Source organism: Tinamus guttatus, unplaced genomic scaffold (assembly GCF_059628265.1).
Source record: "Tinamus guttatus ecotype Peru unplaced genomic scaffold, ASM5962826v1 Tinamus_guttatus_pri_ptg000580l, whole genome shotgun sequence".
In the NCBI taxonomy this organism is placed as follows: Eukaryota; Metazoa; Chordata; class Aves; order Tinamiformes; family Tinamidae; genus Tinamus; species Tinamus guttatus.
This window is the reverse complement of record NW_028289114.1, coordinates 668,627-917,489: the sequence shown is the minus strand read 5'-3', so window position 1 is coordinate 917,489 and position 248,863 is coordinate 668,627. Positions and strand designations below refer to the sequence as shown.

Below are 248,863 nucleotides of genomic sequence, written 5' to 3'. Positions count from 1 at the left end.
TTTGTAAATCTATACAGGTAGCTCTTTGGCCACGGATGCTAGTAACGTGTTGTTTTAATTAGCTTGGGATACTGGTGAAGCTTATGTAACTTTGCTTTACATGTAACAGCCCACACTTGTCCGGATCTATTTTCTTTTTAAGAACAGACTCTCGTTTGGTCGGGTTTAGTGAAGCCTGGAACTTGTTGAGCTCTTGGGTAGCTCCCATCCAACGGGCAGAAAAGGGGCGCGGGTCGGAGCGGGCGGAAACGCAGGGCTCGGCGGGGACGGTGGGATGCGAATCTGCCCCCGATACCCGGGGGAATCGGGGAGCCCCTGCGGGCGGGAGTCGTTGGCGTGCAGGGCGCTGCGCGGAGCCTGCGCGCTGCCCCGTGCTGCGCCGGGGATTCCCGCGGAGCCGCAAAATCCTCCCTCGGGAATCCTGGGTCCGTCCCGAATTGCTCAATCCTGCGCTCCAAGCGCGTTCGAATTGCTCTTGGCTGCTGGGGCTTTAGTAGAATTTACCCTGCATATAAGCTTTAACTCTGATGAGGAAAACTAGGATTTGTTGGAAACTTGTTGAATCTTTGCTGTCTGCCCTCTGGAGAAGTTCACGCTTTCTGTTCTGTAGCTGGGGGTTGATGCACGCTCTGTGAGCACAGCTGACTGGGGAAAGGGAGAAAGGTTGGTTGGTTTTTTCTATTTTTTACCATGCTGTTTTGTGCCTTAATGTGAAATGCTCATCATATTGTAAACTAGGAATTAAAAACAAATAAACTGGAATAAAATGCAGGATTGTAAAATTGTATCTTATAACTTATTAAATAGAAATGTTTGCTTCATTAAAATGTGCATGTTAAAACAGACTTGGATTCTTTTCGTATGTAGAATTGTACCATGCAGTGACTTCAGGCATCCTCAAGGAACCATGCATTAGCCTGTAAAAACTTGGCCATATCCTCTGTCTTGCTCGGATTTTTTCATGCAGAGGTTTTGGTTCCTATAATAAAACATTGTGGAAAAGGCTTCGCCTGCCTTAGTGCTGGGCTGCAGCAGCTCGTGCGGGCACAGGGCATGGCGCTGCCACGCAGGGTTTGGGCTGGGTTTGTTGGGGTGGGTTTTGGCTCCCATTTAGGGTAGCGGGTGAACAGCCCAGCGGAGCAGCTGGTGCCTCCCCCGGCGCTGCCCGGCCCTGCACGTGCAGCCGCCCGGCTCCGCGGAGCCGTTTCGGCAAAGGGCCGGGGATGCTGGCGCTGCTGCTGGGGCCGCGCGGGGCCCTGGGGACCTGGCACCTCCGGCCGCATCCCCCTGTCCCGGCAGAGGCGCCCGCAGCCCCTCCGGTGCCAGCGCACGACCCCGGCGCTCGCGGCTGCGCGTGGCCGCTTGCTGGTGCTGGTGCGGGGGCCGCGAGGTTCTTGCACTAAGATTTTTGCACTGGGTTTTTACACCAGTTTTTTCACACAAAGGTGGTTTCCAGCGTGGGCCGCACCTGGGGCCGCCCAGGTCTCGTGTGGCGGGACGTGGCCATGGAGACCAGCAGATGTTTTCCCAAACACGGCTCCCGCTGGGAACGGCGCTGAAACCTGAGACGCTGCGGGATGGGGGCCTCTGCCAAGGACTTTCCTGCCCCAGGTTTATCAGATTATTTCCTTTTTATAGTTAACTGTATTTCATTAGCTTTGCGCTACGTCAGCTTGAACCTCCTGTTTAACATTTAAAAGAAACAAACAGTGGTACCAGCTGTCACAGTGAGTAAACCTAGAACCCCTGTGTGTGCGCAGTGTGTATCGCCCAAGGACAGCGCGCGCCTGTTACCGCGTGGCCCAGGGGGCTGCTTGTGTAGCTGAAATTCATGGGAGTTGCTCAAGCAATCGATGGGCTGCACTTACTGCCTTGTCTAACGTTACTTCTGGTAAAAGCAAAATTCTGGTTCAAGTTGTGATAGAAAACAAGCAAATCTGCCTTGTGTGGGCAATAAAAACTGTGGTGTGACTGCCTCATCATCGAAGCGCTTACTGCACAAGAGGTAACTTGCCAGATACCGCAAACATCCTCTGTTTGCAATTTGTAGAGCTTTTGGTGTAACTTGATGGCGTTGATCTTTGGCAGCAGTCAGCTCTGGAGGTGAATATTGATGATACAACTAGAAATACCACCTTTATGTGTTTTTTTTCAGCGTGTGATAGTGCTGGTGTTGATGGTGGTCACCAAGGTCGCCGGGTCCTGGCTCACAAGGCCCTGTGCATACACCGGGTGAAGCGCCCCCGCGTACGCCCGGACACCGTCGGTGGGGAGACGGGGTGAAGCAGTGAGCGCTGGAGCTGCTGTCTGCCCAGCAAAGCGTCTTCGGAAGGTGGCACCGGGCGCAACGCGAGCTGGTCGCGCGGAGCAGGGCAGGTGCTGGGAGCCCCGGAGCAGCCAGCAGAGCCGCCCGGCGCTGGTTTAACTGCGAGCGTTGCCTGCGGCTGCCCCCGTGCAGAGAGGCCAGGGAAGGCCGCGCTCGGGAGGCCGCGCGGGTCTGGGGGTGCCGCGTGGCGCCAGGCCCTTCCTGCTGCGCCGGTGCTGCCGCCTCACGGCAAGGCCTTGCAGGGGTCGGGCGCCCAGCTCGCCTGGGGGTGGCTGAGCTCGGGTTGCTGAACACAAACTGAGTCTTAACTTTGTTGTTAGGCCTTTAAAAGCTGCCCTGCTCGTTCCCACTGTGCCCGGGCCTCATGTGCATGATGGTGCCTGTGACTTTCTCATCTGGCTTGTGTAGGTGCTGGAGTGGCTCTCTGGGTGTCTGCCCTTGCCCGTCTGCTCCTGATGAGCAGCGCTGGAACCGGGATGGCGACCGGCCGACATCCCTTGTAGCCCTCCTTGCTCAAATGGGGAATAGCGCTTGGTCCGGCGGAGCCTCCGTGTATGAGGTCAGGGAGAGCGTCTCCCTCGGGGTGGCTTCTCCCCTGGGGCCCTGGCCCGGATATTTAGAGCTGCTGGCAGCACGGCCGCAGCTCCCGCGCCACCTCCGCAGCACAAACGCGACTCGCTTGCACTGCGAGCACCACAGAACCCAGGAGCGCCGCAGGGCCCACGAGTGCCGCAGTGCCTGCGAGCGCCCCGGGAGCTCTCTGGTCACTTTGACCCCCCTGGGCTCCTGGGCGACGCCGGCTCCTCCAAGGCGGGAGGTGAGCGGCAACCCCAGCCCTTGGGTCCGGCCACCCTGGGGCCTTGCGGGGCCGAGGAAGGGGCAGCGATTCCCTCCTGGCTTCTTCTCACAAAGTCCTTCTTCATCTGGAGCAGGGGCTGCAAAAATAGCATTTCTCTCATGTTTTATTTTTCCCTAGATACCAGATGGCCCTAATTCTGTAGGTGTCCACAAACGTACTTAATTTTAGTCTTTCAAGTGGATTTTCTCCTGGATTTTAAAGCAACTGCATATACAAGTGAAATTTGAGCTTGGATTTATAGTGCCAGGGCTTGGTTTCTTCGCGCTCTGCGTCACTGCTGCCCTGCCAGTGCTGGGTTTGCTTTTCAGAAGTGGTTCAACCTCCTTGGAAAAAAAGTATGTGTTCAAGTGCGCTATTTCCGAAAGGAGGGACCTGCTGCTCCTGCTCAGCGCCGTGGAGAGGGCGATTCCTCGGGGGCCGGGTACAACCGGGCCCTCCTTTCAGCGTTTGCATGGCAGTGAGATGGCAGGTGGCACATGGACCCTTGTGTCTCACCGTGTCTGCAGGATAATAAAGGTTTGCTGGTGAAGTCGGGGATGTTGCGCCCGACATTGCGGGTAATGGGCCAAGGCAGCTGCAGGGTTCAGTGCAGCCGGGCGCAGCCTGCAGCGTGGGCTGCAGCGGAGCTTCACGATCGCTCTTTGCCCTTTCTGCCGTCCGTATAACTGATTATTGTTAATACAGTAAATACAATTCACTGTGCGTTGCAGATAACACACTACACGTAGTTTGCTAGGAGATGTTAGTGCAGAAATTGAGGCTGCGTTTTGCACCAGGGCGGAGCTGTGCAGGTTACGTTCTGCTTAGAAGAGTAGATCCCTCGCGCTTTGCCGGTCCCTGCGTGCGCGGCGGTGCGGGTTGCTGCGCTCTCGCTCAGCAGGACCGATTTTATTCAGCGCGTGCGAGTCCTGCCTGCAGCCGCGTTCCCTCTTGTTGTTCGCTCTGCGGAAAGCAGGAATGTGAAGCCTCGGCCTCGGGGCCTGCTCTATTCCCTGCTCAGTTTCAGCTTTCAAATGTTTTTAATTACAAGTGATTTGATTTAATTTAATTTAAAAAAAAAAACACAAAAGACTTCTGTTGAAATGTCCCTGTAACACAGAAAGGTATAATGTACCTTGCTTAACTGGGGGAAAAAAGAAAAAAAAAGAAAAAGAAGAAACAAAGTCCACTTGCAAATCACATTTAGAGGATTGCCTAACGTGATTTATAGAGAAACAGGCGTCACTTGATGGGCACTAGGATGAAGGTGAGTTAATTCAGGGAACAGTGCAATACAGAGCGGTTCTTCAGAGGTTGAGAAACGCCTCCCTTTGAAGCGTTTTTGGTGGTTCTGGCCCTCCCGCGAGGCTCCCCCAGGGGCAGCGGCAGGAGAAACGGGGAAAACCAGCGGGGAGAACGGAAAACCCCGGCCCGCCTGGGCCCGGCAGCAAAAGCTCCCTGTTGCAAACACCTTTAAACGTCGAGCTCATGTTAAGCAAATGTTTATTTAAAAAAAGATTTTTTTCCCCATGTTATGATAACTTTGAGATATGAAGGCACCTCAAATAATCATTTATTAATAGCAGCGTGCTGAGCGTTCCCTTTCAAGGGGAGCAGCTCAAGCCTGGCTGCTCCGTGCGCCCAGGCTGGCGGCCCCGCGGCTCCTCGGAGCAGCCCCGGCCGGGGCAGAGTCTGCAGGAATCGTTAAGGGGCTGCAGGTCCCTCCTGCGGGAGGTTGTGGAAACAGCCCCGCTGCCCTCCGGGCCTTGCGCCGCTTGCCAGATATCCGCCTTGCCTTGCGCTGCTTCCACGGGCTCCCTCTGGGAAAACGCCTCGAAATTGCTTTTTCAGAATTGCTCAGGCTTTCATAGTTGATTTTCATGGCTGTGAACTCACATTGCACGCTCAGAAAAAAAACATTGGCGATGTCACTAAATCAGGATGGATTTATAGCTTGTGTCGCTCTTGATTTTCCCAGGATTTAAAGTGCAGGCTTTATACAGCATGAATGAAAGCCTAGCATATGTGACTTAAAAAAATAATTCTTTTTTTGAGAGGCAAAATATAATTTAGCAGGACCCAGAGGTCTGCCTGACAGGTCTTTGCTGTGATTAACGGCCTTTCTGCAAGGCCTCGGTACTGCAAATATTTACAGAAACGCTTAGCTGGAGCCTGTGAGCGCTCCGAGCACTGCGGCGGAGCCTGGGACGTCCCTCCTTCCGACCGGGATGTCCCGCTAAAGGGTTTTCTTTGCGTCTGGTTTCACTGCTGCCTGCGCCCAAGCCCCGCTCCCAGCTCGTGTGCGAGGAAGGGGTCGCCCTTCCCAGAGCAGCACGTGCAGAGCGGTTCAGCAGCGATTCTGCTCCTTCCCCGGCGGGTAAAGTAACTGCTCGCAGGAAACCTGCGGCGAGCGACGGCAGTGGCGCTGTGTCCAGCGTGACCCTGGGAGCCCGCGGAGCCCAGCTGGCGCGCGGGATGGAACCGGAGCGTGCGGAGGGCAGGCGACGGGCACGTCCCCGTCCCTGTCTCACACCGGCCGCGCAGGATGGAACCAGCGCGTGTGGAGGGCGGGCGATGTCCCTGTGCCACACTGGCCGTGTGGGATGGAACCGGAGCGTGCGGAGGGTGGGCGACGGGCACGTCCCCGTCCCAGTCCCGTGCCAGCCGTGCGCACGGAGCCGTGCCGGCCACACAGGCCGTGCTCCGAGCGCAGGGACGAGCAGAGCGCGGTGCCACGAGAGGGTGCCCTAATAACGCTCCGTGCAGCTGCGCCCGGCGGGGGAGCGCGGCCGCCGGCGCCTTCCACGGCTGGCGGGGTGCAGCCCGCAGGAAAATGCTTTGAATAGGGGAGGAAAATGTTGGAGGGAAAAACCCTGCGAGGTTTCACGGGGTTTTCCTTCCTGGATGAATGCAGGAAAGCAGTGATTCCTGACTGCGCCCCTGGCTGTCCATTCCCTGGGCTTGCTGGGCAGAGGAAGAAGCCTCGGCAGGGAGCAGCGGATCCAGCAGGACGGTGACGGCGCTGCCGGGCCCGCCGTGCGCAGAGACCCTGGTCCAGCGAGCCCCAGTTCTGGTTTCAGAGGCGCTGATGAGCAGGGCCCGTCCTCCGGGCGCCCGCGGCGGTGAGTAGGGACCGCGCAGCCTTGGAGCGGGCCGGGATGGGCATTGTGTGACATGGGAGAAGCAGGGAGACGCGTCCGGGGGCAGCGCGCGGAGCCGCAGCCCGGGGTCCGGCACCGGGCACGGTGTGGCCGGGCGCTCCGTGTGCGGGCTGAGCATCGCTGCGTGGGGCTGCACATCTGCGCGCACGCTGCACATCTGCGCGCACGCTGCACATCTGCACACACGCTGCACATCTGCGCGCACGCTGCACATCCGTGTGCGGGCCACAGCAAACCCGCCTGCGAGCTGCTCCCCCTCGGCTAGGAAAACCATGGAGGAAGCAAGGAAACGCCTCGGAAAGGCCCCGCTGTTCTCCCAGCCGCCAGCTGAGGCTTGCGTGACATCAAGTCCCTCGGGGATGTTTCTGGTTTCTCGTGTGAAACTCCCATTTGATGACAGCTGAGGCTCTGAAATCTCCTTCGTCTAAAGAGCAGCCTTGTTGTGGCTGCAGGGTGCGTGGAGGATGCTGTGGCTTGCGCAGCTTAAAAACCGCTTTGCAATTGGAAGAACGAGGTAATGAGTCCCGGAGGGAAAAGCTATACACAAAATGTTAAACTCTTAGGATATATTTACAGTATTGTCTAATGAATTTGTAGATTAAATGCAGGAAAACTTATGCAGACCTACTCACCCACGTGCACAAGCTTCAGAAGCCTCCCAGCCCCTCTCGACAGCAGCTGCCGCGTGTCGTTTGGGGACCCCGAAGCACATCCCAGCTCTCAGCGCTGGAGCGGCCTTTTGGATCAGGGTTTCTCTGGCCTTTTGGTCCTTGTCCTCAGGGTAACCCTGGTGCAGCCAGATACCTGCTGACACAGCCCAGGGCTGCTGCCCTGACTGGCAGCTGCTTTTGGGTCTCATTTGCAAGCATGGGGTAGAGGATTATATGGAAGGCTGCAAATAGGGATATAACTTTTTCAGTCAAAGTTGGTGATATTAACATAATTTTAATGATTGAATACATCCGCTAATCTTTCTTGTATCGGGATTTAATCTTTTGTGTGTTATTTCTCGCTGAAAGCCAGGAAGAGCAGGTTGTCACCTGCGGTTTGAGGGACAGAGGGGACGGCTACAGCTGGATGGGGCCGGGCACGAGGACGGGCCGGGCTGGGCTGCTCTGACCTCGTGGCTGCCCTAGTGCAGGAAGGCACCATCCTCTCCACCCGTGTATCCACCTTCCCCTTTGCAAACACAGCCCGGCCCTGCAGACGCGTTTCGTCCTGCTCGTGGGGCGCGTGTGAGCGTTGGAGGCGCATGTGATGCAGAAAGGGCTTTTTAATCTGGTTGGCGTTGAAGAGGAGCAGCAGAGATGCAGAGTCGGTGTGAACACGCGGTGGTCTTGACCCGCACTCTGCTCGCAGCAAAGCCTGACAAAGCATTTGGGTCTTATAATACCTACATTTGCATTTGAGACCAACACGATAAATCTAATATGCTGTTTCTAGCGCATTGCTTTTCCCTGTGCTTACAGTGAGTAAAGTAGCGTGAAGGTTTCATTCACCTTCTTCCCTGAAATATTTGCAGTATTTGAAGTGCTTTCCCCGCAGTGCCGCGCTGGCTGCACGTGCCGCTGCCCCGCTCTGCTCCCAGGCCGCGCCGGCTGCTCCTGCCTGCGCCGTGCGCGGGGCCTTAGGGGGCCCTCGGCCGGCGGTTCTTCCTGGGTCTCCTCTTCCTCGGAAGCGGCGCCTTCAGCCCGCCGAAGCTCTGCAGCTCAAACTCCACGGGGAAGTGGTCGCTGACGCCCAGCGCCTGCGAGGGGAAGCAGGGAGCTGCTCGGGGCCGCCCGAGGAACGCGGCACGGTGCATTTTCCTTGTGGGGAGTTTTCCAGCCTCTGCACTAAGGTCCGTGTCACTCCAAGCCGGCGTCGGGACACCCCGGAGCCGCAGTGGACGGCGCTCGGCCACACGCCCCCGAGCTCACACGTGCACGGGGGTCCCCGCTCAGCCCCGGCCCCGCGCTGCCGTCCCCGGGCCGCGCCGTACCTGCTCCTCGGTGAGCCCAAAAGCCCTCTGGAAATCAAAGACGTTGGCCGAGCGCGGCACCACGGCCTGCAGGAGCGCCTCGCCGCGCACCACGATCCTGCAGAGCGGGGATTTGCACCTGAGCCCACTGCCTTAGCGCTGCGAGGCTCAAAGCAGCAGTTCAGATACAAAACTAGTGAGCACTGACACCCCCGAAGCCCTGCTTTTTTTTTTTCCAAAGCTCATTGTGTACAAGGTCGGCTTTGGGATGCTAAGATAGTCCTTGTCCAGGCTGAGGAAGCTGCTCAGATCAGCAGGACTTGTCACATGGTCTTCCACACGAACCCCTGATTTTGCAAAGTGCTTTGTGCTCCTATCCAGAAGTGTTTCCCACTGGGCTCTCTTCAATCCTTGAAAGAAAGCCTCACATGCAACTTGCTTTATGTAATAAGCGTTCACACTTTCCCATACATTTTTTTTTCTAAGGGAGGTACAAACAGGGAGGGCAGGGTTCACTGCTCTGCTTACCTGTCGTACGGGCAGCTCGTGCTCCTCCTGACCGTCGTGTCATTTCGGTCACCAATTAGCCAGACAAATTCAGGCTGGGTTCTCAGCCGGATGTTCTGCCACTGCTTTTTGGGGACGTAGCTACAGCCAGCGTTGAAGTCCCCCATGAAGATGAAGTTCTGGAAGGAGAATAGCTCTTCAAAAATAAGAATGACTTTAAAGATTGGCAAGTATTGCAATAGCCTGTGTAGGTCAGAAAGTGAGAGCTTAGGGCAAAGACTTGCAGAGGCTGCCTGCCCATGCTCACACATTGACAAGGAGGCCCAACCTGGGACCAGGTGGGGAAGAGAACAACGATGGAATGGACCATTTTAAGGAACCGGCTCTTTCATCCAGAGATCGAGTTTACAGAGTAAAAGCTGGAGGACTCAATGAAAATATGTTAAAGTGATACCAGAAATGTGGGGCTTCTATCAGCTGTTTGAGGATCACAATCTGTGGACATTGTCCCTGGTGAATCAGCGCCAAAGCAGACAGAGCAACACAAAGGTCCTAACGAACCTTATTTTTCCAGCGCTGCTTTACGTCTAAATACACATCGTAGAGCTCATCGATTTCCCGCACTGCTGTTTCTGGGGTGGTGTGCAGAGGGATTATAGCGAACTCTTTGACAGCTTAAAAACAAGGCAAAACAGGAAAAAATGCAGCAGTTAAACACACAATGAATCATAAAGCCAAAAAAACCCACAACTGACTTGAAAGCAACTGTTTTTCTCAAGGAAAAGCAGCTTGTATTTTGGCAGTGCACCAGAGGAGGTGGCTGTGCAGCCGCCCCGTGTTGGAAAGCAGCTCACCGGTTCCGGGGGAGAGGAACCAGACGATGAAGGGCTCTCTGGAAAAGGCATCTTCGTCCCCAGGCTGGAGATCAGGGTACTGGTATACCTGCTTCACTGACACCAGATTTTGCCTGCAACACATGCCAGCCTGTAAGTAGTCCTGCAGATATTCCAGAGACAAACTGCACCTTGCTGGCTATGGGTGGCCACCTCGACCAGGCTATGGGGTGCGAAGGGCTGAACAACCTGCTGAGTGATGGGGCTTCCTGAAGTGACAGGAGCCAGACGAGGTGGCCCGTGCGCGAGCCCGGCCACGGCCGCTGCTCCTGGCGCTGGCCACAGCCACACTCACCTACCTGTAGATGAACGCGTACTGCTCCTTGTAGGTATTCCTGCCCAGCCTCTTGCTGACCACATAGCTGTAATCTTCTTTTGGCCCTTTTGACCATCTGGAAAGAAAATGGTGTCTGTTAGTTTATTTCTATATTTTAAAGGACTGTTAATTGTAAGTGAGTCGTGTATGAATGTATATGCAGGAGCATATGAGCCATGGACTGCTGGGTTTCAGGGAGAGGTTATACAGACAAAACTCCTGAGGATCAGCTGTGTTTGGGGTATGTTCTTCATTGCTTCCCCTTTTGTTCTACACCCTCTGTGCCTCTGGCAGCCTCTGGCATTGCATCTCTTTAGATGGCCTCACTTCTATCTAGGTAAATGCTGTTATTTTCTCTAGACTCATAAGCTGCAGGCAGGGAATCCTCAGAATTGTCTTTAGTTCAGCAACCCACTTCTAATTGTGCAGAAAGGCCAATTCCACCTGTTACTCTGATGTTAGCTGGCTGAGGCTTTTTTGCTTCACTCTCTTTTCCTTTGGGCATTGATCTTTACACGCTGCACCTGCCTTCACTGCGCTGGTTTTAAAACCTGTTTGCTGGAGCTGCCTTAGCTGTGGGCTTCTGAGAGCTGCCAGAGTCAGGTCCTCTCCTGCCTGCTGGGGTAGATCCAAACTCAGTTGTTCTGCTCCCAGGGCTGGTCCTGCCGGTAAGCAGAGCTGAACAGGTCGCGGGACGGGGCTCTTGCCTCTGCTCCTCTCTCCCTATAGCTGGCTGTGTGTTTTTCACCCTCGGAAGCAGCTAGTGCATTATCACAGGTGGGATCTGGGCCCAAGGAAGTGCCCGGGTTGGGATTGTTCCCAGCCCAGCCAGGCAGCAGTTTCTCCATGCGGGTTCCTTGCAGCCCCTGCCTGCATTAACCCGTGTGTGGAGTGTCCCCCTCACCTGTTAAGCTTCTCTATGAGGAGGGGGCAGATCCTGTTGTTGTTTTCCTTTATTTCCATCAGCAACATGATGTCACAGCGGGAAATGACCTGCGGCAGGAAAGGGCAAAAAGCAACTGTGTGCTCAGGGCGTTGTGGAGGGTCAGGAAGCTGTTAGGAAGCTGCGGCTATTTGTGGGAAAGCAGAAGTGCAGAGCAGAGCGTGCGGCGGGGCTGCCTCCCTGCGCGCTGCGGGGGCGGCCGAGGCCCCGGCAACGGCCTTCTCCTTTCCAGGCCGCCCACCAACCCGGAATGGGAACTGAGACAGGGATCTCGGGAGCCGCAGGGTTTGGGTTTGGTTGCAAACTTCTGCACCTGCCCAGGGGAAGGGGTTTGCAGGGAGAGCAGCAGCTCCAGGCTCCGCTCGGGGTTTCCTCCTGCAGCCGGTTGGGCTCTGCTTCCCTCCCTGCCTCGGCCCCGGTCACGGTCTCATCCTTCTCCCCAGGCCGAGCCGGGCTGTGCAGGGCCGGTCTCCCCGGGCCGCTCTGCGGGCAGCATGGGCAGGGCCTTATTTCTGCACTGGGTTCGGTCCTTCGTCAAACTGCGTGGGTGTCATTTGTGGGAGAGAAGCACCCGCTACCCCCAGAGCAGCAAAGCTGAGGGTGGCATGGGGTAATGTGTGCCAAGGCCCCCGGAATGGCACCTGCTGGTGGGCATCCCCTGAAGCCGTGGGAAACAAATGTATTGCCCATAATTTAGTCTATGTTACCCATAGCCCTGGCAGGATAGGAAGGACAGACCAGAAGTGCAGAGCTGATAGTTTTATAACAAAAAAAACAAGCAAACCCTTCCCCTCAGCTGGGTGCAGTGAAAGAAATTGAGCAAAAGTGAATGCCCAGCCTTTACCGCGGGGGCTGGCGCTAGCGGTGAGTGGTCAGGCAGTGTGGCATCTTGGGGGAGGCTTGAAAACCTTGAATCCCAAATATGAACATTTCTCTTTAAAAAAGAACTTGTCTTTCAGATGCTCTGGAAGAAGTGTGTGAGTTTTGTCTAAATAAATCAGCAATTATTAGGCAGTTTGGTTTTATGTCACACCCTAATGTGATATCCAGCACTAGCCTGAGAAGACTTCTTAGAGATGACTATTTCATCTCTAAGAAATGAAATTTCATTTCATCTCATAGCCCAGCAGTAAGGTAAAAAACATGCCACAAAATAGAGCTCTGTGGATTCAGAGGAAAAGCCATTTTTCACAGTGCGCAAAGTTTCTTGTTCTTTCCTCACTACATTTCCGAAGGAAATGGCAAATGTTCTTTCTGTTGTCTCCTCATGCAGACTAAAATAGCTGCAATGGCGCTACTCAAAAACAGGCAGGTTTTTGCATTAGCAAGATAAGGTAATTTTCAGCATTTAGTCATTCTTTCACTCAAAATTTGCCTGAGAAAGGACAAATGAGCTGCAAGATTTTATAAACAAGAAGCCCTTGGAAAGCTCAGTGTCCATCTCATGTGGACTTACCTTTACGACAACGTCAAGGACTTCTTGCCTGGCCATTTTTGCTTCTCCGAAAGACTTCACGTTGAAGGAGCAGATCCTCAGGCTCAGGGACATGCTGGAGCAGAGGAGCAAGAGCACCACGGTGAGCAACATCTGTGGGGCCTTGGGCAGGCCGGGAATATGCCCGTCCGTGCGTCCGTCCTGCCGTCTGGCACCCGCTGAGGGCACAAAATGAGCGGAGGTGGCGGTGTCAAGCGCGACAACCAAACAGGAATTGCTGGTTTCCTCCTTTTCCCTCACTTCCATCTTCCCGCCCGAAGAGGCAGGGGGAACTTGCCCTCGTGCCGGGAGGGATTCGCGGTGGTCGGAGCTGACGTCGCGGTCCCGGGAGCTGGTGCAAAGCACCGCGGGCAGGAGCGGCCCCGTCCCCTCCGCTCGCGCCCTGCGGCGGGACAGGCACCGCGCGAGGCCGCCGGCGCCGTGGGGCGGCCTGGGAGGGCTCCCTCCGAGCAGCAGGAGGGCCCTGCTCCACGGGAGGTGCTGGGGAGGCTCCTAGACCACCCGCTTTGGAGCGTAGTTAGCAATGGAAATGCTCTGGTGACCGTGGGGACCGCGATGCACGGCGACGCGCGCAGCCTGGGCACAAAGCAGCTGCTCCGGGGTCTGTGCATCCTCTGTGTGACCAGGGCAGCGCGGCCTCGGGCTGCCGCCTCTCCCTCGAGTCGCCGACACCATCTCCTCGCGCGGGCAGGGTGCTGGTGCGCCCGGCGGGGCCGTCCGGGCCCGGGCTCTGCCGCCCTCAACGGCTCCCTCGCTCGGGCTCCCCTGCAGCCCAGGAAGCACCTTGGGGTGCTTCGTCCCGGCCTGCGGGTGCCGCGCGGCCCCACCGCGGCCTTGGGCTGGCAGCAGCAACCGCGGAGGGCCCGGCAGCCGGAGCCAAGGCCGAGCCCGGCGCCGGCCCCTTCCCGGGGCCGTTATCGGCACCTCGCAGACGCCGCGGTGCCCTTGGCAGCCTCCCTCCTGTCTCCGCTCCGTAGGAAGCTGCCGCGGAGCCCTCGGCAGCCTCTCTCCGCTCCGTAGGAAGCTGCCGCCGCTTTTGGCTGAGCCTCCCAGCAGCGCCGGGGCAGGCGGGCGGCGCGGAGCCCCACGGGTTGGCAGCCACGGCCGGGCTGAGGGGCCCCCCACGGCGGGCACAAGTGCGCTGGGTCCCAGGATCCCAGAAGGGCTGAGGTTGGCAGGGACCTCTAGGGATCATCCAGTCCACCCCCTGCTACAGCAGGGACACCCAGAGCACGGGGCGGCATCCAGGCGGGTTGGAGATCTCCAGGGAAGGAGCCTCCACAGCCTCTCTGGGCAGCCTGTGCCAGGGTCAGATGAATTAAGTGGCCTTTGGGCTCCCTGGGGACTTATCGCAGCCATCGGGCTGAGCGTTTTGGTGCTGTCTCAGGGCATTTTGGGTTAATGAGTGACAAAGTGCTTCAGCTGTTTGGTATTGCTGAAGTTCAAAGTTGGGCTGCAGGCCAGACCAGGTCATGCAGGAGGTGTTTTAATGCTTTTCTTAATGTTACTCTAACAATAAAAACTGTCCTGATGTGCTGCTCTGGGATTAGGTGAGGGTAAAGATTGTGGTGCACAGGGTAGCGGCTCTTTGCTTTGTCAGCAGCACTTTATTTGATAATCCAACTTTACTTGTTAATCTCTAACTTCTTCCTCCCCTCAAGCCCCTAAGACGGCGCAGCGATTCCTCCCAGCACAGCATTCGGGCTTTGCTTTTTCAAACAGAATGCAGCAGCACAGGGGAAAATGCCTTGTGGTGTTTCAGTGTCTTGGCTGAATGAGGCCCTTTACCCACCATTTAGGAGAAAACAGGATGAGCTGAAGTGCAGCCGTGGCTGCAGGAGCCTTCCATGCATGGCAAACAGTGCAGGCTTTGAGGCTGGAAATGCATAAGGGCCCTGCAGGGAGCAAATAAGCAGTTTTGCACCTCGTATGAACAGCCGTATTGTTAGCAGCTAAAGCTAATTAAAACTCATGTAATATATGCGTTGCTTCTTCTGAGGTGCATTTGCAAAGCGTTATCCACCCCTGCCCCGCAGGGTGAATCTTGGCAGCTGCGTGGGATTTTCAAGGCTCGCTCTGCTCGGGGCACCCTGCCCCGCCGAGGTGGGGATGCTCGTGGGTGTCTGTCCCTGTCCTGGTCACCTTCTTGGCGCCGCGGTCCCGCCGGTGACACCACCGCGGGCTGTGACCTTGCCGGCTGGTCCTGCCGCGCTGGAGGCAGATGGGCCGGGTCACACCGGGGCAATGATTCAGCTCGCCTGAGCAGCGTGCGGGCGCCTGCTGGCGTTGCAAACAACCTGGCTTTGCACTCCAGGGATTTATGACCCCTCAGTGGAAAATAACCTCCAGGCCTTTATCTGGTGAAGCAACACTGCTCGCAGCTCCGTGAAACCCAAGCTCCTCCGCAGCCAGCCCGGGCTGCAGATCCCCAGAGCAACCACTGTGCCCTTGGGAGAAACGGGTGCTTCACAGGGCAGCCTCTCTCCCCCTTCCCGTGGCTGCAGGATTTTGCCTGCTGGAGTCTGCTCTCATTTCAGACGTGCTTGTTTCGAGCTGGGCCCTAGGGAACCGTCCCTGTGCCGGGGCCATCGCGAGGCCGCGCGGGGCCGGGCGAGCACAGCCTGAGCTGCCGGAGCACGAGGAGTCTGCGGCTGACCAGGGAATACCCAGCGCCAGGCCACAAAACCCTGCCGGTCATGGAGCAAACGAAGGCGTCTTGTCCTCGCTGGCCGCTGAACCATCCCGGCACTGGAAGGACGAATGGAACAACCAGGGAGGGTTAGTACCGGTGCCGGGCTCCCGTGTGAGGTTGCCATCCCCAAGTGATGGTGCAGGATGGTCCTGGCCTTCAGCTCTCCCCCACCTTGTCCAGCACCCTTTTTCTCCAGCACAGCCATGGGAAAAGCCAAAACCTCCACGCCAAGGTCTGCCGGTGCGGCCCAGTCCTTTGCACGGCCCTGTCCCAGGTGCCCTCCCGCCTGCCGAGCGGCTCCAGGGCTGCCCGGCCCGGCAGGGTTTACTGAGCAGGGCTGCGAGCAGGGCCTGCAGCTGGGGAAACCCGCTCGTGCGGGGGCGGCTGCCGCTTCCCCATTTTATTCCTGCCCTTTGTGAACAGAGCTGAGGAGCTCAGTTTCCACTTCCCTGTTTCAAGAAACGTGTCCTTCCTAGTGGCTGCGTCCAAGGGCGTTCTTGGAAGATGACTGAGAGCGCCGAGGTGTTAACAGCTCATGCCACAAGTGAGCTGGTGCTGCGGTGGGACCGGCACGTGCGCCCTGCACGTGGGACCTGCGCACGGGACCTGCATGTGGGGCCTACACGCTGGGACCTGCATGCAGGGCCTGCACGCGGGACCTGTGTGCAGGACCTGCATGCTGGGACCTGCACATGGGACCTGCATGTGGGGTCTACACACAGGAGCTGCACATGGGACCTGCACAAGTGCTCAGAGGGCCGCTCGAGGCCCTGCGCTCGCCATGAGAGCTGAACAAACAAGCGGGATTGCAAGCGAGGTGCAAGGGCTTGTGAAACACCTGACACATCTGCACCATGGTGAAGCTCATCGGTGTTTAGTGACGGCTCTTTAACGCTCCCCTGCTTGGTCTTTGCTCCATCCCGTGTTAGCAAAGGCCCCTGGTCATGGCAGGGAACTCTGCCCGCGGAGCACTGGGGACACCGGGGACACCCACTCGTTCCCTGCAGGCAGCCGCAGCAGCCCATGGGCCTTCCCCACGCGCACGTGTCCTGGCCATTGGAGCTGGGTCACACACATTTACTTGCTGATCTAATTTCCAGCTTAATTAAAATTTTCTCCTGCTTTTAGGTATATTTTCAAGGTGCATTTCAAGAGATTTGGCCTGACTTAAAAAAATATTGAAACAGCTTTTAAATGCAGGTTGACATGAGGCTAGCAAATAATGTCACCTGCTGGGAAGAGGGCCGAGGAAATAAGGTGCAGGTGTAAAAGGTGTAAGATTTGGCAGGACTCCCAGATTTCCACCTCTGGGTGTTTCCATGGGAATGCAGGTCTGTGCGGGCTGGTGAGGCCGGCATTCCCGCTGCCGGAGGAGGGATGAGCCCTCCTGCTCCAGCTTGGCCGGAGCCTGGGGCAGGGGGGCGCGTGACTCCTGGGGGGTCAGTGCTGCTCCCGCCCTGCGTCCCCCCGTCCTTACACCCCTGAGGTGCGCTAGCATCCTTGCCACCCCCCCGGATTGCAGCTGTCACTCCCTTATATCCCTGCTGTCACCGTGGCGCACCCCCTTTTTGCACATCTGTTGCTCCCCTGCCGCAGTTGCACCGTGGCCGTGTCCCGGCCCTGCCGCTGCCCCCCGCACCCTGCAGCCGCGCTCCGGCTGCCGCGGTCCCCGTCCTGCACCCGGTGCGTCCCGGTGCGTCCCGCTCCGCTCCGCTGCGCCCTCCCCGCCCCCGGCCCGGCCCAGCGCCCGCGCCCGCGCAGAGGAGCCCGCGCGGAGGAGGCGGCGCCGCGGCCGCTCCGGTTGCGGCACCGGCTGCGGCTCCGGCACCGGCTCCGGTTCGGTGAGCGCGGCGGGGCCGGGGGCGGCGGGGCCCGGTCGCGGTGCCGGTCGCGCGAGCCGGCGGGGGGAGGAGGCCGCCTCAAAGGCAAGGCGAAAAACAACGGAAAATAATTCATTTGCATTAAAATGGCAAAAGGAAGGGGCGGGGGGAGGGCGCAGCGTGGCGTCCCGCGCGGCTAACGGGATCCCGGCACCCCTGGGGGCCCCCGGGCACCCCGAGCAGCCCGGCGGCCCCGGCGCCCTCGCGACGGCCGGGAGCGCGTGGGGCCGCCCCGCGGCCGGGCCCCTGCGCCCGCGGCGACACCCGCGACCGGGCCCCGCGGGACCGGCGGCAGCGGCCGGGCCCTGCTCGCCGCGCACGGGGACCGCGGGCCGCCCCAGCGCCGGCCCCGGGCAGCCTCGCACGGCGCAAGTGGGTCAGGGATGCTCGTTGGCGCTGCAGAAATAACGAGCTCGTTTCTGCCATCTAGAAATAAATGAGGGGGAAAGAGCTCAGTCCTGCTCCGAGGCCCTGTGAGGCCTGAGCCGCTTTTGGTGCTGTTTGGTTTCCTTTTTTTTTTTTTTTTCTTGAGACAAATGCATTTTTTTGTGATTCCTCGTGCTGCTGCAGTTTCTTATGCAGGGACTTGGAAATAACTGAGTGCATGCACCTGAGCACAGCCCTGAGCTCGCATGGGAAAGGTGCCGGATCCGGGCCGGGCGCCGCGGGGTTGCCATGAGCCCGGCTCCCTGGAGCACTGCCTGGCGCTCCCGCTGCTGCTGCATCCCCGCTCCCCTCCTTGCTGCACGTTTCTCCCCATATTGCACATCCCACCCGCTTCCCTCTGCGTTGGTGGGCTCGCCTCCGCAGCGTTCCCAGGAGGCGCTTGGGCAGCCGCTCGTTCCCAGATCCTATCGGAGACGCGGCTCGGCGGCGCTGGCGCCGGACCTTGGCGCACGGACCTCCCCGGCCTGGCGCTCGGCTGCCTGCACAGCGCGGCCCGGCCTCCCCCGCGCGCTGCTCTGCCCTGTCCTTGGGCAGGAGGCGGCAGCGACGGGGGCCGCGCGGCGCCTTCGCTCTGCCCCGCACGCGTCCCCCACTCGCGGGCGCCTTCGGCTCAGTAACGCCTCGCGCCGCAGCCCCGGGGCTGCCGCCGGCTCTGTTGTTGCATCCGGGAACGTCTCTCGCTCTGGGCGAGCGGCTGTGCCGGGGTAACCATGGAGATGGGCCGAGTTGCTCCGCGGAAGCGGAAAGCGGGTGCAGCCAGCGGCGCAGCAGCCGCAGCGCCTGCGCTCTGCCAGCCCGCTCGCCGGCGTAGCGTCCCCGGGACACAGAGCATCCCTGGGGCGCAGGGCATCGCTGGGGCGCACGGTAGGTCCCTGGGGCGCACGGCATCCCTACACACACAGCATCCTTGGGACGCACGGCATCCCCGCAGCGCGCAGCGTTCTCGGGGTGCACAGCATCCCTAGGCCCACAGCATCCCTAGGGCATCCGGCATCCTCGGCCTATGCAGCATCCCTGCAGGACCTGGCGTCCTGGGGGTGCTGGGCTGACAAAAGCTGCTACCAAATTCAGCCCAGTGTCTTCCCTGGGTCTGTAATGATTTCCTGGGGCTGCACCACCTTGCAGCCCAATTTATACAAGAGCTTTGGAGCACTGTTATCTATGGGAAGAGAAATTTCAGGCAGACAGGAAGGCAATGGGAAGGAGCCTAGTTCACATGCTTTGTTTTATAACTGCAATCATTCTAAGCACTATAATGATCCCCATTTCCTTCGCTCCGGCTGCCTTGTTTCAGTTCAGCCGGTGCTGGGAACGTTCCCGAGCCGCGAGGGCGCCGCGTGTTTAAGTGGATGATCTGTCCCGGGAGAGCGTTGGTGAGCGCAGCTCGCTTTCACTTCGGGATGTCAGCTCGCACTTTGCTCCTGCTTGGAACGAGTGCCCTAATTCTGCTTTATTGCGTACAGGACTATAAATAGGGGAGAGGTTGGTCAGAGGGTAAAAATAATGTGTCGTGAAGGGAAGCTGGTTGCTGAAAAACTCCAGACTTGTCGTGTCTCTCAACTGTAGGACCTGAAAGGATTAAAACCGGGAGTTTAATCTTGCCTTTTTTCCTGTTCCAGTGATTTTTGGGGAGCCCGTTGCTGCAGGTAGCGAGCAGGAGCTGCCCGGCGAGGAGGAGGGGGCGCTGCCAGGTAAGCGGGGCTGCCCGCAGGCTTCCCCCCTGCTGCTTCGGTTTCCAAGCCACGGAGCCAGGGACGCCCCTTGCGCAGAGAGGGAGGTGGATTCCGGGCTTGCCCTTGGCACTGGCACAGATAAGATGACCCCCGAAGCCATGGGAACGTTCAGAAAGAGGGGGGTGAGGGGAAAGGGGCTCTTTTTTTTCCCATATATTTTGTCCCTGATACAACCTTACTTTTGCTACAGGTCAAAAATGTGATGTCTATTTTCTGTCATTATTTTTTACCCGTTTTAGTGACATAGCAAAGGCAAAAGTGTTCCCAGGTGCATTACTGTGCAGGGCAGCCCTGCTTCCAAATGTAGAGCTTCTTTGCTGCACAAAATCTTTGTTTATGAGCAACCTGTAGAGACAAGGAAGATCTTTCTACAAAATGTTAAATTGAATAAACCACAGCAGCATGCTTTGGAGCGTTAAAGTGAATGATGTTTAGTTTTATTAAGGAGGTGCCTAGCGTGAACATTTGAAGTAGACCACAGATCTCTCTTTCCCCTGGAGAGAGGGGGCAAACCTAGTTGTTGGCTTTTCCCATAGCTTCAGAGTTGCTGTAAACTTTCCATCTTGGTCACATATCACGTGCATCTTTAGTAAGATGCAGTATCGGAGCATCGAAATGGGGTAGGACATGAGCAGTGTCCGCGGGTGTCTTTCACAGCCCGGCGTGTTAGTGCTGTTAGCAGGTCTGTTTATCCCGAGAAATTTGGTGGTGATGTCAGCTGGGGGAGAGGAGCGGTGGACGGGAGACCGGACGCGGGAAACGTTTGGTTCTGCAAGGAGCTTTGAGCAGAGCTGGCCGAGGAGACAGGTGGGGCAGCAGTGGGTTAACATGGGGACTTAGGGACGTGAGTGTTGCAGGGCTTAATCCCTTAATGAGGAGCGCACGCGCGGGCTGCGCGGGCTGGGGGCGGGCACGGGCACGGCGGGACGGCTGCGCGGCGCGTGGGCGACCGGCCCCGAGCACCAAGACCATTAAGGGCTTTTGCAGGGAGCCGTGCGTGAGAGCAGCAGCCTCCCAGCGCAGGGATGAGCGCCTGGGTGCTGCGGGGCCGGCAGCGGGGCCGGCGGCGCGGGGCGGCTCTGCCCCACGTCTCGCCCCGTGCGCCCAGCGCGCGCAGCGGGTGCCGGTGCCCGGCGGTGAGCGGGCTCAGCGGCGGATTCTAGGTCAGCCGTCGCGTGCCGGGGATTTGGGCTCCGCACGGGGGAGTTGAGCTGCCGGGGACGGATCCAGCGCTCCCGAAGGCTCCGTGGAGCGGCACTAAAGCCCGGCCGCGGCGCGCGGGAGCGAGCGTGCGGGGCTGCCGCCTGCAGCCGGGCTCTGCTCCACACCTGCTCGGAGGCTCTGGCCTCTCCGCGCGCTTCTGACAGGATAAGAGTGCAGTAAGTAGGTGCATTAAGGAGCCAAAAGAAATAATCCAGTTTGCAAACGGAAAGGCAGCGTCCTGTGCGCCCGGCGGTTCCTCCCCGCGGGCAGCGGCGCTTTCTCCTGGCAGTGACTTGTCACCGGTGCCGGCGCTTAACCTTTGCTCCATGTGCGCAGGTGGGGCCGAGCCACCATGGACCTCGACATGCTCAACATGTTCGTCATCGCCGGGGGCACCCTGGCCATCCCCATCCTGGCCTTCGTGGCCTCCTTTCTGCTGTGGCCTTCGGCGCTGATCCGAATCTACTACTGGTGAGTTAGCGAGCGCCTGCGCTGGGCGCACGCGGCACGAGCTCGCCCGCAACACAAAATTGGCTTCTCCTTACGGCGCTCTCTGTCCCGGGGCTCGTGGCTATAGGCGGCCTCTGCGTGTCGGTTGCTGGATGTGTTGCTTGTTGCTTTTCCCCCAGCTGCCCGGGCGCAGGATCCCCGGGACATTTCGTACTGTGCCAGGGCGCTGCTGTCGATGGGGCTGTTGGATCCCAGCTGAAATGCTCTGAGGGGACAGGCCTAAGGGCTGCGAAAGTTGCAAGTGGGAAGAAGTGGGGAGAGGGTGGCCGGTCCCTCCGAGCAGGGCCAGGGAGGCCTCTCTGCAAGCTTGGGCTTGCACAGACCAGGGTGGCAGATGTGGTTACAGATTCTTCCCACTGTGCATCGCGCCGGGCCCGTGAGAGCCCCTCGTGCCGCAGGTGAAAGCAGACACCCCAAGGCCTGCGGTGGGGAGGCGAGAGCCAATGCTGAGGTGCTGCTTCCTCCTGTCCTCTGCTTTACGAGGGAAAGAGAATCGAGTTTCTCCTGTGTTGTTAAAATCTCAGCACGTTGCTGTTTCTGCAAGCGACAGCCACTGTTTTTGCAAGGCTAAACTCTGAGCATGGTTGGAGTGAAGCCTGCAGAGACGCACGAGCTGGGATTGCAAAACAGAAAAGGAGGTGAAAGGGGCTGGTGCCAGGGAGCTCCTGGGAGCAAGGCTGAGTGGGAGGCAGGAGAACGTGTAACGTCGTCCTTTAAAGCTGTAGCTTAGGGCTGGAATGAAGACACAGCGTGTGCAGGACTCGGCGTAGGCTGGGGGGGCCTGTGTGGTCAGAGGCCGAGGGATTTTCCTCTTTTGAAAGGCCAGTGTCTTCGTCTGCCTCACAGCGCTGGTTGGCAGCATTTGGGTCTGTTATGGTACTGGAGCCCTCTGGTTTCTGTGCATGCGCCTCCTTTCTTGTCATCTGTTGCTAAGAGAAGATTTGTCTTTTCCATTTGCTTCTTTTTGAATCTGCCTCTTTTCCCCCACAAAATCTTGGTGTTTCCTCCTCCTCGGAGGCCTCTGTCCCTCCTGTCCCCGCTCGTGGCTCCGGCAGGCCGGGTCCTCTCGTGCCGACCACGTCCCCGGCTCCCGCGCTGCTAATGCTGCTCCGGGCGGCGCGTGACGTCGGCGCCTGGCCCAGTGACCCCGAGCGCTGCCTCCATCCTCCGCTGCCTTCGCCGATTAATCAGTTTAGCTGCCACAGCTCAGCATGTTAACACCTTGCGAGGGATCAGTTCAGCTTTGCACAGATTATTTTGTCTCCTCCTGAACTGATCCATCAGGATCAGTTGCTAAAAATGTTATCAACTTGCCCATCAGTGGTTTACACTGGTGTCTCTGAGGCGAACGTGCTTAAGTCACTTATTCAGGGAGAAATTCACCTCTCTGTAGGACCGACACCAAGCCTGGATGTTACATAAGCCCCACTAACTCCCTTAAAAAAGGGATTAGGCTAAAAGAGGATTGCAGTGTGCATAAGCTCCGAGTGCCGGGACGTCCCACGGCAGCGCCGTGACCTTGCGGCTGCTCCGCGCGCCGGCGCTGCCGCTGCCGCGGGGTTTGCGCGGGGCCGGCGCCGGCGCCGCGATGGGAGCAGCGCTCCGGAGCGCGGGAAGCGCCGCTGCCCCCGCCGCGCCGCGCAGCCCGTGCCCGGGGGTCGCCAGAAATCTGTGCCCATCCGGCCAGCAGTTTCACCGCATCATCCTTGAACAGGCTGCAAAGCTGCTGTTTTGGGAGCTGCTGCTTTTTGCTGTCAGGGGAATAGCGCGGGTTTCCTCGGGGATATAGTGCGGGTTTCCTCGGGGATAGCCAGGGGTGATCGGCCCTGGGGATGGCTGCGTCTGGTCCTCCGTGTCTGGGCCTAGGCACGCGTATAGGGATCATCCTCTTGATATGTGGGAAACTGTTTTTTTTGATGCTTCTGGATGACAATTCCCTCTTGCTGGAACCCAGTATATTTATCCGTGGATGTGATGAGGGCTTGTGGCCACAGGGCTGCAAGGATATGCCAGATAAATCTGTGACAGATCTAGCTGTCTTACCCATCTGGAATGAGAGGTCTCCCTTGGCCTCCCTGACCTGCCCGCTGCCTTTCCTGCATGTGCTGCCTCTCTCTCCTGAGCCTTTTTCCTTCTATCCGGTGTCAGGGGTCGTCAGCTCTAGGGTTGTCATTTTGGTCCATTTCTGTTGCCTCAAGGGAATTTGCACCTTAGTTATTCGGGGTATTTTTTGCAACGTTTTAACAAATGGAGTGTCTCCATGAGCCAGCATCCCCTCTAAGCAAAGGCCTGGTCCAGCGATGCTCAGAATTAGTCCCCGTTAAACCATGCCGAAGCCGGCGGGAGGTGTCTAACGGCTGACTAGCTCACGTGCACTGAGCTTGGCCTGCATCCCCACCACCCGCCGTGCCCTGCTCACTGCTGCTGTTCTCTCCTTGTTTCCAGGTACTGGCGCCGAGCCTTGGGCATGCAGGTTAGATATGCAAACTACGATGACTATCAGTTTTGTTATTCCTATAGAGGAAGACCCGGATACCGCCCGTCTATCCTGATGTTACATGGGTTCTCAGCCCACAAAGACATGTGGCTGTCTCTGGTCAAGGTGGGCATCCGTTCCTGTCCCATCGGTGCTAAGCAGGAGCCAGGGCTCCTTGGGGGGGCAGGGGAGGAACGGCTGTGTGATGCATGGACACAGTGTGGGATGATCGTTTTAGCATGCTAGAAAAACCCTCCTTAGCTCTGTGCTCATTGTTGGACCCTTTTCATCCCCTTTTGCATGGAAATCTACAGGGGAGGAACAGTAGGTACCTACCTCCTTCATGGGAAATGAGTCTCGCCTGTGATTTCTCATCATTTCATCGTTGGTGTATGAGCTGAATCATTCTGGTGCAAGAGTAACCAAGGGCTTCTAGGAGAAGAATTATCCCCTTTTGCCACGTGTAGTCACCTGCTTCCTTCCCTCCTTCCCTCCTTCCCTCCTTCCCTCCTTCCCTCCTTCCCTCCTTCCCTCCTTCCCTCCTTCCCTCCTTCCCTCCTTCCCTCCTTCCCTCCTTCCCTCCTTCCCTCCTTCCCTCCTTCCCTCCTTCCCTCCTTCCCTCCTTCCCTCCTTCCCTTGGCTTTTGCAGCAGTTCCCCTTTGGTCTAACTGCCCACGTTTTGTTTCTGCAGTTCCTCCCGAAGAATCTGCACTTGGTGTGTGTGGACATGCCTGGTCATGAAGGTACAACCAGGTCGTCGTTAGACGATTTGTCCATTAATGGGCAAACTAAACGAATACACCAGGTAAAGCCCCAGCGATGGTCTCCTCTCACTCTTCATGTTTAACTTTGCAGCACGTACCGAGAATTAGGGAGTTGCTTTAACTCTGCGGAACCTCATGGTCCCCTGGGCAGGGGCAGGTGTTGAGGGTGGCTGTCATAGTTGTTGCTTCATCCTCCTGGAGCCTGCAGGTGCGGGTGACGTCTTGCTTTGCTGCCCTGGTGCAAGTTGCTGCATTAATTCCTCTTGAGCCTTGCCCTGCTGCTGTTTGTGCACGTCTCCCTCTCCCCTTTCCTTCTTACCAAGCCTTTGGCAGGGGACGTGGGAGTTTGCAAGACTTTGCAAAACTGACTCATTGCTTCTTCCAGGGCTGCACTCAGAGATGTGACTGATCAGCCAGCATTGAGGCAGACCTGGGTTTTTCAGCTTGACTCCCAGAAAGCCATAGGTGTAAATTATATCCAGAATTAGTTTCCCAGTAGCAAAGACCCTCGTAAAGAGGGGGGCACTGTGTGAGAGGGGAGCACAGAGTATAAAATGGACCTGTTTTTTTGCAGTACAATGGCTTAGTACTGCACAAATACACAGCGTCCCCATGTGTGTGGTGGGAAGTGCTGTGTCCCTCCTGCCGGGGTAGCCACATGCAAACACACAGGTCTTCAGTCCTCCTCGGCTTGTGCAACCTTCTCCCATGGCCAGTGGAAGGTCTCACACTGTCTTCTGCCCCAGCTGATAAGTAGGACTGAAGCGCAAGCCCTGCAGAAGGTGCCGGGGTTGGTGTCCTCAGCATCCTTCTAGCTGTGCCTCTGCTCCGTGCCCTCTGTGCAGGTTCCTGCCGGGCACTGCCGCAGGGATCTGCGCCTATTTGGGCTGTCTGGGAATCCACACATCCTTAGGGTGCAGCTGGCTGCTTCCAGTGCTGCAGGGTCCATCCTGGAGACGTTGCCGCGTCCCAGGGATCCCTTCAGGCCTGGCCGTGTGGGCAGGACATGCTCAGCGGGGCCTTTTCTGGCTCTGCCGTTGCTCCCATGGGTCTTGGTGAGCCCCCTGCACGGCCCCCTCGCCCTGCTGCATCCAGAACCACCAGTCTCCAGTTTCTGCGCTTAATTTCCCTAATGACCCCATGCCGAGGCTTCCCCCTGCCCAACAAAGCTCCGTTCTGCTTCCCTTGCAGTTTGTTGAGTGCATCAAGCTGAACAGAAGGCCCTTTCATCTGGTTGGCACTTCGATGGGAGGAAACATCGCCGGAGTTTATGCCGCGCAGTACCCAGACGAGATCTGCAGCCTGACCCTTATATGCCCTGCAGGTGCATAATACACGAAAGATGAAACGCGGAAAGAGCGAGCAGGAGTTCACGTAAAGGCCCAGGGCAATACCAACTGAAAAATAGATTTGCATGTTAACTATGGCATTTTAAAATAATGCATATGGATAATCTTAAAGTCTCTGACAGTGCGCAGTGCTTGGGTGTGGAGCACCAAGGAGGAAATCACGGGCTTGTCCTGCTTGTTGTTTTCCAGGTTCTTGTTCCTTTTGTGCCTGAATCCATGCCTAGAGCTGGGACTAGGGGAGATGGGAGAGCCCATGGTCTGGAAGAAAATGCTTTTCTCTCTTGGAGTGGCAGATGTTTAACCGCGGCACATTTGTGGTCTCGGTTTTGGAGAAGGAACCCAGGCAGTGAATCTGGCTGTGCCTCCTGAGAGCCCCACTGGGCCATAAAGCCGGTGCAAACAGCGTGATGGGTGCCGGGGGTGCAGGAGCCGGAGAACAAGGTCCTCTGGCATCGGTTTTGTTCCCTCTGCGTGGGTGGATTGCGTGCCCAGGCGGAGGGCTCGTGTGCCCGCGCGGCGCCCGCCCTCCGTCCCCACGGTCTCCAGCCTGGCGCCTGGCCCAGCACATCGGGGGCCTGTGCATGAAACGCAGCAAATGGGACGTGGGTTTTGCAGGGTGCTTTTCAGTCGGCGGAGGGCTCGTGCCTCCCTCTCGCCGTGACAGCTCCTGCCCGTGCCCGCACGGGCAGCGTGGCTCTGCAGCAGCCATGAAGCAAAAGCAAACGCTACCTGGTTACACTCTGTGCCGCATGCAGAGGCTCTTCCCTTCCTCTCTGCAAGAGCATTTGGCTGACTCTTCCTGGGCTTTTCCAAACGTTACCTTGGTGTGGGCTTTAGGAAGGGCTTGGAGGTTGAGCTGCTCTTTCCTTGCTGGGCAAACACACCTAGAGTACATCTATGTTGCATCAAGCTGTTGGGCCAAGTAGTGTCAAAGCCTGGATCGGCAGGAAGGCTGGGCTGTCACTGGTAAATACTGAGGCTGCTGCATGCACAGATTTTTCGCTCCCCGTTTTTGTGAAACGAGTGATCAAGCGGGGAGGCCAGGGACCTCTGTGCACAAGGCTGCTGTGGTCCCTGCTGGGTCTGAGCGCTTGTCTGTTTGTCTCAGGCCTGCAGAGTTCAACCGACAGCAACTTCATTAAGGAGCTGAAAGAGTACGACCACCTCGACAGGATTGAGAGGAACCTGTTAATCCCCTCGACGCCCGAAGAGATGGCTGATATGCTCAAACTCTGCTCCTACGTCCGCTTTAAAGTGCCCCAGCAGGTGAGAAACCTCGGCTGTTGTCTCCTTGTTGAACTGCTGCAGAAAGGGACTTTGGAAGGGAGGGGTGACAATTGCATCAGCAAAACTCTATCTACCGGGTGCTTGTTCTTTATGGGTGGTGTCAGCTTTATTAAACAGGCAAGGCTTCCAGCAGGGGTGGGTAACTTGGAGACCTTAGTCAGGCTCTATTTTTAGCAGTGTTCTGATAGTATTAACAGATCCGTATATTTTTGGCCTCTCTACATTTCTGCATGCAAAGCCTGTTCCAAAGGTTGTTCCTTGACAGCAGTTCTGTCTGGCAAGGGTCTCTGCTCCCTGTCAGCACACGTGTCACCTACGGAAATGCAGCTGGGGATGGAGAGGGACCAAGGTCTCTGCTGTCCCCGTGGCCCAGGGAGCGCTGTGTGTCTGTCACCAGCACACGGGCTAGGGAAGCCCTGGCAGGGATTTCCTCTCTTTCCAGCATCTCCATGGCTCAGAAAACCTCCCCGTTAATCTCACTTTTCCCACTGCAGCCCAGCAGCACTAGCTGAAATTTCCATGTGTGAGATACGTGAGTCCCTTGGGGGCTGGTTGGGAAGTAGAAGTGTTTTTAGTAAATGTCGCTGGCAGGAAATATTAAATAAATAAATAAGAAAGCTGTTGTCCGGTCTGGAGGGGGATTGTCTGTTGCTTTTTTTGCAGAAGTGGTGGAAATGTTAATGGCCTCATTGTGAGGCTAGAGGAACTTGGCAAGGGGCTTGCTATTAAGCTGATTTTCCTTAGGAAGTCTGGGATGAGCAGATTGGAGGATATGAAAAATACACAAGGTGATGCCAAGACAATTCATTGGCAAAAGCATGAAAAAGGAAGAAAAGCGCAGTGATTCCTAAGGCCGTCTGCTAGGGCTGTACCGCGGGCCCTGGGAAACGTCAGCCTGCCGTTCTGCAAGAGTGAACTAGTGGCTCTTGAGATATATGTTACTTAAGTGCTGTTGCAATGGCCTCCTGTGGGGATCGTGTCTCCTGGGCAGGCTTGCACGTGGCCCCGTTGTGCAAGGCGCGCGCGGGCAGCGGCTGGCGCAGCGCCGGGCCCGGCCGCGCGTCCCTCTCCAGCGGGTTCCCTTTGCTCCCCTCGCAGATCCTGCAGGGCCTCGTTGACGTTCGCATCCCACACAACGACTTCTACCGCAAACGTAAGTGCGTGGCCAGCACGGGCCCTGCCGGCCTGCGAGCCCTCGCGCGAGGGCAGCAGAGATCATAGAATCGCTAAGGTTGGAAGGGGCCGTTGGAGATCATCGAGTCCAACCCCCTGCACATGCAGGGTCACCTAGAGCGTGTGGCACAGGATTGCCCCCAGGCAGGGGAAGATGCTCTAATTCTCCCTTTTCTCCCAGTCAGTCTAGTTAGTGCTGATGCCTGTGAAGAGATGGGGCTGGAGAAGGATCTCTCCATAGTAGAGGCTGATGAGGGTGCAGAACGGGGCCTTTGCAAAGACCACGCTACTGTCCCCCTGTAGCCTGCCCTTCCCATGGGCTCCTTTTCCTTGGGCTCCTTTCCCAAGGCCATCCCTGGGAGCCTGCCTGGGGGAACATGGATGGGGTTGTGCCCTGCGTGGAAGGAGGCAGCGTCTTTCTCACAAGGACTGATTCTCCTTCTGTGCATGCCAGTATTTCTAGAAATCGTGGATGAGAAGTCCAGACACTCGCTCCACGAGAACATGGACAAGATCAAAGCGCCGATGCAGGTCATCTGGGGCAAGCAGGACCAGGTACGCAGGCACGGGGCTCCCTCCCGCTGCAGCTCCGGGGCAGGGGAGCAGGAGCACATCTGCACGGGCAGCTCAGCCTGCGCGAGCTGGTGCTCTGGCTCGCGGGATCCCCCCAGCCTGCAGGATGGCTCGGAGATAGAGAATCACAGAATGGTTAAGGTTGGAAGGGACCTCTCGAGGTCATCTAGTCCAACCCCCTGCACACGCAGGGTCACCCAGAGCACGTGGCACAGGGCTGCGTCCAAGCGGGTTTGAAGATCTCCAGAGAAGGAGACTCCACAACCTCTCTGGGCAGCCTGTTCCAGCGCTCTGGCACCCTCACTGTCAGGAAATCTTTCCTTAAGTTCCTGCGGAACTTTTGATGCTTCAGTTTCTGGCTGTTTCACTGGTTTGGCCACCAGTGAAAAGATGCCAGCCCCATCCTCCTCACTGCCTCCCTTGAGGTACTTCTAGACACCGCTCAGGTCCCCTCTCAGCCTTCTCTTCTCCAGCTGAACAGGCCCAGCTCCCTCAGCCTCTCCTCACAGGGCAGATGTTCCATAGGGCAGATGTTCCATAGAGCAGATGATGGAAGGGAAGAGGAGGCACAGCAAGGGGCAGAGCGGAGGGAAGCAGGCCGAGGTTTAGCGGCTGGCCTTGGCGGGCAGGAGCCAGCGCAGTGCCCGCCGCGGGCTCGGGACAGGGGCCAACGGCTGCAGGGAGTCGTCCTGGCAGCCGGGGGGAAACGCGCTGCTCCGTGGGCGTGCGGAGGGCACACGCTTGGGCTCCCATCTCCTTTTCCATGTTTGGAGAGCTAAGGAGCAGGGAGGGCTTGAGCAGGGGGAAAAGAGGCAGGACGCCCGCGTGGGATTGGCCTTGTGAATGCATAAAAGCACCGGCTCTCAGGCCACCGGGCGGGTGGAGAAGGGGGATCGAGTGCTGCAATGGTGCAGAGCGCGCGCAAGCCCGCGGTGGGAGCAGGAGCGTGTCCTGGTCCCCAGCCTCTTGTGTGGGTTCGCTCCCACGGGAGTTCCTACAACACGCAGTAAAACCTCCGTCTGCCCGTGCCCAGTCACTGTTTGGTTTTGCATTTTCCCCCGTCGTTCAGGTCCTGGATGTTTCCGGAGCCGACATTTTAGCAAAAGCTTTTCCCGACTGCCACGTGCATATTCTGGAGAACTGCGGACACACGGTGGTGGTGGAGAGGCCCAGGAAGACGGCAAAGCTCATACTGGAGTTTCTGGCGCTGCTGCACAGCACAGAGAACAACAAGAAACAAGCGTGAGCCCCGCGGGGAGCCCGGCGCCGCCGCCCCACGTCTCAGCCGTAAAGTACTGACGCTTTGATGAGTTCTCAGGGATCTCGTACAAATCACGGTGGATGTGCCGACGTCCCTGAGGAGGCAAAAATCACATCAATCGATAGCACTACCGCCACACGGGGACCTAGGGATCATTGAGCAACCTACATTTAGATAAAAATGGGAACAGAATCTCTCAATTTTCTACCTTTGCATAAAGTAGAAGTGATCTGAAATCACAAAAGCCTAGCCATGGAACATGCTGAAGCTCCTTACACGGCACACGCTATGTAAGCTACCAGCACGTAGTTGTCTGACGTTTATCAAAATACTTATGAAGTTTAGGAAGGAAGAAACATCTTGGACTGAGACTTCAATATTTCTCCTCCTTGACTCTGCTGCGTTGCATGCGATGTTGTTATAAGAGAATCCTAATGTCCCAGGCATTTGCTAACGTGCTGTTTATGTAGCTCATTAACTATGATTTATGCAGAAAAAAAAAAAAAGGCAGAAAACTTCATGTGTGAGAGTAAAATGAGTGTATGTCCAAAATGTTTACATTTCTGGTGAGTGGATTTTTTAAATCCCTGAGCAGCTCCTGTGTATATGTAATGCCTTAACAGCCCAGAATATCGACGTCCGCCAGCAGCGTGGCCTCCTCGGGGGCAGTTTCCTCTGACGTGAAACCTGTGCGTTGTGAAAACTCAGCGTGACGGCAGCGGTTTTGGAGCGCTTGTGGAACCGAGCGGAGCAAAACCGAGCGGAGCAAAACCTCGCGGAGCCGTTCGGTCTCCTGCACGTGGGGCCCGAGCGCAGGAACCCTGGAGCGGGCGCGCGGGGCTGGCGCCGGGGCCAGCGCCGCTCCCGGCCCTCGCTGCGGCCGCCGCGGCGCCTGCGGGGGAATAGCAGCTCCTGCCGGAATTCCGTGAATTCTGCGAGCGCTGGCGTCATTGAGAACACGTGTGAAATGGGATAAGTGCGGGAGCAGCAAAGTGCAGGACGGGCTCATGTGCTCCCTGGCCAGTGCAAACTGTTAGCAGATGTCTCGGGCTCCCAGGGGATGCAATTTAGAGTAGAGCGGTGTGGAAAAGTAAGACTTGGTCGTGTTTTCTTTTGATAATTTATAACACCTAGCTGAGTGAAACTACATACAAAAACAGAGAAGTCCAGGCAAGTTAAACTTTGCAGCCCATGAGGCACTCTATAGAGACGGATTCGGCTGCGTTAATCCCCCTGCGGAGGCATCTCCTGGATTAGCCGCTGGAGACGTGGAGCTAACCCTGCTGCAGGACCTGGAGAGACACCCGGTGCCGCTCGGAGGGAGAAGCCCTGATGCTCCTCGCAAAGACGCGAGGGAAGAGGCCCCTGGACGTCTGTCACCGCACGGTCCCTTTAGAGACTCTCCTGGACCGTCATGACTAGAGACTCCCGGACACTGTATGTGTACGCTTGTATCCCCGAGAGCCACCCTCTACCGATTTTTCCAGGATACTCTGAACTGTGGATGCATTTGAAACTCTCCTTTAGTTTTTCTGCTCCTTTTGTAAGAGAAGAAATGGTGTTCTTTTAGAAAACTAGAAAGTCACTGTCAATTGCTTGGTTATTGTTTCCACTACAGGAGTTGATGGAAAAAAAATGCTGATCGTTTTACGTGGTAAAATCCAGAAAAAAGTTGTTGGATATCTATGATGTGGTTTCTCTTATGCCGCAGACTGCTGTATGCAAAGGATTTAAATGGCTATTAAAATCTAGTAATTTAGAAGAGTCCTCTGTGCAGTGGTTGTTTTTTTGCTTTAGGGAAGGGGCTGAAGGCACAGGACAGTGTGAAGTGACAGGGACTGGCTCTTTTACTTTTCTCTGTATTTCTGTGACTTCATCACATCAGGTTTTGCTGTGATGAATGCCAGACATCTTCCAGAGAGCTGCTGAGGACCTCGAAGGCTCAGTTCTGATCTCTCCAGAGACCACCGGAATTGCAGGTTCCCCTTTTTCAATAAGAGATGGGCCTAAACATTCAAGAGGGAAAATCAAATCTCAGAGGGCAGCTGAGTTAGGCTTCAAGCCCTCTCTGCACCATCCTGTCGTGCTGCTGCTGCAGGGGCAGCGCGGGCCCAGCACCATTTGCAATTCGCATTAGTCAGGAGGGAGCCGAATGCTCACACTCTTCTTCTCCTTTTGCAACTGCAAAATGACTGAGCTGGATTTCAGCTGCTGCATTAATGCACGCACGAAGGTGACCGTGGCTTTAGAAAATATATTGAGTTTCTCCAACACGTGGGGGAAACGGAGGCTTCTCACCTCTAGGCAGGGGATGGCAATGGCTCGGGGAGGTCGCGTTACACATCCCAGCCAGATGAACAAACGGCTCGAGCGGGGGGAGTTTGTTCAGGTGCTGCCACCGCTGAGCGGCAGCTCGTGGGCCCCGGCCTGCGCCGCTCGCGTTGGCCTGGGCGGCCTAAGCGCTGCTGTGGTCACTCGAGGGGTGGAGGTCGGTCCCTCAGCTGGGCTGGGGTGCAAAGCGGTGCCTTGGCGTTGAACAGTAACAGGAGGTCCTTGGGTGATGTGAAGACTGCTGTATCCCGAAGAGCTGCGGGCTGGAAAGCATTTGGCAGGACACTGCGCGGGTTGGGAAGCGCCGCTGCCCCCGGGGTGCGCGGGGCAGGACGGGGAGCCGTGCGGGGAGGCCGCCTGCCCCGGGGCTCTGCTCTTGGCTTCAGAGCTGGCAAAGGGCTCTGGTTCTGCAAACCCAGCAAAGGGCTTGGTTCTGCCTTGGCTAATAGGGCCGTTCACGCCTTGCAGCACCCGAAACCTGCGATGCCGACCCGGCTGCCCCAGCTCCCGGCTGCCGTGTTCCCTCAGGGCCTTCCAGGCACTTCAGCCCATGTCCCACTTGCTGTGCTTGGAGACGGTGCCCTCGGAGGGAGCCGCTCCGGCCGATCCCCCCTGCCCCGGGCTGGAAGCTGCTTTTCCCTGGGGCTGTATGAGCAGAGGCTGCTCCCACGCCGGGGTCCCCCCAGGGAGGCTCCGTGCATCAAGGGAGCTGTTTGCTGGTGCATGGAGCGCTGTGGAGGCCCCATAAGCAGAGGCAGCTGGGACCTCTGCAGGGCCCCGGACTGCAAACTCTGCAGTGGTGGCCTTGGCTGGCAGCCCCTTCCCATCCTGCGTCTGCCCTCCTGCAAAGTTTGCGTCTTCCAGCAGTTATGCGGCTTTGAGGAGCCCCTCAGCGATCCCTGGTGCTCTGGTTTAAATGATGTAAACAGCAGGTCTGACCCTCCATCCTGGCTTGGGCTCCAGTTATGGGAGACTCGCGCTGCAGGAGGTGGCCGACGAGCCCTGTGCATCGCTCACGGGGTGGCCTGCGAGAGCACAAGGAACACAAGTTCAGAGGCTGCGCTGGGGGAGCTTGTTTGCTCTAACCGTGCCGGAGGCGCCATTCCACGATGGGATGAAGGATGAAGGTGCCCTACGCTGCATGTGCAGCTCGGGCCCCGGGAAAGCAGGACCCCGCCAAGGGGCGGCGCGGAAGGCAGGGAGGGCACCGGCAGCTCCCGGATAAACCTCCGAGCAGCGCCCGGGCGAGGAGGCAGCGCCGGGCGCGAGGAGCAGAGCGGAGCGGGGCTCTGCACCGGCACCGGCTGCAGCCCGGGCAGCCGCTGCCTCCTGCCAGCAGCTGCCTCCGCACCCACGAGCGCGTCCCGTGCGGCCCCCGGGCTCCCCGCGCGCGGCAGGGGCTGCTGCGGGCCCACGGCCGCCCACGCGGAGCCCGGGAACGGCAGCGGGTCCCGCGCGGGGGCGACGAGAGGGGTGTCCCCAAGGGGGCTGCGCTGCAGGGCCGGGTGCCCGCGTGCAGCTCGCGGTGCGGCCGCCTCCTTAGGGGGCCGCTGCGGGGCCGGGACAGGCGAGCGCGGCCTCTGCCCGCGAGTCCCCGTCCTGCCCGCGCTGCCCCACCTGGCACCTCTCCCCTGCCCTGCGCCCCTTTGCACAGGGTCGCGCTCCAAGGCCACCCCGCTGCTGTGGCCTCACGTCGCCCCAAAGGGTGTCCCTCACCCGGCTCTCCAAACAGGCCATTCAACTTTCCCCTCACTTGACGTGTTTCACAATGCCCTGGGACGCAATATGTGATTTCCCAAGGAAGCTCGGGTGAGACAGCCCCAGGACGTGATCCCACTTGCCTTTGCCAGCCACAGGATCTAGGACGGGCACTGGCACCTTCCCTGCTGCCCTTTTGCCTGCTGCTTTCTGCACGTGGGAGCTTGGCAGTGGAGGGGCACGTTTGCCCTCTTGCATTTGCAGCTGCGCAGTGATAGAGATTTCCCCATCTATATTCTCTAATTTAATCTACGATATAAATTCAATTGATTATTCAGTAAATAAAAGGCAGATATATAGGATTTGTGTTCTTCCAGGGGTTGCGTTTGGGAGGGAGCGTGCTGGGGACCCCGGTCCCCGTTCGCCTCTCCCTGCTCTTCTCTCCCACAGCTGCCTCTGCTCAGCTGATTTGGCCTGAGGCTGATTAGGGACTCAGGTGCCTGCAGGAGGAGGGAGCCTCGTTGTTCTGCTTTCTTAATTGAACCCTGTTTCCTGGAAACCTGTTTCACTTGTGAGAGCAGGACCCACGCACAGCCTTGATGTGCTGCTCTATCGATTTTTCTTGTGTTCAAGGGAAAAGCTGGATTGCTGCAATAAATGAGCAATTAGATTTCCAGTAAGGGCCATCCTGGGCATGGAGACTTCTGCGCTTCCCATCAGGTTAGTGCAGTAGAGCCGTGCGGCTCTGACAACACCAGTATTTTTCTCTGATTAGTTGTCTTCTGGTAATGCAGCAAAACTAAAAATTGCTATGTTCAAGGGTGCTGGTTTTGCTGCGTGCTCTTGCTCTCAGTCAGCCCATGGAAGTGGTGAATATGTTGTGACCATGGCAAAGACGGTGGTTACCGCACTGGGGAATTCAGAACAGAGATGAGGCGCTTTGTGTTGAGTTCTGTTGCCCCGGGATAGGCTCTGGGCCGCTGGTGACGGGTCCTGCGGGGTGGGAGCGCGCAGAGCCCTTGCAGGGCCTGGCCAGATGCTGCTATGGGTAAGTCTCCACACTGGCTCTTTTCCTTAGCGTGTTGGTCATCCCAGTATTTTGGAAGCCCCCGGGATAGCTCAGGGCACCAGAGTCCCTGATTTGTGCTGCTGTTTCCCGGTCGTAATGCAGAGCTGGGAAACCCTGAGCGGATTGGGGTGCCCCGCAGGGAGGGGAGCGCGTTTCCCGTGCACTTTGCAGCCCCCCCATGGGCTGGATCAACCATCCCTTTCCCCAGCGCTCAGGCAGGAACGGGCCTTGTGTGCCCAGCCCTATGGCTTCGGCAAACACAACACCTGCCAGGAAACGCCGTATCCGTGGCTCTTTGGTTGCCCAAAAGGCCCGTTCCCGTGTCACAAGAGGGAAGTTGTTTTGGAGCGGTGGGAACAACCCTTGGCCACACGCTCGCTTGCCGTCCGCTGCCCCGTGTTCCCGGTGCTGGGCACACAGGCTGCTCGCGGGTTGCTGAGGAGCGCGGGATCCCGCCAGGCCGGCACGCGGGGCGCCCGCCCGCCGAAGGGCAGCGAGCGCGGAGCGGAGCCCGCCGTGGTGCAACCCGCCGTGGTGCAACCCGCCGAGCGCCCGCTGCGTGGGGAAGGGGTCGAGGGCCGCGTGCGGAGACGGGTGAAGGACACCGGCAGGGGAAGCGGGGTCGGAGGTGTCCGGGTGGCCATGACGTGAGGGGTGACGTGGTGGGAGGCGCTGGGATGGATGCGCCCGGCCATGGGGGCCGGCAGCGGCGGCCGCGTCGCCCTGGGGAGCCTCGTGTCCTGCCACGGGCCGCTCCTCGCGCGGCGGGGCCGTCCCCGGCCGTGTCCCCTCCCCGGGGCCGTCCCCGGCCTGGCCGAGCACTGTGGCGAGGAGGCAGCAGGTGGCAGCAGGCGACCGGCGTGGGGAGGTCCCGCCGCGCGGGCTGCGCCGGCCCTCCCGCCTCGTCACCCAGCGCTGGGGACAAAGTCTCCTCTCACAAGGTGTCTAGACGGTGAAGTTTAAGGGCAAGTCAGCTCTGGAGGGGTTAGATCATTAACTTGTTTTGCAAGAACCTGGGTGCAAACCCTGCCACGTTCGGGGGAGAGTCTTTGCTGACTCTGCAACCCGTTTTCCAAGCTCGTTTTTTCTGCAACCCGTTTTCCAAGCTCGTTTTTCTGCAGCGGGTGGGAAGCAGGACTTGGCAGGCTGGGAACTAAGGTGCTGGTAGGACCAGTGCAGGACACATCTGCCCAGCATGGAGGCTCCTGCATTACCAGCCTCACGGGGCAACGCACAAGGAAAGGGAGGATAAAGGCACCGCTGAGAGCGGGCACGGCTGGTGGGCAGGAGGGGTGAGGGCAGGACCCCGAGGGCTGCGAAAGGGCTTGGAGAAAAGTCCCCTCCACGGATGCGCTTGCTGGCTGGCTGCCACCTCCTCCCTGTGTGTCCCATCGTGGTGGGTTGTCCTGCCATGGCACAAGGGTGGCCCATGGCTGCTGGCCCGGGCCGGTCTCGCCTCCCTCAGCCCCGCGGTCTCGGTGGCACTGCAGCCTCTCCGCATCTTGAGTCAGCGCTCGCTCCCCTGGGTAGCAGGAGAAGCATTTGGCTCTGGAGTACCTGCTTTCACTGTACCGCTTTGGAGGCTTAGCTAATTCGAAGTCTGAACAGATGCAGCTCTGGAGTACGCGGAGGTTAGCACAACATCAGCACGGAGCAGATCAACAGCCTCTTCCTGTTGTGCAATGGCTGCGAGCAACCCACACCAAGAATTTTTGGGAGATTTGTCAAGGATTTTGTGTTTCAAGATAATATTTATTTGCTTGTTTCAGGTTTTTCTTTCGCAAGTGAGGGATTTAAATAGCACGGGCCGAGCTGAGGGCCGAGCCTCGCCGTTGTGCTCCCCGGGCCCCAGCTTGGCCTGTCCCCGGAGCAGCCTGGGCTATTCTGGGCCTGGCTCCTGCCGAGCTCAGCTCTGCAGTCCTGCTGACTTCGGAGTTGTGCTTTTGGCACAAACTTTATTTACATTTTCACTAGGCCGCCTTCACGTGCTCTTGTGGTTATATCATAGTTCAAACAGGGATACAGGTCCCCTCGTCCATCTCCTTCTGCCTACGCTTGGGGACCCCACGACTCGGGCCGCGTGCCTTAGAGCACTGACCTCCCCTGCATCCTTGTGCTGGGCACAACTTCTGAATGGGCTGCCAAAAAGATGGCTGATTCCATGGGTAGGGAGGCCGTGGGTCTGCAGAGCTGCTCCATGGGGAGCTGCTCCATGGGGAGGGAGGCCGCGGGTCTGCAGAGCTGCTCCATGGGGAGCTGCTCCATGGGGAGGGAGGCTGTGGGTCTGCAGTGCTGCTCCATGGGGAGCTGCTCCATGGGAAGGGAGGCCGCGGGTCTGCGGTGCTGCTCCATGGGGAGGGAGGCCGTGGGTCTGCAGAGCTGCTCCATGGGGAGCTGCTCCATGGGGAGGGAGGCCGTGGGTCTGCAGGGCTGCTCCATGGGGAGGGAGGCCGTGGGTCTGCAGAGCTGCTCCATAGGGAGCTGCTCCATGGGGAGGGAGGCCGTGGGTCTGCAGAGCTGCTCCATGGGGAGCTGCTCCATGGGGAGGGAGGCTGCGGGTCTGCAGAGCTGCTCCATGGGGAGGGAGGCCGCGGTGCTGCTCCATGGGGAGCTGCTCCACAGGAAGGGAGGCTGTGGGTCTGCAGAGCTGCTCCATGGGGAGCTGCTCCATGGGAAGGGAGGCCGCGGGTCTGCGGTGCTGCTCCATGGGGAGCTGCTCCATGGGGAGGGAGGCCATGGGTCTGCGGTGCTGCTCCATGGGGAGCTGCTCCATGGGGAGGGAGGCTGTGGGTCTGCAGTGCTGCTCCATGGGGAGCTGCTCCATGGGGAGGGAGGCCATGGGTCTGCGGTGCTGCTCCATGGGGAGCTGCTCCATGGGAAGGGAGGCCGCGGGTCTGCGGTGCTGCTCGTGGGAGCTGCCCCTGGTGCGGGCTCCCCGCTGAGGCCCGGGCTCCTCGACCGTGTAGCTCATCTCTGTGTCCTCAAGACATGAGTCACGGGCACCTTCCTAAGGTCCGTTCCTCGATCTCCTGTTGGCTCCTCCTGGGCCACAGCTCACACAATGAGTAAGCGACCATGTTGCGTATCTGCTAGTGATGTCAGCGCTGACCGACCGCAGCCTGCGCCTAGCACAGCGCCCAGCACAGCGCCCGCGGCCTTGCTGTGCTCGCCTGGTGCTCTGCGCATTGGGAACCCTGGCAGGATAGCGCCAGAGCCGGCCGACGGCTTCGCTTTGGAGCTTCCCTGGTGGCACCGTGCGCGTCCGCAGCTCGCTGGGCTCCTCTGCCCTCGGGGTGATCGCGCGATCTGGCAGCACCGCGGCTATTTGGTACTGCGTGTTCCAGGCGCTGCCGCAGCACAAACAAAACCAGATTGTGCTGGGGACGGATCTTGGCTTGGCACTCCTGGGGGATTAAAACGCCTTGGAAAACACCAGTTCTGCTATTACGCAACTGCAGCCTTGTGTTGTTGGAGCCCGTTGCTTTTAAAAGCTGTGGGATCGTTCCTTCCAACAGCTGCCGCGTTAAGAAAGCAGTGATTTTTCCACATAAAATGCTCCCAGAGTAAATGTTTACTTTTCCTAAAGCTGCCCGGTGTCCGGAGGGTCACGAGGACGGTTGCGTGGGGCTCAGGCAGTGCTGCCGTGCTGGTGGGGCCGGCTGGCAGCCCCATGGGGACGGGCCGCTCCGTCCTCCCGGGCCGCTCCGTCCTCCCGGGCCCTTTGCCTGGAGGCCAGGGCCGCCTGTGGACGTTGGCCCCGTTGCTTTGCTGGGGCCGCAGCACCGGGGGGCACAGACGTCCCTTCCCGCTCCCGGAGCGCTCGGGGACGCAGCGGGGCTCCGACCTCCGCAAGAAACGGTGGCCACCGGCCTGTGGCACATAGGGCTGCTTGAAGCAGCTCCTGGGCTTGGAGGACGTGGATGTTTGTCCTTCTCGTCCCTCCAGGGCTTAAGGAAGTGGTGAGAGACGGTCATTGGGGAACAGCTACATTAACTGGTGTTTCAAACAGCTGAGGTTTCAAAAACAAATCTGCAGGACCCCTCTGCCTCCTGCCATCCGCAGGGCTTGGGCACGGAGCACGTTAGGAAAGGCGTGACATCCCTTTGGGGACATTTTTCCTCATGAATCGGCACTGTCTGTAAACGCTCACCCTTGCAGACTTGTTGTGTCTGTCGCCCCTTCCTGCTTGTAAGGGGACAGCTTGTCGTGCTAGCGCTGCCTGGATCGGCGTCCCCAGGCAATATTTCTTTGGCAAGATCCCTGTTTGAAGAGGGATGAAGTCGCCGGTTCCCGTCCTCGTGCTGCCTGTTGGTTTGCTCGGGCTGGTGTTTTGCTCCCGTCTCGGTGGTGCTGGTTGGTGTTCGCCTGTCCCTGCCCCTCTCCCCGTGGTGTCCCCAGGTCCCCGGGCAGCGAGGCCTCGTCCGGCTGCCCCGTGATCCCCATCCCCCTGCTCTGCAGCCCCCCGAGCCACTTGGCAACGTGGGGACAGGGCAGACGTGGATTCCTCTGCCTCCTGTCATCTGCAGGGCTTGGGCATGGGGCACGTTGCTGGATGCTTAGGGAAGGCGTGACATCCCTTTTTTTTCCCTTCCAAGGCCTTCAGTGCCACCGCTTGGGTCTCCAAGCGTTCAAACGCCGTGGCCCCACGGGCTGGGATTTGCTCCGGTGCACGTGCGGGATGGCAGGATAAATCCCTGCTCGTGCTCTGTGGAGACGATCGCGATGGCTCCGGGCCCTGCGCTGCCCGGTGGGACGCGGTGCCTTCGGGGACATTCCGCATGGCGTCAAAGGGAGCCGGGCCAGGAAGGTGCATTGCAGGGAGGACGAGCAGGAATGGATTTGGAGGGTTCGTGCAGAGTCTAATTTTGCTTTTTTTCAGCTGCTTTTTAGCCGGTCTCTGTAGCACCCGAGAGCTCCGTGCGCTGCCCCGAGGCTCCCGCTGGGCAGCCTGGCAGGGAGACCCTGCCCTTTCCCACCAGGAATGGCAGTCGGGCCGGGGGGAGAGCGTAGGGCCAACAACAGGCAGGCTCCTTCTGGGGCCATGTGCTCTCTGCTGCCAGGACTGTGCTGTGTCGCAGGGACTGGACTTTGCCCTTGGCCGGGTGCGCCGCGAGCGGGGTTATTTGTCACTTGACTTCACCGCAGCGGTTGGGCGCTGCTCTCGGCGGGTTTTTCTTTAATTGAGCAGGCGCCGTGCTTGCCAGGAGAGCAGCGCAGGGCTGGCGCGGCCTCGCGCTGCGCCACGCGGTGCCAGGCTGACGCGTCGCTCCGCTCAGCGCTGCCCTGCTGACCCAGTGAGCGCTGCTCCGCAGGGCCCTGCAAAAGCTCCTTCCATGGCTCCTGCATGGAAAAGGGCTGCTCTGTCCTCCGGGGAAACCTGGCTCGTCCCTGCAGACCCCGTGAGGGGCAGGAGGGCCCGGAGGAGAGGCCGGGGGCGCCGGGTGCCCTCCCAGGGCCAGGTCTGCGCAGGACGCTGGATCTTCCGCGGTTGAAAGGGCCGCGGCGCCGGCACCGAGCCCTGCGCCAGGGCCTGGGGGGGCTCACGGGGGTTTTACGTAACACGGAGCCTTCTCGGGGGTGCCCGGACTGGGGCGGTTACTGCGGGCAGGGCAAATAGTCCCTCAACTTTGTCGCTAATGGGAGCTGGGACTTGCTTATGAAAGCTGCTGGTTACTCATTTCCAGGCACTGTGCCATTTCCCTTTTTTTTTTTTTTTTTTAAATGAAAACAATGTAGTTATATAATCCGCACAAAGGTTAATTCTTATTATTGTATCATTCCTGATAGTTCCTGCGAGTGTCCTAGAACAGATCAAAGAGCCGGGCCAGCCCTGGCCAAGTCTGTGTTAGCTGAGACTTCAGGGAGACCAAATTGCAGCCACAAAACTCACCAAATAATCCGAACTGTCGTAAGCTGGGCTGACTGGCACCATTCATTATTAAGATTGCCCAGCAATTCCCTTTATGAATCTTTCTTTTCAACTGCTTGTGCTTTTACCCAGTTCCAGGCGGGCGGGTTGACATTTTACATGACAAGTTGCAAGCCCGAGGCTGTTGTTGTAAACACTGCAATTCCCAGGAACAGGGCTGGGAAAAATAAGTGTTTGCGGTTCTGCAACGTCGGAGCCTTTGGCACAGGTGGGAAACGGGGCTGGAGAGGGGAGAGCCGGGCGGTGGCTGGGGCTGCGATGGGAAGGGGCTGTGGGAAAGGCTGCTGTCCCGAGGGGGAGCCGCGCACATGGAAAAGGACCAATGTGGCCCCAGCGGAGCAGCTTTCCGTGCGGAGCCTGGCACGGGGCTGCTGCGCGCCCGGGAGCGCGGCCGGCCGTGCTGCTTCCCGAGCCGCTGCGTCAAGAGCAGCCGGCCCTGGGGACGGTCTCTGTGGGTCTGGCCACGCTCTAGGAGGGCTCCATATGATGCATTGTTTTTTTCCAGTTTGCTTTTCTAGTAAACAAACAAGTATGGAATTAAACCTTCCGGAAAGAAAGATTGCAGCGAGGTTGGGAAGTGAAGCTGGAAATACCTGCTCTGGGGCATCTCCGTGTGACGATCCCGGCTCCTCATCCTTCCCGCGAGGTGCGGAGGGCAGCAGCAGGAGGGGTGCAGGTGTTAAATGTGGGTGCAGGTTGCGCTGCCCGGCCCAGCGCTCGGCTGCTCCCTCCGCGTCGGGAAAGGGGAAAACGACAAATAACAATTTAGCGGCCATGGGGTTTGCACCCTAAGTGAGAGGTGGGAAAGGCCGGAGCTGGGGAGCCATAAGTGGCCGCCGCCAGCTCAGGGCCCCGTGGCCACCTGCTCTGTCCAGAGAGAATGAAGGAAGATCCTTGAGGTTAGCCAGCTTTGCTTTCATCTTTGGCAAAAAAAGAAAAAGACAAAGAAGTAAAGACACTTTATAACTTTGCAGTATTAAAAAAAAGGTGGTTTTTATACTAACTGGATTGGAAACTAATGCACAGGTGGCTGCAAGCTGACCAGGTATGAGGAGCAGCTGTGAGTGTCGATGCTTCTGGATGTGCCGGCCGCAGAGCCGGGTCTGCTGCTGCTGTTGCCTATAGGAACGAGCTGCAGGAAAACACCATCCCGCGGGAGCCGGCGGGCGATGCCGGTGTCCGTGTGCTGGGGAACGGTGAGTGCCTGGGGTCCCGTGTAGCCACGGGCCTGGTGGCCCTGCAGAACGGCCGGGCTGGCGGTGCCGGCGGCCTCGGGGCAAGCTGGGGCAGCGGCGCTTGTCTGTGCGGATCCGCCACTCCGATTCGGGGCCGTCGGTGCCCCGGGGGCAGCAGTGGAGGCGACGGGGCCGTCCGCCTCGTTCTGGGTTGCGTCTTCGCTGCTCTGTGAAGTGCTTTGTCAGCAGGAGTTACGTGTGGGGTATTTTTAGGTGCCGTTCAGCTCGGTGAACAGCAGCCGTCTGCGCTTTGTAACGAAACGCTCCGGCCGTTGGCCGTGGCCAGGCTGAGGCGCTTTGGAAACCTCCTTTCAGGGCAATGCGAAGCACTGACGTGACCCAGGCTAGCGCAAAGCCGTGCCCGGGGCTGCCAGCGCTTCCCCTGGAGCCGTTCCCGTGGGATCCGCTCCCCACCAGCCCCACAGCTGCCCCGAAGGGTCCCGGTGCATCCCGGCCGCTGGGCACGGGCAGGGGGCAGCACGAGGGGCAGCACCAAGGGGCTCCCCAGCTGCTGACAGTCCTGGTTATGACCCCACGAGCCCTGGAAGACTCTGGAGCAGAAACAGCGGCTTCTGCAGTTAGCTCGGGCCAAGGATTTTGTCTCCAAACCCTGGTTATTCAGAGGTGAGCCTCGGGATAGGGACTCGCTGGGCACGAGCCCTTTCTGCCTGGCCAGATCCAGCGCCTGTGACTCACTTGTGCCTTGCAAAACATGAAACTAATCTCCCTGCATATGCATCAGCAGGGATGATAAATGCAGTATTTTCATTTCCGCGGCCCAGGCAGGATGTGGGGAAACGGGGGGCAACCTCGTTGATGCAGTTGGCTTCCCGCAGGCCCCGGGGGCTCGTCCTGGGGGCGGAGGTGCTGGTGCAGGTTTCGGTGCGGGGACCCCGGTGCGTCGCGCGCGGCGCTGGCCCCAGCTCCCTGCCCCGTCCCCGGGTACACGCGCTCTTATCAGACAGGAGGTCCTGCCCCGTTGTGAAAGCGCCGCCAGAAATAGCCCTGCGCAAACAGCGCCCTGATAAGCGCGCACCGGCCGCGGGGCCTCGCGCGACCCGTGCACGGAGCCCGGGGCCCCTCCGCGGGCACCGCGGGACCTGGGAGCGGAACAGGGGACCGTCCGTGTGGGAGGAGAGGGCTGGGCCTGGATCAGGCCCTGAGCTCAGGCCCATACTAGCATGGGGAAAGGGGATTTTGAACCAGCGCTTAGTCCGCACAGCTTAAATGGAAATTAAATAGGAATTATTGCAGCAAGTGAATCCCCAGGCCCCGTCACCGGGAATAGCCGAACTGTGACAAATTCCTGCTCTTGCAGCAGCCTGTGGTGCTGGAAATAGGTCTGTCCCTTCCTTTGGTGGCCGCCCGTCCTCCCCACAGCCCGGGCATGCGGACCTGCCCGGCCAGAGCCCCACGAGCCCAGCCGGCACCTTGGTGCTCGCCCGTAACTGCAGCTTCCCAGCAAAGGGCAATGCCGGCTTTCCCAAGGTGTCCGAGCCGGGAAACCTCCGCCCCGGCAGCGAGAAAGGAAACAGAAAGCGGGATCACGAGGAGCCGGCGCGGGAGGCTGTCCCGTGGCGGGCGTTCTTCCCGGGAGCCGCGGCCGGAGCGGGCGGGATGCGATCCCGGTGGCGCCTCGCTCCGGCCTCGCGCTGGGCCGCGGCCAGCGCTCCTGCCCTCGCGCCTGCCAGCGCTAAAATTAGCCACCGCCATCAAAGCGGCGAGAGAAAGAGAGGCAGGGTGTTTATTTTAATCTAGAGCAATTTGTGGCCGTGCATCGTCTTCCAAAACAAACAGAGCGGGAGGCTGCCCTTGGTAATTTGGGAAGCTGAAAGGGAGTTAAATAAAAACACGGAGCTGCGACAGGGGAGCGAGCGGAGCCTCGTGCTCCGGTCCCGGCGGTGCTTGCGTGGCCGTCCCCTCGCTGCGTGGGGTGCCCTCGCAGGCGCTCGGGTAGCACCACCGGGCCGCCCTCACCACCCTGCTTGCTCGTGCCCGTGCTCATAGCAGCAGGAAAGGCTGCAGGGAGCTCACGTTGCCCTGCTGCGTGGCCAGAGCCACGGTGACCCGGGCTTGGCACCGCGAGCCCCAAACGCCGGTGCTGCAGGCGGATTCCTGCACACCGGGTGCTCCAGGGCTGCTCTGGGAGCAGGATCTTTGCTCGTGTCGCTTTTTCTCTGGCTCTGCTGTGGCTGGGGCAAGTGCGGGACATGTCTGAGGGTGCGAGAAGCCTCAGTGCTTCCCTTGAGAGCAGAGGCCCTGCCTCCCCGGCCACCCTCCTGCCTCGCTCGCGTTACTCCAGCGCGGGGACATTTGAAGTGCGCGGGGCAATGGTTCAGCCCCGCTCCCCCGCCTGCTTTGTGTGGAAAGGGGAACATCCCGCCTTGCAGCCACGGCTTAATTGCCTGTTGGTGCTTTTAGCCAGCAAGGACTGAATTTAGCTGAAATCCCAGCGCAGGGGGAGGCAAGGCCAGGGAAGTGCCAACACCAGCCCTGCTGCTGGGCTCAGGAGCGCCCGGGCTGGTAACGAGGCCCCAGCAAAACTGCAGAGCGCAGCGCTGAGCAAAACCAGCGCGTGCAACACGGCCCAGCGAGCTCCCCAGCGCAGGACGGGGCGCTGGGCATGGGCTGCGCTGCATTGGCCGCGTCCCAGAGCGCGTGGGCAGGGTCTGCGCAGCGAGGAGGCCGCAGAGCCTCCCGCTGGGCTGGTCCCCGCGCGGGACGGCGGGACGCGCTGGAAACACGCAGCCACCCCGAGCATCCCCGCGGGCAGGGCCGCGCGAGCGCCCGCTGAGCGCTGCGGAGCCCCGCGAGTCCTGCGGCCGCCCCGGCTTTGCCCCCAGGGCGCACGCTGGCTGGTGTCATCTTTAATGGCTCCGCACGGGTTCTTCACCCCCCAGGTGTTGTTTTTCATTGGAAAGCTGGGCTTGGCAGCAGGTTCCAGCCCGTAATTGCTGAGGAGGAGCAGGAGCGCTAGTGCAGCACATACGAGCCCACGGCCAGCGCTGGTGGCCGGGGCAGCCGCGTGGCTGCTCTCCGTGCGCAGGGGCGGTTCGGCCCGGCCCGTGCGCCCGGTTCAGACGCGGCCCCGGCGGCGGCTGGGGCATGTTTGCCAGCTGCTGCACGGAGCCGGGCTGCCCTGCTCGCAGCCCACGTGGGATCCTCATCCCGGGCTGCCCGCGGGCGCTCCGGAAACGCTGCTCCCCCGGCGCTGGGCAGTGACCGTGGCAGCAGGGGCACCGCTGGGCGCAGAGGCAGGTGCCATCAGGTCCGATGTCCCATGGCCTCGGCGCTGCCCCGTGCCATGGCCCCCCTGGGTGCGTTCCCGTTCCCGTGCGCGCCGGGGGGTCCAGGGAGAGGCGCCAGGCGAGAGGGGAGCCGGGCCGGAGCGCTTGGCTGCAACGGGCAGTGGCAGCTCCTGAAGGAGCATTTGGGGCTGGCTGGTCCGTGTGGGCAGCGGAGCTGCCCGGAGCGCAGCCCGCGGCAGCAGCGCACGGGCCCGCGGGGAGCGGCGCCCACAGCGAGGCGCGCGGCTGGCATCCGCGTCGGAGAACAGCGTTCAGCGCGCGACGGTCCCAGACCACTGCTCTCCAGGGAATATCCGTGCAGGGCTCTCTTCCTGGAAAAACAGTAAGCATTGGGCTGGGGACATGGAGCAGAGGCGGATCCGGGGCCTCTGCACAGGGGGACACCTTGGATACTGGCACTGAAGCAGTGCGGAGCGGGGCTGAGCTCCGCGCGCTGGCCCTGCGGCGGCGGCTCTGCGCCCGCTCCGTGTCCCTCTGCCCGCTCCGTGTCCCTCTGCCCGCAGGGACGTCCCGGCCCTGTCCCGGGGCACAGGCAGAGGGGGCAGGTGCTGCAGCACCGCGGGGGTTTCACCGTTGCTGCAAGCAGCCGTCACGAGTCCCTGGGCCGCAGCGCACGCCGACGCAGGGAGCACAGCAGGACCCTCTCCTGCCTTCCTCTTGGTGTTTGCTTTCTTTCTTCTTTTTTTTTTTTTTCTCTTTTTGTGTTCCTGTTCCTTTTTTGGCTGTGGAAGGCTCTGAGTTGCTGAAAGTAGCACAGTCTAATCCAGAAACTGCTCCAGCCCAAAGGGGCAAGGCAATGTTGCTGCAGTTACCTGCTTCCACCTGCACCGAAGAGCTAATTAGGGCCCTCTGCGGGTTTGCTAACGACCGCAACCCCGGCGCAGCATTGCACCTGTGGCCTTGAGACACCTGCCCAGGCGCTTCTGGGCTAGAAACTTTGGGAGATTCTTTTGGGTTTTTTTCTGGCGTTTCAGAAATAGTGACAACCCTTGGCCCCTTGGGGCAGCTGCGGGTGCTCAGCACTTTCTGACGCCGGCCTGGAGCCTCCATGAGCCCTGGAACAGCCGGCCAGGACGCGCTCCTGCTTCCCGGCTGGAGTTGGGGCTGTTGCTCCAAGCAGTTTGATGGCAGGTACCGGCGAGGCCCTTGCAGCTCGGCTGGGAAGGGTTAACTTCCTCGGTGATAATCTGTTAATTGGGAAACGGATCCTGCTGCTAGGGGTTGGGTTTCAGCCGTCCTGGTGCCAAGCAGAGGCCAAGCACCCTGGCGCGGTGCCTTGGGCGAGGGGCAGTGCCTCTGCGGTGGCCGCCACCCCGCAGGCACTCGCTGCGCCCCTGCAGCTGCCTCCCGCCGCAGCGCCCTCCTCCTCCTCCTCCTCCTCGGCTTTGCTCCCTTGCTGCAGCCCTTGGAGCAGCCGCTTTGTGCCCGACCCACGGGCACGACGCCGGGCTGCCCCTCCGCTCCCCCGGCTGCAGGGAGCCTTCCCCAACCGCCGGCCTCTATTTTGGTGCTTTGATGCCCCTAGAATTTATTGCTGCAGCGTGCTTGTTTTCATGGCAAAATGGAAGTGTTTCCCGTGGGCGGCTTTCAAATGAAAGGCTGAGCGAGGAGGCTAAAAATTTGGCGGAGCAGGAGCGGGTGCGGGGAGCCGGTGCGGGAGCGCGAGGGCCCGCGGCAGCGGCGCTCGGTGCTGCCCCTTCCCCAGCCGCCTCTCCCGGTGCTCCCTGCACGGGACGGCTGCCGGCCGCGCTCGGCTGCGCGTGCGGAGCAGGGAGCAGCGGGACCATCGTCTGCGACGCTGCAGAGCCATGTCGGGGAGCCCGGGGGAGGCTGGCGCGGAGCTGGGAGCCGCAGCCTGTGCTCGGGGGTGCTGCCTGCCCTGAGGCCCTCGGAAAGCTCCGAGATGTCTGTCCCGCCCTGCAGAGCCGGCAGCTGCTCTTGAGCTGGTTCTTGTGGTCATTATGGTCCTTCTTCTCCCCCCGATGAAGCTAAAGGAATTGAACAAACCGCTGGCCGTGCGCAGCCCCATGCACGGGGACCACGGCCGCGCCGCGGGAGCTGCCCTTGCTGCCGCGGGACGGGGCTCTGCGGCGAGCCCGCCCAGGGAGCCTTCCCACAGCGTCTCCTCGGGGGAACAGCCGCCCTGCGAGCGGGAAGGGTCGGTCTCGACTGCCCTGCTCGCTCCTCTGCTTCCCTTTCATCTCCCCTCTGATGCAGTTTACTCCGTGGAACTACAGATAAGTTTTTCTCCGATGCGTGCCCAGCTATCACCATTTCCCTCCCCAGCGTGACGTGAGCAGAGAGGCTGCTGGCAGAGCTGGGCCGTGTGTCGCTGTGGCTGTTGGCAGAGCACTGGGTGTGCTGCTTTGTCTGGGGCTTTTTTTTTAATTTATTTTTGTCCTTGTTTTGCGTGCACTTAATGACTCGGCTGATGCCCCTGGCTAAGCCTCTGTGCTGCACCCCTTTCTATTATGTCTCTGCTGCTCCTCTGGTGCCTGCAAGTGCTGCCCCGAGGGGCCGGCTGCGCTCGGGGCCTCGGGGCGCGCGCGGCCGCTTCCCTTGGCCAGGCTGGCTGCTGCTGCAGGGCTGTCCCAGGGCTCTGCACGGAGGCATCGAGGCCGTGACGTCGCGCGGTGGCTTCACTGCAGCGTTGCAGGAGGAGCAGGGCCCGGCGGGGTTGCTGCGGGCGCCGTGGGCGGCTCTGCTGGCTGGAGGGCAGCCCGGTGTCGAGCTCGTGGCGCGCGGCTCCGCTGCCTCCTTCCCTGCAGCGGCGTCGCGCGGGGAGCGCCGTGCAAGGCCGTCCCGCACCGCGGCGAGCGGAGGCCGCGGAGCGGCTCGGTGCAGGCAGCAGTGAAAGCACCCGATAAAAAACAGACTTCAGGGAAGGTGAAAGCGAAAGCCGTAGCCATGCGCAGCGGCACGAGACGGCGCTGGCCTCGGATGGAGGGACGTGCGCGCGGGGTACGCGGCTCCGGCCGCGGCGGCCGCCTCCTGCTCCGCTGCGGGCGGCGTTGCCCGAGCGCACGGGGCTGAGGCCCTGCAGTGGAGGCTGCGTGGAGGGACCCCCGGACGGTGCTGGTGGCCTCACGTAGGGCAGCGGGTCTGTCCCTCCTCGGCATCACATGCGCCGCGGGGTGGCACCGCGCACGTGGGTCACGGTGTGGCAGGGTCCCATGGGGTCCCTTTTCCGTGTTTCTCTTCCCGTTGCCCCGTGCCAGCCGCCCCGCAGGCGGCTCCCCCAGCCACCCTCAAGCTGGAAACGCTCCTTTACTCACTCAGGCGAGCGGGTGAATTCCTCTTTCCACCTCTCCTCTCTTGGCACCTCCCGCGTTGGTGACACTCGTGTCCCACGCGCTGGGCCTGACCTGTCTCATGGCCGTGCAGGGCCCGGCTGGGTCCTGCTTGGGTGAGTGCGTAATAAATGATTTACCTAACGTGAGCACGGCGTCCTCACCGCTCCCTTGGGAAAACCCCGTACACTAATTCTTGTGTTGCCTATAAATACTTGTGTATTGGCAGTTTTGCCCTGTTCACACGTACGGGCGGGTTTAATGCGGCTGAGAGCAGATGCAGCGCAGATCAATCATGCCCTGGCGATTAGTGGCTTTGGCTGACCTCCTTTCCCAGTGCTGTTTTTGAGGGTTACCAGTTCTCTGTGTGGATTTTCAATGTGAATTTTGTATCCATTAAAGGGTTGGTTTAGATTAATAGGTTTTTAAGGCCCCAAAGAGCAGTGATACCCATCTCCTGTGGTCTGCTCCGTAATAGGAACTATTGTGCTTCTTGCATTCTTGGGTAAACCATTTGTGTGGTTAATTACCCTTGCTGCTAAGTAAATAAATAGTTGTGCCGTACTGAGGGTTGGAGGGTGAAAGAGGAGAGAAAAGGTCAGATACCGGCTCCGCTTCCCTCCTTTGTCACCAGCGTGTCCTTGCGGAGGTCTGTGTTGACAAAGACTAATGGCTTCGGAACCCTCCCGTTCCGGCGGCGCCGTAAGTGGGACAGTCCCTCGGGCCGGGCTGCGTTTCAGACCACGGCCCTTGCTGCAGCTCTTCTCTGACCCCCTTCCGTGAATTCTGCCCCATTTGGATGGATTTGCGTGACTCGGTGCATCGTGACTTGCTGGCTTGCCAGCAGCGCTTGCGTCACATGGTCCCCTGGCCGTTTTGAGGGAAATGGGATGGGAAAAAGCAGCTTTATTTGTGATCTTCTCTTCAAAGGGAGGCATCCTGGTGAATTGCTTTTGGCAGCAGCAAGGACCAGGTTTGCCAGGGGTGGTGGGCAGCAGCTCCGAGCGGATCTGCTGCGTATCAGGGCAAGCGAAAAGGTGGGTAAGAAAATAGAGTGAAGAGTGGCCAGAGCAGGCCAGACTAAGGGGAAACTGCTGCAGAGCCTGTAAAATGTTACCCAGAAGGAAACACTGAGGCAAAAAGGTGGCCCTGTGGCAAAGTGGCCTGGATGTTGTGAGATGCAGTGGGTAAAGAGGGTGCCAGGAGGAGGAACTGCAGCAGGGGGTTCGTTCTTCCGAAGTCTGTGCCATGCTGTGTGTTATTCTCACCTCACGATGTTCAGCTTTCATGGATGGGCATCGTGAGGCTGAAGGCGGGTTGGGTTTGCATGGGACGGGCAGCACATCGCCCCGTATCCAGCAGCCAGTTGTCAATAGGTGCTGACTTGACCCTGTTGTTTCAATTCTTGCAGCGAGCGCTGCCCTCGGGTGAGTCCTGCTGTCTCCCCGTGTGCTCACGCAGGCCGTGCTGCCCGGTCCTGCTGCGCCGTGGGTTAAAACCTAAAGGAAAACCTCAAGGTCTCTTCATGGCTGGAGACATAAGGACTTTAAAATGAGGGCTAAGGTGCTGAAAACTGCTGCAGCAACGAGGACTCCGTTGGGGTGAGAAGGTGGCGGGCTCTGTGGGCCAGGCCCGCTCGGTGCTGTGCCCAGTCCTCACATTCCCTAGAGCCGCCCGTAACAGGAAAAGCTGTGGAAACGAAGGGAGCAGAAACGCACGCGTTCCAGGGACGGCTGCCCTGGAGCCTGGCCCGGGGCTGGCGGCGGTGCTGGGTGACAGCCCTCCCTCGTGGCGGTCCCCAAGGGCACCACGTGCCTCCCCGGCAAGAGCCAACTAAGCCTCTTGTCTGTGTGACGGGGCTGGGATACCCGGTGTGAGCCCTTCTCTGCTTACTGCAGCTCCGTATTATGATGTGCGTGTGCGATGTCCCCTGCTGCCATGGCGTGAATCCACGTGTGCTGAGGGCACCAAAACGCTGCGGCCGCTAGGATTTTGTAGACTTTTTCATTAACCTTGGCCTAGATGAAGTTAGGTTTGATAATCCCTGCATGGATTGCCCAGATCAGGGCACTGCCTGCCTCATCTCGAGATGGGAGTGAGAACGGCCAGGAATAGTTTTTCTGGGTAGTTTCTCCAGCTCAGGGACCCTGCTCGTAGCTTTGGGCTGAGAGGGGAGCAGCCGCCTGTGCTCCGTGCCCGTCCAGGCTCACGTTCCTCCCGTCCCAGCACGGCTGCTGTCCTCGCAGGTGGTGTTTTGCTTGCCAGCCTGCCCTACTTCGGGTCAGCCCACAACGTCTTTTATTTTGAGGTCAGTGACAGCTGCTGGCGGGCGCAGCCTTACTCTCGTTTTGCTTTTTAAGCAGCTCAGTGCATGTACCAAATTAACGGCTTCCTCAGGCTGCTTTAACCGTTTCATTACTGGCTTGGAGGAATTGAGGCCGCATCCGTGCGGTGCGCGTGGCTTCCATGCAGCTGCTGTGTCAGCTGCGGATCCGGCCCTTCTGCGTAATCCCGGGTTTGGTTTATGGAGTCCTTATCCGTGTTCCGCTGGGCTTGGACCCCCTGCACTGTCATCCTGTTATTCCTTTCCCCCGCAGGAGGAGGCGGAGGGCGCTCGCAGGGCTCTCTGCAGCCTCCTCCCGCCGAGGCACACGGTGGTTTCTGGCCGGCATTTTGTAGCCATCGCTCACGTCTGCTCTGACAGACCTGCCAGGACAGCAGTGTCCCCAAAACGCGCCCGAGTCGCTCTTTTTCGCCCTGCTCTCCCGCTGCACCAAAGAGCCCGGCTTGGAGGTGCCCCTTGGCGCTGCCTCCGCTGCAGGCAGCAGCGCTCGGCCTTGGCTGCGCCGCCCGGGCCACCCCGCTCCGCGCACAGGAGACATGGGAGTTGGCGTTGCCCAAAAGGAGCCTCTTGCCAGGCTGGAAATAACAACAGCCTCTCCGCAGGAGCAGGGCTGTGCCCAGCTTGGGACCTTTGCTCGCCGCCGCCTCTGCTCCTCGGCGTCTTGGAGCTGAGAACGGCCGGAATGAGAACACGGTCGGTGCCGCCCGCCAGGGACGGCGAAACCCTAGAACCTGCTGTGGACAGAGGAGCGCCAAGGATGACTCGGCTCGCGCAGCCCCGCAGGGCCGGGTGGCCCCGCAGGGCCGGGACAGCCCTGGGGCTCCTGCTCCACTGAAACCCTGCGCGCTCCTTGCGACGGCACCGCAGCTCCCTGGAGCAGCAGCCAGAGCCTGCTGAAAAGGAGCGTAATCCATGCGGTTACATAACACGAGCAGCTCTGCACTAAAAATAGCAAGAGGAAGAGTCCTTGAAGCAGCAGAAACGGCAGAGAAGGGATGGAGCGGAGGGCTGAGGTCACAGGAGCTGACGTTCCCCGTCAGAGCTGATTCACTCTCTCCTCTCGGCGTTGCTGGTGCTCTCTGACATCTGCTCCTTGGCACTGCGGAGCTGAGGGAGCCCCTTCCTTGTAGCTGCGGGAGAAGCTGCTCGTGCCCGTCCGCCCCGTATCGCACGTGCATCTTCTCCTTGGCACCTCCAGCCACGGGGAAGAGGCTGCCCGGGAGGCTGGTGGAGGGCAGGGTCCAGGACGGAGTGGAGGAGTCTGCCCTGGAAGCGCCTGGGAAACAGCAAGGAAATTGGAAAATCAGAGAGAGAGAGAAAAATAAAGAGGCTTTATTTAAGCCTCTTCATTTAGAGGAACCTAGTAGAGCTTTTCAGCTCAGTTAGATGAAAAGGGTCATCCAAAGCTAAAAGATACATGGGAGGTCACACTCCAACTTCTGCAGTGTTGTCTTCTCCCCGAGGGCTGAACCAAGGGGCAGCGGCATAGATGGTCGGTCAGAAGAAAGCTAATGGGAAGAGCAGGCAGGAAGGGAACAGGAGCACAGCCACAGGAGAGGGAATGGTCCAAAGCCGGGCGGTACCCCCAGGGACAGGCTGCAAGGGACAGGGATGCAGGACAAAGAGGGCTGTTGGGTCCTGAGGTGCTGGGATTTGTGCCAGAACATCTGCAGCACAAACGCTGCAGCCGGGGGGTTCTGCAGGCTGGGCCGAGCGGGGATGGCGCCGGCAGCAGCGCTGTGAGCCCAAGCACGGGTCACGCTCCGTTCCTGCGGGGGACGCAGGACGTGTCAGCCCGTCTGCGCACACGGGAGCCCTGGATGGGCAAGAGCCGCCCGGTTATGTGCAAAATGCAGTCCGACTCCTCTGAATCCCTGGTTTTGGCAGCACTTCTCATTTCATTCACTGCTGCAAAGTCTTACAGCATTAAATTGGCTGAATGAGGAAGTTTTCTGCAGCCGATTTGTCACCGGTTGACTCAGAGCTATTTGCAGCTGCTGAGCCAAAGCTGCTCTCCTGTGCTCACCTTGCAGATGCCCTGCAAAGGCCTGCCGATCCCGCGGAAATCCAGGGGAATTCGGGGAGTGTATTTCCGAGTGAAACCGGGCTGGGCAAAGGAGTCACAAAGGGAAAATAGAAAGTGAAGGGTGGGGAGGTTGGAAGCAGTGACTCGCCTGCATTGATTGACCTTCACATCTGAGTTGCCTTTCCCGTCCCCAGGAAGTCCCCTCCTCTGCGCTGCGGCGGCCGTGCATGGGGCTGCGCGATGCTCTGGCCCTCCTGCATTCCCAGCAGGAATTTCCCTCGTGTCCCGCAGGACGGTGACGCCTGCAATAGCTCTGAGGCTGCTGCAGAAAGGCGGCCGGTACGGCAGGTTTGGGCACACAGCGGGGCACGGCCACCACGTCCTGCCCTTCTGCAGAGCTCATGAGTCCCTCTCCAAAGCAGACCCTTAAGCTGGACATCATTACACATGTTTTAATTTGTGCTTCCTGCATGTGGCCAAGTCAGTTAAAAGGAACTTGGAGAAAAACCACTGCGCTAAGCACAGGCTTCTGCAGAAGAGCACAGAGCTGCATCTTGGTAGCTCCTGAGACACCCCGGAGCGGAGCGGAGCTTCCCGGTGAGCGCGTCTGTGTGCCGTGACTCAGCCGCCTGTTGGGAATTGCCCGGGAGCAATAGAAAGTGCCTGGCAAGGGACAGGCCCTGCCCGCAGGCACTCGAGCCGCTGGCTTTGCTGGCGCTGCAAAACACCTTCGTTATCCTCCTTCCTCCAGACCCCTTCCCATCGTTGTTATTTCTGCCCCTGCTGGTACTGAGGACAGAACATGGAATCTATTTCCGTATAAGACACCTTTAAAGCATGGCATTTTCCATTTGCCCTATTAAAATAAGTGCTGCCCTCCTTTAGCGGCCTGGCTTTTTCACTACTGAATCAGACACGTCACCTGGCGAGTGTTTTGCAAGTAAATAATGACTGGAACCATGTGCATGTCCTGGGATTACCGCGGGCCTGGTGCAAGGGGCAGGAGCACGGTGTGCACGGAGCGCCGGCCCGCTGGGGTTGTGCACGAGGGCTGTGCCGTTGGAACGGAGCTGTCTGGCTGGAGCTGCGCTCAGTTCCTGAGAAGTTACTGAATTTATTCTGGCTTACACTGGCTTGTGGTGCAGCCTCTGTTTCTGCATAAAGGAAAACTCGAAACCCTTGTTATGGCGAGGATAATATTGAACTTTGTAATATTCCTCTAAGGAGCGATTTCTAGATCCTTGGCAGGGGACACAAAAGAAGAATCTGCATGAACTTCATGCTCGAGGGTGTTTCCTCAGGACAGTGGATCTGACACTGGCCAGGAAAGAGAAGTTTGCTCTGCTGCTTCCTTTATTGTCTGCGTCCTGCAAATAAGCAGAACAGCTTGTCCCGTTAAACTGTCAGTCTGGCAGTTTTCACCAGCTCTTTAAGATAAACAAAACGTGGGTGAGGGCTCGGAGCCGCGGCCCTGGCTGCCTCCGGAGCGGGGCTCGCGCACGGCTACGCGCCGGCGTCCCGGGAAGCGCCGGCGGCAGCGGGATGAAGGGAGAGCCGAGCGGCACCGCGGCCCTGCCAAGCCGGCCGTGGTGTCAGCGTCTTGTCCCGGGCATGAATGGCAGCAGGGAAGCTGATCCCGCGGGAAGCGCCGCGGCGGCCAAGTGACTCGCATAACCTGGACTCGCTCCCCAGCTAATGAAGAAGGGCAGAAGGAAGCGCAGCAAGGCTCGAGGAAACCCAACGCCGCTGCGAGCGCGGGGTGTTCCCGTCCCTCCGGAAGGGCCATGGGGCAGCGGCGCCCGGTGCGTGTGCCTCGCCTGGGCGAGCCCTGGAGCGGGTGCACGTGCTGCCCCCGAGCTTGCAAAAACCATCAACCTGGTGCCATGGGGTGACCGTCCACGGTGCTCACAGTGGCTTGGGGTGACCGTCCCCAGCCGCGGCGCTCAGCCCTTTGAGTGAATTACAGGCTCTGTAATGCGGGCTAAGGCTCTAAAACAGGGAGCAATCCCTCACCCTCCGCGTCTCTCGTGCGATGCCCACACCTCCCGGCTGGCGAGTCACCCCGAACCGGATAAGTGACCATGGAGAACAGCAGTCGCTGCGTGCCCGGGCTGGGCACCGAGGCGCAGCGTGGGCGCCGGGCCCTTCCCGGGAACGGGAACGCGCTGTGCCCGCGGCGCCGCCCCCGGCTCCGGGAAGGCCACGCTCCCGGGACGCGCGCGCTCCGGGAACAAAGCCGGCCTTGAGCGGCCGCTCGCGCTGCTTGCGGCTCGCTGACCTTTGCTTCGCTTGCATTAAACGCGGGGTAATTTGTACCTGAGCGGAGTTGCTCCGTCTCGTTAGCGCGATTAAATAGACGGCAGAGCGTTACTAGCTTCACTGTCAGAGAGACTGTTGCTTAGTAATTTGAGCTGCGGTAACCTCATTATTCAGGGTTTTTAAATTATTTATTTAGTTATTTCTACAAGGATGGTGGTTCCGTTGTTTACGCGTGACCCTGTGAGCTCTGTGGGCTGTGATGTCATTAAGGCTCCAAAAGCTGTGATGTCATTAAGGCTGTCAGGCCATGGACACCGGAAGCTGAAAAATCAGGGTAAAATAGAGCCAGGGGGAAACCTGGATGGGACTTCAGACTGTCTGTGCCTAAAAGAGCCTCTGTGGGGTAAAAACAGCAGGGAAGGAGCTAAGGAGCGAGCTCGCACGCACGCGGCTGCGCTTGCCGCCGCGCTGCGGCCGGCAGCTCCGGATAATCCCCGGCCGAGGAGGGGGAAGCGGAGCTGCGAGGGCGGCGGGCACGAGCGGCCGGGACACGGCACCTATGGGGCAGGCAGCGGTGGAGCCTTTTCCGTCCCACACCAAGGGTTTCCTGGGATTCCTCTGGGACAAGGTGTGCGGAGCCGCCCGGCCACCTCGCGCCCTGATGCCTCCTCCGCTGCCGCCAGCCCTGCCTGTGGGCCCAGGGCTGCTCCGGGTCTGTGGGACCTGCAGGCCCCATAGTGGGGTCTCCCCATGCCCCATATTGGGGTCCCCCCAGGTCCCATATTGGGGTCCTCCCGAGCCCCACATTGGGGGCCCCCCAGGTCCCATATTGGGGTGCCCGCAAGCTCCATATTGGGGTCCTCCCGAGCCCCATATTGGGGGCCCCCCAGGTCCCATAGTGGGATCTCCCTGTGCCCCATATTGGGGTGCACCCAGATCCCATATTGGAGTCCCCCCGAGCCCCATATTGGGGGCCCCTCAGGTCCTATATTGGGGTCCCCCTGTGCCCCATATTGGGGGCCCCCCAGGTCCAATATTGGAGTCACCCCGAGCCCCATCCTGGGGTCCCCTAGGTCTCATATTGGGGTCCCCCTGTGCCCCATATTGGGGTCTCCCTGTGCCCCATAGTGGGTTCCCCCAGACCCCATAGTGGGGTCCCCTTGTGCCCTATGTTGGGGTCTCTCGGTGCCCCACATTGGGGTGCCCCCCCGGCTCCTTCCCCCCGGCCCGGGGCCCGCGCTCGCCCCGGCGGCCCTAGCAACAGCGGCGCCGGGGGCCGCCCAATCAGCGCGCGGCCGCGCCGGCCCAGCCAATGGGGAGGCGCGCGCGCGGGCGGGGCGCGGCCGCGGCGCCGGGCGGGGGGGAGGCCGGGCCCGGTGCGCGCCGCCATTTTGCCGCCGGAGAAACAAAGACGCGAAGCCGCCGCGGGCGCCGCGCTCGGAGCAGGTAGCGGTGTCGCGTCCCGCCCGCCCGCGCTCCCCATGCGGCTCCCCGGGGGATACCCGCGGCCCTCCCTGCCTCGGCGGGCCCGGCCCCTGCGCGGGCTGCGGGTGCGGGGTCGCGCGGGCCCCGCCGCGGGTGTCGCCTGGCGGGGCCGCCTCCCCGCGGGGCCCGCGGGCCGGGATGCGGGAGCGCGATGCTGCGGGGCGCGATGCGCAGCGGGACGGGCCGCTCCGGAGCGCCCTTCGTGCGGGGCAGGAGGTGTCGGTGCGGCCTGTTGTGCGTGACCGGCCCCCTGTGGGGCTCGAGGGTGGGAAACGCTCGTGTCGGGAGCGCGTTGGGACGCTGGAAGTTCTGCTTGAGGAAATAAAAACAGGCGTTGTTGACAGAATAACTGCCTGGTGGTAGTCGCATCCGGGATGCGTCCTGGGCCGTAGTTCCTCTGCGAAGGGTATATGTGTCTGTCGTTGACGTCTTTCCTGCTCTAGGTTGGGTTTTAATTTCCTCTGCTTTTAGACTTTTTTTTTTTTTTTTTCCCTCCAGGGTGCCTTATGTGTCTTGTGGCCACTTGGGTATTTTATGAATGCATTTCATTCACGTGCTTTTCATGCTCATTGACAACTGGGGTTGCTTACAGCACGGCAGCTCAGGGTCACATATTGCGACTGGAATTCGGCTCTGATCCTTAGCTCTGTGGTGTTACAGCTAATGGGAGCGGGGGTTTTAACCCTTCTGTCGGGTGCCGTGCACTATGTTATTGCTCCGTAGCGTGTGAGATGAAGTGGGAATGACACTGGATTGTGGGTGTCACTTTAGGCCCTTAAACCTGTGTGAGAATTGATGAATTGGTTCATAACTTTGTTACATAAGAACCTATTTAAAACCGAAAATTATTTCTTTATGCTGATTAATTTGCATGCTTTGGGGCTTATAGCATTATTAGGAATGGGAGCTGAGTTTATATATATGCACACATGCCACACAAATATGTATGTTTAATGCGTTCATTAAACAATTATGTCTCGTTTCCTTTCTGTTTGATTGCTTAACACTTACAGGTAGTTACACTTTTTTCTTGACGAAAACATAATGGCAGATGGGGAAAAATGTTTTAACTGTTGGAATCTAGAGATGTTTCTTCAGAAATGACAGGCATTTGGGAAGGATTAACAGTCGTTCCATATTTATTTTTTGAGAGGAGGCTAAAACACCAAGGCAGCTTTTAATAAATTTGTATTAATTAATTGAAAAGTTGTTTTCTCATCTCTCCTGTCTTTGCCTTTCATAGGTTCCCAAGATGATGATCAGTTAACCTGCCTTTAATGCTCGGGTCATACGAGTAATGTGAACTTACGCTGCTATTTCTTCCTGATGGGTCAGAATCTTGTACAGTCATTTGGGAAAGAGATGGAAAACTGGAGAGTAGTCAGAAAGATGCATGAAAGCTGGGGTTTGTGTTCCCAGAAATTCCTTTCCTAAACAGTTGCTTGCAGAGAAGGCTTTAGATTTGTTGAGCCTATGCTCCCGAGAAAAACAGAGAACGAGGGAAGAAGTTAGTGAAAGAAACTTGTAGCTTCCCATTGTGCTGCTCCTTATTGTTCTCTGCCCAGCTGGGGAGGCCAGGGGGTGTTCGGGGGAGAGAAGCTTCTTCTGCAGCATATGTGTGCAGGAAAACATTGGCTTAAGAGTGCCCCAGTCTGTTGGTTGTGGTGCTGTGGACTGCGTTTTGGAGGGGTTGGGAACAGGCAGAGATGGGAGGTAAATGTTGCTGAGTTGATGATCAAAACGCTGCGTGTGCTAATGCATAAAGACTCAGCAAGGCTGTTGCATGTGAAGGGATAAATTGAGTAGTAGTTGTTCTTTGCAATAAATTCTTTACTGTCCAAATACTTTCAGTGAATTGGGTGAAATCTGGAAGATTTGGAGTAACTGGTATTAAACAACTTGTATTAAATAAGTTACTATTGATAATTCTCATGATGGTGGTTGGAAGCAAGGAGATAACTCCAGTGATTTCTGTAGGAAGCCAGAAAGGCTGTTTCACAACTGTGTGTCACCAACTCTGGAACAATTTGGAGTCCACAGGGAGCAACTCGAGCATCTCCTCAGTTACGGTTGTGGTGCTGTCCTGCCTGGGACGCTGTGCTTGCTGTGGAAGGCACTGGGGACAGTTTTTGAAGCAGGGCGAAAATTTGGGCAGTTGGGCAGGATTTGGAGTGAAGTATGATTCAATGTGGCTTTTATTGCTAGGCCGAAGTGGGACTTTCTTTTTAATGAAATATGTGTTGCTCGATGATTATGTATGAAAGCATAAAAACAGAACTTGTTTTGTGGGTGAGAATGTATTCTGAGAGTTCATATGTTGGATCAAAAGCTTGCAATGGCAGGAGCTTAAAGAAGGTGTTCACGTGTTAGTATTGTGTTCAGAGGGGTTATGCTATATCTGAGGTGTGGAGGCAAGAGCTAAGTACCTTGGCTTGAGGTGTTTTTAAGAGCTAACAGATTTTTTTTATATTATTTGATATTTACATTATTGGTTGTTGTGTATCTGGTGGGTGCGGGTTACAACCATTATATGAAATCTGTCACTTCCTTATGCTAGTGTATGCAAAGTGTATCCTGTATGCTGGTGTATGTGGTCTCCCGTCCAGTTGGTGTACGCAGCAGCAGCTGAATTTGCTGCTGCTCGGTGCCTCTGTGCTGGCAAGGAGCTGCGCTGGTTTCCAGGCAACGCGGGTCCAGCTAAGCATCTCTGGGGCTTGCTTCAAGAGAGGAAAATTTTCCATTGCAGGGGAGCGGATTTTTCCTTTGTAACTAATTCTTTCATCTGGCTTTCTGTCGTGCCTAAGGCTGTTGCATTCCTGGAGCTATGTAGGAATAGTTTTCAAATGTTAAAAGGTCACATTTTGTAATTTTAGTGTTTACTTGTAGGTGTGCATTTCTGTAGATTTTGTTTAAAATAGTTCATTAGAATGTTAGGTAGGTCCAAAATATGTTTTGTTTCAAAATACTTGCCCTTTTCTTCCTCCGCTTTGCAGATGTTTTTAAGACAAAATCTTACTCCTGCGAAGCCTGAAGTTAGGCATACATTATGGAAGCTGCTGTCTTTGCTCAAGTGGAGATGTGGTGTTTTATAATGAAGTGCTTATTAGCTGAGTGTCTACAGGCATGAAATAACCACCAAAAGTATTTGTAGCTTCTTGATCTACTTTTAATAAGTCTTTGAGAACTAGAATCTGCCTCAGAAATATGGGGTGCATTGGACTAAGCTGCTGATCTCCTTTGTGATGGAGAAAGCATTCTTTCAATCTGCTGGTTGTCAGGCACTTGCAGGCCATGATGACCCTGCATCTGGGTTGCTGGTGCTTATGGAAGAATATCTTTTACTAGAAGTAGCTGGAGTTGTTTCATCACAGTTTTCCACTGCGATGGAAGAGTGAAGGTTTGCTCATCAAATGATCACTTAGAGATCTGTCTGAGGACAAACTCTGTGTCCTTGGGGGATGTTCTGGGACAGATGGGTGGCCAAGAGCACGCATGCTGGGGCTGGTTTGGAGCTGGGTGTGCGCTGGTTATGCCGTTAATAAATCAAACAGCAGTAATGGCTGATTCACATGGTAGCCTTTCCGTTATGCTGGATATCTTGAGCCATCTCTTCTATTCTGTACTTGTGTCCCATTACATGGGTTGATAAAACAAGAAAATTTTCATGATTAAATATATTTCACTATTGGAATTGATAAGTTTTTACATATTCATTCAGCAGCATGAAACCATTCACAAAATGAGATTAACATGTATTAATTCTTTGGCAGTGATTACTAGTATAAGCCTGTAATTGGCTCCAGATGCTATCCTGAGTTCACAAAAAGATGAAAACATGAGCTGCATAATGTTTAAAGAAAGAGTATTTTTGAAGTATTATGTAAGTGTGCTTGTAGACAAGATTCTTGTCCCTCTTGTTAGGGAGAAGTTGTGCCCGAATGAGTTATGGTTACTCTAAGAAGCAATTATTACTTCTCCCTTGACTCTGTTGTGCCGTGTTAGGTCTTTAAGACTCTTGTCTTGTCTTTACCTGCTTTTCGCCAAAAAAACACAGTAAAGTTATTTTTACTCATGTTTGGGGATCGCACTTAAGTGATTACTAAGTCTTTCCAGAAGGAGGTTAAAGGTCTGTAGCAAGCATCAAAAGGGAGAAAGAGTGCTTAGAATCACTGCATCCTTTAAACCTTTCTATTTAAGATGCAAGTCTAGGTTGTGTTCTTTGACTTGAAATGTGTTTTCAGTCATTTGATATGCTATGAACCAGAAATGCAATTTAAAAAGATATGCTAAATGCATCTCATGAGCCTTGGCTGTACTGAAGCACAAGGTCCGTCTGCCATGATTACCAGAGATAAAGCTTAAAAGCTTCAGATCCTAGTTTCAATTGCAGCAAGACATGGAAATCTTTCTGGCGCTTTTATTGTGGACTGCTTTTGACCAGTATCTATTAAAAAAAAGTAAACTATCCTTTGTACAAGGGAATAAATTGATAGGGTGAACAGATGAACACACGTAAATGAGGTGCATGAAATAGCCGATTATGGGGTTTTGACACTGTTCTTCCAGGAAGGGCTCACTTGCGGATTATCTTTGTGCTCCTTTGGAAGCTTTTGTTCAAGGAGCTATGCTGGGTTGTAAGATTTGGCTGTCTAAACTTAAATTTAACAAACTTGTGATGTGGACCGCTTCTGGTTTGAAAAGTGTTCTCAAAGATGCCAGATGGGAATGCAGGCAGAAGAGAGCTTCATGTAGCTAAATGAATATGACCTGGGAGCAAAACTTGGCAGTGTTGTTCTTAGCAGCCTTTTAGATGTGGCAACCTGTTCGCAACTTTAGTGGACAGTTACAAAGATACCACTTTATTTTACTGAATGGCTAGAAATAGAATTACCAGACTACTAAATTCATGATGAGGGAGGCAGTGTCATGCATTTATTTTGAGCCTTGAAATTTTTTTTAATTTTCTTAAATAACACTTTTTCATGTGTAATCCACACAATGCAGCTCTTGCTGTTGTATTTTCAGAAGATTAAAGGCTGAATGCTATTTTGGTTTGTCTGTCACAAAGGACAGTATTGTCTTTTTATAGCAACTAGTGTTTTAGCTGCTGGTGCCAGAATACTGTTTTAAGATGGATCAGTTTCTAAATAGTAAGTTTAAGTAGCTTAGGTTTGCTGGTTCAGGTTTCCTAATTTCCATGGCATTTCTTTTCTTAGAAAAGAGAGGAATTCTTAAATTACACAATCCTTGGAAACAAAGTGCATTGGTCTTACTCACATGTTCATTTCTTTTTGGGTATACTTAACCTATAACTTGTCTCTGTTTTTGTTTTAAGGTGCTAAAACAAATTTACCTGAGAGAGTTAAAACTGGCATTTCTCTGACATACCGTTTTGTATATGTAGCTTTTAAGCTTGCAGATTGCAAATAGTAAAGGCAAAGATGAAAGATGTTGGTTTTTTGTTATCTTGGAGTATTGATTGTGCTGAGCTCATAATTGATCATTTCGGAATTAGTTTAAGAAATACCTTCCTACAGTGGAGTGATCACCACTGATGGCTATACCTGCTTTGTTAGGAGGAAGCTAGAAGCTGTTGGAGATGCCGTTAATTATCTTCAAAAGTCTTGCAGATATTTTCTGAGGTGGCTCTGCAGCTGCTTTGTTAATTTTTAACAAGGTAATTTCCTTTGATCTTGCTTAATTACTCTAATTTAAAACAAATAATTTGCTCTATTTTGGGTGGCTAGGAGGGTTGTATCTGTAGGTGGTTATGATAAACTCATCACTGCAATGCTATATCTGCTTTGCAAGTGAATGACATTTAGCCTCAGTATGTAGATGCGGAGGAGTTGTATTATTTCAGTCTTGGATTTGTGTCTGTTCCTTCCTGGGTGCTTTTATAAAACCTCATGCTTACTCATCTCTTAAGTACGTCATGTGGAGAAAATAATCATTATATTCATTGATTTACTGCAGAAAAGCATAAATAAGTTTCCTTGCACCGAATCTTGTAGCTCAGCATCCCCCCCCCCCTTTTTTCTCTTCTCAATTCTTATAAATAACAAAAATAGTATGTATCTTTGCAGCCACTGAGTTTAAAGTTATGCTTGATTAACACCCCATCTATTATTTTTCTTTTAAGGTGAGATTAATTTAGTTGTTTTCTGAAATATCTCGTGGGCCTAGGTGGCTTCAAAGATCTAATCAGGAACGGAGCCTGATGGTCTTAATATGCTGATGTTGCATCCCCTGTTGTGTGTGTTTTGTGGTGTTTGACTGAAGGAATGTGCCTTGCTATGTGTAAGGTAATACATGCACTTACATTGCTAGTAATGCAAAAGCAAAGGGATCGTCAGCGTAGCTTGCTTATCTAAAACCTTCAGAAATTCACTTGCCAACTAGTACCAACTAGTACAGGTTGATAGCTGCCCGTTCCTGGTGTGCGTTTATTCTCTTAGTGATGGAAGGTAATTCTCCCTCACTGGTTTAAGGAGTTACCAGTTCAGACCTAAGCATCTTTTTAGTTTTGTGCATGGAAAAAAAATGGTAGTCTCTCAAAAACTTAACCATACTTTTTCTGCATTGAATTTTATGAGCTCTTCTGTCCATTTGCAGCTGGCATTTATCCTTTCCTTAGTATTTTTAAATACTATCTCCTCTAGCAGATCACTGATTTTCTTCCTTCCCCTGTTGTCTGGCTATGGGGAAGCAGTTTTGGGTTGTCTGGTTCAGCAGAGTTAAAACATCCTTCAGGAGCTGTAGTCTGCAGGTAGCAGCTGTCCCAGTCAGCCTTCCTCTCTGCTCTGCCATGAACTGGGAAGGGAGGTGACAAAAAGCCTTGCATGCTATTTCTGTCACAATAAAGCTCGGTTATGACTCTGGTGGGCTTCAGATATTGGCTGCCCAAACTAAGTCTGCAGTTTGTAGACCTGTGTTTAAATGAAGAGATTGATAGGAGGGCAGCTCTTTGTCAGCAGTTCTGCTGTTTGGGAAGGACTTGGGAGTGGGTATGACTTCTGTGTGATTCCTAGGAGGGGCAGAGCTGTTAAGAGCGAGCTGTGCTCTCCAGAGGATGTTTTTGTTAACGCAATTACGTGTGGGCTGTAATGACATGGAACACCTTTCAGAATGCCATCGCCTGAGATTAGTCTGAGCTCTGTCAAAACGAGTTCACTGCGGTGTCCTTTGGATAGTCATTGTGAGCTGTGAAGGTCTGAGAATAAAATGCTGTCTTTTACAGGTTTGGTTTGTCACATCTTTGCTTCTTAGTTTAAGAATCACATTAGGCATGCTAATTATTACTGCTTGTGAGTAGGCAAACTTAATTCATTCAAGTTTGTAGTTGTCTTTTTTCTTCCTCTTGTAATATGCGATGCTTATGGAGGGATAAAACATTTATTCTTTGTTTCGATGTATCCTTTGAACAAAAGATCCTACCAAAGGCATTTGAAAAAACACGTGGTGGGGAGGGCATTATACATGGAACCTGAATTGCCTATTTGTATACTGATTTATAGTTTATAGGTGTAATAATACAATCTTCAGCATGAACATATACTAAAAAACCCTAATACTATAGAATATACTTAGCTGTGTGTTACATTTTAGGAGGGTGAATGTAAAAAGAGCTTGCTAATACCTCTGCAGTAAAGTTGTCTTTGCTTTTATTGTATATACATATATATAGCTATCTCTCTATTTGATAGATTGGCATTTGTCTTTTGGTTATGCAGATGAGGTGAGTTTGATTTGTAGATGTTTTTATTTTTTCTCCCTTAAAATATCTTTTTTTTTTGTGAGCTCCTCTGTGCCTTTCTGGCAGGTATTTCTCCCTTCCTGAATATTTTTCAGGCTAAAGCAGCGTTCTTTTTGGCTTCTCTATCCAAAAAGACTGTCTAATCATAACAGATTTTATTTTGTAATATTAGAAGTGTGAAAAGGTTACTGTACCAGCTGCTGAATTGGATGCTGCACAATATGATACACTCTGAGGGCTTAGTTTTTCAGGAGGTAGCAAAGCAGCCTGTGTATTCAGTGAAGTTCTCCTGGTAGTTCCATTGCCAGTTCAGTGCACTGTGTACAAATATTCTCTAGGGCACTTGGGCATATAACAAAGAAAACAAATTAAGCTGCTCCTAATGAGCTCCCTGAAGATGTGCTGGGAAAACAAGGTGTTTTCTCACCTGTATTGAGGGGACTACTTGTAGACAGCCGTTTCTACAGTGCAAATATTTGTAAGGCTTAACTTCTACTGCAGCTCTGGTGCAGTGGGACTGGCACTAGTTGTTGTTAGGGTGAACAACGTTTGTTGATAGTGTTTTGCTTAAAACAAGTGGCCTGATTAATTCAGAATAAATGTTTCCATCTTTTCTTATACGGCAGATTCAACCAGACTTGGGGAGTGCAAGAGGTATTTGTAATAAGGAATGTTTTGAGCCGCTTTCAAGCTTTCATTCAAGCTACATTCTAGTTTGAAACACTTCAGCTCTGTCAGTAGGTCTCTACATCAGGTATAATTAAGAAGGTGGAAAAGCTTGAAATAAGTTTTACCCACTGATAAATGAACATAATGTTAACTGAATAGATGTGGAGGGGGGACGCAGCCCTCCACCGAGGTGGGTGGTTAGGGCAGGGAGATGCCCAGCACAGACATTCCCAGTGTCCTGGGGCTCCGGAGTGCCCCAGGTCAGTGCTGCCTGCTGCCTGTGGCTCTTCCCAGCGCTGATCAGGTGCGAGATCTTGGTGTTGAGGTCAGGGGAGGGTGAGCTGGCTTCTGTGTTATTTTTTAGGCACTGCAGTTAGATGGTCAGGTAGCTTCACTGTAGTTGAACAGGTTTTGGAAATGGCCTGTCTGGGCAGAAAATGAGAGTTTAGCCGGTGTTTCTCTAAGTTGTCGAGCTCCAGATATTAAGGTAGATAAACTTATTTGGGCAGATAGTAGCTACATTATGAGAATACTAGGATAGCAGTGCAAATAGTGCATAAGTCAATACAACTTTCCTTCTCTAACCTTAAAATACAGCTAGACTCTCAAATAGTGTTGTTTTAGGAAAATACTGTCCCAGGTGGAATTTTCCATACTCCTGTAGAGGCACTCCAGGTCTTTGTTTCTTCATTCAGTAATTCAGTCAAGAGAAAACATGTAGCTTTTCAATAAATAAAAAAGGGAAGGGAAGTCAGCTTGAGTACAGTGAGTAAAACAATATTGATCTGTTATCCTTAGCTGCAGATAAACATTCCAGGAGTTGGAGTTCAGTTGATTGACCTGTTGTTTCTTTAAGCTGTTTAGTTACTTAATTCGATTAATGTCCTTACGTATGAGCCATACTGTAGGCATTTGTGCTCTTGCTAGCACCACGGCTTTAAGCCTGCAGCTCTCTGCCTTTAAAGTTAACGTAAAGCCGTTGAATATCTAAGGAGGGCAAATAAAAATAGACCTGTGACCTAGAACACTTTGTAGTCTCTTTGAATTAAGTGCATTATTGTTTGTGTAATGATCTTCAGACAAAACAAGAGTAATGTGGGGTTTAGATGCAGAAAAGTTAATCATTGAAACTTGAGTCTAAAATTAGAACAACTGAACTTAAAGTTTACCGAAAGACACAGATTAGAATGTGCATAGTTTTTTTTTTTTTAGATGTCTTGTTTAGTTACATATCAAAGCACAAGTTGCATGAAACTGGAAACTGGCCAGATTTGAGTAGGGTGAAGTCATAGGGACATAATAACAGATACTTCTTATCCAGCCAGATTGTATGAAATACTCTGCCTCCAGCTGCACGAATGCAAAAATAAGGTCTTGGAGAACAGCTTCTTAGTCATATGTTTTTCATCTGAAGACTTAGTATCGATGAATATTTTAAGTCTTTGGCACACTGTTGTGAATAAACAAGTGATGTAATTGCCCAGCCTGGGCCTCGGTAGATTTTTGTGATTGCTGTTGCTGTCTAGAAAGCATGAATTGCAAACTTATTTTTAATTACTGCTTGCTTTGGCTGACTTGGCATGTGTGTTTTGTTAACGTTCAGCACGAGGAGGGGGAGTAATTCCATCTGGTGCTGTAAACACGCAGCCGTGGGAGGGCTGCGAGCGCAATCTGGACTCTGCTCGCGGCTGAACGTTTAAAGCGCGGGGCCGGGGCGGGCACAGCGCCGCGCGGGGCGGGTGGCTCCCCGGGCCGCCCCGCGTGGGACGGCTCCCGGCCGCCCGCTGTGACTCCTGCCGTGACGCCCGCTGCGGCTCCCGCAGTGCGCGGCTCCCGCTCCGCCGCGCGGCTCCCGCAGTGCGCGGCTCCCGCTCCCGCTGCCGCGAGCCCTCCGCTCACACCCGGCCCTCTCTTGTCTTTGCTTCAGCAGACTTTCTGATTGGGAATACTCGCCTTCAGATCCCGGATACTTCTGGCTCTGAAGTGCCTTCACCACCATCTCCTTCCTCTGTCTAATGTGCTACAAGGATGAGCCCAGCATTTGGAGCCATGGAAGTGGAGCACTATTCCAAGGGAGTCCTGCTCGAGCCCTTTGTTCACCAGGTTGGGGGACACTCCTGTGTCCTCCGGTTTAATGACAAGACCATCTGTAAACCCCTTATTCAGAGGGAGCACCAGTTCTATGAGACTCTCCCAACAGAAATGCGTAAATTCACTCCACAATATGAGGGTAAGTTACCAAACCTTAGAATGGGGTTTGGCTTTTTACTTCTGTAAATGCAAGCATGCTGTGCTCTGTGTTATCTCTGAAATCTCTTCTGTGTGGAAGAGATTTTAGGGTTTTCTTTTCATGTATTTCAATGTTGTCTGAGGCAGGCTGTGGAGATACAGGGTGGAAATGCTTGCCAAGTTGGTGCTTGGGCTGCCTAACAGCATTAGAGTAGAGCAGCTCTGCTGGTGATAGCCCAGATATCTCCCTTAGGCACAGGTAAGTAGCTACCAGCTTGTAAACGTTTTCAGTAATGCTCCACTCTTTCATGTGGAGGTTTTAATATTTTTTGACGCTTATTTAATGTCTGTTTACAGAGACTTGGTAAGATTGGTTGACAATATTTTGTGTAAGATTAGCTGTGATTTGTTTTTGGTTTTGTCCTCTGGCTCTCACTTTGGTCACAATAAATAAATGTCAGTGAAGTGTTAAATATTTGCAGTTTTGTTGCTGCCATTAAAGAAATTAAAGTTTGGCATTTGGGTAAGCAAGAATCAAGTAGCCGTGATGAGGCTGAGTCAGATGGTATGTAGGAGTGGAAATTCCAGTTCTCCGAAGCGTTGCGCTAGTTAACAGAAATATTCTTTCTGTTCGTTATTCCATGAGCTCCTGCCTTGTGATTAATAAATAATGTCTGAAGCATTTTTTAATGGGGTTGCTTTTAAAGCATATTGTTTAGAACAACCGAGCATGGGTGCCCAAGTTTTGCACAGTGTTTGTTGTGAAACTGGTGAAGACTTCAGAGAAGATGTTTGGGTTATGCTCCTTGCAGGCTAACCGAGACTTTTGCCACAGCTTGCTACAAGTTCTGATGGACTGTTGAAGAAAATACGACTTTTGAATGGTTCCTTTCAAAATATAGCAGAACAACTGTACTAGCGCACATGGCTTTTTTGGGAGGTGTGGGGAGGGGTAAGCAGCCTCACTTGGCCCATCTCTTGCTTTTCCAGATAAAGCCAGAGGTCAGTTGCTGGCTGTCCCTCCTTTTTTTTCTTTTTTCCTTTTTCCCCCTCCCTGTTGTCCTTCCCTGTGTGGCAGTGGGACAGTCAATGGGCTGCTGCGCTCCCTGCCCCAGCACCGTAGGGGTGAGCTGAGCCCGGCCGCCTGCCCTGCTCAGAGGTGCCAGTCCCTCGCCAAGAACTCTGCCCTCTGGCCTAGTGATGAGCTGCAAGGACTGTGCACATTGAGTGGTGAGGATAAAGAGAGAGGACTGAAATTAAACCAAAAAATAAAAAATCAGACAATTGCTGTGGCTTCTTCGTTACGCAGTGAAATGCGCTAGTGTGGCACTCGGGGCACTTCTGTCAGAGCCCTCCACTAGGACTCTTAAAACACTGAGCAATGCAGAGCTCTAGAGACACTTGAGAGGAGAATGAGAAAAATGCTTTCAAGGTTCACCATGTTTGTGTACCACACACTTGTTTTGTATGGCATTTTGTTATTTATTTCACAAGATTGCTGCGTAACCAGTATCAATAAAATATATTCCCAAAAGAAGAATAAAATGTATAATAAAACGTGGTGATTCTACGTGGAAGCCTTGGGGCTAGTTTCTGTTGTAATGTGACGTAATCCTCGTTTTGCTTTGCTTGCACATCCTTCCTTTTGCCTGGGAATTTATTACCAAATCTTGTTTGGAGAAATGATTTCTGCTTTGCTGTCATGCAGACTTAAAGCTTTTGGTGTTTTTCTGTGTAGGTTACTTTTCAATGCAAGTTGTTAACAAGATGTTTTACTACATCTCTCTAAGGGTCAGACCAGTCAGATTTTTTAATTAATAAAAAAATTTATTAATTGAAATTGTCTCCTGTTATTATTTGGTTCTTGCTTGACTCTGCAACAGAGAGAAGAATCTTTTTGTATTGTTTTGTCAACCTGATAAATTGTCTTTTGTGAGGTGTCATTTTTGTCTAGGTGTTTTGATATTTGTTAGGCTGGCAGATGAGGTTTGGCCTGTGGCAAGATGTACTAAGGACCAGGGTAAGAGAAAAACCAAAAGTTGCTATATTCTTAGTGTAAAAAATCATGTATTGCAAAAGGCTTCTTTGTCACTTCAGCAATTCATAACTGTCTGTCGCCTCTTTCTCCTCAGGTGTGGTATCGGTGAGCTTTGAGGAGGATGAAGATGGAAACTTGTGTTTAATAGCATATCCATTAAATGGGGACCACGATAACCTGGAAAACTTAGATAATTCCGATTGTGAACCCAAAAGTAAGCTGTTGCGATGGACTAACAAAAAGACGATGTTATTGGAGAACGACAAGATCCCCAAGGAGTGGGTCCGACAGCACAGGAAAGAGGAGAAAATGAAAAGGTGCTTTGGGAATGCCGAGCGGCAAGGGGACAGGGCAGCCTTCTGCTGAGCGGGGAGGGGACCCCAGGGCTCCAGAGCAAGGCTTTATTTACCTCTGCCTTTTGTTTTTGGGGACCTCTTCAGTGCAGTTGGATTCAGTAATGAAACTGATTTGTCATGAATCCAGGGTTTGTGTCTCCAGCTCTTCTCCCCTTCCTCTCTTCCCCTGCCATGGTCAGTTTAAAAAGATTCTGATGCACATGAAGCTTTCACATCTGCAAAAGTGCAACAGATGCATTAAAAAAACCCAAAACACTATAGTGATGATGTATGTAGTATATTCGTGTAGGAATACTGTTTTATCCCTACTGGTGAATTTTTTTACCCTCTTTCATTTCTATTACCTAACTTTTCCCACTATAAACCATGTGAGCTGTTATGTACTGTGCTAAAACACTGAATTTAGCATTTAAAGCATATTGCTACTTGCATTGCTTCCCTAAAGCAATTCAGAGAGCAATTCAAAAGTCTCTAAATAGAATTATTCCATGCCATACTCTGTAACATGTGTGGCTTGGTGCTAGTTTATGGAAATAGCTTTACAAAGATGGGTAAATTGTCCAGACACAGAATCTAAAGTGATGTTTTTTGTTTGCTGCTAGTGATGGAGAGGAAAACGGTCTGTAGAGTTAAAACAACTAACAGTTGAAGCTCTTTTTTTTCCTAGTAGACCTCTAATTGGCTGCTCTGTTCTGCTTTTTTTTAGTCACAAGTTAGAGGAGGAATTCGAGTGGCTGAAGAAATCAGAAGTCTTGTATTACAGTGTAGAGAAAAAAGGAAATGTCAGTTCACAGTTTAAACACCATAATCCTTGGAGTATGAAATGTCACCAGCAGCAGTTACAGCGAATGAAGGAAAATGCAAAACACCGGAATCAATATAGTATCCTTTCCTGAAAAATCTCATGACAATGGAATGAATAGGGCTCTGCTTTTTATTTCTTAGACATGTCAGATTAAAAATACAACACAGACTGTAACCGTAGTCCAAAGAGACTCTCTGAAGTCATGATTTATGTAGTGACTTTGAAGGGATTGCCAGCCCTTGTGGAATGTGGGCTTTTCTAGTACATGATGATGTAGCTGTGCTAGGAAGTTCAAGCAATTTAATTCAATACAAGCTGTGAATTCATTAGTGGGAAAGTTTTACAGCATGCTACATCTGGAATCTTCTGCAAAAACAGTTTCCTATGGAAAGCTTTCAAAGGAGAAGGGTTCTGCTGCTGCTTTCCTTTGCAGGAGCCATCAGTACTTGTTTTTAGTGTGATCTAAAAATGAGCTTCCTCTTTCCCTTCGCAACAACTTTTAACTGCTGCTTTAAATATAGGTCATAGTCTGCTGATACGAGGACTAGCCTGCTTCTAGCAGTTTCTTTTAGGCGAGCCCTTCTGATAAAAGGCAGCTGACTCTAAGCTGTTAGTGAGATCCGGAGCACGAAGAACACAAGACCAGTACCTGTGAGTGCCTGAAACTTGAAGCAGACTTTGTGTGTTCTGGAGCTGTAGGCAAACAGCTCCACCCTAAGTCTTTCCACCCTGTTTGTATGAAAAATGAGGTTTTACTTTACACAGGCTTGGATACAACTGATAAACACACCAATATTTGCAAAAATTTTTATCTTTAGTTAAGCAAATATCTTGGTTAAGCAAATTCTCATGCATGAGGTGTTTTGGTAAATGAATTACTAAAACACATCTGAATACCAGCTGTTCTGGAAAAAATAGCAAATATTCAATGTTGGTATCCTCCATATGTCACTGTAAATGATTATTAATCATCTAAGTGGCAATATATGATATCTCTAGCATAGTCATACTTGCTCTGTAGTGGTTTTGAACTTCTTTATTTTGGCAGTGTTGTGAAAAGGCTTTCCTATTTTGTGTGGGAGCTGATGCATACAGTATCAGGATTTCATACTGAAAAGGAAGTCTCATGCTAGACAGGCTGTATTTCTGATTGAGCTTCAGGTGTCAGATTAAATATCTGTATTTGCAAAATAAAGTAGGCTTTTGGCTTGATGAGACCTAATAGAGCTGAAAAGGTGACTCTGGGGTCTTTTCTGCTTAAAATGTGAAATGTCACCTGTGTCACTAGAGAGCAGGACCCCTGAGAACTACTCAGGTCACTGTAGTTTTCCGTAGGCCACTATATAGTGGGAATGTTTGGGGTCCCTTCAATTCAAGGTTTTGGTACTATAAAATTTGCTGCAATAATGTTCTTTTTAAAAATGCTTTTGTCATTGTAAGGGTTGCTCCTTAACTAGGCAGAATTCATTTTGCTGGAGAACCTGACGTCTCGGTACGAGGTGCCGTGCGTGCTGGACCTCAAGATGGGCACGCGGCAGCACGGCGACGACGCGTCCGAGGAGAAGAAGGCCAACCAGATCCGCAAGTGCCAGCAGAGCACGTCGGCCGTCATCGGCGTCCGCGTCTGCGGCATGCAGGTGAGGAGAGCGGGTTCCGAACCTGCTGCAGCAGCCGCGTGCCCATCTCTGGGGCTTCGTGGCTGCTGCTCGCAGGTGTCGCTGGATTCCGGATTTTCCTCAGTGAGGAATGAGGCTGGAGAGTCTCGCTGCTCAGTTTAGGACGGCAGCCTCTGCAGGTTGCTCCTGCAGAACTCGCCGCATCCCAGGGAATGAGTCATCCGAGTGGGAAAACACTTTACACCAAAACCGTTTTAAAATTACAGATTGGGTTAGCATCCTAAGATAACGCAGGAAGAAACTGGAAGGAGATTCCACTGACCTGTGGAATGCACCTTGAAAAAGCAGGTGGAGATTTGCCAGAATTTTAGCAATCAGTTTAGTTTTGGAGAACTGCAAAAGCCATAGACCTTCCACTGCTAAAACTGGGCTTGCTGTAAAGTGGATTGGTCAATTTGATAAGACTGGTGGTCAAATAAGGAGGTGAAACTGTATGGACTTTCACCTCTGTTTTCTGTTTACATGCTGCTGCTTTCCTGGAGGGATGAGGAAAACAACCTGTTTGCTTTTTGAGGCTTTTTTTTGAAGCCTCTTTCCTCCCATCCAGTGGATTCCCAGAATGCCAGCAGTGTTTGCTCGGACTTGCTCCACGGCATGACTTTGTGTGTGTTTGGTGCTGGGGTCACTGTGCAAGTTCAGGAAAAGGCACGAGGCACAAATCAAAGCCTGGGAGCTGCTGTGTTTAACTGCAGCCCCGGGGTTAGCGTGGGGCCCGTTTGTTCACCTTCCCAGTGCAAAGCTGTGCTGGGAGGCCAGAGGAGCCGTGCAGGGAGCCGTAACCCCGCTGCGGTGGGTGTCACTGACTGCGCGACGTGCGGAGCGCTCCTGCAGGAAGGAGCCTTCCCGCAGGATAGCGCGGGGGCCCCCTCGGTTTGGGTTAGGAGCCAGGAGCGCCCGCGGGGCGCAGGCCACAGCCCCACTGCGGCATCGGCCACAGCTTTCCTCATCTCGCTCATTCTGACGTTCCAAGTGGAAAAGCTCAAGCCTAAACTGAAGGAATCTTCCATCTCCACTGTGCATCAGAATTCCATAGATACTGCTGGGTCTGTTGTTGCTAACAGTTCTTAAAACTGTGCAAGAGCATTTTTAAGAGGCAAATAAGTCATCTTGTAAAAGCTTTCCATGCTGTGTCTTTTCTTCAGGGCTTTGTCTCATTTATAACTCTGTTCTTTTTTCTCTTTTGTGTTTGCATATATAGGTGTACCAGGCAGGCACTGGCCAGCTGATGTTCATGAACAAGTACCATGGAAGAAAACTCTCAGTCCAAGGATTTAAAGAAGCACTTTACCAGTTCTTTCATAACGGCAAATACCTGCGCAGGGAACTCTTTGAATCTGTTATTAAGAAACTGACTGAACTCAAATCTGTCTTAGAGAAACAAGAGTCTTACCGCTTCTATTCTAGCTCCTTGCTCATCATTTATGATGGGAAGGAAAGGCAGGAAGTTGCTGTCGACTCGGACCCGGAGGACTTGGAGGACCTTTCCGAGGAGTCTTCCGATGAGTCGGCAGGAGCGTACGCCTACAAGCCGCCTGCCAGTACCGTCGATGTCCGTATGATAGACTTTGCCCACACAACCTGCAAGTACTATGGAGAAGATAGCGTGGTGCATGAGGGCCAAGACACGGGTTATGTTTTTGGACTCCAGAACTTAATAGATATTATTAAAGAAATAAGAGACGAAAGTAGCGAATAAACAGTTTGAATGCACATCAGTAGAAAGCACTATAGTGACTCTTTGTATTCCAAAATTATTGGCCACTTTCTGGTGGTAGGAACCTTTACAGACTCGGCAGGGATGGTCCTGGCAGAGTCGCACGTGTTCAGATGGCATTTACTTACATTGGTGCTGGACCTAGCACTGGCAAAACTTGGTATCCTTATTTATTTTAACTTTCTTAAACATTCCATATTTGATTACTCAGATACCTCTGTTATCCCTGTGTGTATACGTTCCAATAAACTACTTTTTGTTCATTGTACGCGATGTTCGTGTCATTGCTGGTGGCTGAGGAGGAGACGAAGTCGAGCTCTTTCCAGATGTGCAGTGCAGGAGTGAAGTGGCACTGGGCACTCAGCAGACCCCCTGTTGGATCTGCATCGGCTGTGGGGCTGGGGTCTAGAAGAAGGATGTCCCGTTGGAGGCGGCGGAGACGCCTGGTCCTGGGGCTCCCTCCTGTGCTCGGGGAGGCCGAGAACCGGTCCCGGCGCAGCCTGGGGCAAAGAGGGTTCAGAGGGAGCAGCTGGCACGAGGCTGCGCTGGCGACCGGCCGGGCCCTTCCAACCACCCCGGTGATGGGACTTGTCCTTGGATTCTGGCAGCCGCTGTCCTGGTTCAGGATCTTGTAACCGGAGCCCCAGCTGAGCTGGGAGCCGCTGGAGCCGGGCGGCCTGACAGGCGTCCTGCAGCCTCCAGCCCGCCGTGAGACACGGGGGAAGCGGCAGCCGGGGAGGAGGCTCTGGGTGACTCAAAGGCCGGAGCCGCAGCAGAGCTGCAGCCCACCAGCCCTTCCAGAGCAGGGATGTGCAGGTGTGGAGCGGGCGGCCGTCCGCCTGCTGTGCTCCGAAGGGCTGCACACAAAGCCAAGGCTGCGGGGATGCAGCGAGGCCTGGGAGGAGCTGAGGGGATGCCTGGGGACAAGAGGCTTGGGAAAGGGGATGGGAAGGGTGCGGGGGGAGGCCGGGTGCTGAGGGCTCCGCAGCGCAGGGTGCGGGAAGGTGCCGCGTGGCTCCCCGGCCTCCCCTGGCCCTGCTGCTCTTGTTCCCTATGCCCGGGCTCCTGCCATCCCGTTCTCCTGTCCAAGGGCTCTGTGCTGGTGCCTGCTCTGTGCTTTTTGAAGAGACTTTTAACCTTAGCTCGTAAAACGCTTTGTGGCTGCTGTTTGGACATAAGCGCAAACTCCTGTCACTACTAAATGCATCTTGTGGTTGCTCTACCCCTTCATGCCCTCAAGTGGAGGTGATGGGTGCTCGGTTTGTCCGTTGTTAACTTGCTGCTCCCTCAGGGATCCCTGACGTCCCGCGCAGCTCCGGGGTCAGCGCCCGGGGGACGGGGACGGTGGCGTCCCGGCGCTCTGCAGAGAAGCTCCCTGCTGTCCCTCCGCCTGTGCCGCTTCAGCGACAGGATGCGTGGGACAAGGAGAGGGATCGCGCACTGCAACGTGACGCTTCCCCTCTGCGCTGCCCTCTGCTAAGAGGCTAAGGCTAAGCCTCCTGGCGCGTGGGGCAGTCACGTCGCCGCGCTGGTGCTCGGTACAAATAAGCCTGCCCGCGCGGGCTCATCTGCTGCCCTGCTAGACGCTGTGGCCTGTGATTTGCTGGGATAACGCAGAAATGCTGCGGCTTGTCCTTTAACGTGTTGTGTCCGCATGGGGAGAGAATCCCCAGCAGGATGAGCTGCCGCAGCGGCAGAGGGCTGGGTGGCCGCGTGGAGGCCGCGTGGTGGCCACGTGGCGATGGAGCCGGGAGGGCACCGGAGCCCCCTGGCCTTGCCCTGCTGGGGCAGGGCTGCCCCTGTGACACCCGCACGGGGCTCACGGTGCCGGGCTGCCCGCGCGCCCCGCTGCCCTCCTGCTGCGCGCGGCCGGGCTGCGGAGCAAAGCGAGCGCTGGGGACGAGCCCCGGCCCCCCGGGGAGCCCCGCGCTGCCCTGCCCTGCTCCCGGCCCCTGCTCTGCAAGAGGCATCTTGACACCGGCGAAAACACCCGGTGCACGAGCGGCGGCCGCGCTCTGAGCTGGGGGACGCGGGGCCCGCCCGGGAGCTGCCCCTGCCGCTGCGGGAGCCCCGAGCCGGGCCGGGAGCAGCGTTTGGGGTGCGGGTACCCTCGTGCCGGGTCCTGGCTGCGCCAGCGGCGGCTCCTGGAGCCGGGCCGGGCTCTGCTCCGCGGGACGCTGCCCCGCGCACGTCCCCCATCTCCCGGCCCGTCCGGCGGCGCCTCCGGCTCCCCCGTGTCTGGTCTCCTCCCTGGCCGTTTCCTGGTGCGGGGGAAGGCAGAGCTGCCTCTTCCTGCGCCCGGCCCCGGCGCGGTGCAGGCCCTGCCCGCGGTGCCCTGCTGCGTCCCCGTGCGCATCCCCCGCTGCCTCCCCAGCCCCACACGCAGCACCCAGGGCGCAGGGCAGGAGGCTCCAGCGGCCCCGCTCCTGCTCCTGCGCTCATTCTGTCCCCGCTCTGGGTGCCAGGCCGGGCTCTTTGCAGCCTCCCTGCAGCGGCTTCGCTCCCAGCGACCGCAGGGCATCGCCGCAGGGCGCCCGGCGGGAGCTGGACCACGGTGCTGCCGCCCGCGCCGGCTGTGCCTGGGCATCGCGCTCCGTGTGGGGGCAGCTCGGCGGCTGCTCGGATGGAGCGGGAAGCTGCTCCCAACGAGCGGGCAGCAGCGCCTTGATGCTGCGGGCAGCCAGAGCCGGCGCCAGGGCTGCGGTGCCGCGGGTGCCCCCTGCCCGCCCAGCACTGCGAGTCCCGCTCCCGAGCGCGTCCACCCGGCGCCCCGCGCGGGCCTCTCCCGCTGCCCGCTGCTCCCTGAACTCCCGCGACCTTCTGTCTTCTCCGTTTCTAGGAATTCCAGCTGTTGACAGCAGCTGGCGGGTCCTTCCCCGCAGCCGCGGGAGGGGCCCCGGGCGCCGGCCCCGCGCGAGGGTTGTGCAAGGCCGGCGCGAGCCCGACCCGCGGCCGCACGGCCCCGTGCAACCTCCCCGCGCAGCCGCTCCGCACGAGGCGGCTCCGCCACCGCCGCGGGGCTCCTGCGCTCGGCCCCTCTCCCGTGCGGCCCTTCCCGACGCCTCCACCCTGGGCCTTTCCTGCAGCAGGATCCGCAGCGGCGCGCGCAGCCCCTCGCCCCACTGGCAGCCCTGCCCCCTGCTGCTCCCTCTGCTTTGGGCCCGCTGCTCCAAGCAGCGCAGGGAAGCTCTCCCGCTGGGACGTCCCCTCCGTCCCCTCCGTGGGTCCCACGGCCCTCCCGGGGACACCACAAGGAGCCGCAGCTCCCGGGTCCCGGCTGCACCTCCCGCTCCCGGTGACTTTTCGCCCAGAAAGGCCTCGCTGGAGCACAATAATATTTGTATGCCTAAAAGTGGAATGATTGATCGTGCTGCAGTTTTGCAACGTGTTGACAACCGGGCAGCATGGAATTATATAAGTGTACGTGGACGCGGGGCGCTCGGGCTCCAGCACACGAGCGCGGTTGTGCAACGTGTCCTCCCCGCGGCGCGGGAGGAACCCGGCGTGCAGGGCACGGCTGCTGGGCGGCTGCGCCGTGCGTGGGGCCCGGGGCTGCTCCGGGGCCGCCTGGGCGCAGGGGAGGGCTGTAACTGCACGGGGGAGACGCTGGATCCGAACGTGGAGCGCGACAGAGCGCCCACGGCCCCGGGAGGCTCCCGGAGCTCTGCCGAGCCGCTGCGAGCGCCGTGAGCGCTGCTGCCGGTGCTGGTGTCGGCACTGCGGCCTGGCACCACCAGTGCCTGCAGGCTCCCCCTGCATTGAGCTCCAACGCTCCTGCAGCGGGAGAGGGGCTGGCAGCGGCCGTGCCCGGCGCGGGGAGAGCCCGGGGGCGAGCGGGAGGCGGCAGCTTCGGCCCCGCGGCCTCCCGGCACACCCTGTGCCGCCGACTTCATGGAAATAGAGCGCCCTTATCCGGGCAAACAGGGGCTGGGCCCGTGCCAGGGGACGGCGGGCACCGCGGCGCAGGGAGGGGACAAACAGCCCGGCAGGGCCGCGGGCGGGCGGCGACGGGACGAGGGGCCGCGCGCCCCGGAGCAGGGAGAGACCAGGCTGGGGAGGGGGCGCCGCGGCAATGACCAGGGCGCTGGGGACAAGGACAAGGCTGGGGAAGGGGCGCTGGGGCAGAGCCCGGCCCGTCGGGGCGCTGGGGCAAAGGCTCCGCAGTTTGTCCCCCGCGCAGCCCCGGGCGGAGGCTCCTCTGCTCTCCTTGGCCCGGCGGCCAATGGCCTCGTCCCGTGGCCAGCGGCCAGGTCACCGCGGCCGCTGCGGGGCTGGCTCCCCCCCGGCCTCTCCAAAGCAGGGATCAAGCAGCAGCCCCCAGCGAGGGGTCCCCAAGCGCGGGGAGGCCGCAGGGATGGAGACAGGGAGCCGCGGGGCCGCGCAGAGGGTGGAGGAGGCGAAGGGCACCAAGGCTGGGCAGGAGGTCCAGCCGCCACCAGGGCCTCGCGGGGCTCCCGGGGCAGGCGGACAGGACGGAGAAGGGAGCCTGGGCACAGCAACACGGCCAGGCCAGCCCAGGTATTTCACGCTGCAGAGATGCCAGCTGCGATAGGGCAGGTTGAGCCCTCGCGGAGGGACTTCGGAACAGCCTTGATATTGTCCTGAGCAAGGAAACCTCGCCCTGAAACAGTGGCTAATCTCTACGGAAACATGAAGCCGTTTCTGCCCCGAGTGCTGGCCCGTTCCCCACCTATTCCTCGCGCTCCCTCGCCGGCGCCGGGCGATGCCCTTGGTGCCCGCGGAGCCGGGCCCTGCGGAGGCGGCGCCGACGCAGCCGCGGTGCTTTGGGGACCCCTGCGGACGCCCTTCCCGGCCGCCCTTCTCCCAGCGCGAGGAGCAGAGGAGCTCCCGAGCGCCCGCAGCGCCACGGCCAGAGCAGCTCGAGCCTGAGGATGGGCACCGAACAGCGGGACACCCGCGACGAGGGCGGCGGGCGCCTCCTGCGCGGCGCTCCGGGCACGGCTGCTGTGCCCGCGGGCTCGGTGCGCAGAGCGCGTCCTCCGCGACGTCCCCTTCTGCGCGTCCCCCCGAGGAGGCCACAGCCACCGGGCGCCCACCCCATTTCGGCACGTCACATCCCCCCTGGCTGAGCTCCGTCCGCCCCGGGGCTCCGGCTGGGCTTGGAGCGCGACTTCCCCGTTGGCCGCAGTGCTGTGTCTCCCCTGGGGCTGCAGGGCCGCAAGGTGCCCCTGCCCGCTGTGCCCGACACCGCGGCCGCGCAGGCTGCTCGCTGCCGGGCCCGGCACACGGCTGTGCCCACCAGGACATGGCCCGGTCCAGCACTGCTCGCTGCCGTGCCCGGCACACGGCTGCGCCCGCCGGGACGCGGCCTGGCTGGCGCTGGAGGCCGCGCGGGCAGCGCTGCCGCTCGTGGCGCGGGGCAGAGCTGCAGCGAGCCCCGTGTGCGGCTCTGCAGGCCGGGAGTGCCCTCTGCCGAGCACGCTGCCGGCGGCACCGCTCTGCACCGCTGCACGCTGCTACCTACCGCTATGCACCCCCCTGCACCACCATGCACCCCCTTGCACTGCTGGGCTCTGCACCGCTCCACTCTGCGCCGCTCCACGCTGCTACGTCCGCTCCGCGCTGCTCCACACTGCTACGAACCCCCTGCTCTGAGCACTGCCCTGCTCTGCACCGCGCCGCTCCACACTGCCCTGCACGGCTCTGCACTACTGTGCACCGCTCCGCACTGCTCCGCAGCGCTCTGCCTGTGGGCCCGGCGCGGCTCTGCTCGGCCTTGGCCCCTGGGGACTGTCCCGCAGGGCAGCGGTGGCACCACACGAGGCTTCTGGGGACACAGGGCCGCTGGTCACAGGGCGTCCCCATGGAGCCGCCGCTCGCCCGCTGGGGTGATGCCGAACGACGGCAGCCCCTGCGCTGCCCCCAGCCTCGTGGGGCCCTGCCTGGGCTCCGTGGGAGCGGAGCCCGTTTGCACGGCAGGTGGCACCCGTCCCCTTGCCCCTGCGCAGCCCTCGGCCGTGCAGCCCTGTGTGCAGGGGGCTCGGGGTGTGCGCATGTGCGTCCCCGCTGCAGCAAAGGCTCTGCGCTGGGGGCTGCAGGGGTGCGTGGGGGTGTCAAGGTGGTGTGGGGGGGCCGTGTGCGTTTGCTGGGTGCATGGAGTGGGTGTGCCTGGGTGTGTGATGTGTGTAATGCGTGGGTGTGCACTGGGTGTGCACAGTGTGTGTGTGAGAGCACTATGTGCTGGGTAGCTGTGTGCACTGTGTCCGTCTGCAGTATGTGTGTGTGCAATGCGTGCATACGGTGAGTGCGTGTGCAGTGCATGGATGTGTGTGCAATGTGGTGTGTGGATGTGCAATGTGTGTATGTGTAGTGTGCGCGTGTGCAATGCATGCATATGGTGAGTGTGTGTGCAATGTGCACGTGTGCGCAATGTCTGTGCATGTGAAATGCATGCACGAGTGTGTGGTGTGCGTGTGCAATGTGTATATGCGTAGTGTGTGTGTGGGCAATGCATGTATATGCTGAGTGTGTGTGCAATGTGCATGGGTGCACAGTGTGTGTAGTGTGCGTGTGCAATGCATGCACGCATGTGCAATGTGGGTGGTGTGTGTGTGCAATGTGTGTATGTGTAATGCGTGCACATGGTGAACGTGTGTGCAATGTGCACACGTGTGCAACACGTACATGTGCAATGTGTATATGTGTAATGTGCGTGTGCAATGCGTGCATATGGTGAGTGCGTGTGCAATGCGCACGCGCGCCCCGCGTGCCCTGCGCCGCGCTGCCCGCGCGGGGGCGCTGTGGCGCGCGCTGGCGCGGGCGGTTCCGCGCACGCGCAGTGCGCCCCGCCCCGCCGCGCCGCAGGGGGCGCTGTGGTGGCGGCGGGGGGCGGGGCCGCGCGCGGGGCGGGGCCGGGCCGGGGCGGCGGGGCCGGGTCGGTGCCGGTGTCGGTACCGGTGCCGGTTCGGAGCCGCCGCCATGTACCGCGCCCTGTACAGCTTCCGCTCGGCCGAGCCCAACTCGCTGCCCTTCGCCGCCGGCGAGACCTTCCTGCTGCTGGAGCGCAGCAACCAGCACTGGTGGCTCGTGACCCGCGCCGGCTCCGGCGAGACCGGCTACGCGCCCGCCTCCTACCTGCAGCGCCTGCAGGTGCGGGACCGGGGCGGCGGGACCGGGCCGGGGGGGGGTCTCGGCGGCGCCCGGCGCGTGTCCGGGGCGCCCCGCGTGGGTCGGGACACGGTGCGGGTGCCGGGTGCGCGGGGAGCCGCGTTGGCCCCGCGCTGGGGCTCGTGGGGCTGCCCCCGCGCGACGCGGGGCTCTGTCCAGCGGAGGCTGCTGCGGAGGATCCTGGATGCTGGAGTAAGTGCGTGCGCCAACACGAGGACTATTCCCGCTTCCCCGGTCCTTGAGGCCCGCCGGGGATGGCCGTGGTGACCGCGCGGGCCGCCCTTGGCATTGGGCACGGGGAGCTGCCCGCAGCAGCGCGGCGTGCGAGCGCGTCGGGGTGCGGGGGACCCCGTCGGTTCAGTGCACGGGTGATTCTGCTGCGACGCCGCCGAGCTGGGCTCGGGCAGCGACTCGGCCTGCGCGTGGCCGTGGGCGCCCTTCGGCGCCCGGCGAGACGCTGGTGCCCAGACGCCGTAGCGCCCGCTCCGCCGCCGCGGGAGCCGGGCCTCGCCGCGGGACGGGGAGCCCTCGGGCAGCCGGGCACGACGGGCTGGCGGGGAGGGACACCTTGTGCAGCCCTAAGTCCTTAAGCCGTTTGCAGGAGCTATTTAAGTGCGGAGCAAGGAGCTGATTAAAGCAGCAGCTCTGCGAGGGCCGCGGTGGCACCGCTCCAGGTGCTGCCGGGCGCTCTGCGGCGCCCGCTGCCCGGCCAGCCCTGACGTCCTCCCGCCTCCACCTCATCCATAACCGTTCCGAAAGCTCGGAGAGGAGCGTTTCCTGCTGGATTCGCATTCCTCTCTGTTCTATTTTGCTCTAGTCTTAGAGCTCGGGGGTAGCTTGCAGTCCCCTGCATCCCCTGAGCGTGCTAGCAGTTCCCTGGTGTTGCTGGTGACTTTGTGTGCGTTCTCCTCTAGCTCAGGTGTGACTTTCTCAAATGCCCTTAAACCCGGTAGCAGGAAAGAGGAGTCTTTCCCATCTCCTGTCTTTTTTATGGATTTTTTTTGAGCTAGAACTTGCCTCATGAGGCAGCAGATCTAATTTGCTGCTCTGCAGTTACAGTAGTGCTCCCTGTACGTGACTCTTGTCCCTGCTGTTGCGTCCTGCCAGCTCCAAAGAGCTGATCCGAAGGCAGAATTTGTTTCTATCCGTGGAAAGCAGCGTGGGAAGCGTCTCCAGGCTGAGCACTCGCTTGCACCTGGGGCCAAGGGGCCAGCACGAGAGTGCGAAAAACTCGTCACCCCGGATGCGTTTAATGAGGGCTCCGGCACTGACTGCAGATGGTGGTTTGGGAGGCAGGTAGCGGTGCCCGCATGGGAGAGGGGGGAACCCCGCGGTGGTCAGTGGGGGACGGAGGGTCCCGGGGCGCTCGCGGGGCGCCGAGGGGAAGGGGTGGCGGGGGCTGCCCGGCGCTGCCGCAGGAACCGCGCAGGCCCCGCAGCGATGCAGCCGGCCTCCCCCTCGGCAGGGCTGCCTCCTCCTGCTGCCCCCCGCTATAGTCTGCTCCAGAGCTTCTTGCTTTTTCACCTTTTTTTTTTTTGTCTCAGCTTTCATAAATGTAGGAAACTCATACCCTGGCTTCTCTAGCAAGAACATAATTCCCACTTATTACTTTTAATCTTATTTCTTGGCTGATGTCTTCTCATGGCAAGTACAGCAGAGTTTTGTGCTGAAATCCTTGTGACTCACAGTGTTACCGATACAAGAGGGTTAGTTGTGGGAAGAATAACAGTCTTTCTGTCTCAGGAATATCTAGTGCCTCTAGGAAACAAATTAGGGCCAAGCTGGGGCATCAGCAGATGCAGATGGTTTGAAGTTAATTCAGGTCAATGAGGAACGCCCAACTTCAGCTGATATTCCTGCTGATTTTAGTCTTCTGTAGTTCCCTTTTTTTCCTTTCTGGGTTATTGAGAGTCGTTTCAAGCCAAGCGCTGTCCTGGGGAGTCCAGCTGGGCGCTTCTGGCAGTGGGGTTGGCTTTGGCTTGGGACCAAGTCATCCCAGCTCTTGTCCCACCACGTCCCACAGGTACTTTTGCCTTCCCTCTGGGTGTGCCGACCAGCTGTGTTCTGGGTATCAACAGAAATATTGTCCCTTGGGGAGGGAATGGCCCTGAGTACCGGGCTCTGGTGGTGCAGGACGAGGGGAAGCTGCAGAGCTGCTGCCAGGTGAGACGGGAAGGCCCCAACACGCGGATCTCCAGCGCTGTGCGGCGAATTGGTGCGGAGCAGCTGGGAAATAGCTTTGAACCTGCTGTGTTCAGAATTACCTGGAATCTTGAAATTTATCCACAATCGAAAATTTGCTTGAAATGCTGATTGAGGGTCTCTCTGCAGCTGGGATCATCTCTGCTCTTTTGTGCCCCTTCATGCTCTGCCTCTGGAAGAGCAGGACGGGGCTCGTCTAGGTGGGAAGGTGCTGATGGCCGAGAAGCTGCGGACCATCTGGTTGGAAAGCGGATTCAGCCGAGGGGAGAACGGGAACGTTTTAATCGTGCCTGGGACTGCTATTTACCGTCTCCTCTTCTGCAAGAATAAACAGGCTTGTGATAAAAATAAGAGGCTGCTCATGCAGCCTAGCAACAATTTCTTAAAATTCCCCTGCGCAGAAGCAACTGTGCAGAGGGATGATGCAGGTAGCTCTGGCCTAGGAGGCACCGAGATCCCTCCACCTCCCAAGACGGAAGGAGAAGGGGGATTTGGGAAGGAGAGGGAGCCCCGAGGGCTGGCGGACGGCGCGGCTGGGGTGGTCAGAAACCCGGAGCCGCTCCCGGAGCGCCATCCCGCTCCTCTTCCCAGCCCCACGGCCCTCCGAGCTGCTGTCCCTGCGTTATTCAGTTTGGTGACTTGCCAGCAAGCCCCTCACCGCTTGTCCGCACATTTAATTATTTTTTTGCCAGGGCAGCAACGCGTTGGCCCGGTGAGGACCCGGAGCGGAGATGGCCCTGGTGCCGGAGCAGAGCTGCCCGTCCCCAGCCAGATGACCAGGCGCTCTCGTAGTATCTTAATATTTCCTAGGAAGCAAATCCCTGGTTGCTGCAAAGTGAGCTTTAGCAACTGTGCTTGGCTGTAAAAGCTCCATATGGCAGAGGCTTTTTTTCCCTTGATCTGCATGAAATCTGCCTGTGAGCAGAGGGCTCCTGACATGGGCAGCGTCTCCGGCACCCCGCGCCGGAGGGGACGGAGCGCAGCGCGTCTCCCGCTCCGCAGCCTGGATCATTGCAGTCATCTGGTCCAGATTTCACAGAGCTTTTAATGGGCACGAGAGCTTAATCAGAATACTCGCACAGATCCTGAATAAGCACCCGCGCTAAAAATAAAGTTTTATTTTGGAGAAGCAGCAGCTGGTAGTGCTTTGCAGCTGAGGCTGCGTTTCTCAGCACGTGTAAGAAGCTGAAAGAATGAAGCATTGTTCTTCAGGCTCTCACAATGGCAGAGATGCTGTCATAGAGATGCTAGTGCCTGGAGATGAAGTTTTATTCTTGAAACTAAATTATGCAGTCGGGAATTATAACCATTCCTAATTACTGTAGCTAAAGACTTGAAATTTAAGACAGAAGTTCTGCAGTGTTTCACTGTAGAATGGTTTAAGTAGAAAAATATGAATGATCTTTAGCTTCATTTTTCATTTGGCTATGAAAACTTGTTCCTCTCACTTAGGGTACTATGATTAAAAAATAATCAAGCTCTTTGGTATTGCATAAAATTTGCTCCCGTGACTTGGATGGCCACATATGACCTACACTAGTGGCCTGTGTGTGTTGTTCCTGCAGCTGCCTAATGGCAGCGCATGGGGTGGTGGTGCAGCGATGGGCCTGCGCGTGGTCCCAGTGGGTCAGTTTGGGTCGAAACTTCATGTTTAAGCTTTTTTTGGGGTCAGCACAAAGGTTCTGTTGCTCAGTCTGCAAGCAGTGGAGAAGCACCTCGGGGCCCGCGTCTGCTTCTCAGTAACGTGTCCGGGGCCGTGTTGAGGGAGGGCAAGGTTGAGGCTCGCGAGGGGCTGCCCGGCGCGGACAGCCCTCCTCACCCTGCCCGAACGTGCAGGATTGTGGAGCAAGGGGCTGCCGTGCTAGAGTTATGTGACCCACAACTGGGACTTCTGGACTTCGTTTGTCCCGGTCCAGGGCCCCACGTGGGGCCCAGCTTTGGCCTCCCTGCCCCTCAGTGAGGCCGAAGGCAGCAGCCCTGCAGGAAGGCCGTTGTTCAGCTCGGCTGCAGCTTGGTGCCAATTTAAGTCTATCAAGTTTTGTTGGTGCAGATTTAAGCCGCCCGGCACCGCTCTGAGCGCGGGTGAAGGCCACGGCTGGCGCTGCGTGGCCGCAGAGCCTGTGTCCCCACAACAGCGGCGTTGGTGTCAATCCGGTCGGCGGCTCTGCCGCACGAGCCTTTGGGCATAGAATCACAGAATGCTGAAGGTTGGCAGGGACCTCTCGAGGTCATCTAGTCCAACCGCCTGCACACGCAGGGTCACCCAGAGCACGTGGCACAGGACTGCGTCCAAGCGGGTTTGAAGATCTCCAGAGAAGGAGACTCCACAACCTCTTTGGGCAGCCTGTTGCAGGGCTCTGGCACCCTCACTGGGAAGGAATTTTTCCTTAAGTTCCTGTGGAACTTTTGGTGCTTCAGTTTGTGGCCGTTTCCTCTAGTTCTGTTGGTGGCCACCACTGAAAAGATGCCAGCACCATCCACTGCCTCCCTTGAGGTGCTTCTAGACACTGCTCAGGTCCCCTCTCAGCCTTCTGTTCTCCAGCTGAACAGGCCCAGCTCCCTCAGTCTCTCCTCATAGGGCAGATGTTCCAGGCCCCTGATCATCCTTGTGGCCCTGCACTGGACTCTCTCCAGCAGCTCCACATCCCTCTTGTCCTGTGGAGCCCAGCACTGGACACAATACTCCAGATGTGGCCTCACCAGGGCTGAGTAGAGGGGCAGGATCCCCTCCCTCGACCTGTTGGAGATGCTCTTCTTGATGCACCTCAGGATCCCATTGGCCTTCTTGGCCACAAGGGCACCTGCTGCCTCATGGTCACCTTGTCGTCCACCATGACACCCAGGTCCCTCTCTGCAGAGCTGCTCTCCAGAAGGTCGGTCCCCAGCCTGTGGCATCTCCTGGCATTTCAGGGGACGGGCCTCGCGCTGCCCTAACCTGGAGCAGGGCCCAGCAGCGCCTTGGTGCCCTCCTGAACCGAAGAGAGCAGCAGGTCTCCCTGAGCCTGGGTGTTGAGCGTGGCTGGGCTCTGCGCTTGTCATCATGCAGCTTTTTGGATTATCCTGCTCTGCTCTGGCTTCTGGGATTGCCACATCCCAGCAGGTGAAGTCCTGGCGGATAACAGAGTGTGTAAAGAAAGCAGTGGAAACGGGATGTTTGGGGTTGTTGTGAAGTACAGAGGGAACCAAGAGCAGAGAACAAGGAGATGGGCTTGGTGTTCCTTCTCCTTGGAGAAGAATGTGCTAGTGTTAGTGATGGTGGGAAGAGCACTTATGGGAGAGGTGGGAAGGACCCTCCTTGATGGAGGAATGTTCTGCAGGCTCGGAGTGAGATGTGCTCCAAGGAAGCTTTCATAAAAACACTGTATCACGGTCACCAGCCACCTAAGAACATTCTCTGCAATGTCTGGGGCATATTTATGCCCTTGGGGAAAGTCAAATCTCAGGGTTTAAAATGAGTGTTTACATCTGTCAGTGGCTGGGCACGGAAAGCAGCTGAATATCTGTTAAGGTCACTGTTATCAGAGCTCTGTTTCAGAAACAGCCTTTTCTTTGTTTTCCTTTGCTTGCACAACTCAGATGCACATAAAAATAAACAGAGTTTTTAATAACATCTCAGCTCCCTCACTGATGAAGGATTTAAACTTTGTCATTCTCAGCCAAGATTTTCTATTCAGATATGAGCTGTCAGTCCGGGCACTAGTAGAAGGCTAAATTCCAGGAGAGGAATCATAAGGAGAGAGGCGTTAAGAGGCCTTAATGTGCAGCTATAGCACTGGGTAGTCTGCAAGAAAACTGAGCCCCCGGTGTCCTGCGTGCTCAGTGCTCTAAGCCAGGTTTTACAAGGCAGGAGTTGTAGTAGTGTGCGAGGACTTTGTGTGCGGGGAGCCGCACGGATTAGGTGACAAGCTGATAATTACTGCATTTTTCAGGTGCTGCTTGTAGCGGGGTTAAGCACATGGAAGTCTGGTTTTGTGCTCTAAAATGGCTTTCAAGCACTAGAAAAATAGTTTGTAAAGAAGCGATACCGTTCAGTGAGGACCAGCACTGTGCTCAGGTGGGAATAGCAAGGCATAGAGCTGCCCTCCGAGGGAGGGCCTGGAGGGTGGAGAGGGTCTGGTGCCCAAATCCATCGGGCATCATGCAGTGCTGCAAGAAAGATGGTTAGACTGGGCCCTGGAAGGCGGAACGTGCTGTGAGAGGTGCAGCGTGGTGCCTGCTCCGTTCAGCACGGGCTGCTTGGTTTGGGCTCTGGGACCAGCCGAGACGCCCGTGGAGACTGCGAGTGTCTGGATTGTTTCCTAGACCCCCCGGTCATGCAAGGGCTGAAGGATCTGGGCATGGGGCCTCATAAGGAGAGAGCAGCGTGGGAAGACGAGCCCTCGGGCTGCGTGAAACGCTCCAGGAGAGGAGGGAACAAGGAGGGAACAAGCTCTCCGCAGACATCACGGAAGGTCAAGAAACAATCAGCTAAAATTACAGTTAAGTGCTGTGAATTACTCATCCTTTCCCAGCAGGAAGGATGCGGAGCAGTGCCGGGGTTGGGAGCGTCGCTGCCGCGCTCCCCGTTGTCTCCAGTGCTCACTGGTCCTCTCCAAACGGGAAAAGCTCAAACCTGGCTTTCTCGATGAGTTTGAGCTGCAAAATGCTCAGTGCATTTAGAAGAAAAAGCCTCGTTTTGGGCGACGGTCGGTTCAGCTCCGCGGTGCCCGTCGTTAGCTCCGGCCGTGCGGTGCCCCAGTCCTGTCCCGCTTGGCAGCAGCGTCGCATCCTTCCCGTGCCGGCGGGACGGACGAGGCTTGACCTCCACGGGAGGCCTCGCGAGGCAGAGCTCGTCTTGATAAAGCCTTTGGTTTAGAGCAAACACGAGTGTTTTGAGGGAAGCATGAAGGGGAAGTGGAGCCGAGGACGTGATTCATCAGCGCCTGCCCCGCTGCTCGCTCGCCACGGCGGTGCGGAGCGGGGCGCTGAGCGCGGCCTCCTCGGTGCGAGCGGCGGTGACGCCTGTCCCCAGCGCGAGACCCCCCAAACCGCGGCTGGAGGTGAGAGCTGCAGTGACCTGCGCGTGTCCTGCCAGCAGAGCCAACCCGCGGGGCCGTTGGCTCGCGAGGTTCGGAACGCCGGTGCCTCGGGTGGAGGAAGGCTGAAACGGGAAGGCAATCGTGGCGGCGCAGGGTGCGCAGAACCACACGGGACGTTCCCGGGCGGCCTGTCCCTGGCTCGTGGTTCTGTGTGTGTCACCTCTCTGTGGAGGGGAGGCCGCCCGTCCCTTCCCTTCCCTTCCCTGGTCCTGCAGCACCGTGCGTGCAGCATCGCGCTGCGCCGCGCGCTCCCATCCCCTTTGTTCTGCTGACACACACACACACATCCACAACAGCATCTGCCCTGTCATATGTCATATCCCTGGTGTCCCATCTACCTCTCCCCATTCCCTTTTTTTTTTTTTTTTTCTTTCTCTTTTTTGGTGTTCCTGCAGTCTGGAAATGCACAGGCTGCTGTTTGGTTTGTCCAGCTTCTTGAAAGGTTTAATTAAAAAAGAGAAAAAGTTAAGCTGTCAGCCTAAGAGCACTGGATAATTGCAGGCTGTGGGTCGCTTCTTGCTAAATCACTGGTTCCGGGCTCCGATTAGGTCTCTTCCAAGTAATAGCTATTAATTCCCTTTGTTTTTCTGGCACTAGCAGGGCAGTGTGTTGTGCTACAGACCCCTGAGGGTTTCAAAGCTCCAGGTGTGTTTGTTGAAGCTAAAAGGGATGAGGGAGAAGCAGCAGCAGGAGCTGCGGAGCCGGCAGGGCTGGTGCACGGGAAGGAGGGCCCTGCCCGGTGCGGCCGCCCGCGCTCCCCTCTCGCCCGGTCCCTGCGGCTCCGTCTCCCTCCCGGCGAGGCCGGGTCCTCCCCGGAGGCCCCACAGAGGCCGGGCCCTCCCCGGAGGCCGCCCGGGCCGTTCCCGTGGCCCCGCGCGCTGTCACGGCCGCACCGGGAGCCCCCCGGCCCCTTCGAAACCAGATGGCTGCCTCAAGGGATCAGGCCGCGAACGCAGACCCGTCTCGTTCCGATATGTCACAGATTCTATTTTGAGCAAACTCGATGAATTTTGTGCCTTTTCAGCCCGCTTAAAGTTGTCTTGTTGTTTTTCCCCATTCCTTTCTAAGGAAAGAATAGATGCTCCTGAGTTAGGAGGTGTGGAGCAACATGGTTTGGAGCTCCGAGGTGGGGTGATAAATCCCAGCGGAGCGACGTGCCCCAGCGAGAGCCTCTGGGCCGCCCCGTCCTGGAGCTCGTGGGGGGAGAAGTTGGTGGCCGTGGGGCTACCAGGTGTCCCTGCACGGGGCACGGCCTGGCAATATGCGGCGGGTGCTCAAGCATCAGGGAAACCCATATTTTTCAGCATGTAAAAAGAGTAATTGTATTCAAATCCTCTCCCCTAAATAAGAATGATGAGTGTAAAGGTTTCTTATCTACTTAATGCATAAGCTTAGGGATTTCTCTGAGCTTTGCAGAATTAAATGGTTGGAGCTGAAGGCTCCTCTTCCATTTGACCTTAAGAAAAGGGAGTTCCTTGAAGCTCTAAGTAATGAAGTTTTTGCCTCCCCCAGACTGACCTTTATTCACTTAAAATAAAAAATGCAGGCCTTTTAATTTGTTTTTGGATTGATTTCAGGCAAATGTCTTCCATTAGCTTGATGACATGAGATAACAGCAGCATTGCAATCGCTGTGCAGTTATCTAAAGGCCTGTGCTGTATAGCTATTTACATCAAGGAGGGCAAGAAATCCCTTCAGCATCGAGTTTTGGGAAGCGCAATCCCGAGCTCTCTTGAAGCATTCCCGTAGTGATACGGGCTGGTGCCCGAGACCCTCAAATGCATGAACCGCATTTGAACCGGCTGCATTTCGAAGCTCTCGTTTAGAAGCCTCCAGATGACATTGAGCACTGGTCCCTTTGGTCGCTTTTAGCTGCTATTAATGCAGTGCTAATTCCTGGGCAGGCGTTAGCGCTCCCGGCCAAACCGCGGTTGCTGGTGCTGGGTCTCGTGTGGCTCTTGCCCTGGCCGTGGACAGGGCGCGTGTGGGCGCAGCCGGGGGCTGTGGGCAGGGAGGAGGGCAAGGAGAGACCCGCAAGCGCCGGGGCCAACGCGTGGGTTTGCCCGGCCCGCTGGGCATGGGGGCCCCTTGCCAGACCCGGGAAACGTCACCGCTCCACGGAGGGGCACCCGTGGGGTCCCCTCTGCTGCAGGGCTCGGTGCTGCTGGGGAGGGCCTGGAAAAGCTTCCTGAAACACGGGAATCGGCTCTTGCACCATCGGGTGCGATGAACGCTGACCGGGGAATGTGATACGAGAAAAGATGGACGTGAAAAATCAGCATTGCAATAAGGCAAATGAGCAGGGGTAGAGGTTCTGACACGCTCCGACACCCGCAGTTTGTGCTCCTTCCCGTGGGAAGTGAGGAGAAGGGGCCGATGGCCGATGCGCTGCCCTTAGCACGCTGTCCCAAGAGGACCGTGCTTTGCTGCTGCAATCCCTTGATGTTTGCTGGGGAGGCCGCACGTGCCGCTCCAGCCTGCGCAGGAGATGGGATTACAGTTTGCAGCCAGCGCAGGCTGTTTTCTTTCCTCCAGATAGCGCAGGACACTAATGAATTGCTTTTCTTCTGCAGCCTCCCTCATACTTCCCTACAGGTGGAATGTCAGCAAATCCAGTTGAACCCTCTAATCTTGTTTAAGAAAGAAAAAGCCACTAAGCAAACCCGTGGATTTGTTCTTGAACTAAATCTGGAGGCAGCAGCAAGTTAGCCTCCTTCTGCTGATAAACCCAGCTGAACCTGCAATTCTCCAGGTACTTTAGTAGGTCAGCGGAAACGATGACCGTGTCCAAGTTCTGCAGCACGAAGTCTCGTTCGTTGTCCGCTCCCACTGCCTGCCAGTCACAGAACGGCTCCTGAGGCCGCAGGGGCTGTGGTTCACAGTGTCCTGGTCTTTTTTGGCTTATGCTCCATCCTCATGGTCACACGGACAGTGGTCCTTGTCTAACTGTAAGATGCTGCTGCAGATCTCGGTGCTCTCCGCATTCCTTTGGGGGAAGAGGAAGCACTTGGGTTACTGCTGTCCCACAACAGCTTGATGGTGCTGATTCCCCGGGTTTGGGCGCTGTCCCTGCTGATTGCTGCAGCAGGAGCACCTGTTTTCCAGGAGCAGAGGTACCTGCCGCCCTTGGCCGACGGGTGCCGGGTGTTTAATCCGTGGCCAGTTAGGTGTTGCAGCCCCTGGGATGCCTCGTCCCTTGCTGCCCTGCACCTGCACGCTCACCAGTGTGGAAACGGCCTCGCTCTAATTAGCCAGCACATGCAGCTCCGTGTAACACTAATGAGCAGCAGTGTGCACAGCCCCCTGCTCGGCAGTGCTGCTCCCGAAACGTCAGAACACACCGTTACGGAACCCCGCGGCGGGGGAGCGGGGAAGACGCCTGTTTCCTCCCAGAAAGAGTTGTTCCTTCTTTCGTTAAGTTCTCAAAGGGCCACCTGGAAGCCAACGGGCATTTTCAGTGTTAGCTTCCCTAGGAGCCAGGCTGCCCCGCTGTGCGTGGCCGCGCTCGGGGGCTCTCACTCGGTTCAGGGTTTGCTTTTGCCACCAGGATTGCAAAGCTGAATAGGTGTTTGCAAGACTGTGGAGATGATGTGCCTCTTAGGAGACCGGTGGCTCTTCCTTAAGTCCCTTAATGAGTGTTTTTTGCCCTAGCAATCATGTAGGTTGCTCGTGAAGCAGGAGGAATGAATGCAGGGAATGAGTATGGTTTTAACTGCCGTTCTGCTTGGATGAAGGACTGCGTCAGGAAGTGTCTGTGAAGCTTCAGAGAACCACGAGCTTCAGAGCAGCGGTGGGCTGCTCGTGTAGGCTGAGCAGTTTGGGTGGGAAGGGGCAGATATGCAAAGGTTTCTTGGTATTTGAAATGTCGGTATTAGGAAACCTGTGCCAGTGACCTGAAGAGACTCTGTACAAAAGAGAAATTGCTGGTGAGATTTATTATGTGGAAACGTTATATATAAATGGGGTCTGGGGGAGGTACGTGCTTGGGACAAGCTTTGTGGATGTGCTTGCTGTCTTGGGCCCTTGGCGAGAAACATCGGAGGGAGAAATCCTCTTGGATCGTGGGCCACCTGTGGTGCCCAGGAGCCGTCCCAAAAGGTGCTGGTAAAGGATATAGAGACTCCTGAGGATTGAAGCCCAGCTTGCAATGAGGCTTTGGGAAGGTGGAGCCCTGTTCCTGGGGCGTGGGCACAGTGTAAACCCTGTTCCTCTGCCGCCTCCTGCTCAGCGTCGCGTGCAGCCCTTCCACCCCTGCTAACAAATACTTCTTGTTGTTGATGTTTTCGTTTTTCCCCCGTTTGTTGGATATGGGTTTGTTGTATTTTGGAGTAAGTGATAGGCACAGTTTCCCCACCATGCTGATGTGTGCTTCGGGTAGGATGTGCAACTACCTGGGAGAAATGCACATTAAGATGAAAGCATTGGGTGCTCTGTATGAGTTAATGTGGTATCTGCATGTACCCCGCTGTCTTTCTTTTAATTTTGAGAGGTGAGAGGAAGAACTGCATCACTTTAGGCCAAGAGAAACAGTTTTTACTCTGCCTGTAGAGTCTAGGATACTAGAAAATTATTTCCTAGCCCGACTATTAATGGATCCTGGGGCAGGCGAGCTGCCTTTGATCCTCCTGGCTGCAAAGCCCGTGTGCAGGGCGGCCCTGGGAGGTTGTCCCCGCAGGGTGGCCGGTTCCTGTGTGACCGGCAGCTCCCAGGGCCGTTCCGGTGGCTGCGGAAGCGTTCCTGGAGATTTGCATCTGGGTTACAATTCTGGGCGGTTTACATCTGCCCAGGAATAAAATTAGCTGCTGACTTTCCTATGTTTGCCCGTGAGGATAGATGTTCTTTTCTCTCATTAGTGGCTTTAATAAAGTAAACACGGCTGTTTATGATGCAGATACCCGAAAGCTGCGCTTGTTTTCGGCATGACAGACTTGAGTTGTTCATGCCTAAATCCACAGATTCCACGTTCCTGCGCATCCTGGGCTATCTGCCTCCTGTTTCTTGATTTTCATTTTTCTCTCATAAATGGCCCGTGCTGCTGGCAGTAGCTGTGTTTAGCCCTGATAAACCACAAAGGACCTTGCGAGATGAATCACAAGTTACTGCATCTCCCTCGGGCGCGTAGCTCTGATGGACACAGGTCTGCGTCAGTCTGCGGTAGGAAAGTCCCTTTCGGTGAACACCTGCTCTGCTCTTGAATCTGCCTTTCTACATCAAGAGATTGCCAGCTTATTTGCAGGGTTATTTGCTTATTTGCAGGGTTATTTGCTTATTTGCAGGGTTATTTGCTTATTTGCAGGGTTATTTGCTTTACCCCTCTGAAAACTTAGTACTAACTCAGTTCTAATGTGCTAAAATGTACTCATGTGCTGCCCTGTATAGGTAGGGAGAGCAGTTCTCTTGAAAATCACAGAATTTTGGATTTCTCAGTCCTGCTTCTCATGTTACAGTCACCTTTTCAGCATTATGCTATAATCTCTTCTATAAAAATATCTTAGGAGAGAAAACTAAAGCTTCTAGGAGTGCCAAAAGAGGAGGCAGGAACTTGCATGGTTCCACAGACTTGTTCATCCTTTGGGCTCCATCTCTTCTCCTTGTCTGTCCAATACTTAGCAAGCAAGGTTGACTGCAGAATCTGCTTCACTCCACGTTTGCTGAATTGATTGAAACAAATATTCCCTGAGACTATCATCTTGTCATCTGCCCAGAGAGCTTCCAGTTAGTTTCGTTTTTGATCATCCTTAATGCACTTTTTATTTTTGGTAACTGAATATGAGGAGTTCTAGGAGCTGGGCTAAATCTTATGAGAAAGGAGGAAGATGAAGGATGACCATGCAAAGACTTGCAAAGATGTTTCCCTTGTTTGTTTTTTGTGACTTTTATTTCTAATATGCGAAAAGTTCCAGAATATCTGGTTACACGGGGCTCCAGCCTCTCCTTCCTGCTTTATATATCCTGGCTCATGGTCTTGAGCCTTCGTTAATGTAAAGACTGTCTTTAGTTTTCAGTGTAGACAGTAGCTCGAAGCCGTGTGTGTATAAATAGGATTTGTTTAGATGTAAGTGGAAACATGTGCTCCCTGCACAGGTGCAGCGATTGTTCCTTGCTCGTGTCTCGTGCTGAATTGGTGCTTGGAGGCCCCGCGGACGGTGCCGGAGCACTGGGAGCAGGGATTAGGACATCGGGCCATGGCGAGATACGTACGTATATGGAGACTGTTGTATTTGACCCTTCGTGCCTCTGCTTTTGTTCTCCTGGCGCGACGCGGCCTGGGAGCCCCGTGCTGGTACCCGGGGCGCTCGGAGCTGCGTGGGGAGGAAGCGGGTGGCGGATTTGGGTGTCTCGCTGTGCTGGGCACCCGGGCGCAGCGGAGGAACCAGCCCCGCGCGCGGAGCGGGCGACGTCCCCGGCCCCGCGCCCCGCTGCCGCCCGGAGCGCTCTGTCCTGGCGAGCACCGCTCTTCCCCGCGCTGTCCCCGTTAGCGCATCTCTTTGGCCAGAAACTCAGCCTTTTGCCTTCCCCTGCACAGTTTAAGCCCTTCTCTCCCGCTCTTCTTCCTCGTGGTTTTTCATTCGTGCGCACCGTGCGCGTGAGCGGTGCTGTCAGCAGGAACGCGGCGCCGTGCGGCCCCGCCGCAGCGGATCAGGGATTCGGGCTGCTCCGGCTGCCTCTTTGTCAGGAGAGCCCGGCCCGTCTTTGTTTGCTGCTGCCGGGGAGGCTGCCGCTCGCTGCGGAGCCGTGCGCGTCCCTCCTGCTCTGGGAGCAGAGCGGCTGTGCTTTGTTCAGTGGGATTTTTATGCTACTCCTTTAGGTGCTGCAGGGCAAGGTATCTTCATACTGCGACAATACATTAATGCGTATCGCTCGGCCTACAGCCTGGGGGCTGAAAATCCCTGATAGGGACTGCAGAAAGGCCGAGAGAAAGGAGCTGAATTTCCAAAGGCAAAACGGAAAGAGCAAACCCCGGCTCGCTGGTGACTCGGGAAGGGGAGCTGGGGTCGGCTCCTGCTGCCCGGCCCTGGCAGGACCCAGCCGGGGTGCAGACTGCGGGACGCGGTGCCCGGGGCCGCGTGGCCGGAGAGGCGCCGCGCTCCGCGCGCAGGGGCAGGGCGAACGCCGGGGCAGCGCGGCCGCGTCGGTGCCCCGCTGTCCACGGGGACAAAACCCGGCTGTGCTTCGCTGTGGGAGCCGGCGCGGGGGACGCGGGGACGTGGGGACGTGGGGACGGGCACTGCGGAGCAGCAGAAGCACCTTCCAGCGCTAAAAGCGGGGGACATGGGGGGAAAGCGGCGTGATTCCTCACAGCAGCCCCCGCGGAGGCCGGGGAAGGCCTGCCCTGCGCTGGTGGGTGCTCTGGTACCTATAGGACCCCCTGCAAATGCCTCCCGAGAGCTGCGATTGCTGCGGGCGGCCAAGCACGTTCTGCTGCGCGACGGTGCCGCGCGTGGCGGGGGCGCCGGGTGAAGGTGGCGCTGGAGGTGACGGCTCTGGGGCAGCGGCGAGAAGGTGGCGAGGCAGCCTGCGCCCCGCGGCCTCACCGCTTTGTTCCACCCGCTCGGGCTCCTCACCTGCTCGTCCCTGGAGCTGCAGGGTTGAGCGCGTCCCCGTCTGCACGTGCGGCCCCGGCCCGACCGCCTGGCTCGGAGGTGGCCCTTGAGAGCGCCCTTGGCCTGGGGAAAGGCTCCCCGCGCCGCGGTCGCAGCACCGCGCTCCGGGGCCCGTCCCTGCCCTCGGCACGTGCGGAGCCGCCTTCCGCACAGGGCAGCGGGAAGAGATTGGCAGGTGGCCCCTGGGAAAGCCTTTGTTTGCTCGAGTTGTTAGCAAGGAGAGAGGGAATAATGATTTATTGATGCTTCTGTAATTCTCCTCCACTGGGCTATGAAGGAGGAAATTCAGTTTTCGCTCTCATATTCACAGGTCTAATTGAGCTGTAACTTGCCTCGAAGTCAGACTCGCCTGCAGGAGATGGTCTGGGGGTGCTGAGGACTCCCCTTCTCTGCGGTGCAGCTCTGGGCCGTGCGGCTCATCCCCGTAGCCAGTCTGGGCAGCTGCCAGCCCTGCTCCTCTGCTCCTCCCCTGGTGTCCAGGCTGGTCTTGGTAGGCTGCTTATAGAGGACAGGATTTGTCAGCTACAGCTTTTTTTTTTTTATAAGATCAGAAATATATCATGGACGGATTAATGGCCACTCTTTTCTGGAATGAGTTGCCATATAAGTGTCTCTAGTTACCAGCAAGGATCTGGCATGCAGGGAGGCCCTGGCCGTGCGGCTACCCGTGTTGCTGCAGTAAACCCAGCTGAATTCCTGGCTTTTCTTCGTGCCTCTCCTCTGGCAGCCTTCCCCCATGGTCAATACCCTTTCTGCGCTGTCCCCTGCTTGTGTCTGAGCCTCGGCTCGCTCTGTGATGAGCAGGTTTCACCTCTGCACGAGGGACAGGGACAGGTCTGCAGCGAGGGGCAGCGTCACACTCGGAGCAGGGATGTCCCGTGCTCCGCTCGGATCCCCGGTGCTGCTCCGAGCGCCAGCCCTTCCAGACCGTGGGAGGAGCGGCGAGGGGGCTGGAGCAGCTCGGATGTGCAGCCCTGCGAGCCGGTCACCACCTGGATCCTCGGGAAGGACGGGCTGGAAAGCAGCCCCGGGCAGACCTGCCTTCTGCCCCCACCTCGTCCGTGCTCCTAGTTCTGCTGGTTTTGCCCGTTCCCTTCCCAAAGTGCCGTTTCAATTGACCTCGGGGAACGTGCGGCCGGCTCGTTCCTGTCAAGTGATTTATTTGGGATATCAGTTCTCCTTTGTTATGTTCATTCATATAGTGCTGGGAGCCCCAGTGCTGCGTGTCCTGCAGACCCCGAGCGCGAGGGGGTCCCCTCTGCCGAAGATGCGGCCAGCTGAGTGGGTTGGAAGAGCAGGAGGAAAGGATGGGATTTATGAGCAGTGCGAGCAGTGTAATGAAGTGCAAGTTAATGCTGCTTTTTCTGTGCAAGTCCTTCTGACAAGTCATGTTAGTGATACAGAACTGGACAGGAAAAATGAAGGGGCTGCACAGCCACAAAAAGCCAGTTATCGCGTTGCTGCTGTAAAAATATGTTGGAGCAGATACGAAGCGCTGCCTCTGTCCCACATAGCATCATGCACAGGGAAGAGCGCTTCGCCCAGGGCTTTCTGGTGGCTTGGGGACAACTTTGGGAGGTCCCTGCACCCGTGCACTTGCTGTTCCTCTTTCCCAGAGGAAACGTGCAGCTCGCCTTAATTTTCTGTTGTCATCTCAGAAAATGAAATGCATTCCCTGGAATATCTTGTGTCTCCTCCTGATGCTCCTGTAAATGTATCCAGGTGAGCTCTGCTTGGTTTCCTTTATTGCATCTTTAGTTATAGGTGGCAAAATTCCCCCTGGGATTGGGCTGTTTGGAGCCCAGCCCTGACAGCATGTCCTGAGTATTGGTTTGATCCTTGTCTGTCAGTGGATTGAATTTGGTAGATTTTTTTAGCATACCTGGTTTTAATTGTATAAGTCCCTCCTGTTTTCTTCCTTATCTATTTTCCTCGAGGGGAAAAAAAAGGGAACCAGCAAAATCAATCCTCTGTTTTTAACAGCCCCCTCAAAACTAAGGGAGCTTCAGAGGGAGCCTCTCATTCTCAGCCCTGTTTGGTGTTTTCCCTCAGACTCTGCAGTTGCCGTTATTTGGTGTAGTAATTAATCAGCACATAAATAATACATCGGGTGTTATCAGAGGGCTGCACGGCGGCGCGGGAGGCCTGCACGGCCTTGTCTGCCTCGTGCTGCTCCGCAGCCCCGAGGGCCCATTAGGAGCATCTGAGATGAGGCCGGATCCTTGGCCGGATCAGGGGCTGCCCTGCTGGACGAGCTGGGATGGAGGGGTGAGCGCTCGACCCGCCGCAGCGAGGGCCGGGACATGGGGGTGAGCGCTCAACGCGCCGCAGGGAGGGCCGGGACGCAGGGTGAGCGCTCGATCCGCCGCAGCGAGGGCCGGGACGCAGGGTGAGCGCTCAACGCGCCGCAGCGAGGGCCGGGACGCAGGGTGAGCGCTCAACGCGCCGCAGCGAGGGCCGGGACGCAGGGTGAGCGCTCGACCCGCCGCAGCGAGGGCCGGGACGCAGGGTGAGCGCTCGATCCGCCGCAGCGAGGGCCGGGACATGGGGGTGAGCGCTCAACGCGCCGCAGCGAGGGCCGGGACGCAGGGTGAGCGCTCGACGCGCTGCAGCGAGGGCCGGGACGCAGGGGTTGGCGCTCGACCCGCCGCAGCGAGGGCCGGGACGCAGGGGTTGGCGCTCGACCCGCCGCAGCGAGGGCCGGGACGCAGGGTGAGCGCTCAACGCGCCGCAGCGAGGGCCGGGACGCAGGGTGAGCGCTCAAAGCACCACAGCGAGGGCCGGGACGTGGGGGTGAGCGCTCGATCCGCCGCAGCGAGGGCCGGGACGCAGGGTGAGCGCTCAACGCGGTGCAGCGAGGGCCGGGACACGGGGGTGAGCGCTCAACGCGCCGCGGCGAGGGCCGGGACGCAGGGTGAGCGCTCAACGCGCCGCAGCGAGGGCCGGGACGCAGGGTGAGCGCTCAACGCGCCGCAGCGAGGGCCGGGACGCAGGTTGAGCGCTCGACCCGCTGCAGCGAGGGCCGGGACGCAGGGTGAGCGCTCAATGCGCCGCAGCGAGGGCCGGGACGCAGGGTGAGCACTCGACCCGCCGCAGCGAGGGCCGGGACACGGGGGTGAGCGCTCGACCCGCCGCAGCGAGCAGCAGAGGAGCCGGGACGCACAGGTGCACCCTGTGCAGCAGGGTGGTGAGAGCGGAGAGTCCTGAGCTGGGAATAACAGGGCTTTGCGGAGAGGTCTCCGAGGCTCTCCGTAATGTCCGGATATCCGAGGCTGCTCTGTGGTCCTGCTGGTCTCCCCGCACGGCCCACGATTGCTGGACCTCAGGGCCTGAACGCAAGAGGGGCACCGAGCCGTGGGGCACTCGCTGCGGCTCCTAACGGTGCCTGTCTCTTCCAACCATAAACCCTGCCTGGGCAGGCTCCGTTCTGAGCACAGCTTCCAACGTGTTTCCTGTGGAGGAAGGAGGGAAAAGGCCGGCAGTGCCAGGATCGTGCAGTCCCCTGGGGGGTTCATGTGCTTTAGTCCTGCTGGAAGCTCTGGGGTTACAGGATTGCAGCCAGAGCAGTTCAGTAATGTGAGCTGTCTCCTTTCCCAGGTGCTGGAGCAAGATGTGGTCCTGCAGTCCATTGACCGGGCCATCGAGGCCGTGCACAACGCGGCCATGAAGAACGGGGGCAAGTACAACCTGGAGCAGAGAGATGTCCTGCAGTGAGTACTGCCACCAGGGAGAGGTGGCACGTGGGGGGCGGTCAGCGTGTGACACCTCTGTCTTCTCTGGTCTTGGGGGACAAGTTGGACCTCGCTGACCCGAGGCCCTGCGCGTGCCCATGTGCCCCATGAGCTCTCCAGGTCTGCTGGTTGCTCTGCTGCTCTTCCTGCCAGCTGCTCCCAACAAAGCGGTGCTTCGTCTTGCCCTTCCCTGCATATATGAAGCTGCATTGTAGATTTAGAGGAGGAATCCGGAGCCTTTCCTGTTTTGCTTTCTCCTCTCCGCCAGCCAGGGATTGCAGGAGTTGGTAGCCGTGTGGCACAGGCTCTTCGTGGTGGTCACAAATAATTGATTATGATGAGAATTTTCTTCCTCTGCCACCTCACGCCGTGTGCTGATGCACGCTGGCTTCATCTCCACGGAACAGGGATTCTGAAGTGCAGGCAATCTCCGAGGCTTCCAGTGCAATATATAACTCCCCTGGAGAAGAGGCATTTTTCTCCTGTGAACTTATGAATAAATCATAGGCCTTTTGCAGAGCCCCTTCCTTCCTCCCCCAGAAGTGCTTCCTTGATTGTTAATGAAACTGGAGTCAGTCATCAGAGTAGCGTAACCCCATTCTGAGATATCTGTCTATATATATGTGTGTGTGTGTGTGTGTGTGTGTATATAGAGAGATATTTATCTATAGATATCTCAGAATGGGGTTTTATATATGAAAACAGCACAATATCTCATTTAAACACTGCGACACAGTGTCTCCCTTTCACTGCTCTGCTGTTCCTCATGTTGTCGTTCCATTCCAGAAAACTGATCCATCACCGCAAGGAGACCGTGTCCCGCAAAAGTCACTCGCCAACCCCTCCGGGGATGGTTATGAGCCAGTCCTCCAGCGACCACCACCTGGACGTGGCGCGGCAGCCCAACGGGGTCTGCCGGAGCGGCTACGAGCGGCACCACAGCCTGCCAAACACCGAGTTTGAGGAGGAGGATGAAGGCCTCTACCAGGTAGCAGTGGCTGGCGCTTTCCTGCTTCGATGCTGTGACACTGCTTGTTCTGGTTAATGAAGGGCCTTGTGCAGCTGAGGCCACAGCGAAAGTATCTGTTGCTTGTTTGGGACTGCTGTGGTGTTTCCCTGGGTGCTGCAAATTGAACTTTTGCTCTGTTTAAGGAGTCTGGAACAGTCTCAGTGTATTATTTACACTCTTAATGCTTTCGGAGATCCTTGGGGGTCCAAGGCTTTATGGTGATGTGTAAGAGCTGCTCTCATTTGGATGACTATTTTTCTGACAACTTTCTAAAATGTTCCAGGCTCCTCAGAGGATACTTTGACATAAGCAGCAGAGCTCTCTCTGGGTACTCAACACAGCTTTTTATTTCTCCCTTGTTACATCTGCACAACAAGATCTTTGCTCTTTAAGCATTTATCTGCTGTGGCTGCTTTTTTTGCTACTTAGGTCTTAAAATGCAAGATCCTGCTTTGTCTGATTGTTCCTCCTAGTGATGAATCAGGGGTAAAATGCGGGAAACACAATTTAGAAGCTGTTTTTTTATCTAAATGGTACATGTTCCAAGGTTGCAGCGTGGCGTCAGCAAGGCTCCAAAGAAGTCTCCAAGGACGGATGCCTCAAGCGTTCCGGATGAATTATGTGGCTGATTACACGGCATAGGTGGGGTTGGAAGGTAGGGCTAAAGGCTAAGCAAGGATGAGCAGGGAGGTGTTCTCCTCCTGCAGATGAACATGTACCCTGTAGCGTGTCTTCCTCTGCCTGGGATAGCTGTTTGGAAGCAGTGTCACCAGGCACTGCTGCGCTGCTGCTGTGCCAGGCTTGTTTTACACCTAAAGACTGGTGAGTTTGCAGAAATGAAGGGAAGCTCCGGCTCCTGCAGAACATGGGCAGCCTCACAGATCCCATTTTTCTCCTTGATGTTGGTTCTCTCTTCTGGCACCCAGTGGAGCGCCTTCAGGCCCGTGCACCCTGCTGATTCTCCATCTTCCTCTGCTTATCTGATCGCTTGAAGTCAGAAAAGAGCAAGGCAAGTTCCCTGTCTGACAGGGAGCCTGGGGGGCAGCACTGGTGTCCAGCGCTTTGTCCTGCGCTGAAAGGGCTCGTTGAGGTTGTGTCTCTTGGATGGAGGAATTTCCCGCATGCTTTGAAAGCACAAAACGGAGGAAATCATCGCTTTCCTCCACTCTGTCTGCTTATGCACTGCCGAAGAGGAGACCTACTGAAATCTCAACTTTTTCAATAGCTTTTGAGAAGCAGAAGTACAGGGATGTGCTCTGTACTTTTTCAGCTTTCTAAGTGCATCTTGGTTTGCGTCTGCAAGCTCGAGTAAAATTTTGAAGTGCAGATTCCCCGTTGGCAGCAGTGTGGGCTGCTCTGCTCCCCATGGGACCGCCTGGAGAACCAGGTCCTCACACCCACGCTGAGCCCTTGCTCAGCTCCTGAGGAGCAGGGACCCTGCAGCAGGTGAACAGCAGGTGCCGAGGAGCAGCCTGGGCTCTGGGGATGATGCAGCTGGTTTGCTGCACGTCTGCCCCCCGAGTCCTGCCCGCGTTGGTGCCACCCGCCCGATGCTCCGTGTTCTCCTGCCTGCGCGCTGCCCTCCGGGGCTCTGAGCTGGCACCAGGCGTGCGCCTGTTAACACTAATCTCTAGTAGTTACGTTACACCCTGGTATATTTAGAAGGGATAACAAAGGCCTGGACATACTTGAGGACGACCCAGCCCGCTCTGTCTCCAGATAATGTCACGCCGCTGCTCCAGCCTGGCCGCTGAGCCCCGCTGCTGCGGTAATTGCGACCGTGCTGTGCCAGGCAGCCCTGGCTCGCGCTCTCCCTGTCGCACAGCTGAGCCTGCCCCATTTGGGGCCAGCCGGGCTCTGCAGAGAGCTCTCGGGCTCGCGTGTGCCCCTCTCAGCTGTGCAGTCTCTTTTTGGACCACAGTTATGGTTTGGAAAGGACAAGTATGTGCTTATGAGATTCCAGCGGGCTCCCTGCGAGAGGTTTTGCATTGCAGAGATTTTGCAATGAAAAATCATGTCGCGTTTTACCCGGATAACAGGGGAGGGAGGGAGCAAGAGAGCCCTTCCTAAAAGGCTGTGTAAAATGCTGATTTCAGATTTTCAGTAGGCTCCTCTGAGGGACGAGTGCTGTATTATTGGCGTCTGGCACCAAGTGTTCAAATACTTGAAGCTGCAGCTCCTAGGGGCATCTCCTTTGCAGGAATGTCCTTGCTCCCATCTCGGAGGAAATTTTTGTCCTCCTTGGTTCCAGAGAAGGTGCACTTCTTGTTTTCCTTTCTTCAGAGCTATTTAAATGCAATTTTACTCCTGGATTTTTTCCAGGAGCAGTGTCAGTTTTTCGCTCAGGGGTTGGCAGTGCTCTGCTCAGCGCTGTAGGGCTGTCCTGGAGTTCAGTATCGATCCCTCTTTCCAGGTCACAGCTACTCTTCTCTTTCAGGGCTAAAGAAATACAGAAAATCAGCATTGTGGAATGGCCTGGATGTCACTGTGGCAGAGTCCAGATGGTTTCCTTGAGCTGTTGCTGAGAGATTCAGGCCATAATCACTTTTCCCTTCTGATTCTGCCCTAAACTGCATTTCTGCAAGCAGCAATTGCAATATCTCATAAAAACGGAGGTGTTTCAGCGATAGCCAGAGCTTGCTACGTGATCGGGGGTGATGTTACAGCCCACTGCGGTGATTCCAGGTGCAAAAGGCACAGGCGATCGTGGCATCTGTATCCAGCAGGGAGAGATCAGAGCATAGAAATCTGGGTCAGGGGCTCTTATGTTCCTGGCTCAGCTTTGCTTGGAGAGGAGACTTGCAGGAGAGGTACCAGATGCAGGGAGTTGGTGCAACTCGCCAGCAAGAGCTTTCCCCAGCGGGTTTTGCTGTCGTGTAGAACTGCACTGTGATTCTAGACCGATTTTTCTCCCCCCCTGCATAAGTCGGAATAGCTATGAAAGCATGGAAAAGGAATGTCCGTGTCTGCAGTCCTTGGCTTTGTCTTTTTGCAAGGGTATTTGTAGCTGATGTAATGGATCTCTGCAGAAGCCTGTCTAAATATGCGCTCTGTTTGCAGCCTCTGTGGAGCTATTGAGAGTAATGTAGAGTCACGGTGGATGTGTGGGACTGCCTTTGCAATAGGGAAGGAGGAAATGCCTGACAGGTCTGCACGGCGTGCGTGCTCTGTGCTGCTGAACACAGCAATTAAGCAAGGGCTGCTTCCCTGTCACGGGGAGGGGATGAAGCAGGTTTGAGTCCTGCTTTGTTCTTCTAGGAAGCTGCCTATTAATATCTGTCCTCCTGAGAAAACTTCCTGGAATGATGAGAGAGATGTAAGGGCAAATTTACACGCGCACACACACAAAGGAGGGCTTTATAGCAGGGGATGTCTTTATTGTCAACCTCCTTTGATTGCTCTAAAATGCTTCCTTCCAGATCCCCCCGCAGCCCCGACGCGCTGCTCCCGTCACGCCTCCACCTCCGGAGAAGCGCAGGAGCGCCCAGATCGCTGCAGCCGCCAAGAGTAAGGAGGGCTCCGTCACCCGTGGGGCTCCGTCACCCGTGGGGCTCCGTCACCCGTGGGGCTCCGTCACCCGTGGGGCTCCGTCACCCCGTGGGGCTCCGTCAGGAGAGGCCAGAGCCGTGCCACGCTTAGAGCATCCCTTTGCTGGGTGCCAAAGGGAACCCAGGACTTGAATTGGTTTGCGTTCCCAGAGGGTTCAGACCTGGCGGTGGTGGCCAGGGCACCCTTGGGTCCTCTCTCAGCTCCAAGGACGCTGCCTGGGCCTCGCACGCTCTCCTGGCAGCTGTGCAGTATCCGCATGGGCTTCCCGATCCGGCTGCCTCGGAGAAGGGGCTCTCCCTGGGGAAGCAGCCTCCTCGCTGCCCAGCTGGCCGGCCCGACCAGGGCACGGCCTGTGCGTTAAGGTCCCCGTGGCCGTGTCTGCCGCAGGTGCTGCGGGTACCTCTGCCGAGGCAGAACTGGGATAAGGGTGGAGGATTCCTGGCCGGAGCTCACCGGTAGCGCTTCCAGGACAGGCTCGGGTCTGCTTTGGGCTCCCAGGCTGCGGAGCTTTGTACGAGGCTCAGATGAGATCCGTGTGGAATTGGTGTCTGTGGGAATGACACCGTCCCCAGAGCAGCAGTGACCGCTGGCACGGCCATGTCCGCACTGCGAGCAGGTAGGGGAGCTGGTAGGCATGGAAAAAAAGGGAGAAGGAGGGGAAAGAAGGGGGATGCTCAACCTCTTTGGGAGAAAGGAGTGCATTTTTGCTGCCCAGTTTGTTCTTGCCTTGGGATGGCTCCTTCGTTCTGGTGGGGAACTCATGGAGACATACCCAAAAGGACGGAGCAGCGCCAGGCTGGGTACGTGCAGCAAGAGGTGTCATAGCTGCAGGGTGGGCTGTGCAGCAGAAGACAAATGTGAAGGCACTTCATGTGGCTGCTCCTCGTTTGGAATGGGAGGAAGCTGGTGCAGCAGGAAAACGGGGAGGCTCTGGGAATGCCCGTGCAGAGCGAGGCTGCGCTCTGGGGAGGGAGCTCCCCACGGGCTGCGCTCCTCCTCACCCAGCTCCAGCACCCGCTCTGCTCTCTGTGCTCTGCACGAAGGTATCCGAGCGCTTGCCCAAGAAACCGTCTATTTTTATAGTCAAGGAAGGATTCACATATGTTTCTGTCCCCTGGAAACTAATGTGTAAGGCTTAGCAGAGCTGCATATTAGGCCTGTCAGTAAAGAAAAATCGTAACAATTTGATTGTCTAGGGTAGATTTCTTTTTTTCCCAGAGAAGTGGGACAACTACCATTCCAGGAGCTAGGCAAAACTAGAAGGGAGAAAGAAATAAGGCAGAAAATCCTCTGGTGGCCTGTGCAAGCGGTGTGTGCTGTCAGGTCTGTGGGGCTGGTGCTCAGACGTGGAGGAGTGTTGAGGGGGACAGCCCACGAGCGCTTGTCACCAAATGTTTACCCCGGTGCTGCTGCTCCCTGGTGTGCGTGTGCAGCTGGTGCCAAAGGGACAGATCTGTGCAAGAGGGAGATGCTGGCACGCCAAGGCCCCGGCGTCTCCGGATTCTCGGTCATGTCATTCCAAAGCACAGGCTTACCTCCCGAACACAGGGAAAGGCTCTTGCTAAGCCGAGGGAATAGACTTTTCTGTCCCTTAGTCCCGTTCCTGCCTGCCTCCCTTCCCCTGCTGGAACACTAAGCCCTTTGAAGGGTATTCATCTCAACAGAGCAGTTTTCCCCCTTCTGAAGAGGTGATTGTGCGGGAATGCTCCAGAGGGAACAAAATTTTGCTTTGAGATAAGTGAGGCAGGAAGAGGAGTTAAACTGCTCTGCTGGCATGCACAATGAGCCTTTTAATGCCTCTGCTGCAGCGAGCTGGGTTTTTCTTTTTCCCTTTGATGCTGTCGCTAAGGCATTTTTAATTGTTCCCTTCCAGATACTGTTGAAATTATCCCGGGGTCAGCTTCCAGCGCCTCCTCCGTAAGCACCGCGTCCCTGGACACCTTGTACACGGCGTCCTCCGCGTCGGAAGCCGCGCTGCCGACGGCCGCGTCCAGCCCGGCGCACACGCCGCCGCCGGTGCCCAGCCGCAGCGTCCACACCACCATCACCCGCAACCTGGACGCGGGCCCGGCCGCGCACTCGCGCCGCGGGGCCGCCCCGAAGGAGGGCGGCGGCAGCAGCAGCAAGTCCCCGCAGGGCAGGCGGGCGGCCCCCGCGCCGCCCCGCGCCGCCGACGGGCACGAGGATCCGCAGGCGGCGCCGGGCCTGGAGGCCTTCAGCGCCCTCGGCCTCGACGACAAGAGGGCGGCCGCGGGGGAGCCCGCAGGCCCCGAGCCCGGCGCGCTGGCGGCCGCCGTGCCCAAGACCATCGGGGCCGAGCTCATCGAGCTGGTGCGCAGGAACACGCACCTCAGCTACGAGCTGTCCCGCGTGGCCATCGGCGTGGTCATCGGCCACATCCAGAGCTCCGTCCCGGCCACCAGCAACATCATGGAGCAGATCCTCATCTCTGTGGTGGAGAGTAAGGTAACGAGGGCAGGGGCCACAAAGGGCCACGGCACCGGTGTTGGCTGCAAGGTGTCATGGGCTCCCGGCTCTTTCTCCCCTCTAGTTTGTGAGGGGAAGTGTAGGGAGATCCCAGAGGAAGGGGGATATCACAGAATCCCAGAATGGCTGAGGTTGGCAGGGACCTCTAGAGATCTAGTCCAGCCCCTCTGCACAAGCAGGGACGCCCATGGCACAGGGTCCATCCAGGTGGGTTTGAAGATCTCCAGAGAAGGAGCCTCCGCAGCCTCTCCGGGCAGCCTGTGCCAGGGCTCTGGAGATGCCCCAAGGGGGAGGGCAGAGATGCCCCCCGGTGTGAAGGACTAGCCGAGGGGAGCGGGGGTTCCAGCCAGGGTCAGTGCTGGTAGCACAGCAGGGAGCCGGGGACCGTGAGCGTCTTCGCCGGGGAGCTGCACGTGTGAGCGCGGCCTCGCCAGGGGGTCGGAGAAGAGGGACCTGGGCTGGCGTGGGGCTCCTTGGCGTGGTGGGAAACGGGGCCTCCACTTGGCCTTCGTGATTGCTGCCAGAGTGAAAGCAGAGAGAAATGAAAGGAAAATGCAAGAGGGTTGACACCAAAGGACGGGGGGCAGGAGCATGGCGGAGATGTGCTGAATGCTGAAAATTAATAGACTGCGCCGTGCAGGAAGAAAAAGCAGAGGAGCAAGAGCTGCAGCTAAAGGCTGCGGCGGAAAGGTCAATTGGGAGTGAAATACAGAAGCAAAACGAGTCTGGCTGCCTCCCCGCTCCGGCCCAGCTGTGGGCCCCGCTGTGAGCGCCCACGAGAGCCGTTGTGACAGCGCGGAGCTGGGGACAGACATTAGTGCTGGCTCTTGAAGAGGTGATTTCTGTGGCAAATGCAGCAAAGAGAAGCTGGGAAAAACGGAGTCCTAGTAATAAGTGGTTGTGTATAGAAACCTTTTGTAACATAACGTGTTGCGAGAACCTTGTGTTTTCTTGCAGCGTGCTGGGATCTGCGTGGGCTCGGCGTGCCCTTGCCTCTCATCAATCTGCGTGTGTTTTATTCCTACAATGTGGAGCACACAGCTTTTCTGTTGTTGGTGTCTCGCTCTGTCTACCTCTCTATTACGCCATGAAACACTGCTCAGCCTTTTTTCTCTTTTCCCCTTCCTTCTTTAACCACAGAAGAGTGGAGAAAGAGCCCGATCTTCAGCTTGCTCTAAACAGGCCTTACACCAAAACGATCCCGCGTTCCTCCCCGCTCTATTGCAGAGGCCTGAGGGGAAAGGTAGAGGTAAAGGAAAGCTGCCCACAGCCAGCGTGGCAATAGCTGCGTGTGCCCGGGCAGCCCCTGCTTGCTGGGTACAGCCCCAAGAAGCACATTTCACACAAACGCCTGGCCTTAGAGTTGCAGTGCTAATGGCGAGATTCTAATGAACTGTTTGGAGGCATTTGCATACAGAAAACTAGTGGCATTCAAATTTTACATCAAATCCGAGTCCAGTTAACTATGCGTTGAATAGAGCATCCTGTAAGCAACCATCAGGTCTCAGTTTGTGGCCGTAGCCCAACAGTTAATTGCTTCCTACTCCCGAAACAATATAGTATCAACGTGTGATCTGGATTCAGCAAAAAAAATTCAGCTTTTTCAGGCAAATGTTCTGGCTCTGACACGCACTCTAAGCAGTCCCATTCGGATTCCTGCTGTTTGGACCTTGGACAAGACTGGAATATTATTTCGATCTTAAATACCTGCTCTCAGGATACAATAATTTAAACTCCATGCAAGTCATTTAGTGAAGGACAAGCAGGTGCCAAGGTTCTGCAGCTGGGAATTGAAACCCTCCGTTCATGGCCGTTACTGCAGACCAGTGTGTGAAGCATCAGCATAAACCGAGTTGGTGTGGGGCAGACTGCCTGCCTGCCTGCAACTGACACCAACATCTATCAATCAGCACATCATGGGCTTAAAAATGCTGGGTATTACGTGGAGGGGCAAAAGAAGATACTGTCTTTTCTCATAAAATATCACGACAAATCTTGAGCTGTGCCGTTTTCGGAAGGAGAGCCGAGGTTGGCTTGCTCAGGGCTCTGATGGGAATGTTTGGGTCAGGGTTTTCCTGGCTGTCCTGCATGGAAGATCCATCTGTTCTGGTGCCAGCGGAGGGTTTTGCTCTGGTGCAAAGGGCTGGCTCTGGCGGGTGGAAGCCTCGCGGGGCTGTACGGCCTCCCTTTGCTGGTGAGGTTCAATGGTACACATTATCTTTACAGACTTGTTTCGTTCCTTACATCAAACCGTTCCGTGATCTCAGGGGCTTCTGCTGATAAAGTGATCCCGTGTAGGGTTATTGCTGAATCCGCGGTTCTTGGCCAGGGTGTTTCGTTTTTCAATTTGTAACTTCTTAAATCCCTCTGCACCCTAATCCATGCAAATACATGGTCAATATGTCTATATTTTTCCAGGCTTTTCCCCCTCAAAATGAAGTAAGATCATATTGATCAAAGCTTTGGTCTGCTGATAGTACATATCATACCGATTTCAAGCTTCACATGGCATTCTTTAGTTATATCCTTTCTGCTCCTATTCCAGACTTAATTTGAAGCCAGATGACTCTTCCACTAAATCAGTTCTAGAATCCAGTACCTCCCTCTTGCTCCCAGCATGTTCTGCAGGTGGAATTGCCACGGCATTTTGCTCTTACTTACCTTGCATCTGCCCAAAACAGCCTCACAGAGAGGGTGAAACGACCCTCCAGCTGGGACAGCGTCGCGGTCGGACTTCTGGAAGAGGTAACTGGAGGATTTGTTGGGAATGGGTGGATAACCAAGTAAGGAGAGCAGCAAAAGCAGCAGCTCCCAGGCTCGGGGCTACTCAACCTGTATGAAAGAGACTCCAGAAGGAACACGGGAGCCTATAGGAGCAAATATGCCAGGTTGGCTTCCCCACGCAGGGCTTGTCCTGGCCTTGAACGTGGCCCTTCTTGTCCTTGAGCCACTTCCACTTGAATAGTTTATGGACAGAAAGCACAAAGGGGAAGGAAACCTCTTTTCAAAGGCGGTGCTGCAAAGTCTGTGCAAATAGTAAGCTGCAGCTGGCTTTTATGGGAGCTCCTCCGGAATTTGGCCATAACTAAGGATAATATAGATGCTGCTGGGTTTCCTGGCATCTAGAGAAGCGCTTAGATTAATCAGTGGTGATGATATGTGATTGCATTCCGCTCTGCAGAGCTATCTCCATCTGAGAGGAGGGGGTAGCACCACAGATGTCCTGTCTAGGGAGCTCCATGTGCGGATTTATCAAACCGAGGGTGAGGCTGGCAGAGCTGCCTCATTCACAGTCTGGCTACACCTTGAGAGAGCGCTCGTAGGAAACGCTTGTCTGCTTTTTATTGGATTAGCATCGCAGCGTTCCCGGTGCGGCCCAGACCCGCCTCTAGCTGCCTGGAATTTAAGTTTTCCAAGAGCTGCCGGCGCCGTGTGCCCCGCTGTAGCTGCAGAGCTGGGTGCCAGCGCGGTCTCCTCGTGGCCCCGCTCCAAGCGGGGGTTGTTTCGGGCCAGGTCCGGGCGCTTTGCTGGGTTTGGCCTCCCCGCGCAGGGCCACGTCCCTCTGCACGCCCGGCTGACCGGGAGCTTCAGGGCTGTTTTGTGTGACCGCTCTTAGCGTGCCTAAGTAGGGCTCCCTCGCAGTGAAATATTGCAGGAAATGGGAATACGGAAGGGTGGGGGGGGCTGTGTTAATGCTTAGGCAAGTCTTCTCTCCTTGATTGCCGCAGGAGCGACCGTGTTCGTGCAGGTCTGTGCCAGAGCCGGTAGCGTGCGCGGTTGGGGCTGCGGCCGCCCCGAGAGCGGCTGGGCTCGCGTGGAGCAAACGCTCAACGTGGCCGCGGCCCCCGGCGAGCGGGGCCTGCTCCGTGTCCATGTCCCTGCTCCGTGTCCGTGTGCGTCAGCGCCCGGGGAGCCGGGCGGCGTTCCCAGGACGGGCCCCTCCGGTGCTCGTCCGGCCGGGAGCTGCTCAGTGCTCGGGGCCCCGGCGTTTCTAGGGGCTGCCACGGTGTCTGCTTAGGGGGAGTCGGGGGCAGCGCGCCCAGTCCAGCTGCCGCAGCCACATGGAGCAGCTGGGAAATAGATCCATAGAGCTCGATGCTCCGGGGAGTCTGCGTGTGGCAGAGGGGGGGTTGGAGGAGCAGATTAGTGCTAAGAGGCTGAAGAGAATTTAGAGGTGTCATTAAAACGAGTAATGGTTAAAACACTCATCTAACCCCGCGCTGCAGCGGTGGCCGGAGGGAAGAGCAGCCCTGCAGCGCCCTGAGGAGGTGGGTGGGCAGTGGGAAACTGTCTCCCAAGCTCCCATCTCCACCACCCAAGGAGACACAGGAGGGCAGGGGCCCTCCTAGGGACAGGAGGAGGTTGCGTGACCAAAGGAGCCTCCTCTTGGCTAGGGTCACTCGTTAGGTGGTTAATTACAGCTGCAGGGAATTGCCTGTGTCCCGCTCCCGGAGCCGCCCGCTGCCTGCCGGCAATCCACGGCTCACCGGGATTCCCTTAGGACACGCTGAGGTTTGTGCTCACGCCGACCAGCACGTCCCCTCCTTCGTCATCTGCCCGACAAAGGCTGCGTAATTAACGGTGACAACAAGAATACTCTTTTATTATGTAATTGAAACACCGAATCAAAGTCCTAATGAGTTCGCACCTCAAATACTGTGAAGCAAATTACCAGCAATCCTGTCTCTAATGAAGCACTTTAGACATTGCAGTTGGAGTTGCTTCTCCACAGAGGGCAGCGGGGTTGGAGATGCGCAGGAATGGGCCATATTCCTACAGGAATGGGCCATATTCCTACAGGAATGGCCTGTGTTCCCACGGGAATGGCCCATGTTCCTGTGGGAATGGCCCGTGTTCCTGCCTCTGGCAAGAGGGTGGCCCGTGCGGTCGTGCGCTGAGCGTGGGACTGTGCTGCACGTGGGCTGCTTTCCTAAAAGCTGTAGCAATGCTACAGGAGCATAAAGCATAAGGAGCTTATATACATATAAATAAATATACACATATATATATATAGCTTTGTGCTGTGAGCGAGGCTTCCCGCGCTCCTCAGCATCCCCTGGGGGTGGCAGAACCTCCCAGCAGGGCCGTGGCAGGTCGGACCCGCAGCCTTTCTGGCCACACGCTGCTCCCAGCACCCGGTTTGGGGAGCTGGAGGCAGTTTGGTCCATTCAGTGCCACAGTTTTGCAAGGAAAGGAGCAGGGATAGATGCCTCAGAAGCATGAAAGCTGAAATAGAGTGTGTGTGTCTTAAACTTGCCCTGTTTGCTGCCAACTCTTGTCTGAGTGAGGTCCACTGTCAGGCCCAAGGTAAAGATTATGCTAAACGGTCACTCAGACGACAGCCAGCAGTCAGGACCGCAGTAACTGGTGACGTTTCTTTCTTTCCCTTGCAGAACCTGAGCTCCGGGCTGCCCTCGGGGCAGGTGTGCCACGACGAGCAGCGGCTCGAGGTGATCTTCGCAGACCTGGCCAGGCACAAGGATGACGCCCAGCAGCGCAGCTGGGCGCTCTACGAGGACGAGAACGTCATCTGCTGCTACCTGGAGGAGCTGCTGCGCATCCTGGTGGGTACAGCCCTTCCTTTGTACGTGTAGCAAGGCACGTGAGTCAGTCCCCTTCACAAAGCATCATAGAAACGTCCTTCATGGTAGGTGTAGTCTTTACGTGTTGTAGGAAGAAAAGTTCACCTCTAAAATAATCCAACCTGCCCCAGCAAGCCTAGGGGTTTGCTGTGAGGGTCGTTGCATTCCTTGGCCCATTTTGGACTTCTTCCTTGTCTGGATGTGTGCGCAAGCCGGGCAGCATCAGATGCACCTGTAGATTGCATCGTAAATGCTCGTGTCTTTCTCCTGATCTCAACACATGGCTCATGTTCCTGCCGTGGGGCCTGCAGAGCAAAGGAAAGTGGATTTTGTGCAACAGTTTCCTCATAGTTTGGGAATGAGGGGAGATGTTCCCAGGATGGGAAAAGTACTGTTTTTGCTGCATGTGGCTTCAGGGTGCACTCTAAGTACTGCTCAGGTCATGGTTTCAGATGATCTCACTTCAAGCAGCACTGCATGGCAAAGATGTCTCTTAAGAATCCACTTTGATACAGAATCTGCAATGTGGCTGGCCCTTCCTGAGCTGTCTTCATGGTCCAGCTTTGGTTTCTTTGCAAGCTGGTTTGGCTGGGGCTACAGAAACCTAAAAGAAAGCAGTTTGCCCCAACCTAGAATTGCAGCAGTTACCTTGTGTCTTTGAGGTGTCACTGCACTGACCTGTTCATTTGTGTTTCCAGACAGATGCAGACCCAGAAGTTTGCAAGAAAATGTGCAAGAAGAATGAGTTTGAATCAGTTCTGTCCCTTGTGGCGTATTACCAGATGGTAAGGTGGCAGGATGCATGGAATCTCCTCTGGAGCTTTCCCTGAAGACGCACAGGAGTGGGGTCACGGTGCAGAACGTGTAACGCTGTCCCAGCAGCCAGGGCAGCTCCATGAGCCACACGGAGCTCTGGGGTGTCCCTTTGGCATGCTGGCCAGTGCCACGTTGTGCATGCAAGTCGTACGGAGGGGGACAAGGTGCTGGACTTGAGCAGTAGCTGGCACGGTGAATGGAAAAGCTTGCTGCTTTTATTAGCTCCACTGAGGGCCAGAATCAGCATCTCTAATGTCTAGAGGAAGGATTTCCGAGGATGCCTTGGGAAAGCTGACAGGCTGTGACTGCTCCTCTTTTAATTGATGCACTCCTGTGCATTAGTAAATAGCTTTGCTCTGGAAAGTAGGTTGTGAGTAAAAAGCCTTGGGACGGAGGAAGCGAATCAGTATTCAGAGGAAGAAATGGAAGTTTTGTCTTCACTGTCTATGAAGAGCTGCTTTCCCTCTCCTTCCTGCAGTTGGCTGCTGCAGGACTGTGCCGGGGGTTGGAGTCCTGTTCTCAGCTTGTCCCTCGGTCCCCAGCTCATGCAGCCTCGTTGTGTTCAACGGGGCGCTGGGGTGTCTGAACCCCGAGCCCGGCGTTGGGAGCAGCGGGAAGGCAGCCGGGGGACGCGGTGCCTGCTGCCTCGCTCCGTGCCGCTTTCTGCCGAGGGTTTCGGGGAAGCCTGAGCAGACACGGGGCGGTTGGGCCTCCTGCCCGGCTGTGTGGGCCAGCGCGTGGCTCGGTTGCCGTCCCCGAGCCCTGGCGGTGCCGGCGGCTCCGGAGCAGGGAGGTGTCACCCGCAGGCTGAGCACAGGCTGCGCTGGGATCCTGCAGCCCCCGGAACCTCGTGGTGCTCCCAGCACAAACCCAACAGCTCCCCAGGAGCAGGGAGTAGGATGTGCAAAGTCACTGCTGGAGGCTGAGGAGGCCTGGGGGGTTGATTGGTATCAATGTCATCGCATGAGAGCTGGCGTTTCGGCTCTGAGCTCCGCTTGCTGCAGCCTGTCCCCTGACCTAATGCGGAAGCGGCCCGTTGTGAATGTTGTCTTAAAAGGCCTCCCAGGTTGTTAAAAACTCGTAGAGCTTCTGTTCTTCACTCTTACCCCGCGGTGCTCTGTAGCTTTTCCAGTAGCAAGGCCGCTTCGCCGCGTAGCCTGCGCCTGCAGGACGTCGCTGGCTCTAACGACCTGTCGTTGCAGGAACACAGGGTGCCGCTGCGGCTGCTGCTGCTCAAGTGCTTTGGAGCCATGTGCAACCTGGACGCCGCCGTGATCTCCACGCTGGTGAACTCGGTGCTGCCCATGGAGCTGGCGCGCGACATGCAGACCCACACGCAAGGTGAGCCCGTCCTCGGGCTGCGTCGCTCCGTTAGCCTGTTTGCAGCAGCGCTGCTCCCGTCGCTGCCTGTTCCACAGACCTGCTGCTCCTGGAGGAAACGTGTCTGTTTGGAAAGTCGGTCTCGGGTTATCACGAGCGAAAGTGCAGAATGCATGGGAGGAAGGGGAGGAGGTTTCAGCAGGTTTCTACCCGTGGCGGTTGCTGTCCCTCCGATGGACGCCAGCTCATAGCGTGAGGGCCAAGGATGTTACGCCGCCCTCCCCTATCCCATGGCTGATTAATCTCTTCCTCCATGTTTCCTACAAGCACCTGTTTATCGCTGCCTCTTAGTTCTCTGATCATTATTTCATTGCTCCTGATGTGATGGGAGAGAACGTTCAGTTTGTGAAGGCCTCTTAGGAAGGTGGGAACAGCAGCTCCCTGTATCCGCATCGTGCAGCATCCTGCCTCCGATGTATTTCCTGGGAGGGAATACGAAGAAATCATGTAGCAAACAACGATGAGCGATGGTGGCCGGGGGTGGCTGGTGGCTGGCTGTGCCTGGGGGCATTTCTTACCCAGCCGCTCTAACTGTGCACGTTGCTGTTACCTCAGTGCACGTCAGGGTCCTCTTCTGTTTCAGTGAGCTCTGGCATCGCTGACACCTACTAACGGAGAGCTCCTTGTATAAGTAGGAGTTATATTTAAGTCATTAAATGTCCTCCCCAGCTTTCATGTTGCGAGTAAACAGCAGGTTCCATATTTTTCTCGCTGCCACCTGGTCTTGACTGCTCTCCTAGAAGCTCTTAGTCTTGTTGAAGTGCCTCTGGTGAAGCCCCGTACGATCTACACACAGCTTTACTCGAGGTTTTTGCTATGTGAGGGCTCCATGTCTCTGTGGAGCTGTGGGTACCTTGTCTGTACCTTGTCTCGCGTACGGAGCGGGCTTCAGGGCCGTGGGCTGCAGCGCTTCTGCAGCCTCTCCGGGCCCGTGCGAGGAGCAAACCTGCGAGCGCGGCCAAAACCAAGAGCGAGCGGGGATGTGCACAGACAAGGACGGCGTCTCCGAGGACTGCAGGGGGATTCGGGGCAAGCAGGAGCCTTCCTGGAAAGCAGGGCTGTAGGGAGAGAGAAGCCTCACACATTGAAGGGAAATACGTAGAGGTATATTTTAAAATAATCACGAAGTACTGGTTTGGTCGGCCTTTATTTAGAAAAAAAAGGCCCTTTTAGGCAGATGTAACTGAACTTTATTTAACTTTTGTGCATGCTACCTTGCTTTGTAAACATCACACTTCCTTTCTGATAAACTTCCCTCTCCCTGAACTGGATGGAGGCTTCTCGTTGTAGAACCCAGCCCCTCTTCCGTGGCATTGTGCATATCCACGGAGTTGTCCCTGGCAGCGGAGCGCCAGGGAAGGCAGCGCCGCGGTTCTGCGGGGTACCCAGCTGCTGCCAGTAGGAATTGGTGGCCTCGCGCTGGCCACGGGGACACGGGGGACGTGGGGACAGGGGCCCAGGCTCCCCGTGCCACCAGGCAGAGCCGCACGGGGATGGCACCGAGCGTCGCTGTCCGGGGGCGGCAGCGGTGGCAACGGGCACTATTTCGGGCTGGCCAAATGGCTGCTTTTCCTGGGTTCACAATTGCATAACGATGCGCTGCGTCCTGGGACTGTGCAGGGGAGGCTCTTAATTAGTCTCATGAAGTTTGCTCAGATCCTCTTAAGTAGAGGAGGAAGAAATGAGTGGGTTTTTTTGTTGCGATTATCCTCAAATCTATTTGGAAACACGTGGTGTGGAAGGCATGAGTTTAAAGCGTGCGGCTGGGGGAAACATCCTTATGGATCAGTGAATCCAGGACTCGAGAGCCATCTAATAGGCGTTAAGTGTCTTAACCGTGTGGCTTCCAGGTGTCCGGGGGGATCGGGTCTTGCAGCCTTGCAGGAGCTGACGGCCGCCCCGTGTCTCTCCTGCAGATCACCAGAAGATGTGCTACTCGGCGCTGGTGCTGGCCATGATGTTCTGCATGGGGGAGCCCCTGCCCTACCACCACTACGGTGAGAGCCCGGCGCGGCTGCCGCGATGGCGAGCCCCATGTATAGCCTGGATGCGTTCAGAATGTGGCCTGGATGCATCCAGAATGTGGCCTATAGCCTGGATACATCCAGAACGTAGCCTGTAGCCTGGATGCGCCCAGAATGTGGCCTGGATGCATCCAGAATGTAGCCTATAGCCTGGATGCGCCCAGAATGTGGCCTGGATGCGTCCAGAATGTGGCTTAGCCTGGATATGTCCAGAACGTAGCCTGTAGCCTGGATGCGTCTAGAATGTGGCCTGGATGCGTCCAGAACGTAGCCTATAGCCTGGATATGTCCAGAATGTGACCTGGATACATCCAGAATGTGGCCTGGATGCGTCCAGAACGTGGCCTATAGACTGGATACATCCAGAATGTGGCCTGGATGCGTCCAGAACGTGGCCTATAGACTGGATACATCCAGAATGTGGCCTGGATGCGTCCAGAACGTGGCCTATAGACTGGATACATCCAGAATGTGGCCTGGATGCGTCCAGAACGTGGCCTATAGACTGGATACATCCAGAATGTGGCCTGGATGCGTCCAGGACGTGGCCTATAGCCTGGATACATCCAGAATGTAGCCTATAGCCTGGATACATCCAGAACGTGGCCTGGATATGTCCAGAATGTAGCCTATAGCCTGGATACGTCCAGAACGTGGCCTGCATACGTCCAGAACGTGGCCTGTTCCTGCTCTCACCTGGGACAGGTCGATGCAGCCCTGCGTATCTCAGGCTCTTAGTGAAGGTGGAGAGTACTGCAGGAGGGGCAGATGTGCCAGGGCTGCTCCTGTCACCCTTTCTCTTTCGTCCTTCCTCCTGCTGGAGGATTTTCTGCCTGATTTTTTCCCCTGTCCATGCTGTGTTCCCAGTATTTGGGAAGTGCTGGCCTAAGTTTTCATAGAGACGCAGAAGAGGATTTTCTACCTGTCTCCTCTGCAGCTTCACTTACCTTCCTGATAAACATATGCAAGATCTAAGCTGGTACAGCAGGGACCAAGGAGAGAATCTCCTCATCTCTCACTATTGCTCCTTGTGTAACCCTAGCAATTATTTCCTGCAGGAGGACTTATTTGCATGGGCTCCTGAGCTTTCCTAATAGCAAAATTGAAAAATGAGTTATTACTAATGATCTGGATGGTTATTTGTTTTAAAATACATGGATTAAACCAGTAGTCAAGAATATAAATCTCTTACCTGAAGGCATCCCTGGTGGTGGTGATGCTGGAACAGTGGCTAGAGCAGAATTTGGGATTTTATCTACTCTGGGATGGGAAAGAAAAGAAAAAATGGTGGGGGACAGACTTTGAGCATCTCTCTGAACTGTGGGTGGTTCTTTGAGATACTTGTCTCGTGCATAAAGACACTGCTGCTGTTCACCTAGTCCTCTTGCAGGGCGGTGAATTCCCTGTGCCTGAAGCTGGCTCTCCACTGACGGTTGGAAGCGCAAAAGCAGAGGGAACTGGCTTGCTTGCTCTGGGTTTCTTCCCCCTGTGCTGTAAATGCTCCTTTCTCCACACGCAGAGCATCTCAACTCGCAGTTCGTGCAGTTCCTGCTGGATGTCATTGAGGACGGGCTGCCCTCGGACACCACTGACCAGCTGCCCGACCTGTTTGTCAACGTCCTGCTGGCCTTCAACCTCCACATTCCAGGTTGGTGCTGCTGCTCTTCCTGGCGGGATTTCAAAGCCCCAGAATGGGGGGGCATGAAGAACGGGCCTGCAGGATCTCCCTGGGTCCTGGAGGCTGCTGTGATAACCTGTCCCCTTCCCTTCGCTCTGGCAACGTGTAGTGTTTGTCCCAATGCTTCTGCTTGCCTGAATATCGGACAAAATTCCAGAGGGAGGCAATAGGGCCCGGGGTGCCTCGTTTGGAAGAGGAAACGCTTCAGTGGGCATTGCTGCATTCCTCGGGATCGTCCGGAAAGACGGGACCTGCCTTCTGCAGCTCCTGACAAGCCGTCTGCTCACCCAGCTGCTCCTCTCGAGCCTCCTTCCATGCCCTGGGTTGGGGATGGCCTCTTCAACCGTAGCCTGCGCTGCGCTCCTGCCTTCCCTCGCTCCCCGGCTTCCCAAGCCTGCTGAGCTCCTTGGGAACAGCGAAACGCCTGGCCTCCAGGAAGGGAATTCCAGGGAATTCCCTGGAATTCGAGCCAGGCTCGAACACGGAGCCAGGGCTGCTCGGGCGTTTTGAAGCCTGTTGTTGGAAGGGGGAGACTAGCGCAGGCTGTTCATAGGGGCCACTTTTTAATCTGGGATGTGTTATGAACGTATGAATTACTTATTCATTATTCACTTATGAATTACCTTAGGGTCAGCAGCCCTGACAGAGCAATAGCCACACTTTGCTGAGCGGATGCTTCCAAGCGCGTGCACACACACACGTACGTGTGTGCATAGGGTGTGCTGGGATGGACATGTTTTATTTACCAAAAATCATCCCCAAAAGTGATGAGGGAGCATTTTGTAGAAATTCCTCAGCGCCTCCTTTTGCACTGCCCGGGGCTGCTGCCTCGGCGTGTCCCTGGGAGGTGGCCTTGTCTCCTGTAGGAGCTTGCCATGAACACCAGCGGGGCCCTCTGGTATGAAGATGTTAGACTGAGCCCTTGGTTTGTGAGAGCCGAAGTCGTGTTCAGCTTAGAGAGCCCCTGGTGAGGAGCTTCAGAGGCTCCCCAGACCTGCTGGGGCGCATGTGGAGCGCGTGAAGGGCTGCGAGTTCAGCGCACTCTTTCCAACCCCGTTTCGCTTTGTGTCCTCCCCGCTCCTGCCTGCCCCATCCTTGGGGCCGCAGCTCCCCTGGGCACCTCGCGGCGATGCCCCAAAGCTGCCCCCAGAGCGAGGGGGTGGGATGAGGCCCAGGCTCCGCTGAGCCGCGCTCTCCCTTAGTTCCAGAGCACAGCGTGATCATGACGACCATGAGCAAGCACTCCAACGTGAAGACTCTCACGGAGAAGCTGCTGCTGCTGCTCAACAGGGGAGGTGAGTGGCGGCCCGGCCCGGGGAGGCCGCTTTGGTCCCCGCCGCCCCTGCCCGGGGTGACAGGGCGCTCGCGCAGACCCTGCCCGTCCGTACGCACCGGCCCTGGGGCTCCTGCCTGGAGCAACGGCGCTTCCAGCGGAGCTGCCCGCTGCAGCGTTGCCACCGGGTTGAGCTTTGCGGCGGCTCCGGGCGCGGAGCAGGACCCGCTGTTTGCGCAGAGCTTTTGCGCAGCAGGTTGCTAGAAAGTGCCCCGTGTTGCTGCCGGTGCCGCTGCTGCGCTCTCGAACACCTCTGAGCACGGGGCCTCGCTGCCTTGCATCCGCTGTGTTGACCTGCGGATGAATGACCCATGCTGTGGTGCCTGCAGCTCCGTGTTCGCTCTGGCTCGAGTTCTCTGTGGGGCTGCAGGTCACTGGCTCCATATTCCACCAGCTCGAGGGCAGCCTGTGCCTGGCCTCCTCCCAGAGCCTCCGTTTAGCCCTTGGCTGCAGCCTCCCCCCAGGGAGCTCCTCCTTACGAGGGGCCGGGGAAGAAGCAGCGGGGACGACCACAACCTCACAAGGACATTTGTCCCGGGCCCTCCTTCCCGACAGCAGCCGGGGCCCTGCCGTGTCCACGAGCCCCTCCTGGGCTCCGCAGGGACCCCTGGAGCGGAGCAGGACGCCGTGTCCACGTTGCACCGGGGGGTATTTCTCTCCTTGCTTCCAGGGCATCGCTCGCCTGGTCTCCAAGGTGGGCTCGGCTGCACGGGTGGGCCCTGCAGAGGGGTCCTTGGACCAGACCTGATAAACCAGGAGGAAAATGAACGGGAGCTGTTGAGCGAGGAGGGGGTGTGCTAATGAGCCTTCACCTGGGGTGCAAGGTGCAAGGCAAACAGTGATTAATGCTCACGCTAATGAGGCTGCCTTGGGCCTGCTGCCCCGCAGAGCTGCCGTGCCCATTAGGCAGCTTCACGCAAAACGCTCCAGCCGCATCCGCAGCGCCGGGAGCACCTGGCAAGGGCAGGGCAGCTCCAGCGTCTCCCCGTCTACCGAAGGGCAGGTGCTGAGCGTGGCGCGGCCGGCAGCGGGAGCGGGGGCTCAACGCCGTGTCTCTGCCCTGCAGATGACCCAGTTTGTATCTTCAAGCATCAGCCGCAGCCCCCGCACTCGGTGCTGAAGTTTCTGCAGGACGTCTTTGCCAGCAAGGACACCGCCAGCATCTTCTACCACACGGACATGATGGTGCTGATAGACATCCTGGTGCGGCAGATCGCCGACCTCTCCCCTGGGGACAAGGTGCTCGCAGGGACCCCTGGGCTTGCGGGAAAGGAGCAGTCCTGGAGTAGCCTGGCTGGCCATGGGGCCTGCTTGGTGCGGGCAGGGCTGGAGCCTGGGGTGGGCAGAGCACCCCTGGGTGCCCACATCTACCTGGGGGGTGAGGAGAAGAGGACGCAGCAATAGGAAAGGGTGTCTGGAGAAAGATCTGCCAAGTTTCTGGGGTCTGCACCCTTCTCTGCAGGGACCTTTAGGAAAAAGGGAATTTGTGAGTGTGGGGGCGAGAGGGGGATCTCCCGGGTTTGGTGCTGCAAGGGGCAGGGGCAGCACTTAAGTGTGAAGAGCATTAGCTGCTCTGGGAGAACTGCAGTATTCCATAGCTGCTCACGAGTGTTCGGGAAGAGCGGGTTCCTTTGGAGCGTCGCTCCGGCCGCTCGTGCGGGAACGGGGGCTGGCACGCCGGCTCGGCTCACCTGAGCTTTTCCCTTGTGCCCTGTTGTGTCTCCCTGGCGCTGGCAGCTGCGGCTGGAGTACCTGTCCCTGATGCACGCCATCATCCGCTCCACGCCGTACCTGCAGCACCAGCACCGCCTCGCCGACCTGCAGGGCATCCTGCAGCGCATCCTCGGGGAGGAGGACGAGGGGCAGCAGTGCCAGATGGACAAACTGATCATCTTGGAAATCTATAAAGAGTTTCCAGAAATCTCTCCGGGTACCAGCTAACCGCTCCTCAGCTTGGACTGGAGCTCTACCCACTTGGATCAAAGCCGTCTCTTGTTGACACCTTCTCCCCGTTCCCTTCCAGTTCAGCTCATACCTTATATTCCTCCGTGCGAGGCCTGAGGTTCGGACAGGTTCGTGGCCCTTTGGAGATGCCAGCGGCAGGAGGGGCAAGGGGCGTCCCCGGGGCCTGTGCCCCTGGGGACATCAGCGCTGGGCAGAGCGGGCTCGGGTGCCAGCCCAGCGCTTGGGGCAGGAGGGTGTTTGAGCAGCGGGTGTTGGCAGGAGGGCAGAGCGCTGCGGAGGGCCTGGGCGCTCGGGGTGGCTGCGGGCGTTCAGCTGCGCTGCTGCCCGGAGCCCCGGAGCGAGAGGCCTTTGCCTTAGGGTATCACCTCTTTTCCATGTGCATCTCTCCCTGCAGTGACCAAGTGGAGTCTGCTGCTGCTTGGAAGAAGCTTTCGTAACATCTGTTTTGTTTTCTGCTGCTAGTGCCAATGTGCTGCAGCCCTGCGAGGGAGCAGCCGCTCGCTGTGTGCCGCCCTGCCCGGAGCGCCGCGCGCTCCCGCCGCTCGCCTCGGGTCTGGGTTACGCTCCGCCGAGGCTCCCAGAGCTCCTATCGCAGCAGCTGCTTTTTTCAATCCGCTTTCCGTAGTGACGTTGAAACCTGAATTTCTCGCGCGCTGCAGCGGCCTCGAGCCGGCGCTTGCCCGGGCGCTGCAGCTCTGGGGAAGGCGCCGCGCGGGCGCGAGGCCGGGCCGTGTCCTGCCCCGCGGAGCTGCAGCCTGCGGGCAGGGCGCCCTGCGCGTTTCTCGCCGTGAGCTTCGTCGCGGCTCTGCTCGCTGCCCTGCCCGGGGCAGCCTGAGCCTGGTGTCCAGTAGCTCTGTTGTGACTCTGCACGAGTGTGGGGAACCGTTCATGTTTCTTCTAGGTTTCTAGCAAACAGGATTAACCTGCTTCCTTGTTACAGATACAGTCACAAGCTAACGTGGATCAATTAGGTGTTCCTGTCCGGTCACCCCCTGTGCCCAGCTGTTCCTTTGCAGTATCCTGTGTAGGAGCCATTGGAAAGTGGAACTGGAAATATTGGGCGGGTGTCCTTAGCTTGAGAGGATGACTGCCGAGCTCTGCCCGCAGCCTGGGCGCGGGGCAGGAATGCTCCGGAATGGAGGAGTTGGCCCTGGCAGAGGGGGGTGCGGATGCCCCCAGGTCAGCCCGGGAACACCTGCAGCTTAATAACTGCCCTCGTAGAGAAACCTATTTTTTCCCTGTAAAAATGTATGAATGTCAAAAGGGATCCTGTATTTTCTTAAGTACTAAGTGTAACATGCAGAGGAATAAAAACGTCTTAAACTGGAGCAGAGTCCTGGCTGCCGCTGCGGCCACGTGGGCGCCCACGGGCTGGGGGCTGCCTGGGCGGGTGCCCTGGGCACAGGCCGAGAATGGGAGCGGGTCCTGTGCAGGGTGTGGGTCCTGTGCAGGGAGCGGGTCCCGGGCAGGCCCAGCGCGGGGTGCAGGTCCCTGCACGGTGGGTCCCTCCGCAGGACCATGCGGTGCCGCTGCCCAGGGCAGGGGTGGAGGTGGCTGCGCTGCTGCGGCAGCCCGGGGCCTCATGGGTGTCTCTGCTCGGGATGGAGCGGCGGGCAGCTTCCCACACTGCACATGCAGCCTCAGCTGCTCCTAGCGAAGCTGCCGAGCCCCCGGCCTGCGCTGCAAGGGTCTAATGGGCTGTATCGAGCGCTAATGCATCCACTGGTTTGATGTGCTGCCGCCTCCCACGCCGCTGCCCGCGGGCGCTGCTGCACGAGCAGCGAGCGCAGCCCAGCCCCAAGCAAGCGGGCGGCGCGCGCCCTCCTCACCCCTCATTCCCTCAGCCGTAATTGCCGGGGGGCATCTGCTGCCAGCCAGGGCCGTGAGGCCGGGGACAGGCGGTGGCCACACCAGGCCATGGAGCACAGCAGGACCAGGGGCGACGGCAGTGTTGGGGCTGGTGCGGTGGCGCCGTGTCCTGCGGGGGTGCCCGGTGCTGCGGTGCCCGCGTGTCAGCGCGGCCCGTCCAGCTCCTCAGCCACAGCCTCCCCTGCGGAGCCGCTCTGGCCTCATGCCCCGTGCGGAGGCACCTTCCAGCTCTGGCCTCCTTCGCCCTCCCCTATCCCGCATCCCGCTGCGCCCTTGGGCACCGCCTTGCCCAGCGCAGGGCCCTGCGTGCCCATCGGCACCAGGACGCGGCCCAGCGGGTCGCTCCCCGCCACCGAGCGCTAATGAGGATGGAGCCCCTGTTATTCCTAAGCCTATTACAGGCTTCCGTGGATTAGACAGTGATACTAGTTGATTGGGATCAAACCAGCAGCTAAGTTGCAAGGCTGATGAGCTAATAAACTGGCCTGAGGAAACGGCCCCAAGCTGAATTTTGCCTGGAAAACAGGATTTTCCTCCTACCAATGTTGAAAAGAACCCTGTGACTTTCTCCCCGTGTTTTCCTCCCCGCAGAGGGGGTTTCTGTGCATCTCCTTCCGTGCACAGGACGGGTTGGGGACCCAGCACTGCGCAGGCAGCCGAGCCGAGAGGCCATGGCCACAACCCCCCGGCATGGTGGGCACGGGCACCACCTGGGCCATCGTCCTGGGCCATCTTCCTCCCTTCGGCACAGGGAAGGGGGACCCAGCCACTGCAGAGTGCCTTTCTCATGCACGTGGAAAACTCATCCCTGAAGATGGCCAAGGTGGAACTGCAGGCACTGGCGCTGGCCCCAGCTGGGTTCAGAGGGCTGTAAAACCAGCACGGGCGGCAGCTCCTGGCAAACTGCCTGTCCCGGGGGGCAGTTTTTCCATCTTCCCCCTTGGAGACCTCCCAGCTCCCGCAGCAGCCCTGAGCTCCTCAGCCCTGCGAAGGCTCCCGGGGGCTCTGCCACGAGCGGCTTCTCCCCGGGCTCCGTCTGCCGCTCCCGGCGCTCTCGTGCTCCCCGGGGCGCCGTCCCCGCTCGCGGGCGCTTGGCCAAGCGCAGCCGGGGCACCGGGGCAACACAGGCCAGGTGGCAGGCGGCCGTGTCCCCATAAGCGGCCGCCGCGGGACCCCGTGTCCCCACAGGAGGCCGCTGCGGGTCCCCGTATCCCCATAGGCGGTCACGGGGGTCCCCGTCCCCGTGTCCCCACATGCGGCCGCCGCGGCTCCCCGCGTCCCGGCGCACGGGCCACCTCAGCCGGCGGCGGCGGCGCCCGCCCTCAACATGGCGGCGGGGGCGCGGCGCGGGGCGGGGCGGCGGGAGCCATGTTGAGGCTGCGGGGGGGAAGGGGGGCGGCCATCGCCGCCGCCGGGCGGGGGCAGCGGCAGCGGCGGCGCCGCGGCGGGGGCGGCAGCGGGGGCGGCGCCGAGCGCAGCGCGGCCCGGCCCGGCCCGGCCCGGCCCAGCCGCCGTGCGCCCGGCGCGGGCGGCGCCCGCCGAGGCACCATGGCGGAGGAGCCGCCGGCCGCCCCGAGCCGCCGCCGCCGGGCGCTGCTGCCGCCGCCGCCGCTGCTGCTGCCGCTGCTGCTGCTGCCTTTGTTCCCCCCCGCGCTGGGCGCCGCCGCCCCGCCGGGCTGGGGGCCGCCGCGCTGCGCCGCGCCCTGCTGGGCGCCCGCCGCCCTCCCGCCGCTGCCCGCGCCGCCGCCGCGCCGCCCGCCCCGCGCCGCGCCCCCGCCCGCGGCACCGGCGATGGGAACGGGAGCGGGAACGGCGCCGGCAATGAGAACGGGAGCGGGAATAGGAACGATGCCGGGAACGGCGCCGGTAATGGGAACGGGAACGGCAACGGGAATGGGAACGATGCCGGGAACGGCGCCGCCAGCGGGAGCAGCAACGGGAACGGCACCGGCAATGGGAACGATGCCGGCAACGGCGCCGCCGGCAGGTGCAGCAACGGGAACGGCGCCGGCAATGGGAATGGGAATGATGCCGGCAACGGCGCCGCTGGCGGGAGCTGCAACGGGAACGGCGTCGGCCATGGGAACGAGAACGATGCCGGCAACGGTGCCGCCAGTGGGAACAGCAACAGGAACGGCACCGGCAGTGGGAACGATGCTGGGAACGGGAACGGCGCCGCCAGTGGGAACAGCACCGGGAACAGGCAGGCGGGCACGGCGGGCCGCCGCCAACCGGCACCCGCTCTTCCCGCAGTACAACTACCAGGCGGAGGTGGCGGAGAACCAGCCGGCGGGCACGGCGGTGGTGGCGGTGGCGGCGCAGGACCCCGACGGCGGCGACGCGGGGCGGCTCGTCTACTCCATGGACGCGCTCATGAACAGCCGCTCGCGGGAGCTCTTCAGCATCGACCCGCACGCCGGGCTCATCAGCACCACGCAGGCCCTCGACCGCGAGACCATGGAGCTGCACTACTTCCGCGTGACGGCCACCGACCACGGCACGCCCCGGCTCTCGGCCACCACCATGGTGGCCATCACCGTGGCCGACCGCAACGACCACGACCCCGTCTTCGAGCAGGGCGAGTACCGGGAGACCATCCGGGAGAACGTGGAGGAAGGCTACCCCATCCTGCAGCTGCGCGCCACCGACGTCGACTCGCCGCCCAACGCCAACATCCGCTACCGCTTCGTCAACGAGCGCGCTGCCCACGCCGTCTTCGAGATCGACCCCCGCTCCGGCCTCATCACCACCAGCGGGCCGGTGGACCGCGAGAAGATGGAGCGCTACTCCTTGGTGGTGGAGGCCAATGACCAGGGGCGGGAGCCGGGGCCGCGGTCGGCCACCGTCAAGGTCTACATCACGGTCCTCGACGAGAACGACAACACCCCGCAGTTCAGCGAGAAGCGCTACATCGTCCAGGTGAGGGAGGACGTGCGGCCCCACACAGAAATACTGCGCGTCACCGCCACGGACTCGGACAAGGACAACAACGCTCTGGTCCATTACAACATCATCAGTGGCAACAGCCGGGGCCAGTTCTCCATTGACAGCATCACTGGGGAGATACAGGTGGTGGCTCCCCTGGATTTTGAGGTGGAGCGTGAATACGCCCTGAGGATCCGGGCTCAGGACGCGGGCCGCCCTCCGCTGTCCAACAACACTGGCATGGCCAGCATCCAAGTGGTGGACATCAATGACCATGCCCCCATCTTTGTGAGCACCCCTTTCCAAATCTCCGTCCTGGAGAACGCCCCCCTCGGCCACTCCGTCATCCACATCCAGGCCGTGGACGCGGACTACGGCGAGAACTCGCGCCTGGAGTACAAACTGACGGGCGTTTCGGCCGACACTCCCTTCGTGGTGAACAGCGCCACGGGGTGGGTCACGGTCAGCGGGCCTTTGGACCGGGAGCTGGTAGAGCACTACTTTTTTGGGGTAGAGGCTTGGGATCACGGCTCTCCGTCTCTATCTGCCTCTGCCAGCGTCACCATCACTGTCATGGATGTCAATGACAACCGCCCCGAATTCACGCAGAAGGAGTACTTCATCCGCCTCAACGAGGATGCGGCCGTGGGCACCAGCGTCCTCAGTGTGACAGCCGTTGATCGGGACGTGAACAGTGCCATCACCTACCAGATCACGGGAGGCAACACGCGCAACCGCTTCTCCATCAGCACGCAGGGCGGCGTGGGGCTCATCACGCTCTCCCTGCCGCTGGACTACAAGCAGGAACGGCGCTACGTGCTCACCGTGACGGCCTCCGACCGCACGCTGAGGGACAACTGCCACGTTCACATCAACATCACTGATGCCAACACGCACAGGCCTGTGTTCCAGAGTGCCCACTACTCTGTGAGTATCAATGAGGACCGGCCCGTGGGCAGCACTGTGGTGGTGATCAGTGCCACGGACGATGACGTGGGGGAGAATGCCCGCATCACGTACTACCTCGAGGACAACGTTCCTCAGTTCCGCATTGATCCAGACTCTGGGGCCATCACTTTGCAGGCAGAACTGGACTATGAGGACCAGGTCACCTACACGTTGGCTATCACGGCCAAGGACAACGGGATCCCCCAGAAAGCGGACACCACCTACGTAGAGATCATGGTGAACGACGTGAACGACAACGCTCCCCAGTTCGTCAGCACTCACTACCAGGGCGTGATCTCCGAGGACGCGCCTCCCTTCACCAGCGTGCTCCAGATCTCTGCCACCGACCGCGATGCCCACACCAACGGGCGGGTGCAGTACACCTTCCAGAACGGGGAGGATGGCGACGGTGACTTCACCATAGAGCCCACCTCCGGCATCATTCGCACCGTGCGCAGGCTGGACCGGGAGAACGTCCCCGTCTATGAGTTGACTGCTTATGCTGTGGACAGGGGCATCCCGCCTCAGCGAACACCCGTCCATATTCAGGTCACCATTCAGGATGTGAATGACAATGCTCCCGTCTTTCCTGCGGAAGAATTTGAGGTCTTGGTGAAGGAGAACAGTATTGTAGGCTCTGTTGTGACCCAGATCACAGCCGTGGACCCGGATGAGGGACCTAATGCCCAAATCATGTACCAAATTGTGGAAGGCAATATCCCTGAGATATTCCAGATGGACATATTTTCTGGGGAGCTCACAGCCTTGATAGACCTGGATTATGAGACAAAACCTGAGTATGTGATTGTAGTACAGGCCACCTCTGCCCCTTTGGTCAGCAGAGCCACAGTCCACATCAAACTCATTGACCAAAATGACAACACTCCCGTTCTCAAGAACTTCCAGATCTTGTTTAATAACTACGTGTCCAACAAGTCCAACACCTTCCCCTCTGGGGTCATAGGGAAGGTCCCGGCTTATGACCCAGATGTGTCTGACCGCCTCTTCTACACCTTTGAACGGGGAAATGAGCTGCACTTGTTGATTGTAAATCAGTCGAGCGGGGAGCTGAGACTGAGCCGGAAACTGGACAACAACCGCCCGCTGGTGGCCTCCATGCTGGTGACCGTCTCAGGTAGGGTGCAAAGCTCTTAGTGCCTGCGCGAGGGTGGTACCTTCTGAGGGCCTCGCAGGTTCCCCTGGGGGAGCCTGTTGGGCACCTTGGGGGTGGTCAGGGACTAGCAGCAGTTTGGGATGGGAGTCGCTCCAGAGGGGGATGCCGGGGGTGTGGGTGCCGCAGCCGGGCGTGGGGCGAGGGGCTGCGGTCGCTCTGCAGGAACAAAGCCCCGTCACCGGCGCGGGGAGCCGCGAGGCAGGCGCTCCGGATGCGCCCCGCGGTGCCGGCCGGGAGCCGCTGGGCGCGCGGGTGCGTCTCCAGGGCGGTCATGGCAGCTCTTGAGGGTTTGGTTTCTGTGCAGCTTGTAAAATGAAATGTGAATCCGACTTAGTGTTACAGGAGGCAGCAAATCTGAGAGAAGTGCTTAAAGCTCTTGCATCGTGTGTGTCGCTCGAGTACCCGAATGCAGGTGCTGGCAGTAACTCCCTGAGGGGGTTTTGGGGAGCGTTATGGTCCACTCCAAGCTGAAGGCAGCACAAAGCTGGTCCTATAGACTCGTGTGTGCGCAGCAGGGTTTGGAGCTGCTTGCCCCAGCTTTGCCTTCGCTACGAGCCTTTCTTTGCTTGCGATCTGTGCTCTGAAATGGAGGCATCGGTGCACCCCGACCCTGGGGGGCTTGGGAGAGGGAGGGTGAGGACCCCCCGCCAGGGGTTGTGAATTACCAAAGTGCCTGGGGCTGTGCACGAGCCGGGGTCCCCCATGGCTGCCAGCTCGCCGCCCTGCCTGGCAGCGAGGGGAAGGCTCCTTCGGAGAGGAGGAGCTGCCTTTCCCAGGGATCTGCTTGGAGCTGTCCAGCGCGGCCCGCGCCGCAGCCCGGCCTTCCTTGGGGGTCAGCGGGAAGCGGGTGCCCGCGCGGACCCTCCCGCGCCGCCTGCGGGGCCGGGGGGTTTGGGCCGTGCGGCCTGGGCCGCGCGTGTCGGTGCAAGCCCTGCCTCCGCGCACAAAGGCAGGAGGGAACCGCGTCCCCAGCCCTGCGGAGCCGCCTCGCAGCGAGGCGGCCCTTGCCTTGGAGTGTCGTCATCTTCCAGGGAGAGGAGACTGGGAGAGGAGCCTCTGGGAGGGACAGGACGGGATGGAAGGGGAAGAGCCGGGCTGGGCAGGGGGGTGAGCGCAGGGAAAACCGGGTCTTTTGTTGCCTTTGCTAAGGGCTGGGGAGGTGCAGCCCAGGTTGGTTCTTTCTTGCTTTATTGTTAGAAGCCTCCTCGGCTCCCAGCTGGCAGCCGGTCCCTCCTCCTGCCGTTCTGCGCCAGGAGAGGCCGGGGTGGTTTTGCAGAGCTGCTGGCGGGGAGGTTGGGACCCGGCTGGCTGCTTTGTTCCCGCCGCCCCGGCCTGCGGGAGCGCGTTCCTGCTGCAGAGCCGGCACAATAGCGCGCGGGGGAGCGGAGCGGCGCGGGGCAGCTTCCCTGCCCGCCGCTGATGTCTGCGCTCCGTGGAGCCTCGGTGCATCCTACGGTGTCGCAGGGCGAGGGGCCTTTCTTGTTCCCATCTCTGCTAGGCTGAGACATACGCCTGTCTTGAGCTCAGGCTAAACTGTCTCCCTCTCTGCTGGGAACACTTGGGCAGCCACCAGGATGATTCCAGCGGGACGGACAGGCGGTGAAACCAGCCCCGGCTCCACGGGGCGCAGGAGCACCTGTGTCCGCTGGGATTTGCTCCTGGCTAGCAGGGATGCGAGCAGGGGGGTAGCAGGGCTGTGGCGGGCAGCGTGGGCTCCGTGCGGGCCGTGGGTGCTGTGCTGCCCTGGTTCCTCTTTGTGCACAGCCTCCTCCTCAGCCCCGAGCCCAGGAGACCGTCCCCATCCTTCTGACCCGCCCCTCTTGGCTAATAGATGGGTTTGATTTCCAGATCTTGAGAGGTGACCCAGTTATCCACGATGTGTCTCACTAAACCTCGGCCTGGCAGGTGAGACCCCTGGAGCACGGCTGTCCTGATCCATGTGTCTGCACATGTCGGGTCCTTCCTTTTCAAGTCCAGGAAGGGTCCCAGGGCTGCCTTTGCCCTTCGCAACATGTTCATTTTGCTCCTGAGAGGCCAGGCCGTATCCTGGGAGCTTCCTCCGCTGTTAGGGCCATTGCAGCGGGAGGTGCTTACCAAAGAGAAGGGTGGTTTTGGGTTCCTGGGTAAGAAATGGCTTTGGAGTCTTCTTAGTTATAGTGTTTTAGCATTTTAATTTCTAGAGCTTGGCTGGAGAGGGATAGTTATGTTCTGTGCTCTTTGAGGGCAGTCTGATTCTGAGAGCTCCTCATCGGTCAGAGAATCATCAAAACACTGAGAGATCCGTGGTGTCCTTTGGGCAATGGGGAGCAATGTTCCCTCACCCATGCCAGTCCCTTTGTTTTACTCTCTCCTCCTTTTCTGCCTAGGCGTTTACTCCTCATCCCCGAATTTGAAAGTCACCCGTGTCAGTGCTTGTGTCACCATCACCGTCCCTGTGGCTGGGGTGTCACAGGGCTGTGTCCTTGCCCCCTTCCCTTGCACAGGCCCTTGCCCCCAGGTGCTGACCGCTGTTCAGAGAGGCTGGGCAGGAACCCAGGGAGCCGTCTCGGAGCTGCTCGGGGCTCCCTGTGACATGCGGGGCCCGTTCCCCTCCTCGGGGTCCTGCAGGTTTGCTCTTCTGTCTTGTTCTCGTTCGGGCTTCTCCTAGGAGCGCAGTTCCCCTGAGCCCAGACCGGCCCCTTCTGGGGAGTCCCGCATTTGCTTCCCCTCCGAACCCAGTGAAGGTCCCTCCGGAAGCTTGTCCCGTGTCTGCTCTTTCCCCTCTGTACAGAGGGTTCCTCGGTGACACTCGGCTGTGTCTGGGGAATGGCTGCAGGGGTGGACCCTGCGACTGGGACAGAGGGAGCAGGGATCCCATCCCGCCCTCCAGGGAGGTCTTGCTCGGGCCTCTTCCTTCTCTAGCTCTCCCTCCTGCTTTCCATGCTGGTGCTGCTCAGTCTTGCAAGTGCAGACGTGATTCCCCGGTGCTGCTCAGCACCAGGGTTAGAGCCTCTTGTGTCCCTTCTCCCTTCCCTCTAGGCATGTTTCCAGGCCACCTCGCTCCGCTGCATGAATATTCACCAAGCACCAGCTCTCCAGCCACAGGATTTAATCAGAAAGGCTGAGCATTTGTGATTAAAACGCCTCCCCGGGGGGACAGTGCCTGCAGCCCGCGCTGGGCTCTCTTTGGTGTTCTCCCTCGCTTGCAGAGGGTCATTTTCTCCACCATCTGCTTCCCTGTGCCGTGGAGCCCTGGGGCCGGGCTCCCTGCTGCCCGAGCCCCTGTGCAAGGGGAGGCACCGTGGCAGAGCCCTGGCCTGCGGTGGGGGAGCGGAGGGGTGGCCCTGGCATCCCCAGGGAGGCCTTTGCTGGCCCGCCTGGCTGCCACCACCAGGGCCCTGGGGGAGGAGATCAAGTGAGAGCCCCGGTGGCCCCGGCCCATCCTGTTCCGTTTGCGTTGCGCTGCCGAGGGCTGCGGCCATGGGGCCGGCCTGTCCCAGCGCTGCTCCTGGTCCCTCCATGCTGGCGTCGTCCCTTGTTTCTCCCTCCTCGGGCCTCTCCTCGCCCTGCAGCCTGCCCTCCTTTCGGGCCTCCTGGGAGGCCGTGGTGGCCGCGGCTGGCCCAGCGTGCCTTATGATGGCCTTATGATGGCCATCAATCAGCAGGACGCCTGCCTGCCCACAGCCAGTCGCTGAGCAGGGCACTAGAGGCGTCCCTGGCCTTGCCCAGCTTCCCGTGGAGCCGCTCCCTGCAGGTGAGAGGCTGGAAGGAGTCGGCATCCGCCGAGCTGGGCCCGGGCCCACGAGCAAAGCGCGAGGGACGCACAAAGGCTGGAGGTCCCTGCGTCCAGCTGGCTCCATGTCGGAGCACGCGGAGGCGTCTCGCTTTGCTTCCCGGGGGCTGGTTCTGGAGGCAGCACCCCCTGCCCTTCGGAGATGGGCTCGGGAGGCAGCGCGCCCTCCCCGGCCCCGCGCCGGCCTCGTCTGCGGAGTGCCAGCGCCCGCCTGCGCCGGAGCCTGCGGCCTCGCTGCAAAGCGCTGCCTCGTAACGAGGGCGGAAAAAAGGGGACATTTCAGTCTTGAAATCCTCCCGTGCCGCAAACTTCAAACGGGGCTGAGGGAATCAAAGGCCTCGCAGCTTGGCGGGCCGGAGCGGAGCCGCGCGGCCGCCTCGGCGTGGGGGAGCAGACCGTGTCCCCGGGGAGCTGCTGCGTTGCTGCCGCCCCACACGCGCTGCCCTCATCGCGGGGCTGCTGCCCTGGGTGCGGGACGTGCTGGCACTGTGGCGGGCTTAAAATGCAGGGGGAAACTGCTTCTAGCAGCCAAAAACCTGGAGGAGGATGAGGGGGAGCGGCGTGCGCAGCACGGCCCACGCGCTCCTGCCTGGAGGGCACTCGCACCGTGCACAACCCCACGGGAGAGGGAGTTTGTTTGCAAGGAAAACAAAGATTAAAGAGAATTAAATAAACCGGAGGTGGGACGAGGGAGGAAGAGATGGGGAGCAGATGGTGAGAAGGGGGGAAGCAGGGAGACAGGCACAGGAGTTGTGGAGACCCCAGGGGAGAGGGGAAAGAAAAGGCAGGAAGAGAGCGCAGGAAAGGCAGCCCGAGGAGGCAATGGTGAGGTCTGGGCACTGTGGGGAAGCGAAGCACCCCGGGCCTTGGCACCGGCTCCCGTTTTTGCTCAGCCTCCCGCTGGGCCTCCCTTCTGCCCCTTTCTTTCCAGCATCTTTGTTCATGGGCGTTCAGTTCGCTGCCGAAATCCACAATGGGATCTACAGAGGGATAACTGAGGGGTATCTCCATGTAGAGCCTGAGGCTTGGGAGGAGGAGGAGGAGTTGCCACGAAGAGCTGGCCCTTGAGCCCTGCGAGGGCCCTCCCTGCGCTGTGGCCCTGGGCTGCAGCTGCCCTGGCCAAGAGCTCGTCCCGTCGGGGCTGCGCTGGGCTGGGTGTCCAACCGGGCCCCGCAGCGTGTCCCTGCTCCCCTTGCAGATGGCATCCACAGCGTGACCGCCCAGTGCGTCCTGCGGGTCATCATCATCACGGAGGAGATGCTGGCCAACAGCATCACGGTGCGGCTGGAGAACATGTGGCAGGAGCGCTTCCTCTCGCCGCTGCTGGCCACCTTCCTGGAGGGGGTGGCCACCGTGCTCGCGACGCCCAAGGAGGACGTCTTCATCTTCAACATCCAGAACGACACGGACGTGGGGGGCACGGTGCTCAACGTGAGCTTCTCGGCGCTGGCGCCGCGCGGCGGGCACTACTTCAGCTCGGAGGAGCTGCAGGAGCAGCTGTACATGAAGCGCATGGCGCTGACGGGCGCCGCCATGCTGGAGGTGCTGCCCTTCGACGACAACGTGTGCCTGCGGGAGCCCTGCCAGAACTACATGAAGTGCATCTCCGTCCTCAAGTTCGACAGCTCGGCACCCTTCATCGCCTCCCCCTCCACCCTCTTCCGGCCCATCCACCCCATCACTGGCCTGCGGTGCCGCTGCCCGCTGGGCTTCACGGGAGACTACTGCGAAACGGAGATCAACCTCTGCTACTCCAACCCCTGCCTCAACGGCGGCGTCTGCACGCGCAGGGAGGGCGGTTACACGTGCGTCTGTCGCCAGCCCTTCAGCGGTGAGTGCCGGGGCTCGGCGCGGGCGCCTGGCCATGCCCTGTGTCCTGGGCACCTTCCGCGGGGCGGATGGCAACGGCCGGGTCGGTACCTGGCGCAGGACGCTCGGGTGAGAGACCGGCCCGGGGGGCTCGGGGTTTCCATGGCGCTGGATGCGCAGGGCTGCGGTTGCTATGGAAATGTGGCACGGGGGACGCGTGGTGACCCGGGCTGCCACCTGCCCGGCCTGGGGTACCCGAGAGCGGCACTGTGCGGGGCAGAGCTCTCGGGGGTGCGGAGGCAGAAATGCCTGGCCCAGGGGAGAGCCCCGGGGAGCTGAGGGGGGATCTTGGCTCTCCTGGCAGCTCTGGGCTCGCTCGGCAAGGGCGGATGCTCCTGGCGTCCCTCCGTTTGACTCCGGCCGCCCTGGCAGGGAGGCTGTGATCCTGGTGGGCGCTGAGCAGCTGCCAGTGAACCCGAGTGGAGGGAGCCAGGGTCTCCTCAGCATGAGTCCCCAGCGGGCCATGGAGACCCGTGCCCGGGGCTGGCTGCTGTCAGCCAGGGCCGAGGGGACACGGCCGGGGCCGTGGTAGGTGGCAGCGCTGCCACGCTGGCCCCACACGGCGGCAGATGGCGGCGCCGGAGCCGCTCTCCCGGCGCTACGTCCTGGTGAGATAAGCAGAGTCAGTAGTAATTAACCCCCGGCATTTGAAGCGTGAACAGCCATTAGCAGAAGGGTTAATGAGCTCATTTCCCTGTCACTTCATGCCGTCTCCGCATCCTCCCCGTGTGTGTGTGCCACCTTGCAAGGGATGGGAGCGGGGCCTGGGGCATGGGAGCGCTGGCGCTGCGAGGAGCCGGCCGGCCTCCCTGGGCTGTGCTGCCCTCCCACAGCTCCAACACCGGCTGTCGGCGGAGCCTGGCATGGGGAGAGCCAAGCCCGGCTCCTCGTCCCCTCCTGGCCTGTTCCCCATCATCCCGGTGCCAGCTCGCCCCTCTGCTGGGGTCGGGGCTCCATCCAGCCCAGGTGTGAGGGCCGCCCATTTTGTGTCCCCCAGGCGAGAACTGCGAGGTGGACAGTCGCGCAGGCCGCTGCACGCCCGGCGTCTGCCGCAACGGGGGCACCTGCACCAACGGCGCCGACGGCGGCTTCCGCTGCCAGTGCCCGGCGGGCGGCTTCGAGGCGCCGCTCTGCGAGGTGTCCACGCGCTCCTTCCCGCCGCGCTCCTTCGTCATGTTCCGCGGCCTGCGCCAGCGCTTCCACCTCACGCTGGCCCTGTCGTGAGTGCCCTCCCCGCGCCGCCCCGTCGCCGAGCCACGGGGCTGCCCCGCGCGGCAGCGCCCGGCCCGCTCCCGTGCGCACCCCGCTCCTTCCCTCGCCCCAGGTTCAGCACGCTGGAGCCCAGCGGCCTCCTGCTCTACAACGGGCGCCTCAACGAGCGGCACGACTTCCTGGCGGTGGAGATCGTCGAGGGGCAGCTCCAGCTCAAGTACTCCACAGGTAGGGAGTACTCGGGTACTGCCGCCATGGGGACGGGCCGCGGCACGGCCTGCTCCGAGCCAGCCTCCTGCGGCGTGGGGACGTGGTGTGGGGTGGCAGTGGTGGGGCCGTGTCTGCTGGGGTGTGCTCGCGGGTGTCTACGGACTCTGCCTCAACCCGGGAGCGTCAATACAGACAGAGCAGAGGGCTGTGGGGATGAGCAGGGACAAGCAGGATGCGGGGACGCCGGGAGGGAGCTGCCGTGCTCGGTGTCCCTGTGCTCCGGAGCGCACGAGCAGGGCAGAGCAGCGAGGTGCAGCACGTGGTCCCGTGGTCTCCGTGGCACCCAGCAGGGCCGTGGCGCTGCCACAGCCTGAGCTGGCAGCCATGGGCAGCTGCTGCCCTTGCTCGGCCTCCCTGCCCGGCCCTCGGGACGCAAAGCGGGCAGGGGCGGCTCTGCCGGTGCCCGGCCTCCCTCAGCGCCTCCCGCTGTCCCTGCAGGGGAGTCGAGCACGGTGGTGAGCCCGTTCCTGCCCGGCGGCGTGAGCGACGGGCAGTGGCACACGCTGCAGCTCCACTACTACAACAAGGTACGTGTGTCCCTGCCTGTCCCCATCGCGCGTGCACCTCTCCCACGGGGCCCTGTGCTTTGTCCTCCTGTGAGGTTGTCCTGGGGGGTCTGTGTGTCCTGCTAACGCCTGGCGTTCCCTTTCAGCCCAAGCTCAATGCCCTGGGGGTGGTGCAGGGCCCCTCCAAGGACAAGGTGGCCGTCCTCACGGTGGATGAATGCGATGCCTCCGTGGCCCTGCAGTTTGGCAGCGAGATCGGGAACTACTCCTGTGCCGCGGAGGGGGTGCAGTCCAGCTCCAAGAAGTGAGTGGGTCCACGGGGCGCAGCGGGACGGCGAGAGGAGCAGGCCCCGGTGGAGTCACTCTGTCACGTGTGGCAGAGCCGTGTTGCACGTCCCTGGCTGCATGTGCTGGCCCCGGGGCAATGCCCCCTTCCAGCCCCTCACAGAGGGGCTCTGCCCGACCAGCCTGGCCCCACTGCAGATCTTACGCCCTGGGCTGCTCTCCCTGCAGGTCCCTGGACCTCACAGGCCCCTTGCTCCTTGGAGGAGTCCCCAACCTGCCTGAAAACTTCCCCGTCACTCACCGGGACTTTGTGGGGTGCATGAGAGACCTGTACATCGACAGCAAGCGCATCGACCTGGCCTCCTACATCGCCAACAACGGCACGGCTGCAGGTACTGCCGCTGGCTCCCGCCTGTGGCCTCCCCGGCGGCTCGTCCCGCAGCGCGGCCGCGCTGTCCGAGCACCCTGTGAGCAGCTTCCCGTCGGAGAGGGGTCTCTGGACCCCCCAAGCAGCCAGATAATGCCCTGGGGGTGTCTCCGGGAGGTGCTGCTCAGAGCCAGACCGGCCCTGCAGTGTCTTTCCCGTGGCGTGAGGAGCAGTGGGAGCCTTGTCCCTAACCAGGCAGGGCCCATGAGCGCGGCCAGCAGCTCTGCTGCCCCTTGGCAGCCAGGGGAAGGCGGCGCGGGGAGACGGGCAGGAGGCCGAGGCTGACGCGGGTGACCTTGCTGCCCGCAGGCTGCCACGCCAAGCACTCCTTCTGCGACTCCAGCCCCTGCAAGAACGGCGGCACCTGCTCCGTCAGCTGGGGGACGTACTCCTGCCTCTGCCCCGTCGGCTTCGGAGGCAAAGACTGCCGCCACCGTGAGTGCTGGCTGCGGGCAGGGGGGCACGCGGTGCGGGGTGGCTGTGGAAGAGGGGGATGTGGCAGGTGAGCTCGGCACGTTGTCCCTGCACTTAGGGCTCTCTGTGAGGTGTCCCTTGGAAAATGGAGTCTCCATGTCTGCAGACACGGGAGAGATCAGGGAGAGCAGTGCTGCTGCAGGCAGCTCCTGGGGTCACGCAGCCAGCAGCTTGTCACTGTCCCTCCTGAGCCCGCAGTCACTGTGGCCTTTGCACTGCTCTATGTGAGGAAAAGCCCAGCATAGGAGCAGACATTCCCCTTCCTTCCTCCTCACCTCCGCTTTCCTTTCCAGCCATGCACCATGCCCACTATTTCCAGGGCAACAGCGTCCTGACCTGGGACTTTAAGGCAGATGTGAAGATCTCGGTGCCGTGGTACCTGGGGCTGGCATTTCGGACGCGCCAGCCGGACGGGGTGCTCCTGCAGGCCCATGCTGGCCAGTACACCACGTTGCTGTGCCAGGTAGGGCCATGGCCGGGGCCTCCCAGCGCAGCGGGAGGACTCCAGCCCTCGCAGCGTGGTTGCGGGAAAGGTGTTATCGGAGCAGGATAGAGCCCAGAGCTCCCGGGAGGGGAGCGTGGAGGTGGGCAGAGGTGGCCGGGGTTCTGCTGACTGCTGCTGTTGCTGCTTCCCTCCCTGCAGCTGGCTGGGGGGCTGCTCTCCTTCGTGGTGAGCAGGGGCTCCGGGCGCAGCACCAGCCTCGCCATGGAGCAGCTGCAGCTCAGCGACGGCAAGTGGCACGACCTGCAGCTGGAGCTGCGGGATGTGCGCGGCGGGCGGGACTCGCGCTACGTCATCACCCTCACCCTGGACTTTGGGCTTTACCAGGTGCGAGCGCGGGGGACGCCCGCCCCGGGACAGGGGTGCAGGGATGCTCTGCGGACAGGGGCCTGGTTTTGCCTGCGTGCCCTCAGCGCGGGCTGGCACCCCCAAGCTCACAGGACAGGGGTGATGCCAGTGGCCCCACGTTATTCCCCTTCTTTCTGCAGGACACGGTGGTTGTTGGAAACGAGCTGCATGGCTTGAAGGTGAAACACCTGCATGTGGGGGGAATCCTGAGCTCTGGAGAGGTGCAGAACGGGCTGAGGGGCTGCATACAAGTGAGTTTGTTGCTCCGAGCCTGCCCTGTGTAGAGGGGTGGAAATGCAGGTCTCACAATTGCTGCCAATGCCCATCCTGTGGGCGACACTCACTCTCTGAGTGTTCTGGGGTCTAATGTGCTGTGGGGATCTGGGTGCTGGGCTTGGGGAAGGCAGGAGAACATGGGCCTCACGTCTGCCCTGGCTTCACTGTGGATTCCGTGAATTCCTCTCCTGTGCTGCAGGGTGTGCGACTCGGTGACAGTGGCAGCGGGGCGGCGCTGCCCAAGCCCAGCCATGCCCTGCGCGTGGAGGCGGGCTGCAGCGTGCCCAGCGCCTGCGACTCCAGCCCCTGTCCGGCCAACAGCGTCTGCAAGGACGAGTGGCAGAGCTACTCGTGCGTGTGCCAGCCAGGTAGGGCTCTGCCACCCCTTCTCCCTCTGCTCGGCTTCTCTGCTCCTGCAGCCTGGCCTGTGGCTGCTCTCCTGCCCCTCTTTTTGGAGAGTTCTGTGCCCAGAAGGCCCCTCTGCTCAGTTGATTCTGTGGAGGACAAACCTCCCGCTGCCCTCTGACTCCGTTCCTTGCTGCTCTGGCCCCTCTCGGGGGAGACACTTGCTTTATACAGCGCTCTGTGTCCGCGTCGCAGGGTACTACGGCGGGGACTGCGTGGACGTGTGTCACCTCAACCCCTGCAAGAACAAGTCCGTGTGTCGCCGCAAGCCGGGCTCGCCCCTGGGCTACGTGTGCGAGTGTGGAGGGAACTTTTTTGGGCAGTACTGCGAGCACAGGTGAGTCGTGGGGCACAGGGCCATCCCCTGCAATGCCCGGGTCTGTGCCACCTCCCCATCCCAGCCATGTGAGCAGGCACCCTCGGTGCCACCCTGCTCCCTGCGAGCTGCTGGGCAGCTTGGCCAGTGGGAGGCAGAGGCCCAGGGAATTTTGCTTTGTAATGTCACGTTTTTATCTCCATAGGATGGACCAGCAGTGCCCGAAGGGCTGGTGGGGAAACCCCACCTGCGGGCCCTGTAACTGCGACGTGAACAAGGGCTTCGACCCTGACTGCAATAAAACCGACGGGCAGTGCCACTGCAAGGTGAGGGGCAGCTGTGACCCGTCCCCTGCGGCCCCGCTTGTCCTCCCTGCTGTCCACGGCCTGGCAGCTGCCAGGCCCTGCTATGTGCTCCTGGAAGGCCTGGGTGCATCGACCTTGGTCCCTGTCCAGCACACCTGGCCTGAGGAGGTGACAGTGGAGAGTTTGCTAGTGGGGGTCCCTTCAACAAGTCCCTGCTCCCTCGGAGGGCAGCCTGGCGCTTCCTCTGCCCCTCGTCTCTGCTGCAGTCCCAGGGGCTGTCTGAGTGTCCCCCTCTCCCCAGGACTTCCACTACCGCCCAAAGGGCAGCGACGCCTGCCTGCCCTGCGACTGCTACCCCGTGGGCTCCTCCTCGCGCTCCTGTGACAAGGAAACGGGCCGCTGCCACTGCAGACCCGGGGTCATCGGGCGCCAGTGCAACAGCTGTGACAGCCCCTTCGCCGAGGTGACGCCCAGCGGCTGCCAGGGTGAGCGGGGACAGCGGGAGCCGGCGCCGCGGGGCCCCGCGGGAGCCGCCGTCCCGTAACCGGGTCCTGCGGGGTTGTGCGTCCGCAGTGCTCTACGACGGCTGCCCCAAAACCCTGAAAGCCGGCGTGTGGTGGCCCCAGACCAAGTTCGGCCTCTCTGCTGTGGTGCTGTGTCCCAAAGGCTCCTTGGGTGAGTGCGGGATGTGGTGGGGAGGGGAGCAGCTGGCTGCAGTGCTGGGGCTGCAGGAGGCAGCATCCCCCCCTGCTAGCGCTGCCCTGGTCTCGCCTAGCTGGGCTGGAGGGCTGGGAGAAGGAAAGTGCAGGAGGAAAATGCCCCAGCGCGGGGAGAGCCGGGGGTCACGCGCAGAGCTGGGCGCAGGCTCTGTGTCCCCGCCGTGTCCCCAGCGCCCCTTGGTTGCAGCAGAGCGGAACGGGGCTCAGGCCAGGGCAGCAGCCTGGCCCTGCGCTGCCCTCGCTGCAGGGATCAGGGCACCGCCGGCTTCAGTGAGTGTCTCAGGCAGGGCTCAGAGCCCGAGCTGGAGGCGGTGACGGCCCGAGGAGCCAGCAGGGTGAGGGGGTCTGGAGGGCCGCGCGAGCCCCAGGGGACAATACAAACCCTGTCCTTCTCCAGCCGTGCGCCCCGGGAGGAGGCAGCTCTGGCTCCTAACTGTTGTCGCTTCTCTCCCCGGTTCTCTCGCCCTCCGTGCGCAGGTTTGCGGGGTGCAGGTAAGGTTGCTGCCACCTCCTTCCCTCTGTGTCTCAAGGCTGCGCCGCGTGGCTTCCCCTCCCTGCTCCCTGCCTGGCGTCCCGCACAGCCCTGCGCTTTCCCTGCCGCTCCTGGAGCTGCCCAGGGTCTTCCCAACGCTTTGCCTGGCCTCAGCGCTCCCACGTGCTGCTTCCCCGCTCCCGGCACCCTCGGCAGCGCAAACCCGGCTGCAGCCGCATGCGGCCCCTGCCACCCGCTGTCCTGAGCTTGCAGCCCTGCTCCGAGCGGCCCCGCGCAGCGCGGCGTGCGCTCTGCTCCCGCTGGGATGGATCTGGGCTGGCACCCGCGTGCTTGGGCCGGGCTGGCGGAGCTGGCAATGCGCAATGTGCAGCGGGCTGGGGAGCGGCATGGGGGGTGCCCGAGGCGGGAGGAAGCTGGGATTGAGCTGGGAGAGGGGCAGGAGCTGCTGGGCGCCCTCCGTGCCAGGGCTGGGCCTGCTGCCCCGCTCGCAGGAGGAGGTAGCTGGAGCCAGGCCCGGATCCTGCCTGGAGCGCAGCGGTGGAGCCGGGCATGGGCACTGGGGAGGAAAAGCTCTTCTCTCCTGGGGAAGGGCCAGCACCGTGGAGGCTGCTCCCAGCTGCCACGCTGCTGATCCCAGCGTTGGGCCAGGAAGGGCATGTGGAAGCTGGAGAGGGCAGGACAGAGCAGACCAGTACAGGGGTCGGGAGCTGCTCCGAGCTTCCTCTCTCCTTGCTGGGCTCGCAGCCGCCGTGCCCTGCGCTGGTGCCATCCTGGGGGCTGGGCTCACAGCCCTGCTGGGTGCAGTGGGTCACCCTGTTTCCCTCGGGGTCAGCATGGTGATGCTGCATGTGCAGGACATGCTCTTGGCATGGTTGGTAGCTGATCCCTTCGCTGCTGCTGTCTGTTGTTGTGCAGCGGGGCCGGGACCCCGGGCAGGGGCTGGGGCCTTGGCTGCTCTGCAGCCCCGCGGCTGAACAGCTCCTGCTGTCCCTGCCGGGCTCCAGGGGCTGCTCCCTGAGGCCGCTCTCCAGGAGAGCAGCACAACCTCGGCAGGCAGCGCAGGCTGGCGGCCAGGGGACACCCAGGGCCACGTGGGCTCCAGCCGCTTTGGGTCAGATGTGCCCCGAGACAGGCAGACGCGTCTCCACCGGGAAGCAAAGTCTTCTCCAGGCCGAGCGCTGCTGAGTCGTTTCTCTCCTCCGTGGTGGAGGCCGGGGTGCTGCAGCCCCGCTCCGCACGCAGGACCCCACGCAGGACCCCGGGCTTGGGCAGCCCCCAGCGCCGGCGCGGAGCAGGGCCCCGGGCACCGCGGGGCTCCCTGGCACCTGCCCGTGCCGCTCTGCAGCATCAGCCAGCGCAGGGGGTTTCTGCTGGGATGCAGCGGGGCAGCTGTGTGTCCCGGGGCTGATTCCAGGCTTGTCCTTCCTCCTGGTTCCAGGCGCAGCCGTCAGACACTGTGATGAGGAGAAGGGCTGGCTGGAGCCAGATCTCTTCAACTGCACTTCACCTGCCTTCAAGGAGCTCTCCATGCTGGTAATGTCCTTGTGGCTCTGCAGACCTGACAGGCAAGAGCAATATAAACTAGGGCTCACTGCCAGATTCCAAAGAGCTCCACAGACCCCTCCACAGGCACCTAGAGGAGGAGTGGGCTTTGCCATGGTGCTAAGCACCTTTCTTTTCTCATCTCCTACACAAAACTTGCCTTTGGGGCATTGATCTGAGCAGGAATTTACTTTTCTGTAGTCTATTCTCTGGAGATTAGGTGATCACTGGAGACTGGTCGTCTCCAAGAGATGCCCCTGTCCCGGTGGGCACCACTGGGAATGTCCTCAGCTTGTGCCATGGTTTCAGAGCCTGCAGCACCCACCTCCTGCTCTCTTGGAGTCGTGCCGCGTGCTGTAGAGGTCCCGTGCGGTGTTTAATCCTCTCCTTCCTCCTTGCTGGCAGCTGGAGGGCTTGGAGAGAAATGAGACTGAACTCAACACAATTGAAGCCAAGAAGCTGGCCCACCGGCTCCGGGCCGTGACAGACCACATGGACCACTACTTCGGCAATGACGTGCACATCACGTACCGCCTCCTGTCCCGCCTCATGGCCTTCGAGAGCCGGCAGCACGGCTTCGGCCTGACGGCCACGCAGGACGCCCACTTCAACGAGGTGAGTCCTTCGGGAAGATCCTGAACCCGCAGCCGGAGTGCGGGGCCGTGGCCAGGCTGCCTTGTACCGCACAGGCACTGACCCACTGCAGTGATACCAGTAGGGACTGGGGTGCAGGATGAGCAAGGAGAAGCTGAAGGAGCAAACATTGCTAATCCTGGGGAGGGGAAGTCAAAGAGCGACCTTGTTGCTGTCTTCAGCTCCTCTAAAGCAGGAATGCAGAGATATAGAGCCCGGCTCTTCTCAGAGGTGCCCAGTGAAAGGGTGAGAGGAAGCAGACACAGGCTGCAGCGAGGGGAATGGTGATGAGGAGTGAAGCAAGTGGTTATCCCCATGAGGGTGGTCAGACCTTGTAGGGCCCAGGTACAGGGGGAAACTCCAGCCTTTGAGACAGTCCAAATCTGTCTGGCTGAGGCCCTGATCCATGTACCATGTCTCGGGCAGAGGCTGGACCAGAAACCTTCAGGTCCCTCCCCACGTCTGTTGCTTTGTGAGCTGAGGGTGACCGAGGGCAGAGGGTGCCACGACGCCAGGGCAGGATGGGCAGATGGGTGATCTTTCCTTTGCCTTAGACTGTGGGTTAGAGGCTGGAGTCAAACGGGTACAGGAGGAAACCCCAACAGGCTGCAGGAGGCCCCCGCTCTCGCTGCCAGCGCTGGCGTCAGGCAGTGTCTCTGCAGGCACTGGCTGAAGAGCTTTCAGAAATGGGGCCTCCCATGGGAGAAAGATCCCCTATTCCTGTGTCCTGGCACAGCACGGGGGGCAGAGGGCACAGCTCTGATAGCCATGGGGTGCCCAGGACGCTAAGGCCTGTCCCCCTAGCCCCTAACCCCCAGTGTGTGTCCGTGCAGAACCTGCTGCGTGCGGGCAGCTCCGTGCTGGCGCCCGAGAACCGGGAGCACTGGGCCATGCTGCCCTGCAGCGAGCACGGCAGCGCCAGCCTCATGGAGCAGCTGCGCGACTACTCGGGCACCCTGGCCAGCAACATGAAACTCACCTACCTCAACCCCGTCGGCGTCGTCACCCCCAACATCAGTGAGTAGGAGCTGGCTGCTAGGCCCAGCTGCGGTGGGGTGGAGTCGCTCTTTCCTTTTTTAAAAGGAAGGGCTGAAATCAGGGGTTTGTCCTTTTTATTTTTTCCTCTTCTCACCTTTGTGAGAAGCTTCATGTTGACAAAGGACACAAAGCAATGAGCAAAGTCACCATTCAGTGCTGCTGAGTGGGAAAATGAGTGAAGGGGGTCTTGAATGCAACATAGGTCTGAGCTGCTGTGAAAGGTTAGCCCCATGCTGAGGGAGACGCTGAGGCTGCTTTGTGGGTATTTCAGCTCTCCCAAAGATGGGAGTGGAGCGGGAAGCTGTCCCGGTCCCGCGTCCCTGCAAAGGCTGTGCTGGGAAGGAGCCCTGTGAATATTGGGAATGCTGCATCGTGCCTGAACACAGTGGGGACACCTGCAGCCCGGCCCGTGGCTTTTACGCTCCCCTGGCCATGTGCTGGGGGCAGAATGGCCCAGGTCACGGTGCGGGCGGCCCTTTAGAGCCGCCTCTCGTTCTCTCCCCGCGCGCAGTGCTGAGCATCGACCGCATGGAGAGCCGCTCGCACGCGCGCCGGCGCTACCCGCGCTACCACAGCAGCCTGTTCCGCGGCCAGCCCGCCTGGGACCCGCACACGCACGTGGTGCTGCCGCTGTCCGTGCTGAGCCCCCCCAGGGCTGAAGGTGAGCAGGGAGCGCTGCCCGGGGAGCAGCGCGGGCACCGGGGCGCGCGTGTCCCTGCAGACACCTGGCTCTGCCAGGGACCAGTCCCCCCCGGAGCTCGGAGCTTCTTGCTCCTCCGAAGGCTCCAGGGGCTCTGCTCCTGTTGGGAGAGCCCAGCAACACTTCTTCCTGAGGCCCTAAGCAGGCCAGGGCAGAGCTGGGAGAGAAGAGCACCCGCATCCTGTGTGCTGGGGAGTGCCAAAGACACGGGGCTCCTCTCCCAGCCCGGCCAAGTTGGGGCAGCGCTGGGGTGCCCCAGGGCGTGCAAGGCTGCGCTTGGGGGTGATGTGCGGGGCCGCTCTCACCATCCCTTGTGCCCCAGCTACCCCCACGGCAGTGCCCACGTTTGCCGGGGGTGAAGGGAACTACACTGTGGAGAGCTCCTCTCCGAGGCAGGCGCTGCCCGAGCCGGAGCCCGCACTGGCCGTCATCATCCTCATCATGTACCGCACGCTGGGGGGGCTGCTCCCCGCGCGCTACCAGGTGGATCGCCGCAGCGTCAGGTACGTCCCGCTCCCCCGTGCGCTCTGGGCAGCAAGGACTGCAGGCAGCGGCACTGGGAGGCTGCCTGGCCTCTGTCCTGCTCCCTCTCGGACCTGTGCGCAGGGGCTGGGGTTTGGGTCCCGTTGTGCTCTGCCTGTTCCTGGCTTGACGCTGCTCTGCCCCGCTTTGCTCACCCCTTGCTGTGGGCAGAGCTGTTCCTGCCAGGGTGGAGGTGCTGGCTTGGTGCTGGGGAGGGCCGCGGTCCCCGGGCTCGGTGACGGCAGCGCTCCGCCGCTCCTTGCAGGCTCCCCAGGAATCCCGTGATGAACTCTCCCATCGTGAGCGTGTCCGTGTTCAGCAATCACACCTTCCTGCGCGGTCCCCTCGACGCTCCTCTCGTGCTGGAATTTCGCCTGCTGGAGACGGCCAACAGGAGCAAACCTCTGTGCGTCCAGTGGAACCACTCCAGCCCGTGAGTCGAGCACGGCCGGGGCTCAGCCCTGCTGCGATCCCCTCGCTCTGCACTGCTCTCCACAGGCACCTCCTGGCTCCCTGAGCCTCCCCAGCAGTGACAGCCTGTGTGTATGGGCAGAACTGGGACGTGGGGGCTTCTGCTCTCTCCCAGGGGGGTCACTCCTGCTTGGGAGGGCACAGTAGGATCCCTGCAGGACTCTGGCTCTGTTATTTTGGATTTGGGAGCGCAGCTGTGTCTGCTGATGGGAGAGCCTTGCCAATGGCCCCTCTGCTGTGCAGTTCCCTTCCTGCATGCCACGCTTGTGCATCCTCTCTTCTAAGCATGCTCTGCTTTTTGATGGCTGCAGGACCAACCCATCAGGTTTCTGGACAGCCAAGGACTGTGAGCTTGTGTACAGGAATGCCACGCATGTCCACTGCCAGTGCTCCCAGTTTGGCACCTTCGGGGTCCTGATGGACAGCTCGCACCGAGAGGTAACCTCACGCTCCAGGCCCGCGGCACTGTCGGGTGCCCAGAATAAGCAGCCACAGGCAGAAAAATTGTGGGTGGACACAGAGGTTGAAAGCTCAGCAGGCTTCATGTGTCCTTCCCTAATGCCACCTTTGGTTTTTCTGCTGCAGCAACTGGAAGGTGACCTGGAGACGTTGGCGATTGTCACCTATTCCTTGGTGTCCCTCTCCCTGCTGGCCTTGCTGCTGACCTTCTCCTTCCTGACTTGCCTCAAAGGCCTCAAGTCCAACACACGTGGCATCCACTCCAACATATCAGTCACCCTCTTCTTCTCAGAGCTCCTCTTCCTGTTGGGCATCAACCACACAGAGAACCAGGTGTGGGCAGGAGCGGGCACACGCGCTGTGGGGCTGATTTCAGTTCTTCTGTCCTTTTGTGAGAGATTCTGGACCGAGGCCTGGTCAGAACTGAGCAGGTGGCCTCCTGGAAAGGGAACACTCTGGAGCTGCGTGGATGGCGAGAGGAAATCTCCTGGGGGTTGGAGGGATTAGATGCTATTTCCTTCGGGACCTGTCTTGCAGTCCCAGCGGGGGGATGTGGAGAGCTGGGGACAGAACAGTTAGCAGTGGCACGGTGCCATCTCTGAGTGGCTTTTGCCTCCCGCAGTTCCTGTGCACTGTGATCGCCATCCTCCTGCACTGCTTCTTCCTCTCCACCTTCGCCTGGCTCTTCGTGCAGGGCCTGCACATCTACCGCATGCAGACCGAAGCCCGCAACGTCAACTTCGGGGCCATGCGCTTCTACTACGCCATCGGCTGGGGGGTGCCCGCCGTCATCACCGGTACGAAGCAGCCGTCCCCCAGCCGTGACAGGAGGGCTGCATCTCTGCAGCCTCCTGGTCCCCTGGGGCCACTCAGCTCCAGTCCTTGTCACGGGCAAGTGTTTGGGTGGGCCTGTGGGCCCCCGTGCTGGTGGCGAGCAGTGCTGGCTTGTCCAGCCAGGGGATGCACGTCAGGGGCTGCTGTCCTGCCTCCCGGGCAGGGGGAACGTCACCGTTTGCGGGTGCGATGCCCTTGTTGCCGTGGAGCTCATGGTGGGCTCTCCTGGTGTCCCAAGTGCAGGTGTTGGGCTGAGGCCGCTGTGCCGAGGCCGGAGCGGCTGCCTCTGCCCCTGACCTCTGTCTCCCTCTCCCAGGGCTGGCTGTTGGCCTGGATCCTGAGGGCTACGGGAACCCTGATTTCTGCTGGATTTCCATTCATGATAAGCTGGTCTGGAGCTTTGCAGGCCCCATTACTGTCGTCATTGTGGTAAAACCCTGTCCTGTTTCACCCACAGCCCTCTCTCTGCTCCCTTCTCAGCACCATGAGTGCTCGCCTCTTCCTTGGGTGTCTGCTGCTTGCCCCCTTCTCTGTGCTGTGCTCCCTCAATTGCAGCCCCTCTCTCTGCCCCCTGCTCACCCCAGCAAGCCCTGGAGGCCGTGGAAAGGGTGGGAAGGGAAGGAAGTCCATGCAGGCCTCGCAGAGCAGGAGTCTGTGCTCCGGTGTGGGGGTGTCAGGCCAATGCCACCCTCGCACCTCTTCTAACCAGTGCCACCACTTTCAGATGAATGGGGTGATGTTCCTGCTCGTGGCTAAGATGTCCTGTTCCCCAGGCCAAAAAGAGACCAAGAAGAAATCGGTTCTGTGAGTATTGATGGCCAGACTCCCAGCAAGGCTCCTACTGCTCATGTTTTTTTGCCATTTCCAGTGACCATCCTCCCTTTTCATCCATCGCCAAGCATCCTCTGTGCATCAGCGTCAGCCTCAAAGCTACTCTTCTCTCTCACCTGGTGCCTGTGTTAACCCTTCCTGAAGTTCATGCTCTCCTCTTGTTCCTACATGCTCGTCTCCATGCTGTCCTGGCAGCCTGTCCCCTTCCCTGCCCGCCCTCGCTGCCACCTCTCCCATCTGCCTGGATGCATCACTCTGCCCTCGATGGCTCTCGGTGCCTGTTTCTTCCTTCTCTGGACGCTCCTTCCGAAACCTTTCCTCACTCATCCTCTCCTTCCTTCCAGGCCAGCCTGGAGCTCACCTCAGCTCCTCTCTCCATGGCTCCAAATGACCTGTGTCATCTGGGCCCTGTTTGCTGTGTGTGATCCAGAAGGGAATGCCCTGGGAGCAGGGGGACCGGGTCGCTGTGCGGAGGGAGCTGTGGCCCGCGCTGCGGCGGGCACAGCGCGGCGCGCTGGACGCGGCCGCTTTCCCCTCTGGATCTCTGTGTGTGGGCGCTAGGCTGTGGATTAACAACACGCACTAACCTCTCGGCGTGTGTGTGCTTGTGTCTGTCTGTCTCTCTCTCCAGCATGACGTTACGGAGCTCCTTTGTTCTGCTTCTAGTTATTAGCACTACCTGGCTCTTTGGCCTCTTGGCTGTCAACAACAGTGTCCTGGCTTTCCACTACCTCTACACTGTCCTCTGCAGCCTCCAGGTAACTGCCCAGCCTCTGCCAGAGGAGGCAGCAGGGACAAAGGTGCCTTCTGTGCTGCCCCCAGCCCTGCCCTGGCCGAGGCCTCTGGAGGGCCCACGCTGGGAGCACAGTTGTCCCCCCAGGAGCCTCAGGAGCTGGGGACGGGGAGCACTGCAGCACCCAGCTCACTGGGGCTCCTTGAGGCCCTCAGCGTCGCGTGCAGGAGGCACCGGGTTGGTGAGCCATGGCCATGGGCAGCCCAAGGGAGCCTCCCTGCGCTCCCCACGGCCACCCCGGCTGGCTGTGACGAGCTGTGTGGGGCTGAAGTTGTGGACAGGCATCTTGCTCTGCCACCCTCTGCCTGGGGACACCCTTCCTGTTGTTGCTGCTGGCCTGTGGGTCGGCATTATGGGGCCACAGGGGGATGGCAGTGCTGCTGGGGCTCTGTCAGCACCAGGACCAACACGGGGGGCTCTGAAGGAGGTACCAGACCCGGGTCCTGGCCCAGAGCCTGTGCTGCGGGCGAGGGTCTGGAGCACCCTGGAGCCAGGTGCCCACCCCCCTGTCCCTTCCACGGGCTCCCTGCCACCCTTGTGCTCACTGCATCGCTTCTTGTCTCTCCCTGCCAGGGCCTGGCCGTGCTGCTGCTGTTCTGCGTGCTCAACGAGGAGGTGCAGGAGGCCTGGAGGCTGGCCTGCCTCGGCAAGAAGGCGCCGGGCGAGGAGGCCGGCCGGAGCGCGCAGGTGGGAGCCGGGCACCTTCTCCCCGGGCACGGCGGGGACGTCCCTTCTCCCCGGGCACAGCGGGGACGTCCCTGCTCCCCGGGCACGGCGGGCGCAGCAGGGAGGCCGCCTCCCCGCGGCGCCTCCTTAGCAAAGCCCCTGCCTCTGTGCCTGTCTCGCCAGGGCCCCAGCGCCTACAACAACACGGCGCTCTTTGAGGAGAGCGGCCTCATCCGCATCACCCTGGGCGCCTCCACCATCTCGTCGGTGAGCAGCGTGCGCTCTGCCCGCACCCACTCCAGCCAGCGGGGCTACCCCAGGTAGGCAGCGCCGCGGGGGCCGGCGGCGCCGCGGGGGACACGGTGCCCGCGCTCACTCGCCCTGTGTTCCAGGGACAACGTGACTGCGCGCCAGGGCTCGGCCCTGGACCACAGCCTGCTGGGCCACGCGGGCCCCACGGACCTCGATGTAGCCATGTTTCACCGCGACGCCGGCGGAGGTAGGGTCCAAAAGCGGGACCAGCCTGTCCTGAACGAGCGCTGGCCTACGCAGCCCATTCCCCAGGCAGGGTCTGGCTGCATGGTTACGTCCTCCAGCCCATCAGGGAATGCTGCTGGTGACGGGCAGAGCCGCAGCCGCGTTGCTTAGTGCGTCCTCCTGGGCTGCTGGCAACGGGCACAGCTGGTTTTCAAAGGGTAGAAAATGGGGGAGGCAAGAGCTGCCCCTGGGGCTGGGACACCGGCTGTCGGAGCTCCCCGGTGACGCGCCTCGTCCCTGGCAGTGACACAGACCGAGGCAGGAGGGCTGAGCACGGGTCCACGCTGCCCAGGGCCACGCAGACAAGTCACCCCCGGGAGCAGGGCCAACAGGGACCACTCGCAGATGGGGCTGGAGCTGAGCGGGGTGAGAGGAGGCCGGGAGCGCTGGGTTTGTTCGGCCTGGGGAAGGTGAACAGGGGGTTGCTGCCATCTGTAGCTCCCCTGGGGATTGTGGAGACGTCAGAGCCAGGCTCCTCTTGGAGGAGGTGGGGCAAGAGGGTGCCAACATGGGTTGCAACAAGGGGAGCTGTGTTAGGTACCAGGCAAACCCTTTTCCCATGAGAGTGGTCAAAGCGTGGCACCTAGCCCAGACAGGGGCTGAGTCTCCATTCGTGCAGGCACCCGGAGCCCAGTGGGTTCAGGGGCCGAGCAGCCTGTTGCAGATGGCCCTGCCTTGAGGAGGGTTCGTGCCAGACTCCCCTAGATCCCTCCCCATCTCAGTTTTCCTATGATGCTACCATATAGCATGAGCTTGTCCTTCCTCATTTGTGCTGAAAAACGTCATCAAAATTTCCATTCCAAATTTCTCCCCGCGCCCACCATGTCCCTGCAGACCAAGACTCGGACTCGGACAGCGACCTTTCCCTGGATGAGGAGCGCAGCCTCTCCATCCCGTCCTCGGAGAGCGAGGAGAACGTGCGGCTGCGCGGCCGCTTCCCGCGGCAGCTCAAGCGAGCGGCGCACAGCGAGCGGCTCCTCACCGACCCCTCCAACACCGCTCCCAAAGGTGGGCACTGCCAGGGCAAGGGCTGGCCTCAGGTCTCCTGTGCTGCAGGGCGCTGTGGGCATGGGGACCAGGCCATGTCCTCGATGGCTTTGTTTGCATCTCACAGAGCTGTTTTCTCCCTCTTTCCCGGGGCCTGTTTCGCTGTCTTCTCCAGCAGACGTGGATGGCAACGACCTCATGTCGTACTGGCCGGCTCTGGGCGAGTGTGAGGTTCACCCCTGCTCCCTGCAGAAGTGGGGCTCTGAGCGGAAACTGGGCTTTGACATCAACAAGGACGCAGCCAACAACAACCAGCCAGACCTGGCCCTGACCAGCGGCGATGAGAACTCCCTCACGCAGACCCAGCGGCAGAGAAAAGGTAACGACCTGCGGCGAGGGGCAAGGGCAGCCTGGCCCGTGTGAGGTTCACACACACCTGAGGACTCCGCGTGAGATCGGTGTTGTCACGTCCTTGGGGAGCTACAGCTTAGCTCCCCTGGCTGTTTTCGTGCTGTTTTCACTGCTCTGCAAGCGTTTGACTTCTCTTTTCTGTGTGTCCCAGGGATTTTGAAGAACCGCCTGCAGTACCCTCCGGCTCTGCAGGGCTTGCCGGCTGTGGGCAGGATGACCAACGAGCTGTCGTGGTACAAAACGTCCACGCTGGGTCACAGGGCTGTCCCTGCCGCCTCCTACGGCAGGATCTACTCGGGGGCAGGCAGCCTGTCACAGCCAGCCAGCCGGTACTCGTCACGGGAGCAACTCGACATGCTGATGAGGAAACAGATGTCCCGGGAGCAGCTGAGCAGGAACAATTCAGGAGAGTGCTTGGAAGTTGTGCCCAGCCGGCATGGCTCCAGGGAGGAGCTGGACACCATCCCTAGCCGGCACGGGTCTACGGAGCACCTGGAAAGTATTCCCAGCAGACATGGATCTAGGGAAAACTTGGATCTGCTAGTTCCTAGACCCAGCCGGAGAGATCACGGGAACACGCTGCCCCGGAGGCAGGGCTCCAGGGACCACCTGGAGACTCTACCCTGCAGGTTTGGGTCAAGAGAGCAGCTAGACTGTGGGCCAGTAAGAGAGGTCTCTAGAGAGTGGCTAAACACATTGCCAAGTAGGCAAGTGTCCAGAGACCGCATAGACACGTTGCCAAGTCGAGATGCTTCTCGAGAACAGTTGGATTTGCTTTCTCGAAGACAGCTGTCAAGGGACCAGCTCGCGTCGGCCAGGCAAACGTCAAGAGAGCAGCTGGACTTTCTTTCTAGAAGATCTAATTCCAGAGAGGCTCTGGATACAGTGCCTAGCAGGCAGCCGTCCCAGGAGAATCTGGGGTGTCTCTCTAGAAGACAACTGTCTCGGGAGAGCCTAGAACCACTCTCTAGGAGACAGCCTTCCAGAGAGCACCTGGAGGCCATCCCCAGCCGACATCCTTCCACCGAACAGCTCGATATCCTTTCTTCCATCCTTGCTTCCTTTAACTCCTCTGCCCTGGCCTCGGTGCAATCTTCCAGCACGCCTTCGGGCCCGCAGACCACGGCCACGCTCTCCGCCATGCAGACCTCGACGCCCTCCGCGCTGTGCCCCTCGACACCCCGCTCCGCCACCTCCCACAGCATTTCGGAGCTGTCGCCAGACTCGGAGTAAGTGCGTCCCTTCCTCACCCTGGCTTTGCACAGCCCGTCCTACCTGTTGTCCCTCTGCCTGCCCTCCTCCCTCTGGGGTTTTGTTTGGGAAGGGAGGGACGTGTCCGGGTGCCTCCCCCGAGGCGTCTCGGGGACCTGAGTGGTGGCAGCGCAGGGAAAGCCACCCCTCGCCGGGGCTTTGCTCCCTGCCTGCACTGCTGGCATCCCGGTCCCTTCCCCGCTCCCCTTCCCTGCGCTCGGGGCCTCGGTCGCAGCCGGGTCCCGGCAGGGCTGCTCCGAGCGTGGCCGCGGGACGCTCGGCTCACGCTGAGCCCCACTATGGTGGCGTCCCCGTCCCCGTCCCCATGCGGGCAAGAGGGGAGGCGGCAGGGGCAGGGCGAGCCCTGGGCAGTGCTGTGCCTAAATACTCTCTTTCTTTCCTCCGAGAAGAATAATGAGAAGCGAGGGCCATTCCTGAGGGGCCCAAGCTGTCCGTGAGAGCGACAGAAGATGCCGGCTCGTTCGCCCAGCTGGACGCCGCCAGGCGAGGTTTGGTGTCCCCAGGGGGCCCGTGGCCTGAACTGATGGTGGTCGGAGGCCCGAAACCAACCCTGCCTTTCCCGACCCGCGGGGCTGAGGGGCCGGCAGCCCCCAGGCTCTGGGCTGAGCTCCCATCGCCCGCTCGTGTGCAGGGTGCCCAGGAGCCCGCGCGGCCCGGGGACACGGCTGTCCCCGCGGGGCCGCGCTCTTCCTCTGCACCCTGCTCCCACCCGGCTGTGCGGGGCGGCGGCAGGATGGAAAAGGAGCCCAGGACACGGCGGCAGGGGAGGGTTTTCTACCTTTTTGTACCTTTGTAATCAGAGAGAAGAGAAAATTCTATGGTTATTTTTACGGATGGTCTGTTGCAGGGCCTGGGGCATCCGTCCCGCCAGCAGCCCTGGTCCCGCGTGCCGGGGGCTCCAGGGCCGGGTGTGCTGGGCAGGCTGCTGGCAGGGACCGTGATGGCGACGGGGCCGGGGGTGACGCCGGGCGCCTCTCGCTGCCCTGCACGGGGCTGGCGGCGGCTGCCCCGGCTCCCAGCACCGTCCTGGGGTGTCCTCCGGCCCCACAGCCCCTGCCCCGGCCCCCTTGGGGCTGCCCCTGCGGGTGCCGAGGGCAGGGGACAGAGCGGGCGGCGAGCGGAGCGGCCGCGGGAGGGAGGGAGGCAGCTCTGCGGGTGCCCGGCGCTCCCCGGGCACTGCCCTGGCCCAGAGCCTCACTCCTTAACCCCATGGTACGAGTGCGGTGTCGCCGCCTCCGCGGAGCCTGCAGAGATCCGGCCCCCTGGGCGCATCGGCGCCCGCCCCGGCCTCCCTGCCCGCTCCGACGGGACCCTGGTCCTCGCGCGGGGGGCACCGACCCGGCCGCCCCGTGCGCTCCCCGTCCCCCCGGTGCTCTGGGGCCACTGCCCGCGCGCTCCTCGCTGCCTTATTGCCCCGCAGGGCTGTGGCCGCCCGGGCGCCGCCAGCCCGCGTGTTTACAGAGGGGCCGCGCGCGCCTGGCCGGGCGCTGCTCCCGCGTGCCGGCGCCGCGGCCTCGCTCCCGTGTTTACAGGGCGGCCCCTCCGCCGTCGCCAACGCACTCGTTTACAGGCTCCTCCGTGGCCGCGCAGCCTGGAGCCGCGACCGGCCCGGCCGGGCGCTCCCGGGGCCCTTTCCCACCGCGCTGCCTTTGCTCCGGCCCGCGGAGCCCGGTGCCAAACGGAGAGCGAGCGCCAAGTGCCAAAAGGAGAGAGCAGCGGGGCAGCTGGTGGCCGTCCCGCGAGCCAGGCGGGACGCAGGGACCGGCTCGCGGGGCCCTGGCTCCCTCCGTGATTGTAGAGCCGCGGCCTGGGCTCCGGGAGCAGCCTCCTCGGTTTGGGTCTGGGTTGGGGACTTTGGGGCGTTCGGTTCTCGTTTTATTTTTCTCTCTCCGTCTCCCGGTTTGGTGGGCAGGGAGATGCCCGCACTCCCTCCCCGCCTGTGTAAAAGTGTATTATGGAAGCGCCAGATTTGGAAATAAAAGTCTATAAAAGGTGCTGGTGTCTCCGCCGTGTGTGCGGGCGCCCGGAGCCAGGGCCTGGGGCTGAGGGCGGACGAGGGCGGGAGCCGCAGGCCCCATCGCTCAGCAATGAGGAGACCTGGGGACAACCGGCTGTCCTGGAGCCGCACGGCCACCGGGCACTGCGCCCGGCCCGAGGACGGAGCGGGGAGCGGCGGAGGGGACGGCAGGCGGGACCCGGCCCCTGTGCGATCATCCTCCCTCCTGCTGCTGGGGAAGGAGCGGGTAAGCAAAGGGCGCTATTGATCCGCGCCGGGCGCCCAGGCAAGGGTCGGCTCCCTTCCGTGCGCGAGGTGGCAAATGATGCCCGGCGCTATCAGCAGCTACTGTACGGAAGCCGTTTATGGCACCCCTGCCCACGGGGCCGGGCGAGCAGATAACCCGAGGGGCAGCTGGGGACAGACGTGTCCCTGCAACCCCACCACGGCAGAGGCGGCCAGGGCGGGCGGCCAGGACTAGCCCAGCCAGCTCGGTGGCCTTCACGCTGCTCACCGTCATCTTCCAGGGCGGGGGTGGCCACGGGCTGCCCCTGCCATCAAAGAGGGGCAAGGACGGGTTGCTCCAGCCCTGTGGAGAGTGGTCCCCACACGTCACCTCCGGGGCCGTGTCCCAGCAGCTCCTTTGGGTGCTGCCCCTAGCCCAGTGGTGGCCAGGACCCGTCACCCTGCTCCATCCTGTCTTGTGCCCAGCACCCGTGCCCGGGATGGAGCCCACGGGCCGGAGCCCCGTCCCCGAGCCCCGTGGCAGCCGCCTGCGTCAGCGCGGGCCTGGGGCCAGGCGTGACTCAGAATCGCTCCAAACCTAGCGGCGCTGCCCGGCGGGCGGGCGGGCGGGCGAAGGCTTCGCGAGGCTCCTGCGCCTGCCGGGGAACTTTGGAACAAGATAACGGCAAAGTCGGCTCCTGCGGGGGGAATAGGGCAGTCCACAGGGCACAGCGCACCCATTTCCCGCGGGTAAGCAGGGGCCAGGGCACGCGGGAAACACCGCGGAGCAGCCGCCGGAGCCGGGGGGAGCCTCCTCCGGCGCCGCTGCTCCGGGATGCGCCGGGGCTGCCGCGGGACCCGCGGGCGCTGGGGACGCAGAGGGGGCAGCGGGTCCCAGTGGCGCCGGGGGGCAGAGCCTGGTGGCTCTGGGCGCACTCTGGCCGTGCCGGTGCTGCGGGCTCTGGCGAGGGGCTGTGCCCGGGCAGGGAGCCCCACGGCAGCCCCCAGCATGGCCAAGGGGCTCCCGCATCCTCGCGCGGCCACCGGGGCCTGAGGCCGCCCGGCCACAGGGCGGCAGGGACAGGGCGGCACCGGCGGTGACCTGGGACTACCTGCCCAGCGTGATGGGTCACCAGGGAGGCCGGGTGGCATCTGCGCCCCCGCCCCGGCCGGGAGCGGGAGCAGCCGGGCACGGGGCACGCGTGGCGAGGGAGCGGTGTCTCAAAGATCACGGGCGCCTATTAATAGGAGGGAGCAGGGTGCGCGCCCGCCCGCCGCGACCGAGCGCCCGTGCGCAGCAGGTAGCGGGGACGGGGGTCCCGCCGGGACGGGGCGCGGGGGCTGCCACCCTGCTCGGGCTGAGCATCCCCAGGACGCGCCGGGGGCTGCGCGCGCCCCGTCCCAGCACTGCCCCTCCGTGCGCGGATGTGGGTGCGGGGAAAACGGGCTCCCCAGGGCCGGGGCAGCAGTGGACCGGCAAGTCGGCGACACTCGCCAGGGCTTAAAATTCCTGCTCCCCTCATGTGTAAAGGGACAAAGTCTGCGGGCAGGGGACGGGGCCGGCTCGCTGCGGTCCCTCCTCTCCGCTCGCTGTGGTCAGCGCAGGGCACCGGGGTCGGCTGAGGCTCCGGCAGCCCCACGGCGTCCCCAACGTCCCCGCCGAGCGCCTGCCGCTCTGCAGCCCCAGCGCTTCCAGCCCAGCTCGCTCTGCACCCCGGGCCGGTCCTGCATGCTCAGCTGGCACGCGTGGGTGCCGGGATGTGCGGGCACCGGGACTCGTGGGCATCGGGACGCGTAGATACTGGGACGTGTGGGCTCTGGGACATGAGGGCGTCAGGACGCAGGGGCACCGGGATTCGTGGGCACTGGAACGTGTGGGTGCTGGGACATGGGGGCACTGGGGCTTGTGGGCACTGGCGCACGTGAGTACCGAGACACAGGGTCTGGCAGCAGCCGCAGGGGCCGCGGGGCAGACAGGCTGCTGGTCCCTGTGGCAGGGACGTGGCTGAGCCGTCCCCGTGTCCCCCGCAGCGGGTGCCATGGCGGGGGAGACGGCGCTGAGCCGCCGGGCCGGCGCCCGCGCCAGCTACGCGGTGCTGAGCGAGGCAGAGCTGGAGGACGTGGTGCAGCGCGGCCCCGCCAAGCCGGTGCTCCGCGACGCCCTCCGCAAGATCAGGTAGGGCAGAGCCGCGCGGGACGGAGCGGGGACGGCGGCAGAGCCCGCGGGCACTGGGCAGGACGGGCACGGGGACGGCGGCAGAGCCCGCGGGCACCGCGTGCCCCGGGTTTCCCAGCGCGGCCGGCTCCAAGGGGACGCGCAGGGAGACGCGGGGCAGAGTCCAGGCTGCGCTGTCCCCGCGCATCGCTGCCGCCGATGCCCCGCTCCCGCTGTCCCCGACATCCACGGGTTCCTGGTGGGAGCCGGGCCAAGCTGTGCCAGGGCAAACTCGAGCCCAGCAGCCTGTCCCCCACGTGCCCTGCTGGAGGGCATCCCCGCCAAGCCCCCCGCTGCCCCGGCCTGTCCTCACCCCGGCTCCTTCCACCCGAGGTGCTCGGCCTCCACCGCCAAGTCCCTGCTCTTCCGCTTCCTGCCCGTCCTGCGCTGGCTGCCCCGCTACCCGCTCAAGGACTGGCTGCTGGGGGACATCATCTCGGGATTCAGCGTGGGCATCATGCACCTGCCCCAGGGTGAGCGCCCTGGGGTGAGTGTCCCCTCCCGCAGGCACCGCCGAGGCTGCCGGGGCTCCCCGCAGCAACGGGGGGACGAGGGTCGCGGCCGTCCCGCTCTAACGTCCCTCCCCATGTGCAGGGCTCGCCTACGCGCTGCTGGCCGGGCTGCCGCCCGTCACCGGCCTCTACTCCTCCTTCTACCCCGTCTTCCTCTATTTCTTCTTCGGGACGTCCAGGCACAACTCCGTGGGTGAGCAGGGGCCTGCGTGGTCCTGCGGGCTCTGGGCACAGGGGTGACAACGTGGTGACCGAGCGGCAGCCGTGACGCGGCCTCGCTGCACTAGCAGGCTGGGATGGGGACATGTCCCTGCCGTCCCCACACCGGGAGGATGCTCGGGCAGCTACAGCTGGGGGTGCATTGGAGGGGACCAGTGCCACCTTTCCTGGAGCTGGGTCCTTTGGCAAGAGGTCCCCCATCCGCATCTGTCCCCATGGCAGGCCCCTTTGCCATCATCTCTGTCATGATCGGGAGCGTGACGGACTCCCTGGTGCCCAGCGATAATTTCCTGGAGCCCGTGAATGGCACCAACGAGACGATGGTCAACGAGGCGCAGCTGAACGCGGCCCGCGTGGAGCTGGTGGCCACGCTCACCGTCCTGGTGGGCGTCTTCCAGGTACCAGGGCCCGTAGGGAGCCATTGGGCAGGGGCTGCCGCGGCTCCCGCGGGCTGCCTGGCGCCTGCTCTACCTGCCCTGCCTCTGCCAGGTGGCCCTGGGGCTGCTGCAGTTCGGCTTCGTGGTGACCTACCTGTCGGACCCGCTGGTGCGCGGCTACACCACGGCCGCCTCGGTGCACGTGCTCATCTCGCAGCTCAAGTACGTCTTCGGCATCTCCCTGAGCGAGCACTCGGGACCGCTCTCGCTCATAATGGTGAGTGGGGGCACACGGCTGCCATGGGGCCCCCCACTCCGTGGGGCGTGCTGAGGTCCCCAAAATCCTCCTGGGGAAGCAGCTGCCTCTGCTCCAGGTTGTGACCTGGAAGCTGGAGCTGGAGGGTTTGTGCCAGAGTGGGGATAGATGGTCACCACATTTGTGGCCTCCATTCGAGCCAGGGAAGGAGGAAGAGGAAGGGCATCCGGGGGGCTGGCCAGGTCTTTATCCCATTGCCTCCCTGCTAGACCTTCATTGAAATCTGCCAGAAGTTGCCAAAGACCAACGTGGGCACCCTGGTGACGGCCATCATCGCCATGGTGGCCATCTTCATCGTGAAGGAGCTCAACCACAAGTTCTCGGCCAAGCTGCCCATGCCCATCCCCATCGAGCTCATCACGGTACCGAGCCGCGCGACTCCCTGCGGGGACGCAGCTGGCCGGTGCCGTGTCCCCAGGACGCGGCCTGGCCGGGGTTGGTGCAGGTGGGACTGGGTCCTTCCGCGAGGGTGACTCTAGGGTGGTGAGTCCCCGTCCTGCCCTGCACAGTCCCCACGGGAGAGGCTCTGCCTTACTTTGCCCGTTCCCCTTGCAGATCATCATCTCCACTGGCATCTCCTATGGCGCCAACCTCAACTCCAAGTTCGGCATCTCGGTGGTGGGCGACATCCCCAGCGGGTGAGCGGTGCTGGGGCGGCTCTGCCGGGGCTGCTCTGCCCACGGGGCCCCTCTCTAGCTGCATCTCCCTCTCCCGGCTGCAGGTTGAAGCCGCCCGTGGCCCCCAACATCAAGTACTTCGGGTCGGTGGTGGGCAACGCGTTCGCCATCGCGGTGGTGGGCTATGCCATCTGCATCTCCTTGGGCAAGATCTTTGCCCTGCGGCACGGCTACAAAGTGGACAGCAACCAGGTGATGCTCTGATAGGCACCTTCCTCGTGCGATAAAACACGGATTGATTCCTCCCGGCCTTTGAGGGAGCCGATGCCGGCGCTGTGCTCCTGACCCCCTGCTCTGTCCTCGCAGGAGCTGATAGCTCTGGGCTTCTCCAACTTCCTGGGCGGCTTTTTCCAGTGTTTCGCCATCAGCTGCTCCATGTCGCGCAGCCTGGTGCAGGAGAGCACCGGGGGCAACAGCCAGGTGGGTCGGGGCCACCACCAGCAGCACCTCCCGCCTGCTCCGGTGCCGGTGCCGGGGCCGCCCGAACCCGGGAGCTCGGCCCCTCTCACTGCCGCTCTCCTCGCCAGGTGGCCGGTGTCATTTCGTCCCTCGTCATCTTAGTGACCATCCTGAAGATTGGGGAGCTGTTCCGGGACCTGCCCAAGGTAGGGCTGTCCCTGCCCACCCAGCTCCCGCATCTGCAGGGCATCCAGGGAGGGAGACCCCCCATGGGCATCTGCCTTCCCTGCCCAGCCCCGTGCAGAGACGCGGTAGCAAAGCCCTGTCCAGCCTTGACCTCCTTTGGGTCTGTGTGGGGCTGGGGCAGCTCCTGCTCTGCTCATGGTGCCCAGCGCTGCGGGAGGGGACATGGATAAGCCCCCGGGACCGGCTCTCGCTATCCCCTCAGCTCCACGAACGGAACTTCTCTCCTAGGCCATCCTGGCTGCTATCATCATCGTTAACCTCAAGGGCATGTTCAAGCAGTTCACCGACTTCCGCACGCTCTGGAAGTCCAACAGGGTGGACCTGGTGAGGAGTGGGGACCGTTCCGCCGGCACCGGGGCCACCATGCGCTGGCACTGCTGGGGTTTGCTGTCCCCGTCCTCGTGCGGTGGCTGGGCTGGTGTCCGTGGGGAGGCCACGCGCCCCTGAGCGCTCTCCCCCGCTCCAGATGGTCTGGATCGTGACGTTCGTGGCCACCATCCTGCTGAACCTGGACATGGGCCTGGGCGTCTCGGTGGCCTTCACGCTGCTCACCGTCATCTTCCAGACCCAGCTGTGAGTAGCCCCGGGCTACCAGGGGCTCTCGTGTCGTCCCGGGCGCGCGGCCCGTGCAAGGCGGCACTCGGGCACCACTTCTCGGGATGATGCCATCGCCAGCGCGAGCTCCTCTCGCTGCTCCCCGCAGGCCGCACTACTCCATCCTGGGGCACGTTCCCGACACGGACGTCTACAGGGACGTGGCTGAATACAAGGAGGTAAAAACCCGGGGTGCCAGAGGAGGCGTCCGCAGGAGGCCAGGGCAACCTGAGGCACCTACACGGGCTCGAGGCTTCAGAGAGGTGACCCAGGAGGTGCTGGGGACACCAGAGCCGACGGGAGGAGAGGGCAGGGACACTGGAGGAGAGGGCAGTGCCCCCATGTCCCTGCGGGCTGCCCACCCCTCTGTGTCCCCCAGGCTCAGGAGGTCCCTGGCGTGAGGATTTTCCGCTCCTCCGCCACCATCTATTTTGCCAACGCGGAGCTGTACATGGAGGCCCTGAAGAAGAAGGTAGGGGAGAGCCGAGGCCCCGGGGCTCTGCGGGTGGGCGCCGTGCCCTGCTCCCCGCTGCCACTCTGCCCGTCCTGGGCACCCAGGCGGGCTCTGCCAGGTCCCTTTGGTGCCAGGTCCCGCAGCAGCTCCCCATGGGGCTGCTTGGGGTTGGCCAGGGGGAGGCAGATGGGAGACACGTGTCCCTGGGAGAACTCCCGTGGGTGGCAGCAATGGGGGCCGTGTCGTTTCACAGAGCGGCATCAACGTGGACCGGCTGATTGAGAAGAAGAAGAAGGCGCTCAAGAAGCTGAAGAAACAGCAGAAGAAAGCAGAGAAGCAGAAGGCAAAGAGGAAAAAGGTGCTTCCCAGGGCCGCGGCCGTCGAGGCCCTCTGCCCGCTCCAAGGGCTGGGCATCCCGGAAATCCCTGCGGGCTCCCGGGAGCCGCGGCCGGCGGGCACGTGAGCAGGGGCTGCGCGGCCAGGTGAGGAGCAGGGATGGAGGCTGGCCCCGAGGACGGAGCTGTGGCCCAGGGCAGCAGGTGAGGCCAAGGCTGCTCATGGTCATGCGGAAGAGCCGGTGAGTCACTAATGGTTGGCGAGTTAATCATCAGGAGGGAGAGCCAGCGGCTAATGGACCTGGCTGCAGCCAAAGCCATTACCGGGAGGCCGGAGGCCCCACGTATCAGCAACGGGAGAGCCAGGGCAGCGTGAGGCTCCTGGGGCCAGCAAAGCGGCGAGGGCTGCACATGCTGCGAGCGAGGAGCAGGCGCGAGGGACGCGCCGGGACCCGCCGCGCTCACCACAACGCAGCCAAGGCCCCTTGCCAAACCCAACGGCCTTTAGGGGCGCTTTGCAGTTGCCGTGAGCTGAGGCTGGGTCTCCTTCCCCCAGGACGCGGACAACGAGCGCAACGGGCTGGGCCTCGCGGTGATCGAGCTGAGCGAGGAGGGAGCGGAGGGCAGCGCGCCCGCCGAGCCCACCCTGCGCACCCTGCGCCTGCCCGTGCCCGACTTCCACAGCGTCATCCTGGACTTCAGCCCCGTCAACTTTGTGGACACCGTCTCCATAAAGATCCTCAAGAACGTAAGGGGAGGGCTGGGGAGGAGACAGGGTGCCCACCTTGCAGAAAGCTTCCCCAATGCCCCCTTGGTGGCAGTGGGATGGTGGCCGCCCGCCCTGGTCCCCGCGCGTGCAGGGGCCTGACGCTCTCCTGCGCTTGCTGCTGCTTGCAGATCTTCAGGGATTTCCGCGAGATAGAAGTGGACGTCTTCGTTGGCGGCTGCCCGGGTGAGGAGGCTTCCAGGGTCACCAGGCTGCCCCTTGGGAAGGATGGAGCTGAGAGCTTGGTGGCCTCCCCACCTCCAGAGATCCCTTTTCCAGAATTTCCCCAAGGGATGTGGCTCCTGCCTGACACAGGGCAGCCACAGGGCCATCCTGAGCCCTGGAGTGGCCCTTTCCCCATCCTGGTCCCACCAGGGTGTCATTGGGCTTGGGGACCCAGCTTGAGTCCTGTGGCTCCTGCGCAGTTTGTCCCCCTTGGGGACCGTCACCAGCGTGACAATTGCCTCTGCTGAGAAGGGAGAGGCTGTTTGGGCTGGGATGGGGACCACAGTGCCACCGCGACGGGCCCTTCTCCCTCCACACAGCGTCCGTCATTGCCCAGCTGGAGAGGGGCAACTTCTTCAGCGAGACCATCACCAAGCACCAGTTCTTCGCCTCGGTGCACGATGCCGTGCTCCACGTCACCGGGCAGCGGGCAGCGGCCCCGGTGAGCACCGGGGGCCGTCATCCCCGTCCTGCACGCGGGCCACGCGGCCAACACGAGCCCCTGGGGACCCGGCAGGCGCCCTCCTGGCGCGGGCTCTGCGGGGACCTGGCCAACCTCTCGCTGCCTCACTCTGTAGGTGTCCACCTGCACCAAAATGTAGCCTGGGAGACGGGCACGTCGGAGCGCCGCCGCCGAGGGACGATCCAGAGGCTGCTCCAGGGCTGGTGACATGGGACCTCCTGCTGCAGGCTCCTCCGGAGCCCTCGTGCCCCCGGCCGCCTCCGGCAAAAGCTACCTCAGACGTGAGCCTGTCCCCGGGCTGGGACGTCCTCCCGGCATGGGACACCCCGCGGCCGAGCCGGCACGAGGAGACCTGCCAAGTTTTGGATCCCCAAGGAATAGGAGGAGGAGGAAGGCCCCTTGCTGGACCTTCCCCTGCCCTGGCTTCTTGCCCGAGCTGGCGCGGGGCTTTTGCTCTCCGTGTTGGTGGTCAGTGGGCTAAAACAGCATTTCTGAACACGAATTTTAAAGCACTTTGTGACTGATGAACATCCCCCAATAAACCTGTCCTCAGCCGAGAGGCGCTTCTGTCTGCTGCTGTTAATGATTGCCGCTCTCCGGACAAAGCCTGCTTTGCAGCATGAATATTAGCGGATGAGACGGTTGGGTTGACCTGTAATTCCCGTGCCCCTTTGGCCCTTCCCTTGCCCCTGGCCGCAGACACTCTTGGTGCTCCTTGGAGGTGCCAGGTTGGAGGGGTCGCTCTGCGCAGCTGGTGCTGGGATAAGTGCTCCAGCAGGGCAGGAGCCAAGTCCAGCCGTGCGGGTCACAGGGGCTCCCTGTCCCTGGCTGCTGGCCCTGGTTCTGCCCCATTTGCACGCCCGGACCGGTCCACAGCAGCCCTGCTGGGCTGCAACCCCCTCAAATCCGTGTTGTGCTGGGGACTGCCCCGTCCCCTCTGCACGGGGACCCCCGCCCTGCCTGGGACACTTCTGCATCCCTGCAGGGATGGGATTCCCCCGGGATCCACCCCTCCGGCCCCGCATCTCCTGGGGGCTGGTCCTCCCCCGTGACCCCACTGTATGGACCGCCCCCCCCCTCCATCCCATGGACCGGGACATCCCCCTGGACCGGGACATCCCCATGGACCGGGACCCCCACTCGCCATCCCCAGGGACCGGGACGGCCCTCGCCCCCGGCGCCACCTCTTCGCACACCAGGGGGCGCCGCCGCCCTCCGCGCCACATTCTGCGCATGCGCGCCCCTGCCCGGCAGCTGGCATCCCGGAGCACTGCCTCACTTCCCCTTTGGCGCATGCGCACGCGTGACCCCGCCCCCGTGGCGCTGGCGCGCATGCGTCTTCCCGCACACCCGCGGCCTCTCTCCTGCGCACGCGCTGTGGGGCCCGCGCCGTCGGCGGCCAAGAGACGAGATGGCGGCGTCCTCCGTGTGCCGGGCGAGCCGGGAGGCCGCGCGGGCCCTGCTGCGGGGGCCCCGCGCCCCGGTGCGTCCGCGGGCGGCGGCGGGCGGGCAGGGGCGGCGGGGGAGCGGGAGGCGCCGCGGGGCCGCCGGGCGCGGGCCGCAGCCGCCTCGCGGCCGGGGAAGGTCACGGGGACGCGGCGGCCTGCGGCGCCGGGGCGGCCGCCATGGAAACGGCCCCGCATCCTCCCCGGCCTGGGCCCCGCTGCGGGGCTCGTCGGGCCCCGCTGCCTCTTCCCGTCCTGCTGGGGAGGAGCCGCGGGGCCCGCGCGGCTCCTCGGTGCCGGCTTCGTGCCCGGGACGCGGCCCGGGAGCTGCGGCCTCGCCCGTGAGGCGCCGGCGGGCGGCAGGGCTCGGCCTCGGCGGCTCCCGAACGCGGCTCGGAAAGGGCTCATCCCCCTGAGCTTCCATGAGCTCCGTGCCCGGCGGGTTTGGGTGCAGAAAGGGGTAGCTGCTAAATAATGATACCAGTCCTTTCTTTAGGCAGCCTTGTTGAGTTTGACGAGGAACCGAGGTGTTGCCACATATGCCCAGGCACTCCAGAATATTCCCGAAACCCAAGTCAGCACTCTGGAAAACGGTCTCCGCGTAGCTTCGGAGGAGTCTAATCAGCCGACATGTACCGTAAGTTTCGGGTGGTTTGAGGATGTGCTTGGTGTGCTTGGCCTGTAACCGCTCTGCCAAGAGGAACAAACTCATGTTAGAACCGAAGTTTCTGGCAGAGACACTTCTTTCTGTTAAACGGTCAGAGCATAAGTGACTAGCAATTATTCTACCTGTGGCAAAACTGCCCCAGGTTCTTGTTACCCTGCTAAGTGAAAAGCGTAAGCGTGTTCTGGAAATTGTCACTGGCAGCTGTTCTTATTTGGTGCTGCTGGTGGCTTGGTGTTACTAGGGGAATGTCTCAGCAGGGACGTTGTCTTCCTTGCTGTTGCACATAGGGGCATGAGGCTGGAACGTGCTGTGTGCTCTCTGTTGCCCTTGGTGCCTTTCCTCCTAGGTGGGTGTGTGGATTGGGGTGGGGAGCCGCAATGAGAACGAGAAGAACAACGGAGCCGGCTTCTTCCTGGAACACCTGGCCTTTAAGGTAAAGTGTAGCACCCTGTTGAGGTCAATATGTCAGACTTGCATGGTGCTCTGACCTGCTAAGCTCTTCCTTCCCTGAAAACCTAACTGTGCTGAACAGCCCCTTGTATCTACCAGGGCTGCTGGTGCAGGAGGCCTGGGGCTGGCGCCCATCCAGCCCGTGCCATCGTAGGTGACCGCAGCAGAAGAGCTGAGCTCTGTTTCTGCAGTAGCATTGTGTTCCTTTTGGAAGGTTTCTCCAGAAAATTGCTCCTTGGGTAGCTAGAAACTTCCCATTTCAAGGTCCAGCTTATACTTGGTTTACTTCATTCTTCAGCCACTGCTGTCCTTTAGCTTAAGCTCAGCTTCTCTTTGCCTTTTGGGTTCTTACTGGTCTTTCAAAATACGTCTCATTCTTTACATGCTTTAGTCAGGACAAGTAAACCAAGTTTTACACTCCTGTTTTGTGCGCTTGCTCTTGGTTCTTTTGAGTTAAGTGGCAGTTTTACTGTTAGCTCTTTAGCTTGCCTGGAAGGAAACTTGGCTGTATTTACGTGGTTTCTTTTAGGGCACAAAGAAGCGCCCCGGTGCTGCCTTTGAGAAGGAGGTAGAGAGCATGGGTGCCCACCTCAGCGGGTACACGTCGCGGGAGCAGACTGCCTATTACATCAAAGCCCTGTCCAAGGACATGCCCAAAGGTAGGAGGCTGCTGGAGGGCGTCTGGCTCGGGGAGCGCCTGCAGCTTTGTGTGTGTGTGAACAGCTGAGCAGTGAACTGAGGTTCTAGGTGGCAGTGGGAGAGACAACTGCCAGAACGGTGCTTCAAGGCTGCAAGCTCCAGTGTTCCTCAAACCAGCTTCTGCCAAGCTCCTTGTGGCATGTTGCACTGTGCTGCCAGGAAAGGGGCAGTTCCAGTAATCTGAGGTTGTCTCTCAGACCTGAGAAAATGAGGGCGATGGCAGTTCCTGCAGCACCGTGCTGCCGCGTGCGTGCTCTTCGTGTCACTTGTGCAGGGGTCGTGATTTGGGTGGGAGATGGTTTTGTGGGCCTGGCTGCAGGTGTGTCGGGCTCTCTGCAGGTGTTCGACTCTTTTCTGCCCTGCTGCACCTCTCTCAGTCATGTTCCTGCTTTCTGCTTGCACCAACCATCTGTCGGGGGACGTAGCATGTGAACCCAGAGGGTTCTTTGAGCCAGAACAGTATCGTTTGTCTTTGGTGCTGCGGGGAAGGATAGTACAATAGTACAAGTCTCTGTCATGTTGCTTCCCCTCCCCAGCACCGCTTGTCACTCACCACTCTTCCTGTGTCCCTGCAGCTCGTGTGTCTTTGCCCCTGTCAGCACCGCAGGGCAGCAGCTGGGCAGTGGGATTGTTAACGTAGGATTGTTAACGTTACAGCTGTGGAGCTCCTGGCCGACGTGGTGCAGAACTGTGCTCTGGAGGAGTCTCAGATCGAGAAGGAGCGCGGCGTCGTCCTGCAGGAGCTGAAGGAGCTCGACAGCAACTTGACGGACGTTACCCTTGACTACCTTCATGCCACTGCGTTCCAGGGCACCGCGCTGGGCCGCACTGTCGAGGGGACCACTGAGAACATCAAGTGAGCACCAGCTTGGAGCGCGTGGCTCGCACCACTTGGTGACAGTGACTGCACGAGGGAGCCAGGGTGTGTGCGAGGAGCAAATGCTGCTGGATGCAGAGGGGATCTCTCTCGAGGGCGTCTCACTTTGTTGTGACTGTGTTTCCCTGCTTGGTGCGGATGGAAGTGGGGCAGAGCACACATTCTTGTCCAGAATTGCCCTTTGTGTGAGGCTGGTAGGGGCCTGGCCCAACCTTCTCCCATGCTTGTCAGTTTGACACCCCTAGAGAGTTCTAGGAGCTGGGGATGCTCTGGAGCAGTGGCCTCAAGCAGACCCCTGCTCAGCCACAACTAGCCAGTGAGCAGAGGCTGCTGCTTGCCCTGTCTGCACTTCCCTTATCTGTGTCGTCTGCCTGTTTCCATTCTCTGTGTTCTAGAATAACAGTACAAGGAAACACAGACCCTGTAGGCACCCTTCCAGAGAGTCTGTTACCCCATAACTAAGATGATCAGAGCATTGCTGCTGTCTCTACGTTGTATTTTGCTTCCTGCAAGTCTCTCGTCTTTCCATCTCTGAGTTGCTAATATATTAAGTCTCCTTGTGTTCTCCAGGCGTATGACTCGTGCAGATCTAGTTTCCTACATTGACACCAACTTCAAGGCACCTCGTATGGTCCTGGCAGCTGCTGGAGGTAAGTTCTAGATCACTGTGACTTTAGAAAAGCCAGATACTTTCAAGCTGGTGATCAAAGCCCTGTCACACAGAGCTCTAACACCTCTAACGCAAGATTATTTTGTTAAAAGAAGCTGTTTAAAAGTGCAGTTTTCTCTTGTCAGGCATTTCGCACAGGGAGCTGGTGGATGCAGCTAAGCAGCACTTCAGCGGAGTGCCCTTCGCTTACAAAGAGGATGCGGTGCCCGTGCTGCCTCCCTGCCGCTTCACCGGGAGCGAGGTACCGCTGTCCTGGCCCTCGGCACAGCGAGCGGCTCTGCTGAGCTGCCCGGTGAACGGGAAGCTGGGAGGAGCTCCTTTTGGAGGAGCTGGCTGCTCATCTATATATCAGACAGAGGAGCTCAGCATAGAATCACAGAATGCTGAAGGTTGGCAGGGACCTCTCGAGGTCATCTAGTCCAGCCCCCTGCACACGCAGGGTCACCTAGAGCACGTGGCACAGGACTGCGTCCAAGCGGGTTTGAAGAACTCCAGAGAAGGAGAGTCCACAACCTCTCTGGGCAGCCTGTTCCAGGGCTCTGGCACCCTCACTGGCAAGAAATTTTTCCTTAAGTTCCTGTGAAGCTTTTGGTGCTTCAGTTTCTGGCCGTTTCCCCTAGTTCTGTCAGTGGCCACCAGTGAAAAGAGGCCAGCACCATCCTCCTCACGACCTCCCTTGAGGTACTTCTAGACACTGCTCAGGTCCCCTCTCAGCCTTCTCTTCTCCAGCTGAACAGAGTGAGCAGGCAGCAGCTTGGTGCATCAACACGCTGTTCTTGAGGCCGTTACCCCAGTGTGATGAGTGTTAGATAGGACCAAAATCCTGTAGGGATGTGAGGCTGTTGCATCATCAACTGGAACCAGAGGCACCTGGCTCATGCTTAGCTCTGCCTGAGACTGGTTTCCCTGCAACAGTATCAAGTCTTCTAATTTGTCTGCTTGTCTTGACAGCAGACAAAGTCCTATTACTCATGCAGCTCTCCTCCGCTCCATGATGATTTTCCAGATCCGTGTCAGAGATGATGCTCTGCCTCATGCCCACATTGCTCTTGCTGTGGAGGGTCCAGGATGGGCTGATCCTGACAACGTTGTCCTTCTTGTGGCCAATTGCATCATTGGCCGCTATGACCGCACGTTTGGAGGTGGTAAGGTAAGGGAGTTGGGAAGGTGGCTGGCCAGCTCGGGAGTCCTTGGGTTAAGGTGCTGTGGAGTGGTCAGGAATCTGGAAAGTAGTGTGGAAAGTAGGATGGGGCTGATCAAGGGCAGATCTTGGAATGTGTTATGTTACACTGTGTTCTCTATGATGCCTGTGTAAACAGCTCAGTTGGAGGGAATCTGAGCTCTGATAAAGCTCCCATAGTTGTATATGGTCATGGCTGAGGTACCTCTCTGTTCACAGAATCAGTCCAGCAGGCTGGCCACGCTTGCCGTGGAGCATAATCTCTGCCACAGTTTCCAGACGTTCAACACCTCTTACTCCGATACCGGCCTCTTTGGTTTCCATTTCATTTCGGATCCGCTGTCCATAGACGACATGCTGTACTGCGCTCAGGGCGAGTGGTAAGGGCGTCCTCGGCAGCAGTTCTGTTCAACTTCTGCCCCTCTCATTGGACTTGGAGCCGATGGAATGTCTGTTAGTTCCTCAGAACATTGTGTCTCTATATGAGCTTCTTGATAACTCATATACTGGTCAAGTCATGCTACAAGTGGTTCCTATAACAACTGTCTTGGCATAATAGAAGTTGTTGCTTTTCATCAAACTGCTGTTGCCACTTTCATCCCTTTGGGCTGGTCAGGATTCTAGCCTATGATTCTCAAATTTTGACACTGAGAGTTTTTCTTTCTTTTTTTTTTTTCTTTTTAATATATTCAAGTGAGATCCTTTTTTTTAGGGAAAGGGTCCCCTTAGGTACCCAGGAGGCCTTTTGCATGCATTATCTTTTTAAATTTTGGCAAAGTGGGGCAGGATTCCTGTCCTCAAAGCTGTTGTGTTGTGGCAGGTAAATGCTCCGCCGCTGGGGCCACCCCGGGGGTGGCAGTGGCTCTGCCACAGAGCCCTGCCCGGCGCCGGGGCGCTTCGTGCACGGAGCTCAGCGCGTGCAGCCCACGCTGGAGCTCCTGCCCTTGCCTCCCTCTCGTCCCTGTCCTTAGCTGCTCTGCAGCGCTCAAGACTGGCTGCAGCCTGCAAGAGAAATATTGAAATTAGCTTATTATTAGCTTGGGAAGGGGAGGGATTCACCCTGTCCGAGTAGACAGGCATCTTTTAACAGCTTTCGTGGTCGTTCCATCTCCTTTCCAGGATGCGTCTGTGCACCAGCGCCACAGAGTCAGAGGTGCAGAGGGCCAAGAACATGCTCCGAAATGCCATGGTGGCTCAGCTGGATGGTACGTGCTCATTTATGGACCCATCACTGTGAGGCTTTCGGAGGATTGCCACTCCTGGCCCTCCTGGGCAGCAGGAATTTTTTGCTAAACATTACGGTACTGCAGGCAGGCACTGAGCAAAACTTGCTCCCCTCTACGTTCCTCTTGCTATGCTCCAGGCTGGCCCTCACTCTAAACTTCTGGTCATTCTGCTGCTCAGAGAGCCGAGCTCATGTGCTGCTTGCTAAGGTTAAAATGATGCACTTAAACTGCTCTGTATTAACTGGGAATAATTCCGGAGACAAGGGAGGTCTTTGTGCCGCCTAATTCCTGCTGGAGCTGCTTGGAACGGTGACTACGCGTGTGATTTTTAGCTGAAGCTGTTTAGTAGCTAGAGATTGTTGTATTTGCTTTCTGCAAAGCTGTGAAATTCTGAAAGGCTTTTTGTTTTACTCACAATGTGATGTCAACTTGTCCGAGGTACTACCCCACTGTGTGAGAATATTGGAAGCCATATCTTAAACTACGGGCGCCGTATCCCTCTGGAGGAGTGGGATTCCAGGATTTCGGTAGGTATTCATTTGTTTTTCTGGGAACACCTACTTGGTGCCGGCACTTTCTGGCCTGTCTGCTGCAGTGACACAGGGTTTGCTTATTCCTTAGTCCAGATGCCTGGAGTCCAGGCAGGCAGCCTGCTCCTTCTGGTACACGTTTGCCCGAGTGTGTGACAGACTCTCTGTATCCTGTGTCCCTGTAGTTGGGTCCATCCCAGAAAGAGGAAATGTGGCTGTGTTAAGCCGCACAACTTGAAATCCTGTATTGGTTTCCACAGAGGTGACCACTGTCTGGTTTGTGTAATTCTACAGCCACAGTATCCCTTGTAAGACTGCAGTATTGGGACTGACATGTCTTCTTGGAAAAATGCTGGATGTGGAGCATCGCCTGTCCTTGTGGCACACAAGAGCTAGATAGTTGGTTCAGGTGGCCCCAAAGGATCTGACTGTGTTTTTAGTGGTCTTGATAAGTGATGTCAGTAGTTACTTGCAGATGTGAGAGCTGCATGCCTGCTAGAAGGGTTTCTGACTGCCTTTTTTGATGCTTATTAGGCTGTTGACGCAAGAATGGTGCGGGAGGTCTGCAGCAAATACATCTATGACAGGTGCCCAGCAGTTGCAGCCGTGGGTAAGTGACCAGTAGTGCATGGGAGCCCAAAAGAGAAGCCCGGGAGGCCTTGGGGAACATGCAGGCACCTTCCACACGTTTGTTCTGTCCTCTGCATTGCTCGGGTGCTGCTGCCTCCCTGCCCCTGCGTGGTGGATGTGCCAGGGCACGTCTGCCGGGAAGCGGTGCCCGTGCAGGATGCGGGCACAGGGGCAGGAGCTGCTGGCCCTCCTCCCACCCCTGCGTGGCTCTGACTAACCGTGGGAGTCCCGGAGCTGGGTGGGGGCCCGGTGCCACCTGCCAGGTGTCCTTACCCCGGGGTCATGGTGCTTTATGTAAGGGAAGGGGCCTGGTTCTCTCGTGCTGCTCTGACACGTCTGTCTGGCCAAGGACAAACTCATCCCGCAAAGCCTGCCCGAACAGCGAGCTCCGCTCCGCAGCCTCCTTCCTGCGGGTGGAGGATTCCCCTCCTTGCAGCTGTTTCCTCTGGCTCTGCAAAGCAGAGCAGGCTGGAAAAGGGCGAGGGATTTCAAACAGGAAGTTGCAAGGAGCTTATCAAAACCTCTGCTTTTGTTGCTGACTATAGTCATACCTGAATATGAAAATGTATTCGGCATTGTGGCACACCAGGATAAGGCAGATTATTCTGAGGATATCAATAACGCTTTCTCGGTCAGGACATGGTTTCTGCCAACCTTTCTCATGCAGGTTTGAGCTGTAGTTGCTGGAGTTTGTGTAGCTGTTCTGGGTTCTGACCATGGTTGGCTTTGCCCCCGTTTGCGCCAAGGATACGGGAACTTGCACATGGGTTTTAACCACCTCTGCAGTGACTAACTCCGTTTTGCTTACTCAGGTCCCATTGAGCAGCTTTTGGATTACAACCGTATCCGCAGTGCCATGTACTGGGTCCGCTTCTAGGATGTGTCCCTGCAGGATGGAAACAGTGAAGCTGTGGACTCTGACGGGGCCCCTGAGGTTCTGTCTGGCTTTGACTGTCTTGTGTGCCAGGAACAAGCTCAGGCCTGTCAAAGTGACTGTCATCTTGATGTTAAATGTGTAATATTGAAAATAAATATATCCTAAATGGAGTTGACTCTGCTGGGAGTTCCTCTGTCTTCCTGGACTATGTGTGTAGACTGGATTAGCCTTTCCCAGCCAGTGCTGGGCCACTAAGTCCTGATTTGTCTGGGGTCACTCTGGAAAACCTGGTGCCTGTAGCCTGTCCCTCCTCTGTCCTTACCTGGCGCGCTCCTGCCAGGCCAGGGAATTTGCAGGTCTTGTCTTCCGACTGGGACAACCAAGTCTTTCCCTGGCATGAAGCAGCTGGAGCAGCCCCGTTATTTCTTTATACACCTCTGTGGAGCGGCCGCGTGGGGAAACTCGAATTGCAGCGTTGCCTTCGCAGGGCCCCCGAGCGCATTCACGTGAGGGGAGCCGTCCCCGGCGCTCGCCCAGGAGAGCAGAGCCTCTCTGGAAAGCTGCTCCGCTCCCTGGGGCGGTGACGTTTCCTGCCTCGCTGTTCGTTACCCCCTTCTTGTTGGAGTGGCTGCTGCTTTTGCAAACGCTCACTCATTTTCAGGCATAACGGGTGAGCTGATGTAATTGATTTAAACTCCTGAGGGTGGCCAGCCTGGCCTTGCCCAGTGCGTCGGGAGCGTTGTGGTTATTTGCCACAGGGTTGAGGCAGATCCTTAGTGGGCTGGGGTGCCTCTGATCACTCGGCTCCTTGGTGAGATAGGAGCCCGCTCAGCAATGAGCCAAGGGGGCTCTGAGTGTGGGTCTCCAAATGAACCACGTTCTGATGAGCCCTCGTGCCATCGCTGAGAACTGCTGGCCGCAGTGAGAGTGGCCAGCTCTTCGTGTGGAAGGTGATCCCTAAGGTTGAACGGGTGGAAGAGCCACCTGGGGTCCTGGTGCCCATCCTTGGCTCTTGCTCCCTGTCTCACCTCCAGAAAGCCACAATACGGAGCAGCAAGTGGACAGCGTTGAGCTGCACGAGTGGAGAAGAGCTTCCCTCCAGGTGGCACCAGCCCATCGCGGCTCTGCTCTGGAGCAACGCGGTACTGCTGCAAAATCGTCTCTTTGGGATAGCTCTCCTTGGGATTCTCACTTAATTTTCAGGTGCTGCCCTGGCAAGTGGGATTTAAAAATAGTATGAAAGTTTCCAAGAGTTAGTCATTATATTTGAGACTAATCCCGTGTACTAAATCATTTGCGCCGAATCCGGATTCTTGATGAGAGAGTCAGGGTGTCTGAACTCATCGCGTATACTAGGCAAGTTCGAAGCTGTTAAGTGTTCTTGATGCAATTTGAATTTAACTATTGTTGCAAGCTCTGGCTCGTTACAAGCTCACTAAGGGCTGAAAAACTAAACAAGCTTACTTATGCCTTGCGGAATCAGTAAATGATTCCGCCTTGGCTTTATGACTGCAATTAGACCTTAATCTTTTGTTGTCTTCCATTACTCTCTCTTTTTCTGAGTGAGCTTCCAGGTTACCTTGAAGAATACAGGGAAGGCAGATACCTACGTCCTTGCTTGCTTTACCTCCTACGAGTTGCCTCCTCTGGAGCTGTCTCCTGGGGAATGGCTGTTTCTCTGGAGTAGCTCCCGGATCCATCCTGCACCGTGTTGTGCTGGGAAGCAAAGGCTGCTTTTCCCGTGGCTTCATTCCCGTGCAGCAGAGGCAGGCGGCCGCCCCGAGCAGCGAGCGCGCGAGGGAGCCGCCGGGTAACGCCTCATCGGGAAGTGTTTGCAGTTGCTTTTATCCGTGGCGAGATCCGAGCATGGGGCTGCTCTGCGCTGGAAGCCCTGGCGTCGCCGGCAGCCGGAATCCGTGGCCGGACGGTGCAGGGCCCGGGTGTCCGGCAGCGCCTCCGGCCTGCGCTTGCCTTGAGCTGCCTCTGCTCTCCGGGCACTGGGAAAGGTGGCGCTTCTGTCTGCTCCATGAGGAAACGCTGAGGGTGCTGGGGCTGTTCAACTGGAGAAGAAAAGGCTGAGAGGGGACCTGAGCAGTGTCTAGAAGTACCTCAAGGGAGGCAGTGAGGAGGATGGGGCGGCCTCTTTGCACTGGTGGCCACCGACAGAACTAGAGGAAACGGCCCCAAACTGAAGCATCAAAAGTTCCACAGGAACTTAAGGAAAAATATCCTAACAGTGAGGGTGCCAGAGCACGGGAACAGGCTGCCCAGAGAGGTTGTGGAGTCTCCTCTTCTGGAGATCTTCAAACCCGCTTGGACGCAGCCCTGTGCCACGTGCTCTAGGTGACCCTGCGTGTGCAGAGGTTGGACTAGATGTCCTCGAGAGGTCCCTGCCAACCTTCAGCATTCTGTGATTCTGCCAACGCAGGAATATCACCAGCTATAGAGAGGTGATGCTTCACATCACTTAGGTTTTTCCCTTGGTAACAACCTTTACAAGTTGCCAGGGTGGGATATAGAAGTTAGGAGGGGATGCCCATTCCAGAGCCTGGGTAGTGCCGCCTGGTGAGACACCTTCGGTGTGAGTGTGACTGAGGGGCTTGGGCAGTGTGACCCGGCGTGAGCGCCGAATCATCAGGCATTCGGCAGCTGCATCCTTCGCTGTCGGAGCAGGGGAAGCTCTGAAGTAGCTGGCAGCTCTCCTGCTGCTCCATGAGCCACAAAGGTAGTTAAAATCCTTGTATTTCTGTTCCTCCATAAATACAGCCCAGTCCAAGGGGATCCGCACTGGGCAGTGTCTGGCAGAGCAGAAATGTTGTACCCAAATGCTTCTCCTGATCCTTGAAAACGTGAGGTTCTTTGCTGGACCGTTCCCCTCCCTGCCTGCTGTTTCTGCTGCCCGGTGGAGGACAGAAGCGGGGAGTTGGAACCATCCCTAGAACAGGGCAATTGCACTGAAATTGGAGATGGCCTGGGTGACCTAATAAATCTGTTTCCTGGCTCTCCAGACAATGTGGGATTGTTCTGCGGAACTCTTTGACCAGTCTAGTTTTCAATGGCTTAAGTGTTTTATTTTGCCACTTCATTTGGAAGGTTACTTGGGATCCCATTAGACTGTGCTGATAAATTTAGTCTGATGTATGAGTTGGCCTTTGCTCCTTCCCCTTCTGCATGGTGTTAGCTGTCTTCCCCGCTCCCATCCTTTGCAGGATGCGCCCTTCACTCCAGGCAGTTGCTTTCCCTCCCTGGCACTTTGGCTGCCCACCTCTTGGCTGGGAGCAAGGAGGGTTCGGAAAGGAGGCTGCTGCGGATCGCTCCGTGCACACACACTCAATGCAAGGCATTGCAGAGCCGCCTGCACCAGGACATCATCAACGTTCCACCATGCAGAGCTACTCCGAGAGCGTAAAATTGAGCATTGGAAATGGGGACGTTTGCTGTACAGCTCTGCTCCACGCTCCAGCTTTTGCCGGTCTCTTGCAGGAAAAGCTGTCAGTGCCCCCAGCGTCGGGTTGCAGGGCAGGGGCAGATGTACAGGGTGGATCCTCTTGTGGAGCAGGGAGCCCCTTTGATATGTGAGCTGCTTGTTTGGGATTCGGGCTCTTGCCAAGAGACGGGCCACAGCAGCCAATTGTCAGGAGTTGCCTCACCTGAACTAATTACCCCCCCTGGAAAGTACAGTTGATACTAATCATAGGTGCTGAGCCAAGCCTGTCCTCGGGGAACCGGGGAGCTGCAGAGAGGCTTTCACACAACCAGAGAGTTGGATCTGTGCCTCTCTTTTGTGCCAGAGAGCGTTTGGGAGGAGAGCCCTCAGCCTCCGGGCACGGTTCTCTACCAGCCCTTCTGCTGAGGCCAGTGGAAAATTGCTGTAGGAGCAAGAGGTGAACAACGTTTGGAAGACAGCAGAAGTGCAGCTTTGCTTGTGTCTTGTGTTCCCAGATCCCAACGCTGCTTGAGCCCTTTGGTGTAAGGAAGGAACCAGGAGCTGCACGAGGCTCTGACCAGGTTCCTTTCACCCAGGCCAGCCCCTACATGGCATGGTTTGTTCAGGGGGAAGCTGAGCCCTCCGTAGGGGTAAATGTCACCGCATCAAGTTTGCAAGATGACCGGAGCGAGGGTGGTACATGATGCTTGGCAGGCTCCCAGGCTTGGCCTGCTCAGGCTCCCTCTGCTTTATGTTGCCTTCCTGGATAACAGGGGCACTTTGCACCCAAGGTTGAAGAGCAGGGAACAGAGGTACCTCGATGCATGACCAGAAATTCAAACTTGGAGCCATCACTGCATGTTCCCGTGGAATGAACTGGGGTTGCCCTTATCCGGGGAGGGCTGGGCATGGCTGCTCAGAGAGGTTCCCTGGTCCCAGAGGGGCTAAATCTTGCAGCTTCTTGAATGCTTGGAAATGGAAACGGCTCATCTAAAGCTTTAGCGTATTCATTGCTTGGAAAAGAAGTGGACAAAGGGCCCATCCAAGCCTGACTGCCAGCTACAGCCATCCCAGACGGGTATGAGCTGGGCCTGAATGGGGAGCAGCTTGCGGCAGGACTTGTGTTCATTGTCTCAGCTCTTTAACCGCTTCTCTGGAAGTGGCGAGTTTGGCCCTGGACATCCTCATTAAAAGCTGCTTTAGCCCACCAGGCTAGCCAAAGAGGATCGCTGCTTCTCACTTTTTCCATGCAAGTCTCTCCTCTCCTGTTCCCCTTCCCGCACATGTGTTCTTAGGCTGAGGTTTGGCTTTCCTGCTCGCTGAGCCCCTTTGCAGAGGGTTCAGAAGTGGCGTTAGAAACAAAGCACCTCCTTGGGGTGCCGATCATTCCCCTACCTTGGGGAGGAGAGATCCCCAGAGCCCAACCTCTGGCTGCCTGCGTGTCACTTATCCAGACGTGGAAAATGGGGCTGCTCTTCCAGGAGCAGCCTGAGGCTCCTGCCTGTGGGTACAGGCCGTTTCTGAGCAGGAGCTGCCACTGGAAGCAGCGCGTTTGCTAAGGGATCCCTCAGGCGCTCGAGAGGCACCTCCCGCCGGGAACGTCTCCTGCTGCCGTCGTGTGGTTCAAGCGGTGACGCCTCGAGCTCCTTTCATGCCTCTGAGCCTCAGCACAGCCTGAAGAATCTTCTCACGTACGTTTGAAGGAAAAACTTCCTAAGGGTTTTGTCCTGCTGCAGAGCCTGTCCCTTACAACCTTTATCAAGGGGGTGGGAAGACACGTGCCCAAAGCCTTAGCTCTGTAGAGCAGATGCTCAGAGAGTGCAGGCTTGGGTTGCCGAGTGCCTGCTGGCAAAGGGAAGGGAATGGGGCTGGAGGTGGAAACTTATGGGGAAACGTGGCAAGAGAGGGTAAGAGCAGCTCTAGGAACCAGCCCGATGGCAGCCTGTCCCTGGTGACATCCTGCCTCCGTTCATCTGGCAAGAGCGGGACCCTGGCGTGCGGAAAAGGCTTCCAGGAAGAGGCATCTGCTCCGCACGCTGGAGCCTTGTGTGCGTCCGGGCGGCCGGGCTCCACGTGGCAGCCGCGTTTCCACCCCTTCCCCCGCGCGGGCTGTCCCCTGCCCCCAGCCCCGCTCCCCGCCGCGGCTCTCGTGCTTCCCCGGCTTTGTTTACAGCTGCCGCAGATGCGCGGGCCTTGGCGGGAGCCCCGATGACATGGGGACACAAACATCTCCGGCGGCCGCCTCGAGCGCTGACTCACAGGTGAAGGATGGAGGGGGCCGAGGAGGATGCGGTGGGCCGAGGTCTCTGGGGCCCAAGGAAACTCCTTGGGGCAACTCGGCTCTTTCAGGTGGCAGCAAGGAGCAGCGCTGAGGTGCTGACGAGAGGCATTCTCTGCAACCAGATGCGGCTCTGAAAGGTGCTGTTGCTGGTCCTCAGTGGACAACTTGTTTGAACACAGACCGTACCCCTGTCCACTGCGGGAAGGTTGTGTGAACTGGTTATCCCTCCCTGTGGAGCTCTGGGGAATCCTGCCCTACGTCCTCACTATGCCCAGAGGTCCTTGCAGGAGGTGTGTGTGGGTGGCAGCCCATCATCCACCCCATGCTGGTGACGCAGCCCTCCTGCTTGGTGGAGCTCTGAAGCCACCTCGGATGGGTCTGGCGGGGAGGAGTTCCCATGGTGACAGACAGCGATTCACCCTGACGGGGCAGGGTGGATGTTTTGTCCTTTTTATTCTTTTCTTCTGGAGTCGGGCACCCGGCCAAAGAGCTGAAGGAGCCGCGGCCCAGCCTCGCAGGGGAGCGCGTGGAGGACAAGCCTGGTCTCGCTGCCTGCACGGATGTGTCTGCGGAGCAGCTCCCCGTGCCCAGGCTGCAGCCCCGCCGCCCTCCCGCTCCCTTCCCCGGCAGCCTCTGCTCCCCACAGCGCCCAGACCCCTCGGCTCCTTCCCAGGGCCGGGGGCTGCCGTGTCCACAGCAGCTTCTTGCTGTGGCTCCTCTCTCCCCGTGCCCTTAAGCAGTGCAACGTGGTGCGGGAAGGCACCATGGCATCCTAGCCGGAACGGAGCTCGTCTCATCTGTGTATCCTTCACAGAACCCAAAATCAGCCCAGCAAATGCTTACACGCGTCCCCTCTCCAAAACGCTCTGCTGAGGGCCGTGGTGGCTCCTCAGCTCTCCCTGTCCCCGCTGCGCGCCCTGCCTGGCCCGGGAAGGGGCCCCTCTTGCACCACCACCCTGGTACAGGCTGTGCTGTCCCCTCCCGCCTGAGCACGTGCCAGGCGCTGCCTGCTGGGCGGCAGTGCCGGAGCGCACGTCCCCGCCGGGGCCGCGGGGAGCCGCGCGCTCGCGTTCGTGCTCGGGCCGCTGCGCGCGCAGCCGTTGCGCAAGGAGCAGCCCCGAAGAACGGAACGGGGGCTCTTTCGTACGCGCTGCCAAAATACACATGCAGCCGCAGGTAGTTTTCGGGGGGTGTATGTGTGTGATGCAGATTGTGAAACTCTTTAATAGAGGCAGGGAGGAAGCGTCGAGCAATTACCCTGTTCTCACCACGATGAGATCTGTGTTCCCGGCGCTGGGCGCTCCGCTTCCCGGCCCGGCCTGCGCCTGCCTGGTCCCCGCAGCGGCAGCGCCTGCTGCCCATCGGGATGGAGGAGACGACGGCTCCGCATCCCGCAGAGCGACGCAGAGCCTCCGCAGGGCACTGGCTCTCACTGTGCAGCTGGTGGCAGCCCGGGCACCGCTCCAGCTTCCCAGGCCTGCCCGCTGCCCTCCGGCCGCCCGTGCTCCCGCGGGCAGGCGGGTGCTGAGCCCTCTCCTCCATGCGCATTCCCAGCCGGCTGCGCTCCCTCTGCACCGCTCCGTGCTCCATGCTCGCAGGGAGCTCCCCGGCCGCGGGGCCTCGTGCTCCCTGCTGCCAGCCCCGTCCCTGGGCAGGGGCGCGTGGAGACGGGCAGCAGAGCAGCGCCCAGCCGAGCAGCGTGCAGGGGCTGCCCCCAGCTTTGGGGACGTGCCGCAGGCTTCGGGGACGTGCCGCAGGCTTCGTCCTGCTCTAGCAGGGTGGCCGGGCGCGGAGCTGGTGGTCGCTTGCTGGTGCCGCGGGCGGCTCCGAGGGCCTCGTCCTGTCTGCAGCGCCCTTGCGGCTGCCCACGCGATGCCGGGGCTGCCCCAGGTAACACGATCTCCCTTCCCACCTCCGCTGACCCAGGCTGCTCCCCGCAGTGACCCCGCGCTGCCGCGGCGCTCCCAGGAATGCCACCTTTCACCTCCCGGCCCGCATGCCGCACAGTGCCGCGCGCTCCGGGCACCCCGGGCGGCCACGCGCAGGGCTGGCGTGGGAGCCGCTGCAGTGCCCCGTCGGCCGGTGCCCGTCGCGCGGTGCCGCCGCAGCCTGCGGGCCCTTGGCGCGGTCGGCAGCTCCCCCAGCGCCTTTCCCGGCCTTTGGCGCTTCCTTCCTGCGGGTGTCCCAGGGGAGCCGCTGCGTCGCCCCCGCCTGCCCGCCCTGCTCCGGCCCGGGTGCTCCGGGGCGCTCCCGCGCTGCTGGGGGGCCGCGTCCTGTGCCACAAGCCAGGCCACGTGGGTGGCCCTGGCCGCACACGCCCCGGCCCCCCTCCAGGCTCCGTGTCCCTGCGCTGTCACCGGAGCTGTTACATTCGCCCCCGCTGCAGGGCCAGGCTGAGCGGGGCCGCCTGCCCAGGCCGGGCTTGGCCGCGGGGGTCACGGCAACGCCGGGGGCCTGGCCGGGCTCCAGGCGGCTCCGGCGGTGCTGCCGTGCAGCCGGGCCCCACGGCCGCGATGCTCTCCAGACACAACAGTTTACAGGGAAGAGCTTCCCCTTCGCGGGAGCCCGGGACACGTGTCCGCCCGGCTCGCCTCCCGTGCGCTCCCTTTGCATCCTAGTGCACCCCGGGCCATGGCACCTTCTCCTGGTGCCTACGGTGCTGCTGTTGCAGCCTCATCCCCAAAGAGCCGCGGGGCCGGTGGCAGGGTGGGCGGCGGGTGCCGCGCGATGCAGCCCGGCGCGCCGGGGAAGCCGCCGGTGCTGGAGACATTCCTGGAGCGTGTCCCAACCCGCCCCCGCGGCGGGCGAGGTTCCCGCTCCGGCCGGCTGCTCCTCCTCCCGCGCTTCCCGCCGTGTCCCTGCAGTGCCAGCAGCCCCGTCCCCTCCCGGGGACCCCCCAAGAGCCCCCGCACTCCTGTGCGCAGACTCCCTGTGCGGCTGAGCCCTTCACTATCCAGCTGCTGCTCGCGCTGCCTGCAATGCCCAGGTCTGGCTGTGCTGAGAACTAGCCAGCTCGTGACTCCGTGGCAGTTGCTCCCCTTTCTGCTCTGTATTCCAGAGGCAGGGAGTCCTCCCCGAGCCCAGGAGCACCCCAAGACACCAGCCCGGCCGTGCACCCGCGTTTGCCCTGCCGCAGGGCTGCTTCCTCGCGCAGGGCTCCCCAGCAGCACCCGCAGACCCCGCGGGCATCGGCACAGCCGCCGGCAGGGCTGCCGGCCCCGCGTCCCCCCGGCACCATCCGCCCGCAGCCAGGAGCCGAGCGCAGACGCGTCCGCAAGAGCTGGGTCAGGGGCCGGTGTCGCTGCAGCCCAGCCCTGGTGCTGCGGTCAGGGTCGGCTCCCGGCAGCCTCCTGTCCTGGTGCCGCTTAAGGGGGTCGATGCCTCCCATCCCACTGCCGGGTCCGGGTTGCTGCTGGGCATCACACACGTGGGCCAGGGGCTGGAGATCCACGGCCCGTGTGGCAGCGAGCGGCTCCCCGGGGTCCAGCTCAGCCGGGTGTTTCCTGCCCTCCCCACTGGGAGCTCGGAGCTCTGCACGGAGCCACGGGAGGAGGCTGCGGTGCGGGGTGATGAGGACGAGCAACAGCAAGTGTGGGGCTCACGTTAGAGTTGCAGGGCCAGGGGCCGCGTTGAGCGCCGGCCGCGCCGCCGAGGAGGCGCAGAGCTCAGGGGCAGAGCCGTGGGCGACGGGGAATCCCAGGCCTGGCGTGGGGATTGCACAACGGGGCCCTGGACGCGAGCCTGGGAGACCTGGGCTGCGGCCACGGGCTTCTCGGGAGGTCCCCGGAGCGGACGGAGGGAGGAGACCGGGGCCCAGGCCTTGGCCATGGACAGCTGCAGGGAGGGCAGAGGCTCCGGGCTCGCCATGGGGTGACGGGCGCCGCGCGCTCGAGCCGCTCTCCGTCACCACGGGCAGGAAGGGGCCCCGGACGCTGATGCAGGCGCTCCCGGCCGGGCCCGCGTGACTCACTCGCACCTGGAGCGCTCCCCGTGCCGAGGCGGCGCCGTCCCTGCGCCCGGGGCCGCGGATTCCTCCCCGCGCAGGGCGCCCGCGAGCGCCGCGGGGCCTGGTGCCCGCGCAGCAGCTCCAGGATGGGGCCCTGGTGTCCCCCGGCCGGTTCCCCCCGCAGGGCGCCCGGGCAAGGAAGATGCTGCCGCAATGGCCGCGTCCCTCGGCACCGAGCCCAGCCGGGACCCGGCTCTGCCCGGCCGCAGCGGGGCCGGCACCGGCACCTGCGGGCCCCGCTCTGCCCCCGCCAGCGAGGGGAGACCCCAAACCGCCCGCTGCTCCGCCGGCTCCGGGCCCCCGGCCAGGCGCTGAGCCCTTGGCAGCCCCCTCCGTTCCCTGTTCAACGAAGCCCCTTGTCTAATTGGGACAGGCCGCCCTGTGTTCATTAAGCGAGCTCGGGCAGGAGGAGGGCCCGCGGACCGTCCTGCCCCGGAGACACCGCATCTAGGGCCGGACCCACAGAGCCGGCCTGGGCACGGAGAAATCCATGGCCACGGTGGACTTTGGAGCAGGCAGGCCAGGTTTGGGGGCCAGGCTGGGGCCTAACGAAGGGAGGGCTAATGAAGAGGAGGGGACGCGCTGCCCGCGGCGCCTTTAAGAAGAGCGGGGGCACCGCCGCTCCTCCGCGGCCCGGGAACAGCGCGTGCCTGGGAAAGCTGCCTGCAGCCAGCCCGGGAGCATCTCCGCGCGGCCGCAGGTGGCCCGGGGAGCCCCAGCCTCGCTCCCCTCGCCGCCCGCGGGAAGATGCCCCCCGAGCCGCCCGCCGCCCCGCTGGGAGTCGCGGGGCAGCCCCTGGGCCGGCGGCGCCGCGCGGTCCCGTGCGGGCGAAGGTACGCGGAGGTGCAGGGTGCTGGAGGTCCCAGGGGACACTTCCATGCGGGTTTGATGGATGCGTGCGGCCGGCTCCTGCTCCCGGGAGCATCCAGGACAAGAGATGTCGAAGAGGAAACTGCTTGGGACTAAGCAGGGCCTTTCCAGGGCTGCCCTGGGGTTTCCTGCCCCAGCCCCATGGCAAGCCTTGCCCCTGGGCCCGTTCCCTCTTGGCATCACAACAGGCGCCTGGACCAGGCTCAGGGCAGCCCCGATCCCTCTCGCCTGGCTCTTGGCCATGGCCTGGACTGCCCCGTGGCCGGTAGCCCCTGGGTGGGGAGTTGCAGCAGAGGGAGGTCATGGGCAGCTCCCGCGGGGCTCTGTGCACACTGGGCTAGGCTCGGAGACGGGTGGCCGCCAAGCCATGGCAGTGCTGGCGCGTGCGGGGCTGCTCGGGCGCCTGCATCACCCGCTGCACCCGCTGCACCCACTGCACCCGTAGCTGCAGGGCTGGGGCTGCTCGGGCGCCTGCATCACCCGCTGCACCCGCTGCACCCGCTGCACCCGCAGCTGCAGGGCTGGGGCTGCTCGGGCGCCTGCATCACCCGCTGCACCCGCTGCACCCGCTGCACTCGCTGCACCCGCAGCTGCGGGACGCGGGGGGGCACAACCGGAGCTCCCCCCTCCCCCGGTGCCCCCGCGCTCCCCGGCGGGGCGGGGGGGGGGAGGAAGCCCCGCGGGGGCGGGGGGCAGGGCGGGGGCCGCTCCCGCCGCGGCGGCTCCGCGCTCCGGGCCGCCCCGCTTAAAGGGGGCGGGCACGGCAGCCGCCTGCGCCTGGCGCGGCTCGGCTCGGCTCGGCGCGGCCCGCTCCCCCCCGCGCGCGCGCGGGCGGCCAGGTGGGTCCGAGCCCCCCCGGGGCAGCGCGCGCGGCGCGGGGCTGGGGGCGGCGGCGGGTGCCCCGCGCCGGGACGGGGCGACGCGGGTCGCGCGGGGCCGGGAATGGCGCTGGGGCCCGGCGTGGGGACGGGGCCGGCGCCGGGACCTGCGTGGGGACCGGGACGGCGCTGAGACTTGGCGTGGGGACCGGGACGGCGCTGGGACACTGCGAGCTGCGCGGCGTGGGGATGAGCACAGGGCTGGGGTTGTCCCGGGATGGGGCTCGGCGCGGTGGGTTGCACTGAGGCTGGGGTCGCGCAGGAGGAGGAGGCAGGGGAGGAAGGGCGAGGCCCCCCGCGGTTGCTGCGGGGGCTTCCAGCGCTGGCCGGCGGGTGAGCCGGGGCAGCCACTGGCTGCGGCTCAGGTGTCGGTGGATCGCTCCGTTTCCCTTCCGCGCTTGTCTCTCCGTCCCGGTTTCGCTCTGGTTGCGTTCCGCTTCGGCTGAGCCCGCATGTGCTCGTCACGCGTGTGCCGGCCGGCCCCGGTGCCCGCGGCGCCCGCGAGGAGCTCGCCCTGGCGCGCGGGCAGCCGCAGAGCAGCCTGGGGCCGTTCGCCCGCAGCTCCCTCTTGCCCGGCTCCCCGCCGCCCTCATGGGGACACGTCCCCCTTCCCGGGGACCAGGCCCTGCGTGGGGGGTCCCACACGTGACGCTTGTCCCTGGGTGGCAGCCGGTCCCGCGGCCGGGGGCAGGAGGAGGAGCTGGGCCGGGCGGGATGCGCGGCTGAGCCCCGGGGCCGCGCGGGCCCGAGCGCGGAGGCGGCGGCGCTGGAGCGGGGCCAGGGGCGGCACGCGCGGCGTGTGCGCGTCCCCGCGCTCTGCCACCCTGCCCGGCCTCGCTGCCGGGGAGGCTGCTCCTCGATGCGCCCCGTGGCCGGCACCGTCTGGAGGCCGCAGGTCTCCCTGCCGCCCCGCAGGCCCCCACGATGAGCGGCCGCGTCCTGCTCCTCGCTGTGCTCCACGTGCTCCTGGGGTCCCTGGCCGCTGCCGTGCAGAAGAGGAGTCAAGGTGGGTGCCGAGGCCCCTGATGTCCCCTCTGCGGGCTCAGGGCACTGTGATGCCCCCGCTGTAGGTGTCATGAGTTTGTCCCGTCAGCTGCTCTCATGCCAGCGGGGCTAAAGTGCCACCCGGAGGCTGAGGTGCAGCGGGGTGGTGGCGAGGAGCGGTGCTGCTTGCCCTGTGTCCTGGAGCTGTCCCCGGGGACGGTGTCCTGGGTCAGGAGCCCTGAGCGCGCTCGCCGCCCCGCAGAGACCTGCGTGGACGTGTACGCGGCCGACATCGCCTTCCTGGTGGACGGCTCCTCCAGCATCGGCAGGAACAACTTCCGCATCGTGCGCGCCTTCATGGAGGACCTGGTGCGGCCCTTCGTGCACGTGGTGGGCGAGCGCGCCGTGCGCTTCGCCGCGGCGCAGTACAGCGACGAGCCGCGGTGAGCGCGCCGAGGGGCCGGGCCGCGCGGGACGGGGCCGCCGGCGCTGCCGCCGCGTGACGCGGTGCCCCCCGTGCCGCAGGGTGGAGTTCACCTTCTCCCAGCACGCCAACGGCACGGCCGTCAGGAGGGCCATCCAGCAGCTCAGCTACAAGGGCGGCAACACGCGCACCGGCGCCGGCCTCCGCTACGTCGCCGACACCTTCTTTGGACCGGCGCAGCAGCAGCGGCCCGGGGTGCCCAAGGCAGGCGGGGGCCGGGGCTGGCGGCGGCGGGGACGCACGGGGCTGTTTCTCAGCGCTCCCGCCCGGCCCCGCAGATCTGCATCCTCATCACGGACGGCAAGTCGCAGGACGACGCGGAGCAGCCGGCGGCGCGGCTCAAGGGCCAGGGCATCAAGGTCTTCGCCGTGGGTGAGCAGCGGAGCGCCGGGCACCCCGGGGCTGCGCCGGGGCCCATGGCCTTGCTCTGAGCGGCCGCTCGTCCCCCGCAGGCATCAAGAACGCCGACCGCGGGGAGCTGCTGCGCGTGGCCTCAACACCCACCGACGCCTTCTTCTTCTACGTCAATGACTTCAAGATCCTGGGCTCCCTGGTGCCGCTGATGGTGCGCCGCGTGTGCACCGCAGCCGGGGGCACCCTGCGCCCCGCGGGTAAGCTGCTGCCGCCGGCCCCGGGCTCGCCGCTGCGTCCCCGCTGTGCCCGACGTCCCGCTGCTCCCTTGCAGGCGAAGCGTGGCACGCCGGCCCCGCCGACCTGCAGTTCGTGGAGCGCGGCCCCGACGTGCTGCGCATCCGCTGGACGGCGGCCAGCGGCCCCGTCACCGGCTACACGGTGCAGCACGTGCCGCTCACGGGCCTGGGGCAGCCGCTCGCAGCGGAGCGGCAGGAGGTGAGCGCCGTCCCGCCGCCCCGCGGGGACCGCCCGGGTGGCCCAGGGTGACGCTGCCCCCGCGCAGGTGAGCCTGGGCCCCCGGGAGACGAGCGCCGCTCTGCGGGGGCTGCGCGCGGGCACCGAGTACCTGGTCACCGTCATCGCCCAGTACGCCAACAGCATCGGCGAGTCCGTGTCGGGCCGCGCGCGCACCCGTGAGTGGCACCGCGTGCCCTGCCTGCGGCGGGGCCGGGAAGGGGAGGCTGGCGGGCGCTCGGAGCGGCGCGCGCTGCCCGACGCGCTCCCCGTGCGTCCCTAGAGAGCGGCGCGGGCGTGCGGGAGCTGCGCGTGGCGGAGACCGGAGCCACCTTCCTGCGGCTGGGCTGGCAGCCCGGCCCCGAGCCGCCGCAGGGCTACGTGCTCAGCTACCTGGCGCAAGGTGAGGGCCGAGCCGGGCAGGGAGCACTGGCTGGGTCTGCATGTGCATGCAGTGGTGTGTGCTGCAGGGAGGTGCATGCAGGGACTGCGTGTGTGCGTGTGCATGCGTGTGCAGCCGCGCGATGCGCCTGCTCCAGGTGCGCTCGGCACGTGCGGGGCTGTGCGTCGCACCGGCACAGCGCGGCTGTGCATGCGCACACCAGGACGGTTTGCTGCGCGGCTGGGAGCGCCCTCACCCCAGGGCTTGGCGTGGGTGTTTGGGTGCGCGCTCCACCGGAGGGCTCGGCACGTGGGTGCACGTGCAGGCACCGTTGTGCACGGCCTTCCAGCACGCACGCGTGTCCCCGTCATGGGCCGCAGTGCGCGGAGGGAGCCAGGGCAGACCCCCTTGCTGGCTGCACCCCTGGATGCGCTGCCGCACCTGGCGGGCGCTCCCTGGCCCGGGGCGCTGCGGGTGCCCGTGCCCTGGCGGCCGTCCCGGGCTCTCCCCGCCCGCTGGCACCGCCTGGCATTCCCGCGGCCCCCTTCCCTGCGGAGCCCCGCGCGGATCCCTCCGCGTCCCGGCAGGAGCGGCGCAGGCGGAGGAGAAGAGCCTGGGCTCCAGCGCGCTCTCGGCCACCCTCGCCAACCTGCGCCCCGACACCGAGTACGTGGTGACGCTGCGGCCCCGCTACGCCCAGCAGCCCGCGGCCCCGGCCACCGTCACCGCCCGCACACGTAAGCACCGCGCGTGCCGCGAGCACAGGGCACCCCTCTGATGCCGGGACCCGTTGCCGCACCGGGGCAGCGCGTGTCTCCCGCGGGCACGGCGTGCTGGAGCCGTGGCACACCGGGATGCTCGCGGGGCACGTGGGGCTCGGGGCACGCGCGCAGCTTGCAGCCGCCTGGGCGTTTCCGTAAGTGCCGCTCCAAACAGCAGCAGGGTCGTGCCAAGGAATGTAGGTGCGTTTGGGTGCTGGTTTTTTTTTTTTTTTCCTCTTAACGAGGTCCTTGGCTCTTGAGGAAGGCAGCGCGGTTTCCGCAATGGAAGGGTATTTCTAGAGCGGTTAAAAACACTGCTGGGAAGCGCCTGCTGGGGAGGTTTGGGGAAACTCCTTTGGCCACCCGACGCCCTGGCAAGCTGATTTCTCCAGCTTCCCCGACCAGCCTTAACCTGCGCGCAGCACTTAAAGCACTAAAGGCAGCGGTTGTGGTTCCAGCAAAACGCCTTTGCTGGGAGTGGGGCTGCTTGGAAGGAAACACTCTGGGTTTTATTTGGTGACCTGCAGGCAGTGGGTGCACCCTTTGCTCCCCAGCAAAGGCACTTTGCACTTTTCCAAGCGGAGGCTCCTCCGGTGCCTCCGGCCTCGCCATGCGGGGCCGGGGCCGCTCTGTGGGGCTGGTTTGCGGGGCCGCGTGGTGCCAGGGCTGCGTGTCGCCCGCAGAGCGCCCGGAGGCCGTGCAGCGCCTGGCCGCGCACAACGTCTCGGCACACTCCATGCTGCTGACCTGGGCGCCCGTGCGCGGCGCCTCCGGATACCGCCTCTCCTGGGCCCCCGTGGCAGGTAGGCGCGAGCCCGGCGTCGCCAGCGCCACCGCGGGCCGGCGCGCGCACTGAGGGGCTGCCGCGTGGGCTCCCGCAGGCCAGGACGTGCACAGGGTGGAGCTGGACGCCGGCCGCACGTCCCACGCGCTCGGGGGGCTGCAGCCCAGCACCGACTACGTGGTGACCGTGGCCCCGCTCTACGGGCGCCTGGAGGGACCCGCGGCCTCGGTGAAGCGCAGGACAGGTGGGTGCCCGCCCGGGGTGGCCGACGCGGCGCTGGGGAGGCTATTGGGGGAAGGCAGGGGGTCCCCACATTAGCTTGGCACAGCGGGGATCCCCAGCACCCTGGCGGGGGACAGGGCCTGGTGCTGCGGGGCCGGCTGCCCACGGTCCCTCCGGTCCCTTCAGCAGAGGCCGGCGTGGAGCAGACCCTGAGGACCAACATCCTGGGCCCCACGTCCATCGAGGTGCTCTGGACGGCGGTCCGTGAGGCCCGCGGCTACCGCCTCGAATGGAAGAGAGCCACAGGTGGGAAGAGCACATCGGAGACACCGCCGGAGGCGGCCCGGGACCCGCCGGGGCAGCCCGGGCTGATGATGCCTCCCCGTAGGCCCCGAGCCCCCCAGGACCGTGTCCCTGCCCAGCAGCATCAGCACCTACCAGCTGACGGGGCTGCAGCCGGGCACCGAGTACCGCATCACCCTCTACACGCTCTACGACGGCGGTGAGGTGGCCACCCCTGTCACCACCTTCCAGACGGGTGAGCGGCCCCCGCGCGTGCAGAGGGGACCCCCTGGGCCTCGTGTCCCGCATTGGGGGACTCAGCCCCACACTATGCCTCCAGGCGCGGAGGTGCCGCTGGGCACCGTCTCCAACCTGCGGATCATCGAGGAGAGCGGACGGAAGGTCCGGCTGGGCTGGAGCGGCGTCCCGGGCGCCACCGAGTACAAAGTGACCGTGCGCAACACGCAGGGTGAGCGCGGGGGCCGCGGCGGGGGCCGGGGCGGCGCGGGCGCTGCTGACCCCTGTGTCCCCGCAGACGGCACGGAGAGGACGAGGCGGGTGCCCGGCGCGCAGACACTGCTGGAGCTGGGCGACCTGCGGGAGGGCGTCACCTACGTGGTGCGCGTGTCGGCGCTGGCGGGCGGGCGCGAGGGCAGCGCCGCCGCGCTCAGCCTGCGCCTCCGTAAGTCGGGCGCGGGCAGCCCAGCGCCCCCGGGCTCTGCCCAGGGACAAGGGGCCCCGCGGTGACATGTGGCACCGCAGGGTCCCCCGCGCTGGGCAGCGTGTCCGAGCTGCAGGTGACGGAGGCCGGGCCTGGCCAGCTGCGCGTGACATGGAGGGGAGCGCCGGGCGCCGCGGGCTACCGGCTCACGTGGCGAGGCGGTGACGGTGAGTGCGGCAAGGGCCTTCCCTCCATCCTTCCCTCCATCCTTCCCTCCATCCTTCCCTCCATCCTTCCCTCCATCCTTCCCTCCATCCTTCCCTCCATCCTTCCCTCCATCCTTCCCTCCATCCATCCCTCCATCCATCCGCCCGTCTCTCCTAGGGCCGGAGCAATCCCGCCTGCTGCCCGCTGAGCCCCCCGCCTTCACCATCGAGGGGCTGCGCCCCGGCACCCTCTACGTGGTCGGCGTCTCCGCCGTGGCCGAGGGCCGGGAGGGCAGCGCCGTCACCGCCACGGGCCGCACGGGTGAGGCAGGGCCCGGGGGTGGCCGTGGCCGTGTGACAGTGGCACTGCCAGCCCCCGCTGACGCCCCCGTCCCGGCGCTCCGCAGCGCCCGAGCAGGTGGGGACGGTGTCGCGGCTGGAGGTGCTGCCGTCCGGGAGCGACGTGGCCCGTGTCACCTGGGCCGGCGTGCCGGGAGCCACCGCGTACCGCGTGGTGTGGAGCCGGCGCGACGGTGGGTGCCGAGCAGGGCCGGGGGACGGCCGGACGCGGCGCGGGGCTGACGCGTCTCCCTCCTGGCAGGGGGCTCGGAGAGCAGCCGGCTGGTTCCCGGCGACACCGACTCCTTCGACATCCCCGGGCTGCAGGGAGGCGCCTCCTACACCGTGAAGGTCACGGCGCTCGTGGGCAACCGCGAGGGCAAGCCCGTCTCCATCGTCGTCACCACGCGTGGGTGCCGTGCCTGGGGTGTGCGTCCCCCCACTGCTAGCGCTGGCATCGCCCCTGCCCCTCACGTCCCCCCTCTCCCCAGCAGCGGAGGCGACGCCAGTGTCCCCCGTGAGCGACTTCCAGGTGACGGAGGCGTCGGAGAGCCGCCTGCGCCTGGCCTGGGCGCCGCTGCCCGGCAGCACCGGCTGCCGCCTGACGTGGCGCCCGGCGGAGGGTGAGTGACGCTGCCGCCGCCGCCACCGCACGTCCCCGCGGCCCGGCCGCCCCTCACGTCCCCGTCCCCGCGCAGGCGGCCCCCAGCGCAGCCAGCAGCTCCCGGCCTCGGCCCGCGGCTACGACGTGGCGGGGCTGGAGCCCGGCCGGCGCTACCATGTCACCATCACCTGCCTGGCGGGCGGCCGCGAGAGCCAGCCCGTCACCCTCACCGCCGTCACCGGTAAGGGCCCGTGCCCGGGACACCGCGGGGCAGAGTGGGACCAGGGCACCCCGAGGACCTCCCTGCTCTGCTCCTCCGCAGCCACCGCGGGCCGTGTCACCGGGCTGCGGGTGACCGAGGTGGGGAGGGACTCGGTGACACTCGCCTGGACACCCGTCCCCGGCGCCTCTGGGTACATCCTGTCCTGGAGGCTCCCTGGAGGTAAAGGCGAGGGGGCCGCGAGGGTGGCGGGGAGCCCGCGCCGTGGCCCTCACTCTGCGCTCGGCGGCAGGCGGTGGCGACGCGCGGCACACGCTGCCCGGCGCTGCCAGCTCGCACCGCGTGCGCGGGCTGCGCCTGGGCCGGCGCTACACCTTCACCCTCCGCCCGCTCGTCGGGAGCACGCCGGGGCCCGAGGCCTCCGTCAGCGAGCGCACAGGTAGCGCGCGGGGCGCGCGGCGGCGCCGGGCTCGGCCTCTCCTCCCGCGCTCACGCCTGTCGCGGCGCAGTCTGCAGGGACGCGCGCGGCGACATCGTCTTCCTGGTGCACGGCACGCGGGACAGCGCGCCCGGCGCCGACGCCGACGCCGTCCGCGCGCTGCTCGCCAGCACCGTGTCGGCCCTGGGCCGCCTGGGCCCCGACGGCACCCAGGTAGGGCGGCGCGGGCGCGCGTTGGCGCGGGGTCACCCGGCGCGCAGCCGTGCCCACGGGCCCCCCGCCGCAGGTGGGCCTGGCCGTGTACAGCTACCGCAGCCTGCCCTGGATCCTGCTGAACCGCTCCAGCGAGCTGGGCTCCGTGCTGGAGCAGATCCGCGCCCTGCGCTACGAGGAGCCCAGCGGCAACGCCATCGGTGAGCGCGGGGTCCGACCGAGCGAGCGCGGTCCGACCGAGCGCCCCCGTCACCCCGTTACGTTGTCCTTGCCAGGGGCTGCCCTCAGCTTTGCCGGGCGGTACCTGCTGAGCCCCGGCGCGGGCCGCCGGCCCGGCGTGCCGGCCGTGCTGGTGCTGCTGGCAGACGGCCCCTCCGGGGACGACGCCATCGCCGCCGCCAGGGACGTCAAGGCGGCGGGTGAGGAGGGCGAGCGGGGACGGCGGCTGGCGCTGGGACCTGCTCCGTGCTGAGGGTGGCCCTGCGCAGGGGTCCGGGTGCTGGCGGTGGCCATGGAGGGCGCGGACCGGGAGCAGCTGCGCCGCGTCGTCAGCGGCGAGGACGCGCGGAACGTCCTGCACGGCGGCCGCGCGCTGGCCGAGCTGGAGGACGAGCTCAGCGACGAGCTCTGCACCATCATCTCCACGGGCCGGGTAAGGGCCGGCGCGCGAGGGGCCGGGCGCGGGGCCGCCCCGTGTGGGTCGCCCCGCTCCCATGGCCTTGTCCCCGCAGCCGGAGCCGGAGCCGTGCGCGGTGCAGTGCCCGCGGGTGAGTAGCCAGCGGCCTGGCGGGGTTGGGGGTGCCGGTGCCCCAGGAGGCAGCTCGCCAGCCCCTTCTGCACCCCTTTGCAGGGTGAGAAGGGGGACCCCGGCCAGACGGTGAGTGTTTTGGTGTCCCCTTCCCTGCTGGTGGCTCTGGGTACCTGTGTCCCGCAGCCCCTGCTCATGTCAGTGTGTGCTAACCGCTCCCTCTGTCGCTGTAGGGATCACAAGGACGTGTGGGGCCACCAGGTCCTCCTGGAGAGCCGGTAATGTCCTGCATGGGGACACATGGGGGACGATGGGGATACGAGCCCTGTAGGGTCAGCTCCCTGCAAGGACCAGTGTCCCCTGGGGTCCCATGTCCTGCTGGTGGGAGGGCCAGGCCAGGGGACCGTGCAGCCCTCAGCCTGCCCTTGCTGCTGGGGTGGAGGGGGTTTTCCGTGTGTCACCACCTGCCACCAAACCTGTGTCTGCTCCAGGGCCGCCACGGGCTGCCTGGTCCTCCGGGACCCGTGGGGCCACCGGGCACCCCAGGACAGATCATCGAGCGGCCAAGCAAGGGGGACAGGGTGAGTGCTGGGGTCACCGGGGAGGTCCCCTGGCACAGGGACCTGCTCCTCCACCCTGCCCAGGATGGAGGAGTCACCCTGGGGGAGCCCCATGCCCGCTGCTGGGGCTCCCCTGTGACCCTCCCCTCTCCACAGGGATTCCCAGGAGCTGACGGGGTGCCAGGAAGCCCCGGGCGCCCCGGGACCGCCGGGGCCCCTGGGCAGCCGGTGAGTGCGAGTGCCCCCCAGCTTTGCTCGCTGCACAGCCCCGCTCCAGCCCCGCGTGGCCCCCATCGAGGGGCTCTTTGCTCCCCCAACCTCCCCTACCTGCTCCCTCAGTCCAGCTCTGCTCCCTTCCCTGCTCCAGGGGCTCTCCGTAGCCCACAGGGTTATTGCGGCTGCCCCAGACCCAGAGTGCTGGGCTCATCCCCCCATGCTGGCCTGGAGCCTCTAGACCCCTCCTGTCTTGTCGCTGCTCCCCGCGCCGGCACGGACGCAGCCGGGCGCTGGCACGTGCAGGACCCCCTCGTGCACGCAGGGCACATGCTCACCCCACGCCTGTGTTTTGCAGGGCAATCCGGGCATCCCTGGCCCCCGAGGGGATCCCGTAAGTACGGTCCACGCTCCCCTGGCCTTTGCACTCCCCACATCACCCGTCCTCTCTCCATCACCGTTTCGTTTTGCAGGGCCCGCGGGGGCCAACAGGACTCTCTGGCCTGAAGGGGGAGAAGGGCGAGCCGGTAGGTGATGGGCCATGGGCTGCCCTGGGTGCTCCTTGCACCTCCCAGCTTGGCCTGGCATGTGGCACAGGGACGTGCCCGGGGACCCAGCAGGGCCTGCAAGTTCAGCATCTCCTCCCTCTTGTCCAGGGCGATCCCAGGGTGGTTGTGGGCGGCGAGCAGGGACGGAAAGGGGAGCCAGGCGCACCGGTACGTACAGGGCGGCGATGCCAGGGTGGCGGCTGGACCCTCCGCCGCGTCCTGAGCTCACGGAGCGTCTCTCGCCCCCAGGGCAGCCCCGGCCTGCCCGGAAGCCCCGGCCTCCGCGGACCGTTTGGAGACCCGGGCCCTCCTGGGCCAGCAGGGCCCGTGGGCCCCCCCGGCCCCCCAGGAGAGCCGGTGAAGGTGGGTCCCCCGCGCGCGGTGGCCCCCTGCTCGCCGTGCCGAAGCGCATGGGTGTCCCCTGTGTGTGTCACTGGCCAGCCGTGCCCGTCACTCGTGTACACACGGAGCTGTCCCCAGGGCTGTGCGCTGTGCGGCTGCCCTCGTGCCACCGGCGATGGCTTCAGCGCTGCGTGACCCTCCTGTTGGAACAGGGGAGAGAGGGGCACGGGGAGAACCCGGCCTGGCCCTCAGCCAGGTTCTTCCTTCTTGCAGGGGGAGAAGGGTGACCGTGGAGAGAGGGTAAGTGGCTCTGTGCGCATTTGGAATGGGGGACGCTCCACAACACCCACGTCCTGTGAATGCCTGAGGACCCCACAGCCGCCCCAGGGGAGGGCTGAGCCACATGGACAGCTCTCAGAGGACCAGGCAGGATAGTAGAGCTGCCTCTTGTCTCTATAGGGCCCCCCCGGCCTGGTCGATGGGGCAGCGCCCCAAGGGGAGCCTGGCAGCCCGGTGAGTCCAGCCGTGGGGCCGGTGGGAAGGGGACGGGGCGCTGCGGGCAGCCGCGCGTGCCCAGGGGCTGAGCCGGGCCCCTCACCAAGCCGCTCTCCTGCAGGGGCTGCCTGGGGACCCCGGGCCCCGGGGCCCTGCCGGACCCCCTGGGCCAAAGGGAGACAAGGTAAGAGGGTGGCGGGGGTGGCTGGGGCATTGCCCTCGTCCCCCTGCCCCATGCCAGGCTCAGTCCTGTCCCCCGGGGGGATCGGTGCCCTGTGTGGGACTTGGTTCCCCCTAGCTCTGCATGGGGGCCGTGTGTCCTCCTGGCATGAGCGCAGCTCTCAGCTCTCCATCTCCCCAGGGTGACGGCGAGGAGGGTTTCCCAGGGCCGCCCGGACGCCCCGGGGACCCGGGGGATCGGGTGAGTTTTCCAAGACGAGGTGAGAGTGGCTGGGACCGGGACGCTCAGCGAGGGACGGCAGGATCGCTCCCTCTGCAGCCAGCCTGGGGGTTTTCCTGCTCAGCCACCCCCAAAATGCACCGGTGGATGGCAGGGATGTGACAAGGGACGTGTTCTTTGCTCCTTTCTAGGGCCCTCGGGGACCACCAGGGGAGCACGGGAGGAAGGTGAGTACCAGGAGCAGCCAAAATGAAGCTTCAATCAGTGAGGCAGGTGCCAGGGGCCTCCCGTGCATCACGGCCGGGCAGTGCCCTATGGGGAGAGCAGAGGGGCTGGGCACTGTGCCGGGACCCACGGCGGCCACCTGAACTGTCCCCCCATGCACGAGGGTCCTGCCAGCCTCTGACCTGTCCTTCCTCTCGTGCCAGGGAGAGCGCGGGGCGCCGGGGGAGCTGGGAGAGACGGGCGAGAAGGTGAGGCAGCGCCGAGGGGCACCGTGCCCCACGGATGGCGCCTGCGGGTCCCCGTGGGCCTGCAGGGACAGGGGAGCCAGGCCACGGGCACCGCTCCCCTCCGCTCCCCTCCGCTCCGCGATGCCCCTCCGCTCCGCTCCGAAACACCCCTCTGCTCCGCAGGGAGACCGCGGCGCGCCCGGCCCCGAGGGCGAGAAGGTAGGTGGCCGGGGCGGGGGGCAGCCGCCTTCCCTCGTCATCTCCAGGACCAGCCGTCCCTGTGTGGCGAGGTGGCACCTCTGAGCCTTCCTCTCCCCTTCCTCTTGCAGGGTGACACAGGGTCCCCGGGGCGCCCGGGGCTCCCAGGCAGAGAGGTGAGTGTGGCCATCGGTGATGCCAATTCCAGCCCTGTAGGACGTGCTGGCCCCTTGGAGAGGTGTCCTGGGGAGGGTGCCCGTGCGGGGCCGGCACCGCCGCTCTCTGAGGGGTCTCTCTTCTCTCCGTGACAGGGAGCCCCAGGACCAACCGGCCCACGAGGAGAGAAGGTGAGGAGGAAGAGGAGGGTCTGGCCGGGCTGCTGGGGGCTGCCAGGGAAGGGGCTGCTGCTGATGCCCATCTCTCCCACAGGGTGACCCAGGAGCGCGTGGAGAGCCTGGCAAGCCGGTAAGCGATGCCCGCCTGGGGCGGGGGTGTCCCTGGGGGTAGGTGCCACCTTGGGGCGCGTGGGGACACTGTCCCCAGGCAGGGAGCTGCGCACAGCGCCGTGTCCTCCCTGCTTCCCCCAGGCCTCCAGCGTGGCCGGCGCCAAAGGAGAGAAGGTAACTGCGGCCGCGGAGGGCGAGGGGGTGCCGGGCGCTGCAGGGACACTGCGCCTGGGCAGTTCCCGCAGGCTGCAATGTGAGGGCTGGTGCTGCCCAGCCACCCGCTGTCCCCTGGGCAGAAGGGCAGTGTTGGCAGCGGGGATTCGGGGAGCTGACGGGGCCCTTTCATCTGCTGCAGGGTGACAGCGGCTTTCCGGGCCCAGAGGGCCCCCCCGGCCCGAGGGGCAGCGCGGGAGATAAAGGAGCCCCCGTGAGTATTGCCCGGGGCTGGCGGTGGGCACGGCCTGCGCTGCCCGCGGCCCCTCCAGCTCCAACCTGCGTCTCCTTGTGCCCAGGGCGCCCCTGGCCTCGGCATCCCCGGCCCCGCCGGCCCCAAGGGCGAGCAGGGCGAGCGCGTAAGTGTGGGCGAGCGCATGGGGCGCGGGGGCACTGGCTGGCACCCCTGTGCCCCGTCCCCGATAACCATCCTCCTCCTCCGACCCCCAGGGTGTTGTCGGCCTCACTGGCAGGAGTGGCCCGAAGGTAACGTTGCTCCTCCGTCCGCCTGTCCTTCCCAGAAAGGGCTGTCCCCTCCGGCCTGTGCTGCGGGCGAGGGAGAGGACGGGCCGTGCGGAGCCTCCTCTCCCCGCAGCAGCCGCCGTGTGGGGCACGTTTGTCCTTCTATCACCGGCGCTGGTGCCCCCATGGCTGCCCGACTGCTGCCCTGACTCGCTGCTCCCTTCCCCTTCTCCTAGGGTGACCCGGGGGAGCCTGGTGAGAAGGGCGAGCCGGGGCGAGCAGGCGCCCCGGGGCAGACCGGCCCGCGCGGCAAGGAGGTAGCGTGGCCCGACCGTAAAAACCATCGCCAGCCGTTCCCCGTGAACGGGCACTGCTGCTGCGGAGCCCCGGGAGGGGGAATGTCCCTGCGAGGACACCGGGATGCTCAGCGGGCAGCAGCGCTTGGGGAGCGGAGGGGACACCAGTGACTCGGGGTTTTCTTTCCTTGCTGGCCCGAACCCGCTGATCTGCGCTGCAGGGAGAGCGTGGAGAGAAGGGCGATGAAGGCGCTCCGGTAAGTGAGGACCCGCCAGGGCGCTGCCTCGTGCCCCTGCTCCGCGTCCCCCGGGTCCTCTGGCCGTGCTCATCTCCTTTCTCCCACAGGGTGAAGCTGGCTTGCCGGGCAAACCCGGGGACAGGGGCCCCCGGGTAAGTGCTGGGGGCGCGTGCGAAGGTCGGGTGGCCTCAGGGCTGGCTCACACTAATGCACGTGCCCCACGGCTCAGGGCCTCCCTGGATACCGCGGCCCTCCGGGGGAGAAGGGTGACCCAGGGGACCCAGGTCCTGAAGGCAGAAACGTGAGTACCAGCTCTCCAAGCCTCTGGCACCCGCTGCCCTATGGGCATCGCCACGAGCACCCTCTGTCCCGTGCATGTCACCACCCTGGGGTCACCCACCATCTCATGGGCTTCATTGTCCTATGGGCATCACCATGCATGGGCACCTACTGTTGCACGGGCACCATGACCCCGTGGGCATCACCCCTCCAAGGGCACCCACCATCCGTGGGTCCCTCAACCTCTCCTGCCCTCACCCCATCCCTTCTGTCCCACAGGGCAGTCCCGGAGCACAAGGCAGCAAGGGCGACCGTGGGGAGCCGGTGAGTGCCGCGTGGCTGGGACGGACATGGGGCCGCCTGCCTGTCCCCTCATTACCCGGCCCTGTCCTCTTTGGGGCTGCACCCGGGTCCTGCTAACCCTCTTCTCTCTCCCTGTGCCACAGGGGCCGCCTGGACCGCCGGGACGAACCGTAAGCTCTGCCCCGGCTGCCGCCTCCCTGCCGGTGCCCAGCACCATGGGGTCTCATGGCCGCTCTCTGCCTCGCAGGTAGACGGGGGGCTCGGAGGAGCAGGAGAGAAGGGCGAGAAGGTAACGGGCAGCCCCGGGAGGGAGGAGCGGGTCCCCTGCAACCGTGGTGGCAGAGTGGCCCCTGCGGTGCCCTCCCCTGGCTCTGGTAGCCCAGAGGGTCCCCGGTGTGCACTGTTTCCCACCTGAAATAGCCCCTGCCTCGCGGAGCTGATGCGCAGCCTGGCTTTGCAGAGGGATGGAGCGCTAGGGAGGAGAGCCCCGTTGCAAGACCTTGGAGTCGCGGGGCGGTTTTGGCCACAGCCTGTGCTCTGTGGGGTGCTGGCGGGTGTCACGGTCCTGGGCCACGGCTGGTGCTTGGCTGCCCCTTGCTCAGCCCTGCTGCTTTTCCTCTTGGACGTCTTCACATGCTCCGGGCTCTCTGGGTTGCAGTTCTGTGACAATCGGGGAGTCCAGGAGCATCTATTTCCCCGCCTGGCTCTCGTTATTCTCCTGCACTTAACCCATGTGCTGTAAAGGAGAGGTGCTTGGCGCGAGGCTCCCTTGGTGCCAGGCTTGTGGCCAGGTGCTCACAAGGGCAACCCGTTCCCCTGCTGTTGGCGATACCCTCTGAACGCGCTGCCTTTCCGTGGCAGGGGGACGCCGGGGACCCCGGCGAGGACGGTGCCAAGGGCGCCAGGGGCGAAGCTGGCTCCCCTGGCCTGCCCGGAGAGAGGGTAGGTGTCCGTGTGCCGGTGCAGGAGGTGACGGGGTAGGTGACACCCTGCGGCAGAGCCGCTCCGGGCTCCCTTCCCCGCGTGCCAGCCTGAGCACGGCCCTTTCTCCTGCAGGGCATCGAGGGCCCCCGAGGCCCCCCGGGCGCACGGGTGAGTCCCCTCTTCCCTGTGGGCAGCCTGTGCCCTGCTCTGTCCCTGCTCAAGGGCAGCTCTCTTGATCACTTCTGTGCCCCACAGGGTGACCCTGGGGACCGAGGCCTGCCAGGAGAGAAGGTAAAGGGGACTTGGGGGCTGCCCCAGTGCACCCTGTCCCTCCCCATACGCTGCGGCCCTCACTGCTGTCTCTTGCAGGGTGACCGTGGCCCACCGGGGCTGGATGGCCGCAATGGGCTGGAAGGCAAACAGGGGCCACCGGGTCCTGCTGGGCAGAGGGTGAGCTGGGGATGGGGGTCCCACGGCGCCGGTGGCACCGGCACCCCCGATACGCTGCACAGGGACCTGCTGCCCTCTGCCTCTCGCAGGGTGGCCCTTGGGGATGAGTGTCCATGCCCGTGTCTGCCCTTACGTCCTTCTTCTCTACAGGGTGACGTCGGGAAGCAGGGGGACCCCGGCCGGGATGTAAGTACCCCCGGGCGTACAGGTTGGTGTGATCCTCCTGCCCGGATGTGCAGCGTGGGTGGGTGGCCAAGCGTCCTGCCTCCATCCCCTGCACTGCTCCGTCTGGGGCAGGATGCCGGGAACATCCAGGGCAGGATGCTGGGAACATCGCTCACCTTGGGCAGTGGGGGCTGCAGTCCCCGGGTACCTTCTCCCAGGGGCTGTCCCTGTTCCATGCCCTGCCACTGGGTATCCCAGCCGGGCGCTGCCTCTCCCGTCTCCTCTCCCTGCAGGGGCTGCCCGGGCTGCGTGGGGAGCAGGGCCTGCCGGGCCCCATCGGCCCCCCGGGACCCCCGGGCCTCCCCGTAAGTAGCCGCCGCTCCAGGCACGGGGGCTGCGTCCTGCTCCATCCCCGCTCAGAGGCGGCTCCGTGTCCCCGGCTGACTCCGAGCTGCGGCCCCAGGGCCCCGGCTGCCGGTGCCGGCACCGGGCTGCTCCCTCGGTAACGCTCTCCTCCCAGGGCAAAGCCGGCGACGACGGCAAACCCGGCCTCAATGGCAAGAACGTGAGTAGGGCCCAGGGGATGGGGACCCGCAACCCCCGACGAGTCCCCAGCCCTGGGCACGGGCAGTGCACGGTGACGAGCTCGCTGCGCTCGGAGCCTGCGGCACCGGCCCCGTCCCGTCCCGTATGGCGCTGCTGGGATGCTCCCGGGATGCTGGGAGATGGGCGCTGACTCGGGGCTGCCTTTCCAGGGGGAAGACGGCACGCCGGGAGAAGATGGGAGGAAGGTAGGGAGCAGAGCCCAGCTGCTGGGCGTCGTGGCACCTTCTGGGCCAGGGTCTTGCTTGGAGCAGCTGCTCGCCTGGGAGCACCTCCCGGCGCCAAGCTGATGGGAAAAGCACCCATTTAACTCCTCCTTTTTCTCCTGATTAGGGAGAAAAAGGTGATGCTGGAGCCCCTGGCAGAGATGTGAGTACTTTGGTGGAGAAGCGTGGTCTCCTCCACGCTCTGCTTCACCTTCCACGCCAGCATCCCCGGCCCTCGCCATGGCTTGGCTGCCCCCAGACTTGCGTTAAGGAGCGTTGGGCTGGAGGCAGGACGTGGACTTGTGGCACCCTCAGCTCATTGCCTGCAGCGTGCGTAGTCCTCAGCCACCCGCTGCGGCCCAGAAGAGGGACTGTCACATCCCAGGGGCAGGAGGGGAGCCCCTGGCCCTGCCTTGCTGATGCTGCTGCTCCCGGGGCCGCGCGGTCCCTGCGTCACGGGCAGCGCGAGCTGAGGAGTGCAGGCTCCCCGCCGGTGGCACTGGCCGCCTGCAGTGACACCGGTACCTCTCGGCAGGGCCGCAGCGGCGCCAAGGGCGAGCAGGGGGACAGCGGCGCGCCAGGCCCCCCCGGCGCCCCCGGCCTCCCTGGCGTCCCCGGGCAGCTTGGACCCCCCGGCCAGGTGCGTAGTCCTGGATTCCTGGTTCTGCCCAGCACCGAGCCCAGGGGTCCGGGCTCCCGCTGGGCAAGCAGAGCCCTGCGAAGGAGCCCTGCCCCACAGCTACCTTTGGGCACTGCCCTGGCTGTCCCCTCACGTCCCCGCTGCATCTTGCAGGGCTCGCCAGGCCTCCCCGGCGTTGCTGGACCAAAGGTGGGTGATTCCCAGCCTGCCCCTGGGCCCTGCAGCGTGAGGAGGTCCCCGTGCAGGGGGGAGCCTCTCCCCACATGGGTCCCTCTCCGCGCTGGGCCCTCACCTGGGTGCTGGGCAGCCTGGCCCTGCGGCCCCTCATGCCCATGCTGTGTTACAGGGGGACCCAGGGGAGCCCGGATCCAGAGGGGAGCCGGTGAGTACCCAGAGCAGAGCACGGCAAGCCGAGAGCGCCCCGGGGCGCTGGGAATCACTGCCCCTTCCCCAGGCAGCTCCTGAAAGCAAGTGCAGGGCCTCTGTGCCCCCACGGTGCCAGGGCCATGAGACAGGGCTGCCCTGTGATGCCCTGCCCGGCCCCATCACCCACAGGCCACACAGGACAGGACTGAAGGACAGGCTCCAAAGAGCCCCACCTCATGCTTCTTGTTCCTGTGTTCACTCTGAAACTACTGAGGGCAGCGTCAGTGCCATGGTAGGTCTTCTCATTCCCTCTCACTTTACAAACCTAGGGTCGACCTGGCAATCCTGGAGCACGCGGTGAGCCTGGCGCAGGAGTGGTAAGTTACCCGCTGGTCTGTCTGACCCCCAAATAAAGCTCCTACCACTGGGAGCTTGGTGAGGCTGGGACGTTATTCCTGGGAGAGTGAAGCCTCCAGAACCCAGATGGGGCAAGCAGGCTGGCACCAGCTTCATTTCTAATGTCCCCATATTGCAGAACATTGAACGGAGCCTGGAATCTCTTGGCATCAAGGTGTGTATCCAGTGGCCCTGGGCCCACACTCATGGGCTGGGGGCTCCTCCTGTCGCTGGCCAAGGAGCACCTGGTCGTGGGGCTGGAGGTGGCTGGATGACCTGCAGGCCCAGCAGCTCCTTGTCCCTTGCAGATTTCCTCCCTCAAGGAGCTCACGGGCGCCTACGACGGGAGCTCGGACTCGTTCCTGCCCGTGTCCGAACGCCTGCGGGGCCAGAAGGGCAGCAGAGGGGAGCCCGGGGAGAGGGGGCTGCCGGGCAGGGAGGTGAGTGAGACCCTGCGCTGTGTCACGCTGCTCCCCGTCCCTGCGCCCGGCTGGCGGCTGCTGCCATCCTGGTGCCTTCGTCCCGCCTAGGGATGCTCTGACGGCCCCAGGGTTTTGGGGTGCCCAGCTGTAGCAGAGCCCTGTTGTGTTTTGCAGGGCTCCATAGGCTTCCCTGGCGAGCGAGGACCCAAAGGTGACAAGGGGGACCAAGGCGCCCCCGGCCCGCAGGGCCCCACGGGTCGTGCCGTGGGCGAACGGGGCCCCGAGGGGCCGCCCGGCCAGCCCGGAGAGCCCGGCAAACCGGGCATCCCGGGGGTGCCGGGCCGGGCCGGCGAGCTCGGGGAGGCCGGGAGGCCCGGTGAGAAGGTGAGTGCCGCCGGGGCGGGCCAGGGCCCTGCCGGCAGGGCTGGCCGTGACGGGCGCCGCGTTGTGTCCCCAGGGCGAGCGAGGTGACAAGGGCGACCGTGGGGAGCAGGTGAGCGGGCACGGGCCGGGGGGAGACAGGGCTCCCCAAGGGGCACCCACGGCTGTGCGCCTCCATCCTGCTGATGGTTGTCCCCTGTGTCTTGTCACCAGGGCAGAGAGGGGTTGCCAGGCCCCCCAGGACCCCCTGGGCCCAAGGTAGGTGCCGCGTGTGGCCTTGCGCCGGGTGGCCCGGGGCTGCCATGCTGACCAGGCCGTGCCCACAGGTGGACGTGGCCGAGGGCAGCCTCATGGGCTTCCCGGGCGAGCGCGGCCCCGCCGGACCCAAGGGAGCCAAGGTGAGAGCTGGGATAAGGTGCCGCAGCATGGTGGGAGCTGGGGTGGGAGTTGGGCATGCGGTGCCAGCCCCCGTGCCAGGGCCGATGGGGCTAGTGCCCGGCAATGGCACTGGGGCAGCGCGGGCTGAGAGCGGCTCCCTCTCCCCGCAGGGCGAGCCGGGCGCCGAGGGCGAGCGCGGAGCCAAAGGAGATAAGGTCTGCGGGTAGTAAGTCTCTCGAGCCTTCTCTGCCTCCCTGCCGCTCTGCGGGCTCGGCCCCGCGCTCTGCTCCCCGCCGGCGCCGCGGGCCGCACTGGGCACGGCCGGCGGCACCGTGAAGCCTCTGAGCCGGCTCTGCAGCCGAGCGCCTCTCCCCACGCAGGGCGAAGCCGGGCCGCGGGGCGAGCGCGGAGAGGCGGGCGAGAAGGGCCGGGACGGCGCCCCGGTGAGTACGACGCGCTGCCCGCGCCCCGGCACCGTCCTGCGCCCCGACACTGTCCCTCATCCCGACACCGTCCCTGTCTCCTCGCTCTAGGGCCTCCCCGGCGAGAGGGGCCTGGCGGGTCCCGAGGGGAAGCCGGTGAGTGGGGCTGGCACGTGGGGCGGGCGGGCTGGCGTGGGGACGGGACGAAGGGGCCGCGCTCCTGCCCCGGGTGCCCGCGGCACTGTTGGCAGCGTTCCCGTGCCGTGGTGCGTCCTTATCCCGCACAGGGATGAGGGGCTTTACGGGGCCTCCCGGCCTGGCCGTAAGTACCGCTCGCCCACGGGGCTGGGTCCAGCGCCCTGGGGCTGCCTCGGCCATCGCTGGGGTGTCACTAACCCACCACCCTGGCCGTGGTTCTTTGCAGGGCTTGCCAGGCTTCCCCGGCGTGCTGGGCCGCCCGGTAGGTGCTTGTGTCACCCGCGTGTCACTGTCCCACTCTGGGCGCGCGTCCAGGACCCGATGGCTGCACCCGCACCTCCCAGTGCCGCGGTGGCCTCGGGCAGCGTTGGGCCCTCGCGTGTCCTGCTGGGAGCTGCCTGGGTTTGGCCCCGCTTTGCATGGGTGCTCGTCCCGTTTCGCGTGGGCACTCGCCAGAGCTGCCAGCGCTGTCCCGCGTCCCCCTGCCAGGGGAAGCATCTTGCAGCATTGCAAATCAGTCCCGGCACTGACTGCATCCTTCGTCTCTTCAGGGCAACCAGGGCGACCCGGGCCCGCCAGGACCTCCGGTAAGGAATTGCCCTGCGTGGCAGTGATGGGGCAAAGTGACGGGCACGTGGGACAGTGTGCCCTTCCTGCCCCGTGGAGCTGTGCCACCCGTGGCACAGGGCTTGGGCTGCCGGGTAGCCACGTCCCCTTGTTCTCCATAGGGCAGCGCCGGCCCGCCAGGTAGCCAGGGCCCGTCTGGGATGAAGGTACGTGGTGGCTCTGCCACAGCAGGCAGAGGGGACGCAGGGCCCTGCTGGGACACGGCGGTGGCTCTGGCTCGCGGCGGGGGCGCTGACACACGCGCTGTCTCTGCAGGGCGACCCGGGGGAGCCCGGCTCCAGCATCCGGGTGAGTCCCGCGCCCTCGCGGCCCCGCGTGCCGGGGGCAGCGCCGCAGCTCCCCGACGCGGCTCTTTGCCTTGCAGGGCTTGCCCGGTCCCCAGGGCAGCATCGGGCTGCCCGGCCCGCCCGGCCCCCCCGGCCTCGTGGTAGGTACCCGGGGTGCCCCCGGCTTGGGAGAGGCCCTCCCCGCTCCCTCCGCTGCGGCTTCACCTTGTGCTCACGTCTCTCGCAGGGCCCGCAGGGTGCCCCCGGGCTGCCAGGACAAGTGGTGAGTGCTCCTTTCCCGCAGCATCCCGTGTCCTGCCCCATCCGGGTGGCAAAACCAGGCCACCGCCGGCGGGCAGCCTCAGGCTCCCCGGGGAGCCCTGCGGGGTGTCTTGATGTCCCCAGCCCCTGCTTTGCCATCGCAGGGGGAGAGCGGGAAGCCGGGCGTGCCGGGCAGGGACGGCGTTCCGGGCAAGGACGGCGAACCGGGACTGCCGGGCAAGATGGTGCGTGGTGGGCACAGCGGGCGGCGGGACGAGGAGCGGGCGTGCGGGGCGCTGCGCCCGCCGGGCTGACGGCCGCGTCCTTTGCGCCAGGGGCTGCCGGGACCTTCGGGCCCTGCCGGCCCCAAAGGAGAGCCAGGGGATGCCGGAGCCCCGGGGCAGGTGAGTGCCGAGTCCTGCAGGTCCTGGCCGGGAGCTGCCCCCGCTCCCGGGAGCGCCTCCGAGCCAGCCCTGCTAACCAGCCCCTTGTCCCCTTCTCCGCAGGCCGTGGCCGGCCCTCCCGGAGCCAAGGGCGAGAAGGTGAGGAGCGGGGAGCGGGTGGGGGCGGCCGTGCCGCGGCGCCCGGTCCTGCCGGGGGTAGCAGGGCCGCGGGGCCGCCTCGGCACCGCCTCACCCGCCGTGTGCCGCTGCAGGGCGAGCCGGCGCTGCTCGAGGGCGTGCTGCTGGGCGAGCCCGTGAGTTGGCCCTCGCCATCCCCCAGTCCCTTGTTATCTCCTCATTGTCCCCTCGCCGTCCCTGTGCCTGCCCCTTGCCGTCCCCTCACCATCTCCCTGCCCCTTGTCATCCCCTCGCCGTCCCTGTGCCTGCCCCTTGCCGTCCCCTTGCTGTCCCTGTGCCTGCCCCTTGCTGTCCCCTTGCCATCTCCTTGCCCCTCGCCCTCCTTGCCCCTTCCTGTCCCTGCCCCTCACTATCTCTTTGCCCCTTACCGTCCCTGCCCCTTGTTATCCCCTTGCCATCCCTGCCCCTCGCCATCCTTGCGCCTGCCCCTTGTCATCCCCTCTGCCCCTTGCTGTCCCCTTGCCCCTCGCCCTCCTTGCCCCCTTCCTGTCCCTGCCCCTCACCATCCCTCTGCCTCTCACCGAGGCAGAGGGCCCCTTGTCGTCCACTCACCATCCCTGTGCCTGCCCCTTGCTGTCCCCGCTGCCCTTCGCTGTCCCCTTGCCATCCCCCTGCCATCCCCCTGCCCTTCGCCCTCCTTGCCCCTCGCCGTCCCCCTGCCCCTCACCGTCCCCTAGCCGTCCCCCTGCCCCTTGCCATCCCCCTGTCCCTGCCCCTCTCTGTCCCTCCGCCTCCTGCTTTGCAAAGCAGACCCTAACGCTGCCCTCCCTGCCTGGCAGGGCTCCAAGGGCGCCCGGGGCCTGCCCGGCCCCAAGGGAGAGAAGGTGAGAGCTGCCGCAGGCAGGGGTGGCGGGGAGCCGCGTCCGCTCCCCTGCGCCAGCCACGCGCCTGGGCCTTTCGCTTCTTTCCCCTTGCCAGGGGGAGCCTGGAGGATTCGGAGAGCCTGGAGACCCCGGGGAAGATGTGAGTAGGAGGCCGGTGGGAATGCTGTGGGGTTGGACCCGCTGGGGCAGCATCGTTGCTGCGGGGTGGGAGCCCCATCCGTGGGGCTGTTTGGAGCGCGGGTGCCCAGCGTGGGCATCGCTGCCCCGTGCACCTCCCGCCTGCTGCTCACACCTCCCCGGTGCTTTGGTGTCTCCACAGGGAGCCAAAGGACCGGCTGGAGCCAAGGGGGAAAAGGTAAGAGCGCCCTTGTCCTAGGCGGGCAGGACGTCTCCTGGGGATGTGGGGCAGCTCTGGGGACCACAGTGCCCCCCAGACCCGCCAGGAGGCCTCTCCTGTGCCTGCCCCACGGGTGACCATCTGCCTGCTCTCTGCCCACCCACACAGGGCTCTCCTGGAGTCGGTGCACGGGGACCCCCGGGACAGGACGGACCTCCTGGCTTGAAGGTGACTCGTGTCCCTGCATCGCTCCAGCTCTGCTCGTGTCCCCAGCCGCCCAGGTTGTATCCGGCTTGCCTGGCTGCAGGAGACGCTTGTTCCCGGGGGGGCTGTTTCCCCATCTTTCCCCTCTCTGCTCCAGGGTGACACTGGATTGCCAGGCCCACCGGGGCCGCCGGGCCTGGCAGGAGTCACCGGGACCCCGGGGCAGCCAGGCCTGAGAGGAGAGAGCGGCCAGCCCGGCCCGCCGGGTGCCCCCGGAGAGAGGGTAAAGGCGCCGGCCCCGCGTGTCCTCGCGGCCTCCCCGCTGCACCGGGCGCCGTGGGGCAGCCCCCTCTGCGCCGCTCACCCGCGTCTCTCTCCAAGGGACCCACGGGCATCCCTGGGCGAGACGGCCCACCTGGACCGGCAGGACCGCCAGGGCCCCAAGGGCCAGCAGTGAGTGTGTGCCCCCAGTGCCACCAGGTCCCTGAGGCTGGGGGACAGCGGCAGGGGTGTCCCTGGGGGCCGTGCTGGGGCTTGTGCCTGCTCTGCGGGCCAGAGCTGGGCAGGAAGATCTGCAGAGCCCGGACGGAGGGGGGTTTTGGGGTATCCGGCACCACATTCCTGCGGTGGGACTGGGGCAGCCGGGACCTCCTCATCCCGGGGGCAGCCCCAGAGGAGCTCCCCAGTGCCACGGGAAGCCGCTAAGCTCATCCATCCCCTTCATTTCAGGGCGCACAAGGGCTGTCCGGACCGAAGGGTGACAAGGTAGGACACGGCGTGCAGAGGGGCTGCGCTGTGACCACGCGCGTGTCACGACAAGGACACTAAGGAGTCCTCGCTTCTGTCCCCGCTGTGCAGGGGGAGCCAGGGGCCGGGCTGCCGGGAGCCAGAGGCGAGCGAGGAGACCCAGGCCCGCGGGTGGGTACCGCTGCCACCAGCTCCGGGGGTGCCCGCGCTGCCTGGCACCGCGGGTGGCTCTGCGCTGGGGATGCTCCTGCTCCCGGCCCACCGTTTCGCTCCCTTGTTTCCTCCTGCAGGGTGACGATGGGCGCCCGGGGCTGGAAGGCGACCGCGGACCGGCGGTAAATTCCCCCCCATACCCCTGCCTGCATCTCCAGCCCCCTTCCTGCCTCACCGTGCCCGTCCTCTCTCCTGCAGGGCCTGCCCGGGATCCGTGGAGAGCGCGGGGACAAGGTAGGGCAGCGCTGCGGGCGCTGGGGCTGAGCCCCACGGCTCCGGAGGGCCGGGGTCCCCGTGCGGGGCTGCTGCCCGCTCCGAGGGTCTCACCCTCCACCCTTTCCTGCAGGGAGACGTTGGGGCCGTGGGGCCCAAAGGAGACAAGGTGGGTGCCGGGGCTGGGCCAGGGGCAGCGCGGGGGGCTTGGCGCTGCCCCCGTCACCTCCGCCTCCCCCGTGTCCCGAGCAGGGCGACACCGTCGTGGTGGAGGGGCCTGCTGGAGCGCGGGGCAGCAAGGGGGAGCCGGTAAGAGCCTGTCCCCGTCCCGTCCTCCTTGTCCCTCTCCCCGTCCCCATCCTGTCCTCCCTGTCCCCATGGGCAGCTCCTGGCTGGACCTGCTCTTCCAACCTGTCATCGGAGAGATCCCCTGTGGCCGCATGGCCAAACCCCGGCAGGGTCTCTCCTCCTCATCCCTCCTGCATCCCCGACCCCTTCTTCTCTTTCCCGCTCAGGGAGAGCGTGGCCTGAAGGGCACGGAAGGGGACAAAGGGGACAAGGGGGAGCAGGGCATCCCTGGAGAGAAGGTAGGGGGCTGCAGGCAGGGCTGGGGGCCATGGCACCAGAGCGTGCACGGCCCCGGGCCCTGGCACAGCTTGTGGCGCCCAGCACGGTGCTCGGCACCCAGCACGGAGAACTGCTGGAGCTGGTGTCGGGCACGGCCGTGCGGCGGCTCCAGGCGTCTCCGTGGCCTGCACTTGCAGGGGGCACGGGGCGAGCAAGGTGAGAAGGGCTCCACGGGCTTCCCCGGGGCGCGCGGCCCCGGCGGGCAGAAGGTGAGAGCTGGGCGGCCGCTCGGGGGGCGCAGGGCCCTCGGCGGCCCTGGCCCTGACCCCTGCCTTTGCCTTCGCCTTTTCCAGGGAGAAGTAGGTGCAGCGGGAGAGCCCGGTGAGCCGGTGAGGACCTGCTTCACCCCTGCGGGGAAGGAGCCCCGCATTGCTCCGTGTCACACTGCATTTGCCTTTCCCGCAGGGCCAGCCGGGCCGGGACGGCATCCCCGGAGCGCGAGGAGAGAAGGGCGACGTGGGCCCCCTGGGCATGCGCGGCCCCAAGGTGCGTTGTCCCCAGGCGGGCAGGCCCCGCGCGGGGCATCGCGGCTCCACTGCCTGCCCTCTCCACACAGGGCGACCGCGGCGTGAAAGGCGCCTGTGGCCTCGATGGCGACAAGGGCGAGAAGGTGAGTGCTGGGGAAGCCTGGCTGGTGCCTGTGGCTGTCACAGCGTGTCCTGTGGGCATCCGCGAGCAGGGAGGTGGCTGAGGGCCAAGCTGAGCGCTGCCTCTCGCTGAGCACCCTGTGTCTCTCCTGCCTGCTGCAGGGAGAGCCGGGGATCCCAGGCCGCTCCGGGCTGCCGGGGAGGAAGGGCGACCCGGTAAGCACAGCGCTGGCACCGCGGTGAGGGGACAGGGACACGCGGCCCGCGGCTCGCCAGCATCTGCTTTGCCCCTAGGGAGAGCTGGGCCTGTCCGGAGCACCGGGCGTCCCCGGGAAGGAGGGACTCATGGGGCCCAAGGTAGGTCCAGGTGGCTCCTGGAGGCCTTGGTGACATCTGCGGCCACCCAGCGCCATGAAGCCGCAGGGCCGGTCCCTGCTGTGGCTGCGCAGCCGGGAAGCTGCGGCCGCCCTTCCCAACCCTCCTTCCTTCCGCAGGGCGACCGGGGCTTCGACGGGCAGCAGGGAGCCAAGGGAGACCAGGGGGAGAAAGGAGCTCGGGTGAGCAAGCCGTAAGGGTGCAGGGCCCCGGCGCTGCGGTGCTGTGACCAGGGGCCAACGTCCCCTAGGAGCCGTCCCCAATGCTGGGTGATGCTGCGGAGCCCAGCGGCTGCGGCGATAGCGGGACCCCAGCCTGACCCTGTGCTCTCCCCTAGGGCGCTCCAGGCGTTATCGGTGCCCCCGGCCCGCGGGGCAGCGACGGGGCGCCCGGCCCTCCCGGCCCGCCGGGCATCGTTGGCCCCCGCGGTCCCGAGGGGATGCAGGGCCAGAAGGTGAGTGCCGGGGCCGCGGGGCTGAGCGGGGCTCGCTGCGACGGGCCCGCGCGCACACGTGTCCCTTGCAGGGCGAGCGGGGCCCCGCCGGCGAGGCGGTGACGGGCGCGCGCGGCGTCCCCGGCATCCCCGGAGAGAGAGGAGAGCAGGTTGGTGGCGGGCGCCCGGCGGCGCGTGGAGCTCGACGGAGCCCTGGAGCGGGCGTCCCACTCCTGCCTGTGCTCATCCCTAGGGCAGCCCGGGCCCCCAGGGCCTGCGCGGGGAGAAGGGCGAGCAGGCCATGACGGTAAGGGGCACGGGGAGGCGCGAGCGGCGCCAGCGCGTGGCACCGGGGTCACCGGGACGGGAGCCAGGGAGGAGGCCTTTCCTCATGGCTAACAGCGCTTTCCCTCGCTGCAACCCGCTCCCTCTGTCCTCCTGCCAGGAGGAGGAGATCCGGGCCTTCGTGCGGCAGGAGATGGGCCAGCACTGCGGTGAGCAGCCGGCCCCTGGCCCCACGGCGGTGCCGCCCGGCCCGGGCGCTGGTGCCGGTGTCGCGGGCGCTCACACCGCCCTCTCGTCTCTCCCGCCAGCCTGCGGAGGCCACTTCCCACGCCTGGATCCGCGTGAGCACTCAGGTTCCCGCAGCCGTTCCTCCCCTCTCCCTGCAGCCCCGCGCGCGGCACCGGCTCCCGTGCCGAGCGGGGCCGCGCTCCCAGCTCGGTGCTGAGCTGGTCCGTGCCGAGCAGGTCTGAGCCCCCCACATGCTGCAGGTTTCCCTGGAGGTCACCAGGGCCCTCCGGGAGCCACTTTCCCTGCAGCCGGTGCCAGGACACCCGGCTGTGTCCGTGCCTGGAGCTGCTGGGGGCTGGGGCAGCTCCAGGAGGAGGAAGAGGAGGAGGAGGGTTGGGCTGCAGCAGCGCTCAGGGCAGGAGGCCAGGAGTGCCCGAGGCTGCCAAGACGAGGAGGGAGCGGGGGCCGTTCCGGCCGTGGGGCAGCGGGAGCCCCGGTGGGAACCAGGAGCCGCCAGGGCCGCGGCGGCCGTGAGACGGGTGCTTTGTCTCCAAGGAGGCTGGGGGACTCATGCCAGGAACAGCTTTAACTTGGCCAGGGGAAGAGGAAGACGCGTCCGCCAAGAGAGGGAGCGCGGCCGAGCAGGTGACGGAGAGCCCGGAGCGCCGCCCCGGCTGCAGCGCCGGCGGGATCGGGCGCCCGTGGGCCCTGGTTCCACTCAGGGTTCCGGGCACGTGCCCTTGAGTGGGACAGTCAGTGGTGGCTGCGGGTGTGCGTGTCCCTGCCACGCTGCGGCGTACCCGGGGGCACCGCCGGACCCCCATCCCCAGGCCGTGTTTCCCGAAGGATCCTCTCCTCCAGGAGCGGGCGTTCGATGCCAGCTGCAATAGCATTTTCCCTGCCAGGGGCCGGAGGGACGTGCCCCGGGCTCCCCTCGCATCCTCTTGATGTCTGTGCCGTCTCCTTCCCCCCTTCCCAGGTCTCCTCCCCAACTATCCATCCACCCAACCGTTCCCTGCCCATGTAGTCCCTGTGCTTAAGTTGTCGCACGCGGAGGAAGAGGAGGGTGAGTGTCATCCCTGTGCTCCCGTCTCGTAGCTCCCCCTTTCCCCTGCTCTGCCTGTGTGTCCTGGTGTGTCCCTGCCCCTCGTGGCGGGTGCCAAGGGGGATGCCCAGCTCCCCGTGGCGGTGCAGGTGGCTAGTGTGTGCATGCATGCACGTGCATGCATGGGTGCGCGCATGCGTGTGCATGTGCAAGCAAGGGGCTGCGGGAGGGAGGTAGAGGGGACGAATGGGCTCTCGGACCCAGGTCCCCTCACGAGGCGGTCTTGCCTCCCAGGGCCGGACACGCAAGCCGTAGCTGACGCCAGCGACCTGGAGTACGAGAACGCGTACACGGAGGAGGACTACGAGGAGTCCGCGGAGGCGGACGGCGCGGAGCAGCCTGCGGCGCGTGACGGTGAGTAGCACCACGTGGGCAACAACGTGTGCTGGGGCAGGGCGAGTTCCTTTGCACAGCAAAGCCCCCAGCAGCCCGGGGAGGGTCCCCACGGAGGGCTGCTGCTGTCACCGTGTCCCCCCGCCGCCTCCGCTGCCAGCCCTCCTGGTGCAGAGACTGCCCAGGGCAGCGTCATCCCCCTGCCCCAACCGCCTCCCGCATGGAGCCCTTCCCTGCCATTCCCTTTTCGTGATGTTCCCCTTCCCACAAGGGCTGCTCCGCTGCGGAGCCGCAGCCTCCTGCCCCAGCGCTGCCCGTGCGGCCCCGCGCACGGATGGTGGCAAAGGGAGCCCGCGGGGCAGGGTGAGCGGCGGAGCCCGCGCGCCCCGTGCGCTCCCCACGGCAGGACCCGGGCCACGGGAAGCGGGGAGGCAGGAGACGCCGTCCCGGGCTGGGCAGCAGCCCTGGCGCGCGGCAGGTCGCTCACGGCGCGCGGTGGTGCCCGCAGCGCCCCGCTGCAGCCAGCCGCTGGACGAGGGCGAGTGCCGCCGCTACACGCTGCGCTGGTACTACAACCAAAGAGCCGCCGAGTGCCGGCCCTTCGTCTACGGCGGCTGCCGGGGCAGCCTCAACCGCTTCGAGAGCCGCGAGGACTGCGAGCGCCTGTGCGGGCGCCGCGCGTAGGCAGGTGGGCGCTCGGGGCCGCGGCCACCCAGGGAGTATTGCAGTCCTTTGGGGAGCATCACGGCCACCCGGGAGCACTGCGGTCCCTTGGGGAGCATCACGGCCATGCCGGGAGCACTGCGGTCCCTTGGGGATCATCGTGGCCACCCTAGGAGCATCACGGTCCCTCAGCGAGCATTGCAGTCCCTTGGGGAGCATCGCGGTCCCTTGGGGATCATCGTGGCCACCCTAGGAGCATCACGGTCCCTTGGGGAGCATCATGACCACCTGGGGAGCATCGCGGTCGCTCAGGGAGCATTACAGCCACCTGGGGAGCATTGTGGCCACCCTAGGAGCATCACGGTCCCTCGGGGAGCGTCGTGGTCCCTTGGGGATCATCGTGGCCACCCTGGGAGCATCACGGGCACCTTGGGAGAATTGTGGCCATCTTGGGAGCATCATGGCCACCCTGGGCACCTTGCAGCCCCTCAGGAAGCACCACGGCCCCTTGGGGAGCACCGTGGCCCCGGGCCGGGCGCAGATGCCCCCTCTTTCCCCGCAGGTGCCCATGGTGTGGCCGGCGGCAGCGCCGCGGGCAGGACGAGGGCGCGAGGGCTCTGCCTCCGAGCTCGGCCGTGCCGGGAGAGCCGCCGCGGGGCTCCCCGCGGCCCCGGCGCGCTCCGCTCCGGGCCCCGGCAGCCTCGCTGCCCTCCTCCTCCGGGGGCAGGCGTCCCTCGGGCCCCGGCAGGAACCTGGTGCTATTTCTAATGTGTCTTTTTGTTGCTCATGTATTTGTTTTCATTTTTTGTTGTTTTTTTTTTTTTTAATTCCAGTTGGTTTTATTTTCCATTAAGGTGAGATTTCTGTCAAATGGGATACCCAATTCCCCCCATCCTTTTATAACCTCCTTTCCAACCTGGAGTTTTCCCAGTTTCTTTGATGTTTAACTTATTTGCTGCTCTCGGCACAGCTCCTGGCCCCCGGCTCCCTCTCCAGGGCCCTGGGCCCGTTGCAGCAGGAGCAGCAGAGGCTTCGGGCTGCTCTCATGTTCTCATGTCCCTCCCCGAGTTCCGCAAGGCCCCCGAAACCCTGTGGGACACCTAGAGCCCCCCCTAAGCCCCTTTGCTGCAAGCCAGAGCCGCCTCGGGAGCAGCAGGGCCAAAGGGGACTCTCATTCCCACTTAGCCAGGGCAAAGGGGGCATCCCCGAGCCCCCTTGCCTGCTCTCTGCGACCTGCTGCATTTGAATAAATTTCACCTTAATCTCAACCGGGTCCCGATTCCCTTTTTGTGGGTGTGACGGTTTGGCAAAGACCTGCAAGGAGGCTGGAGCCTCTCTCCACGCGCTGCCCTCTCGCTCGCGCCTCTCTCCACGCACTGCCCTCTCGCTCGTGCGGCTGCCGGCAGCGCCCGGCGCCGGTGCTGCGTCCGAGGCGGTTCCTGCGCTCGGAGGCTCCCTTGGACACTCTGCGGAAGCGGCGGTTGCTCCTGGGGGTCTCCCGCTGCCGTCAGTGACCCCCAGGCAGGCACAGCGTGACGTGGCAGCACGTGGTGCCGCGGGCTGCACCGGGTGAATCGGCGCCGCGGGCTAAATTGGGCGGCTCTGGCAGCCCGGGGGGCATCTCCCCCGCGGCCGCGGCGGGAGGAGGAACAGAGCGGCCTTGTGTCCCGGCACGGGTCACCCCGCGGCCACCGCGCCGGGGAGCAGCGTCACCCCCCGGGCTGAGCACCAGCCAACTCATCTCAGGAAGGGGCCTGAGCGCCCCTCTGGCGCGGGGGCTCCAGGCTGCAAGGGGGGACACAAGAGCAGCGGTGTCCCCCGGCCTGGCTCGTGCGGGCCCCATTCACGGGCCTGCCTGGCTCATGCCCCTCTGCCAGGGCACGGTGCTGGCCGGTGGCATTGGCCCTACGCGTTTTGTCCCCTCCTTGCACGACTAAGCAAGGCTGACGGGAGCAGGAATCCCCAGCTGGATGGAAAAACCCATCTCCGGCGTCAGGCGTGAAACGATGGCGCTTGGGCCGCCCCGCGTTCCCGGAACCCCCTGCAACGGCGGCTCGTGGTGCTGCAGGGGGCAAACGCCACCCACGTCCCGGGATGATTTCATCTGCTCTTAGGCAAAATGTAATAACAACATTAATAACCCCCGGAGCAGCGGGAGGGGGGGCTGGGGGCAGGATAAGAGCCCGCGGGCAGCCCCAGACCCTCGGAGCCGGGCGCAGGGGCCGCACGAGGATACGGATCCCGCCGGGAATGGTGAGCTGGCAGGCGGGAATGACGAGCGCAGCCCGCGGCGGCGCTGCCGGTGGCGCGGGGGTGGCTGCTCTTCCCGTGCCCTCGGTGCTGCTCGTTAATCCGTGTCCGGCTGCGCGCTCCGGGCAGCGCGATCCCGGCCCGCGCTGGGGAAAGCCGGGCGGGTTGGAGCGGCGGCAGCTCCAGCATCCATCCCCGGGAGCAGGACGGCATCCGGACGGAGAGGCAGGCCCTGGGGCTGCGCTCAGCTCAGTGCACATGTGCCCCATCGTTCCATGGTCAGCTACCCACTGCTGTTTTAAGGAAAATTGCCCAGTGTCCTGGCAGGTGGGCAGCGTTATCCTTAGAAAGTCCCTGGGCTGAGCGCATTTTCCAGCAGGGCAGAGGGGTGGGCAGGATTCCCTTTGCCTGCACGGCTGCAGCAGCCAGGACCCTGTCCCCTCAGACCTGGGGACAGGAATGTGTGGGGAAGGGGACAGCGAGTGTTCGAGCAGGCTCCGGGTGTGCGCGGGATCGGCCGGAGGGCTATTCCCAACACAGGCTCCGTGTTCCTGGCAGGCGCTCCTTGGCGCGGTGCTGGTGGCCGTCCTGGTTGTCACTTGGTCTCCGAGGGGAGCCCTGATGGCTCCAGGCCGGGAAAGCGCCGGGAGCCGCCAGATGCTGTCGGCCCCCGCGGGCCTCTCCGAACGGCGACGCGGGGAGCAGGGCTCTGGGGAAGGGTCTCAGCAAGTCCAGGAGGCCCCGCGGCCCCTGGAGGGACCCGCGACAGAGACCCTGCCCTGGCTGACGCCAAACGCCAAGAGAGCCGCCGCGGGGAAGACACGTGGCGGCGGGACAAGAGTGTCCTTGTCCCTGGACGTCCCCGTGCTGGTGCTGAGGATCCTGCTGGAGCTGGCCCAGGAGAGGGAGCTGCAAGCCAAGGCGGCGGCCAACGCGGAGCTCATGGCCCGCGTCGGGCGCAGGAGATAAATCCTGGGGCTCCGGGCACGGCTGAGCCTGGGGCTCCATGTGCATCCGGCTCGAGGGCTGCTTGGAGCCCACGCACCTCATCCGGGCTCACGGGAGCACACAGACACTGCAGGGACCAGCGCGGCGGCCCTCCCGGTGGCCCTGGATCCAGTTAACCCTCAGCTCGTTCCAGTCCCATCACCCAAGTGTCCCCTGCAATAAACCGCCCCGGGCAGAGCCGTGTTGGTCGCACAGGCAGCAGGTGCCCGTGGCAGGGCCGGGGCTCCCGGCGCAGGTGACGGCGGCCGGGGCGGGCGCCTTGCCGGGGCGTCCCGCGCGGCGCCGAGATAAGAGCCGAGCGGCGCCGCGGTGCAAAGTGCGCGCGGGCGAGGGCGGCGGGAGGCGCGCGGGGCCGGCGGCACCATGTTCTTCGAGGACTACGGGCCCTACGCTTTGCCCTACGGTAGGTCCCGCGCCCGCGGCTGGTCCTGCTGCGCCCGCGGCTCCCTGCGGATCCTGCCCCGCACGCGGCTGTCCGGCGGCTCCTTCTGGGCTGCCATCCCGGGCGCGTGTCGCGGCGGTGCCGGGGTGTTTTGGCACACGGGTTCTGCGAGGGGGGTGGAAGGAGGTGTTTGGGCTCCCGCAGCCCGAGGGGGCTGCACCGGGAAGGGCAGTGACGGGCCGGGGGTCCCGTGTGTCCCCTGGGTGTCCCCGCTGGCCCCGTGGGCCCCCTGCCCCACGGGTTCCCAGTCCCTCAGCCCATCCCTCCATCCCAGTGTCCCATCCCATTCCCTCCATCCCAGTGTGTCCCCTTTTCCAGCCCCCACCCCACGCCCTTCATCCCAGAGTCCCTCCCTTTCCCCGTGCCCCATCCCAGGGTGACCCAAGTCCCGTTCCCTCCCCAAGCTCCGCCTCCTTCACGCTCCGCCAATCAGGCCCTGCCTCTCCATGTCAATCACCGCCGTCTCCATGGCCACGGCACAGCCCCGCCCCCACCCTGGGGCGCCCCCGCAGCCGCCGGCAGCCACGTCAGGGCGGGCGGGGCGTAACTGTGGCCATGGAGACCGCGGTGATTGACGAACGTGGGCGGGGTCTGATTGGCGGACGATGACGGGGGCGGAGCTTGAGGAGGGCCGGGCGGGGCGGCGCCTGCGCAGTGCGGTGGCGGCAGTGACAGGCTGGCAGGAAGGGGCGGGCGCGGGCAGGAGCGGGGGCGGCACCGGCACCGCGGGGCAGCGGGGCGGGACGGGGCACCGGGCAGGGGTACCGGTACCGGCGGGGCGCGTGTCAGCACCACCGCCACCACCATGCTCAAGAAGTTCGATAAGAAGGACGAGGAGTCGGGTGAGGGGCGGCCGGGGGGGACCGTGGCGGCAAGAGGGGGCGGTCGCCGGGGCGGAGGGAAGGCACCACCGGCCCCGAGAGGGAGCCGCGGGGAGAGACCCCGTGTGGGGGAGCCGGAGGGGAGAGCAGCTCCCTGCCCCGGGAGGGCGCCGTGGGGGGACCCGGGGTGCGGGGGGCCTGGCCGAGCACCGGGCAGGGCTGGGGGATGGGATGCGGTGGGCAGGTTGGTCGGTGGCCCACGGGCCAGCACGAGGGATGTTGCCCGAGGTGCCCGGTGAGCAGGAGTGCCCGTGCCCGCGCTGCCCGGTGCCCTCACAGCGGTGTCGCTGCCCGGCTGCGGCTGCCGCGTCCCTCGCTCGATGGCACCTTGGCCTCCCTCCCAGCCACCCCCAATTTGCACGGTCGGTTGTCCCTTCCCGGTTGGCTTTGGGATCCACATGGGAGCTCACGGTGCTTGAGTGCAGGTTGGCGCTCAGGGCGTTTGTGTGGACCAAGGGTAGGAGGCGGCTACGGGGCAGGGGGAGCCTGGGCCGTGCTCTGGCCCCTGCGCTCCGCTCCCCTAGCAGGAGGCTGCAGCGCCCGGGCCATAAAACCTGTTCCTAAGCACAGCTCGACTGACCCTTCGCTGCTGTTTTTAACTTGACTGACATTGTGCCGATGGGGTCCGTGTCCCGCGTGGTGGGTGTTCGGGCACAGCGCGGGGTTGAGCAGCCGCCTGTGCATTGGGTTTTACGGTTGTTGCTCCTGAAGTGATTTGAGTCAGTGTAAACCTTAGTGTTGTTGCCCGTAACTCTTTTTGTGTTTAACGCCTCCCCTAGTTTGTAGCCTTATCCAAACCTTCCTGGGGCCTCTCCATGTGGCAGCTGCTTGGATTCTGCTCCTTTACTTTGCATGGATAATCTAGGTAGCCTTGCGTGAGCCCCTTCCGCTCTGAGCACAGAAATAGGCTTAAATGTGTCATTTTGAGACCCATACTCGGAGGATTCTCCACATTTCTCTACAAATCAGTGCCAATTGTTGCAAGTTAATCATCCAGCAGCAGGAGCTTTCTGCAAATGCAGCCTCTGCTGTTTCCGTGTCCCTCCCCTCTTGCAGGCAGGGAGCTGCTTGGGTGCAGTTTGCTGCGAGCGCCCAGGCTCCCGTGCCCTGCGCTCGCTGCCCTGGCCAGGGAGGAGGAGATGATCCGTGGCCGCAGAGCTGCGGCCGTGGGGAATACTGCACTCACAGGAAGACTTTTTCAAACCTGGTTTTGGTACTCTAGTTTTACGCTGGTTTTGTTCTTTCCCCTTGTTTCCCTTCTCCCCACATCCGTGCTTTGTTCAGCCACCCGCAGAACAAACATTTCTTGTTTACAAACCTGTCCCGAAAGGATCCCAGGTGTGGATGTTTCTACCTGTAAGTGCCAGACTGACTTGCAAAGCCGCTGGCAGCAGCGTGCGCTGCTCCAAGCCCAGGTCAGCATGGAGCAGTGCCCTCCAGCAGATCACTGTTATTAAATTAAACGTGGGAATAGCGCCGCGATGGCCGTGCCTTGTGCCAGGGCCAGGCTGGACGGAGGTACTAATTAAAACCTGCTTATCAATAACTGGCAGCTTTTGAAAAGCTGCAGCTCGCAAATGCCTAGAGGGAGGCAAGCTAATAGAGACCGAGCAGAGTGATAGCGCTTGTCCTCATCCTTAATTGGTGAGACTTTTAATTATTAAATACAATTTATTCTGTGAAGTGGAACAATGAAAGCGACTCTGTGTCCAGGCTCTCTAGTCCGTTGTCTCGTCTGCTTAATTAGTGGCAGAGCCAAAAATCCTTGCTGGTGTGTTCCTGATGGGTTTATAACGGCGGGTAGAGCTCTGCCCTCGCCAGGCCAGCGAGTGATGGGATTTTTCTGTCCGAGGCTCCGGGGTTTTATTTTTCGGCCTGTCCTGTTGATGCTCCAGCTGGGAACGGGCTTTGGGGGTGGCCGTGCAGGACGGGAGCTGCAGAGCTCGTCGGGCCCCCTCGGCTCGTGGGGATGATAAACCGGAGCGTCCTGCCTGCTGCGGAGGGGCTAATACTGCCTAAAAGAGGGGGCTCTAATTGGTGTTGATGGAAAAAGCTATCCATAACGTTCCGCCTGTTCTTAAGCTGCGTGTGTAAGCTGGCTCTTTTGGAGCCCTATCCCTAGGAAGACCTTTGCTCTCTTTATTTTGTAGGTGGCAGCTCCAACCCGTTTCAGCACCTGGAGAAGAGTGCGGTCCTGCAAGAGGTAAAGCCCTAACTCTGCTGTGCTCCTCTCTCCTGAGCAGCAGCTCTCCCTCTCTTGGAGACCATCAGTAAGACAGTGGGAGTTCTTACAGTCATGCTAGTACTGGGAGTAAATGGATGAAATTTCCCTTGATTCCTATTTTCTTGTTGGAGGGAGGAAGGGAAGAGGTGGGAATGGTTTCTGTAAGGACTGTATACCGTGAATAGGAATAAAGGGATTATTGGGAAAAGCTCTCCCTGACACAAGAAGGAAATGGGTCTTGGACACCCTGACTTTCTTGTAGGTGGCAAAGTTAGTGAGCAGGGTGTGGGTGGTTATTAAATAGTCTTTGATTTTACTTTTTAAAAAATGCCTCCCAGTTTAAAACACCTCGATCCCTAGACCTGGCTGTTAACGCATTGCCTGTTTGCTTTACAATGTTGTGGATGTTGTTGACTCCTGTTAGCCTTGTCAGGCCAGCTTAGATCTGGCAGAAGCGTCGTCTCCTGTTTGGTATGTGATACAGGTCTGTGTGGGTAAAGGTGTGAGCGGGGTTCGGCCTTTTGACTCGATTACACTTGGATTTGCAATCCCCAGAAGAGGCAACAGAGCCAGCTGTTTAACATGTTTAATGGCAATTGGGGAAAATATGTTTTGGAGTCATTAAGAATGTTGCCATGTCTAGCCCCAAATTCATTGCTTCTGTCAGCAGCCGAGATGAGACCAGACTGTTTGTTGAGGAGTGTCAGCGTCCTTGTCTGTGCTTTGTTCCCAGGCACGGGTGTTCAACGAGACTCCCATAAACCCACGGAAATGTGCTCACATCCTCACCAAGATCCTGTATCTCATAAACCAGGTAATGTGCAGAGAACGAGCTGAGAGCGCTTTTGACTTTAAAAATCTTTTTCTGTAACTAAGCTTAGTTGTAACGACTATATTCAGTGAAGTACCTCAGTAACCAAAATTGCTGTGTGACTAAGTTAACACTTGCTTCTTGGTGCTTGAGAAGTTCAGCAAGATGGAGAAAGCAGGAGCGGGTAAGCACGAAGAGATCGTGGGTTGTTACTCTGGGGGTTGTTACTCTGGGGGTTGTTACTCTGGGGGTTGTTACTCTGGGGGTTGTTACCCCGTGGTGCCTGTGAGCCCACGGCTCTGTGGTGACAGAGGCTGGTGTCTAACAGGCCCAGCTGGCCCTGGTGGCCCTGGCACCGGTAGGCAGGCAGCCTCCCTCACCCTGCAGGAAGCCAACTTGCTCAGATCGTGATTGTGGTGTCTCTTGCCACAGTGCTGAATGAAGCATCCTGTTAAACCAAACCCGGCCCTGCTTTGGGGGAGTCTTCCAGGCCAATGCGGGGTGCTGCTCTGGGGGATCCTGGCAAGGAGACCTGCCCCACTTCCAGCTGCCTCTCCTCACGTCTTCAGCAGGCACAAAAGCTGTTGTTAAATGGGACTTCCTTCCTTCTTTCCCTTGTTCTAGGGGGAGCACCTCGGTGTGATGGAAGCTACTGAATCCTTCTTTGCTATGACCAAGCTCTTTCAGTCCAATGATGTAAGTCTGTGCATGTGTTTTCTGGTGCATTTACCTGGGAGGATGTTAAGAGAGCGGCAGTGTCTTACTCAGTTGACCTGTGTCTTTTCAATATGATCAACTTTTCTCTCCTGTGTGGATTCAAGTGGGAAGGGAAGGATGGAAATTGAGAAACAGATCAGCTTTGTAGCCTTTTCTGGACCTTGCTGTAGGTTCAACTGAGGGATTCCCTGTCCTTCAGACAGTGGCCTCCTCCCTATGATTGCTGTTTAATTCTGTGATTGTGCTAGGTGCTGCTCAGGTCTGGAGTCAGTTGTAACACGATGCACTTTGTGCCCAGCTTTAAAAGACAGTGTTTTCTGTTGATCGTCAGTGACAGCATTTCCTAGAGGGGTCCAGCCCAACCAGCAGTATTATTGCTATTCCTAGTTTGCCCCAAAATTGCAAGGCATTAAAATCATGAGACGGACTTAAATATTCACACTTGGTGTTTTTAGAAGAGGATTTTGTGTGTGTGTTGTTTTTAGTGAATGTGATTCTTTTACATCTCTTACTTTCATAAGAGACCCAGTTCCTGAAAATATCAGATACTTGACCTTTATAATAAAATCATAGAATCAGGGAAAATTGGGGCTTCTTCCTATTTGGGATCCTCTCAACTAATGTTAGTCTTCCCTTTCTGCTTGCCAGCCAACTCTTCGCAGGATGTGCTACCTGACTATTAAAGAGATGTCTTCTATTGCAGAAGATGTCATCATTGTGACTAGCAGGTCAGTCGCTCCCCTTTTCTTACTGTTGTGTTTATGTGCTGCCAGCAACATTCCTCCAACCTCTTGGAGATGATTGCAGTCCCTGATGAGCAGGGTGAAGATGGGAAATGCCACTGGAGAGAAAAAGAATCTCCTCTAAAGAGGCAATTAAAATACAGACACTGAACTCCGCTTTTGCAAAAGGATGTTTAATTCCTTTTCTGCTACCTGAGTGTCTTGAGGCTTTTTGAAGGTTTTTAGGTATACTAAAGCTTTCAACAGGTAGGAAAAGATTTACTCCTCCTGTAGCTGCTCTGGGTATGAGTTCACCATGGAACAAGATTCCTCTGTGAGTCGTCCCTGAATTGCTGCTGATCCTCCCGAAAGGCTGGTGCGTTTATCAGGGGTTTGGCACGTGAGGGGACAGGCCTTGCTGGGGCATGAGCCCGTGCATCGGGCAGAAGCCGGTCCCACAGCGGGGTGTGATCACCCTCGGCCCCTTGCAGACAACCTCACGCTGCTCTGCAGGGAACAGGCAGACACGAGTGTTCAGCAAAGAACCCAAATCCTCATTTATGAATGCCTAGAGCTCTCGTGGGGTGATCGGTGCCTCCTGCAGCCTGCTGAGGGGTTTGTAACAGAGCTGCCTCTTTTCACCCAGCTTAACCAAAGACATGACCGGGAAGGATGACAACTACCGCGGCCCCGCCGTGCGGGCGCTCTGTCAGATCACAGATGTAAGTGCTGCCCGGGCCCTTCGCCCGTCCCCTCCTCATCCTCCCTCCTGCCCTCCCGCGCTCCCAGCAGCTCCCCGTGCCCGCCGTTCTCTCCCTCTCCCTGCAGAGCACCATGCTGCAGGCCATCGAGCGCTACATGAAGCAGGCGATCGTCGACAAAGTGCCAAGTGTGTCCAGCTCCGCTCTGGTGTCCTCCTTGGTACGTATTCCCTGCAGGATGCGCCCGTGGCGCCGTCGAGCTGGGAAACAGTTGTCTGTAATGGGTCTGGGCATCTTGAGAACTTGAAACTGGAGCTTTCCTTCATCAGAGGATGCACGTAAGAAAAAGAAAGGCGAAGGAGAGAGAATAGTGGGGTTTTTTGTTTTGTTTTACAGTACAATGTGTTTGGGACACAATTTGACGTCAGTCGCTTAACTCCTAAGCCTCCATGTACAAAACAGGCAGCCTCTCCCCTTGGCTGGATCGCCGGGATATCTCTGTGCAGAGGTGTCCTGGGAGCAAAGCCCATGAGGTGCTGATAAGACAGCAGGTCTCTGCCCATACCAAGCTGCATTTCACTGTTTTTTTTTCTGCCTATTCCCTGAGTGAATTCTCCCTGTTTCTCTCTGGCTGGCAGTGCCTCTGAGGAGGCCGGGCCGCTCCAGCGGGACGCGGATGCCATGGGCAGGATGGGAAGCGCTGAGGACGGGCTCTGCCATCAGGACCAGGAGGGGCTCGCAGAGGGAGCCTGTCCAGGGGCACCTCCTGTTCTCTGCGGTTAATTAAGTGGAATTGTGGCTGAATATGCCTGAAAATTAGTGATGGATGTCTGGGTGGAAATGCCCCCAGGATGCTTGTGTTTCCCGGGCATTGTGCTTTATGCCAACCTGTAGATTTAGGCAATTCAAGGTTTAAATAGGATGCAGATTAGAATCCAGATTCGAGTGCTGTTTGAGGTAGTAGCCTGCCTGAAGAGGCTCCCTCTGATCAATGCAAAACTGTGGTACGTGTGGTGTCTGTGTACGTAGTGTGGCACCAAATCCTGCTGGTCCACCCCTTTTCATAGTATGTAAATTCTTCCTGCCTTTAACAAGGGCACTTTAAGAAGCCTGAGGAGCTTTGGTCTGTCCTCCTGTTGTTAGGAGGAGATCATAAGCTCTGCATTTTTTTTTTATTAATGTCTGTGTGATGCCCATCACAGTGTAACTCCAGCATTGGTGCAGGTGTCACTGCAGTACTTATCAAGCTGTTTTCTTTGTCCACCTCATGCTAATATTGGTAAATAAGCCAGGAGCGTTTCTGCAGGTTAGGCTTGCATAGTTGCTGTTCCCTCCTTTGTGAACAGAGGGACTGGTGCAGACTTTGCGCAGATGTTTGACCTCTTGAGACCAAAGCTCTGTCTCCTGGTCCTGACCTTGGTCTTTGCTGCTGCCTGTGGGTGCTCTGCTGTAGTGGCTGCCTCCAGCACCCTCATGGGGGAGTCTCGTTTCCTCTTTATGTGATTCCCAAAATTTCCTCCATCCTTCTGTCATGAGCTGCCTTTGCTTGTCTCCCCTCAGCACCTGCTGAAGACCAGTTACGATGTGGTAAAACGCTGGGTGAACGAGGCCCAGGAGGCAGCTTCCAGCGACAACATCATGGTGCAGGTAGGAAACGCGGAGCAGCGTGGAGCGTGCACAGCTGCAGTGAAACAGCCCGCTCAGCTGGGCTCGCAGGAGGCCGGGGGACAAGGAGCACACGGGCTCGGTGACGCTCTGCTTCCCCGTGCAGTATCACGCTCTGGGCTTGCTCTACCACGTGCGGAAGAACGACCGCCTGGCAGTGAACAAGATGCTGAGCAAGTTCATGCGTCACGGCCTCAAGTCCCCCTTTGCCTACTGCATGATGATCCGAGTGGCCAGCAAGCTGCTGGAGGAAGAAGCTGGCAGGTGAGGGAGCTTCTCTGCCCTGGTGAAAGGGCTTGCTTGCCTCGTGCTTCTCTTCTTGCAGGCTCACTTGTCACCTCCTTGGGGTTTTTTTCTCGTGCAGCAGGCAGCTTCTGCCTTTTCCTGTTGACTTAAAAGGCAGCACAGAAGATTGAGGACACTCTTGGGTTGTTTTGGGAGAGCTTGTGAGATCTTGCCTGCGTGTGTGCTTGCACATCAAACTAATTTCCTGCTTCTCTTCCCCCCTGCCACCTTGTTTTTTGGTAGCTGTTCTTCAGCTAATCCACTTTGTTTTCCATGTCTTTTGTAACCGCTTGACTAGTGTCTATACACTGGGGATTTGTGGTGTGCACGGAAAGCCCTCCATACAAAGGGAAGATCCCTCAAGCCTGCAAGGCTTTTACCTTTTCCTTAGAGGGCAATCCGTGTTCTGGCCTGAGTCTGCCACCAAACTAGAGGGCAGTGAATTTACATCTGCCTTGACCGTTACATGGGCTATGGGACCTGTACAGTTTGGCTGATGGACTCACCGTGTCTTTTAGCACCTTTGTGGTCATTCGTTCTCGTGATTTTTGTCCCTTAGCCGTGACAGCCCCCTGTTTGATTTCATTGAGAGCTGCCTAAGAAACAAGCACGAGATGGTGGTCTACGAAGCCGCTTCTGCCATCGTGAACCTGCCCAACTGCACTGCCAAGGAGCTGGCACCAGCCGTATCGGGTAAACGCGGCGCTCGCGGCAGTGCCGAGGGGATTACGGGGCTGCCTTAGTGGGAAACACAGCAAGGTGATGGCGTTGGCTTCCAAGAGAAGCAGAGGACAGCAGCAGCCTGGGAAAGGGAGATGGGAAAGAGGAGATGGATGTGAGCGAGTTGTCAGCAGGATGTGCCAGGAAGGGGGGCAATAGGGAGGAAGGAAACTGGTAAATTCAGAGTTACTTCTTAAATACGTTTCTAATTGTCTTCTGCTTGCTGGCTCTAAGTCTCTTGTGTGAGAAACACTCTTCAATAACAGATTCTTCAATGTCTACCTTTGGTTTTCCCCTCAGTTTTGCAGCTTTTCTGCAGCTCCCCAAAAGCGGCACTTAGATATGCAGCTGTCCGTACCCTCAACAAGGTAGGAGTTGTCTCCTGGGGACAGCAACAGTTTCTCATGTGTGGGGATGTGCAGGCTTCAGAAGAGAGTGAGCCAGATTGTGTGATGATGTAGTGGGAATAACCTCCACCCTGCCCTGGGCTAAACATTTTGTTTTTATCTGAGTGAAAAAATAAACTCTCTAAGAACAGTTCAGAGAGGGAAAATCCAATGATGTTCCCAGATCTGTATAAGAGCGCACTGCTGTTTCTGAGCTTCCTGTGGTGAGGCAGCTCCTTGTAACACAGGGATCAATCCCAGTGTTGCTTCTTGGCCTGCTCCGTGATAGTCCTTCCTTGAGCTTTTTCCTTGCCCTTGTCAGCTCTGAAATGGAAATAGGAGGAATGATGGTGCCTGTGTGGTAACGGCTGTGCTCCCACCTGCAGAGCTGTGCAGCAGAGCTAGCCTGGGAGTTCAGAGCGTTCTTTGCAGAATCTGAACCTTAATATATAGAGGAGAATGACAGAGGGAAAAATAATGATCATTTGTTACTGCTGCTTCTCTTCCAGCAGTTGATACGATTCTGTGGGAGGAAAGATCTAGTTACTTTAAGCTTAGATGAGCTGTTTGGTTAAGACAAGCCTTGTGCACAGTCTGTAGCCTTTGTTTCAACAGTAAGGCATGAGAGCTTGAAGGGGGCTAGTGGTTTTGTCAGCTGGGCCTTTTCCATGTGCTCAGTGAGTTCCACCCCTCTCCAGGTGGCCATGAAGCACCCATCCGCTGTGACTGCCTGCAATCTGGACCTGGAGAACCTCGTGACAGACTCGAACCGCAGCATAGCCACCCTGGCCATCACCACGCTGCTGAAAACGGGCAGCGAGAGCAGCATCGACCGCCTCATGAAGCAGATCTCCTCCTTCATGTCAGAAATCTCAGATGAGTTCAAAGTAAGAAAGCAGGGGGTGCAAGTTCCTGAAGAAACCTCTTGATTATTTGTCTCTGTGTGTGCAGCCTGAGGCTTGCACAGAGCTCCTTCCAGGGCCTGGGCTGTTGAGTATCTGCTGAGGCTATTGGCCTAAGCTGTGCCTCAGATGGACAGCTCCTGACTTCTAAGACAAAAGTTCTTTTGCGGGGAGAACTCCTCCAGGAGTTAAATCTTTTTTTTTTTTTTTTTTTTCTGGCGGTGAAAGCTTTTGCTAGGGACTGACTAGTGCATAGACATAATCTCTTCTAATTCCTAGGATTGTACTTCCTGCAACGGTACTTGCTGGATTAGCAAAAGGACAATGACATCTTCCAGGCTAGGGACCAGCACCAAACTGGGCCCGTTCAACTGGTTTCCTCATGCCTAACGGGGCAGGGTCCTGCTCCTTACCTGTCCCCTCTTCCTGCAGGTTGTGGTGGTGCAGGCCATCAACGCCCTGTGTCAGAAGTACCCTCGCAAACACGCAGTCCTCATGAACTTCCTCTTCACTATGCTCCGGGAGGAGGTAGGTCTGCAGGGCAGTGCTTTGTGTTCCTTGTTTGCATGCCTGTGCAGTGGTGGAAATGGCCAGCTGTGCCCCGGAGTTATGTGCCCTTTGTCGGCCATTTCATTCTTTGATTCATCAGGGGATTCCACCTCTCAAATGCAAGCAACAGTGGATCTGTTGGCAGTTCATTTCTGTATCGTTTTTGGAGCAATTTTCTTATATACTTTGACAGCAAATTCCAAGAAGCTTTGTCTTGTATACAAGATAACAGCCTATTTATTGATGACGCAGGATGGCTTTTATTCTCTTCCCTGTGCTGTGGTAGTAAAGGCATCACAAGCACCAGAACTATTCTCTGCATTCAGTCAGAGTGCACTGCAGAAGGGCAGTTTCACAGAGATTTTCTGAGGCCGTTTCTGAATGAGCTGGTATGCCTGCACCACTGCTTTGCTCTGACATCACTTTCTGCCAATTACAGCCTCTGGGAGGAAACCAAGGCCTCTTGTTTCACTTTTCTGGAAAATGGACTGTTCCACTTTCCCAGATTTTCTGTGGGTGGATGATATCATTCTGACTGTGGTTTTGCAGTTCAAACCATTCTGTTTTACAGCCTTTTTTTAATCCAAAGTACTTCAAGAAAGATCCCCCAAATGCATATAAGTGGCAGAGGATAGTGTGCAATTTAGTCCCCTGGTGTGCAGTGAGGACACGAGTAAATAATGTCTGAAGATAACAGAGTATTAACTGCATGTCAGGTTGCAGGGTGTGCCTGGGGAAGTATTGATTGTCTGTCTTCACACACTAATAGGGCTATTTGCTGGGTCCTGCTGTGGCAGATATGATCTTTAGCATATTCCTCTCCTGATTCATCCCCAGTTGTCTGGTACTAAAGGGGATAGGGCTGGGTTTTTTGTTGTTTCTCCCCCTCTCGTAAGGCCATTTTTATTAATTAATCCTAACAGCACAGGGTGCAGAAGGAGATATAAACCCTTCAGGCTGATGGACTCTCTTACTTTCTCTAGCACTTATAATTTGTTTTCCTGGGTTTGCAGCCACTCTGCAGGGATCTGGCAAGTGAACTTCAATATTAATGGGTCCTCTGGGAGTAGCGAGGGTCAGAGGCAAGGGCAGCATTGCTGCCCTGCTCCTTTCAAACAGACATCAAAAGCACTGGGTGTGAGTGACCTTTTTCAAGGAAATCTTTATCCTGCCTGGCTATTTCAGAGTTTTTAACCTGCTCTGAGTTTTCTAGCTGAGCAATTCCCTATGCTCCCCAGGGTGGCTTTGAGTACAAACGAGCCATCGTGGACTGTATCATCAGCATCATTGAGGAGAACTCGGAGAGCAAAGAAACGGGGCTGTCTCACCTCTGCGAGTTCATCGAGGACTGCGAGTTCACTGTGCTGGCTACTCGTATCCTTCACCTCCTGGGGCAGGAAGGGCCCAAGACCAATAATCCTTCCAAATACATCCGCTTCATCTACAACAGGGTCGTCTTGGAGCATGAAGAAGTCCGGGCAGGTAAGAGACAGACCTTTGGCAGATCTTCAAGAAAAGATAGTGCCTGAACACCTCTGCTCTTGAGGACTGTGCTTTGGCCTGGTTGTGAGCAGATCTCTTTTGATAGTAAAGACGGTAGTTGCAATGGGAAAGGCAGTTTGCAGCTGAAAAATGGACATGGAGGGAGATGTAGTCATTCTGTGAAATGGGACGGTTTGCAGGCACCCTGCTGTACTACATCTGCCTCCCCCTGGTCACAGTCATGCTTTATACTAATGCTAGCATCTCTGACCCGACCTTGAACAAGGCCAGCCAAGAGTGGGAACTTCATGTGCTTTCTTTGCTTCCTAATCCTGTTCTAATGCTTGGTGCTGCAGGTGCTGTAAGTGCCCTGGCGAAGTTTGGAGCCCAGAATGAGGAGATGTTACCCAGTATCTTGGTATTGCTGAAAAGGTGAGTTTGCTCTCAGCCTTTCTTGCCAAGTATCCTGGGTGAAGACCTCTATTCATTTGGGAGAGCTTAGCAGCATCCCCAAGTGTGTCCTGTGTCATCTAGCAGTGAGTCTGGAGAAGGTGGGCAGGTACCTGCAATCTGTGGTGGGATCCGCACTGCATTCACAGAGCAGCGGTGAGGAGCCAAGTGTTGTGGATGATTGCTGCTCTGCTAGAATAGCTAGTAGAGAGCCAGTTGGTGTAAGCCACTTGCAAGGTGGTTCAATCACCTTGATTCAATCCTGGGGGTTCAGCTACCTTGTCCTGAAACAATTTTTATATCTTCTCAGGTGTGTAATGGATGATGACAATGAAGTAAGAGACAGAGCCACCTTCTACTTGAATGTTCTGGAACAGAAGCAGAAAGCCCTCAATGCTGGCTACATCCTGAATGGTAATGCCGGAAGTTTTCCATACAAACTTGTCTCTTTTTGTGATTTTAACAGCTGAAAAAAAGGTGCTGCTGTTATCTGTGGTCTCAGTGATCTGTCCTGTCTGTCCCAAGGTTTGGCAGTGTCCATCCCTGGACTGGAGAGGGCTCTTCATCAGTACACCTTGGAGCCCTCCGAGAAACCTTTTGATCTGAAATCTGTTCCTTTGGCAACAGCTCCCATCACTGAGCAAAGAGCAGGTGAGGAATGATCTCCAAATGCCTGTCAAAAAGTGCAGGCAACCTCCCAGCAGCTCCAGCCCTTAAACAGTAGTCTGTGTTGGGCCTGCTGATAATTGCTGAGCTCTATCCTATTTGAATTTTATGAGATTGTATCTTCTGTAAAGTCTAAGGCTGGCAAATCTCATTGCTGCCACATTAAGGTTTGTTTAGTCCAGCTACTAATAATAGTAATAGCTGGTAATCCTTTTTGAAGCTATTGCAGTTGCAAATGTATTCGGGGTGCTAAATATGGGCCTAGTCGATAGCAAGGATGAGAAAAAAGCTTCCTTTCTGTCCTTATTCAAATCCCTCTCCAAACATCCACCTGTTTCTTGATCTAGTCCATTCTTCACCTTCACACCTTCTATTTTTTTTCCTCTCTTTCAGAAACTACCCCCGTTGCTGTAGTCAAACAGCCAGAGAAGGTGGCAGCAACACGGCAAGAAATATTCCAAGGTAAGCTGGGGCCAGGCCTCCCTCTGGCTGTGGAGCAGGACAGTGTGTCTGAGAGCCAGCCCTTGCTGAGCCTGCCTGACCCTGCCAGCCTGTTCCCGGCTCCTCCAGGAGCTTCCAGCCTCATCCTTCACTCCTGGGGGGTGGACATGCTCACAATCCTGTTCAGGCTAGGGAAGGCAGTGGTTTGTGACCTCTGTTCCAGAGCAACTGGGGGCAATCCCGGAGTTTCGGGGGCTGGGCCCGCTCTTCAAGTCCTCCCCAGAGCCTGTGGCCCTCACGGAGCTGGAGACGGAGTACGTGGTTCGCTGCACCAAGCACACGTTTGTCAGCCACATGGTGTTCCAGGTGGGTGGCTGTGGGGCACGCACGGGGTTGGACGCATGCAGGAGGGTTGGAAGCTAAGCTCCTGCCTGATGAAGCTTTTACAGGGAAGAATTAGCTTGGTGTTCAAGGAATCCTTACTCCCCTACAAGACAGCAAAGCCCCAGTGAGAATTACTTTGGGATTGTGCCTTTGGGGCTGTACAATGTACACACACAAGCAGCAGTCAGACAAGCACTAAATGGGGCTGTTCTCAAAGGGGAGCTGTGCCCTTTCTTTAGGGTCCCCAAGCACATGCTTCTGGCGAAAAAGAGTAAAGTTTGCCATATCTGAGAGGGGGAAAAGGTTATCCAGGAGAGACGGGTGATGGAGGAGCGCTCTTCATCCTCTGTGTTTCAGTTGAGCTGCTGTAGTACAGGTGCTTGTTTCTGCACCTTGGCTTTGGGTGCATCATGCTCCTGCTGCATGGGGAGCTGGACTGATGTACCCCATCTCCTTGGCCAGGCCCCAGGGAGCTCAGGGCACGGCGAGTCCTGCACCAGGCTGTGAGCAGCAGTGTCCTGTCCTTGCAGGAGCTGCTCATGAGCTCCCTTGTCCATCCACCAGAGGCAAATGTGCAAGGTTAAGTGGTTCGTCACTGTAGTAGTCTAAGTCTAAAGACATTAAGAGGTCAAAGTCTAAAGAGTAAGTTTAGACCTGCTGAAAATCACTCAAACTGTGCCCGGTCTGAGCCATTCAGGGGACCACCTTCCCATCTGCTATGGACACTGCATCCCTGCAGCATCAGGAGAAGAGATAACAGCACAGCAGGAACATTCCCCTAGGGCAGAGAGTTAACCTGGGATTATCCTCTTGCAAGAAAGACTAAGGGTGTTTAGTGGGAAGAGTTTCAAATGAATTAGCCAAGTGAAACGGGCAGAAGTTGATTCAACTCTGCTGTTGCTAAATCTGTGCTTCTGCCTGGGTGGCAGAGGTCAGGCACGGGGTTGCTGTGCACTTATTTCAAGAGCCATCAAAAGTGTTTGCAGGAGCACTGGAGCCCCCTGAAAGCTTTTCCCTTCCCTCCCAAGGCATTCAAATGCCAACTGTTGTGTGACTAAACTGAAACACAAGCCCTACGACTAGTCAGCTGATGGTGAGATGCACTGTTGAAACACAACTGGTTGTTCACAAGCTGGTGCAAAGCTCCCACTCTGCCTGAAGTGTCTGCTACTAGATCCATTGCTAGCAGCTTCAAGCTTTTGCTGCTCTCCCTTCTCCTGCAGTTTGACTGCACCAACACCCTGAACGACCAGATCCTGGAGAATGTCACCGTGCAGATGGAGCCAACGGAGGGGTATGAGGTCATTGGCTACGTACCTGCCAAAAGCCTGGGCTACAACCAGCCGGGTACCTGCTACACGCTGGTGGCTCTGTCTGCAGAGGACCCCACAGCAGGTAACCAGTTTGTCCTGTGCTTGTCCTGAGCGTGACGTCTCTGCGCTGTTTGCGGGCTGTCAGGTCCCTGTGTCCCCGTGTCCTGCAGCGTTGCCAGCCTGCGGGGCCAGCACATGAGCACTCGGCTCTGCTGAGCCCTCCCAGGCACCTCGCGAGGCCTCTTGCTCCCCCGTGCTAGCATATGGGGAGGCTCATGCTTTTCTGCCCGGCAGTGCAGTACTGTGAGCGCCCAGATGCTACAATATTTCAGATAAACAGGCAGAATAGCAGGGGAGCCTATTTGACCTGCAGATCACTCCCTTGTTACTGCCCAGACACGACCCAGGCCCTCCCCATGCTTCAGTCTTCCTGTGTTTCTGGGCCTGCTCACCTGTGCACGTGCTGCTGTTCACCCTGTGACACCCATCTGCTCGGGGGTGAGCTGTCACCTCCCCTCCCTGCCACGTGGAGAGGGAGCTGCTGCCCTGTGCTGCCTCGGTGCTTTAATTTCAGATACGTGACCTGGTCCCCAGATACAAAGGTGGCAAGATATCTAAGCTGCTGGTGGAACATGTTCATTTAGTGCTCCTAATGCAACCTGAGATTTGTCAAACATAATTTTTGATCTCAGGATTGTGATGCTCTACAACCTTCATCAGCTCCTCTTTATCATTGTTTAGTGCCCTGCTAAGATTCCTTGTGCTTAAATGAGAGAAGCTGGGAAAAGGCCCTCCCAAGGTCACATTGAACTAGTGTTAGTGGTCATGAGGGGAGAACCCAGATGCCTCAAGGTTCCCAGCGCCTGTTCTGCCGCAGAGAAACGCAGAGCTGGGGGTGATGTGAGCTTTGCCTTTGCCTTCCCCTCCTTCCAGTGGCCTGCACGTTCAGCTGCATGATGAAATTCACTGTCAAGGATTGTGATCCGAACACGGGAGAGACGGACGACGAGGGTTACGAGGATGAGTATGTGGTAAGGAACTAGGTTTGCAACTGATCATGGAAACTGCAGTTCTTTTGAGTTTATTTATTGGCTCCTTTATGCCCAATAACTTGCCTTGCAAGCAGTGCTGTGACCATGGACACTGCAGTGGACAGAACTGTCTGGAGAAGGGGTTCCTGCTGCCTCTGTGTCATCTGTCCCAGGGGCCTGCGAGTTCATTTTGTGTCGTCTGGAGTATCCTCCCGCTGCTGCTTTCCAGGCGGATACCTGGCTGTGCAGGATACCCCTGTTCTGGGAGGTGCAGTGTGTGCCCGTGCTGAGCTGGCTGTGCCTTAGCAGCTCCAACGGAGGCTTTTGGCCACGAGCTGCTCTGTGGTGGCACCATGAACTGCCTGCCAGCCCGATGGAGGGAGTTTCCATCCTTGCTCTGGGGAAGGTGGCACTGCTCCCTCTCCAGGCTCTGGGACTGGCAGCTCCGATCCCGGGAAAGCACCTCCATTCCACACTGCTGTTTCCAGGCAGGCTGATGTACCACAGAGGAAGGAATTAAACTGTGCTTGTTCAGAAACTGAGGCTGCCTCACAGAGGGTGGCGTTTACCCTCCGGAGAGGGAAAGATGGTCTGACAACCCGCGCTGTGCCCTGTAGCTCCAGAAGCTGTTTCTGTGTGTTGCCTGTCGCTGCTGTGAGCTCGGAGGCCCTGCTGTGCAGGGAGTCACTGAGCAGCAGCGTTCTCCCAGGAAGAGCAGGGAGGGTTTCTCCAAAAGACCCTGCAAGGTTAATCTCTTAATGTGCCTCCCGCATCGCAGTCGCCAGGGCATTCAAGTGATGTTTAAACAAACTCTTCCGTCTGTATCAACAAAATCAGGAGGAGATGCTTTCCTGCAGCGAGTGCAGAGATGACTGCAGGCTGCTGTGTGGCCAGCTCCAGCTCTCACTGCTCTTAGATACATGCACGGGAGGGACAAGGCCAGGTCTGCCTGGCACAGATGTAGTCCCAGCATCTAACACAGCGTTAGGTGACAGCAGGTACCCCACAGTGACACACTGCACGCTACCAGCTACACAACGATGGGCCAGAAAGGCTAGTAAGGACAAGCTTGTGTGGGATCCAGGGGACATACATATCTGTCTGAAGAGCTGCAGCTCTTCCTTATGTTTTGGGTTGTCCTCTGTCTTAGACCAAAGCTCAGAAGAAATGTCCTTTTCAGGCCCAAAACCGTGCTCAGAATGGGACCCTGCTTTGTAAATCCTGGAAATGAAAGAGCCAGCGACTTTCCTAGTTCAAACAGTTGCTCATCCATCAAAGTGGTGCTTGCTCAGGCCATCTATGGCAGGGCAGGGCTTGCTTGGGCATGTGAGTGGAAATGGAGCTTGTCTCCTGCATCTGCCTGGCCCCAGGGACCAGGTCTGAGGCTCAGTCTGGAGAGAGCAGGGCTGGGAACAGCCGTGTTTTACTTGAGTCTTTTCTCACCGTCAGCTCGAAGACCTGGAGGTAACTGTGGCTGATCACATCCAGAGAGTTCTGAAGCCAAACTTTGGAGCAGCCTGGGATGAAGTGGGTGATGAGTATGAAAAGGAAGAGACCTTCACTTTATCCACTATTAAAACCCTGGAAGGTAAGTGGGTTTCTGGGTCCAGCGGAGCTCTGAACATTTCCACAAGGAGTCAAAGTCCAGAGCTGGAGCTCAGATGTACTCCAGCTCAGTTCAGATCTCACCAACTCCTTCACACTGCAGCCACTGAATGCAATGCATCAGATCAAGAAAAGCTAGTTTGGATTTTGCAAAAAGTTTGAGCGTTTGGGGCGCTTTGGAGAGCAGGCTGGCTGCTGGGAGCAGGAGAACATCATGCGGGCAGACTGCCCTCAGCTCAGCTGTAAGCTCCCACTTCCTTACTGTGAAAGGAGGAGACGCTCTGACCTTGGTATTCAAGATCAAGAAAAGAATAAGCAAACACCAAGAACACATGAGGTTGGTGGGCAGGATCATCTTGTAAACCATCGGCTTTTCCATCATGTATCACAGACTCGGTTTGACCTTTCTTGTCCTGTAGCCTTCCTAGCACAGCACTTCGGGCTTGAAATACCCTTCCACATTCTTCCCAAAGACCAGTCTCCCCTTCCTTCTGCATCTGCCCTGCAGTAACTAAGCTGTTTGTCAGGGCTGAGCAGGAAGTGTGCACAGCACCAGCCTCCTGCTTCTGTTGCACCTGCAACTTTGCATCAGATTCAAAATTGCTGTGTGGGTGTTTGTTGTTGTTGTTTTTGTTTTTTTGTGTTGCCTTTACATCCCTGGTGGCCTCTCAAAACACGATACTGGCCAAGGTTATGTGCCTTGGACAGGGAACACGAACAAGGAAGTAGATGTTTAAATGCTGTTGATGTGTCCAAGTCAAGGCAGCCATGACTTTGACCTTTTATTTTTATTTATGTATTTATTTTAACAGAGGCCGTCAGTAATATTGTGAAGTTCCTGGGGATGCAGCCCTGTGAGCGGTCAGATAAAGTGCCGGACAACAAGAACTCTCACACCCTGTACCTGGCAGGTGAGCTGTGGGGCCAGGGCTCTGCTCCAGCCCCGGGGCTGCGGCAGGGCGCATGGAGCCGAGTTCAGGGTTTAGCCCCTTGTGCTCGGGGAGGGTTTGAAGGCTTGTCCCTGGCGTGGGTTAAGGGCAGCTGCCACGGGGATGTGAGGGGGGGACAGGGATGGGTCTTCATGGGGTGATGGGTCTTCATGGGGTGATGGGTCTTCATGGGGTGATGGGTCTTCATGGGGTGATGGGTCTTCATGTTTGGTGGCATCCCCTTTTGGACGGAGCCTTGGGGAAAGGGCAGCAGCCCGGCCGCGCTCCGTGCGCGTGCCCTGCAGGCTGGCTCCCCTCTCCGCTCGTTTTAGACGTTGTTCTCCAGAGGTTTGCACGGGTCCACGTTGCACACGCGTCTCCTTCCCTCCGCCCTCCAGGTGTGTTCCGGGGAGGCCACGACCTGCTCGTCCGCGCCCGCCTCGTCCTCACCGACACCGTGACCATGCAGGTCACCGCGCGCAGCGCCCAGGAGCTCCCCGTGGACGTGGTCATGGCCTCCGTGGGCTAGGAGCTCCCCACGGGGCTCCGCGCGCCCGGCGAGAGCCGCTTCCCCCTCCTCTCCCGCGGCCGTGTGCGCGGGGCAGGGCTGTGTCTGTAAAGTCACCCCGAGTCCTGCAGCCCTTCCCTGTCGCGCGGGGGCCAGGGCCGGGTCCCCTCCTGCTGCTGTCGCCTCCCCGCGACGCGCCCGGCGCTTCCGGGGGCGGCCGCGACGTGGCCCGCAGCGGGGGGGGGGGCAGCTCCGCCTCCCGCACACACCGGGACCCCCCGGGAGCGCTTGGGGACCCCCCCGGGGACGTTTAGGGCCCTCCGGGAACGTTTGGGGACCCTCGGGGACATTTGGGCGGGAACACTCCGAGGAGGGAGGTTGGAGCCCGCCCGCTCGTGGATCCGCCGCCCCTCTCAGCGCGCGGGGCGGGGACGGCCCCAGCGCCCACCCCCGGGCCGGGCGGTGCTACCGGGCCCCGCGCTGTCCCGTGTCTCCCCGCTGGGCTCCCCGTCGCCGTCCCCGCCATGTGCGGCCGCACCGTGTGCTCGCTGGGCGCCGAGGCCCTGCGCCGGGCCTGCGCCTACCGCGACGCGCGCGGCCGCCGCCGCCGCCCCGACTGGGTGGGCGCCGAGCGCCACCGGCCCTCGTACAACCGCGGCCCGCGCAGCCACGGGCCCGTGCTGCTGTCGCGGCGCCACCTGGAGCAGGTGAGGACACGGGGGGACACGGGGGGGACGCGGCCACCGCGGCGGTTTCTGAGCGCGGAGCTGCCTCTTGCCCCGCGCGGGCCGGGTTGGGAATCGGCCCCATCGCTCTGACGTTTGCGGGGAGGTTTCTCTGCAAGTGGGGGCCTTTACATAACTCTTTCCCGAGGGTGTAAAACTACTCCATGTCTCTGCTCCTAAGTGCATAAAATTGCTCTGCGTGCTTTATGTTTGTTTGTTTTGGTTTATTCCGTATTCCTGAGAATCCTTCTGTCGTTCCCTAACACTGCTGAGACCATCTACGCTGCCCTTCTTAGGGGATAGCAGAGAAAAATCTCTTCTTCGGAGCTTTAAAAAAACGCACCTGCGGGGACCGTTACCCGGGCTAATTTGAGCGTCCCCGGACGCCCGAGCAGGCTCCAGCCCTGCCCAGCGGTGCGAGGAGCCGGGCACCGAGCGGGACGGGGCTTCCCGGCGCTCCGGGCGCTGCCATGGGCTGGTGGCTGCTGCCAAGGACCCTGCGCAGCCGGCGCGTCAGGAGGCCCCTTTTTGCTGAACTCTGGCACATTCAGAAGGGCTTAGGTTGGTCCAGGGGAAGTTACGGGGATCGTTTGTCCTAGAGCATCCTTGGTGCTTTGCTTTCGGGCCGTGCGCGGTGCCACATCCGAGAGCAGGGACACGCGATGGCCCCGCTGGCAGCCAGCCCGTGCCCTGTGTTCGGCGGCCAGGACACAGCTCCGAAGCCCCCATCCTGGCCGCTTCCCTTCCGTGCGAGGGTCCAAAGGCCTTTGCAGCACTTGGGTGCTCCACGTACCTGTTTCTCCAGTTCCCTGGAGTTCCCTGGGATCAGGTGTCCCCCAGGGCATCGCTCGGCCCATCGGGGCGCAGCGCCGGGGCGGACGGCGGGTCGAAAGCGAGAGCGGGCTGGGGGGGAAGCGAAACCCGCGGGGCCGTTTCCATTGTCCAAAGCGAGACAATATGCAAAGCGCGAGGCCGGCGCCGAGAGGGAAAGTGAATCGGAGCGGCAGAAATCACGTTATTAAAATGAAGGTGAGATTTGTGCTATTTGGGGCAATCGCTTTAAATGAGAAAGTTTTATGGGCCTGGACGTCACCACCGTAGGACTATTCATTAAGCAGAGAAAAGCTAGATCAGGCTGCAAAACCCTTCTCGTTGAGGAGAAACCGTGTGTTAGTTACCCTGTACAGCAACCGTTGTAAATACTGTTGTGTTTGTTTATTCTGCAAAGCGTTTTCTGCTAAAGATTAATTTGTGCAGGAAAGCTGTTAAGAATATGCAAAGGGTTATAATTAGCGGGTACTTTTGCATTGCTTGCGAGCACTGCTGTCCCTCTCTGCTGCAAGGACTGGTCGAACATCCCTGCAAAGGAGAAGTGGCAGATTTGGTGAGGAACGTGTCCCGTAGGGCTGTGAGCTGCAGTTTAGTTCTCTGCAGAAAACGAGCTTGCTTTCCCCTTGCACTGGGAGAGCAGCTGCTGGGGCGCTTATGGCTGCACTGTAAAGGTAGAGAGAAGGATGCTGTGATGAGTGTGCTCTGCTTTCTGCTGCTCCGATATGCGGTTCTTCTCTATCCTCTTTCCAAGGGCGCTGACTCCTCGGAGCGGGTCCTCACGACCATGCGCTGGGGCCTGATTCCCTCCTGGTTCAAAAAGGACGACCCCTCCAAAATGCCCTTCAACACCTCCAACTGCCGCAGCGACACCATGCTGACGAAATCCTCCTACAAGGTGCGTGACCGCTCGCTTGGTCCCGCCTGAGCGCACCCGGCGCTCGGTGGCTTCCTCGGTGTTATTGGTGCTGTGAGAGCCGAGACAAATCCAAAGTATCCCCCGAGCAGGGACTGGCTGCCGTCTGCCTGCTGCTCCACTGGGGATGCGTCCCCTTAAATGGCTCCTTTTACCCCAGAGCCAGCTGCGCTCCTTAAAATATAAGGATGCAAAAGGTGATGGCTTTACCCGAGCTTCATTTCACGGCACGACCTTTGCTCTGCGCTTCAAGTGCTGGTCAGAGAAGGGAAAGGGAAGTCGCGTGACTCCGTGGGAAGTGCTGGCAGCAAATCCACATGGATAAAAGCTCATCTGCTGAAGGGGGCTAACAGCAGTTAACACTGTGCTGCGTAGGGAGCCCAGCCAGGCCTCTGCTCCTGGAAAACGGGACTGCAGCCGTCCTGGCCGGGTGGAGCACAGATCTGTAAGGAGGTCACTGCCTCGTGGATTAGGGCAGCAAATGCACGGTGGATTATTTTGCCCTTCTCTTCTGCGAGAGACCCTCGCCATATGGTTTTGCGGGTATTAGTGGCTGGGCACTTGGGATTTATTTGGGTGTGAGACGTGGGCTGCCGCCCCGCGTGAGCAAGGGCATTGCAGGGAACCCCCCTGCAGCTCTGTGGCCACGGGCTGCTGCGTTTGAGCCCTGGGCACCTGCAGGGGAGGTCCCCGCTAAGGAGGAGCCGCAGGAGCGCCCGGGGGGACCCGGAGCTCCGGGATTTGGGCGCCTGGGAGCTGACGGTCGAGCGGTGCCCGCCTGCCTGGCGCTCTGAGCCATCGCCGCCCATCGCGGGCTGCCTGGTCCCTTCAGGAGATTAAGCGCTCGTGTTTTCTCTCCCGCAGGACCCTCTCCTCAAGGGCAAGCGCTGCGTGGTCCTGGCCGACGGCTTCTACGAGTGGCAGCAGCAAGAGGGCGGGAAGCAGCCCTATTTCATTTACTTCCCCCAGACGACAAACGAAACGGTAGCGGGTCGTTCGCCGTGCACAGAGGTTTGGCTCAAAGTGTCAGCCCCTTCTTCCCATAAACATCCTTGGAGCACTTAAGAGTTGTAGCAGATATCCGTAAGGAAAACTCCCGCTCCTCACAACTGTGCTTGCCCTGGGGATTGTGCACGGGAATTTGGAGGGGACAAAACTGGAACTCGTGAGGTGGGAAGTGCCTTTGGAGGTGGCTTTGCTCCTGACCTCCCCGGTCTGTGCCAGCCCTGCCTTGCTGCGCCTCGGCACGAGCGCTCTGACGTGATTCCTGCGCTCAGAGCTCTGGCCTGGCACAGCTGCCGAACGCGCTGCAGAGAAACGCGCCTCTGCAGCAGCTTCCCGCTGCATTCCCGAGCAGAGCCCGGTCCTGTGGAGGCCTCTGCAGCCAGGATCCAGGTTCCGAACCCCCCTGGCTCTAGATGGTCCCGTGGTGTCACCAGCCGCCCCGCTGGCTGCTCCCCGCGCTCCCAATATTTGCATGGGCGGCTGATGTGTTCCCCAGGGGACTCGCCTGCCAGTTTCGCTTCCCCTTTTCCTTCCTGTGAGCGGCAGCTGTGATGTGCCGAAGGGAAGGAGGTTCCCGATAACCCCGCTGCACCCCTGATCCGGATCATGACCGGGATGCGAGCGGCCTGCCGCATCTTGGGCGAGTCTGCGCTGCTTTGGCTGCGCGTTAGCAGCGTGGCGTGGAAACGGCAGAGCCAACGGTGCGCGGGGCTGTGTTCCAGGCCGACACGGAGGAGGGAGACGAGTGGAAGGGCTGGCGGCTGCTCACCATGGCCGGGATCTTCGAGCGCTGGGAGCCGCCGGGCGGCGGGGACGCGCTCTACACGTACACCATCATCACCGTGGACGCCTCCAAGGACGTGAGCTTCATCCACCACAGGCGAGCGGGGGCCGCGGGGAAAGCCACCCTCAGAATGAAACCCTAGAGCACCCCCAGCTTCTTCAGGGTCACGGGCTCATGCCCTGCCCAGAAACCACCGTCTTTGTCCCCTGGCAGGTGACAGGAGGAGCTGAATTGCTCTCAGCATGGCCAGGATCTGGCAGCCAAGCCCTTTGCTCCTGCAGCAAAGCAGCTGCTGCCTTGGCTAGCTGAGACCAGCTTCACAGCAGAGCAGCCTTGTGCTTGTTTTTCCCCTGTGGCTTCTGAAATGCAGTTTGTGTCCAGCCAGCTTCGTGCTGGCCCACGGTTCTTGCTTGTGACGCCTTGCTCTGGTGCAGGGCTTGTGCCTGGGGGACTCGCTGGCCTGGGTGATCCGTGGGTTCTGACCCCTCTCTGCATGCGCAGGATGCCGGCTATCCTGGACGGGGAGGAAGCCATCAGGAAGTGGTTGGACTTCGCTGAAGTGCCAACCCAGGAAGCAGTGAAACTCATCCAGCCCACGGAGAACATCGCGTTCCACCCGGTGTCCACCATCGTGAACAGCGTGCGCAACGACAGCCCGGAGTGCCTGGCTCCCATCGAGCTGGGAGTGCCGAAGGTGGGAGCGCAGGGAGGGCTCGGGGAGCCACCTGGGCAGGGTGACATTTCTGAGCAGAGCCGGGTGCTGCCCCCGTCGCGCTCAGGAAAGGGGCTCGGGCAGCCCGTGTCCTCCTCGGTGCCTGCGTGTGATGCTGCCATGCAAAGGCCCCTGACAGATTCCCTTCCTGGCGCTTCCAGAAATAAACTCTGTCATCCTCTGCCAGGATTTCTCTGCCAAATGAAGCAAATTCCATGTCAAATGGAGCTTGGAACAATCCTGCTCACAGCAGCCCTGGGAACCTCCTGCAAATGCGTCCAACTGCAGTCGAGGCTGTTGCTACACCATCCACATCCTGCGCTCCAAAGCAACGGGTGCCCGTGCGCTCTCGCTCCGCTTCTCACTTTTCCTCTGCTGTCATTTGTCTCTCCAGCAGGTCAAAGCCACCGCAAGCAGCAAAGTGATGGCGAGCTGGCTGAAAAGCGCCCAGGAGGCCTCTCCCAAGAAGCAGGAAAATGAGGTGCCCAGATGGACGAGTCAGTTCATCCAGAACCCCTCGCCCAAGAAGACCAGCGCGGGGGTCCTGCAGCAGTGGCTGGGGAAGGCGGGAGAGCCGGCCACGAAGAGGCGCAAGGTGTAGGCACCGCGTGGCTCCCCGCCGAGCTGCCTGGAACGCGTTTTGGGAGGCTTTGCAAACTGCCGCTGACATTCTCTAAGCCTCTCCGGTATTGATCGGATGCCCTAGGTTGTCGTCTCTGTTGTTAGTGTTTAGTTAGAGGTTAATGTTTGTCTTTAAAGATGTTTGGCTTTGGTGCTGGCGGGAGCGGATACAACACGCTGGCCTCCCTCCCTGTCAGTCTGCTCGCTCCAGGAGAAGATGAAAAAGCCATCAGCAGCATCTCAGCCTGCTGGAGGGGGAGAAGTTTCTGATGGGATTTCACAGTCCATATCTCCATATTATTTTTTTTTGTGGTTTTGTTTTGTTTTCTCTATCAACCTGATACCTTTTTTTCCATTTAATTCCATACTGATTCTGTATGAATGCCATTCTCTAGCCCCTAAAGACTTCTGCAGTGTAAGGGAACATGCAGTAAGTGTTTAGAACTCCCTGGCCATGTTCTGCCACGCTGCTTTGCCCCAACATTTCAGCACGTGCTTGGCTATCCCAAACGGGAAGATCTCAAAGCCGTGCTTGGGTAGGGAGAGCAATTTACCAGCAAGAGCCCAGGGAGCTTCCTTGTTTAGAGAAGAGGGGCCGTTGAGGCTGGAGGAGGAAACGGTCTGTGTGAGTTCTGCTCTGAACTGCCCCTGTCCAGGCTGTTTCCCGTCTCCTTGCGGATCTTCCCCGTGGAGGTTACGCTCCTCTCCTCCATCTCCTCCAGTCCTTGCTGCCTTGCGGTGCCATCCGGGAGCTGGTGTTTAACTCTGCCCCAAGCAGGGCTGGATGGGACAGCACCCACCCCTGCAAAGCCCCTGTGTGTGTTTTTCCATGCCCGACCTGGGCAAATGGGCTAAAACCTCTGGAATAATTGGACCTTGCTGGGGTTTCCCCATGGGCAGCGGCATTGGGCAACTTGTCTTGGTCACATTGTTTGTGCAATCGTTTTGTTAATAGGATTTGGAGACTTAAGAGAGGATTTTCTTGATCTGTGGAGGGATGCATCCTGCTCGCCTCGGAGAGGTCATGCATTAAGGCCCAGATAACCAAAGTGCCATTAAAGAACAGTATAGGGGGGTTGGTTTGGGGCTCAGGGCTCTGTAAACAGAACCAGATGTTGCGGACCAAAACCCTGACACGTGGGGACGTTTGCTAGAAAACAGAATGCAATTTGTCTTCAAAACAATAAAATGGGATTAGCAGATGGATCATGCAGTGTCCGTGCGTGTGCCTGTGTCCCCATTTCCCAGCCCTGTCGCTTCTGTTGCACCAGCACAGTCGCTGTTTCCTCTCCCGCCTGCTGCGAGGGAGAGCAGCGAGCAGAGGCCGACGGCCGGGGACCAGCGGCGCGGGCCTTGCACAGGGTTCCTGTTTGCCAGTGGAAACGGTTCCCCACAGCCTCATTCCAGGGTTCCCCTGGAAGGCTCCGTCCGTGGGGAGCTGCGGGAGGGCCAGAGCAGAGGCCCCTCTGCAGGGAGGGAGCCCGGACCCAGCTCCCGTGTTTCAGAGCGCCTAATCCTGCTGCAGGAATGGTGCGAGGCTGCAGCGTCCAGTAGCTTCCTGCAGGCGCTGGGGCTGTCGTGGCTGCAGAGCGATACCCGGGGTTTCATCACCAGGTGATCAGGAACATCTGCCTTTAACTGCCGTGTGCTGCAAGCCAAGTGCTGTCACGTTTGCAGTGTTTGCTCCCCGCTGACCACAGCGACCTAACGAGCCCCGCTCCGAGGCTGGCACCGCTTTCACCTGCCTGTGAGTTCTGCTGGCACCGGGGCTGCTCACCTGGGCAGCCTGGGATGGTCTCCATGCCAGGGCTTTTCTGGGGACAGATGACATGATGGGTAAAAATCCAAAACATAGGCAAAGGCCAAGGTTGATTATGGATTTGGGAATCCAAAGCGGCAGCCTGCAATGACTCACAGCAGCTCTGTGCCAGGGTCCGCGCTGGGCTCTCTCCAACAGGGCAGCCCAAGGCGCTCTGGAGGCTGCGGTGTCCCTCGGGGGCCCAAGGCTTCGGTGGCCCTTGTGAGAGGGGCACCCAGCCGGTCCTGTCCCGTCAGGTCCCGCTGCCCAGCCGCATCCTGGGCTCCTGCAGCCTCTGTCTGTGCCGCACGGCGGGGACAGGCCGAGGGAGGCGACCGGCTCCTGCCCGGCGGCTGCAGCCCGGGCGCCCCGACCTCGCCCCGCTCCTGCAGGGCCGCGGGAGCCCCGGGCCGGGCCGAGGCGGCGGCCGCGCCCCGCCGGGCGCTGCCCCGGGCGGCGGAGCCGGGGCGCTGCGAGCCCTATGCAAATCAGGGATCGGCGCGCTGGCCAATGGGCGCCGCGCTCGCCGCGGCCGCCGCCAATGGGGAGCGGCGGTTGGAGGGGCGGCCGCGATATCCGCGGCGCGGCGGCGGCGGCCGGGGCAGTGCGGCGGCGGCGGCGCGCAGGGCGGAGCGGCGGCGGCAGCGGTAAGGGCGGCGCGGGGCGGCGGCGGGGAGGACAGGGGCGCCCGGCCCGGCCCGGCCCGGCCCGGCCCGGGTAACGGCCTCGTGATTCTCCGCAGGCGCCGGGACCGGCTGTGCTGGGCGCTCCTGGGCAGCGGCGAGTGCCCGCTGCCCGCCGGCCATGTCGGGCCGCGGCAAGTCCGGCGGCAAGGCGCGCGCCAAGGCCAAGTCGCGCTCGTCGCGGGCCGGGCTGCAGTTCCCCGTGGGGCGCGTGCACCGGCTGCTGCGCAAGGGCAACTACGCGGAGCGCGTGGGCGCCGGCGCGCCCGTGTACCTGGCGGCCGTGCTCGAGTACCTGTCGGCCGAGATCCTGGAGCTGGCGGGCAACGCGGCGCGCGACAACAAGAAGACGCGCATCATCCCGCGGCACCTGCAGCTCGCCATCCGCAACGACGAGGAGCTCAACAAGCTGCTGGGCGGCGTGACCATCGCGCAGGGCGGCGTGCTGCCCAACATCCAGGCCGTGCTGCTGCCCAAGAAGACGCAGAGCTCCAAGAAGTGAGCGCGGCGCTGGCGCCCCCCGGCCGGGCCAGGGCCGCGGCGGGGAGCCCGGGGGAGCGCGGTTCGGGGCAGGCGCTGCCTGCGCCGCCCGCCCTCCCCTCGGCTCCTCGGCCCGGGCAGAGGTGGCCGGGAGCAGCCTGGTCGCTGGCCCTCGTGTGGGGCCACCCGCGGGCCCCTCCGTGCAGCCCCCAGGGGCCCCCGGGCCACCCTGGCGCTGCCATCGGACTCGCTGCCCCCAAGCAGCCCCGGCGAGGCCACCGGGACGAGGGGAGGGCAGGGGGCTGGATCATGGGAAACGGAGAAGTTTCTCGGTCAGTGACTGTTGGTCTCGGGTATTTATTTATTTTTCCTGGTAAAGCTAGTGCATCACCTACTGTCAGGGAGCCTCGAGCTCTCAAGGTCTCTGTTATTTTGGGGCGCCTCCCTGCAAAGTCACTTTGCTGCCCTGCTGCGTGGGCGCGCGCAGCCCCGTGGCGGTGGGTCCAGTGGGGCGGTGGGTGCAGCGACGGCTCCGCGCGGAGCTGCAAGGTCAGGCGCCCGCCGGGAGCGGGAGCTGCCATCTTCTGCCGCGGCCCTGCTCTTCCCGTCACGGAGCGGCTCCCGGCTGCAGAATCCCTTAATGTCGTAGAGGTTGTTGTACCCTAGCCGCACTTCCAGAAATGACCTGCAATGTTGTTCGGTTTTGGTTTTGTTTTGTTTTTTTTTCCCTTTGTTGTTCAACACTATTCCTGGTTCTGAAAAAATAAAGTGCTGCTGATATCTGTTAACCGTAACCCTTTGTGGATAACGTTTCTTTTTTAAGAAGCCCCGGGGTTTGTATTTAAGGACAGTGTTTAGCTAGAGCAGTGTTTATTGAGGGGGTGAGGCGTGAGCAGGAGCGGGGCCGGCTGCGCCTGCGGCTCCGGCGTGACGCAGAGCGGCTTCCCCGCTGCGCGGAGCCGGCGCCTGCTCTCCTGCATGCAGCAGTGTCCAGGCAAGCGGGCACTAGACCTTCATCACGTTCTTCTTTTTAAAAAAAAAACAAGTAAAATGAGCAACTATTTATGTGCTGTAAGTAGCATGTGTTCAACCTATTGAATGAGCTTGTGGATGAAGTGGCTTGCTCTGGCTCTGGCTTCATTGTTGCCGAGGGAAGCCGAGTCCGGGTGCTCGTCGGCCGGGTTGCCGGAGGGTTTTCCCGGGAGCAGCGTGTGTTAGGGTGGCATCGCGGGGAGGCGGCCGTGGTGGGGCCGGGTCCCCGGCGCTGACCTTGGCGGGGACACGGCACCGGCACCGCGCTCCATGTGCGACCCGCGGGGCAGGACGAGGGGCGTCCCGCGCGTGCGAGCCGCCCTCGAGCGTGGTGGCTCTCCTGTCTGTACCCCAGTGTCTTGTTTGGGTGTTTCTTTAGAAAACGCAGAACTTGTGATACCGGAAAGAACGGTGCAAACCCACTACCTGATTAAACTGGTTCCGTATCGAATGCTGTCGCGCTTGCTGTGTCTCGCCGCCTCCTGTGCTCGACGCTCTCCGAGCAGCCCTGGCCGGTGGCCCGTGGGCTCGCAGCGCTCCGCTCTCGCTTGCCCCGGGGTCTCCTCCCGCCCTGGGGTGGACATGGCCCCTCTGCCGCTCCGGCGGTGCCGATGCCGCCGTCAGGAGGCCGCGGCTTGGAGCAGAGCGAGGCTGGAGGCCGCGGCCGGACCGGCTGCCCGAGGAGCTGCTGGGGGGCCCTGCGGACCAGAGGAGGGAGGGCAGCGGGGCCGGGTGGCAAAAGGGGCTCGTGATGGGCGAGGGAGGGAGGTGCTGGCGCTCGTGTGCTCTGCTAGGAGCTTCTCCATCGGCCCCGGGAATGACCAACCTGGCGGCTGGGAAGCGCCGCTGTGGCGAAGGCGGCGGGAGGAATCCCGGCTGTCCAGCCAGGGCTGCCACAGGGCACAACGCCAGATCCCTTGTGAACTCGGCATCCGAGCACCGCCGGGAGCAGAAGAGGGGACGTGTCTGCAGCTTTGGAGCAGGAAATCCAGGCTCTGTGGTCTTGATCTTCAGTTCAAAGTGGAAAAAAAGGAGAGGGGGACTCGCTCTGGAATGGCTGTTTTCCCCTCCAGGGCTGCAGGTTCGGAGGAGCTGGTGGCTCCCGGGAGCGGCTGCTGCTCCTGGCTGTCCTGGGAGCTCTGCTGCAGCCCTGCAGCTGAACCAGGCGCTGCGAAGGGCCCGGCTGGGCACGCGGCCTCCCCGCGGCGCGGAGCGGGGCCTGGGGACTTTGTGCCTCCCCTGGGGCAGCTCCGTGCGGCAGCGAAGCTGCAGGGTGCTCTGCGGGCCCCGAGACGAGGCCCTCCGCCCTGGGGAGCCGCCGTTCGTCCCTGCAGGAGGTGACGTCTTTGCCGTGCGCGGGCAGATCCTCTAGGCCCTGCTTGGCCTCCCTGCGTGACCAGTCCCTGCCCGCGGGACGGGGCTGCAGCGCGTCCTGCCCGCGGTGCTGCTCGTCCACCCGCCTTCCCGCAGCGCCGGGACCCCGGGGCCGCGCGCTCCTACCCTCCTCGGCTGATCCCAGGTGAGTGCTTTATCTTTGTGATCACGTTTTAGCAACCTGCCTTTGGGGCTGGTGTTGGGGGTGTAGCCTGGTTACCCCCGAGCCACCCAAGAGCCACCAGGGGTGAGAGGAGGCTCCTGCGGCCGCAGGATGGCACATGGGACATCAAATGGCCTAAATGTCCCTTCTGATGCCAGAGCACCTGGCTCTCGCAGCGACAGCATCCCTGCGCGCCCTCCGAACCCGCAGGGTCATCTCAACCACAGAGACGGCCGCGGTGGGTGCACGAGCAGCTCCCGTGGCACCCGCTGGCAGATGGGCAGCACTGGCGCAGCCTGCGTGGGCAGAGGGGCCGCGGCCGGCCTGGCCCCGCAGCTGCTTGGACTAAGTATAGACACGAGGGGAGTCTCTGTCTGCGGAGCGTCGCTGGGCTCTGCCAGGGCAGAGCAGCACAGCTGGCTTCTCTTGCCCAATTCAGCTGACGGATGTTTCCTGAGAGAGAATATTTGTGTCTCTCATGCTTGCAGCAAGGAAGCACGAGCCGCGGGGCCCTGCTTTGCAGGCAGCGCCGTGCTGGGGAAGGGGCAGCTCCCCTGCAGCAGCCGCGGGCAGGCTGGGCACTGCGGCGTGCCGGCCCCACGGGAGCCCCTCCGTGTCCGTGCTGCCCTCGGGTCACCCTGGAGGGCTGTATCTGTCTCTGCTGCACGTGTCCTGTTTCCCCCATGAGCTTTATTCAGGTGTAGCAAACGGGGTGGTTGTAGGCGCAACCCTGACTGGGGCAGCCCAGACGGCTCTGAGCTGGTCTCTATCTGGGCATCACGGCTTAAAACTGTCCATCTAGCAGCCAAGGTCCCTCCTGGGGGCTGGGCTGGGTGAAGCTGCTCTGCGAGCAGCTCCCTTCTGCTTCCTCCGCCCTTGTGCCGTGTCTGTGCGCCGGGGACAGGGGGAAGTCACGTTCTTGGAGTGCCCAAAGGCCGGGTTCAGCTCTGGTGTGGGCAATGCCACGGGGGTGGCTTCCAGGAGCTGTCCTCAGCACAGCCCTGCAGACCAGAACTGGTGCCAGGAGCCCACGCAGACCTGGCATCTTGCTGCCCTCCCAGCCGCTCTGCCCTCCGGGAATGAGGTGGCGGCACCTCCTGGCACAGCAGGAGCTCGTGGGCTGGGTGCTGGTCTGATCCCCCACAGCGAGGGAGCGCCCGGCCTGCCTGTCCCTGCCGGGGCTTCCACACAGGAGGACGGAGGTGCTCCCGAGCCGCTGCCGCGGTTCCGCCGGCCTGCCCAGCTCCACGGCGGGTTCGTCCACCCCTTGGCTGCGCCGCTTCAGGCTCCGGGAGCGGGGCCAGCAGCTCCTGGCGCCTCTCCCAACCGGCTCCCTGCAGCAGGCGAGAGCCCCCTCCTCGGAGCCTCCTTCTCTCCCAGTAAGTTCCCCTTGCCCCTGCTCCCGCTGCGCCCGGGGTCACTGTCCCCTCAGGGCTGCGCTCTGGTGCAGCCGGGCTCTCCCGCAGGGCCTGCTAGCGCCGAGCAGCCGCTCATCCCTGCGCTCCCACGGGAGAGGCGGAACAAAATGGCCTAGATCCCCGACAGCGTTTATGCAATCTCACTGCGTGAGCTATAAATAGGCAGCGAGGATGCGCAGACAAGGGGGGCTCCGCGGCGTTTTGCGGTGCCGTCGCACAGCGCGGTGCCCTTGCTGCGGGTGTCACTCGCTGCCCCCACGGTGCTCGGGCCGGGGGCAGCCTCTGACACAGCTGCTGGGGGGAAAAGCCGGCTCAAAGCGCGGGCCTCCCCCCTGCCCTTAGGGCAGGCGCCTCCTTCGAGAGCCCTTTGCGCATAGGAGCTGCGCAGCGCGGAGCAGCCCCCGGCGGGGACCCTCCCGCGCCGCTCCCACCCCCGCAGCAAACCACGGTTCAAAGTTCTAACAATTTATTTGAAACGACGACAACCGAAATGAAAAAAAAAACCCTCACAAAAAGAAAAAATAATCCTAAAAAACGACAAAAAAAATAAAGGCCATCGAAGAGGTGACCCGGCGGCGGGCGCAGGGCAGGGCGCTCCGCGGCGGCCCCGCCGCTTGGTCCCGCGCGGGCGGCCGCCCCCTCGCGGCGGCGCCGCCGCAGCCCATTGGCGCCCGTCGGGCCGTTGCCATGGCGGCGGCGGCCGCGAGCCAATAGGGGGCGCCGTCACTTTTCGAAACCGCTTCGGCGCAGGCAACAAAAAGGGGGGAAGGGGCCGGGAGGGGGGGGCCGGGGCGCGCGCGGGCGGCGGCGGCGCCCACGTGGCGCGGGGGCGCGTAACAAAATGGCTGCCATGGAGACAAGGCGGGAAAAAAAACACGAGCGGCGCAAAATGCCGGACGGGGGAGGGGGGCCACGAACCGGCCACAATGGGGAAGGGCGCGGCCGAAAACAAAAGGCAGCGACGGGGACACGCGGGGAGCGCGGGCGGGGGGCAGGGAAAGCCGGGGGCAGCCCCGCTCGGGGCGGCGCGGGGACAAAGCGGGGGCCGGGTCCGCGCTCAGCAGTCCGTGCGGGGGCTCTCAGTCCTGCGCGGGCGCCCCGCGCCCCGCTCTCATGCCTTCCTGCTCTTGAGTGCCTTGGGCTTTGCCGACTTCTTCACCTTCTTGGCGCCCGGCGAGGCGGCCGCTTTCTTGGCGGCCTTCTTGGCTTTGCCCTTGTCCTTCCTGGCCGCCGCGCTGCCGGCGCCCTTCTTGTGCGCCGCCTTCTCGGCCTTCTTGCTCTTGGCCGCCGGCTTCTTCTCCGCCCGCCGCGGCGCCGCGGCCGCCGCCTTCTTGTGGGACTTGTGCGCGCCGCTACCCGCGGCGCCCTCCCCGCCGCCCTCCAGCTTCTTCTTGTTGAGCTTGAAGGAGCCGTTGGCGCCGGTGCCCTTGACCTGGAGCAGCGTGTCGTTCTGCACGAGCGCCTTGATGGAGTATTTCAGGTAGGTCCTGCCGTTCTGCTGGTCGAACCAGGCCACCTTCTTGGCCTCGTTGTAGATCTTGGCCAGCGAGGACCCATTGCGCTCGCCCAGCTTGCGGATCGTCTCCACCACCAGCTGGCTGTATTTGCCCGGCTGGTTCTTCTTCTTGTTGTTCTTCTTCTTCTTGGAAGGCGACAGCGAGGAGCCGCCGCCCCCTTTCGCCTTCTTGGAGGCCGCTTTCTTCTCCGGCGCGAGCGGCGCCTCCTCCGCCTCGGTGAGGGGCAGATCGGCTTCTTCCAGCTCCACCGACATGGTGGCGAGGAGGCGGCGGCGGCCGCCGGGGCTCGGCGGGGACGGGGCGCGCGCGGCGGGCGGGGGCTGCCCCGGCGCTGCTGCTGGCTCCGCTCCGCGCCGCGCTCTGGCGGGGCGGGCGCCGCCGCCTCCCTTTATATGGGCGCGGGGCGGACCGCGTTGAGAACAACAACAGCCTGGTCCGCCGCCAGCTGCAGCTTGTGCTTCTTGGGGCCCCTTCGCGGGGCTCCCGCGCCGCCGCCGGGCCCCCCCGCGCCGCGCCGCCCGCGCAGCGCCCCGCGCCGCG

At 60.6% G+C, this 248,863-nt stretch overlaps 12 protein-coding genes across 12 annotated transcripts; 10 read left to right on the top strand and 2 right to left on the bottom strand.

The window, feature by feature from the left end:
• Positions 1 to 7,952: 7,952 nt before the first annotated feature.
• On the bottom strand, positions 7,953 to 12,532 carry DNASE1L3 (deoxyribonuclease 1L3). The gene is made up of 8 exons (XM_010219147.2): positions 12,401 to 12,532; positions 10,906 to 10,994; positions 9,985 to 10,077; positions 9,647 to 9,759; positions 9,354 to 9,466; positions 8,814 to 8,971; positions 8,307 to 8,403; positions 7,953 to 8,072 (listed from the first exon to the last, which is right to left on the bottom strand). Exons 1-8 carry the CDS (start codon positions 12,530 to 12,532, stop codon positions 7,953 to 7,955), a joined length of 915 nt encoding a protein of 304 aa, XP_010217449.2.
• Positions 12,533 to 20,733: 8,201 nt separating this feature from the next.
• On the top strand, positions 20,734 to 29,772 carry ABHD6 (abhydrolase domain containing 6, acylglycerol lipase). Its single transcript, XM_010219144.2, has 8 exons — positions 20,734 to 20,865; positions 23,350 to 23,506; positions 24,072 to 24,185; positions 25,336 to 25,468; positions 26,602 to 26,759; positions 27,879 to 27,933; positions 28,408 to 28,508; positions 29,596 to 29,772. Exons 1-8 carry the CDS (start codon positions 20,747 to 20,749, stop codon positions 29,770 to 29,772), a joined length of 1,014 nt encoding a protein of 337 aa, XP_010217446.1. The 5' UTR covers positions 20,734 to 20,746.
• Positions 29,773 to 56,621: 26,849 nt separating this feature from the next.
• On the top strand, positions 56,622 to 74,272 carry IP6K2 (inositol hexakisphosphate kinase 2). Its single transcript, XM_088534632.1, has 6 exons — positions 56,622 to 56,722; positions 67,117 to 67,416; positions 69,548 to 69,770; positions 70,516 to 70,691; positions 72,076 to 72,251; positions 73,489 to 74,272. Exons 2-6 carry the CDS (start codon positions 67,215 to 67,217, stop codon positions 73,984 to 73,986), a joined length of 1,275 nt encoding a protein of 424 aa, XP_088390758.1. The 5' UTR covers positions 56,622 to 56,722; positions 67,117 to 67,214; the 3' UTR covers positions 73,987 to 74,272.
• A 6,664-nt stretch (positions 74,273 to 80,936) lies between these two features.
• Positions 80,937 to 121,710, top strand: NCKIPSD (NCK interacting protein with SH3 domain). The gene is made up of 13 exons (XM_088534614.1): positions 80,937 to 81,114; positions 99,614 to 99,726; positions 100,534 to 100,735; positions 104,176 to 104,263; positions 106,179 to 106,771; positions 112,186 to 112,356; positions 113,073 to 113,159; positions 114,393 to 114,531; positions 116,487 to 116,567; positions 118,114 to 118,242; positions 119,475 to 119,567; positions 120,672 to 120,844; positions 121,343 to 121,710. The coding sequence occupies exons 1-13, from the start codon at positions 80,944 to 80,946 to the stop codon at positions 121,544 to 121,546; spliced, it is 2,244 nt and encodes a 747-aa protein (XP_088390740.1). The 5' UTR covers positions 80,937 to 80,943; the 3' UTR covers positions 121,547 to 121,710.
• Positions 121,711 to 125,672: 3,962 nt separating this feature from the next.
• On the top strand, positions 125,673 to 152,947 carry CELSR3 (cadherin EGF LAG seven-pass G-type receptor 3). The gene is made up of 35 exons (XM_088534620.1): positions 125,673 to 128,447; positions 133,457 to 134,089; positions 135,125 to 135,347; positions 135,452 to 135,567; positions 136,048 to 136,136; positions 136,262 to 136,419; positions 136,629 to 136,792; positions 137,137 to 137,262; positions 137,595 to 137,764; positions 137,945 to 138,130; positions 138,292 to 138,402; positions 138,627 to 138,795; positions 139,028 to 139,169; positions 139,354 to 139,474; positions 139,755 to 139,938; positions 140,027 to 140,128; positions 142,104 to 142,198; positions 142,613 to 142,822; positions 143,674 to 143,857; positions 144,390 to 144,539; positions 144,901 to 145,081; positions 145,366 to 145,533; positions 145,883 to 146,009; positions 146,157 to 146,363; positions 146,653 to 146,827; positions 147,181 to 147,293; positions 147,589 to 147,668; positions 148,327 to 148,453; positions 149,062 to 149,175; positions 149,338 to 149,474; positions 149,547 to 149,653; positions 150,526 to 150,699; positions 150,857 to 151,057; positions 151,241 to 152,318; positions 152,751 to 152,947. The coding sequence occupies exons 1-35, from the start codon at positions 125,801 to 125,803 to the stop codon at positions 152,776 to 152,778; spliced, it is 8,997 nt and encodes a 2,998-aa protein (XP_088390746.1). The 5' UTR covers positions 125,673 to 125,800; the 3' UTR covers positions 152,779 to 152,947.
• A 3,674-nt stretch (positions 152,948 to 156,621) lies between these two features.
• On the top strand, positions 156,622 to 162,587 carry SLC26A6 (solute carrier family 26 member 6). The gene is made up of 18 exons (XM_088534636.1): positions 156,622 to 156,758; positions 157,131 to 157,270; positions 157,392 to 157,502; positions 157,751 to 157,926; positions 158,018 to 158,182; positions 158,431 to 158,583; positions 158,777 to 158,859; positions 158,943 to 159,090; positions 159,205 to 159,318; positions 159,426 to 159,503; positions 159,772 to 159,867; positions 160,010 to 160,116; positions 160,247 to 160,316; positions 160,517 to 160,609; positions 160,845 to 160,949; positions 161,483 to 161,674; positions 161,824 to 161,878; positions 162,238 to 162,587. The coding sequence occupies exons 1-18, from the start codon at positions 156,622 to 156,624 to the stop codon at positions 162,585 to 162,587; spliced, it is 2,373 nt and encodes a 790-aa protein (XP_088390762.1).
• A 1,204-nt stretch (positions 162,588 to 163,791) lies between these two features.
• Positions 163,792 to 171,787, top strand: UQCRC1 (ubiquinol-cytochrome c reductase core protein 1). Its single transcript, XM_088534635.1, has 13 exons — positions 163,792 to 163,815; positions 164,322 to 164,462; positions 164,839 to 164,925; positions 165,472 to 165,601; positions 166,299 to 166,497; positions 167,089 to 167,168; positions 167,314 to 167,429; positions 168,195 to 168,338; positions 168,588 to 168,748; positions 169,488 to 169,573; positions 170,033 to 170,121; positions 170,659 to 170,734; positions 171,567 to 171,787. The coding sequence occupies exons 1-13, from the start codon at positions 163,792 to 163,794 to the stop codon at positions 171,629 to 171,631; spliced, it is 1,398 nt and encodes a 465-aa protein (XP_088390761.1). The 3' UTR covers positions 171,632 to 171,787.
• Positions 171,788 to 182,092: 10,305 nt separating this feature from the next.
• COL7A1 (collagen type VII alpha 1 chain) lies at positions 182,093 to 211,222 on the top strand. Its single transcript, XM_088534634.1, has 120 exons — positions 182,093 to 182,178; positions 182,404 to 182,480; positions 183,989 to 184,099; positions 184,340 to 184,520; positions 184,603 to 184,765; positions 184,840 to 184,933; positions 185,014 to 185,172; positions 185,247 to 185,410; positions 185,478 to 185,607; positions 185,712 to 185,831; positions 186,398 to 186,547; positions 187,255 to 187,374; positions 187,453 to 187,599; positions 187,767 to 187,883; positions 187,966 to 188,115; positions 188,200 to 188,328; positions 188,395 to 188,541; positions 188,622 to 188,747; positions 188,905 to 189,048; positions 189,134 to 189,259; positions 189,328 to 189,474; positions 189,560 to 189,688; positions 189,764 to 189,910; positions 189,992 to 190,111; positions 190,182 to 190,328; positions 190,399 to 190,541; positions 190,615 to 190,741; positions 190,817 to 190,960; positions 191,030 to 191,193; positions 191,273 to 191,308; positions 191,392 to 191,418; positions 191,523 to 191,567; positions 191,781 to 191,870; positions 192,006 to 192,077; positions 192,421 to 192,456; positions 192,536 to 192,589; positions 192,719 to 192,778; positions 192,860 to 192,973; positions 193,226 to 193,252; positions 193,412 to 193,465; positions 193,569 to 193,631; positions 193,809 to 193,868; positions 194,039 to 194,074; positions 194,276 to 194,320; positions 194,483 to 194,518; positions 194,629 to 194,673; positions 194,809 to 194,844; positions 194,927 to 194,962; positions 195,085 to 195,117; positions 195,299 to 195,370; positions 195,456 to 195,515; positions 195,607 to 195,642; positions 195,855 to 195,935; positions 196,136 to 196,171; positions 196,261 to 196,305; positions 196,383 to 196,454; positions 196,712 to 196,756; positions 196,879 to 196,905; positions 196,983 to 197,024; positions 197,597 to 197,677; positions 197,792 to 197,827; positions 197,915 to 197,950; positions 198,029 to 198,109; positions 198,260 to 198,295; positions 198,568 to 198,639; positions 198,795 to 198,839; positions 199,030 to 199,065; positions 199,211 to 199,246; positions 199,619 to 199,723; positions 199,877 to 199,912; positions 200,070 to 200,105; positions 200,419 to 200,463; positions 200,625 to 200,660; positions 200,794 to 200,925; positions 201,082 to 201,291; positions 201,365 to 201,400; positions 201,502 to 201,546; positions 201,615 to 201,686; positions 201,837 to 201,881; positions 202,047 to 202,109; positions 202,200 to 202,244; positions 202,513 to 202,548; positions 202,838 to 202,873; positions 203,015 to 203,059; positions 203,169 to 203,201; positions 203,278 to 203,340; positions 203,427 to 203,462; positions 203,605 to 203,685; positions 203,776 to 203,844; positions 203,947 to 203,982; positions 204,096 to 204,137; positions 204,801 to 204,845; positions 204,940 to 204,984; positions 205,165 to 205,200; positions 205,351 to 205,410; positions 205,544 to 205,669; positions 205,768 to 205,839; positions 206,116 to 206,151; positions 206,245 to 206,304; positions 206,424 to 206,468; positions 206,545 to 206,580; positions 206,693 to 206,728; positions 206,812 to 206,868; positions 207,075 to 207,146; positions 207,324 to 207,395; positions 207,480 to 207,515; positions 207,592 to 207,672; positions 207,743 to 207,796; positions 207,936 to 207,989; positions 208,068 to 208,130; positions 208,268 to 208,330; positions 208,486 to 208,602; positions 208,674 to 208,751; positions 208,835 to 208,888; positions 209,027 to 209,075; positions 209,175 to 209,219; positions 209,650 to 209,739; positions 210,074 to 210,160; positions 210,434 to 210,553; positions 211,041 to 211,222. The coding sequence occupies exons 1-120, from the start codon at positions 182,093 to 182,095 to the stop codon at positions 211,214 to 211,216; spliced, it is 9,237 nt and encodes a 3,078-aa protein (XP_088390760.1). The 3' UTR covers positions 211,217 to 211,222.
• Positions 211,223 to 215,690: 4,468 nt separating this feature from the next.
• COPG1 (coat protein complex I subunit gamma 1) lies at positions 215,691 to 234,296 on the top strand. Its single transcript, XM_088534655.1, has 24 exons — positions 215,691 to 215,737; positions 217,927 to 217,979; positions 218,734 to 218,814; positions 219,436 to 219,507; positions 220,177 to 220,256; positions 220,897 to 220,972; positions 221,079 to 221,171; positions 222,512 to 222,598; positions 222,723 to 222,880; positions 223,461 to 223,594; positions 223,922 to 223,989; positions 224,706 to 224,894; positions 225,342 to 225,437; positions 226,697 to 226,940; positions 227,297 to 227,372; positions 227,701 to 227,804; positions 227,916 to 228,041; positions 228,450 to 228,518; positions 228,721 to 228,863; positions 230,105 to 230,276; positions 231,128 to 231,225; positions 232,675 to 232,813; positions 233,643 to 233,741; positions 234,158 to 234,296. Exons 1-24 carry the CDS (start codon positions 215,701 to 215,703, stop codon positions 234,286 to 234,288), a joined length of 2,625 nt encoding a protein of 874 aa, XP_088390781.1. The 5' UTR covers positions 215,691 to 215,700; the 3' UTR covers positions 234,289 to 234,296.
• A 495-nt stretch (positions 234,297 to 234,791) lies between these two features.
• Positions 234,792 to 239,850, top strand: HMCES (5-hydroxymethylcytosine binding, ES cell specific). The gene is made up of 6 exons (XM_088534602.1): positions 234,792 to 234,974; positions 236,575 to 236,718; positions 237,601 to 237,720; positions 238,464 to 238,621; positions 239,027 to 239,219; positions 239,632 to 239,850. The coding sequence occupies exons 1-6, from the start codon at positions 234,792 to 234,794 to the stop codon at positions 239,836 to 239,838; spliced, it is 1,005 nt and encodes a 334-aa protein (XP_088390728.1). The 3' UTR covers positions 239,839 to 239,850.
• A 2,437-nt stretch (positions 239,851 to 242,287) lies between these two features.
• Positions 242,288 to 242,876, top strand: LOC148592487 (histone H2A type 2-B-like). Its single transcript, XM_088534645.1, has 2 exons — positions 242,288 to 242,303; positions 242,399 to 242,876. The coding sequence occupies exon 2, from the start codon at positions 242,461 to 242,463 to the stop codon at positions 242,839 to 242,841; it is 381 nt and encodes a 126-aa protein (XP_088390771.1). The 5' UTR covers positions 242,288 to 242,303; positions 242,399 to 242,460; the 3' UTR covers positions 242,842 to 242,876.
• Positions 242,877 to 247,846: 4,970 nt separating this feature from the next.
• On the bottom strand, positions 247,847 to 248,587 carry H1-10 (H1.10 linker histone). The gene has a single exon (XM_010212636.2). The coding sequence runs from the start codon at positions 248,575 to 248,577 to the stop codon at positions 247,918 to 247,920; it is 660 nt and encodes a 219-aa protein (XP_010210938.2). The 5' UTR covers positions 248,578 to 248,587; the 3' UTR covers positions 247,847 to 247,917.
• Positions 248,588 to 248,863: the final 276 nt, after the last annotated feature.

Coding starts and splice junctions, on each gene's coding strand:
- LOC148592487 (XM_088534645.1), top strand. CDS start 242,461: ATGTCGGGCCGCGGCAAGTCCGGCGGCAAGGCGCGCGCCAAGGCCAAG.
- H1-10 (XM_010212636.2), bottom strand. CDS start 248,577: ATGTCGGTGGAGCTGGAAGAAGCCGATCTGCCCCTCACCGAGGCGGAG.
- COL7A1 (XM_088534634.1), top strand. CDS start 182,093: ATGCCCCCCGAGCCGCCCGCCGCCCCGCTGGGAGTCGCGGGGCAGCCC. Junction 186,548..187,254: donor CACCGTCACCGCCCGCACAC/GTAAGCACCGCG, acceptor TGTCGCCCGCAG/AGCGCCCGGAGGCCGTGCAG. Junction 205,840..206,115: donor CAGGGCCCCAAGGGCCAGCA/GTGAGTGTGTGC, acceptor CCTTCATTTCAG/GGCGCACAAGGGCTGTCCGG.
- ABHD6 (XM_010219144.2), top strand. CDS start 20,747: ATGGACCTCGACATGCTCAACATGTTCGTCATCGCCGGGGGCACCCTG. Junction 27,934..28,407: donor CAACGACTTCTACCGCAAAC/GTAAGTGCGTGG, acceptor TGTGCATGCCAG/TATTTCTAGAAATCGTGGAT. Junction 28,509..29,595: donor TCTGGGGCAAGCAGGACCAG/GTACGCAGGCAC, acceptor CCCGTCGTTCAG/GTCCTGGATGTTTCCGGAGC.
- CELSR3 (XM_088534620.1), top strand. CDS start 125,801: ATGGACGCGCTCATGAACAGCCGCTCGCGGGAGCTCTTCAGCATCGAC. Junction 139,170..139,353: donor GGGCAGTACTGCGAGCACAG/GTGAGTCGTGGG, acceptor TTATCTCCATAG/GATGGACCAGCAGTGCCCGA. Junction 148,454..149,061: donor CTGTCCTCTGCAGCCTCCAG/GTAACTGCCCAG, acceptor TCTCCCTGCCAG/GGCCTGGCCGTGCTGCTGCT.
- COPG1 (XM_088534655.1), top strand. CDS start 215,701: ATGCTCAAGAAGTTCGATAAGAAGGACGAGGAGTCGG. Junction 224,895..225,341: donor AAATCTCAGATGAGTTCAAA/GTAAGAAAGCAG, acceptor CTCTTCCTGCAG/GTTGTGGTGGTGCAGGCCAT. Junction 226,941..227,296: donor GCATGAAGAAGTCCGGGCAG/GTAAGAGACAGA, acceptor TTGGTGCTGCAG/GTGCTGTAAGTGCCCTGGCG.
- DNASE1L3 (XM_010219147.2), bottom strand. CDS start 12,532: ATGTTGCTCACCGTGGTGCTCTTGCTCCTCTGCTCCAGCATGTCCCTG. Junction 10,078..10,905: donor CTCATAGAGAAGCTTAACAG/GTGAGGGGGACA, acceptor TTTTCTTTCCAG/ATGGTCAAAAGGGCCAAAAG. Junction 9,760..9,984: donor CAGTACGCGTTCATCTACAG/GTAGGTGAGTGT, acceptor CATGTGTTGCAG/GCAAAATCTGGTGTCAGTGA.
- HMCES (XM_088534602.1), top strand. CDS start 234,792: ATGTGCGGCCGCACCGTGTGCTCGCTGGGCGCCGAGGCCCTGCGCCGG. Junction 237,721..238,463: donor CCCAGACGACAAACGAAACG/GTAGCGGGTCGT, acceptor GCTGTGTTCCAG/GCCGACACGGAGGAGGGAGA. Junction 238,622..239,026: donor GTGAGCTTCATCCACCACAG/GCGAGCGGGGGC, acceptor CTGCATGCGCAG/GATGCCGGCTATCCTGGACG.
- SLC26A6 (XM_088534636.1), top strand. CDS start 156,622: ATGGCGGGGGAGACGGCGCTGAGCCGCCGGGCCGGCGCCCGCGCCAGC. Junction 158,183..158,430: donor GACCGCTCTCGCTCATAATG/GTGAGTGGGGGC, acceptor CCTCCCTGCTAG/ACCTTCATTGAAATCTGCCA. Junction 160,317..160,516: donor ACGTGGCTGAATACAAGGAG/GTAAAAACCCGG, acceptor TGTGTCCCCCAG/GCTCAGGAGGTCCCTGGCGT.
- IP6K2 (XM_088534632.1), top strand. CDS start 67,215: ATGAGCCCAGCATTTGGAGCCATGGAAGTGGAGCACTATTCCAAGGGA. Junction 67,417..69,547: donor ATTCACTCCACAATATGAGG/GTAAGTTACCAA, acceptor CTTTCTCCTCAG/GTGTGGTATCGGTGAGCTTT. Junction 72,252..73,488: donor TCCGCGTCTGCGGCATGCAG/GTGAGGAGAGCG, acceptor TTGCATATATAG/GTGTACCAGGCAGGCACTGG.
- UQCRC1 (XM_088534635.1), top strand. CDS start 163,792: ATGGCGGCGTCCTCCGTGTGCCGG. Junction 163,816..164,321: donor CGGCGTCCTCCGTGTGCCGG/GCGAGCCGGGAG, acceptor TCCTTTCTTTAG/GCAGCCTTGTTGAGTTTGAC. Junction 167,169..167,313: donor GGTCCTGGCAGCTGCTGGAG/GTAAGTTCTAGA, acceptor TTCTCTTGTCAG/GCATTTCGCACAGGGAGCTG.
- NCKIPSD (XM_088534614.1), top strand. CDS start 80,944: ATGTACCGCGCCCTGTACAGCTTCCGCTCGGCCGAGCCCAACTCGCTG. Junction 112,357..113,072: donor AGGAGCTGCTGCGCATCCTG/GTGGGTACAGCC, acceptor TTGTGTTTCCAG/ACAGATGCAGACCCAGAAGT. Junction 118,243..119,474: donor CTTCAACCTCCACATTCCAG/GTTGGTGCTGCT, acceptor GCTCTCCCTTAG/TTCCAGAGCACAGCGTGATC.